This window comes from Epinephelus fuscoguttatus, linkage group LG11, assembly GCF_011397635.1.
Source record: "Epinephelus fuscoguttatus linkage group LG11, E.fuscoguttatus.final_Chr_v1".
NCBI lineage: Eukaryota > Metazoa > Chordata > Actinopteri > Perciformes > Serranidae > Epinephelus > Epinephelus fuscoguttatus.
In genome coordinates this window covers 23,122,508-23,371,602 of record NC_064762.1, presented here as the reverse complement: position 1 = coordinate 23,371,602, position 249,095 = coordinate 23,122,508, and the positions used below count along the sequence as shown (strand labels likewise).

The 249,095-nt window shown below is 40.7% G+C and overlaps 3 protein-coding genes across 4 annotated transcripts in view; 1 reads left to right on the top strand and 2 right to left on the bottom strand.

Annotated features, from left to right (window-relative positions):
- Window positions 1-67,271: 67,271 nt before the first annotated feature.
- rngtt (RNA guanylyltransferase and 5'-phosphatase) lies at window positions 67,272-210,637 on the bottom strand. The gene is made up of 16 exons (XM_049590275.1): window positions 210,217-210,637; window positions 208,237-208,346; window positions 208,039-208,142; window positions 207,858-207,946; window positions 202,987-203,062; window positions 199,374-199,623; window positions 195,287-195,396; window positions 191,162-191,263; window positions 169,064-169,199; window positions 163,780-163,851; window positions 150,188-150,352; window positions 119,585-119,653; window positions 97,676-97,776; window positions 86,938-87,004; window positions 72,540-72,663; window positions 67,272-67,681 (listed from the first exon to the last, which is right to left on the bottom strand). The coding sequence occupies exons 1-16, from the start codon at window positions 210,278-210,280 to the stop codon at window positions 67,515-67,517; spliced, it is 1,806 nt and encodes a 601-aa protein (XP_049446232.1). The 5' UTR covers window positions 210,281-210,637; the 3' UTR covers window positions 67,272-67,514.
- A 1,098-nt stretch (window positions 210,638-211,735) lies between these two features.
- On the bottom strand, window positions 211,736-241,759 carry LOC125896991 (interleukin-31 receptor subunit alpha-like). Of its 2 annotated transcripts, none has more exons than XM_049590002.1 (17): window positions 241,564-241,759; window positions 238,326-238,400; window positions 226,624-226,893; window positions 226,255-226,384; window positions 225,996-226,168; window positions 225,786-225,898; window positions 224,370-224,393; window positions 224,052-224,214; window positions 220,430-220,512; window positions 218,920-219,124; window positions 218,603-218,767; window positions 217,521-217,622; window positions 217,294-217,434; window positions 217,055-217,195; window positions 214,231-214,315; window positions 213,961-214,042; window positions 211,736-213,163 (listed from the first exon to the last, which is right to left on the bottom strand). In XM_049590002.1, exons 2-17 carry the CDS (start codon window positions 238,378-238,380, stop codon window positions 212,753-212,755), a joined length of 2,343 nt encoding a protein of 780 aa, XP_049445959.1. In that variant the 5' UTR covers window positions 238,381-238,400; window positions 241,564-241,759; the 3' UTR covers window positions 211,736-212,752. The 2 variants fall into 2 exon arrangements, with proteins under 2 accessions (XP_049445959.1, XP_049445958.1); XM_049590001.1 differs by lacking the exon at window positions 241,564-241,759 and adding an exon at window positions 238,815-238,860.
- Window positions 241,760-245,773: 4,014 nt separating this feature from the next.
- rdh14b (retinol dehydrogenase 14b) overlaps window positions 245,774-249,095 on the top strand; it is a 3,815-nt gene continuing 493 nt past the window's right edge. The window contains exons 1-2 of the mRNA XM_049590003.1: window positions 245,774-246,191; window positions 248,604-249,095. The exon at window positions 248,604-249,095 is cut by the window's right edge and continues 493 nt beyond it. Of these exons, the coding sequence (XP_049445960.1) occupies window positions 245,838-246,191; window positions 248,604-249,095 (846 nt within the window). The 5' untranslated portion in view covers window positions 245,774-245,837. The remainder of the gene's footprint in view (window positions 246,192-248,603) is intronic.

Genomic DNA, 249,095 nt, shown 5'->3' with positions numbered 1-249,095 from the left:
GTCAATCTGTAGGCAAACTGAGAAAGAACACATTATTTACAGTGATAATCTGCTGGACTAGATACAGATAAAAGCTGAGCTCCACACATTGATTCAAACCTGAGAGCAGCCCAAAATAACAGCCTTCTTCCTCACTGATAACTGATTAGCTCTAGCAGAGTAACTGGCAGATAAATGCCTTGTTCTAGGAAACATCAAAGGGCTGAGAGCAGAGAAACACTGGTTCACTTCCTCTCTTCAGGGTTTCTCGGATTGTGCAGAAGCCCAAAGTAACGATCTTACAGTCTCCAGTTTGCCTCTTAAACCCTGCAAGGAACACATCACCCTCAGATGCTCTTTCGCTGTTCGAGAGCATCCGTCTGTGATGTGTCAGTGCATTCCAGGAGTTATGTTTTGATCATGTATTGTAGTTCACAGTCTATTGTTAGTACTGTCAATGTTTCATGCCGACTTCTGCTTCCCACATTTCTACATTCTACAGAGGGGTCATGAAGTCATTTCATGCAATTAACTTCTCAGGCATGTATGTGTTATCTAGCCTGTAAGCCAAAGGACAGTGTATCTATGATTGTTGTTGTGTTTACTGAGGGCATCTCTCCCGAAGAAATCCATATCTCTGCCACCAGTAATCGGTGGTGAACACCAAACAAGACATGAGTCTATAGCCCTCTGGCAGCTCAGTGAACCTATAGGGTACGGCTGTGCTTTGAGCTAAATTTAGCTTTATTTATATAATAAATATGCTAATATGAGCGTGCTCACAGTGACATGTTGATGCTCAGCAGGTATAATGTTTACCATGCTAACATTTGCTAATTGGCACTAAATACAGGGTGCAGCCGAGGCTGGTGTGAATGTCATTAGTTTTGTAATTAGTGTTGTAGGTGATAACTCAAAGTTTTAGACACATTGAAATGCTGACCTGATGATGGTGCGAGATGAAAAGCCAGGGTGTCACCAAAGGTTTACAGGTCATCCTGAAGGAGACACGTCTGTATGATATTTCCTGCCAGTTTGTTAAGAAGACAAATGCTGCAGGATAAGTGACCTGTTGGGGGCACCAAATGAAAATCCAGGGGATCACCACAGTCATTAGGAAACATCCTCTGGGGATCATGAATTTCTACAAAATTTAATGGCAACCTATCAAGTAGTTGTTGAGATATTTCAGCTTGGACTTAAGTAGCGGACCGACCGCCCAGCTAACCAACATTGCCATCCCAAAACAAGACCCAGGAATAGAAAATACATCAGCAACTGCAACACATTATCATCCCAAGTCCTGGCCTTTCATGTCTACATATTACGCACTAGGTATCCTCCTGCATCTGCTGTTGATGTTCCAGGATGACGCCAGCAGCAACAGCGGGACATCAACAAAAGCACATGGTTAGGTTTAGGCAGCAAGGGCATGTAGTTAGGTTTGAGAAGGGTGAAAGTCCAGGGTTTGTTGGACATTTGTTGAGCCGCATTTTCCCTGACCGAACTTCACCTGAATTTGAGACAATTATAAGCGAGCCCGGCCCAAACCCGACAGACTTTCTAATTTTTTAAGTCCGAACCTGACCCGAGCCTGACATAGTTTGTTACCTGACATGTTTACCTGCATGGTTTTTGACAGTTTTAAAGTTTAGTTTTAAACTCATCTGATAGCAAGTTTTGTGTAACGTCTTCCATTTTCATTAGTTCAGTCTGGATATTTATCACCTTCTACCTGAAATGTAACCTGGCCTGTGTTGCGTTCAGGCAATGTCACGTAAATAACAAATTCCAGCACTTGAACAGGCCGTAGCCCAACATAGCAGCATGTCAAGTGGGCCAAACCTGAACCGAACCGGAGCAAAATTTCTGAGTTGTTATCCGAACCCGTCCTGACCTGTCAGGTTCTGACGCATCCCGTCAACTCGGGTCAGGTATCCACACTTTACAGAGCATGATTCAGATTCTGATTCAAATTGTCTGCACGCAGTTCTCAACGTGGCTGAGCTGCCAGCTAGCAGCTAATGGTGCTAATAGCCTGAACAGAGCTTACAACGGCAACAGTGCAGATGGAGCTAACATTAGGTGTTTTCGGACTAGATGAAGTGATTCACAGTTCACTGCTTATCTGGAAACAAATTAAACCACATTTTAATCTGAAATCCATATCCTATGCTTTACCCATTGCTGGAAACTGGACTTTTGCACCAGCTAATTTAGATAATACTTTTTAAATCGGATAAAAGTATCCATTCTATAGGAGACTTGTACACTGAAGGCACCTTTGCTTTCTTTACGCAAATACAGGGTAAGTATGAATTAAAAGGAAGCCACCATGTCAGAAAACATCTGCAAAACTCTGGGATTTTTAGAGGCTCCAGTTTTGATGGATTCCTTGGCTTATAAAAATAAATATCTTTTATATATGACTCCTTATACTGTAAATCCACTCACTGTTATTCTCGGAATGTCTTATAATGTTAAAAAATTGAGCAACACCAAGTAACGTTTCCTATTCTGTAGTCTCATCATTGCAAATAAACCGCTCCTCATGAACTCAGTGGGTATAGAAAATATAATATCCTGGATATGGTTGCTGCTGTCTTGCGCTGGTGATGTCATTTTGAGTCAGAATCTATGCAGGAGCAAACTCTGCTGTATCGAGTTCCCACTGTCTGACCAATCGTGAGTAATGCCATTGATCGCGAGCACACTGCGGCTGTCAATCATAACATTTTCATGTCAACCCCCCTTTTTACAGAATCAGATAACTAATATAAACTAAACCTATCTGAAAAACAAATGCCTGGACACACATGACATGGACGCGGACCATCTACCACAACAACAATCAGGGATGTTTGGATTACATCCTGGAGGAAGTATGACTTCATTTTTGACGTCATTGCTCCTTTATATTTACATTGCAAATAGCTGTTTGCTGCTAATGTTCTGAGAGTCGTATACAGCACCGTAAAGCTTGCTTTATATGATTTGACAGCATGCTGAAATGTGCAGGGTTTTCTTATATCTGTAGATAATTTCCACAGAAAGCACGATTAAGTATTCAAAGCCATTTGAATGACACCCGGCAGCAGCTAAATATGTCTCTGTGAGACTTATGTCTCTGAAGCCAGGACACCTACAATCCTCCCTGTCACCCATGTGTGCAAAGTAATTGATTGCCTGTCTGTTTAGACATGCAGCACCTATAAATATAACACATAAACAAGACACAGCTGCCACAAAACAACTGCAAGCATGGTGTAGAACGAAGCACCGGTCTTACTCCAAGCGTAACAATCCTGATATAGCAAGCACTAAATGTTCCAGCAGAAAAATCTTGAACATAATTTGAATTTCATCAGCTTTTTATTCTGATTCCAGTTATTGAGACTTTGTAATATCCACCACATGGAGCAGTTAGACTTTAGGCAGCAGGGTTTGCCAAACTGACTGGTGTACTCTGACAGTTTTCTCTGACTTTGTTGGCATGCTAACCTGTGAGTGAGCAATGAGTGGTGGCTCAAGCAAAGCTCATGGCCATCTGCGTTTTAGTTGTGGTACATAACATTTTGTCCTCCAGTGACTCACTTTGAGTCCATGGATCAGAGAAAAGAGCCCGGGGGGTGGGAGGGGGATAAAAACTGCAGTCAGTGGAAGAAGTCTCTACTCCAGTTGTAATTTGACGAGCTGTTTGCTATTCAGTGCTAAATGTCAGACTCCCAGTTTAGATCTGTTCAGAAAACTTTATTGTCATTTGAGCATATTAATACGCATACAGAGAAAAGTTCCCACATAATCACATATCTATTATCTGGACACATCAGCAACATTGTTGTGTAAGGGATGTCAACCATTGCGAAAACCATTGCACCAGCTGTTTGTCAGTTCAGACATAATCTAGTCATAGCAAAGTGTTTACCAAGTGAAGATAGCCCATAGTAGCCTACATGCATCATTAAATTGAAATGGGTTGCACCCATGGATGAATAAAGGGAACTGGATACAACGCTGGGTCCTGTTCATTTCTGTGTAAGCTGCTCAGTAGTGAATGAAGCCAAAAAAGTTAAACTAGCAGTATAAAATTACCCAGTGGATCGGCCCTGCTGCTGCACTGTGTGGCCCATAGAGAGGGCACACTAATGACTTCCGCTGGCCGAGCCAGCTACTTCTGGTTTAGCGCTCCGTTAACTTAATGGGGATAAAATTATTTAATTGTTATTGTGAATGGATCAAATTCTGATAGTGGATCCATCCATTAATTTTCAGATTTTAAACTTTTGTCTTTTGCCATGGCAGTCTAAAGCCCGCTTCAGACCAAAAGACGACTTGAAACATGCAACTACTTGCAATATGCCGTTCTGCAATGTTCTAAAAACCTACAGGTTCACACCAATGCATCCAGATGAGTATCAGATGTGTATCATCTCTATGCAACAACTCTCTGTTCTTCCATTCTGATTTGCAGCTTTTCAGGCTTATTTTGTGGCTGAATATAATTTGTAGCGTCTTAAAATATGAATGAGGACAATGATAGTGAGAAATATTACACTTGCATTTGTAGTGATGAATGGCGAAAAACAGAAACAAAATGAGCATCAGATGGACTGTATTCACAATAAATATGCCACAATAATATTAGACTCACAAGTCAGTCTTTAGACGCTTTGCTTAACTAAAGACTGATGTCTTTCTCCCTGATTTTGTGTTTAGATGGGCGGATACAATTTCAGAGTTTAAAAAAACTCCCTACGTTGCAGAAACCAACAGTAAATCCTTCGGTGGCTCGCTGAACTCTTTTGCTCGTAAACATGGTCCGACTGCGTTAAAAGTTTTAAACAAAGTCGCTGTAAGTCCTTCATTTCCACAGTCTTGTGGACTGAGAACACATTTGATAAAACGCAGTTAAATCTCTCGGCATCCATTTTCAAGCTCTCTGTGTGTTTGTTTCCTTGTGGATGAGAAAAGGGGGAGCACACATTTCCAGGAGGGCGTGTCCTTTTAAAAAATGCAAGAGGCGTTGTTTTGTATGAGGAGGCAGAAGCACATAAAGCGAGCAGCAGCAGCAGCGACCCACCATCCGATACGGACACGTGGTGAGGACAGAAAAAGGGGGCTTGGTGCAGCAAGCGAACACACCGTCTACGGCCATTTTGAATTGCCCAGTGGACTTCACTACAAGCTGACTGGCTGTAGAAACAGGTGACATGGTTTACGTTCTTAAACCATTTGACCTGCGCATTCGACCAACTAAGTTGCAGGTGACAACATTGGCCGGCTCGAGTCAAACTCATACAGGCCAGTTCACACCGCTGCAGCTTTTCTCTGCAACGTTCTAAAGCGGTTTTGTCTCATCGTGAATCTTTGGTCTGAACTGGACGTAAGGATAAAAGTCTTTTTGAGCCACATGGCATCACAATGGATGTAGTTCCACTGTTTGACAAATACAAAGACTGGCTTCAAAGCTCAGCACACTTCCTGGGGGCCTCTCCAAAAGTGAAGCCAAAACACCTCATTCGCCCCCTGGTGGCTGGCTGCAGTATAGGTCATAAACCCCACCTACATATTAGCAGATGGGGCATGGGCCAAACTAAACCATGACAGGAAATCGGATAAATTTTACCCAACGACGTTTGGTTTTAATTAGTTGTTTGATGCTGTAAGCAGGGAGCGTACGCCTTCACTTCCTGATTTCTACTGTACACAGTCTGGCTCCAAAAGTGCAAGATAGCAGTGACCTTATCCAGCGTATTTTGGCTCCAGTTTTGGGCAGTGGGAGGAAGTGAAGACACGTTGTTCATCTTTATATAAAGTTTTGTTTGAAACACAGATTTCTCCATGTACATGTATATCAATAAAGCAAAATCAGTGAATTAATTAAGTATTGTTTGGCCTGTTGGTTCTCAACATTTTGTAAAAGCTTGTCCATGCAGTGACTTCCTCTTTACATAGCTGACTGAATTTTCCTAGCACCTACACAGAAAAGATTTTACACACAAGCTCAGAGAAGGCAATGCTCCCTTTCCTCACAGGGTTCACATTACATTGATGCTGGGTGAGAGGCAGATAGGAACTCACTCAGGACTCATAATGCATTTTGCACCAGCCTAATGTCCTGCCTCATTCCTGCAGGTTGTTTTACATTCAACGCTTTCTCAGGAAGAGTCTCTTGCTGACAGAATCCAAGGCAGGATTTTCCAGATACCTCACTAATGGATCAGTAACAACCTCATCAATATGAGAGGCCAACTAAGGTTGAATAAATAAAATGAGTCTCGGCCTCATGCATCCATCTAAAGCTTTATTTCCCACCGGTATTCCCCCGATCTGAATCTTCAAACTGCTGCTCTCCTTGAGAAACATGAGAGTTGAGTTGCTCATGGTTTTACTAAAAAGGCTAAACCAGTGATTAAGGTTATCACATGGCTTGTGCATGAGTCAGCTCCATCTGGAAATAGGCCACATGTACTATAAGCAGGTACTTTTTGTCTTTCCGGCAGTAAGCAGTTCAGCTTAACTTAGAGCTCATTTTTCACATGTGGCACTTGCTCATAATTCTGTGTGAAATGCTGAGGAAACTATAGAGATGAACAAGTCTAGTACCTCCATAAATAGCTGTAAAGTTTATGTGTTTGTGTTACAGAGCTGCAGCTGCACCATCAGTTCATAACAAATTACAGTTCACAGTGAACTACGACCATGCTTAACTTTTGCTCAATTATGCTAAACAACAAATAATCACCAGCGATTGTGATGAATAGATTCGATTAGTTTCAAAACAGTAGTCTGGGGTCAACTGTCAGTGAATCTCATCAGTGTCTATTGTGGCTGCAGTAGACACGTCGCTGCACTCTGTATCAAATTATTGGTAGATGGATGTTTCCATTGTCAGTCCTATCCCTCTTGAAAGCCTCGATAATTTCAGAAGGACACCCAACATTGGAATACTGTCAGCCAAATACTCGGTTTGTTTACGCATTTATTGATTTGATATTCTATGTTTGAGCACTCTTTTTCACAAATCAAATGAACTTGGTCGCAAAAATAAAAAGATAAAAAAGAGAACAAGAGAGGTAAGAGAACAGCATGTAATGACCTTAAAGAGTTAAGAGGTTTTTTAAAGGGGCAGTTTGATCAGTAGAAACCACTGCAGCTCATCCTACGCATGTGTCTCTTGGTGCAGGTAGATATTACAATTTGTCAATCACAGATTTTACAGAAAAATCTGGTATGTTTGCAGTGGACACTAAAAGTATCACGTGTTATGAAACAGCTTTATTACAAGCATTTGGTCAGTACAACTGTTTTATCATTAGCCATGTTGGCGGTGTGGCTCTATGGATGGATGTCTGATAGTCAGTCCAACACTTCAGAACAAGCAGCAACCTCCAGGGCTGGAAAATGAAGCCAGTGCAGAAGTGCCAGAAACTGAAGTTCCTCTAATGGCCACTCGAGGCTGGCTCTGCAAGCCAGTCAGTCCCCATAGACCCCCATGTTCAAATGCCAAACTTCACAGCAGAAATAAACATGTTAACAGCCTGCTACAAAGAACAGTTTTGGTCTCTATAATTTCCCCTCCATGACAACTGTACAGAGATTGAATTTTCGTAACTCACTCATTTACATTTTATTAAGGTTTAAAGTTATGTTAATTAAGAGGTGCGACTGCTTTATCCTCAGCTTCTCGCCCAAATATGGTCACTTCTGGCTCCAAAAAACCAAGATGGCAAAGGCCAAAATTCCAAACGTGAACCTTCAAAACAGGAGTCCACAAACCAGTGGGTGACATCATGGTGGCTATGTCCATTATTCTTACACCAGTCTCACCAACAGGCCAAATTTTACATTTATCCTGCAAAATAGCTCAACATCTACAGTAGGACTGGCAAAAAAATTGTACAAGAATTCATGGTTCCCAGACAATGTATCCATACAAGTTAAATACCTCACTACTGAATGTACTGCCATGAGATTTGCTGTGGCGCTGCAAAGGGGTGGCCACCCTTTCCCCATGACAATCTGAATTATTGAAAATAATTGGAGGCCTCTGTGAGAAGTGTGCGAACTTGAGTAGCCTTGTTTCCAGTAAATGCTTTGTTTATATAACACGTTTCATGCAGAGATGCAGCCCATAGTGCTTAACAAGACAAGATCATAGGGAAATAAGCAGTAACAATAAAATATGAAGATAAAAAGGCAAATATAGCTATGTGAGAGAAAAACAAACAAAAACAATTTGGTTACAATACAACAAAATTTTAACAATGAAACCAGTAAAATTAACCCAAATTGAAAGCTGAATTAAAAAGATAGGTCTTTAATTTCCTTTGAAAAATTAAGTGTGTCATTTTAAGATCTAAGGGGAGGGAGATCCATAGTTTGGGGCCATAAAAACAGAAAGTGGCATCACCAGATTTCTTGGACGAGACTTTAGGAACTTCTAAAAGAGCAGCAGTGGAAGATCTGAGGGTTCTTGTTGGGACATAAGATGAAAGGCAGTCGCTGATATATGAAGGTGTTAAATTATGCATGGCTTTGTAGATAAGTAAAGGGACTTTAAAATCAGCTCTGAAACATACAGGTAGCCAATGCAGTGATGCAGGCAGAGGTTTTATAGGATCTCCTTTTTTATATTAGTCAAAATTCTGGCTGCAGTGTTCTGAATTAACTGTCATTTTTAGGGGCATCTGGTGTTTGGGTGACATCAGTAAAGAGAAAGTTGCAACAATCTAATCTAACTTGTGATAAAAACATTTATCGGCATTACAGTAGTGTTGTGAGTTAAAAATGGTAGAATTTTGGCAAAGTTCCTCAGATGAAAAAGCAATGTTTTTACAACCTTGTTAAAATGACTAATACAATTAAGATCAGAGTCTAAAATCACTCCTCTGCCTTGGACCTACGAGTAGAATTTCTGTTTCCTGCTTATTTGTTTTCTTATTTATTGTTTTTTACTCATCCAAATGCTGATATCAGTGAGACAGGTTGAAAGAGCATTTAAAGAACTGGGGTTGTCTAGACAAACAATGATGTAGTTGTGTGTCATCAGCATAACAGTGATAACTGACATTATGGTGATGAATTACTGTATGTTGCAAGGGGGAGCATGTATAGAAGAAAAAAGATTGGACCTAAAATGCTTCCTTGAGGAACACCATATTCAGTGTCAAATGTGTGGGTCACAAAACCACCAAAACTAACAAATAAACTGCTTGAATAAACCAGTCAAGCATTGTGCTCCAGAGAGACCTTCCCATTTCTCAGGTTGATTGATTAGTACTATGCCATGATCAATTGGATCGCAAGCAGAACTTAACTCTAACAAAAAGAGGACAGCTACATTGTTTGACGTTGTTTTTAACTCACCTTTATACTTTAACAGTGAAACAGAATTCCTGAAATTCAGTTTCAGCTTTTGGTTTTGGTGTGCCACCTCAAGATAATGGCTCCATCCAGCCACCCTTATGAAACATTTCAAAGGTGCTCCATTGCACACGTGGCACAGACATTAATGCCCCCCACAGAATGAATCATAATAATGTCAGTGATCCAATGACTTTCATTTAGCGCCATCAGAAGGTCAGAATTTAAAGTTTTCAACACACCAGACTAAGATGGTGAACACAATCAACCTTAAAGCTTTTAAACATCAGCATTAAAACATGTAATTGTGAGCATGTTCACATGCCTGTCCATATACATATATAGGTGTATGTGCATGTGTTAAATATGTACAATTTGTCAGAATACAAAATATGTGTAAATATACTGTATGTTGTTTCATCTGTCATAAAGTCATAAGTCACAGTGGTTGAAGGAGAGGTTTGTTGGTGATGAAATAGGAAACAAAATGCCCCCCAAGCAGGAAAAAGGGCAAATCAGCATTTGTTTATCTCCCTGTTCCTGTTAAACTTATATAAAATGCAGTAAAGCCGGGACGTCTCACATGGATGAACACCACAGCTCTCTGCTGCAGTATGTGGACTGATGATACCACCTCTGCAAGTGTCCTCATACACATTCATCTTGAGAGCTGACTTGTCAGAATTACATTAATTCATAGCAGCCTTTAATGTATATTTTCCTTGTGGTTTTACGGAGGGGTGGCGGGGTCGGAGAATTTCTACCTCTATTTCTACCACGAAAAGTGACTTTTTGGAACTTGGTCTTTACTTTATATTTTCTTGTTAAAACAACAACAAAAAAAGATAAAGCATGTTGTTTTTTAATGCTAAGCTAAAGTGCCTGCAGCAATATTAATGTACAGTACAGACATCTTCTCATCTGACTCGGGAAGAACTCAAACAAGTATATTTCCCAAATTGCCTTTTCCTTTAGCATAAGAATGTAAATGCACTACACACTACAAACAGCCTGAGATGACTGGTACAGTGTAACCAAACAATGGTGCCATCATGCTGCTCCAAAGTGTTATTTTAAATAACATGCCAGCATCGCAGAATCAAAAGGGGCATGATGGGTGTGCCATGTAACACAATACTGTCAGCCTCTGGCATTACATATGAACATATGTGTCAGCAGCGCTTTCTAAACAATAACAATGGCATAACATGGCAATAACAATCATTTACTGTCTTTGTTATATGGCCGCTGATCTCGTCCTCTGCTGGGAGGGTAAGGAGCTGCCGAACCTCATTGTTTTCCCAGTTTGTGGACATTTTCGCCTGCTATTCTTCGTCTTTGAGTTAGTTGCTAACTGCTATCAGCTTCTTTTTAAATCTTCTGTGGTGGGTCCCACACATACCATGATGTCAAAACGTCACAACCGTGTTGTCCATGATCCTGTCCTACTGGCTGCACAGCTACAGCTATACAGACATGGCTGTTACTACCTCCATTTGGCATAGAGGTGAGACCACTTTTGACCCGTTCCATGACCGTACCTGTCATACAGAACTGCAAGGCAGCATTAACGGCATGATATTTCCGCCTTGAACGAGTAGTATAAAAGGAGCTTAAGTGTCAGATCCTGCCCTCGCTCCTCCACAGTTCCACCCTCTTGTCCCAATAAGGTCACTTCTGGCTCTAAAAAAAACAAAGATGGCAACAGCAGAAATGCCAAATGTAAGGCTTCAAAATGTGAATCCACAGACCAGTGCGTGATGTCATGGAAGCTATGTCTATTATTTCACACAAGCTATGAATTACACATCACATTAAATCAGAGAAAGCTTGTGGTGATTGGCTGCGAGAAAACCAAACAGTCTTCTAGATCTGGGTACAAAAAGAAACGAGAGCAGGTATCATCTGACTGAAGAAGTTTGAATACTCTGGGTTGTTTCAGTCCATATCAAGCACCGATACCCAGCCTTAATCACAAGAATTAAATCTGTATGCTGAGAAATTGTGTATCATGACCACACATGACTGATAACAATATTTGGAGATTCAAGTCTACAGAGCTCATGTACTGTTTTGCACCTGTTTTTTTATGTTTTACATCCCATCTTGTTTTCTTCATTAATTTGTTAAATGAGAAACTCCTGATGTCCCGGGAACAAAAAGTCATTATGTGTGGATGTGCAGGTTTAATGACACGTAGGTGTCGTCTCTGCCATTTGTAGATATTTTGTCCTCCTGGCTTCACTGGACCATAATCTTCAAAGTGCACTGAAGCAGTCTGCATCTCAGTTTGACACAGTTCAACCGAGGACCACCACCTCTGAGTCGCAGTTCACACTCCTCTCAGCACAAAGACGCCTGTCCTATCCAGTTCCTCAGAGAGTTGAGGAGACCGTCCGGCTGTCATGCAGGCTTTGTGTCAGACTGTGGCGGGGAACAGATATGAACAGGGCAGCTGGTGAGGATGCCTGCTGGGCGCCTCCTGTGTGGAGGTGCTGCGGGTAAGACTGACTGGGAGGAGACCTCAGGCTGACCCAGGACACACTGGAGGACTACAAATCCCATCTGGACTGGGAATGCCTGAGGCTCCAACTCATTAAATCTTACAACTCACAACATTAGCTGCATGTAATTCACTTTTTTACCAAAAAGTTTCACATTTAAGCACTCATGTTTAGCCCGTGGATAGAGGACAAAATTAATTAAGCTGTGATTTAATACCAGGAGGCTTCTATTATGATTTAATTTTTTTTTCTTGAAAACACAGTGAGTCATCTTGGGATGTCTGTTGTGTTAGGGAGCAATAATATTCATGATATTTGGATCCAATAGTCACCAATTACGTTCACAGTCTTACTCAGTGTAAACTCTGAAATGATGATAAGTTACCCCTGAGATACATCTTGGGTCACGACAAGCTTTTAAAACCAAACAAAAAGGCATCTGAATGAAATAACGACCAATATCACCAGCCCTTAGTCTCTAGGTAACGATCAGAAACAACAACAATATTGATGGTGCCAATATTGAATCCAGTAAATTTTGTGATATGAAATTAGATCACTTCTCCAAAACTTTCGGCATCAGACTGAAGTGAGCATCTGAATGTTTGTTTGCAAGATGTTCAAAGGGGCAAACAAAAATGAGAAATAAAAGTGTTTAACTGCTCTAAAATGAATCACTAACTTAAAACACTGGCTCCCAACCTTTTTGGCTTGTGGCGCTTTATTTTTTTATGTTCATACTCACAGTCCCTGATCACAGGCCGCATAAACTGTGAGCTGTTCACTCCACTGATTTTTATTTTAATGTAATTTTAAATTCATGTGGTGATTTGAAAGGATATTAAAAATGTCAGGCTGAACTTTTGGGTAATATGCACAAAATAATGCATGGGAAAAGTTGGACTATTTTAACACAATGGACTTATGCAGTCATAAAAACACGGATTCTCTGGTGCCATTTATTCTAAACATCACATACCTTCAGTAAAAATGTGATGCAAGCTTTAATGTTTTACTACAACACAGTGTGGATACAGATCTCAAAGGCCCAAAAACTTGTTTCCATAATCATCTTCTTACTACAGTGTCGTCCCACATGAGAACACATTCCTGCCAAAGTTGGAAGTTGTGTTTATCTGTGTGCTATTCCCTCTGGACTGAAGTGAGCGGGCTTCTGTTAATCAAATCAGATCAAACCACGCCCACACAGCTATTAATAATTACTGCAATATGTTTATCTTAATTGTTGTGTATTAAGTCATGTATGTTTATTTCTTTTTAAGTTAAGATTAGAAACCACATTCGAGGTTCTTTAAAGGGGAAATAAAATGAGAAAACTGTTCGTCAAGGACTTAAAGCAGCGGTAGGCAGTTTGATTTTTGGCACCATCAGACAAATGTCCCACATTAATCTTTGAGCATACTGTTATTCAACTGGTGTGAGAAATGAAACCTGACTTTTGCACCTCCTCTTGGCTCTGTTTACAGGCTTTGGAAAATGTAACCCCTGACAGGAGACTTTGGCCAATCACAGGTCATTTCAGAGAGAGGGCATTCCTATTGGCTATTCTACAAATGCAGATGTGCGTTTACGCCCCTTCAGTGAAAGCCCGATTCAATGGCTAAGAATCCTGCAGAGAAAATTGATATTCCAGCAACGGCAACATCTGCCTACACTGCAAAGCAACCCCAAAAAAGATGGACTTATCAAAAGTCCAAAAGAGAGTCTGACAATGAGCAGTGGCAAAAAGTGGCAATATCAGCAAAGTGTCTCAGAGATGAAGAGAAAATGTTGCTAATAGTTTAGCCGTCTGCTAACTGGAGCTTAAGGCTCATAGCTGCAGCTTCAAGTTCATGTTTATGTAGCTAACATTAGCGAGAGCCTCAAATCACAGTGTGTCCTCTGCCTAACTGTACGTTCAAACCTGAAGCTTCCAAAGAGGCAAAGTCTCTCGCAGACGCCCAAGAAGCAAGACTGTCAAAAATATTTGTGGCAGCTGTGGTCGCTCTAGTTGCTCATCACGTGAATCATTCGAATGTTTGATCGTGCTTGTCAATTTAAAGGAGCCGCAAAGCGGACTACTGGCTTTAATGGCGTTTTGTGAAATCTGTGTTGATATTACTAACATTACACACTTTAAAACTCACCAGACCAACTAACTACCTCCGCAACGCGGTCCCAAGCCTCATTCTTTTTATTTTGGTAACCGAACAGCGACACAGGACTGAATGGGCGCGAACACAAGTAATAAACTTTTCGATATCCATTGTCGGAACAAGTGTACTGTAGGAACCAAAGTTATATGGCTTGTTCTCTGGGACCCGCTTCATCAAAGCACGTCAGCATTCCGATTGGTTGTCGCCAAACCGTGTCAGAGCTCATTACCATAAAGTAAAACGAGTTTTAACTCCCCTCCAGACCCTTTCCGGTCGCTTTGGTTGCCCAAGACACGTGTGCTGACGACTAGGTCGCCTAAGTCGCCGGGCTCTCATTGAAAATTAATGCCTTTCCGCCATTTTGATAGCTCCGGTTGCTGTTGGTTTGAACATACAGTAAGTCCCCACTGTGGAGAGCAGTAAGCAGCTCCTGAGATGGACCCCCAAGCAGTAGCCCAGCAACAAATCCAGCCAGCACCACAGGTACCAGATCACACCAATTCCTAGCTAGATCAGCAAACTTTCTGTTGCTGCCATTAAACAGGTCAGACTTATCGCAGCTGCGGGCGAACAGCCTGTTTTCAGCTGGTGCTCAGGGGGTTGTGCTAGCTGAATTCAAGCTGCTATAGCCGTCTCCTGAGCTGCTGCCTGCTCTCCTCCTTGGAAGCAGTCCACGGCGGCAGACAGGGAGATGAAGGGACAATGGGGTGGTTAGCTAATTCTTTTCTCATTTTGGTCTGATAAGCAGAGAGAGCAGGGCAATGAGGGGCTGGGTGAATGAGCTGCATGCAGATGTAGAATAAATCAAGATTAGATAAATGTATGGGAAATGCTGAGTTACTGTAGAAGGCCGTGCATATGCACATGGTCGACTGGTGGGAGGGGTTAAGGACAGAGAGGAGAGCTGCAGACTTGGGAAAAATCAACAAAAATAAACTTAATTTTGCATTTTGTTTTATCTTGTTCGGTAATATGTTAATCATTTCGCCACCCCTCAGGACTAAAGACAATATTGACAATGACAAAAAGTGCAATAATAATGCACTTCTCACAGAAAAGAACTAGAACTAAAGGTAAATTGCAATTTGGGGAAAATGTTAAAACTCATCACCTTCTGAGGGAATTAACAAAAAACTAAAAATTGGAAACAGGATGTTTAGAGGACAATAGAAATTCAAAAGAGTAATCTATGACTCACTGCAGATTTGGAGATTTATTTAGTCTGGATTGCAGGTTTGTGAATTTACTTCAAATCATAAAAAATGTAAGATTTTGTGTCATCATGGAACTGAAAAGAGAAAAAACAGTAACAAAGAAAAAAAGGCGAACCAAAGTGTACACTCTGACCCACTGTGCGCACCTACCTGCCTGTGTGTGAAGTGCAAACATCCCATCTCTCCACTACTGAACTGGTACGACTGCCTTAGATATACTGTTGGCATGACAACCAGTGAGGACTGAAATGACTAGTCACATGACATAGCCAAGGTTGAGAACAGACAAAGCAAGCGAACATAATCATTTTTTCCACTGGGAAAGACTTCACAACAGACAGCATTGCACGAAAGAGGAAAAAAAAGGGCCAATAACAAGATGTTCCGTGCCGATTATCCCAGGGACATCCTCCAGTAGGTGCAAGGATGCCTCCTCTGCTGCACAACAGAGCTGAAGTGGGTGTATATTCCAGCCCAGCACATCGTGATCCCACAAGTGTTACAGAGCTGCACATAAATGGTGCATTACGGCTCCTTGAGGAAAGGTGAGGAGACAAAGAACAAAAGAGAAATGAGTAGAAATCGGTAAACATCTGCTATCTGAACCAAGGCTAAGCTTTGGGCGTCATGGCAACCGAGTCCCTTGAATCTCCCGTTGAATGAGATGTTGGAGTTGCTGCATCATGTGGTTGAATAGCAGGCCGCTGGACAGACAGGGTCATGGAGTGTGAGCACCGAGGAGCTGCATTCATTCGCACTACTGTCCAGCATTTGTCTCCTGAGACTTCAGCACAGTCTTTACTGAGACAGGCCGAGATCTTCAGTCAATAAAAGGTACTACACTATGAACGGCTTTGTTTAAGTGTGTGTCCATCAGGTCACAATCCTGATTCTAAGTAGAAAGGAAAGGATTTTACGTTGCCAAAAAAAAAACAAAAAACTTTTTTAATAATGAAATAGAGAGACAGTGCAGTGTTCAACATTGAATGTACCTACACACGCAGTCCTGCAGGACACCGTAATACTAACACCAGTCAACACATTCTCACTCCGACCTCGTCACATATTGACGTTCGGTCACGGACTTTCCACGTCCACATACGACGTGCAAGGTGCCCTGGGTGAGTTGGTTGCTGACATTCTGGGACACCATGTCAAGTTCTGCCTGTTACATGGATTGTCTTCTTTCAAGAAACACTTCTGTTTTCCCAGGAAATTTACTGTTTACATACAGTCTCTTTCAAAATAAACGCACTACACTGGTACAACACTGCTAATTGACATCTTTTTTCCTTTAACAACAAACATGGTTGGGTTTAGGAGAAAAGAACACGGTTTGGCTTTAGAATCTTACGGGACGTGAACACCACTCTCTCGTGTGAAGGTCAGTGTTTGCTGGACCCATCCACCACCACTCCCATCCACTCTACACAGACTTTCACCACCTTAATTTTTGTTCTTGTCCCGCCACGTTTCCCCCTGACGCCACTGAGCGCCGTTAAATGCCGACGTTAAAAGACGGCTTTTTTTGTCACTGTTTGACGCCGGAAGTCATTGCCCAAGTGCCGGATTTAGATGACTTCGTAGTGAGACTGTGTTGGTTTAGGGAAAAAAAGAGCAGGGTTTGGCTTTACAATCTTACAGGAAGCAAACACTGGCCTTTTGGGTGAAAGTCCGTGGTTGTTGGATCCATCCACCTTTTTTCCGTCAGTGTCTGATGCTAGAGGTCACTGCTCAAGTGCCAGATTTCGATGACTTCAGAATGAGACTGGGTTGAACCAGGCCTAATAATACTGCCAATTTGCTGAGTTAATTTATAATTCTGATCACATTTGTTAATAATTATTTCTGACAGCAGTGTGTGGTTGCCTGTCACAGCATAGCAAGTGTTTTTCTTTGTATATTTTACCAATATATTGGGGAGGGTTGGGGGGTTGTCCCTCACAATATATACTATAATTACTGCCTAAGTATCGATAGGAATACTGAAGTCTGGAATCCACATTCCCTCAGCACAAACCCCCCCAATCCTTTGGTTCAGTATAATATGTTGACATGACAATTCTCCAAAGTACAAGCAGACACATTTAATTTGCTTGTTTTGTGCGATCAAGAGTCTAAAATCCAAACAAATTTAATTTAAAAACATAGATGAGTACACATGCAGGAGAAACCTGCTGCTTATTTAGCAAACAGGTGTCAAAACCAGGTATCACAGATGGAGCTGCTATTTGAACATTAATATTCTTCTCAGTTTCTGACTGATGTTATCAAGCAAACTAACGTCCTTACCCCGCCCCCACTATGATCTTCTCCCTAAGCCTCACTCACACGTACACAAGCTCTCACTTCGAACACGCAGGTGGACACAGTGATTACCAAACCTCTGACTCTGAACCTTGCCAAACACACTCAGACATTTTTGCCTCGAATCTGAACAAGGCACTTCTTTGCACTTTGGCAGCTGCAAAATGGGCAAGAGAGGGTAATTTTCAGAGTTCAGTACCCCAAAAATGCACACAGCCTGCTGATGTTTACCAGGTTTTTGTGGACAGAGCTCTCAGTCACTGCTGCAGGGAGACATTTTATGTTTCTGTTTCAGTTTACCAGCTGTTCCTGCCCAGCTCCAGAATTAGATTTGGGAAAAGAGAGTGAATGTTTAATATGTCAGCAATTTGGGATGAGACGCTGCTCTCTGTTGCAGCCTCACTTTGAAGTTAAGCCTGTGATTTTGTGTGAAAATTTTTCGCCTAGTGTTGTCTTTACTCTTTACGCAATCATTTGTCATTTGGGGTAATAAGCTTACTCACCTACTTGAGTGTTAGATGAGAAGATCAGTGCAATTCTCAAAAAGAAAGGGTACCATCAATCTAACTTTAAAATTCTTTGCATTTCAAAGCAACCATACTCTGTAGGTTATATCTACATGAAAGCGAAATGAAGAAGAACTCCACATGCATCTCTGTGACGATGAAAAGCATCAAGCTTTAAAGTGCAAATCTAAACTTCAGTGACGTGGAGGCTCTTCTTCACAGTCGTCGTTAGTATTCAGTTTACATCCACACTGTCTCCTGATATGATTTATGTAGGCAGACTGCATTTACCATCCACATCCACATTAAATTCTGATTTTTCTCTGCTGAAATGAAGATGAAGATAAGATAGGAGGAACTTTAATTAATGTTTGGGTGGAACTGGGACGCTGCAGCCATCACAATAAAAAGACACAATAAAGTACAATCTAAATAAGATTAGAGGAAATGGGTTTGGAGTTGGACCGTTGTTGCACAACTTAAGCTCTGGAACATTTAGTACAAATACATGAATTCACTGAGCGACATGGACGTATATGACACAAATAATACAGTTGCAGCAGTGAGACATTTATCACACACATTAAGTGCTTAAATGGGAACAGCACCTACATTAAGAAGTCCAGTGTGTTATTTCCATGGCCTCAGGAAGTTCAATCAATATTTGTGAACATGAGCTGCTCTCTCTCACAGCTAGAAACTAGAGAAGTAAGGGTGTTGTCACACCTGCCCTGTTTGGTTTGTTTCAATCAAACTCAAATTTGTTTGCCCACTCAGTGTGGTTTGTTTGGGCAGGTGTGAACACAGCAATCACACTCAGGTGCGCACCAAAACAGCTGGACCAAGACCTTCTTGAAGAGGTGGTCTTGATCCGTTTTCAAATGAATTCTGGTGCGGTTCGTTTATGGTGAGAACGTGTTCCGACCTGGATCTGAACCAACTGCAGTCACATGACACATTGTTTGGGTCAAACATGAGCATGTTACAGTCCTGGAGGATTATTAATGTGCACCTCCTCCTGTACTGCCTTAATATGCACATTCAGCACATCCAATGCATCAAAACATTGTTTTCTAGTTGGAGCCGCGCCTCGTTTTCAAACTGTATGGTTTGACTACAATGAACATTGACAGCAATATAGTCCACGATGAGCAGCGCTAAAATCAACCTGCGTAGTTGTCCCTCCATTGTGACATTAGAAAGTGTCACATTTATCTTGCAAGTGTACTCTTCTTCAACGTTTTGTTTACTTCCTGGATTTTTCCCGCATGGAAATTCTGACCAATCAAGAGCAGCTTTCTCGCACAAGACATTTGATCTGGTCCGCTTGTAAATGCTGCCGTGAGAACATGAAGCAACTCTCGGCAATTATGCAACTTCATAATGTAATGAGTCCCTGATTCGGACCAAAGCAAACAACTCTAGGTCTGAAAGCACCTTCAGTCTCAAATTTGTGACGTCATAGGGTATAATGATGTTGGGCTCCATTTATCACCACCACCCATCAACCCATTAACACAAACCATATATACACATACAAACAGACACAGTCATATCCCCACCCTGGTAAGAACCTCACACCACTGCAGGTGACATCAACGCCCTCACCTCCACATATACACCTCATCTGTAGAATTGCCAGCCCTAAAGCCCTGCCAGGACCTCTCCATACTACAAAAGCTGAATATTTAATTATTTATTTGCTTTTTAATTTATTTTTCAAATTAATTTTTCCCTATTACTTGTTTTTCAATATATGTATTATTATTATTTGATGATTTTACTTATTTATTTACTTATTTTATTCATCTTTCATTACTCCCTTATCGTCATCTACTTATTACTATGTATTATTATTATTATTATTTAATTGTTATTTATTTATTTATTCATTTACTTATTTATTTTCTTTATTTCTCTCCATATTCTACATGTAACAAATTTCCCCTACAAAGAACGATGGCCAAAGTTCATAGAGCAGTATAGATAGATAGATAGATAGATAGAGACAAAACTGACGTGTTGTATGTCCCATTTGTATGCACACTCTGTAAGGGCCGCTGCAGTACATGCTGAGTGTAAAAACAAACAGTATGCAATCTGGATCACCAGGATTGTATTTTTTATTCCATGCATTCTTCTTCCCTGTCGGATCATGACGCCCCCTCTCTGGGCGGCACCATAGGCAGCCACTCAAGTCGTCTATAGGAAGCTGGTAATGTACCTGAACATATGTGTGCACACACAGATCTCTGATTTTCAGTAAAACTCTGCTTCACATGAGGCTCAACATTATTTGTTTTTCATTAGAGATAATATGTCTATAATTTCTGGCTGGGCCACACATCCCAGTAACGGAAATATGTGATAGGAAATGACAGCATATTTACAGGAAATGAAAAAATCATCATGTATCACACTGGGATAAAATAAGCCATCCATATATATCTAGAGCTCTGTGTGTGTGTGTGTGTGTGTGTGTGTGTGTGTGTGTGTCGTACATAAGCAGACACCTTGGCAAGTACATTTATGTCACATATTTAGATCATAAAAAAATGTACAGATTTGAGTCGGTCCATCATTTTAACACCCAGCGGGAAATACTGCGCAGCACAGACAAATGACACATTGCAAATATTCCTGTCGACGATTCTGTTAATAATCATGATGATAATAGCACTATTTATATACGAGGAACACAGTGATTTACAAAAAGACACAAAACCAAGAAATACAGATCTGAGTAAAATAAAAGATGAGCTAGAAATATAGATATGAATGAAACATAAGTGAAAAAAGAAGAAAAGGCGACACTAAAATGAGGCTTTTATAGTTTTCAGAGGTTATTTGCACATGTAACAAAACACACGCACAGAAAAGATGAAGAAAAGGATTTTAAAAATATGTGTATAAAGACATGTCACTTGAACAAACACACACAAAAGACACTAAAGTGACTGTACTTTTTAAATGCAAAGTTATGCACCGATCACACGCTTGTCATTCTTTTGGTTTACAGATGAACCCAGAACACTGAACTGTGACGGTGTGTGTGTGTGTCGGTGTGTGTGTGTGTGCAGCAGGAAGCATTATGCACACTCAGAGGGTGGGAGGTGTTTTCTAAGAGTTTAGGTTGACTGATGCAGGCAGGCTGACAGAGGCCAGTGTGGGAAGAAGACTGAGGCTGTTGACTGACGGACAGACAAGCCGGAGGAGGGGACGGACGACTGTCATCTCCCCCTTGTGCTATTTACGTCTTTTAACAGATTGTGTGCACACACACCATGTTGTCACAACACAGACACTTTTTCTTATTTTTTCAAAATAGCAGAGGAGAAAGTTTGACATAATTTAAAGTTCTCTGGCTGAGCTGACAAGGAGTGAATAAACTCAAGGGGGCTCATTTGTCAGGGCTCTGAACAGACAATCACGCAGAGGGAAATGTTAGGGCGTTATTAAGGCATGTATTTTAAAGTTTTTTTTCAAGTTTCTCCTTATTAAATTTGTCTATAAAGAAAGATTTAGCCTTTGTTATCTGAGGATCGGGGCAGAGTAATGAGAGGAAGTAGGAACTGACCAACATGTGGAGGACCCTCAGAGTTTTTTATCTGTAATTTTGAATATCTATATCATTACCAGAGTGCTGCGTTCACACCAAACACAAAGTAAATTTTCACCTCACTTGAATACAGCTGCTGGAGTGGGTTTTGGAGTATTTCACAACTGGCGAATATTCGCTCTCAACAGCTGTGCTAACGTACTGGGGAAGGCAGCTAACAGCTAACTTACTGTAGTTTGTAGGTAAGTATAACCAATGGCCTGAATCAAGTGATGTAAACACGGTAAACACAGAGGGTTTTTTTTTTTTTTGCTGGACACATTTTCCCCACAAATACAACATGCTAACATTATTAGCATGAGCCTATGGCATTTAACACTGCATAACCTAGCCAGCAGCTAGCAGACTTTTTTCTGACTCATATGAAGCCAGGAACAGTGACATTTAACAAAGTTAATGCTACAAAATTTTGTTCCATTACAGTTCACTAAATTCAACAACAAAACAACTGTCTACTTCACACATTTTCCACGGGAACTGCCCATTGGTCCGACAGCCCATTGGTCCGACAGCCCATTGTTCCGACCATATTAAACCCATTGTTCTGAAGTCTGTTCCGAAATCATCATGATGCCCTGTGGTTAAGGTCTGGTTAGGTTTAGGCACAAAAACCACTTGGATAGGGTCAGGAAAAGATCATGGTGTGGGTTAAAATGAAAAAGAAAGTGGCAAACACATAAGCAGTGAGGCTGCTTCGCCTCAAGCCTTTCCCAGCTGACCCAGAGCCGGTCGCAGCGCACCATCAAGGTAGAAATACGCCCGCCAGGAGCCATTCAGCACCGCGGACCGTCGGACCAATGGGCTGTTGGATCAATGACATGGACCTGTTTTCCACACATATACAACATGCTAACGTTATTAACATGAGCCTGACATTTCCCATTGCATAAATTAACCTTGTGGCTAGCAGACTTTCTCTACTCTCAGCCAGGATGAAACACACACAAGACTTAACATTCTATTTTGTGGGGGCTTTATTGTATTTTCCCCACAAATACAACATGCTAGCATTGTCTCTGTACTGCTGACTTTCAGTAGTAATGTCAACCAGATCTCAATGCTGAAAGGCTTTCCTCAAACACCGTCATGCGAATTCATTGCGCAAATATGTAGAATTTTGCACGTTTATGTCATTTAAGTTGCCCGGCGTGAATTTGTGGCTACTCACGTCTTTGCGTTGACTTTGTATGTAACTGCACAGTGTGAAACGCTTGTTTTGTATTTACCATGAGAGGTAGGCCTAATCAGTTTCTGTTTGTTGAATCACTACTTTACTAGACTATTTCTTGTATCTAAAACATTAGAGATATTGACAAAAGGTGGACATGGTTTAGTCCTCCCCTCCCGTAGGTTTGACAAAAATATTCTTCAATCTTTAATTGCATTGATGCTGACAACTTCAGCTGGACTTTTGACGCAATTAATTTGTTCCTAAAGAAGTAAAATCGTGCTACCAAAAGAGGAAAGAAAGACAGAAGCGAGAAGGAAATCAATCAGGGGGAATAAATTGGCTAGGTTGTTAATGTTGTATTGGTTTGCTAGCTCAATAACAAGCTGCATCGCTGTTTTATGTCTTAGTTTCTCATTTTGCTTTTATAAAAGTGATTCTCTTTTTAAACATATGTGTATTTATTTAGCATTACTGGAAGGAGCCTGAGGAACCAAGATTTTAAATGGAAACAGCTACTTCTGTAATTGTTGTGCATGTGATAAATAAATAACTTGAATGTGAACAGCATTGCCTTGATACCTCTTTTCTACACACATGGACTTTCTTCAGGTTTCTTAAGTTTTACTATGCTGCTTTCATGTTGCAGCAGACAGGATAAAGACTAAAGTCTGCAAATAAACATCATTCCAGTGAAGTCTTGTTTAGTTTTCTTGCGTTATGAGATATGTTAATACAGTAATCCTCTCTCAGCGTAGAGTACGATGGCTTCCCACTTTTATCTTATGCCCAGAAAACTGTGACAGAAGTAATGTTGTAAAACCTTTGGAGAAAGCTTCACACAGTAATTGCACTGCTGTTGAGAAAACAACAAAAACAGATATGGATGCATGTGTTTACTTCTGATTCAGTTATTTGTACAGGGGTGGCAAAGGATTTATTAAAAGGAGACTGCAGCCCACAGAGGCTGCACATGTATTGGGCCCAGACTTTAACTCAGTTTTATGCTGCTGTTGTTTGGAAAGCTCAAAGCTCAAGTGATCAATTTAAGCATTACAAAAAGTCTTTAGGTGAACAAACTGATACCCAAACAAAGCCAGAAGTGAGAAGACTGTTTCCTAACAGGTGGCATCGCACTTTAATTACAGATTTGGGGCTTTAAGTTAGACTAAACGTCAGCTCTGAGGTGTTATCTAAAGCACTGTCTAACTCTGGAGATAAAGCCCAGCACTGTCAATACCTTATTATCCTGGATTCTGTGGCTGGTCCTGTGAAAACCACAAACATCTACACCAGATGAACACAAGGAATATCATTAAATTCAGTAACAAAAGACAAGCCACACATTTAATTTCCCAGTATTTGAGCACGGTCTCACTCCAAAGTCGCCGAAATCCGGTGCTTAGGCAATGACTTGCAGCGTCAGAAACCAACGAAAAAAGGGTGTCCTCACGTCACGGGGAAACATGGCAGGACAAGGGCAAAAGTTAAGGTAGTGTAAGTCCAACTGGGGGAGGAAGGAGTGGTGGTGGATGGATCCAACAAACACCGACTTACGTCTGAAAGACTGGTGTTCACGTCCTGTAAAATCATAAAGCCAAACCCTGTTCTTTTCCCCTAAACCTAACCACTTCCTTTTATTGCCTAAACCCAACCATGTATGTTTGTTGTTGAAGGAAAAAAAACATCAATTTGCAGTGTTGTACCGACTCCTGTGAAAACGGAAGAGTGTCTTGAAAGAAAAGGACTTGTCCCAGAACATCAACAACCAACTCACCCAGGGTACCTTGCACGTCGTATCTGGATGTGGAAAGTCCATGACCAAAACATCAATATGTGATGAGGATGGAGCGAGAATGTGTTGAGTATGTAGGTAGGGGAGAACAGGGTTGGTTGTCACAGTCTTCAACTCTCACTCCCTAGAGGCTGTTGTTAAAAACCGTTGGTACTGTTTTCAAAGTTATGGTCAGAGGTCACCTAAAGAGTCATTTCAGGAGTAAAGTCTGATTTAAAGTTGAGTGTATTAGGGATGACCGAGTACAACATTATCTGCATCTGTGTCTGTATCATTCAACCAACTAAACTATCTGTATCTGCACTTGGAATGGGCAACGTTTAAACTAGAAGTGGGTTGGACCGAATCAGAAGTTGTTATTTTAAGTTTAAAGTTTATATGGACTGATCAGAAGTTGCAATATAAGAAAACTATTTACAGAACAGCCTTACAATTGAGCTTCAGATAATTTATTTTAATCACAAAAGTAAATGATTAAACATAGCTACCTTTATCACGAGTACAGATAATGACACATTTTACTTGTATGATACACATAAAAAGTACGTTATCTGTACCAGAGAGATCTGAAGGTCAGATCTGGAGTGCAACAAAGGTGTATTCTCCCTCCTGTCCTGCTCCTGATAACCATCGATTGGGTTATGCAGCAAAAACCTGACCGTCCACACGGCACTCAGTGGGGTATGTTTGCACAGCAGGATGTTGATTTTGCTGATGATCTATCTGTTATTTCATCAACACATGGCCACCTCCAATAGGGACCGACAGACTCTCAAGCTTTGCCAAGAAAACTGGCCTCCACAACACGTATCAAGAAGAAGAAGAAGACCAAAGTGATGTGTGTAAATCCACCAGTTGACCCACCAAGTACTATCGATGGTGAGGCTTTGGAGAATGTAGTGGACTTCACATACCGTGGTAGCCTAATAAGCAGCGACAACAATGCTCAAAAGGACATTAAGGCCTGGCTCAACAAAGCCAGAGGTGCTTATAGTCGACTTCATAACATCTGAAAGTCCAAACAGTTAAGCAATATCTCATAAGAGGGAGTGTTGTTGTACTGTATAAGCACGGCTATTGGTAGCAGGCATAAGGTCACAGAGCAAGTGCCGAAGATAATTACAGTCGTCTTGACATACAGTACAACAGCACGACCTCAAGTGTGATATTGCTTTTATACAACGGTTCTACAAGCGCCATTTATCGACAGTGAAAAGCAGCAACAGATTACAATTCATTGGTTTATTTAATGATTTATTTGGCTCCACCAACACAAATATGTTCTGCAACTAGACCAGGACTGTACTGTTGCCAAGCAACCAGTGTTGGGCAGTGATGTGTTACAGTAATGAAATTACTTTTTCTAGTAATAAGTAATGTAACTAATTACTAATGAAGTTTCAGCAATAATATTACAGTTATCACAAAATCAAACAACTCTTTACAATATTACTTTTGTCATCACATCACTGCTGACTTGAAATACAACGGTCACACCAGTGGATTTTTGTAATTGTCGCTCTGCTGAGGGACGTTGCAAAGCACCAAGCTAGCTTGGTTTTTTTTCTCTTCTTTTATTCGTTTATTCGTTTGTACACAATCCATTTCCTCCCAGTATTTTGTACATTTATTAGGGTCTGGGCAGCTAAGTTGCCAGGACACTATTGTAAACCTAGGTATTCTTCTTCTTTCTTCTTTCTTCTGAGGAAATCATACTTCCCATGGGTGAAAACTCACCAAACTTTGCACAAAGGTCCAGTCTCATGCCAGATATCCTCAGCTGTAAACTCAAGCCAATAGTCTTGATGGTGGCGCTACAGCAAGCGTCTGAAGTTCAAAACTTTGAAAATTCATAACAAATCAACCATACGTGCTACAACATCACAACTTTCATCAAACTGAAGCCCCAGTACTGAAGAAACTTTTGTACACTTAAACCTATTAAAAATTATGAAGTTCATCACTGTTTTTTTTCAAAAACTGTAAAACTTCTTAAACCTATCTCCTCCTACAATTTTTGCTCAATTGACACCAAACTTGCTACAGAGCATCTTCAGACTGTCCTACAAAAACTACGTTTCTCAGATTTTTGATTTATCAAAAATTGAGCCTACAGTGCATCAAAATGTTTGACTGTAAACAGTATTGTAAACATATACATGCAAATTCTTGCTAAATAAATCTTCAATGTTCATGAAAAAAAATGACAAAATTCAAGAGTCATGGTAGATGATGTGTGGCAAATTTCAGAATTTTATCTCAAAAACTGAATTTTTGACAGCATTTTGAATTTTGCTCTAATGTGAACAATTGGAGTCAATGTAAAAATGGCAATTTTAAACATCAGTTTTTCACTTATGGAGCAAATCAGTCATTGTTACAAACAAATTACCAACATCTCCATGCTGTCTAGATGCAATATGTGTATTTTCAGATTTTTGTCTTGATAACTGAATTTTTTGCAGTGGTTTGAAATCTGCTTTTCCATGCATGGACGGCTGCTAAACCTGCACGTCTGGCTTAGTCAATTTGTGAAGCTACACATGAGTTGTTACTGACTAATTAGCTCAGTGAGATAGAAATTGATTCTTAGTCTCAGAGGTTGTGAGTTCAAGCTTCAGCTGATGCAAAAGGCAGATTGTGTTGCTAAATTCCTAAATGTCTTCCAATTCTTCTGCTTGTTGCTCAGAATTGCCTAAAAATGCCCGGACCCGACCCATCCCTGCGCAGCAGCTATAATTCATCTAGAGTCTTAAAATAAAAGTAAGTCTTTCCATATAGTATATTTCATTTATAATCCACAGCCATTGGGCTAGAGCAAGCTAGTTTGAAGATAGGGTAACATACCTTAGCAGCTGAAAATATTCCCATGACTTTGAATGTGTCGGAATGAAAAATGACAATAACATCATGGCTACAAGTAGTCAGACTAGAACTCTTTCTACTGCGAAAACACACGTCCTAAAATCTCTGGTCTGAAACACCTACTACGATCGACAACACAACAATGTGAAGCACCATGAAATACACCCCACCAAAGATGAGTCCTCCTCAGCCACAGAGGTTTGCTGTAGCTCTGCAATGCCGAAACAACCAAAATTGTATTTTACTTGCTTACAACTGCAGCTCCTGTTGTACTGTTGTATAATATAACATAAAAATGAAGATTAGGCTATATAACGGCAGTGTTAAGTCAGTGCTCCTTTACGGCTCTGAGTGCTGGAGAGTGGTGAACAAAGTCAAAGCCCTCCACAACAGCTGCCTCAGAAAGATCTGCAACATCTACTGGCCAAACAAAATACCCAGTGAGGACCTGCACAAGAAGCCTCTAAGAACTCATTCCACGAGATCAAGATGAGAATGACCAGTTGGCTCAATCATGTCCTGAGGATGTCCAGTGATAGGATCCCTAAAGCTGCCCTGAGATGGACTCCAGCTGGCAAGAGAAAGAGGAGCAGACCAAAGACAACCTGGCACATAATGGTGATGGCTTAGCTAGAGGGGATGGGTCTGTCATAAGACAAAGCATCAGCCAAGACACAAGACCGTGAGGCATGGAGAAAGCTTGTTGCAGCCACACGGATCAACATGGATAAATAAGTAAGTAAGTAGGCTCTATGCAGAGGTGGGAGGTTTCTATGCAGCTGTGTTGAGTTTCTGTGATTGATTCAACTAACACACATAAAACTCACATTAAACATGACTTCACAGTGAAAAGTACAAACATATAAAGATAGCAAGTGCTCATCCATCTTTTAAATAGTTATGTCTTCAGCTGAGTGCACAGCTGACAGGTAGCCTGCGTGGTTTGTGTTTTTTTTTACGGTGTAAAATTCATATAAGACAGGCATTTCTCATCAACAAAAAGTGTGAGAAGTGCACCTGCCACACAACAGTGGCAGAGGAGATGCACAGCCAGGACACTGTCATGTGTTTCTGACACGGACATAAATAGGGCTGCTCCCTATAGTCAACCAAAAGTTAGCCGACCAGAAAGGTCACTAATCGGAAAGATTTCATTGGTTGCTTAGTCGCAGAAAAAAACAAACAAACAAAAGTGAAACTCTATTAGGAGCTGTGCCTCATCAAAATAAATCAAAACCTATATGACTGGACCATGTGGGATTTTAATTTGAAAGGACAGACACAGGAAGTGGCTACGCTCAGCAGTCAGACAGGAGTCAGGTTAATTTCCAGGGATCATTTTGAGAAGGTGAAGGACGAACCCAAGGTGATATGTAAACTCATCTTCATTGGTCGACTACAAACATGACGTATCATCTGAAACATGTCAGTAGCTACATGCCCATTAGCCACTTAGCACAATCATTACTGCTTTGCGTCAGCGTCATTAACAGGCGGCTCGCTCAGTGTGTGACGTGCAATTGTAGATAAAATATATTCCTTTCTACACAACCAACTGGCGATTCTCATTCAGGGCGCCTTATTTAAACTGCTCTGCCCTGCCTACTGTTGCTGCTTCTTCTGCAAGCTGCTTTGCAACTCACCTCCACCCCAGTTCCTCCTTTTTTTATGCTGTATTTGACTTATCAATGTCATTTCTGTTTGTCATTGATGCTACTCTGCTTTGTACCCAGAGAGTCTTTGCTGCTGCTCTGCCTGCCTTAGGCTTCCACGTAGGCACATGGAAGGGCAGGGAGGTTTGCCTGTTTGTTTCTCTCTGCCTCAGGCTCTCCTTGCATGTGTGTGGAGGGCAGAGAGGTGTGTTCTCTCTGTCTTTGGCTTTTCACGTAGGCCCGTGAAAGGGTCCCAGAACAGAGCCATGCCACCAAATATCTAATTGCAAACAGGAATAAAGTTTTGTTTGACTACAGTGGTCCTGACTGAAGTCAACTAATGGCCCTAAATGATGACTATTGGTCGACAAGGAAAATTCTTAGTCAGGGGCAGCCCTAGAAATAAAAGACCCAGACAAATGAGTTCAATAAGAGGATTTTGAAGTATTCCAAAAGTAATCCAAAGTATTTAAAATGTTACTTTAGTGAAAATACATTTTCCGTACAGTATTCCTCACAACACTGCCCCATTTTCTTCCTGTTTGTCTTCCCACATCCTTCCGTCTTTAACCATTTTCACCTTTTTCTTCTCTCTCTCAGCACTGAGCCTCAGGGGGGGAAAGATGCAGCCATGACATGCCTCATCAACGGCATGTTGAGCCTCAACCCCCCGGGCTCCTCGATTTGACTTTCGTCTGTTCTCAATACGAAAATCGACTGCCGATCCCATCATGTGTGACCCTTCTTTCATCTTTGTCCAGACCTCCTGTGAACCCTCCATCCCTGCACTTGATTTCAATAAACCAATCAATACATTCAAAAGTGCTTTTAAGATCACTCTTTTTTTTCCCTCGCAGGCCCTAGTGGCAGCGCTTCCATTACTTGAAACTGCAATACATATTTTTATGATCCTTTTTATCAAGTTGAGCTCGAGCGTAGCTTTCGCTTCAGATTGGATGAAATCATTGATCCATCATCAAACAGCCTGCAACTGCCACTATCTAAAAGCGTGACACAGCAGTTTGAGATCTGAGAGCATCACTCAGCAGGAGACAGAGCAGACTGGCTGTATAATATGCAGTCCTTCATCTGAAGGATTTAGTTGTTGTTTCAGGAAGGTGGTAATCCCAAAATGTCCTGACACAAGGAGACATCCATTAATGCTCTCCACTATTAAACCACCACGGATGCTGAACAACACGGAGTCTGTTTATTCTGAGTTGGAGGGCACTCTTTGATGTAAGCTGGGGCCAATATCGTCCAGGAATCCAGCCTCTTTAATCCCTACAAAATAATGCCGTAACTCAGATCAGCTTTGTGTCGCCTCTGCTCGGATAGACAAAGAGCCAGTCATACAAAGCCTTTTCTCTGCTCTTGCTAAAGCTCTAATTTCAAAGCTTTTCCCCAAGCTCCATTATATCAATTACAAACACCCCCTCACACTAAAATCCCGACTCGATTTTCTGCTCTTGGATTTCAAAAATGCATAGTTACAAATAGCAGCTGGGGTGCAATTTCCAACATCTATTTTCTCTCCAGCCTCACGGCCAAATAGGCTGCAAGTCTAATTTGCAGTGGAAATGTCTTTTTGAGGCGCAGAATTCTGAAAAGCAATTTGTAATATGTTACTACTATTGTGTGGGTTTCTTTATGTGTGTGAATCATGCTTTACAACATCCGGCAGCGTGAAAAAGGATTATTATTTCTGTTTTCTCTATCTGGAGGAATTACAGAATAAAGACACAGTTGTGTGTTTTCATTTGCATGTCAATCATTCTGTTTTAGGCCTTTTGAAAAGTGTCAGAGTCTATAAGCAGGGTGTTGAAAGCCTCGCCAGCTACTGCAGGGCACACACTGCTGGCTAAATGAGGCTCGGAGTTTCCTCCCGCTCTAAGTGCCTCATCCTCGGCTATCAAATACCTTGCCAATGACACCAAGTTGTGTCATTAGTGTAGCTGGAAGCCGGAGCAGAGGCGGAGCTCACAGAAATCAAATAGATCCCTGAGGCGACAGCTACAGAGGCTGAGCAGAGCTACAGCGACCTGCAACACTTCTGCTGCTGCATTTAAGGGTTTTCTATTAAAGCAGGTGGGAGGGAGTGCGACAGGATTGGCCGAACTGCCCCCATTGCTTTGAGCTATATGGGCTCGTAATTGACTCCAGAAATAAAGTCATGTTTTCAAATTAGAGGCAAGCAAGCTAGCTGATTAGAGTAGAGGTTCAAGAGAAAGAGTGAAGAGAAGAAACATCACCAGGCAACGTGTGTCGCCTTTGTTATCAGCTCTCTTGGCTTGAAAGATAAGTGTGCTCATATTCTTTATTCTTCTTTATACCTCTGAAATCACCCAAGTCAGCATCAACTGGTCCAACTAACAAGTAGTGCCTGTGTAGCCAGAGCTTGATATATCATATTCCTCTGTGCCACAGAGCTCCACTGTTGTCCAAAAACTATTAAAAACACATCAGTGAGCTGCACTGCTGCCCCGAGCCTTCATTATGACAAACATGAGCTGCAGTTTATTTTGAGTCAATCCAGCGTACAACCCATTAGTACATCGATTGTGTATCAATCCACCGCTAAAATGATCTTCAACAAATACACTACTTACTCCTGTTCAAGTAAAATTTGCTTAAAAACCACAGTGTTTTGGTGTTACAACAATGACGCTGGGGGCAGCCTCTTCAGCACATTCTCACACCGACCTCGTCACATATCGACGTATGGTCATGGACTTTCCATGTAAAGATATGACGTGCAAGATACCCTGGGTGCGCTGGTTGTTGATGTTGTGTCAGCACCAGCCTGCTCTAGTGGCATTGATGGGAACACAACACCCGGGTGAATACGTTAATTTTAGCTCCTTTACCGGTGAGATGCAATGACACACCACCAAAAAATATTATCCGTCTCTATCCAAATAAGTCTGCACCAAGGTGGAGAGAAAGACTGAATAAGTTTTAGATATATAGAAAGAAGTAACCACCATAACATTTTCACAACCCACACGCAGAAAGATGTACTCATCTGCAGCAGAGATCTGCAGATGATCTACTGGCAATAGGTAAGGAGTCTATGTCAAAACTCCAAAACAACAGAAAACAACCAAACAAAAAAATGCACTAATTTTGATCTAAAATGGGTATAAAACCTGGCTTTGAGTGTCATAAACATGGTGGTTAGAAGGGTTTTATGGTTAGGTTTAGACAACAAAAGGTCTTGGTTATGGTTGGGAAAAGATTGTGGTTGATGTTGGTAATATGAGGTGAATCATGTAAGGGGCTGGCGGTTAGGTTTAGGCTACAGAACTACATCGTTATGGTTAAATCGTCAATTGGTCGACTGGCCAACCAAAGTGGTTCACTACTTTACTCCAGACAGAAATATCATCATAACCGTGGATGGATTGTCATTAAATTTTGTGCAAACGCTGATGTTCCCCAGATGATGAGTCCTACTGACTTTTAATTTTTCCTTTAGCGCCACCACAAGATTCACATTTATGGTATTTAATTAAATGTCTGTACAACTATGAAATGGATTGCCATGAGATTTGATGGGTTACATACATTAATGTTCCCCTCAGGGAGAATCTTTCATTTAGACAAGATGTTTCATCTAGCACCTTCATCAGGTCAAAATCTAAATTTGTCCAACACAAATTACTGCAAAACTAATGACATTCCCATCAGCCTCAGCTGCACCTGTTTAGTGCTAATTAGAAAAATGTCATCATGCTAAACTAAGATGATGTGTCGGTGGCTTAGTGGATAGAGCAGGCGCCCCATGTACAAGGCTGTTGCCGCAGCAGCCTGGGTTGAAGTCCAGCCTCTGGCCCTTTGCTGCATGTTATTTCCCCCCTCTATCTCCCCCTTCACTGTCCTATCTATAAAGGCAAAAATGCCCCCAAAAAATATCTTTAAGATGATGAACTTGAACCTGCTTAAAGGGGACTTATTATGCTTCTGCTTATTTTCTGTCATATATATGAAATGGTGGATGGTCACATTAAATGTGCCCATAGTTTCAAATAATGTTGTAAACTTATGTAAAAGTAATCGCTGTGAGCAAAAAGGGTTGTTTAGTCATCAGAAACTTGTCACGGTACCAAAACTGGGACCCACGGTACGACGCCAGTGAAAGTATTACTGTTCTGAGTAGTATCACGATACCACAGCGAAAATGAGGCAGATGTGTCTTTTGTTATTTATAAAAAGATAAATCACTTTTCTATAATACATCACTGATATTTCAATGGAATAAATTACTTATTGACTTATTCATACTTCAAAAACAGCATCAATAAGTGATTAACATAGGGGGGATCAAAATAAAATAAATAAAAAAAATAAAAATCAACCAGCCACCCTCCTCCCCTTCATAAGTAAAGAACAGTCCCTAAAGTGTGTTGAGGTTTGTGGGCAGTTACCTGCCACAAAGAGAGAAATGTGAATGGCTCGTTTCTCCTCTGACACATCACATACCTGTGTGCTGCCACGGCTCGGCTGTTCAGGTATTTCTGGGCAGTCACAAAAGCAGCATATTGAGTGCCAGGTGGCCAGCGCACGCCGTTATTGGATGGCGCATGGACACTCACCCTCTTGCGATTGGACTTTAAACTTATCCCACAGTAGTGGTACCGTGAGGTACCGTAGTACTACGGTACTACAACAATGCTAGTGTGGGTGGCAACCAATCATGCAGGACATGGTCTCAATTTGTGTGACGCGTGAAAAGAGACAGAAATGCTGTGCAGTCCCGCACAATGCGGGACGTCTGGTCACCCTACTTAGCCACTCGCAAGCAGCAGCTAGTAGGGGGCCCCATTAGGGGGGATTCCAACATGTTGTCGTTGTTGCAGTGTCTATAGGGGTTCCATCATATTGTCATTGATATGAACCAATGTCAGCCGTCTCTGGGGGCCCCAGGCAATTGTCTAGTTGCCTGTCCGGTTGCGACGGCCCTGTGCACAATTTACAACGGAAGTAAACAGAGGCAAATTCAGATATGACATTGATTACCTGCCAACTTTTGTTCTGTTATTACACCTAAATGTATTTGCAAAAAAAATAAAAATAAAATATGGACCAACTATTAATAAGACCACTGCCCTCTCTGTTTTTCTTTCTGACAATTTGTCACTTGACTTATCCATTGTTGCATTCTCCATCCTCTCTTTGCAACCTGTAGAATAAGACAAGCACACTGATGTCGTCATGGTTCACACTTCAGGTCAAGGAAAAAAAATCTTTTCCAGTTCTGAACCAATTTGTTTTTGGTCAAAATGCTCTGAATGGTTCAAAATTAGGTGCAAGAACCAGAGCAAAAATGATTCCATGTTGGTGGAAAAGGGCTTTGAGAGTGCAGCAAGACCTGGAAACACCGACCAATCAGAGCAGACTGGGCTTTTCTGGGAGGGGGGGCTTAAAGAGACAGGTGCTTCAACGGAGCGTCTCAGACAGAGGGTGAATACAGATGTTCCAACACAGACAGTATGAGGAAAATAATGTGTTTTTAGTAGAAACCTTAAATACAGGTATGAACCTGACAATAAGCATAATAATCTATCTAGACGACTTTAACATCAGTGTGTCAGTGTTGTTTTGTGAGCAAAAAGCAGCATGAACAATATGTCCTCTGTGTGGGGCAGATAGTGAGTCCAAGGCAGTAAAAAAGAAAAACACCCCTTCACCTAGAATTAGAAGATATAAGACAACACTGGGAATGATGCAAAGGCTTTGACAATCTCTGTCTGTCAAGACTGTTGCTATTATACACGAGCCAGTGGAGACCTCCATAAAACATCTGTTCCATGTCACTTTGCCCAGTCCCAGACAACAAGCTAAATGTGCCACAGAATGAGTGATGCCTGTTTAGTATTTTGGGCTCACAACCTGATCTGCTAACACTGAGAGCAATGATGTGATAACACATACGTCACAGTGCAACACTCAGCTCGACAAATCCTCTGGACTCACACTGATATTATTAAATTCCTAAAGCCAGAGTCATTATTTTTGCACTTTCACATCTTAATAAATGCTGTTGCATGTTGATTTGCTCCAGCTGCAGGCACATGTGGCTGATAACAGTGCTGTGACGTTTTGATAGACACGGGGCAGGTTTAAAAGCAATACATTAGCCTTGTTTTGAATGTCAAGAAGGGTTAATATAGAAATGCATCCAAAGTAATAACAAGCACAACTTTCCCATAAACAAAAGTCAGGTTTTCCCGCTCTCTAAGGTTAATTGCTTTCATTCAATAACAGCTAACCCTGAAGTCATTCCAGGAGAGGTTTCTTATTTGGTCTCTGCACTTTGGAAGCGATGATGAACAGTTTTACTGATAACGAAGAAATCATCCCTTTAAGAACTGTTGACAGTATCCCTTAAGATGGGCACACATGGTACGATTTGTATGAAATGTTGTTTATTTCCAAATCATCTGCAATGTAAAACCAAAGCCCACAATGCTGAGCCGAATACTCGAATGAAACAAGTATCCAGTACAGATAACCTCACATTTTTTAATTTCTCCTAGCTATTTGGGATCAGTAAAACCCTATAACTAACATTGTCAACAACGATAATTAAGGCCCAATGTCCCTCAACTAGCAGACGATAAATTCCCAGTGTCTTCTTCGAATTAACAGCGTCTGAGCTTGTTACTGTTGCTAAAATTGGTCAAATTTGTTGCCATATCAAACTACAAACATTAATAATCATAAACAAACAAGTTTCAACCATGAAGTTTGATCAGGTCTTGGATCTTGTCCATGTTTGTGTCGGGGGTCGACTGCACACTGACTTGGCAGAGATGGCTGCCATCTTGTTTTTACATGGATTAGTGTATTGTGGTCTTAATACCACTAGATGGCACAAAATAGTGTCCATGAACGAGGACAACAGGTCTAAGTTAGGTCAAAGAAAGTATAAGGTCAAGTAAATCCAAAATGTAATGTACCCATATGAGGACACAGGACCTCAGGAGGATAATTTCACAACCTTTTACAAGTACGAGTATCACACTAGTAAAATGTGTCAGTATTTGTAGTTGTGATGAAGAACATTCTCCTGTAGGTAGCTGTGTTCAGTCTCCTTTGTAATCAAACATGATCAAAGGCTTAATTCTGAGATTGCTCTGTAAATACTTTTCTTAAAAATAATTGGACAACATCTGGGTAGGGTCCACCCGCTTCAGATTTAAACCCCGCCCACTATGAGTACAGATACGGATACAGATGACTTAAGGCCCATTTATGCTCCCTTTACGTACAAAAATGTATACATCCGTTTCAAACGATGTTACCGTCACTGCCCACATACTTCCATGTGTCCTTTTTGTTGGCATGGATGTTAACCAATATATCCACCAGGGGGCAGCCCAGAGTCAAAAGATCTCCACTTCTCCTTCGCTACCGACCAACTTACATTTAATTCCCTTCCAATCTCCTCCCAGCTGTTCTGTAGCATGTGTTTATCCCGGTGTCCAGGAAAAGTAACATCATAGAGATGTTTATAGTTTCTAACTAACTCGCACAACCTTTCCTCAAAAAGTTCCGCCATTGTTATTTCTTCTTCGTGTCTCACTAGAGCTACGTATCGGGTAGTGACAGCAACACTGCCCCCATGGTTTCCGGTGGTACTGCTCCGTTTGGCCCATATCCGTAAGCTTTATGGAAACGTGCAGAAATACGGACAAAATGAACGTGGAGCACGGACAAAAGCCCTCCAGTCCGTATCTGGATCCGTATTTAACGTTGAGCATAAATGGGCCTTTTGTTGCTTCAGCAGATACAGACACAGATACAGATAATGGTGTACTTGCTCATCCCTAAAAGCTCAAAATTTATGTGCCCAAACTGTGCAGTCCAATTGTCAAGCCATGACCTGAGTGCTCACACAGTTTGGGTACAATGGACAATAAAACAGTCCCTTGGCCCCTGCAGACTGGTCTGGCTGTTTGTCGACTATTGTCAATAGAGACTAGTTGAAAGCACCGGGGCAGCGGGCAGGTCAAAGTTTGTTTGCTGGCGGTGGTATGATTTACGAGACTACACAAATCTTGCGGGAACGGGGAGTGTTACGTTTGCTGCAGGTGGGAGTGCGTGGTCAAACAAATCCATGCGGGTGCTGGAGATTAATTAACATCAAGGATGGAGATGTCAACAAGTGGAATGAAAGATAAAAGCAGCACATTAAAGGACAAAAGAAAAGAAAAGCAAGTCGGACACATACTCAGGAAAATTACAGACAATAATAATAACACTGAATCCCAGAGACGCTGGAATAACTGTAATTATGAATGTAATTATACACTAGAACATAATTTTGCTGCTCATTAACTACAGGTGTGCATATCTTTTTTTAAAAGCACAGTAAATTACGGTGTTTTCTCTGTGGGACGGGAGAAGACTCAGTCTATTGATAACTTCTTGTGTGGCATGTATTGTCAGAATGTTTGCAGGTGGGGAAAGAGCTGACACACACCCTGCAGTATTGGGCAAGAACAGACGCTGCGGAAGTGGGTGGCTGTGGTCCAAAATCCAGCGGGAGTGGGCAGGAACAAGATTAGGAAAACAATCCCATGTAGGACTCTAGTATGGTTCACAATAAGGTAGAGACAGATATCCCAAAAAGAGCTGAACATTGCAATTCTGCAAAAACGGGTCAGTCCTAGTTTTGCTTCCCCCTCTCTCTCGGTCTCTCGGTCTCATACACACCCACACACACAAGTTAGCAGCACCAACAAACTTGCTGGGTATCGGCTACACCAGTAATTCCCAACTGATGGGTCGTGGTCCAAAAGTGGGTCACGAGTGCATTCTGAATGGACCGCAAGTGACTCTCAAACATCCAATTTATAAAGACACACTTTATTTCTAAGTACAGTGAATTTCAAGCTCAGAGCTTTTATTTTAAAGTGTCATTTCTTCCTGTAGAGTGAGTGACTAATGGACAACTATTTGACAGAGACAGCAAATTAGCTCGACAACATGGCCAAATGCAAGTATGACGCTGAATGTATTAAGCCGTGTGGACCCTGAACTGATGACTAAGGAGAAAGTTACTGTTGATTGACTGAGAAAAAAAGCACTGACCTTGGGGAATCAACTTGTAGCTCTGCTTCAACTGCGCGATAACTTGACAACGGCCAACCAAAATGTTTGACGTTAGAAATTCATCCAAACGTCCCACGGCAGGTCGGGAGCAGCTGATCGGCCCATGATTGTTCCTTGCTACACTGCTTGGTAAATGATGCCCGACAAAGATTTAGTCTGAAACTAAAATGATTCATGCAGCTCAAAAATTGGGTTAGAAATAGGCTCAGATCGTACAGTGTATGCCCAGCTTTAGTGTAACGCTCATATTGGATGTCAAAAATGTGCAGATTTCCCTTTTAATCTCATGTAATGGAGAAATTTAAGCATTGCAGGTTTAGTCAGGAAGATACGAAGAATTTTTCAGTCTCATAAAATTTTTAAGAGAGCAAAAGGAATCATTTTGAGCAGTGACTCACTTCTGTCTGCACATGTTCAAATGGAATAATCAATCCATTCAATCGCACCACAAATAGCAGTTTTATTGAAATATTGGCTATTTGTTTGGTGATTTGGTGACGAGGCTCAGGTAATCTGTGTCTGTTCGTTTGTGTGTCAGAAGCACTGATAATGAAACACAGCAGGAATAAATTCATTTGACAGTTAGCCCTGTAGAGCCAGACGAACATGCAATTACGACTGTTCTGCTCTGCTTTTTTATTGTGCATCAGTATAATGATTCAGACCGATCTGCATGAGCCAGTTGGTGAATGGACTGTGTTTGAAATGGGGCTGTATTCGACATCGTTTGTTAATAAAAGGAAACATAAAGGGAGCTTCAGAGGCAGAGATCGAAGGGGTGAAATGAGTGTTGAGAGCAGTAGAGACCTATCAATAATGTAAAGATATTTCATCAGTGTTTGGTCTCAGGTTTTGGCAGAGAGAGGTGCTTTACAGGGAGCACTGCAGTCCAGAATGACTTGACAGGTTCTCCAAAGAACACAAAGTCTTTCCTCCTGTGTCGACTCTGTCATTAAGACTGCAGTCTTGTTCGAGGAGCTGTCGAGTCCATTTCCTTTACAGCTCCTCATTGGACGCATACACACCCTCCCTTTGCCTCACTGTCGCTGTTTCCCCTAACATAATGAGGCGTGGCAAGACGAGACTGTACCTTCTGGCATTTTTACGATGAAACTTTATCAAGGCAAAAGTAAAGTTTATGGATATGGCCAGTGAGCAAGGATTTGTTCCTTTTTCCCTCCATCATTTTCATACACCACAGCAGCAGCACACAGTCCTGCAGCTACACCACATGAAAAATTACTTTTGCTATGACAAAAGCTTCCCCCTCCTTCCTGGCTTTCCACCAAATCCAATTTACTCGTCTGCAAACCACTCTGCCGCCTCTTTGAGTATGATAATCTGTAGATCAGTGGGGCCCAGTGAAGGGGAGATTCTTGAGCTTGTGTTTAAGTATAATTATACTGAAAACTTGGGTTGATTACATCTGGAAATTGCACCAACAAGAAAACAAAAAAGCTCAGTTTGTGACAAATATACAAATGCATTTGAGCAACAACAAACCTGCTTTATCCAGAGGAATATATGAAAACATCATCTACGAAACAAGGAATGGTACGTGTACAGTTTGTGTGATGAAATACTCTGTATATTAACAGGCTGGAACTCATGGAGCCTCTCAAACCCATTTACCGGACATTAAAACAGGCATCATTTGGCCATATCCAAAAGCGCAGACTTCTCCACACTTGCAGACGTAATGTCCATATTCCTGGTCAGCACATTCTGACTCCCAATTCATCAAATACCAACACTTGATCAGTGCATCAAACTATGACGCCCTAGATACTTCTCTAGCATTCAAACTCTTGTGGAAAATATTAAATTTGAAAGTATGCGAATGTCATCGTCTATATTAACAGTAATTATATAAATGTGCGATTTATCCATGGTCATGGTTTGTTGGTATTTCAAAAGGCTTCAGAGTCCTTCACTGTCTGCATGCAGACATGTGAGGAGGCTCCAGGATGTCTGAAGGTTAGTATACTGTAAGATAAAGACCTTGTAGATTAGTCATCATCATCATCACTTTATTAGCCAGACACAGGGTCCAAATCATGACATACACACACAAGACACATAGTAGGATAAAAGAAAAAGTAAAAGGAAAAAACATCAATGGGGACCATCCCCTAGGAGACACTTGTACCAATGCTTCCACAGGGGTGACTGATACCTAACATCACTACATCTGGGACTCACCAGGGCATTAACAATATAATTCTGGGACTCATCTAGACGGTAAATAAACTAGAATCCTTAACAGTGCCTTCAGGGTGCTGACCCCTGCATTACAGAACAGGTGACTAGCGCTGGATGACCTGGGTCTCTTAAGCAGAATTCTAAAACAGTCATTGTATGCGACCTGTAGTCTCTGCATACTTGCCTTTTTATACACTGTCCATAAAGGAGCAGTATACAGAGGGGTACAATATGTTTTGAAAAGTCTTATTTCAACATTGTGTGTGCACATGTGAAATTTCCTGGTCGACATGTTTGTTTGGGCATATAATACTCTGCACTGTCTGTAGATATCATCATCATCATGCATGTTGTCAGTAATGTAGTGTCCCAAATATTTAGTCTTCTTTGAGACATTCAATACTTGACCAGACAGATAGAAGTTCGGGAAACACAGATCTTTGTCCCCTTTTGATCTACATATCAAGACAACACTCTCTCTAGCATTGTACTGAACATCATATTCTACCTTATATTCAGAACAAATATTCAATAAATGCTGAAAGCCAGCAGTGCTTGGTGAGAGAATGGCCAAGTCGTCAGCATACATAAAATGATTTACCAAGGTATTACCAATCATACAGCCAGTTTTACACCCACTCAATTTCTTGGATAGTTCATCCATGTACAGGTTGAAAAGGGCAGGTGAAAGTAGCCCCCCTGGCATACTCTATTGGCCACCCCAAATGAGGAAGAGAGACATTTACCCCATTTACCTGCATTCTCTGTTTGGCATACCAAAAAGCTAAAATCCTTATAATACTACCAGGAGCACCCCTTTGATGTAATTTCTGAAACAGTTTAAAAGGGTTAACACGATCAAATGCCTTAGAGGCATCAATAAAACCAATTAAAACAGAGGAGTTCTGCCTCAGGTACACATGGGTAGCTTCCTTCAAGGCATAAATGCACAAGTCTGTGCCAAGCTTAGCCTTAAAGCCAAACTGATTGTGTGTGGTGTCAATATAGTGACTTAAGCGGTCAAGCAAAATCCTTTCAAGGACCTTGGATATATACCTATGTCTATACTACCAACTTTGCCAGCTTTGTCCTTAATAACTGGCACAAGAGTGACGGACAATATAGAGTCAGGCAGCAGCCCATGTGTCATGAACCCAGTAAAACACATGGCAAGTAATGCTGCAGCCTTAGGACTTGCAAATTTAAGGTGTTCAGCTGTGATATGATCAGAACCACTGGCTTTCTTCTCAGACAGCTGTTTTATGGCCTGATAGACTTCACTGAAAGTGATGGCTGTCTCCTTGTCCATTACACTTTCCACTATGTATGGGGCACTCTTAATGCTATTAAAAAGTGCAGAATAATGTTGTTGCCACATTTCGGCTATGTTATCAGCATCAGAGATACCCTCTATCACACTGGGGGTTGAAATATTGGTCTTATTTAAGGCTCTCACCTCCTTCCAAAACCCAGTGATACTATTACATAAAAGCTTATCAGTCATTGCATTCGCTCTCATGGCCTGTTCACGTTTGGCAATGTAACAGATGGCATATTTTTATCTAGCATTGGTATTAGTGTTTCTCAATAGGGGCGTTCAGAGAATGTCAGGGGTTTCTGGAAGCAATACTTTTGAAAGGGGGTTGTTTAAACATTCTTGGGGGGCATTTGTGTGTCTCTGCTTTTGAATACCAGTTAAGTCCTACATAAACATTTTTATAGTTTTATCATCAGACTGTCCTTCACGACCATCATCTGCAACTTGAAGAATTCCTGAGATTCTTACTGCATTATATTCTATTACATTTTTATAAATGTCACCTGCTGCCTAAATTTTGTGATATCCTTTACTTAAAAAAACACATTTCTACCATAAACTGGTGCATAAAAATTAATCAGAATGCACAATATGAAGTGTTTGACACTCAAAAGGACCCCCACGCCTCTACCTTCACATGTGTACATGTCTACATATCCTTCTGCTTTTCATTAGTGTCCTCAGACTTTTTCCTTGGTAGGCTGCTGTTGTTTTCCATTGAAACATTTCATCAGATGCTTCTTATTTGGCACCAGTGCCAAATTACTGCTTTCTGATTGGTTGCTGTTTGTGATCAATAAGGAGACCTCAGTTAAGTCTGAATGTCAAATTTCTAACTGTTGCGTTGTCTAACACTAAATATAGTAACATGGCTTTTTGTTCTCTGAGAAAGTAAAGTTAATGATATTCCAACTGTACAGTTTAGCAGATCTGTTATTAGCATTCAGTGATGTGCTCTGTTCATGCTATAATGCAGAATATTGGCCTAATCAACCTGATATTTAGGGAAGACAATTAGCCTACATTTTAGAGTGCTTTCACACCTGCGCTGTTTGGTTCAGTTCAATAGAACTCAAGTTCATTTCCCCCCTAAGTGCGATTCATTTGGGCAGGTGTGGTCTTGGTCCGGTTACAAATGAACTCTGGTGCGGTTCGTTTGTGGTGAGAATGTGTTCCGACCTGGATCTGAACCAACTGCAGTCACATGACACATTGTTTGGGTTAAACATGAGCATGTTACAGTCCTGGAGGATTATTAATGTGCACCTCCTCCTGTACTGCCTTAATATGCACATTCAGCACATCCAATGCATCAAAACATTGTTTTCTAGTTGGAGCCGCGCCCCGTTTTCAAACTGTATCAGGGCTGTCAAGTTTCAGAAAATGACAAGAGTGAGACTTTAGTGTCATGATGTGTTCGGAAAAAAATTGGCCTTTTTTAACATCGATTTATACCTTAAGACTGATGTCCTCACCTCCATGCCAGCGGCTCTCCCTGCACTGTGGCCTTCTAATGCTAGTTTTACAGTGGTTCTCAAAGTGGATTCCAGGGACTCTGTGGTTTCCTTTAGGGGGGTCTAAATTGACCCTTACAAGGTCTGTAACTCTGACAGTGTACAAATGGAACCAAATGGACCCCAATGGGTCCATTTGGTTCCATTTGTACACTGTCAGAGTGAAGGATAGACCTTGAAATTTAGAATTTTGAGAAACACTGCTTTAGGGGGGTCTAAATTGATATTTACAAGTCTGTAACTCTGACGCGCACAGACACACACACACACACACACACACACACACACACACACACACACACACATTGAGACTAACGTTAGAGTCTCTTTTTCAAGTGTGAACTGGAGTCTCAACTGGAATCAACAGTGAACAAAACTGGGTAGTTACCTACCGTCCGTCTTCTAGCAAGCAGGAGAACACTGAGTGGGTTTTAAATGTCGGCGCTGTTGTGTGTGAAAGATAGTTAGAGACGCCAAGACCCGTCTTACGTTGCTTCTGATTGGTTTGTATTGCGTGGTGCCTTCCGTGGTTGGCTAGATTTAGGCACAAAGGACTGATGGGTTGGTCTGGGATTGATTATCTCGGTCAGTCAATCAGAGTTACTCAAACTACGGCAAGCCGAGAGGACCAAAGTTTATTATCATGAAAAAAATAAATATAGAGTATTGATTGGGGAAATATAAGCGTGAGAAATGTCAAGTGTGGCGTGTGGTGTGAGGACGGGTCAAATTGCGTGACTGTCACACTCAAAGCGTGACGCTTGGCAGCTCGGCTGTATGGTTTGACTAAAATGAACAATGACAGCAATATAGTCCACGATGAGCAGCGCTAAAATCAACCTGCGTAGTTGTCCCTCCATTGTGACATTAGAAAGTGTCACATTTATCTTGCAAGTGTACTCTTCTTCAACGTTTTGTTTACTTCCTGGATTTTTCCCACATGGAAATTCTGACCAATCAAGAGCAGCTTTCTTGCACAAGGCATTATTATGCAATTATGCAACTTGGTAACAAAATTAGTCCCTGATTCAGACCAAAGCAAGACAACTCTAGGTCTGAAAGCGCCCTTAACTTGTTGGGGGACGGGATGGGACCTGAATAATGGGTAGTGGAGGCATTGTAGATGTGTGAAATTCACTACTTAAGGCTAAATCATTGCTATTTTACTTTAAGTTTTTTGTATGGCTGCATCCATGCGTACATGTACCAAGATCTTGGATGTCAGATTTGTGTTGTATCAAACATATAAATAAGATGAGGCGAGCATATGCTACAGTATTATTCATCAAAACGGGGATATAGAGTAAAAGTTTTTCCACATCACTAACATTATGCAGCATCAGCCTCAAGATTTATTTTTCTTTTCCTCTTTGGTATTTTTTCGCTCCACCTTTTTGCTTTTTCAGTTCTTTATTATCCATTTCTGTCACAGCTCTGCATTCCTGGTCACCCAGCCCTCAGTCAGAAAATTTCCATTCACCCTGGTTTCTCACACCTCAGCTTCAGTCATGGCCACCTCATCACTGCAAAGCTCACCTGTTTTTTATTACTCACAGCCAGTATTTATACCCCAGCCTCAAAAACAGTCATTGCCGGATTGTTCTTCGCCACTCAAGCAAGACTCTCCAGCACTTTATTCCAAAATGATTTCCCGCTGACAACCCTGCCTGCGTCATCCGATGCCTGGTCGACACAGCAACCTTTTTTTTGGCTTTATTAGATAGGACAGTCTAAGTGTGAAATGGGAGAGAAGGGATGACATGCAGCAAAGAACCACGGGCTGGAATCAAACCTGTGGGCGCTGCGACTTCATCTCCTGCCTGCTCCTACATGGTACCATTGCCTGTTACTGAACTGAACTGTGTGTTTGTCTGGGCAAATGTGATCGCTTACTTGTCTGCCTCCTGGCCCGGTTCGGCCTCTCAAAGACAAAGGCTTCACTGGGTTTTGAACTGTGTTGTGTGCTGATTACCTGCCCTGTCCTGTACCTGTTTCTCCGTGGCATTAAATGTTACTATGAACTGTTCTTGTTACCCAGTGTGCTGCATTTGGATCCTAACACAGCCCATTACAATTTCATTGGTACTTTCATTCAACTCTGCTCTTTCTGTTTTGATTTCATTTGATCATTCCCTGCTTGACCCAATGGATGCGCAAGAGAAATGGATACAGTGTTCAAGGCAGACCCCCATTCGACTTGGGTACATAGAACAAGCCCACTACAGAGTTACAGCAGCCAAGCAGCTCTCCTAGACTTCTGAAATGTTATCAGATCAAAAGGACCAAATCCTGATTATCCACTGATTTACAGATGAATCTTTGGGGAAAAGTCTTTTTGGGCTCAACGGCATCAGGTGACAGCCCTGGATATTGTAATTGCAATGTTTGCCCGCTGCACGCTTCCTTGGGGCCTGGCTTGACCTCTGATAATACATAGACCACCTACACCTAAAGAGGTAGGGAGAGGTGACGACAGTCAGTACCACTGCACCTGCCTTACAGTATAGGTAGCCTACTGACAATTTTTGGACCATGTGCAGCCTAATCATACAAACTGTTCCCACATCAAGTGGGCTGCAGCTGGCAGGTCTTTCTTCAGTACAGTGTGGGCTGGCCCATCTGTCATCTGACAACGTTGACTTTTGGTTTCACCCGGGACACAAACAGTGGTCTCCTGGGTGAAAGATCTGTGTTTGTTTGACCCATCCATTCCTCACTCCCGCCCTACACAGAATTTCTTTCTCTTTATTTTACTTTCCCCAGTTGCTCAGAGTGTCAAATAAAGACACGTCCTGGTGCGTCTCATGCAGACCTAAAGGATGCCTCAGTGCATCTCTAACTTTCTCTATAACATTTGACAAGTTGGAAGTCTGTCAAACCTACAGGTCATCCAAGTCCACAAAGAAGCCTAAAGCAAACTTTCTGTGGACTTCCTAAGAGGCTTGCCACTGTAAGACTTTACAAGATTTCTTAGAATTAATAGCAGTGTGGATGTGAAGATGACAGTGCAAATGTAAAGTAACAGACACGTATCTACTTTTGAAAAAGTTTTGATGCTTAAATTTAATATTGTCCATGTTTAGAATATATATATATATATATATATATATATATATATACATATATATGACTGATACATTTGTAGTAACAAACACATCCGTTTGATATAATCTGCAGTTAGACAGGAAAAGTTGGTTTTCATTTTTTTTTTTTTTTAAAGAGAGAAGGGCCATCTACAGTATGATGCAACAAAAGTTAAGCAGCAGATCTTGCACATATTAAGATGTCCAGAGACTTAACACTTGTGTTGAGCTTTAAAATGGAAGAAATTAACTACTTAGAAAAGACATTAAGTGTTGCCAGTTAATTGCTCATAACAAACATTTAGCAGCACAAATGAGTGCTGATGCTTCAGAGTAAAAAAGATGCTCATGATCAGCTTAATGCAGCTCTCTCGAGACAGAGTGCCTCCTTTATCCATTTAACTAGCAGATTTTAAGTTTAATTGTTTCACTTTCTGTGGGTGGAGGAGATTTTCTCCCTGTGACTTTTAGGATTTTATGTGGGCAACAAACACCATCTAAATTAGTGGAAAACTGCTGGTCCTTTCTGCCGCAGCAGGACTTTGTGAGTTATGCTGATAAGATGGATGTGAAAGAAAAGTCCTGCCAAGTGCAGCTTTAAACTTTGAAGAGCAAATAAACTTCAGTGCAGCCTTGTTTTTGTGTTTTATTTGTTCTGTTTCCTCATTTCATCCTTCAGGCCAGTTGGAAGTTGATTAAAAATGTTCCCCTCATGAGGATTTAAAGAATAGCAGCAAACTGGAGAAAAGGGATGGAAAAGGTGAAGATTTTCTGAGTATGTGAGAATAATCTCAAGCTTTTTTCCAGTCAAAAACTACAAAACAAGGTTTCTCTGGATGGGAATGTTCAGACTTCTCAAACACCAAATTAAGTTGAAGACTAGACAACAGAAGGTCAAAGTGAGTGGAAACAAATCAGTACATACTGACAACAAACTGAAACAAACACAGTTGATTATCATGGACAAGCATCAGTGGCACGTTGGTTACCACAAATTACCACAGAGCCACTGAAGGCCACTCAACTGTCCAGCTACAGGCCCAAACCTCAAATCTCCTGTTGATCATGAATGAAGACCTACAGACCTTACATCAGTGCATCACCAATCAGATCTGTTCCCTGCAGTGGTCTCATTTGACCACTGGTGAACTACTGAACTTAGTACAAATTGAAAATATAAGAGTGTGAGTTCAGTCAAAGACTGCTGCTTTGAGAAAAACTGTTGGTGCTTTTGTGATGGAGCATGCTCTAAATGCACTGAAGTATCTCCAACTTGCCATTGATATTATTCAATGGCAAGTTGGAGATACTTTAGTATCTTAAGCCCTATTCGCACGGGATTAGTATTGACTGGGGATATCTGGTAATTTGTAAATTACAAAACTGTCATTCATAATTTCCACCGCAGCCTACATAATTCAACTGGGAAAGAGGTAGAAAAAAGGCGCGCAATAAAAACAACAACAACTAAAATACCCCCCAATCACTGAGATGCAGATTCGCATGGGACTAGTATTATTACAGGACGTCTGTGTTTGGCAGTGGAATTTTTACTTTACAAATTACAGACATGGCGCATTCGCACGGGATTAAGATCACAGACATCCTCTGCAATTATTATAAATTACCAGAGGTCCCCAGGTAATACTAATCCTGTGCGAACATGGCTTAAGAAGTAATATGAATTTACAAGCTAAAATGCATTACAAATGAACCATTGAACTGTTAAGAGTCTTTGTAAATTCAAGACCTTTTCAGATGTTAGGAAGGCACCACTGACACCACCACCAAGCAAGGGGGGCAGACCACACACACACACACACACACACACACACACACACACACACACACACACACACACACACACGCAAACAAACTTTAAGCCACCAGCCAACATTTGCACACATCGCTCTATCACAACTGGAGTGCTCCCACAAGTAAAAGCTCACTGTCACTGATGAATAGACACTTAACACAACACCTGTTAATTATGTATTATTTATTTTATGTAATTTAATTTTATCCAATTTGATTTTGTTTTATTCTATTTTGTTTGATTTAATTTAGAGTCACCAATTGACCTATCCCCAATCTGCATGTCTTTGCACTGTGGGAGGAAACCGGAGTACCCGGAGGAAACCCACGCTGACACGAGGAGAACATGCAAACTCCGCACAGAAGGGCTCCCACAACTGGGATCGAACCAGGAACCCTCTTGCTGTGAGGCAACAGTGCTAACCACTACTTCACCGTGCTGCCCTTAATTAATAACTAATAGCATCAGTATCTATGAAGGCTTTTATAACTCAGCGCCTGACAGCTGACATTGGTTCCCCACAGGTGTATCAGTACAGAGTGTACATGTGATTACACCCTCACGGTGACATCACATGCACACTCTGTACATTTTTCTGTGTGAAATCCATCCAGCACGGTGTTGTAATAAAAACCTTCATAGAGTAATTTAAGCCTCTTCGTCACTGACACTGATGCAGCAGCAGAACGTCCTCTTGGTCCAGGCCCAGCAGTTCTTCTTCTTCTTTGCCTTCCTCTCAGGCTCTGTGCTGTCAGATGGGGTGGCAGAGACTTCTGTGTCCTCCTGTTCCTCGTCACAGCCCTCAGTTAACAGGGGAGGGGGCTCCACTGGATCATTTTCAGAACTGTCCTCCAGCGAATCCAATGGGCAAGCTTCACTGTGCTCGCTGTCGTCATCGAACCCGAAGCGGCACTCAGGTGGTGCAGGCTTCACCAAGATACTGGCCACCAAGATAACACCTGGAGGTAGCGTTGATGACGTGGATTCATGAAATCCACTGCTGCCACTGGTGCAGGTTTCACTCTCTGACAACTGACTGCAGGAGGACCCTGCTCTGTCAGACTGGTTGGAAAAGCCAATCCAAAGTCAATGACCTTCACACTAAGGGGTTGGGCTTCACGATCCACCACCATGATGTTGTCACACTTAATGTTGGCGTGGAAAATGGAAAAATTAAGATTAGATTAGTTTATTTGTCCTATTAGGAACATTTTCTTCACGCTACCATACATCTTGAGTGCCAACCTGACATATACACATACCCCACAGATACAACATACATTTGCCACACACACATGGATTCTCAAACACATAACATACAGTATAACACAGACACTGCCGTTTTTGAGTTTTGTTGTGTGTCATTGCAGTGTGCGCAGGTGAACACTGTTTGACTTCCCATAGAGATCCCTGCCCGTCTGGCGGCAGAGGACAAGGTGCTAGCAGTGACATGGGGGCAAAGACAGACTTTGTTCATCTGCACACACTGCGATGCCACACAGCTGGTTCAATATCAGCAAAGTTTCCCTTTATATTCATTGTCTTGTGTGGCGATCAGCAGTGATGTGGTGGTTCACTTTTACACTGTGATCTGTAGCATATAGTTCGGCTTTAGCTTCTAACTATCTTTGTCTTTTTAACCTGTTGTTGCTGAGTCAGTTTGACATCCTGGATATATCCTTCAAAAACAGACTGTAGACCCCTCTGTCTGCTTCTCTCTGGAATCACTGTTTAGTAATAGTTTACATCCATGTCGGTCTCAACTCACATGTAGCCATGACAGTAGAAAACGCTTTTAATATGAACGTTCTGCAAAGAAGCTACAAATTCTAAAACACAGATGCTTCACACACAACTTCAACCAATCAGCACAGTTTCAAGGTGGACACCTGAGATTAGTGTCACCAATTCAGTATCTGACCAAATGTCTCTCCTTCTGTTCCTGATATATGATGTTGACTAATGGCCAGAAAAGTGTTTTTTGCAGAACCTTATGATGTTACAGTGATGTTGACCTTTTGGATAGAAACTTTTATCATTTCATCATTTTATCCAATTAGACATATGTGGACAACTTTGTTATAATTAGCATATGAATTCTTAAGTTATGGCCAAGATTAGATTTTGGCAGTCAAAGGTCACTGTGACCTCACATGATCAGTTCATCCTTGAGTCGAAGAGGACATTTGGACCAAACCTGGAGAAATTCCCTCAAGGTGTTCCTGAGATATCCCAACAAAATGAAAACAATAATGTCTCTAGCTACTTTTTTCCAGATAGAAAACAGCCAACATCCATTCATTTCAATGAGACTATGATCTGTGGAAAGACAAACAAACATACAGTACAGGCCAAAAGTTTGGACACACCTTCTCATTCAATGCGTTTTCTTTATTTTCATGACTGTTTACATTGTAGATTCTCACTGAAGGCATCAAAACTATGAATGAACACATGTGGAGTTATGTACTTAACAAAAAAAGGTGAAATAACTGAAAACATGTTTTATATTCTAGTTTCTTCAAAATAGCCACCCTTTGCTCTGATTACTGCTTTGCACACTCTTGGCATTCTCTCCATGAGCTTCAAGAGGTAGTCACCTGAAATGGTTTCCACTTCACAGGTGTGCCTTATCAGGGTTAATTACTGGAATTTCTTGCTTTATCAATGGGGTTGGGACCATCAGTTGTGTTGTGCAGAAGTCAGGTTAATACACAGCCGACAGCCCTATTGGACAACTGTTAAAATTCATATTATGGCAAGAACCAATCAGCTAACTAAAGAAAAACGAGTGGCCATCATTACTTTAAGAAATGAAGGTCAGTCAGTCTGGAACACTGCAAAAACTTTAAATGTGTCCCCAAGTGGAGTCGCAAAAACCATCAAGTGCTACAACGAAACTGGCACACATGAGGACCGACCCAGGAAAGGAAGACCAAGAGTCACCTCTGCTTCTGAGGATAAGTTCATCCGAGTCACCAGCCTCAGAAATCGCAAGTTAACAGCAGCTCAGATCAGAGACCAGATGAATGCCACACAGAGTTCTAGCAGCAGACCCATCTCTAGAACAACTGTTAAGAGGAGACTGTGCGAATCAGGCCTTCATGGTCAAATAGCTGCTAGGAAACCACTGCTAAGGAGAGGCAACAAGCAGAAGAGATTTGTTTGGGCCAAGAAACACAAGGAATGGACATTAGACCAGTGGAAATCTGTGCTTTGGTCTGATGAGTCCAAATTTGAGATCTTTGGTTCCAACCGCCGTGTCTTTGTGAGACGCAGAAAAGGTGAACGGATGGATTCCACATGCCTGGTTCCCACTGTGAAGCATGGAGGAGGAGGTGTGATGGTGTGGGGGTATTTTGCTGGTGACACTGTTGGGGATTTATTCAAAATTGAAGGCACACTGAACCAGCATGGCTACCACAGCATCCTGCAGCGACATGCCATCCCATCCGGTTTGCGTTTAGTTGGACGATCATTTAATTTTCAACAGGACAATGACCCCAAACACACCTCCAGGCTGTGTAAGGGCTATTTGACCAAGAAGGAGAGTGATGGAGTGCTGCGGCAGATGACCTGGCCTCCACAGTCACCGGACCTGAACCCAATCGAGATGGTTTGGGGTGAGCTGGACCGCAGAGTGAAGGCAAAGGGGCCAACAAGTGCTAAACACCTCTGGGAACTCCTTCAAGACTGTTGAAAACCATTTCAGGTGACTACCTCTTGAAGCTCATGGAGAGAATGCCAAGAGTGTGCAAAGCAGTAATCAGAGCAAAGGGTGGCTATTTTGAAGAAACTAGAATATAAAACATGTTTTCAGTTATTTCTCCTTTTTTTGTTAAGTACATAACTCCACATGTGTTCATTCATAGTTTTGATGCCTTCAGTGAGAATCTACAATGTAAATAGTCATGAAAATAAAGAAAACGCATTGAATGAGAAGGTGTGTCCAAACTTTTGGCCTGTACTGTACATGTACCGTCCACCATAAAATCAACTAACATGGTGTTCGTCATTTCTGCAAACGTCAGCAAACACATCACAACACGTAAACTCTGAGCTTTCAGAAAATGTCTTCTTACGAGGTTTTAAATACCACAAGAGGGAGCGTTCACATGCACTCTTCTCGTGAGTACAGTGAACACGAAGGCATATGTTATGGATATGTTTAGGCCTCTGATAAACCTTCAAACCCATGAATCTGTTACTCACACTGGATCATAATTCATCAACTAAGTGATACCTGAAGTTAAACTCCAGCACCAATGCAGCCCCTTGTATTTTTGTAACATTTCTTTTCTGTCTGTCTGTCTAGATGCTTGGCCCCATTTTACAAACCCTACATCTCCGTGTGCGACATGGGCTTTCTGTGACAAAAATATTTTCACAGGTGTAGAAGTCTACCTTCCTCCCATGTCTACTAAACTGACTTTGAGGTATTAAATCAGTGAAGTTTGAAGGCTGGTAGCCACCACTTTTTCCCTGTTTGCATCATTTACTCAGCGCCTGCTCTATTAAAGCCCCAGTGACTGGATGCAGAGTGGCAGGAAAATAAGCAGCAACGATTTCCAACATTTACACTGAAAAGGTCAGGCCATTTTTTATTGAATTTCCTCACATTTTTTAAAGGGTGTCTCCAGTGACTGTAACGCGTGGCGCTGCTCCTTCAGCACGCAAACATTTTCTGTAATCAACATCAAATCACTTTACCAATAAGTTTTCTGCAGTTCCACCAAGTTTGTATAAAGTCAATGATTTTTTTCTCCCCGCCGGCGACTGTGGAGTAAAAACCCAGAAAATTAAAGAATGAAATGTGTTTCATGCTTATTTTTTCTTTACTCCATTAACTCTGGTGCCAGTAAGAATGTCAGCAGGAGGTGGAGGGATACATTCACCCAGTAGGTGTAATTTTCTTTTTGTTTTGAGACTGACATTTTCAGAATCTTTTGGAGATTAAGAGTAGCTGCAGTTTGGCCTAAAAGCTTTAAAGTTGGTGCTTTAAACAGGTTGTGTTTTTGTTGCATTTGACTCGTTACAACCAAGGTATGCAGGTATCACACAGGCTCACCAAAACTGGACAATAGAGATTGGAAAAATGAAAAATGCCTGGTCTGATGAGTCCAGTCCAGTTATGCCAGATTAGTTACCACATTATTTCGAGGTAAATCAAAAGTGAGCGCACACATAATGTCCCTGTTAATCCTTATTGCACAGGAAAATGGTGTCTGTCTTTGGGGTGGTTTACAACAGACAGTCTGGGTTATAATTTTACCATTCACCATCTGTTCCCTCTCCAAATAAATTTTTACTAACCTCTGGGTTTGTTTACAACCTATTTTATCATCCAACATGGCCTTGGATCTCAGCGATGACCCTGAAGATTTCAGTGTTATTATGATACAAGTGAGGCTGGAGCTATGACAATAAAACTGTATTTCTTTCCTTTAAAAACACAGTGAAATCCGACCAGTTTCTTTGCACTAATTGTGCAGTTATGACAAATGTTTACTAAAACGTTTTGTTCAGCAAGATAATCACAAATGAACACCTTTTTCATGATTATTAAAGCCTAAATGCAATCTCCAAAGGTAAAAAGCTAACGCTAGGCTATAAACAAATCACACTACGGCCGCATGATCTAACGTCACCACCATAACAAGACTGTAAATCCGTGTTCGACGCAGCTTAGCGTCATGGCATTCTGTAGTCCCATTTTGCTAGCAACCACCTTTTCAAAAACACATAGAAGCTTCAAAGTTCACGAGTGGGGTATTTACTGACATATTTTATGTTGTAGATCAAAACATGAAAGTCTCCTAAGCTTGTGTTAACCACAGACCTTATTTCAGGAAAACCCATTCAAAGAAACATTGACTTTGAGATGAGGGTAACATGAGTGCTAAAATGCTAACTCATTTGCGGGATTTAGGACTCATTCCTAGGACACTGTATTGACCGACAGCTGAGTTGTGGCTAGGTGTGTCAGGGCCCTTATAGACAGTGAAATTTCCAAGTTATAAGTGTCTTTGTGCTAATTGTGTGGTTTATTGTGCCAAACATATGTAAACTAAACAAACAAACACTTCTCCTCTTTCTGCATGTGCTGTATACATTAACATATCAAATATGATCCAAGGACACTAGCTAACCAGAACATCAAGAGTACTTGGCAGTTAGCTTGTGTAGCTAGCAGAGTAATCCAAGTAGGCAGTGTTTGTTGATTTTCATCGATCATATAAACCATTGCTGTGTCTCAAATCGGGTACTTCTGTACTTACACTTAATATTTTGAGTGCATAAGTGCGTTCACACTGAGAAGTATGGAAAAATGCAGTGCACTCTGAGTCCATGGATGGTGCACTCAAAACAGTCAAGAAGTGTGGAACTATGGACACTTCTCGCACACAATGGTCGCCATCTTGGCTACGTAGCGGAAGGGGGGGGGGCCACTTTTCAAAATGGAAATGGCGGCCGAGGACTGTGCGACTGTGAACGTCGCTGCATTGTACAAATACATGCGTTTTTTGCACTAAGCACCACTATAATGTTGTCGGGTATAAGCCAGCAGTATGTTTGTTGGGTTAATTCAGCAGTCTGTAATGATTACCTCCGCCAAGGAAGTTATGTTTTCGCCGGCGTTGGTCTGTTTGTTTGTCTGCAAAATAACTCAAAAAGTTCTGAACGGATTTTGATGAAATGTTCAGGAAAGGTTGATAATGGGACAAGGAACAGATGATAAAATTTTGGTGGTGATGGGCTGAAGCGAAGTGGATAAAGTAATAAAATGGCGGGAAATCCGAGCTGCTTGGCGGAGGTCTGTGCTCACTGAGTGCTTTTCTAGTTTGGTACTGTGAACGATAACGTGAATGCTAATGCTAGTTTGCTAACTAGCTAATTTGCAGTCGTCATTTGCAGGAGGTATTTGGACTGTTTATAATGCCTCTCTTTTCCTGTAAAACATTAAAAGGTAACACTTTGCAATAAGGTACACAAAATTAGAGTCGTTACTGAGGAACTAATGAGGAACTAACTATTAGTTAATCATTACCTACCCTATTGGTGCTCGGCTGCACAGATAGGAAACCCCTCGGCTGACAGGATGTACCACTCTGTCACTCTGCTACTTTGTTAATCTCATGCATTCATCGGATTTGTGGTTTCCCTTTTAGCGTTATTTCCTCTCACGCAGGTGCAGAACGTGCGTGCTACTTGGCCGTCGGATGGAGCCTTTGTAATGTGTTCAAATGCAACTGACACAGGGCAACGTGAGGCGACGTAGACGACGCAACAGTTGGCTTTCATCGCTGCTAGTTCTTTGATGTCGGTTTGGTGTGTCAGCACCTTGTACAGAATAACATGGATAATCATATTAATGTGTATGTGGTCTGAAAATAATGAATAAAACTCTTCAAGAATCCTGCTGTCTGATTTGTTTTGTTAAGGAACTAATTGTAAAAATGATGATGAAGTAATGAAAGACTACTCATTATGTGTCACTTTACTTTAGGACATAAAAAGGTTAACTAATGGACGGGTTATTGAGTAATGATTCTGCACTGATGAAGTAACTAGTTCACTAATTATTAAGTCGTGATTAACTCCTCTATGAAATTTGATCATGAGTTAATGAAGAACTGACCATTAACTAACAGTTAGTTCATTAGTTCCTCAGTGACTACTCTAATTTTGTGTACCTTAGTTCCTCAGTAACTTCTCATTAGTTCCTCAGTGACTACTCTAATTTTGTGTACCTTAGTTCCTCAGTAACTTCTCATTAGTTCCTCAGTAACTACTCTAATTTTGTGTACCTTATTGTAAAGTGTTAGCCAATAAAATGCTTTTGACGACTGAACTAGACTCTTTAACCATAAAATAACAATTATTATTAAATAATAACCACTAAATGCGAGTTGGGGCAGCTAGATAACAGGCCCATCGCTGAACTTAGCCGCCGTAAGCTAGTGAGCTGTACAGACTGATAAAACCATAGAGACAGAATGACATGGATATAGTAGAAGCTGTTGTCTATGTTTTGGATTTTAAACGCTTTATACTGCACTATATTCATCCACTTTTGAGTGCTCTGATTAAATCAGAAGGATTGATCATAAGCACCCTGCCCAAATGTTTAGTTTCACTTGGAAAAATGCCACATTAGCACTAAAGACACTCAAACTGCCATTTCACTGTGACTTTAAAGTTATTTCAGTGGCTCTGGGAGTCTTTAGAAATGCAACGGCAGGCACAACTGCAGTTTCTGTCTTCCTGTGCCTTACCTTTGTGTCATGTTCATTTAAAAACTGCATTTGAGCAGAGAGATCAGAGAGTACATTAACACGACGATGGCAGCCTCGCTGTGCTCCTGTGACAAATGATGCCAGCAAAATGGCTGCGTGCCGTCACAGACAAACAAACAACCACCTCCTGATTGCTGCCTCTGATGGAGACGGAGGACCAGGGCTGCAGCTTCATCGCCACCCCCTCCTCAAATAGGAGTCATTTGTTGCCACATGGCACCGTACGCTTCAGAAGAGCTTATGAGGAGGAGAATCTGTGATAATAGATTTGTGGCGCCATGCCTCCCAGACTCCAGCAGCTGAAAAATTTATGTAATTACAATTCTAATTTCAGCAGGGTAATCAGGTCAGAGCTGTCTGGGTTCATTATCAAGAGCAGAGCTTGTTATTAAAATCAATCAGATGATTCACAATTCTGAGATTAGTGCAGTGGAAATTATCACAGTTAGCAGTTAGCTTATTTAACTTGAGATCAAAATGCAGTATAAATAATATAATTTACATACACCGAGGCAGTTAATCAATGAAAAATGAATAATTCCCTTTCAGTTAAAACATGGACTATGACACATACATTTTCGATGGACATGTCCAAGTTAGGATCTACTCAATCTTGAGTTTAGATGGACCCACTTACTCAATATCACTTAAAATGCTGTGAACTCACACATCAAATCAAAATTACAGATAAAATGTTAAAATTGTGACAAGATTGAGATGTGCAAGCCAAGATAGTTTGGGAGGAAGTCTCATGAGTTTTGAAAATGTAAAACCAACTCAGTTAACTTAACTGAACTTGAGATGAGTTTAATAGCCTAAATGTAGCCTAATATTTAAGTTGAATCAACCAACTGTACTATCAAACATCAGTCAGATTCATTTTACTTTTACTATTTCTTACAGCTGTGGTCTCAACCACTAGTCGTTACATGTTTATGCTTCCCAGTGGCCTTTCATGTCTACATATTACATGCTAGGTATCCTTCTGCGTCTGCTATTGACGTCTGATGTCGACAAAAGCAGTTACGTTTAGGTTTAGGCAAGAAATGCACGTGGATAGGTTAAGAAAAAGACATCAAGGTTTGGCTCAAAATTCATACAGGCTCCCAGGTGAAAGTCTGGGGTTTGTTTGACCGATTTCCAGCGTATCATACCTCTGCACAAGGTGCTATCCGGCTGTGTTATGACCTGACGCCATCCACTGGCGTACCATGACAGGTGCCATCCCACCAACTGGTGGCGTATTATAACACCAGAAAAGGACACTGTCCACCGGACATTCATGCCGCCATGACAGGTACTGTCCAACCGTGCAATGAATGGGTACTGTCCCTCCGCGTATCATACTGCTACGGCAGTTGGCGTCCAGCTGACCTGCGGCATGTCATAACACTGCAAAATTTACAACCGCATTACATACTGATGCCAGAGGGGGCTTTTGGCGTCAGAGGGTACACATTATCACAGTTAGTAGTTAGCTAAGTCTGACGACATCCCAAAGTCGTCGAATACCACTGCTTGTTTGGCGACTTTGGAATGAGGGCAGGCTGATACTACAGATAGTACATTTTTGTTTTGAGGATTGATTATAGTGCCAATAGCATCAATATTGACCATGGTACCCATTTGTAGCCTATTTCAAGAGTAAAACACCTGTGTAAACAATGTTTCATTGTCGTGAACACACCTAGTACTCTGCTATTGCACTGCTGTTGTCATGTTGTCTGGACTCAAACAATATTTGCACAACAACATATGTGCCACACATAGCACACATGCTGCAGGGCAAACTGTGACTACCTTCATGTGACACATAACTACAGTGATGGCTTAACGAAAAAGAAAAAAAAATCAAGAGAAAGAAGGGAGGAGGAGAGACCTGCCTCAGCATCCAGACCTCTCACACAGAGACGGAGCTCACTGATCTTTTCAGAAAGTCTCAGTGAATATCAAGGTATACTGTGGAGGTATACTCTGTGGGTGTTCACCTCCACCAGGGTTGTCTCTTGTTCTTGATACTGTTTGTGATATTCATGGACAGGATGTCAAGGTGCAGCTGGGGGGAGGAAGGGGTCAGGTTTGGGGACCTCAGAATTGCATCCCTGCTTTTTGCAGATAATGTGGTTCTGTTAGCTTCATCACACCGTGACTTCCATCATGCACTGGGACTGTTTGCAGCCAAGTGTGAAGCTGTCGGGATGAGAGTCAGCACCTCCAAATCTGAAGTCATGGTTCTCTGTCGGAAAACGGTGCATTGCCCTCTCTGGGTTGGGAGTTACTGCCTCAGATGGAGTTCTAGTATCTCAGGGTCTTGTAAAATGAAGCGTGAGATGGATCAGCGGTTTGGTGCAGTGTCTGTAGTGATGCAGGTGCTGCCCCGGACCATCATGGTGAAGAGAGAGCTGAGCCAGAAGGCAAAGCTTTCGATTTACTGGTCCATCTACGTCCCAACCCTCACCTATGGTCATGAGCTCTGGGTAGTGAATGAAAGAATGAGATTGCAGATACAAGCAGCCAAAATTTTCCTCCGTGGGGTGGCTGGGCTCAGCCTCAGAGATAGGGTAAGGGGCTCGGACATCCGGAGGGAGCTCGGAGTAGACTTGCTGCTCCTTCATGTCAAAAGGGGTCAGTTAAGGTGGTTCCGGCATCTGATCAGGATGCCTCCTGGGCGCCTCCTGTTAGGGGTATTCTGGGCACGTCCCACTGGTAGGAGGCCCCGGGGCAGACCCAGAACATGCTGGAGGGATTATACATCTCATCTGGTCTGGGAACACCTCAGGATCCCCCAAGGAGGAGCTGGAAAGCGTCACTGGGGAGAGGGATGTCTGGGGTGCTTTGCTTGGCCTGCTGCCCCGGTGACCTAGCCTCGGCTAAGTGGATGAATATGGATGGATGGATGGATGGATAGATGGATGGATGGATGGACTGTCATTAAATTAACATTTTGGTCACATCAGGTCTTCAGCATTTACATTTCCAAACTGTAAATGGTCATCATTAGCTGTGACTTTAGAAAACTGATTATTCACCTCATAAATCATGACACACTGCTCTCCCCTAACTAAATAAATCCAAATGTCAGCACTCACAAATATCATATATATCAGTCTTTTAATAACTCACAGCAGTATCACAAACGGACGCGTTTCAGCACTTGGCTTTCCTCGCCTACATGAAAGTGCATCAGTCTCCATCAGTATTGTTATAGATATCAGCGATTCTGTCCCTGAAGTGCTTGATATCAGATCAAAGCCAAATTTTGTGGTATCTCCCATCCAGTACAATCACCGCTGCACCAGGGGCAGTACAGGGTCAGGACTGATGTGAATTCTGTTTTTTCCCATCATAAAAAAATGGTCTCAAACTATTCTAAAACAATGACTGTAGTGATGTCGGCTAACATGTTACTGTATGTCTCTTCATATTGGTGGTGTCGGTGATCTGAAAATTAAACTAGAAGTTCATATTGAATTAACTTGAAATGAATAAAACATACATTTATGTTAACAACAAAAGATTACTAGTTTTCTACTTTGACACCTATAACTAAATGATCAAGATCATCTTATCCCTACTTGTCATATTTTGCAGCTTGGCGTTACCAAAATGATGCCTGGGGCAGTCCTTTGTTTTGTTTCTTGACCCAGAAGGGGTCATGGTAAGAGGGGATCTGTGGTTAGGGTTAGCCAAGGAAACTGCTTGGTTATGATTAGGAGTTCGCTTAAGTTTCTAAAAAACACCCGGCTTTGAGTGGCACAAACATTGCGGCTGAAGTTACTATTTGTCGGTCTCATACAACGCTCTTGTGAATCAAAGTCTGGTATTTGTTGGACCTTTAAACTGTCTATTACTCTAAACATGTAATATTAACATGTATGGCTTACATTGGAGTTCTCTAAAAGCCAGGGGTGACTCACATAGATGCGAAAAGGTGAGACCAGGCCTAGAGTTGCTTCGTGTTCTCACTGCAGCATTTACAAGCCGACCAAATCAAATGCCTTGTGCGAGAAAGCTGCTCTTGATTGGTCAGAATTTCCATGCGGGAAAAATCCAGGAAGTAAACCAAATGTTGAAGAAGAGTACACTTGCAAGATAAATGTGACACTTTCTAATGTCACAATGGAGGGACAACTACGCAGGTTGATTTTAGCGCTGCTCATCGTGGACTATATTGCTGTCATTGTTCATTTTAGTCAAACCATACAGTTTGAAAACGAGGCGCGGCTCCAACTAGAAAACAATGTTTTGATGCATTGGATGTGCTGAATGTGCATATTAAGGCAGTACAGGAGGAGGTGCACATTAATAATCCTCCAGGACTGTAACATGCTCATGTTTAACCCAAACAATGTGGCATGTGACTGCAGTTGGTTCAGATCCAGGTCGGAACACGTTCTCACCACAAACGAACCGCACCAGAGTTTAGTTGTAACTGGACTGAGACCACCTCTTCAAGAAGGTCTCGGCTTGGTTGTTTTAGTGCGCACCTGAGTGTGATTGCTGTGTTCACACCTGCCCAAACGAACTGCACATAGGGGGTAAACAAACTTCACTAAACAGAAACAGAACCAAATGGGGCAGGTGTGAAAGCACCCTAAGAATTAAGCTAAGAGGGATCTTTCAAGCATGTGAAAGGCGATGTGTAACAGAATTATTCTATCTTAATAAAGACTTTTTGCCTCGTTTCCAATATGACAATAAAAAGGTAAGATATTATAAGGTGTGGTTTCAGTAGGCACAAACTGTGTGTCAGCACACACGCTGGTTTGAGCTGCACAGAAAGCTTTGCGCCTCCGACCGCAGAGACAGAGCCACATAAATGCATTATTCAAAATGCAGATGATATTGCGATGATAATGGCCTGCAAGTCGTCTGTGCTGATTTAATATCGCCATGGAGCTCGGTGGCTTTCAGCCTCTAAACACCTGAGCCAAGACGGAGCGAGCCTCATAATCTTCGCTGCACCACCTGTGCTCATGCAAAGAGTGTGTTTACATTCCCAGATCCATAGTCGCTCCCCTCTGCGCCTTCTGCACTCGATGGCACCCAGAGAAAACACATTTATTGATGTTTCTGGATGTGCCTTTTTATGTGTTTGTGTGCGTTTTCTCGAGCTCCCACCCTGGCAGTGTTTTCACAAGGAGGGATATGCAGAAGCCCCTGCAAAGAGACAACCATTTCGCTGAAGGAGGTGTGGAATAAAACAGGTTCTATTAGATCAGGCAGCTACAGTAGTATCTCGGTTTGAGAGGATGGAGGATGAATTTAAGTGAATGGAATTTAGGAAGAGAGAAACTGATATAAATGTGTCTGCACCTGCAGCATGAGAAAGGCGACGTCTCAGCGGCAGCAACCTCACGACAAAAAGGTGAGAGAGGCTTTGATGAGAATCAGCCAGCTTTCATGTGCAGCCAGAGGGGAAGAGAGCCCTGGGAGTACAGCTCATCTATCTCTGCTATAAGGAGAACAGTCGCCCCAGGCGCCAACAGACAGGAACTCAAAACACACACACATACACACAGGCTTGATTTGTTACACCCTTGTGTGTTGTACTCCACTGACTTACATTTATTCCCTAACTTCTGATCTAAATTCTCCACGCTGCATGACTAACCACTGTCGTCACCCTAATCTTAAAATAAGCACAAACTCTGACTAAATATACGCTGGATCACTGCATGCAGGGGCAGAAACACAGGTTTCAAACAAACTTCCACAACACAATTGTTCTGAAATGCACACTTTTTTTTTAGTCAGACAGAAATAGAAATATTCGCTCAACATTGAATCATTTCTGTAGCATCATCCACCCTTGGTTAAAAAGAGAGATTGTCCCTCATAAAAAAACAACATCATAAATAATAAATTAAACCGATGGAGACATTATTTTGCTCTGATTACACAGTCTAAACCAAACCAAAGAATGTCAACACTCCAGTCAGCATGTGAGAGCTGCCAAGTAAATCATCTCTACAAACACTACAGTGGGTGATAAACAGTGCAGATGGGCGACACTCCTAGCAACAGGCAACAACGTGGGCACCAGGGTAAGAAAAAAAATTCAAATGTTCCCTGGCAACAAGGTTTTCCTATGGGATTAAATGAAGCAGCAACGATGAGCATGTTTATAAATCTGTTGGGAAATCATCTTCATTTAACTGATCTGCACAGGAAGGTCAGAGGTCAACTACAAGATGGTGTGTTTAGGAGCAGGTGGAAATTGCTGTTTTTCCCATTGAAGAAACAGTTGGGGTTGCAATGGTATGAGATTTTCACAGTACGATAACCGTCTCAGAAAATATTGCTGTCTTGTGGTATTACAGAATTTGTTATCAGTCAGAATGACCCTTAAAGGACTGAAAACAGAGGGGTTACTTTTGTTTGAACAAATGTTTTGTTACTATTATTGAAACCTGAAACCATTTTGTCAATGAAAGTCTGTGTAACAAGTCTCCCCTTTGAAAATAACTAAAATAAAGGGGAGATTTTCCGTCGTTGCATTTCCCCCCCCGATAATGCAGATAAGGAAATTATTTCCGATAGCCGTCAACTTTTAGCCTATATCACAGTATATGTTGAAACCATTAAATTGCTGCAACCCTAGATATCAATCAGAGCTTTGTAGACAGAAATAGGGATGGAGATGTCATCTTCCTACATATCGCAGGAAAAATATGTAAAGCAGTCAAGGGTGAGACAAACATGTTTTTGATCACATTTGTATTGTACCATAAATTACACATATGCTGTTTGGAAAATATAAAGATAATTAGATAAATTAATTATAAAGATTATTTTGCAGGACAAGTCAGGACAGACACAGTTTGTCGTAAAACTGTTGATGTATCGCAACTAATTTATTCTAGGCTCCTGAAGTTTGATCAAGTGTCGCTCAACAGAAATTATTAACCTGTGTGCTGTTTTCAATTTATGCTTTAGCAAAAGGTTTTCAGTTGTCTCCAAGTCGATTTCTGTTGTGTTTAGTAAAGTGTAATCTGCACAGACAACTGTCAAACAAATATCCTGCAGCATATGTGGTTTTGGCTGGACTGCAGAGACAAGACCAGCCCTAAAAACTCTGTCGGTGAATGATGAAGTAACACCGGAGTGACTGATGACCAGGCCCAAACAGAATCTGCTTATTTTGTAATTGCTTTCAGAGATGATCCAAAATGGATCTGCGGAACCGCGCAGAACACCGCACCATTAATTTTAATTTTAACACTAACTGAATACAAAACACAACTACCACACACATGCACAAAGAGACGCAGGAGACAGTGACAGTATTCCGAGTTTTATAAGCAGCAAATATATTCCTAAGATCTGTGAAAAATCTGTGGAGTTATGCGGGCACAGATTTCGTATGGGCCTGCTGATGACATTAGTGTTAGTGTTTCCCCATTGAATGTTGTTTTTTCGCAATAAATAGGTGCTGACAGAGCCATGGATGCCAACAGTCCTGTACTGTACTGTATCCCTCACTTTCTGTACCCAGTGTAGCATGATAGCATGGTGGAGTTAGCAAGCTAGCTAGCTAGCTAACTAACTAACTAACCAGCTGCTACATGGTTAAAATTAAACTTAATGCTTCATCGCTGCTCTTGTCACAGTGTAGGAAAGCACATTGCTATCATCAGATCAGTGGCAACTATGTTTGGCTCAACTTCTGTAACCACTGTAACACTGAAAATAAAAGCATGGTGGAATTAGCAAGTTAGCTAGCTAGCCAGCCGTAGGCGAAATGGATGTTTTAGATGCTGGAAAGAGATTATCACCTCATTAATTTGTTTCAGGAACAGCTGTGTCTGTATGACATAAGCCTTACATTTATTTAAATGTTACTATTACGTGTGACAACGTCAGAACAGGTGCTGACACAACAAAATTCTCCTTTTGGTATTTGGTGACAACAGTACATTTCATTTTACAACTATCGTTATCAGCAGCACTTGGCTCTGATAGTGGTCGATGTCTGTGCAGCCTCGACCAGGCACGTACAACCCTGAGTGCAGTTGAATTTGATGGTGTTAACGACGTAACAACATTTTCCAGGTGTGCGACACTCATCAAAAATGTTGAGTGATCATAAGACCAGGATTTCACTGGATAAAACATGTCAGGTAAAAAAATGTTACAATTGTGCGTGGAGCATAGCTAAGTTAGTGACATATATTTTGCGAGATGGAAGATGTAATTCATGGAGCAGTTTCACACAAAACCATACGGTACTACTTAAAACTGACTTTCTGACCTGTAAAATCATCTTTTAAATTTTTAATCATCATGTGTTTAATTCATGGCACAATTCTAACACAATAAAAAAATTATTTGTCTCTCGCTGTTGACCAGAATACATATTTTTTTTCAGAAATAAAGTCCCATTGGGCACACTGGAAGGGGTGGGAGTTTATCCCTCTACATACTGTTTCTAGGCAACTGCTTGGGTCCGTGTTTCCTTCCTGTCAGCTGTTGTCATTCACGTACGCTGCAAACCACCCAAACAGGAAATACAAAAGGACCCATTAAAAATGTTTATGTTGACAAGTTTGAAAGGGTCTACAGGCAGCTACACATCCACATTAGGGACGTCAGTTTCGGTTAATTTCAAAAGGCTGACACCCATTAACCGGTTACTAACTGGTTAATTTTTAAGAGAAAAAAAAACGACATTTAATGCAAGAGGCTTTTCCTTTTAGTCTATCACTCCATTGACTCGGTGAGCTTTAGTGCTGCACTTCAAAGCGCTATCCATTAAGAGGTGATAAAACTTTAATGCTTTGTAATGTAAATGTCTTACCTTTTATTTTCTCTTGGCTTTGCTGACAGACAGCTGGCTAGCCACGTTAACATGTGGAAACATGCCCACTGTCCACCCTCTGTTCTCAACTGGTTGCTTGGTTGTTCTGCACTGTGCTCCACCTGGGTCAGGAAGGAGCTAACATTAGTTAGCTTGTGGCGCTGCTCATTCGGTTATAACGGCTGGTAACGTTGTGTCTATGGAGGAAGTAAACATTGTGCCCACCCTCCGGTCTCCCCCCCAGCTTGCCCCAGTGAGTAAGCAGCTTCATTTTGAACTGTTAAACCCTTTTAGTATTGCTTACAATGTTAGTATCCCTAGCTGTGCTGACAGTGCTACTTGTGGTTAACATGAGTCAACCATGCTAAAGGGTTTTATGGCTCAAAACTGATCTGCTTACTCACCGGAGAGAGCTAGGAGCACAATGTTTCTATAGCAACACTGTTGGGACAGGATGGCGTTACCAGGGGTAATGGCCAAAAGCGCAGTGCTGCTAGCTAGCTAGCTTCTACCAGACCAGGTGGTGTGCAGTGCAGTAAACTGGAGAGTAGCTAAATTAACCTACAGACCTGACTATGTATCCAATCAAAAATATTATTGTCGGTTAACCATTGACATCCCCAAGCTACATCCATTAAAAAAGAGCGTCCGTGTGGATAATATCGACCCAGCTGCACGAGTTGTTTTCAAGTCAACAAACTGCAAATACAACTCTTAAATCGCCTTCTCTCAACCAAAGGCTGTATGATAAAGCTCGACGACGTGAAAGCTTCCCAAAAGGGAATCCAAAACTTGGCCCCCTGGTGGCTGCTTGCTGTATAGGTCATAAACCCCACCCCCTCCATGTTAGCGGATGGGACATAGGCCTAACTAAAAATTCAAAGTACACATCGAATACATTTTTAGGGGTGAGATGTCATAATTGACAGCTTTGATTGACTTGTGACTGAGATGAACGAGTGTACGAGCTGGACTTCGATACCTTGGGAACCACTTTTGATCACTACTATGCAGACTGTGGTTCCAATTGACGTCACCAGCGCTGACGACAGAGCCCATATCAGATATTCTGGCTGAGTCATCATCTTTATATGCAGTCTACAATTTAAACACACATGAAGACAATGAAGTAAAATTAATTTCTGATTCTGCATATTCACTGTGACATGTACCCAATACATAATACGAAGGATCAAGATGACAAGAGTAAAAGATGTGAGCAACGCTATCTGATGGAACATTTCAACGAGGGGCACAAGGTGTCACTGAATGGTTCAATCAGTCTGTCTGGCTCATGCGGCCTTTCACCACCAGATCTCAGACCCAATTTTACACCTATTTGCCAGACTTGTTAGATTGCACTCTCCATCACATCTTCAAACCCCTCCAGCAGAGCTCAGAGACTCGAAGAGAACTAAAACTATTCATCTCACTAAGAAACTTTAGTTAGTTTATGTTGATGTGTCACCCATCTGTAGCTTCATTTCACGGTTTCTACGCTTTGAAGTTGGTTAGTTGAGGCTGTGTAATCATGTTGTCATCTGCCCGCCCACCCGTGTGGCCTTTAAAACAAAAGTCCACACAGATGGGCTTCCTTTGGACCAAACCTAATGAGACACAGAGCTGAGATCTAATCTGTACGTGTTTCTATATGAAAACATTTGGATAAACTCCTGACTGAATGTTATGAGTCCAACACTGGCAGCAACATTATTCTGTAAACTGAAAACACATGCGGCTTTTTGTTAATCTGAATGAGATCTCTGATGCGGCAAACTATTTTGAAGTGTTGTTTTGAGATTTACATTCAGACAGCAGATGCAGCGTTGATGATGTTTACTCCTCCTTTGATAAAAATAAGGAACTAGTTGACAAAACATAAACAAGGTCTGCATTGTCAGGGGTCGCTCTGTAGCCGTAACAATATCCCTGTTCATAAATAGCTCAGAGTTTAAAAAAGATAAATAGGAAAACAAAAAAATAAACTAAGCATGTTTTTCATTTTAATAAGAACACCAGCAATTGAAGCTACAAAGAAGTCTACAAGGTAAATGAATGACGTTGAGGCAGTCAGTCAAAGGTTTCTCAGGTCCTTACATGTACAGGCTGATAAAGCAAATGTGCTGAGGGTAAGAAAGCCTTGAAATGTTTGTTGTCTGTAGGGAGGTTTATGCGGCTGGTGATGTAGATGTACACTGTGACTGGAGAGCAGTCCAGAAGGCCCAGCTGTGGGCTATGGGATGGCCCGGTTGGGTCTCTTTGGAGGAGGAGGGGGCATTAGCTCAGAATCTGGGTCCGGCGGGTGTTTCCGGTTCTGGGCTTGAACTGCTTGAGCACAGCGGTCCACATACTCCAAGAGGATTTCCTTCGTGACGGGCTCCTGGATGCTTTTGCACACAGCTGCGGAGAGACGGGACAAACACAGGAGGAAGTTACGGCAGAGATGGTGACAGACCACTGCAGGATCCTGGATCACAGACAATTTATACTTTGTTTATTTTAGCATAGACCAAAAATAAATACACATTTGTCTGCTAGCTAAACCTCAAACATAGCTTAGCAACTGTAGCTAGATACGGCAAGGCTGTCAAACTTTTGGATTTTCCACATGCTGATGACATTTAGTAAGTTAAAAGGTGTTTTCTTTTTTACCCTTAAAATAAACAAACACATGAAAAAAAACCCAACAGCAACAGTGTGTTTACGTTAACGTGAGCTCCAAACATTAGCATGCCCAGCTAATTAGCTTACTACCAACTGTAGTAACTTTGAAGGCCAAGAGTTAGCATATATTAGCTAACTACATTATGTTGTGTTTATTTTTACAGCTGGTTTTAGAAAAAGCCGAGTACAGTAGTGAAATATTCACACTGTGTAAAAACTAGGGCTGCCCCCTGAAAAACAGAAACTCGAATCATCAGTCGGAGACCCCTCAGTCCAGCAGCTGTGTTTTTATTTGTCACTCAGTGTGCAGTGTACTTCTGGGGAAGTTTTGGTCAGCAGATTTAGCTACAGAGTGAGCGTTCCTCGCTTTCACACTGCTTTTTGGTACAGGCAGCTGCAGACACAGAGACAGCTGCCCAGAGGAGGTAGAGGTTTGCCCTATCAGGCTCCCAGATAACGTCATCTTCTACCTTCTACTTAGAAGTGGAGAATTTACAGCTCACAGCAACTTAATTGTTAGCGTAGTTAGCTTCTTAACTGTATTATGCGAGTGTCACTGAACACACTGAACGTCTTGATAAAGCCTGTTCAAAGTCCAGAATGGTTTATACTACTCAAGTTGAGGCTAACGTTTGCATCTTTTGTTATTGGAGTCGGGGGAAGTTTATAATTCAGCAATGCTGTATTACACATTGGTTAATCTTTATTCTCAAACAATGTCCTCTTGTGTGTTTCAAAATATGAGCAATAAAGCACAAATCTAATCACATTGTTGTTGTTAGAACAAAATAATAGTCTGATCTCACTCATTTTTACTGTATTATAATATTAGGGCTAACTAGTTACTCGCTATACCTGCGATCTATAAGCTGCAGTCATATGTATTTTTTGCAACATCGTATTGGTTTGTTATATGCATGCAGCCATCACATACATGACAATTAAGACAATTAATCAAGTTTCTAATATAATATAATGTAATATAATACTGCTTTTGCTGCCAACTAGTTGTGACGATGTGCCTTTTCCTCACAGATACAGAGCACAACGTGTCACACTCTGAAAACCACGCCCACTGCGGGGGGTGGGACCAACAGTGTCATAATAGGCAACTGAGGGCTGAAACACTGACAAAATGCCTGGAGCTCCCTAAAAACTGTGAGAGAAAAAAAAATCAGCTTGTCAAAGGGTTATTTAACACATTATGTCTACCAGAGAGGAAGAGTTACACTGACGAAATCAATATTGTCAGTCTGTATCAGTGTCCCTTCTCCTTACATCACTAATGATCCCACTAAATGTCCAGGGGTGAAATACTTTTTTTTTTTTTTTTTAAAGATTATTTTTTGGGCTTTTCACACCTTTATTATAGAACAGCTGAAGAGTGACAGGAAAGGGGGAGAAAGAATGGGGACAACATGCAGCAAAGGGCTGCAGGTTGGAATGGAATACGGGCTGCTGCAAAGGACTCAGCCTACATGGGGTGGACGCTCTACTCACTGAGCTAGAGGCCGCCACAAAGTCAAATACTTTGATACTTACAGCTATTTGAACAAATCACCAGATAAGATAATCATTAAGCTAACAAAGATCAAAATCAGCCCTTGTAAAGCTTAGTTAGCTTCAACCTCTACAGTTTGTCTGGCCAAATAAGCAAAATGCTTGCTGCCTATGGTATACTATGTGTCCGGATCCAACACTTTTCTCATTCTGCCTGCTGATGCCTCATGTCTGCGTCCATTTTTGTCCTCTTAGGGCGCATTCACACCAGGATGGTCCAGGGGACTTGGTTCGATTGGGTGGGGAATGCCGAAAAATTTCACACCTTCATTTGGTTCGGTTCACTTTCACACTGCACGTTTTAAAGTGGACCAAACTACCTGGACAATGTCACGCAGTTACACCAGCTGCTCATTTGGGGGCAGTGTTGGCGGAAACAACCACTGACCAAGAAGAAAAACAGCATGAGGAAGAAGAAAACCTGGCTCATCAATTGGCAAGGACCAAAAACGGAAATCCATTCACTTCAGCTGGCTTGGTCACTACAAAAACACCTAACACCAAAATGCAATGCGCTTAATGTCACTGCCTCTCTTTGGTTTGCCAGATAGTCCATTTGCATTTACCACTGTATGCAAACCGCACCAGGGTTCACTTGCAAGTGAACCTAACTGATGGACGAGACAGGGAGGCAACTTCACTCAGTACAAAGTCACTGGAGAGCAATGAATTGTTTTTCTCTCCGGTGAGGGCACAACTTAAATGTGCTGTCTCTATTGACATACCAAGGCACTACAGTTCCAAGCTACATCACAGCTGGGTGTGGTCACAAGAGGATCAGATCACTGCTGAGCACTTCAGATCTAAGAGTTTTCAGCCAACTAAGAATGTTAGTGAAATTAGCTAGCTAGCTGCAGCTGCTTAAAGTGGCTACATTTGTCATTTCAGCTGACAAATTCAATGGTAGCAAGTTAAAAGTCCCATTTCAATCTTACTAATGTTGACTGATTTACTCTAATCTGCTCATGTGACACACTAGGATGCAAAGCTTGACAGGCATAGCAACAGTAACTAAGGTAACTACGGTAGCAGCCAGTCAGAACATTCATGAACATTCCATGATTCCAACAACACGTACATGAGTGTGTGCTGGCATCTACACAAACCACAGTGCTGTTATCAGCTTTGGGAGAGATGCAGCGCTATCTGTCTGGATTTTAGATAAAAGGTGCTTTTTGCAATCTGGGCTCCGGAGCTGCACGACAGCATGCCTGAGGACCCAACGCTCAATAATTCAGGACAATCTTTTCTATCTTCTTCTATCAATTCAATTCATTCTTTAAATGTATTTTCTCTCGCTTGTGCTTCTTGTTTTTATTACTTCAATTTGTACTTTTATGTGCCCACTTGTACAGCACTGTAAAGTCAGCATTTAGAGAAATGTTACACACAAATAACATTTATTACTGTGGTGTGGAAAACTGTTAGTTTTGCATTCTCTCTCCGTCTCTGTTTGTTCTTCTCCATTTGTTTCTTCAAGAAGCTGTTATAGCTGTGCAATTTTCATAAGCAGGACCATTTGAGAGAAAAGGTTTTTTTTAAAAAAAAAAATCAAATCTGAGTTAATCGCTCTGTTTTTCTTTCACTGAACTGTGAAACTAAAATTAATTTTACATTTTAAAATGAAAAACAGCTCAGCTACTACATAACTTTGAGATCTTTATCTCCAAAAGATTAAAAACTCTTATCAGTATATTAACATCAAACAACTATTAAAAAGAAATCAAAAAGTTTTTATCACAAAGTTGATAAAATCTGGCAGAATGATAAGTTCTATTTAAAAACTCCTTGTATTATGCTCTCTTTTGAACACAATATAAATGTTTGCAGCACAACAAAGTAAGACAAGATGATGATGTTACTGTGGCTCTGCTTCGGCTTCAGGAACCTTTTTACGATATCTTTAAAGACACTGTAGAGTTTAACTATGATTCATAGTCTGAGCCAGAATTGTCTGCACAGGGTGCTTATCATGGTGGTGGTTGAGACAACAGCTAGCAGCTAACAGAGCTCGCAGCTTAGAGTGCTAACAGTGCTAACAACAGCAACAGTGCTGACAGAGCTAACCGTATTAAGGTGGGTATTATGCTTTCACACAGACGGCACCCCCATATAGCAGCTTTAACTGCCATATCCTCCTGAGACCCTGTGTCCTCCTATAAAGACATCACATTTTTGGTTTTCTGCACCTTATACTTCATTCTACCTGACTTAGACCTGTTGTCCTCCTTCGTGGACACTTTTTGTGCCATCTAGTGGCAGTAAGACCACAACACACTAATCCATGTAAAAACTAGATGGCAGCCATCTTTGCCAAGTCAGTCTGCAGCCAACCCTGATACAAACGTGGACAAGGTACAAAACCTGATCACATTTTTTTGGTTGAAACTTGTTTAATTATGATTAGTAATGTTTGTAGTTTGATATGGCAACAAAAAAGTAGGCACTCGGGAACCACTGGCACTGTGACAGCAATGCTCTGGCGTTTGAGTGCTGTGCCTCTACGTTAAAAGCAATGAGTTTGAGGGTGCAAAAAAGTGGTCTGTCTACAGCCCCTTATAGTTTAGATGTCTTTGTTTCCCTGGCACAAAAGGGTGAATAAATAAAAAAAAATAAACAGCAATACAAAAACATCAGTATTGGCTATTGGCCAATTTGTTACGTTAAACATTGTATTGGCCCAGAACTTCAAAATCAGTGTATCCCAAATGAAATCATGTTGCAAGTGTTCGTTTTCTCTGTTCAAAGTAAGGAGATAAACAAACATAGTGTCCCAAACCACTGAAAAGAACATTTTGGCCACTAAACACAAGACCAGACTGTCTGTGTTTATACACACACACACACACACACACACACACACACACACACACACACACAGTCTCACAATACAGAAATCAAGCTAAGACAGGAGGCTGATGTGAAATATAGATAAAAGGAGCCATTAATCGCTGGCTGACTTGTTGTTACTCCGACAGAGGAGACAGTGAGATATTAATAAATAACTGTCGGACAGAGAAGGAGAAAGCCTCACCCATCGCTGTTTCGTAGGAGTTGGGGAAGCTCTTGTCCACCCTCTGCCTCATGAACACCCAGGTGTTATTGGCGAAGGTGCACTCGATGATCTTGTTGTCGTACTGTCTTAGCTCCTTAGTGGCCTGTGAAGAGAGAGATGAAAGGACACAGATGGTTTGTACTTTTACAGCACAGAGTGAAAGAGACACCAGTGAAATTTTATCTTCTTCTGCTGCCACCACTGCCCGTGAAAATTATAAACCCTCTAATGTATTTTGAGAGACATTTTTTAGAGACATGCTGCTGCACTGATGACTGCCAACAGCTCACAATGATTGGCACGAGTAACTGCAGCTTTTGCAAACATGATATGAATATGCTGCAAATGATTATCTTCACTTTTGCTATTACTACTTACCATCGGATGTTTTTTAGTAGTGCTTAAGAGGGAGAGCAAAGCTTCAGGCAGCATCAGAGGGCAACGTTCAGATGCAATAAATGGAATTCACAAAATGAAAATGTAACCTATCATGACTGGTGTTAAAAATGAGGATAGGAGTAAAAATGCAGCACATTTTTAAGCTCGACATGATGAATTATGTTGATACGGGCAGCAGTGGCGTTTGACTGCAACAAATACATACTCTCTTAAAGGTGAGAGGGGAAAAAACAGTTTGAATTGGCAAATAAATAAATAAATAATAATATTAAAAATATCTGGAGGCCACAAATAAAAGTGAGAAGTGACTGTTTCAAAAGCCATTAACCTGAGAGGAATCAAAAACCATGTAATGCAGTGACTAAACTGTACAGAGCCCTAGCAGCATTATGAGCTGCATCAGGACTACAACTAACATCATCAGTGTCATTTTAATTAACGGTTTATCCCCCTTTAAGTTAGTAATTGATTAGTCTATTGTTTTTTGCCAACGTTCCAAAGATGTTCATTTAACAGTGATATGAAACAGTGAAAAGCAGCATATCATCAGATCCGAGAAGTGGAAACCAGCAAATGTTTGGCATTTCTGCTTCAAAATTATGTTTAATTATCAAAACGCTCCCGTGGCTATTGGTTAAGGTGCATACTGAATGGTTTGATTTGACCTTGGTTGCATGTCATGTCTTTCAATCTATCCCAGTGTTTCCTGATGACAGTCAAATACAAGAATGCACCTTCTCACTCCGTACCGAGGAATATTCTATAAAGTACGAGAATACTGAAGTCACTGTAATGTGTCAACAGAGGGATATTCCTGTTAAGTGTGTTCGTAGCCCAAGATGCTCCAAGTGAAACCATATCATAGAATGAGAGGAGAATGAGAATCTAAAGGTGAGACCAGCTTTCTTTTAATTGATTTAAGGACCAATTTTCCCATGTTTTTGTGTCTTAGTGATTAGTGGAGACAACACTGTTTGAAACTGGTCCGGTATTGAGAGAGAGCCCTGCAGCCGAAAGCAGCGAAACAGGCTGCAATGCAACAACTCGGGACATTTGTGCGCTGCCAATTTACATCTGCTAAAAGTGCTTGTTTTTGCCTCTGACAGGCTCAAATTGTTTTTCTAAATGTCTTTTCTAAATGAAAACGATCCCTACAAAGAAAGTGCTCGTTACAGAGTAAGGTCCTTTTTGTTTACCCAGAAACAGCCCCTATATCACTGGTGGTGCACACCCAAAATATCTGGGGGTCCTCCTGGGTGATAAACTGGACTGGTCCACTAATACGCCCAATACAGGAGAGGGCAGAGCCGCCTGTTCTTCCTGCTGACACTGAGGTCCTTTGATATGTCTGTGGAGCTGTTGACCATGTTTTATCACACAGGGGTGGCCAGTGCACTTTTCTACACTGCAGTGTGTTGGGGAGGCAGCTTGATGGACAAAAACACCAAGCGTTTGGACAAGCTGGTTAAAAAAGCTGGCTCAGTGCTCGGCAGGAGATTGGACCCACTAAGAACTGTGGTGGAGAGTGGATATTGAACACACTGAAAGCTATAATGGACAACAGCAGACACCCTCTCCACAGCCTCCTGGAGCGACAGAGGAGCAACTGCTGCAGTCGGCTCATCTCAATGCGTTTCAGGAGATTCTTCGTGCCCACTGTAATAAGACTGTTTAACACCTCCTGAATCCAGTCACACACACACTCACATTAGCCACAACTGGACTGGACTGTGGAATGAGCAATTTTAATTTAATTTGATTTCTAATTTCTATTTACGCAATTATTTTAACTCTATTTCAATACTCACTGTGTTGTTGTTGATGAGGGGAAATGTGGTTGTTGTGTTTTATCAGCTGCTGGACAGTTGAATTTCCCTTCGGGGATGAATAAAGTTCTTTAAATTTCCATTTCTATTTCTACTATCACAAAAGCCACCCCACTCCATTTAAATAAACATGGATTTTATCATTGTAAAACTCATTTCATTTAAAGTTAACAGAAACAAAATAAAACTCGCTGAAACCATGTTGCTTTGTCTTTCCACTGTTCCAACAATCACTAATTCAGTGAAGCGGCGTGGGAAAATGGTGTGTATGGAGCCAGCATATTTTCACATCTCTCAGTGAATAAAGGGTTTGTTTTAACCTAACCAGAGTTGGTGGTTGTTGGGATAGTGGTAAGACGAACTAAGATGGTTTCGGTGACTTTTATTTTCTTTCTGTCGACTTAGAAAGAACTGCATTTTACGATGATAAAATTACTGTTTATTTTATTTAGAGCCAGGTGGGTTTGGCGATAGCAATTTTGGGGCTGTTTCTGGTTAACCACTAAAGATCTATCTCTGTAGGGATCCTTTCCATAACACTGTCAGACAGTTATAATAGTTACAATAACCTGAGCCTGTCAGAGGCAAAAACAAGCACTTTTAGTGGATGTACACTGACAGTGCGCTACTGCCCTGAGTGGTTACATTGCAGCTGTTCTCACAGCTGTTGGCTGCTGCAGTCTCTCTCCATACTGAACCAATTTTACAAATTGCTGTCTTCAGTAGTCACTGAGACACAGAAACATGGAAAATGGGTCCAGGTTGAAAATTACCCTTTAATTGCTTGCTCAGTTGCAGTTTTATTTCTAAAGCTGTGACAAGATCTTAAGATTCAAGATTTAAAGCAATGGTCTGTTCTTAATAGAATCATTTCACATATAATCTATTTCAAATAACCTAAATCTAATAGATTTTTTGCAGTCTACTTGAGCATAAGTTCACAGATACTCACATAACGTGAGTGTCTGTATCTCTGTGATGCAGACCTCAACACAGCAGTGCAACAGTTCCTGCTCCTCCTACTGAGCTACACAGGATCACTGACTTATTACATCATACGCTGCCATGAAAACAAAATCAGCTCTACGCACTGAGCACACTGTAGCATCACTGAAGTATATGAAAATGGCGCAATACTGAAGATCAAGCATGAGTCAAAGACATTTGAGCATCTGTTGTTTATTTGTCGACTGACTGAGTCTCACTGAGAGGATTCTCAAGACTGGGAAAATTCAAGATGCTGAAGATGCTGAGAAGCAAAAAGTGCAGCTGAAATAACAAAATGCAAAGATTGGCTTTGGTCACACGTGTCATTACAAAGTGCTTGTTTCACCTCAACGTCACAGAGACATTTATAGCAGGGAAAGGTTGTGTGGAGACAAAGAGGCTGACCTCCAGGGTTCAGTGTGACCTCCAAGGTCAGAGAGTGACCGTCATTGCCAAGAAAGCACCGGTGCTTGGCAAGACGCTAAGATACAAAGTAAGAGCATGTGTGATCCTGAAGTGTGGGGCATCTGGGCTCACAGTGGGGATTGAAATCACACAGGAAGCAAAGAAAGTGTGTGAGGAAGGAAGACAGAGGAGTGAGATCCTCGTTATTGGATTTCAGATAACGACCTTGAAACATACCTCTAATTAGTCACTGTCATCATTTCAAAAAGCTGATTTCTCCCCACATTTTTCTTTGATCTCAGTTTGAAGACAAACAGCACATTAATAAGACTAACTGTAAATCAAACATTTCTGTGTTTGGAGAAGAACAGACGATCTAAAGGAGCGACAGACTCACAAAGCTTTCCTAAAGCTCGACGCAGCAAGCTGCCAGAGAACTGTGAAGGGCAGTACAGGCAGGCAGGACGCGCTGCTACAGACTGGGATCTCTTCCTGCTGGTGAAGGGTGACATGTTGGCTGCCATTTTTCATCACCACTTGGTGCTTAATCCATCCAAATCTGTCTCATTATGGCAGCACACGTGTGCCACCAGTTATCAGGGACTTTGGCAGTCAAACTCTCTAGCAGCCAGTGTTGCACTACTGCAGAGCAGAAGAGATCCGTCTTTCTGCCTTTTCTATTCCAATACTTGTTTGTTCTGACTTTAAGTACAAACAATATTCACAAAAATGAAAAGCAGTAGTCGTTACCACAGATGTTTAAAGAGGACTGGATACAGTGTTGGAGGCAGGGCTCTGTTCATTCTTGTGAAATTTGCTCAGTGGTGCATGGAGCCAACAAAGCTCAATTTCCACAGCATGAAATTGCCTGGATCTTCTGCACTGTGGGGCCTGCAGAGCAAGCCCACTGGAGACAAGCTGGTGGGACAGAGTACAGGATCCTCCACGAGGGATGGAGTGCACACTGCCAAAAGTGCCCACTGATTTACAGATGTCTTTCCAGAGTGTAAGTCTATGGAAAAAAGTCCAATGGAATCACTTGACAAACCCAGAAGTTGTAATTCCTCATTTGGCCACTATGTAAAATTGACACTGTTGTTGGAGGCTTGGTCATTACACTTTCATGTTTCGGGGAATTTTGCCAGCAACTTGTGTGGAACCCTTGTGTAGCCCATACCTATAGTGATGGCTTGTTTGGATAAATATATGAGGACATAAGAAATAGAAAAATCTGCGATCTATGATGACTGACTTAATATTTAGTGTATTAATGCCCCGCGCAGCAGGCTGAGCAGAGTACTCCAGACAAGCAGTGCTCCTCCTAGGGGATCTTGAGGCATTCCCAGAATAGATGAGATATATAATCCCTCCAGTGTGTTCTTGGTCGACCTTTGGGCTCCCCTAAACTCTAACAGGAGGCGCTCAGGAGGCATCCTGATCAGATGCCCAAATCACCTCAACCTATCTCTAAGGCTGAGCCCAGCAACTATATGGAAGAAACTTATTTCAGCAGCTTGTATCCGTCAAGCGGCAACCTCCTGAAAAATGAATCCGATACGGAAATGCCAAAAACTGCATTTTATTGAATGGACACCTGAGGCTGGCTCCAATCCTCGTAAAGCGCCATGGTAAAATGCCCAGCTTCACAGCAGAAATAGACACAGCCTGGAACAAAAAAAAACATTTTGGTCTCTCTGTTTACACTTTATCAAGGCCCAAAGTAAAACATATTTAAGGTGGGGCCACTGTGAGTGACAGGCTGTCTGCTGATAGTGTCCTTGGATTCTTAGTCAGATCCACCCCTCACTCCTCCACAGCTCCAGCCTCTCACCCAAATATGGTCAATTCTGGCTCCAAAAGATAGCGACGGCCAAAATGCAGAGGGTTCAGAATGGCAGGGCACAAACCTATGGGTGATGTCATGATAGCTACATTCATCATTTATAATCTACTGTATCCACAATCTCATTTTTCAGTCACTACCCAAAGCTCTGGTGAGGGTGTGTAAAGGCCTTTAAGTTCGCTAATTATCATGACATGTCTCCTTCGCTTAATTTGTACACTAACAGAAATGTAAAAATAAAAAAGCACTGTGGTCTTTAGGCAGTTGCATTATGACTGCTGAACTGTTACAAAGTTCACTCACCTCAAATTCCCTTCTGGCCCGATTATTATTATTTTTTTTTAATTATTATTATGTAATTATCAACTTTGGAGAAAGCCCACATACCCGTGTCCTCCTGCTTGCACTTGTTAGCTCCTGGGTCTATAACTCCACAATTAGTGTACAGATATGAAAGTGGTATTGATCGTCCTATCTAAGGCTCAGAAAGAAAGCAAATAAGCAGCCGCGCAATTTCCTGAAGGCACGGGGTCATGTCCTTAAAAACCTTAAGTCAATTCCTTGAATCAGCATATGATTTAACATTATAAATGCAGTCAGAGACAAGAGGACCAAGAGTTTTCATCCCTGGGAAACACTAAACAAATACAACATCAATTCTGAATCATGCAGCAAAGCAGAAACTGGGACCAAAGCAAACAGCTACGGATGACTTGAGGTATATGACCTTTTACTAGTCTGCACACACAGATGGGCAACCTGCTTCTTTATCAAATACTAGGCTCTGCAGGGACTGTCGTACTGGTACATTGTGTTACAGTTTATTACAGGAATTTCGTAGAGATGGTGACATGGATGAGCAAAGATTCAAAGTTTGTAATTTCCTTGAATAACTGCTTTGTTTTCCCCTACATTGCTCTCCGAATGACCCTGCCTTTGTTTCATTCCAGACTTAATCAGAACCGGCCCGCAGGTCTGCGACAAGACAGCGCTCGGGTCCATTTTAATAACGAGAAAGTGGATGAAAGAATATATAAGTGGGGGAGAGGATATAAGATGCAAAAGCAAGAACATGAACAAACAGTCCCCCAGAGGGAACGACATGGCTGATGGACAGTGTCGAAAACTAATGTTCAATCTTTAATATGCTTTCAAACAGAATACATTATGTGTCTTCTGTACATTAATATCAGCTCCTCGTAAAATATACACAACTCAGCTGAGTGACTCAGCAAACTGTGTGAACTGCACAGCTAAAATATTCCCCTCACATGTTCTATTAGCGACAACGTAATTACTGGGGCCAATTACAGCCATATGTGGTCTTACATGGGAGACTCAGCGACTCCACGTGAACTCATTATATGACGTCAACCTCGGGTCTCTGGTGAATCTATACAATACCAATCATTATCCCACAAGTTCAAGTTGTCACATAACATCTGAGGAGATTTCAGAGGAGGAAAAAAGCTAATAATGTGCAACTGAGGCAAGTAGGCATAAAACCAGTGTATAGTATCAAATCGGTAGTTATAAAGAAAATAACTACCCAGAGAATTGTGTTTTTACCTCCCAAACTTTTAATTGATTAGCTTGTTTTGTTGTACAGCATGGTTAAGTGTTTTCAGTGGGAGGCGCGTTCAATTACTCACAGTATTCATGACAGTATTCATGGTTCTCAAACCCACATCTTACAAAAAGCTGTGGGCAACAAAGATCTTAAATATGAACAGAAAAATTTAAGTTATTGAGATACTTTAGTTGCAGCTCAATCCAAAAATGTTGCTGTTGATTAAACAGAGAAATACTTGTTCTCACTCTCACTTAATGATGCACACAGAGTCGTACAAATTGGGGAAATCATCGATGGTAGGGAACAGTCAAAGGGATTTCAGCACTCAGCAGGTGGAGAGCACGCTGCCAAACTCTCACAGCTTCATCAAAGCGGCTGGTCTTTGACAGAGAGCTGCTCTTATCTCCGTCTCTGGTGACTACATCTGTCAGGCTCCATTCAAATTATTTATGATTAATGAGCTGTGCTCACAGGCCACATATAGTTCTGCGCAGGGAGCTGACTCCATGAAGCAGTGGAACTAAACTTAAATGAGGAATCAATAGCGATTACTTCTAACCAGGCTTTAGCAAACCCCACAGAACTCAAATAGTGATACCAGAACTGAAGAGCAGTAAAAAGTGGTTTATCACAACTTGGGTTTTATTTCTGTAGCTTCAGCCATCAACTCTACTGTTTCAATAACACTGTGCTCAACAAGTAGCTGCAGAGAATCCCAAAAGGGAGGACATGTCTAATTATAGGGAGGGCTCCATGGTTATGGCCAAAATTACAATCACGATTATTTTGATCAATTTTGAGCTGACAGTTATTTCTGATGATTATTCACTGATTTTAGAAACAAATAATTTTTTATATTGCACTGCCAGATTTCAAAACAGAGCACTGCTTTCACTCCCGATGTTGTGCTAAATCCTTGCTAATGTACAAATTCTTGCAACACGATAAATACAAATAAAGGTGTACCAAAACTTTTTACCCAAAATTAAATCAACAGAGTACTGCTTTCAATTTCATATTAACAGAAAGAACTGGACAAATTAGGCATCAGGGGAATAGCACGAAATTTGTTAAAAAGTTTTCAAATGGATGAATATAAATCAATATGTTTTAAAATAACTTGTGGTGTACCCCAGGGGTCAGTACTGGGACCAAAACTGTTTCTTTTATATATTAATGACTCATGTCATGTTTCAAAAACATTAAAATGTGTGATATTTGGGGATGATACCACTATTTTATGCTCTGAAGAAGATTTAGAATGGTCGGGAGAGATATAATTCAGTTAAATCTAAAAAAACATTGTGTTTGTGCAACCTTTAAACGTGTGTATTTCAGGTTGTGATGTGGATTTATGGAACAGGTTATACGAGGAGTAAAAGAGAAGCACAACTATAGAGCACTTTAAAAAGATGTACAGACAGAGCATATTTAGGAGGTATGCAGACAAAGAGGGGTGATGCTGATGGGTTGTTTTACTCATTTATCTGGGCTTAGTATAGTTACTATCTAAGACTGTTGTTTATTTATATTAATGGCTGTAAATAAGTTTGGGACAGTTGTTGAAAATTTCTTTTTGAAATGAGACATGAATACTGAAAAGGGGGTAGGATTAGTGTACACTTCCTCCTATTCCTTTTCGAGCGTGTTTGTTAATGTTAAGTATGTTTTATTTTTTGTTTTGCTCGAAATAAAGTCATTCACCCATTTATTCACCTTGTGCTACGTTCCTGCTAAATAACAGGTCTTTGCATCATCATGAGACTTAAAAGAAACTTCTTCTCCTTCACCTGAATTCATTGCATCTCCTATGGATATGTATCTGCCGCTATAATTTTTTTTTTCTTTTTAACAGTAGTCATGGTACAATGATGCACTGCAGCGTCTTTGTCATGGATGTCTGAGTTAACACTGAGCAAAGACAAGAGATTCAGCGAGGTGACATTAGTGACATTATTCTTCTTGGTTGTCATGTGTTCATCGTACTGCTGTTTGTATGTGTTGCTTTGTGGCACAGACACATGCCTCATGCACTCTTTGCATATGATTTGTTCTCTCCTCTGTTGGGGCAACAGATGATGATGGTTGATGGAGGGGATCATTTTTGTTTGCCCGTCTGCTGCTTCAACACTCAGCAAAGTTTTTCACAGGCTGCTGCTGCAGAGTGTGCTCGCAGCAGCATTACAGCTCTTCAAAAATGGAGGCTGCTGTTAGATTAGGGAGCGCTTGATTTTATACCAAGCAGAGTTTTCTATGAGCAGTGCATGCATTTTAAACATCAATATCACAGTTGATCATGTTCATTTAATTGTGATCGTGATTAATATTTGATTAGCTACCACTTTATTTGGAGCTAAAACAGCCTATTAGAAGGCGCCTCGCAAAATCAATGATGATCATTTTGGGCAACAGCTAAACAATATAAACACTGAATAAAAATCAGTCTATCCAAAAACATGTCAGCAATAAAGCTTATGGTACATCACAGGGCAAAACCATGGCAATAACACCCATTTTTAAGTCACTCCACATACACAGCTCCGAATGGGACTCAGGCCATCACAACACAAAGACCAAATAACCATAATCAACAATATAGTGAGGCTAATATAAAAGGAAAATATATCTAGGGAAAAAGCTATACATATATGTAAATACAGACTCACGACCAAAGTCATTCACCTCTAGGGAGGTATTTATTTACTTACTGACATCACAGAGCTGTCTTGATCACAGCCTGTTATCATGAATGTTGTCATCACAACCAAACTGCATTGTGGGATATTTATGCTGGTGTAGTGTCCAGTGTTTGCATATTGAAATATTTCACTAGAAACAGTATACAATTAATTAATGTGCTAATAGTTTCTTAGTTAGATTGCGAATATACTAAAAAGTCTCACATACTGTTACAGCATACTGAATAGCATGTTAGTATGTAATTTGGACGCAATGTGGGAGAGGATTAAACAAAACAGATATATGATGTCAATTAGTGAGCTTTATAGGTGCTGGTAGGTGATTCTCACACTACATTAGAGCAACAACCTCTATTACACATTTCACACACACAATATCTGATGGAAGGACATACCTGCAACCACTGATTTAAATCTCATATCCTATTTTACTCACTCCACTTAAGTCCTCCACTCCACTGCGTTGTCTATGTAGCTGCCTATGTTTTTATTTTGTACTGTAATGTGTTTTTGTTGCATAACAGGAATTTGCTGAAAACCAGTTTTAACCGAGTCAGGCCAGTTTTAACTTGAACACCCAATGTTACTTTTAATCCCTGTGTAAATAAAATGAAATGAAAATTAAATGCTGTTACCTTCACACAGAGCCAGACTAACTGTTCCCCCCCTGTTTCCAGTCTTTATGCTAAGCTAAGCTAAGCTAACTGGCTGCTGGTTCCAGCTCCATGTTTACTGTACAGACATGACAGCCTCTCTCAAGGTAACTTGAGGCAGGAATGAGAATATGCTAATTTCTTGAAATGCTAAACTATTTGTTTGAGACTATGGCAAGCACAGTAGGTCAAATAGGTCAGTAATAATGATTGAAATAAAAGAGGGAGACACAAAAATAAAACCTGAGCAATAACTTGCCGTAAGGTAAGGACTACGCATGATTTAACGGATCTACGTGAAAATGTAAATGCAATGCTACGATGGAGTCAGCTGCAACATAATTACAAGTGATAAACAAGCAAAAGAAAGCTGCAAGACTGGCTGAATTTCTGTGACTACGTCATTTGTTTTCCTATGAAGAAAGTAGCATTAAATCTAAGGAGATACAGTGCAAATATAATACGTAGTGGAAGTGTGAATCTACATACAGTACATCAGGTACTGCAGTGGTTTTCATAATTAAACTCCTGAACATGCAGTGTTATAGTTCTCATTTGGTCTGCTCTTTCACAATATTTCCTCTTTTGGAAAGGCTGTGCTGATAAATCATCATGAAAGCTCCTTTCCAAAATTCATTTTAGTGATTCCCTGTAGGTACCAACAGCAGCTAAACTGGAAGAATTGAGCCAATAAAACAGGTTTTCATGACGATTACGACATTTTTGTAATTACAGAAAAGTTGAATTTATTTCTCCCCCAGCAGCCCGGTGCATTCAAATGTGCTGGAAACTGGATGGGCCCCACATCACATCTAATCGTCACACTGACATCACTAACATGCCCATGAGAAAGGCAGTGAATATCAACACTGCACTGTAGTGGTGCACTGCAGGCTGCAAACAAACATACCTCAAGTACTGCTCTGGCAGGAAATCACCATTTTTTTTAGCATATTCACACTTGGACTGACTGTAAAAGACATTTCATAACAAAAATAGCAACATGAAAGCCAAGAGAAGATGACCCTGGGGCTGCAGCTCTGTCTCCCTGAGAGGTGCTCAGAGACGGAGCAGCAAACAGAGACACTACGTTGTTCAGTCACAGAGCCCAGGGCTGATACATGGGAATCTGGCAGAGCAGTGACAATACCGGAGGGAGAAGAGACACACATTTTCTCTGTTTCCAAAGCGTGACTGTGACTACTGGAAGGCTCACACACACATAAGAGTCATTTTGTCACAGTGGCAAATTTCCATATCGTGTATTAGCATTAGTGATTTTCATCAAAATATAAATAACAGAGACAAATGTAATAACTCCATCATGTTCCCCTACAGCCTGTTCTCCCATAATGGAGATGAGATGCTTGTTATTGTGGAGTACACTTGACTGAGGCGACATCATTGCATATCAAAGGTCTGATGATGTGTGATCCCATGTACTACAATGGAGTGTTTTTACACAGACAACATGCAACAAGGAAATCATTAACATCAATCTCATTGTGTTAAGTGGAAATGTCTCTGTCCCACCTGAAGTGGAGCATTTTACTGGATTACTTGAAAAACTACAGCTAGTTCAGAAACCTGCAGCGAGACTTTACTAAAACAGGAAAAATGATCACATGACCCCTCTGCAGTGGCTCCCTGTATTTGTTAGAGCTGATTTTAAAGTTGTTTTCACTTGTTTATAAAGCTTAAAATGACCTTGTTCCTCCATATGTCAGAGATTTTCTTTAATTCAATGTTCCAGCCAGATCACTAAGGTCCTCCACTGCTTTTCTTTTAAATGTTCCTTATGTGTCCCATAAAAGTGCCGGTGAGAGTGACTTCTGTTTTAATGCCCCTAAACTGTGGAACTCACTGCGTCTGGATATTACCACTCTAAGCTTTCTCCAGGGTTCCTCCAGCTTAAGGCAAGTTAGATTTCAGAGTTTTGAAGACTTTTGTATTGCCATTCAGAAATAAATTCAGAAACCAATTTTACAACTAATTAAAGAAAACAAAAACATAAACCAACATCAATTATCGAAGGTTAGGGACAGTTTCGCCCAGATGTGAATTGTAATATAAAACACGACTTTATTGTCCTGTATTACAGACAAGGGTAGGAAAGAGCTTGGATAAACATAGAGATTTTATGCTTCTTATTCTGCATGTTGGATCATCTGTCTTAATTCCCATCGTGCCCACACTGATAAACTTTTTCCATAAAAAACAACGAGCCTTGAATCTGCACTTCCCCACGTCGTCCGGGGAACAGTGACTAGCTCTGCTAGCTCTGAGCATCCTGCCACAACCTAGATTTAAGTGCTGTTGGTTCTGCTATTCTGATTTGCCTGACGTTATAACGAGAGGCATTCGGTAAATTATTTTTAAAAAACTGATGTTACCAATTATTTGTAGATTTTACAATGCAATGTAAGGAAAAAAACTTTAGATAAAATCCTACTTCCCATGTCTTAGCATTTGTAAGACAGATTTAAGACATTTCAATACCAATTAAAGCCTTAGTTTTAGATTAATGAATTAATTGTTGATGATGATTTGTTCTTTTAAGTTAAGAAAATTAGGAATGAGACTGAAAATATTTGGGCAGTTTAAATGTTTGTCTGAAACTCTCCATCTGTGCACTTTTCATCACTCAATTGTTTACACGGTCACCCAGTGTAAACAATCAGAAACAAACACACTGTTGTATCTATGTATGTTTAGTGAAAGGTTCATAGTAGCCAGCTTTGCATCAGTTCAAAAGCACAGACATATTCACCAAAATGAATGTGCAGGAAATGTTGAGCATCTCTGAGACATTAAATAAACAACGTAGAAACGACTGAAAATAATTAGGAAATGATAAAAGTAGTTCTCTGGACCTACCTGGAGAAACAGCGTGGTGAGCACGTTGTTGCACTGCACATGTATTATCTTAACAGTATCAAGAAAACAGATAACTATGGCAACCAGGCTTCAGTAGGGCCGTCACCTAATAGTTTACCAAACTTTAGTCAACCAGAAAGGTCATTAGTTGGCAAGGTTTCATTGGTCGCTTAGTCACAGGAAAAAAAAATTAAACTCTATTAGGAGTTGCATCTTGTCAAAATAAACCAAATCCTATATGACTGGACCATGTGGGAATTTAATATGAAAAGACAGACACAGGAAGTGGCCACGCTCAGCAGTCAGACAGGAGTCAGGTTAATTTCCAGGGCTGGTACCTGCGGTTATTCCACAGGCTAGTTAATAACATGTCGGGCAGGAAATCCAAAGTGTGGGATCATTTTGAGAAGGTGAAGGACGAACCCAAGGTGATATGTAAACTCATCTTCATTGGTCGACTACAAACATGACGTATCATCTGAAACATGTCAGTAGCTACATGCCCATTAGCCCACAGCGTCATTAACAGGCGGCTCGCTCAGTGTGTGACGTGCACTTGTAGATAAAATATAGGCCTATATTAATGAAGGGTCATTAGTACGGTTTTGTATTTCTCTGTAATGTAGCACAGTGATAACAGTGTTACTGATACTATTCTTTCTCACACCTTCAACTCAAACCATTGTGTTGCCCCGCCCAAAATCTATCATTTAATAATTGAATTAATATTGTGAACATGCAGGTGACTAGTCGGCCCTAAATGACAACTATTGGTTGACTAGGAAATCTCTTAGTTGGGGGCAGCCCTAGTGTTAAGTTTGCATTAACATCAGGAAAGGTTTTCACTAAAATTTGATAAAATACACACATAAAACAGAAATTTCATAATTAAGATCTGTCCCTACTATAAGCCCGTTTCAAATAAGAGAAGAGCAATGAAACTGATACTATTCTAAACCTAGCCTTCATTTTATTCTTGGCAGGAAAAAAACTCAGCCCTTTTTAACAAACCCTAAAATCTTGTGCCATGTTAAAGGGAAGCTGAAAGAGCACAGGGGGCTTTGGCTTGTTGGCACAAAGATAAATTTAACAAAGCAACACGTCTATTTTCTCACCTTCATCTTTGCAAAGGGCCTGTCATAGTTGCCGACGTAGAGCAAGCCGACAGTCTGTGGCAGCAGCCTAGAAAGACAAAAAGATCATGGTTAACACCCTCAACATAAGAGTATCTGAGTGGTAACGACGGTGCAATAAAAAGAGAAAAAAAAAAATCACTACAGCGTTTCCATTTTCCAGCTAGTAACAGAACAGCAGGGATGTGAGATTACACCTCTCTCAACCCTTCTGTCTTTCTGCACAGCTTCATGTTTCTAAACTTACAGGGAGAACTACAGTATGGGCACGTTCAGAGTCCAAGGAGAAAATAAATCTGTGGGACATTTATAGACACTGAACACAAGGTCATTATACAGTACTGTATGTCCGTCTGTGAGCTTACTGTGAGCCCTCAGCATGGCTAACTCTGACTATTTCGGGGTTTATATCTCTGCGCTGTGAACATGTGTCTGTGCAGTATCTGTGTCTCATCCCAGAGATCACGCCCAGCAGATGTCTTAATCACACTCTTTACCTCCCTCCACCGAAAAACACCTCCTCTGTGCCCCCGTTGTTATTTCCAGACACTATGTCGGCCGTCAGCACTGAGTGTACCAGCGCTGCTTTCATATTAGTTATCCACTTTTAGAGAGGAAATAAGGGGGACTATTGAGATAAACTGACAGCTAAACAACAGTGTGGATACGTCGTTTGAAGCACCTCATTCAGGGATTCGAACATGAGCTGAAATCGGAGACCATTTCCCCGTCCACCATGGCCCCCCTCTGAAGTAATGATAGCTCGCACAAGCAGGAAGGAAGCAGCAGTAGACATTAAGAGAGCCAAATAGCCATGCAGTGGTGGACACTGTCACGTACAAACCTAGATGTTTATTATGCAAATAAATGGTTTTAAAAATTCCATTTTTCACAGGTTTAAGTTAAAGATCTCAGACTTTTTATATGCACACAACAGACAAATATAGAATGGCTTTTTACTGTAATCAGCCCAGGGAACACCTGTGTTGTAATGATGCTGTTTAATCAGCATCTTGATATGCCACACCTGGCTGGTGGATGAATTCATTAGTAAAAAGGGAAGTGCTTAGTGAATTTTAACAAATTTGTGCACCAAATGTGAGAGAAATATATCTGTCTATCTATATCTGTGTGCAAAAAGAAGTCTAAGATCTTTTACTTAAATCTTTAAAATATGGGAGCAGTGTTAATTTCGTTGATGAAATTTTTTCCATGACGAAAACAAGACCATGACGAGCTAAAAATAGATCTTGATAATAAAAAATAAGATGAAATTTATGTTTCATTTTCGTTGACGAAACGAAACGTGGAGAAAACCAAGACGACTGTGCTTGTAATTATCGTCAAATGCCGCAGGAGCAACAGGCTGGCAAACACTGCGGCAGGATGTTTCGCTAGCAATCAAAAACACTCACTCTGAAGCAGCGTCAGCCATTGGTGCAAGCTGTGAGCTGTAATTCAGCAGTGAATAGTCAGCCGTGTGTGTCTGACTGTGGATGGTGGAGCTGTTGCGATGGCTGTTAGCAGTTAGCTCCGCTCGTAAGCCGCTGAATGGCAGTGGAGCTAGCAGCCACCTGTAGCCAGACCTCACAACTGATCCCTGTAGGACTCCACTCAGTCGGGACTCAGGAAGGTTTATGGTTCGATGCTGTTTGACAGGCAGGTAGGAGGCTGAGTTATCTGTGAGTGTAGCTGTGCTGTAAGTAAACAGTCTGAACTCAGATCAGTTTTCTCTGACAGAGATACCAACTCTGTGAGAGGACACGAGTTAGCTTCTTAACAGTGAGGTGGATCAGTTTAAAGTGAATCTGGGTACAAATCCTAGTTGTCTCAGATTCGTTATTTGCAGTGTCAAGTTTTTGTGACCATAAACTAGAGAGATGTCGAGCTTTTCAAATGATGATCAGCAAGTGTAAAAAATAAAATGCTGAAGAAATGACAGTTTTCTCAAATTTTGTTAGTATGTTGCTAAATAACTGCCAGAAGATTGTAGCTCAGTACTGTAGCTCATACAAATCAACTAACACCAAACCCAGACAAGTTCCTCTCTGACCAAAGAGTAACTAAACTAAAGCTGTGTTCACACTGGATGGTGAAGTGGTCAAAGTGTGCCAATTTTCAGTGGAACGCTGCTCACTAACTTTCCCCACGCTTGGGTTCTGCTGTGATAATTTAGGTGTCTGGTGTGTTTTTAATGACCGGAAAAGAGCGGAGGAGCAGAATAGTTTGCCTATTATAATGGAGCAGCTACATTGACAATGGAAGCCCCGCTTAACCACATAGGCACTGTGTGGCTCAGTGCTGTTTCTACACTGCTGGTCTATTTTTATTCTAGCAGGTAAAAATAATATATAAAAAAACCGCTCCGCCCCACCTACATAATGTGTCACGTCCGTGCCCCATGTATTTCAGCTAGGCACTTGGGTCAGAGCTGTTTTGCAGACTGTGACACACAGGCGTAGATGCTTTGTCCGTTATTCATTCAGTGACACGTCGCACTTCTTGCCCTGCACTCTCACACAGCAGTAAACAATTTGGCTGCGCTGGCTGCCTGCTCCAAACGCCAGGACAAACCCTCTCTTTGTAAGACCAGTTTCTTTCTAGAAATTCTGAATTTTATATTTTAGAAAGATACATGTGACCAAATTACTACAATAAAATGTCATAGTTTTACACACTGCGTAGGAACCCTGTGTATTAATACCTATGACTTCGGTGTTGGGTGTAAAATTCCACATTCCTAAACAAATCAATGAGATTTTACCCGAGGCAATGGAACAGGTGAGGAAACAGATGAGACTCCTCTGTTGTCATTTGCAAGCTGTTCCACTCACAACCTGTTTGAGGGCTGTGTGTATCTAAAAAAGTCCTGCTGTCTTCAATTACAATGCAACACCAGTTTCCCTGAGTTTGGGTCAGACAAATTATGTTAAAACAAGAGAACTTAACAACACAAAACACCCATGAAATCAAGACTCCAACACAAGGCAAGATTTCTGTTCAACAATCAAGATGCTGTTAAATGTCAAGGTAGTTTTTAAACAGCATGCAATCAGACCTGTAATACCGAACAGCTGGAACAATATGTCAAATGATTTAGAAATTCTTTATAAAACTTTATAAGGTCAGAAACAAAGCAATATGTTGTACTAAGGGTAGAGGTAAAATATAAAAGACTTTTATGACCTGAGGCAAGATGGTAATATACACTCACTGGCCACTTTATTAGGTACACCTTGCTTATTCCGAGGGGGGGGGGGCTTTTGCCTTCAGAACTGCCTTTATTCTTGGTGGCACAGATTCAACAAGATGCTGGAAACATTCCTCAGAGATTTTGGTCCATACTGACATGATAGCATCACACAGTTGCTGCAGATCTGATACGAATCTCCTGTTCCACCACATCCCAAAGGTGCTCTATTGAATTGAGATCTGGTGACTGTGGAGGTCATTGGAGTACAGTGAACTCATTGTCATGTTCAAGAAACCAGTTTGAGATGATCTGAGCTTTGTGACATGGTGTGTTATCCTGCTGGAAGTAGCCATCAGAAGATGGGTGCACTGTGGTCATAAAGGGATGGACACGGTCAGCAACAATACTCAGGTAGGCTGTGGTGTTTAAACCATGCTCAGTTGGTACTAAGGGGCCCAAAGTGTGCCAAGAAAATATCCCCCACACCATTACACCACCACCACCAGCCGGAACATTTGATACAAGGCAGGATGGATCCATGCTTTCATGTTGTTTACACCAAACTCTGACCCTACCATCTGAATGTCGCAGCAGAAATCCAGACTCATCAGACCAGGCAACATTTTTACAATCTTCTATTGTCCAGTATTGGTGAGCCTGTGTGAATTGTAGCCTCAGCCTCGACGTGTTGTTGGTTCAGAGATGGTCTTCTGCATACCTTGGTTGTAACGAGTGGTTATTTGAGTTACTGTTGCCTTTCTATCATCTTGAACCAGTCTGGCCATTCTCCTCTGACCTCTGGCATCAACAAGGCATTTTCACCCAGAGAACTGCTGCTCACTGGATATTCTCTCTTTTTCAGACCATCCTCTGTAAACCCTAGAGATGGTTGTGTGTGAAAATCCTAATAGATTCTCAGTTTCTGAGATACTCAGACCAGCCCGTCTGGTACCAACAACCATGCCATGTTCAAAGTCACTTAAATCACCTTTCTTACCCATTCTGATGCTCGGTTTGAACTTCAGCAGGTCGTCTACACCATGTCTACATGCCTAAATGCACTGAGTTGCTGCCACGTGATTGGCCAATTAACTACTTGCATTAACGAGCATTTCAACAGGTGTACCTAATAAAGTGGCCGGTGAGTGTGTGTCTTTAAGCATCAAAAAAATCCCACAATAATACCTGTACAGCCAGAGCCTGATATAACCTGTCCCTGTGTGACAAAGACCTCCAGTTTCGTCAAATCACATCAATGAGTCGCTGCATTGCACACGATGACATGACTTCATTATCACCAACATCTGCACTGTAGTTTATTTTGAGTCAGTGCCACACACACTGTGGTGATGTTCATACTCAGTAGTGTTCTAAATGTGTATCAATTAGCAACTGAAACAGTCCCCAATAAAGCGCAGTGCCCAGCTGTTCCTGCATTTTAAGAGAATGAAAGTATAGTCTGTATTTGTCTCAGGTAGGAACAATGGGCCTGAGGCTGAGTGCACAGGGTGAGGAAGTCTAAGAGCATGGCAACTTCTATTTCTGTTTGGAGGATCAATATGTGGAACTCAATACCCACAAACCTTCAAACTGGATCATGAATGAGATCATTTTAAACACAAGTTGAAACATCTTTTAAAGAAAGTTCAATCACAAAGACCAGAATGATCTGGAGCTTGTCAGTGCCTGGAGCCTCACTTCTACCAACCAGTCTGGTTCAGTTCAGGACACATTAGAACAGTTATTTTTGTGTTTCTATTGTAAAAAGTTGTGGATGGCACCAGTAGAAGCGTTCCTTACTTCCCCCATTTTTTGTCATGCCTTTGTTGGGGTACCAAGCACACTGATCCAGCACTAAAAGGTGGAGCTAGAAACACTGCAGCCCATTGATGTCAGTGGAGAATGGTCACTCTTGCTTAGGAGTGAGCTGTGGCCGATTTTGGACTACAGTATGTAACCACTGTTCATACCATGCTTTTACACACATTAGTAAACTGTAACTATATATTGTATTGTCTGTGTGTATGTATTTTATATGGACTTGAGTCTGGAATAAAGTTTATCTATATAACTATAAAATGAAAGGATGTTTGCTGCCTGGTAATCTTCACTAGTTAATAGTTTGCAGCTACAGACCAATAAACCCCAATTTAATTCACTGCCAACTGCCGGCAGCTACTGGCAACTTTTAAGGTGTACATCAATCAACACACCTTAATTTTCAATATGACAACTTTGACCATTCCATTTGTTCTGTCTCTCTTGGATGAAATATGCTTCAGTGATTGGATCTTCAAGCATTTACAAACTATATTTTTTTGAATTTCGACTGGATTATGTGAACTGCATATATTCTAATCCTCACAGTCGCTCCAGCGCGCTCCGGCAGCACTAAACCCCTGCTCTTGCCTAAAAAGGACAATGCAAAAACGCACTTTTTAAAAATATCCCAATGAGAGAGACTCCCACGTCAGCCTGTTTTGCAACCCTGTTTTGTGGACGATAAATGGGGTGCAGACTTCTCTCTGCATCACCGATGACAGGGCAGTGAATGACAACAACCGGACAATGACCCCAAACACACCTCCAGGCTGTGTAAGGGCTATTTGACCAAGAAGGAGAGTGATGGAGTGCTGCGGCAGATGACCTGGCCTCCACAGTCACCGGACCTGAACCCAATCGAGATGGTTTGGGGTGAGCTGGACCGCAGAGTGAAGGCAAAGGGGCCAACAAGTGCTAAACACCTCTGGGAACTCCTTCAAGACTGTTGGAAAACCATTTCAGGTGACTACCTCTTGAAGCTCATGGAGAGAATGCCAAGAGTGTGCAAAGCAGTAATCAGAGCAAAGGGTGGCTATTTTGAAGAAACTAGAATATAAAACATGTTTTCAGTTATTTCACCTTTTTTTGTTAAGTACATAACTCCACATGTGTTCATTCATAGTTTTGATGCCTTCAGTGAGAATCTACAATGTAAATAAAATAAAAGAAAACGCATTGAATGAGAAGGTGTGTCCAAACTTTTGGCCTGTACTGTATATGTTGACAAAAATAAAAATTATCCTTACGTATTCTGACTAAGAGCAGCTGTGATATGCTGCCGATGACTATCAATAATAATGAATAAATAATGATTAACAAACGCTGTGAAGACAGGCCCAAAAAATTGTCACAAGTCTGTTACACAGCTGAGCAATTAGGCATTAAATTCCATGAAATGTGTAATGCTGCAGTTCAGGTAACACACTCCCTGTGATGTCGTGCCAACTGGAAACAGCTGGGTCATAGGGGGGCCAACTCCACAAATCTCTGTGTCTATACAGAGAAATCCATTCACGGTTCAGAGTCCAAAGACAGGCTCCATGTTTGTTCCGCAGCATCCTTCATGTTTGTGCGGATGGCTGAAATGCTGCAAGCACAGTGGCTCTCTTGACATCTCAGATCCACTTTCTCTGAACTGCACTACAAGTGCAACGAATGTCTTTTTTACCCGTCTTTCTCTGCAGCATCTGTTTGCATCTCACAATTGACACTGCAGAAATAATGTTTGTTTGAATCTTCTCACTCAGAACCACAAACGCCAACGTCATGGCGGCTCTGCAGATGAGACGTTGCAAGAAAGATGAATTCTCACGGCAACACAGTCAAGAATAAAATCATTGATCACATGCTGTTAACTTCACTTTGACGCTTTTGCGTGAGTCACAAATGACTAACTGGATCCTTCAAACAATATATGGATCGGGATGCTGTAATGACAATTGAGTCGACAGAGCAGAAAGGCCAGTAACATTAAGCCTCTCGACTCTGGCCTCTAGAGAGCCAATCCAAGCCAATCAGACACTACCAGACTCCTTCTCTGGGTCTTCAAAATCGCTACTAATGAATGATGTAACCATTACTCATCACCTCGCTGGCTCAAATTATGCATAATTTAAGATATCTATACAAAACTCTGTTCAATTCCAGACTTGGGAGGGGCACCGGCTTGCTTTATGGGATTGCTTCATCTTTCCATTTTGTTGTTTTCCACCTCTCCACTCTTCCTGCCACACAATAATCACTGTCTACCTCTGTGCTTGGTTTCAGTGAAGGTAATAAAACTTGCAAGGCTGTATATGCCTCTGTGGTACACAAAGACGTGCTCAAGGATTGACTGTGTGGGCTGATGAATAAACAGTTGTTACCTCCTTATATGTCTGTCCATCTCGCTCTCTCTCAGACAGTAACTAAGGAGAGATTTGAAAACCTACACCGAGACTGAGTGAGATCTGCTGAGTGCTCCTCTGCCAGCGAAATTCATCTTTCGGGGGAAACATGAGAACATTCTCAAATGGCAACAATGATCGTCTGTGCTCTCCCACACACAGGGAGGAGTCAAGAAGCTGACTAGCTGGCTTGCTGGCTGGCTCTAGAGTAGGATGACTGACTGTGCCCCACTGTGATCCTCTCAGTCTGTTGTTGGTGAATGGTGGCAGGCTCATGGCTACAAAGCTGGGACAGTCACTAAGGTCACCTGGCTCTCGGAGGAAAAGGCAGCGTGACCAGAAAGCTCACTGCTATGAGTCTGTTTGCTTGCACTCAGACAATACTCACAGACTGATCTGAAGAAAAAGCAGACAGAGCAAAGAGATGTGCATTGTGCTGACAGGAGAAAACAATAGTAGGAGTCTACAAGCCGCGCTAGCAGCTCTGAGAGACTGCACTTAGGCACAGTGTGGTTCTCATGTCAGCATGCGGATGTGCTCAACATTACAATGCCTGCATGCTGATGTTTAGATAGTACTATGTTCGTCATTTTAGTTTAGCACGTTAGCATGCCAACATTTGCTAATTAGCAGTAAACACAAAGTGCAGCTGAGGTTGATGGGAACATTGTCAGCTTGGCACGTATTTGGTCATAAACCAAAGAACTGGACAAAATAACATTTTGACCTGATGTTAAACTGGCAATAGACAAGTTTTTTGCTTTAACTTATCGTTATGAAGCAAATGTTGATTGCACAATGTAATGGCTATAGAATAATGGCACCATCTGCGTTTAGATTTGTTCCCGATAAGCCTCACGTTCACTATGTAATTCTGTCTGCCACTGGGTACGATCTCCTAGGAAAATGAGTGCTGACTGGTGATCCTGCCAGGCTGGCAGCCTGGCACCATTTCTATCTGCTTTATGTCTTGATTACAGACTAAAAGAATTAACTCATGGTTTTGTCTTGTGTTGCTGGTGTTACTCTGGGGAAAACAGAGAGTGATTCGGCTGCCTTTGTCACAGCTGCGCCAACAATAATACCACTTGGAAACGCTAGAGGGGAAAGTTTGTTTCCACATTCAGTGATCATCAAAATTATTACAATACATCTTGAGGGGAACATGAATGTCTGTACCACATTTAATGGCAATTCATCTGATAGTTAAAGATGTATTTTGCAAATATCTCAAATGTCAACCACATGATGGAGCTTTAAGAAAAGTAGAGGGATAACAAAAGTCATCAAGATTCATCCTCTGAGAACAATGAATGTCTGTTTAAAATTCTGTGCAAATAGTGGTTGTTGCAATGTTTCAATAGATAAGTAAATATTTAGACCTGCTGGTGGCGTTAGAGGAAAAGTTAAGGGATCCTCAGAGTTAATAGTATTCATCCTCTGGGCAAAGAACCAGGTGAGAAATAAATAAATCATGATATTTTTGACCGAATACCTCGATATCAATATTGCGATAATACCATATCGTCGACTATATTTAAACATTTTTGATAAATAATCATCTGTTACATGGATGTAATGACTAAGCGAGTACAGGAAAATAACAGAACTAAAACTAACCAGTTAAACTAAACCAGGAAAAGACAACACTTATGTCATATTAAGGTTTCTCAGATCTAAGATGATATCTGATCTACTATCACAATATTGATATAATACTGATATATTGCCCAGCCCTATCTGGGAACCACGAACACCTGTCCCAAATCCAATGAATAGCTGTTTGAGTTGTTATGACCAATAATGTCAACCAGCTTCATGGCACTAGAGAAAATGTCAAAAGATCGGCAAAGACAGTAGGTGCCATCCTCTGGGGATCAGCAATGTCTTTGTAATAGGGGTGGGCCATATCATCTCTTTCACGATAATACTGGTTTAATATTTAATATCATATTGTGATACTCGTTATATTTCGACTTGCTGACATATTGACTTCATACTGTTACCCACTGCAACAAAAAACATGGCTGAAAGTGAAATTATGACTCCACGGTGGTTCCGAAAAGAGGAGCAGCTTCTTTAGTGTGGAATAAACTGTAGTGTCCCGAATGCTTAATGAACAGCCCTGGACTTCTCAGACTCTTTTAGCGAATTACTGCGAGTTATCCTCCCGACATATGGAACTCATTCAGTGGCTCCTCCGGCAGCAGTGCAGCGTCTCTCCCTCTCCTTTCTCACCTTGCGTACACAGGAGTCAGTGTTGTCAAGTGATTTTGTCATAAACCTTTGGTAATGTAAACCTACGTGACGCTCACACATATATGTGAATGTGTGATAGTTCTGGTATCATAACAGCCTGTCACAGGTTACAGCGTGATGATTAGAGGAGAAATGGCAGAGCATAAAGGTCTCCATCATTTAGGATTTTGTTAAAAGAGAAGAACATCACCTGTTGATTTATATATTTAGATCCCAGGATACATGATTTGTATCTGGGAGCTGTTTAAATGTGTAATTTCAGGTAGATTTTATTTTGTTGAACTATTAATATTGTATACAGAATCTGACCTCACTCTGAGTTACTGCTGTTGTTTACAAACTAAAGAATGAGAGATAATTTTTGCTTAGTTTTTAACAATATTTCAGAATATCATTATCACAAAAATACCCTGAAATATTATGAAATTATTTTAGAGCCATATCACCCACCCCTACTTTGTAATCCTTCCAACAGTTTTTGAGATATGTTAGTCCTTTGTCCATCTCCTCTCCCAGAGCCACTACACCAGCAGGGCTAAAAAAAACAAAAATTGATTTTCTCCTCATAACCTAATCCATTAGATTTTTAGACTACCAGTGTTACTAGTTCCTATTTCGTATAAGAAATACCCACCACAGGCTGTAATGACCTCCAGGAATTGATTGTCTTTTATAGTTGTAGAATTGTTTTCTTTTTGTTTGTTTTTTTTTCCCAGCAGAGCCCTAATGTTTACAGGGATGAGGGTTACGATGAACACCAGTGTTTCTGAATAATTTATGTTGCAGAGGATGATAAACATGAAATGAGAGAAAAAGAGGAATGGCAGGAGTGTTTTTCATTGCATGTATAGCCACGAAACAAGAATTGATCCCCAGGGAGAGATGGAAATGTGAGATAAGATTGGATGGTAAAGAAAAGATTAAAGCACTGCCTTTGACGCCAACACACATAGTCTGTGTGTGTGTGTGTGTGTGTGTGTGAAGTACTCTAGTGTGTCACAAAATGATAGGTGCAATCAGACTCATCAGGCAGAGTGTTTCCTTGGCAACAGTGACTTACCCTTCTCCTCCTACTTTGGTGATCTTGAGGCGAAAGTCCACAGAGTTGAGGTTGGGGGGCTTCCACTTGAGGATGTCGTCACACCTGCCGGCCTTGTATCTCTGCAGGAGACAAGAAAACCCCAGAAAATTAATCATACAGAAGATCTGTTGGGGATAAACACATTAAAGCTGCTTTCATGGTAACAGGATCCCGCTGCAGAGCTCCAGGCTCTAGGCGCCCACCCTCCATCACTAGAACCCATGTGTATTAAGTTGGAAAATCAGGTTTTTCCATTCTATCTATCAATAAATAACAGTTACATGCCACTGTATTACATTACAAAGCATATTGTCTTGTCCCGCTTATGTTGCCCACTGAGCACATATTTAATACACTGAATCACTGCCATGCCAATATATGGAGAAGAGAATTCCCTCCCCTTCAAATGAACCACCATGGAACCTTATTTTGGATAAAAATGTGTAAGGTAGTTGATGGAAAATTATTTTTTTTGATCCGATTTGAATTGTGGGTAGGCCTTTTATAAGCTGACTGATGACATTTAGATTCACATTTAGGTTACATATTGTTTGTTGTGCTTATCATTAATGAATAAGTGTAGGCTTTGGATATGATAATCAGGATACGACAGCACATGTTCATTAGTTTGAATAAGCCACACACCCACCAATAACACCAAGGTTTAATATACAACCTGACATTTTGATTGAACTGAAACATATAAAGATTGGAAACTTAACATTAAGCCGCAAATAACTTCTACTAAGCTAAACTATCAGCTAGCTATGCTAATGTCGTTAGCAATCTAACACTGGGCCCTGTTCACCATGTGTTTGGAAACAAACCACTAACACAGTTTTCATGAAGATTTTGTCAAACACTAATGTTTTCTTGTTTGGGATTCGTTCTTACATAAGAACCGAATCTACGCACACTCAAGAGAACTTTAACACATGTTTTATGCTAACGTGTTTGTGTAAAATAACTGATTACTTCGTTGTCTTCATTTCTACAGTTGTAAAATATTACAGGGTATTTTACAAAAAGTCTTCTTTCGATCAGCAAAATATCATGGACGGGACAAACTGTGGACAGCGTCGTGATGCTCATCTCTTTCCTCTTTTCCTAAAAATTGTGTTTCTATACTGCATCAAGTTTGCAGTTCAGGTGGTTGATTAAACATATTTTCAGCATTCCATGCATCTTTTTTTGTGATTTTTTTTATCCACTCCTGGTGCTACTAGATATAACAGCTCGTTTGGCATTCACTTTCTGTAGAGGTAGATTACATCCTTTTAAAAACAGATTTATGTATTTTTTTAATATCTGGAGTCGGGTGCTTCGCCCTGTTTAGACTTCTGGTTGAGCATTTGACTTAATTCTCTCAACTTCTTCTTCATCAGTTTCTGTCTGTGCACACCACCCTGCAGTCTCGTGCCCTATTATGGCGATTTGTGGAGCGTTTATCTATGCAAATTTGGATCAACTGGCACATGCTGTCAGCTTACGAGGACAATGGGATTCATCATAGTAAGAACACAGGTGCAAACAATTCTGCTGTTTAAGAGCATGTCATGAATCTGACAGACTTTTCTTATGACCTTTCTTAAGAAAAGAATTTAAGAGCAAACTTACTGAAAATATACTGGTGAATGAGGCCCTTTTATGTAGGCTGAAATTAAGTTGTTTTGCTAACCACATTAGAATGGCTACTTTCAACTTACACTGAAATATGAGGTTGTACATTTGACCTTGGTGTTGCTGGAGTAGGCCGTGTGGCTTATTCAAACACTGTATCCTGAAAACATCTCTGGCACATGTACACAATTTTCTCTTTCTCTGAGCTCACAACTGTAAAGGGTCAGATGGAGAATGTGGACCCGAGCCTGGAGCTCTGCAGCTAGACCCTCTTTCATGGACCAAGAGTGACACTGTGGTTTCCAGCAGCAGCAGTCAACCAATAGCGCTGCAGACTTAATGGTTGAGTAATTTGTGAGTTTTGAGGCAACAGTCACAGTTAATGAGCTGAAAACCCTTGAACAAATTAGGCTCCATTATGATGCGCTGCTAGTATCCAACTATCTGGAGCAGCAAGTCGTGGAACTGATTTGATCTTATGTCAGTAATTAGTCCCTGGGTATCAAAAACATCAAGGAAGTGCAAACAAAAAGACAGCCTATTAAATCATTTACTCCACATTTGAAATGAAAAATGATTAGTAGAAAATTGCATGTTGGGAGCACAAGAATACAAGTGTAGATACATTATGGGCTGACAAATTATGATTCAACATGATTACATGTTTCACATCACTACTGTTTCAATGTGCAGCAACATATGACACATAACCAAACAACATGCTTCCCTCCATCACTTTGATTATTTATGCGTGGCTGACATTTAGGAGTACATGAAACAAGAGCACTGGAACATGAGAAATGTAAAGGCATGACGGGTGGAGGCGGGAACAGATGACCAGACTCCGTCACTGTCAGGTTGCCCGGTAACAGAAGTCTACTCCAGGGAAATGTGTGGAAAAACAGACAGGATTCCTCTGGAGAATGTGCGCCGTCACAGCACATGATCAAATAAGGGGTTCCTGGATCCACCCACGTATGATCCTACGGCAAGACTTTAAAGGAAAACTTTAAATCACCATGGGAAAAAAGAAAAGCACCACTACTTGTCATCAGAAACTACCCTACTCCTCCACAAATGCACTGGTGCCTGGGTTTGGCAAGCTGTTAGACTTGCTGAATAGCAGGGAAATCTTGCAGGCTGACAAGTTTTCTAATGGTTTACTAACACTTCAGGGTCAAGCCCAGTAACCCAAGAAATTACACTGGTGTTGTATGATTCTACAGCACACAGTTCACTTCTGATGTCAAAGTTCTGTGCCATGATGGAAAGTAATGGGTTTGGTATGCTTGAAACCAAGTAGGATGTACAAGTGTTTATACTTGACCATACTCCAAGGTGGAGCAGAAAGCCACTACAGCCTTTCCTCCAGACTGCATCACAATGTTTCCCTGATGTTTCTCCAAGAACTCGGTCTTCAGCCTCCAGGGCTGAAAAATGAAGCCAACACAGAAGTGCCAAAAACTGCAGTTCCTCCGCCCCACTTGGCTCCAGAAGCGAGTAAATCCCCATAGACATCCATGTTAAAATGCCCAATTTTACAGCAGAAATAAACATGTTTACAGCCTAGTGCAAAATATGGTTTTGGTCTCAATGGCTTATTTCTCCATTCATGACAACTGTATGGAGGTGAATACTTACATAACTCACCCATTTAAATTTTAGTTAGGCTTATGGCAATGCATAATTAAGGTGTTTTGAGGTGCGCCGCACTGCCTTTTTTTTGTCAAATGCCACTAGGAAAACAAAGAAGAGGAAAATGGCTGCGCCTTTTTTATTGCTGCCAGGCAACCACGGACTCACCTCCTTATTCTACCCTTTCCCTGTAAATCAAAATGTTGAGGCAGAGGGTACTTGCTGTAGCTCTGGTTGACGATGAGATGCTGTCAGTAAATAGTTTGTTGGGCACAGGGAAACAGAGATCTGTGTGGGTACATAAGACCCTAAAAAAGAGGGTGGATCAAGGGGAGTACCACCAGTTGGTCCAGGAGCTTCGCCTCGATAATGGCCGTTTCCAGGCATATTTTAGGATGACTCGGGGCGGTTTGACAACCTACTGTCTGTCGTCGGGCCATATAGCTTTGGGTATCCAGCAACCACTACCACAAGTTTCTCCAACAAGTTTACCAACTGTAAACTTGTGACCATCACAGAAGACCCACCTCACAAATCATCCGACTGGGATGAAAAATTAGGAAAAAGAGATGACACGTGTTTATGCTTTGGGTGGAAGTTTTTTCAACTCGAGGAGTTCAGGACACTCCAGCAAAAACACCAGGCGCTTAAAGCACAGCAACGGGAGTCACGTTGCAACGCAAAAACAATGAGCATAAAGCTTCATTCTCATTGAAAGCAATTTAAAAAAGGCACCTCCAGCTGCTACGGGTGTGGTTGGGTAACATAAACATGGTGAAACCTCAGATTCACAGAGTGTGAGTGTAGCTGTAGCTGTCACTATTTCAGTGTGTTTCCAGTTTGTGAAAGTTTATTGCAACATTTTAAAGACCTAAAAAAGTCTTGTTCAGCATTTGGTCGTACTAAAAGACACTCTAAGAAGTCGGATGTTCAGTTTTTCTGTTAAGTACATTTTGTGTAATACTTTAAGCCTTTTTTTGCAAGCAAAAATTAGCATTAGTATTGTCAAAGTTGACCACAGACTAAACGTGCACAGTGCTAACCAAGCTAGCAGCTAGTGTTAGGGTTAGCTCTACTCTCTCGTCCAAATATGGTCACTTCTAGCTCCAAATATGGTGACAGCCAAAATGCAAAACTTGGGGCTTCAAAACAAGAGTACACAAACCAAAGGGCATGCCATGGTGTCTATGATTTTATGCAGTCTGTGGTCACCACACAATGATGCAAACAAATGGGGATAATTGTGTACATGTTTGAACTGTATCTCCTTGACAGAGTTCATGTTAAAAAAAAAATTGGAGGAAGCCCCTTGAGAATTTCTGAGGCTGGAAATGTGGTTTCAGATGCTGTTAGATGACCCAGTAAGCACTTTGTTTGAAGCATAATGAGGCCTTGTGGGAGTACTGGTGGGAATTGTGGGTATATAGTATATTTAACTTTCAGGTTCGAGACCAGAGTTTACAGACTGGTTCATTTCTACAATTATTATTATTATTATTATTGCTATTTTTCACCAATGGCAGTGACCTTTCCCTAACCAAGTGCTTTAGTTTTTTAGCCTAAGTCATAAATACTGTAACTCTATAAATACTTTGCTTTAACTAAAGCAGAGCAGCCAGTTACACCGAGCCAGACAGCAGCCTGCTACACAACACAAGAGCCACAGACTCTGAACAGCCCACATTAGCTTTCCTGTTAAAGTCTCCTTCTTGTCTAAGTTACAAACATGAACACTTGTCTGAACCTGTGACTTAACTGGTTGAATGAATGACCAACATTCAGCGGGGTGAGGTGCACTGCTCAATTTGAAGGCTAGATGGCTAATAAACATACCTGTAAATGTCACTTTGTTCGGGTTAGATGCTTATGTGGTCCTTTCTCTTTAACGTGACTAACAACACACTGTCTGTCCCCGACATGAAGGCTACAGCACACAGGCTGACACTGACACTGACACTGACCCTGCCAGCTGCAGCATAGACATCAACATGCGCCTCCAGCCGGATGAGACAAAAGTGAGCATTTCTGATATGTCCCAAAAACACCTTTTTATTCCTTTTGATAATAAAAAACTATTTAAATAAATTAAAAACATACAAAAAGTGATAAGTAACTTAATTTCAGTTGGACTTAAATATAATGCACTGCGTGGGCATCATTATGAAAATAAAATCATATACCGATGGCAACGTCCTCATGGCAGATTCTCATTTATAAACTGGCTGAATCAAGGGCAGGTTGACTTTGTCGTTTTAGGTGTAAAGTGAAGGGAACATGAGTGTGGGGTGTCCTTCTGCTTTGTCTGCGGCGGAGCTCTCCGTGTGGGAGGCGGCCTTCATGTGCCTTTGAAACTAACACACTCCACAAAGGCTATTCACCACAGTTAGCTAGAGAGCAGGAAGAGAGGGCATGTCTCTTTTGAAGAACCTCGACAGAGTACATCTTTTCTTCTGGAAACGTGGGTGTGGAAGGGAACATTCTTCAATGCAGTTAGTTATGCTATGCTGCTCAGGCATCAAAATAACCTCTTGTGAAAAGACTCAGTCCTCTTATGTAGCTCTGATGCAAAATGAAATGTATATGTGCATCTAAATGGTAAATTGACTGCATTTACGTAGCGCCTTTCTACGTTAGGGGACAAAGCACTTTACAATTTGCTTCTCATTCACCCATTCACACACATTTATACACCAACAGTATCGGAGCTGCCATGCAAGGTGCCTGCCAGCCCAGCAATCAACATGAGGTTCAGTGTCTTGCTGACTTCAACAATTGACATGGATTGTAAGATCATGGGCCCCTGAGCCAAGACATGCAGGAGGCTCCAGCACGTCTACTAAGTAGGAGCAAAAATGCTAAACTTGTGGTGGTTTTGTCCCTTTCTGTTACCGTATTATGTCTCTTTGTAGTTGTGTTGTGTCTCTCTGTGGTTGTTTTGTTTCTCTTTAAGGTAATTTTGTGTCTTCTTAGGTCACTTTCACTCCGTTTGCACCAAACACTTTCGGTATGGTACCACTGGAATCAAAAGTAACCCTTCAGACATGGTACCTAGCCCCTTGCATTTCCACGGCTTTTTTTCCTTTCTAGTAATTTTAAATTTTACTGGTCATGGTTGGTATGTGTTAATCTGACATTTTGCAGGTGGAGGCCAAAGGGGGCCTTGACACTTTGGGCCTGATAAACCTTGCTCATGAAGAGCCAGGGATCAAACCTTGATTAAAGGACGACCTGCTTTACCTCCTGAGCCACAGCTGCCCCGTCTAGTGATTGAGTCTTCTAAAATTGTTGATGTAATGACTTCATAATTTAGCTAAATAAAAGAAAAAGACACACAATACCAACTTCCAAAAAGCTTAAGCTGTTTGTCTTCACTGTGCTAAAACAATAACAGTACATGAAAACTTCTACTAGGGAATGAATAGTGAGCCCCAGAAAATCCACTGGCCTGGGGGGCTGTCGAGGCTTCCGAAAATGTGTGTGCTACATTTTTAACCAAAGTGAAATTTGCTTAAACCAAGCCAGCAGAACTATGGCAACAACCCCATGAAAACCCAATCAGTCTGCAGATTAAATAAACAATAAACCTTCAAATTCATTCCTAAATGAAAAAGTGCTGCCGGTTGCACTCCCGCCTTCATTACCATTGTTATCCTTGTCAATAAGTGACTGCACATACAAAATAAGGGCTTTATTGCCGAAGCACAAAAACAGACCTTCAAACCCGGCCTTGCATTCAAGAACACATCTCCCATCTATCAAAATCATTTTCATGTAATGATGTTCTATTGCATATAAATTGCCTGCTGTTTCAGGTTAGAAATTCAGAGGTTATGACTCTCAGACTGAGGGAGATGCACAGTGTGAAAGCAGAGGTGGCCTCTTCCATTAAAAACAAAAGTGGAGCATAAATGCCAAAACAAATGACTGTAATTACTGTAAAAAACAAATCAATTACTTGAACGTCTTTGAAAATATCCGAGAACATCTTTCTGGTAATGAATAACTTAACAGCCACCACACATATGGTTTGAGGGTCTCCTCAAACTCAGTCAGTGGGCCAATGGCAGCCCTAAGAAACATTTTTTTGGCCCCTGAACGTGATATGAAATGAGTTCAATGCATTTTAATTATCCAAGGTCCACTTCAATTTGACTTTAAGTTACAGTAATACACTGCTCGCCCTTCTCGGTTACCATGTCAAACTGTACCACTCTAACAAGTGTCTGTCAGGTTAGAGATGACATCTTGTTATTGGTTGCATGGCAACTAGCACCACCTTGCGAGTGTCATAAGATTTACGTTCTTTTATCAATGCTGGTGCTTTTAGCTAAAGTTAGCGATTCTGGTGGAGACCTCGGCAGTTTAATGTGGAAGTAAGATTGAAAAGACATTTGCTGTGTCTCAGATTGCGTACTTCTGTACTTACACTTAATATTTTGAGTGCATAAGAACGTTCACACTTAGAAGTATGGAAAAATGCAGTGCACTATGAGTACCCAGATGGTGCACTCAAAACAGTAAAGAAGCTGAGTGTAGAACTATGGACCCCTCTCGCACTCAATAGTTGGCATCTTGGCTACATAGTGGAAGGGCAGGGACCACTTTTCAAACTGGAAATGGCGGCCGAGGACTGTGCAACTGCGAATGTCGCTGCATTGTATAATACATGTGTTTTTTGCACTAAGCACCACTATAATGTTGTCAGATATAAGCCAGCGGTATGTTTACTTGGTTAATTTAGCAGTCTGTAATTATTTTTAAATTATATTACCCCGAACGATAACGTGAATGCTAATGCTAGTTTGCTAACTAGCTAACAGCTGCGGTCGTCATTTCTGGTAAGTGCACAACGGCAGTGTTTGGTTTGAGACAACACTACCCTGTCGAAATTCGCGCATGTGGTATAACCAACATGACACCACTGATATGTGAAGTGATTTTGGAGACAATACACGTTATAATCAAGTTGACTATCTTCATAGAACCTCTTATCGGTGTTGCACTTTCATACTCGTCTCACAGCAGGCTGCACACAGACGGCAACATTATATGTCCAGCTTGGAGGACAGCTTGTTTGAAATGTAGCCTGTTGTCTCAGTTGGAAAAGAGCGCCATTTGTGTTTCCTTTCTGAGTTATTGATCCAGGAAGATCTAATCCCTCTTCCCAATACTGTGCGCCTGCACTGAACTTTTTTAGTGATAATGTTTAAGAATGTATAAATGGAGTTTTCAGTGGGTCTATTTTTTTCAGCAAAAAGTTGTGAGAACTTTTGAATAAGTGAAAAAAATGTGTATTTTTGTAATAAGAGTGAGCTGATTACAGAGCTTACAATTACAGGATTTACTGACGGCTCGCCACTCTTCTCTATCCTGTTCTCCATTTACTCATTCTAACCTGCAGCTCTCTCTGTAACCTGTATTTGATTGCTCCTTACCTCTGTTTCCTGGACTCCCATCTTCTTATCTCTTGTTAAAGGATTCTGAACATAACAAACTCTCACAAATTGTGCCAGCTTTCAAAAATACCAGCATGAGGTGACTGCAGGCATCACCAGCAGTACAGCTGTGCAAGCGCTGCTTGGCTGACTTTGCAGTTTTCTGTTTCTATTTCAACTCAACCTTTTTTGGTGACAAAGATAAAAACTCAAAGTAGTCCACAAAACTGCCACCTAAGACTTTATAACTTCCACAAGCAACTGCATAATCAAAACAGTCCAAATTGGCAAGAAACTCAACACAGGAAACACACCAACAATGTCTGTCCAAGCATGAACTGTACATTAAAAAAGCCTGGAGCTCATAAATGAAAAGGCAGAACAGCCATGCATTATTCTTTAAAGGTGCAGGTGCTTGACAGGTTATCAGACAGCAGTGTTAGGGATGCTACTGTTTGTTTGCTGCGATTGGTAGGACCAGGTGTAGCCTTTCCTTGAAGTCAATACTGGGAAATAACCTGTGGGCAAGGAGCCGAACTAATAAAGTCCAGGGAGATAACAGCAAACATACAGTGGCCCTCATTTATCAATCTATCTTACAAACCAGCCCAGATCTGACCTATTCCAGCCCAATATATTCTCAGTTTAGAGGCCTCACTACTAGAGTTTACAACATGGAGAGACATAATACAGCCAAGCAGAGAAACTTCTCTAAGCTGGAAATGGAAACACGGACGTCCCAGGTCCAGTTTAACCAACTGGTTCTATCTGGCAGTCTGAAAAGTTTCATCAAAGGAAGTCGGGAAAATACCATATAGAAGAAAATCACTGCTGTGGTAAACAGTGTTGCGGTGGACTGTCGAACTCGAGGTTGGAATATTTCGTTTATACATCCATGATATGTACCAACCTATGGCCTACAGTGTCATTAATATAGGCTTATATATTATAAACTATTAATACTGTCAGAATATTCATATAAATGGTTATTGTTATTTTTACTTCTCCTTCAAGTAGGGGGAAGAAAACACCAACCAGAATACTAAAATTTGGATCCACAACTGTTAGCACAATACAGTATAAAGCAGCAATGATTAGTCAATTAGTTGTCAACTATTAAAATAATTGCAAATCAATTTGATATAAATGTTTAAATAATTTGTTAAGAAAAAAAAAGAAGCAAAAACTCAACAACTCAACAAAAACTAATTCCAGCATCTTAAATGTGAGTATTCTCTGAACGACAGAGCTGACAAACAAAGACAGCAGTCACAGGATTAAAACGTCAAAATGTTAAGTTAAATTAACATTTACTCTGAATCAAAAACCCGCATGACCGGCACGTTCTTTTTTCCCCCCACCCAAAACAAAATCTTGAAATAAAATTAAGACACAAAACCACCTGTGAGGAACCTTTTTTGTGGGTCACCCACTAGGTACCCAACCTATTGCAGGACTACTAAAAACATACACAAAGTATACACAAGATACACATGGCACAACCATAGTAGGGGATCAACAAAGTCAGTAGGGTTCATCCTCTGGAGGCCATGAATGTCTGTACAAAATTTCATTCAATCAAGATATTTTGGTCTGGACCAAAGTGATGACTGACAACTCTACGCACACTGCTGTGCTGCTGACATGGCCAAAGGATTAAATTGAGAATCATTCACAGCATCACTGTGTCTATGATGAATGCTGTTCATATAATGTTTAATATCTGCTCTTGATTTTCTAACACTTGCAATAATGACGTACTGCAGCTGAAAGTTGGCATTAACACAATTTGCTCTGGAGTTTGAGATTAAATTGCCTTGACAAGGATCTAAATAGTTTACCGCCCTCTCATTACTGTTTTGACTTTTGCTGTAAATGAATAAGAGATAAATCATAGCTATTACACGCAAACACTTAAAGAGCAGTTTTAGTTTTGAGTGAATGAATCGGCAATGACACGACACACACACTAACAACAAACCGGGGCAATATCTGCAGCGCAATTATTCATAAACACTTGAGTGTCAGCTTAATATCAAAAGGCTGATTGTCTTTAAATGAGCACGTCGTAAACACAGATGCAGTGAATATAACAGATGATAGTAAAGTTTAATAAATGTTTAAAGTGTAATTCTATTGAAGAAAAAAAAGCAGCCTGCTTGAGGGTTTGCTTCGAGATAAGTCCTTTGATTAGTGTTTTTTCAAAGTCTCATTTCAATAACAGCTTTTTGCTCCAAGGCAGACTCATTGTTTAAGCGTGCTGCAGATTGCAGACTAAAGGCTGGACAAGTCCAATAAATCTGTTCCCCAGAGAAAATCTCCCTCTGTTACAGCTCAGACACACTGGCCCGCTTCTTGAGAGCAACATCGTGTGTGTGTGTGTGTGTGTGTGTGTGTGTGTGTGTGTGTGTGTGTGTGTTTTGGCGCGGTTTTGGTGTGAATGTGCAAAAATGGTGCAGTGACATTAAAGATTAGTCTTGGAATAAACAAGGTTGAGGAATACAGGGACGGTGGAGTAAAAGAGTAAATCTTGGTCTGCAGTTGTGACACAGATACAGCAGAGAAAAGCAAAGCTCAGATAAAATGATTACACTGATTCATGAAACACATGCCGTGCACAATCGCAGATGATATGACCTCCTAAACTCACAGATCTGTCTAAGATCATCTCTCACAATATGATTCAAAAGCTTCACTGGGTCCAACCTGATGTGAATCACACCTTCTGTACTGACTTGGTTTTCTAAGTGAAGCTGAAATGATTTGAGATTTAAAAAAAAAAAAGAAAGTGTAGAGAGGAGAAAAATGCTTCTTTGTATTCCTTGTACAGAGATCACCATCTGGAGTGCTCTCCCATAAGAAATTCTACCATCTGTGGCAATGGTACTGTTATAAATTCAAAATCTTTTCAATGTGCCTGAAACAAAGAAAACATATTCCAAGGACACCATGTGTTGGGTGAGATAACACACCCTGTGACTGCAGGCTGCCGCAGTGGCAACCTTTGTGCTAATATTAATGGACGTTCACAACAGCGAGACCCTGCTGAGATTAACCCAGAGCCTAATCCCATTCACAGAAGAAGAGATTAACATTGCACTGGTTGCTTTAGAGATCTAAAAAATCAATGACTTTGGAAAACAATCACAATGTGACGCAGTGTTATTGGCCCCATGCACACAGTAATGGTTGGAAGATGTGTTGGTGATAAAACAATTCAACCCTACTAAACCTGCGGGACCGCCGACAGTCTTGGCATTACTGTCTTCAGGTGGAATGAGGCTACTGATATGACACCAGGTATGGTATATAACTAGAAGACCTAAGGTATCTGCTTTTGGTATCATGTCTTAGCTTTCCAGGAAGGTGCAGCTTTAGCAGACGCAAAAGCTGCGCAACCCTTTTGTGACTTTGCCCCCAAGAGTCTAGACTCATGCTAGCAGCTCTATAACAATGCCAACATGCTGAAGTTTAGTGGGTAAAATGTTTACCATGTTCATCACCTTAGTTCATCTTGTTAGTATGCAAACCTTTGATTACCATTAAACTCAGGGTAAAGTTGAGGCTGGTGGGCATGTCACGAGTAAGGCCAATTTCTGCCAGATGCTAAATCCCCTTGATAATGTCAGTATTGAAGTCAACACACGCAGACCTACCAGAAAATAGGACTCCCTACAAACTTGGTATTTCACCCAGGGTACGAGGCCTTCCATCCCGAGTGTTGTGACTGATGCACATTCTCATCGGGTCTCAGTGGGTCATGTCTTCACTTTCTTGGTGAGGTAGCATAACGGTAACCCAAAAAGTTGTTAATTAACCTAATTAGAGATGCACGATAAATATCGGGCCAATAAATTATCGGCGGATAATGGGACATTTTTATAATTATGCGTTTATCCAATATTTAAAATTATAGCAGATAATGCAAAGCTAGACTGTTTTCAGCCTTTTTTACCCTCAGGTGTACATAAACTATAGGTTTTACACTTCTTTTGAAAATACAAAAATGTGAAATTATCGGTTATCTTATCAGTTATCGGCCATGAGAAGCAGTTACTTATCGGTTATCGGTATCAGTTGAAAAAAATCCATATCGGTGCATTCCTAAACCTAATCTTTTCCTTAACCAAAGGTGAAAGCTATAGATGACTTCCCACTTAACTGTAACTTCAAACACAGATGATTTTTCGTTGATTTATGAAGACACACTTGGATTTTTGCTCTCTGATGGCTAGGCTGCAACTGAAACTAATGTTAGACTTCCCTGCAGATTCTTAGATGACTACCTGACTGCTGATGAATTCTCTAACTGACCATCGTACCATTATACTGGAAAAAATCTACCACTAAATTGTGCCAAAACGTGTTGACATTTGGTTGGACTAAGTTATGTCCAACAACAAAAATCTACACAGATGGGAGGTCTGTATTCTGATATCAATGTAGTCTCTTACATCAGTGGATGCCCATGGATGCAAAACCAAATATACATATTGACTGAGACACTCACTGAGCTCAGGCATACACTGCTGCGTCCTGTAAAACGACATCCATCCAGGTGAAACACTGAGTTTTCAGAGAGTCCCATGAATCTGACTTATGTGCAGGTGGTCACTTCCTGGTTGGCGACACCTCTGTGTGACAATGTGAAACACTGTCAAAAGCCACTACAAAGAAGAGAGTCTCTGCTCTTTAATAATTAATGAACTGGTGTAAATTTAAGTAATTAAACATTATTTCTTACTGAAGAGAAGAAAAACAATGGACCTGCCCGAAAGACAAATGTGCTTCCACATGGAGAACATCAAGCTGTCACTCTTGGGGGTGGCATAAAGAATGTCCCCACACCCCAACATGTTTGCTTCCATAGCACAGCATCTCTCACAAACAACGGCTTATTTACAGATTGGCATATCAAAGAGGGTCTCAAACAACAGCCCTGGTGTCAATCAATAATCCAATGACTTGAGCCAAAGGTCAAAAAAAGTAAAAGAATTTTAAGAAGTGCATTAATTCAGTAAACAACACAATGCTAAACTCATGTTTATATTCAAGGTCACCACAACAACAAACGTGGACCGTTTGCAGACACGCTATCTGTGAATGCCTCATTATTGCTGTTTCACTGTCTGTGTGTGCTGCAGACAAAACAGATAAGGGGGGAAAATATATTTCACTATCACAAACTTTTGTCCTTTTCAAATCTTTTTTTAAAATCTTTTCTCAAGGAAAAAAAAAAAGAGAAAGCTCAACAGAAAAAGTGCCAAACAGCAGCAATGCGCCTCTTCCCCTTATCTGCCTCCAGCCAATGTCTTTAATTCTTCCCTGTAAATATTTAATAACCTCTTGGAAAACACTTCTCGAGCATTTCAGTGTTGTTTACTATGGTGCTGTACATTCATTCATTCATTTACTTTTTATTTCCCACATGGGGTTACAAGACAACACTATTTTACATACATCTTTTAGTCATGCGTATACTATATTGTACAGGCTGTTTGGATGCAGAAACAGAAAACTTTTCCGTTATCAGAATTTACTGTTTTCCGTTATGGCACCATGCAGATAAAATTTAAACACTGCAACATGGACCGGACTTTTTTAGCATTCATTTTTAAAACGCAAACATATACAGTTGGATGACGACTTGTTTAACTTGGTTTTCCCACATAAAACTTAAAAAACCAACAAGGGGCTGGAGGCAGATCTACTATTTCTATCTCAGCGAGAAATGTGCTTGCGGAAGGTTTCGCGCTGTGCTTTCTCCAGCGCTGCTTTCACTAGGCTGACTGGTGAAAGAGCAGTGCACATCAAGATGGCTAGCGTTAGCGGAAACGTTGGAGAGATTGGAGATCGCTGAAACACACGCTTGAGCCTCAGTCAGATCCAGACTCAGATGAGGAGTCTGTTGTGTGCCAAAATTGGCGACGAGCAGATACATCAGAATGGCAAATGAAGTTAGCACGTAGTTAACACTCTTTTATTTATGTTGTTTGTTAGCTTGTAGGCTAACTGACGATGACTAACCCAGTGTTAGCATTTTGTCTTTTTACTCACCGGTCAAGGAAGTAGATGGTAGATGAAAAATTCAACGGTCTATCATATTTTTTTTACCGGCTAAAACAATAAATTGCCTTGTGTCACACATACAGCCGGTTCAGTGGGCTACATTTAATTGAGATAATAAGGTATTTCATTAAATGCAATCTTAAAGAGGAGGCCAGTGGAAAATCTGAAGCAAAATCATTTTAATATATTGATTGATGGTTTATCATTTCAAGCCTGAATACAACTCAGTAAGCCTTGATCTCAAAATTCTACCAAAGTTCTTGCTATTAAATATGCCTGAGGATCAATCAAAAGTAAATCTGAAGGTTTTGTAAATCTATTCGATGCCAAACCATGTTGATCAACTTAAGCCTCCTCGTCAGACTCCTTACTCTCTTCTGCAATCACCCTCTTCTTTGCAGACTGTCATCAAGAGATAGTTTAGCGGATCAGATGATGTCCCATACAGTAAAAAGTGCGGTGGAATTAGAAACACTTGAGATGGTCAGTATTGTGGTAGACATGCTGTTGAGATAAATCTGCTAGTGTGTGCATCTGTGATGAACCCTTCTGCTGCGACAGACACAGAGAGCAGAGCGGTGCGCACATAAATGTCACCAAACGCAGTGGAGACCCTCCCCATAGTTTTTATTGCATTTCTATTTTAGTACAAACATTTACCCACCAGTGTGGCAAATGACTTTCTGAGAAATACTTGCTTAACAGAAAATATACCTGCATTTGGCAGTTGGCAGGTGTTAATGTCGGACCCTGTTGTGAAACATAATTATCCTCCCGACTGGAATTTTTGTTTGGTTCACATTTTTAATTTCTCCAAGCTATTTGGGATCAGTAGGGCCTGATAAGTATAAAAACTAAACACTGTCAACAATAACAAAGTCCCTATATCCTCAAACGTGACGATAATAGTCTCAATGTCCTCAAATGAGCTGATGATAAATTCTTTATGTCTTCAAATGAGTACTTACTAATTGCTAAAATTGGTCAATTTCGTTGCCATATCAAACTACAAACATCATTAATCAACAATAAACAAGTTTCAACCATAAAATGTGATCAGGTTTTGGACCTTATCCATTTTTGTGTCAGGGTCAGCTGTAGACTGACTTGGCAGAGATGGCTGCCATCTTGGTTTTACATGGATTAGTGTATTGTGCTCTACCACTAGATGGCACAAAAAGTGTCCACGAACGAGGACAACAGGTCTAAGTTAAGAAGAATGAAATATAAGGTCCAGTAAAGCCAAAATGTGATGTCCTTGTATGACGACACAGGGTCTCAGGAGGTTATATCTGCTACCATAGTTTTTTGGTAGATAGTGGAAGGAAGCTCCAGGGTCCAGTTTACATCTAAAAGCTATTCATTCTTTAATGTTTTCTGTCAAAATGTCTACTATGCTCATGCTAACTCTGATCTCTGCATTGACAAATCTGCTCTGCGCTGAAGGTTTCCAGTTTCTTTGTCGATGTGTTGAAGTCTATCCCCCATTGATGTGCTTCCTGTATTACTGAGCAATTGGCTTTTGTATTGGTGACGTCCCTGAGCGAGTATTACCTGCGTACATTTGAGTCCCAGATTGCACAGACGTCACCCCCTTTAATAGAGGTATGTGAAAACACCTCTCGAGAGACAAACTTTGTACAGACACAAGTCAGTAAAGTCAAGGTAATTCATGACAGGGGACATTAACATAAGAGAAACACTTTTTAATGGAGAGGGACTCTGAGGATGACTCTTCCCATTATTTCTAAAGAGTCTTATAAAAGGGTGATGCTGAAGGAGGACTTCTACCAGGTATACATAAACACAGACTATTTTAAAGCAGACCTACAAACAGCAAGTGCAGTCGGTCACCTTGAAAACACCAGGCCTGTGGATGTTAAGGGTTGTTATTAACATTTAAATGAGTCTCTGCTACTATAGTTAAGTGCATGCAGAGGCTGTTGTGCCGGCACCCAGGCCACTGTCACACTGTTGTTCTCATTAGCCGGCTGTGGTTAGATGCATGTGAATAAATCTAATCTGGTTTTAAGTAATTACTGTTGTTTCACTCCCCAATCCTGTTTGTTTGTTTGTGTTGTCTAAAACACTTTAGACTTTCAGATTCACAGAACCAAAAGCCTCATAAACAAGGCGTTTAATTATTTAATGTAGATGCTGTAATAAAAAAGAAGTAAAGCCAGACAGTGTTGCATAATATCTTCTTTTGTATAATGCCACATCAGATGGCCGACAATTTGCATAATCATTTAGTCACATTAGCCTTGCCAGTTTTTCCGACCCGGCCCATTTGTTTGAGCGACTGTGCAGACGGGAACCAGCTGCTGACCTTCAGGAGTTTGGAGCGATTTCCTTCCGTCAGATTCATGAAACTGCTGAAAAACATCTTAATGAACGGTGATTTGATCACAGATTGGTGAATTAGACTCAGCACAGGCGGCTTTAATGGGACGCATTGAACATCTCCGTCTATGATGGTAATTCTATACACGTCCTTGCAGAGCTGTGAAAGGACTTCCAACCAATTCAGAGGCGAGAATTCTATAAAGAGGGGTGTAAAAAAGGCACCTGCAAGCCGAATGGAGTTGTCTGAGCGACAACCTGTCCATACAGTATCGACAGAGCATTTGCACATTGTCCCCGCTGATTCTATTCCTGCTTGTTTGACAGAAATCATTTTAAAAACTGTAAAGAGCATCTGCCAAAACAAATCACCAACCCTGGTTAAAAGTGTATTTCTAATCCATGACAGGGATGGGGATGATGTTGTTACAATTTCCTCAGCCGGTTCAATAAATGCCACATACATCTTCACACCCAGAGGGCCATAGTGCTTTCAACACTCTCCTTCAGCCCCGTTGTTCATTATCCATCAAATTCACAGAGGCTACAGAAGACAATAAATCAATGGCGGGCTGCATCAACCTCACTGCTCTAAATCTAAAACCATTTTCTGGTCAGGGTGGTATATAATTTGGAAATTCAATACAATCTCCTAAAAATGTTCTCTCAAGCATCCCTTGTGTAATTTGCAGCTGAAAGAGAAACCAATGATTGCACCCCAATTAATTCCTCTTCCACCCAACTGTACAATATTTCCCCTAGAGTTTTATAAATTAGAAATCAACTGTGGAAATAAGAATTAAATCTAATTAGCATCCCCTCTTCTCTACACACCAATCACTTTTTCCGAAACAATCGAAATCCAATTATTTATGAAAACAAGCGAGAGGGAAAGGCTTACATTGTACGAGCAACCGCACAGAGTGGCGTGAATTGTAAGCACCTGCGAAAATAAAACATTTACGCTGACATATTGATCAAGACAGTGGCACATCAATTAACCGGCCTCGGAGAGACATATTCATCTCTGCTCATGTTGTGGTGGAGAGAAAGTGCAGCTGTGTAAACTTGCCTCCTCCAAATTTAATTTCCAGCTCTCCTGAGAACTGCTGTTACCTGCTGGCTATTGCCACAGTTATACACTGTATGATAATTACTGCACAAATCACAAAGAGCAAAAGCCGAAAAATGCTGAACAACAAGAGGGATAGGTAGAGATGCACCAAGTGCTAAATTCTGAGCTGAGATGTTTAAATTGACAATTTGGCCGATAGCCAATACCAATTTTGCTTTGTAAAGAAATCTACATAATAAAAGATAACTGAACTGTTTTAAAGTCATTCAGTCTTCCATTACACTACCTTTGAATGAGCACATTTAATCATAGAAATGTCTGAAACAACCTTTAAAATAACCTTATTTCATATAAAAAAACAAACAAAAAATAACTGATTCAAAAGCTTTACTACTATATAATACATCATAGTTCAATTTCTAATATCTATTTCATATTGCTGTGAAAACTGTGAACAACATATAACTGTATCTATTCAAGTTTCTCAACAAAAAGTACATTTTACAGTTGAATACATCATGTAAATATTTTAATTTGCCTTTGTCCAGTCCTTGAACGCATCATAATGTACCTCATTGCAACCTCTGTTAGCTGTTGCACCCACTGGCTGCTAAAAGCTAATGTTAACCAGCTCTCCTCCTGCCAGTGTCAGCACAGATTTGATGTTCACAGTGTAGCATTATCAGGGAAAAACAGCGTGCAGCTGTTGACGTGCCATTTGTGAGTTTGCGGCGTCCTTTTGTCCTGATGGCATCCAAGGGAAGATATTTGTTCATCTTAAATACATTTGTCTGCGGGATGACGGGACACCAGTGGTCTTCAACCCTGCTTTTTTGCCTGTGCGAACAAAAAACATCGGCCACTGCCATCTATGAATTGTATCTAATTTGCAGATAGGCCAACGGAAGTCAGCAAGGCGAATATTGGCCAATATCGACGTTCAGTGCATAAATCAGTGCATCCCTAGACAAAGATTATGGTATGTTATTGGTCATCTTTTGCTTTAAAACGATTAACAATTATCCTATGTGCTAATGTGACAGCTGATAACTTCCAATCCAATCCATTGACTATGGAGTAAATATACTTACAGTATTCAAGAAACTGTTAATACTATCAAATCAATTTTTTAAGGCCAGTGACATTATGTCTCTTACCAGTGACAAGCCTTATCATAACCTGATTAACTTTATTATTTTTAACAATATTCTCATTCTTCTTATTATAATTTTAATATTAGTCACCATCGGAGACATTTTATGAACCCCTGTTTGCTTGCTATTTGAGCCCCATAATATTTGATTTCACTACATTGATCAAAGGCACGGTGAACTAATAGTTTACTGCTTTAATTCTGATGTAAATCTACACAAAAATATTAAATCAATAAAGCTACGCTGAGAGAAACAGAGCCTCCATATGGTACTCTCTACAGGGAAATCTTCATAAATGCAATTTCACCTGTGTATTCCCTCCCCATGGAAATAAGCTATATTAAAAGGGTTTTAGAAATCTTGGTAATCATCAATGATAGGGAGAAATCATAAGCAGTTACTTTCTAATGGTCACTGGACTGCACTTGTATAGCACTTTTCTAGTCGTCTGACAAGTCACATTCACCCATTCACACACATATTTTGGTGGCCAAGGCTACCATACATGGTGCCACCTGCTACTACTGCTACTACACCTGCTACACACACTCATACACAGATGGAACAACCTCTAGGAGCAATTTGGGGTTCGGTATCTTGCCCAAGGATACTTCGACATGGCTTTATCTGTGGATTAAAATGTATTCTGTGCTTAAAACCAGAGCCCAACCAAAAACAGCCTGTGGCCAGAGAAACAACAGGCCGCTGCACCACGCCTCAGCAGCAGTTGTTGTTACCCTGTTGACTGAAAAGATGTCCAACATATACAGGGTCAAAACCAACGAGACGCAGGTGTCCAGACACAGAACACGAACACCTGTTATCCATAAGTGAGCGCTGCCCCGTTCTTTGTCATGCAAATCTGCTGGATTCAATCCAGGCAAAAACATTTTGCTGCTTTTGTTGCTTTTATGAAAATGTCCCTGTCTGCTCAAAGGTGTGCCAATAGGTGAAATCAGAGACTCGGGTGTAAAAAATAATGGCAGCATATTTGAGATATTCTCTTGCAGCAGAAAACATCACTGAGCTTGGAGAAAAATATGCAAAATAACATGTCTTCAGAGTGCAGTAATGTTCAACTACAGCTCGATTCGCACGGGACTACTATTAACTGGGGACCTCTTGTGATTTAGAAATTGCCTCCCACATCCGTGTTTCATGCGGCACATTCGCACAGAATAAGAGAAGTCTGTATTTCACTCACACAGCTCTCCACGACACAGAAACACCACACAGCACCACTAGCGGTGATGTATTATGTTATCCTCAAACAGAACATCATCTTTGGAGATGTTGCTCTTCTGCAAATGGGTCTCCATGCTGTGCAGCAAGATAATCCTCCTGCACCCAAAAATGCTGTCAAAATGTTTCTTTATAATTGCCAACACTGCCTCTATAATTCTCAACCACGCAAGAGGCAGGAAAGAGGTGTGGAGAAAACAAACAAGTAAAAAAATACGACCTAAAATCACCAAGATGCTGATTTGCACGGGTCTAATATTGTCACACAACCTTTGCCGAGGAATTTTTACTTGACAAATCATGGATAAGGCAGATTCACAAGGGATTCAGATCGCAGAAGACGCCTGCAATTATTACAAATCACAAGAGGTCCTCAGGTAATACTAGTCCTGGGATGTTTTCACAAATTGAAACGTGAAATTGTAATCAGATGCTGCTTTTGTTACACAATTCTCTCGTTCTTGTCTTTGTACTATATATGTTTTTGATCTTTTCCCCGTAAAGCACTTTCTAATCTGTTTTGAGCCATTAAAAAACATTTCCTATAATTAGTTTAAAACAACTTGATGATTTAAGTAAAAGCAACCTCCTAATGGTCTTAATTGTTAGATTTTGTACATCAGTGTATTAAAGACATAAGACTGCCCAAAGTAAGTAAGCAAGTACAATAAGGCGGCTGCTTCACACGACAGAGTTAAAGACAGAATTTCAATGCAGTTGCTTAACATAGTTGACAGTGGAAGAACAATGTGTCAAAGCTGAAAATAATAAGCAAAAAATGTGATTCTTTTCTCAAACAGCAAAGTCAGCAGGCACCACAGCTACCTGCAGCTTTATGCCGCATTTCAAAATCTAGATTCCTACCTGTCCTCCTCCTGCATTAATAATGTGTGCACGATAGCATATTTAATATATTACACAGTGGAATGTGGGCAGCTGAGTCCATCACAGGAGAGGAAAGGAGGAATACTATTACCGTCACAGATAAAAGTGATTTTCTGCTGCGCTAACAACCAAGTAAATTGGTATTCTTACCAAGGCCATCTCCGTCGTAACAGAAAACTGCCATGTGTCTGTTTTACTGTGCAGCTTCTCCCAGACAGCCCTGTGTTTATGTGGATTCATGTAGGAGTGGGGTTTTCTACAACAACACAGGGCAAGACTGAGAGTGACAAACGGTGTGTCGCGGTGACAAGCTGTCCGATTCTTATGTAGGAGCCCGGTGGAATAAAAAAGCTTCGTCTGACAATCAACCTGTGGCAACAAGGCTACGGCTTTGAAAATGACAGATTGTCATACATAGATGGAGGCTTACCCCGCATGGCTGGAAGATAAGCCCGTCGACTTCGTGGCTGACCTGGGACGTGAAGCTGCCTTCAAGTAGCTGGTGAAAAAGAATAAAAAAGAGGAGGACACAGATTCAGTCAAGCAAAACTGATAAATGACAAGATGGGTGACTGAAAGCTTTAGCTGGGAACACATGAAATGACACTGATTTATAAAGTCAACCACAGCCGGAGTGTTTGCCACCAATACCTAACCCTCTAAGAGTGAGAAAAGTTACAACATAACCTGAAGGCTTATGCTCCAGAAATCCTGTTATAAGCAGGAGTCTGACACCCTGTTTTCACTCACCTAGCCTTGAAACTAAACACTAATCTCTTTGATTGATAATGCATGACTGAGAGATCAATATCTGTAACTTGACAGCCCAGGTTGAGGACCAGAAAAGCAACAAATCATTAAGTTCCCGATGACTGGAAAGAGTGGATTTCATTTCTTCCATTAAGACCAACTACCAAGCTGAAAGGAGAAAAGGGACCTACGGCACCGTATTAGACGAGCGGATGCCCAGGAGACGTGGCAGAGTTACTGTACAATAAAAGCACATTTTCTACATCATGAAGCACATCCACAGCCATGGCAACTACAGCAGGGAAAATTAGAGGCTCTTAAATAAGGGTGAATATACAATCAAAAGCATATGAAAACAGATGAATAGATCTCCCAATCTGAGAGTGCTTTTCTTTTTTTACCCATCTTCTTAATGACTTTCTCCCCCGTCTTTAATGGGTTTTACCTTCTTATAATGAATACTGAGGGGTATTCTTTTTTTTAAAAATCTCTTTCATCACTGACTCACGAAGTACAAACAAACAAAAACAAAAGATTCACAATTCTAACAAGTCTTGCCCTTTCTAATCCCCTCAAAACCAGTGTACAAAACAAGACCAACCCCTTACTAATGCACCCAGAATGCTGAGCCATTACAGTGGTGCTGTTGCACGTGAGGATTTATTCACCGTGAGCACCAAAACAAACCAACAGCTCTCCAGTTCATATATCAATAATACTTGCAAGCACTGGTGCTCTATAGTAGCAGATTGAGACTAAATGGTCGGGGTCTGGGGCTGAAAAGTCAAAGCAAGTCTCATGTCGGTGGCTTTTAAAAAACATAACTTGACAATTAATACTCAATGTTGCTGTTACGGTCATTTTTTTAAAATCTCAGGTGGAACAAGCTGCAATACATCAAGTGTAATCGATTTATCACCCATCTCTGATCAAAACACAAATGAGTCCTGCCTTTTCTATTCTCCAAACCAATATAGGAAATCTAGACCAACCCTTAAACCCTACGCACCCCTTAAACAACATCAGTTATAATTATTGTTAGTTTCCTTCACTCTGGACAGTACTTTCATCTTACAGCACAGATAACATGCAATATTAATACTGCGGAACAGCACTGGCAGAAAAAGAAGACAACAATTATTAGTCTGAATCGGAAAAAGGAAAAAATAAATCAAAAATGGTGTTCTTGGAGTTTGTTTCTTTTCATAATGACATTCAATACTTTTCCAATGGCCCCCATATCTCACCATAATCTGTCTCATTATTTTGCACTCTGAAAGCTACCTTTTCCAACTTAATTATTTCCATTGCTTCAGTGATCTATTATGTCTGAGTCAGAGAACTTAGGTCAATCAAATTTTTCATGATTATCATCTTTTGTGACTATACATAACAAAGATCTGTTCAGGCTTTAAAGATACTCAGCTGAAGTTATGCAATCCTTCCGCTATACACGACTGTGTTGTGAGTGGAATGACTATATCAGTGTGGATCATTGCTGTCTTTGTTATGCAAAACCAAAGATATTTAATTGTATTGCAGTCCCACAACAGATGGAGCAGTGCTCCTTCAGCAGCACTACAATTTTTACATTTACTATCATCTTTTATGCCCATTCTATGTAGCTGTGATGGGGTGTAATATGATCGGTTGAGTATTTTAAATTGCCTTCGATTATTAGTATTTATTGTCCAGCAGCTACATGAAAAATACAACCACACTAAAATAATCAGACTCCATATTGCAGGAAAGGACAGCAGTGTTGTACTGGCCAATTAAAATGGCTCAAAAGTTGAGCGTGGAATGATGCATACTTCTCACCCTCAATGGTCACCATCTTTGTGACATTGCAAAATTCTCAACTTCTGACATGGCGGCTGGGGACAACGACGAGTCGTTCAGTTGTACATGTTTTTTGCACAAAGTACCAATACTGTTGTTGAACAGGAGCCGTCAGTAATGTTTGTTGGGTCTGTAATGATTTGGCACCACCAAAAAATAATGTGAGTGCTAACGTTAGCGTTTGCTAGCTAGCTAACTTGCTCCTAGCTACGGCAGCACATTTTAATCAGCACCATCATGGTGTGGTGTAAGTTTGGTTTATGTGTGGGCAGAGTTAACTGTCAAATGTTGGCGAAAGTGTTCCACCATCTGTTTTCAATATGTTGTTTAAAAAGAAGATGAAGAAGAAGGGGCAGTTAAAAAATAAAAAGCCATCGTCACTTACAGTACGTGCAAAATGGCAGTGCACAATTTGAGATAACACTGCCATTTTGGAATTAGTGCACCTACATAGTGTACTGATGGACGTATGCGATTTGAGACACACTCTAAAGGCCCATTTATGCTCAACGTTAAATACGGATCCGGATACGGACGGAGCCTTCTGTCCATGCTCCACGTTCATCTCGTCCGTGTTTCTGCACGTTTCCATAAAGCTTATGGATACGGTCCAAACTAAGCAGTACCACCGGGAACCATGGGGGCAGTGTTGCTGTCACTACCCGATACTTAGCTCTAGTGAGACACAAAGAAGAAATAACAATTCAATTTCTCTCATCAGCAGTACTAGAGAAAAGAATTCTCCGTCCTCCAGTCGCGATGTATTTAAGGGCCTCACCGACCACCGCCTCCTACAATGCTGCTACTGTTTTTGTCTTTTATACAAGAGGTACATTATCAATATCTCCTCCACAGTCGCCATGTTTGTTTTTGAGTTTGTTGTTGTCATAAACTTTTGACGCTGGGCTGCCTCCTGGTGGTTATATTGGTTAACATCCATGCCAATGTAAAGGGCGCATGGAAGTATGTGGGCAGTGACGCTAACATCGTTTGAAACGGATGTATACATTTTCGTACGTAAAGGGAGCATAAATGAGCCTTTAGTCTTACAAAGAAGGACCGAAAAACAATTTCTTTTGGTTTTTTTTGTTTTTTAAAAAAGGGGGTTCTTCAGAAGCAAATGGTCCTGGGTAAAACCTTTGCCCTTGAGAAAGAAACCTTCAGTTACGTCAGACAGTTAATCGCAAGCTGCATTTTGACAGATTGGTCTCATAAAAAGTCTGCCAAATTACCTATAAGCAGTTCCTGTTTGCAGTGTACCCAAAGATGTACAGACGTCTATCACTGGATTACTTTGATACTGACGAAAACTTGAGGACCCCCAGGCATGTTCTGGCAGGTGTTGCTAATGACATCGGAGATAGTGATATCCTTGGGAAGTCTAAGTCACACTCAATCTAAAAATATGTCTTTGTATCCAGAATCTATTGAGTTTTGACTCCAAGGAGTGAAAGTTTTGTCGCACTTTCACCTCATGCTCTTTCTCTGCCTCACTACCTTCAATAAAATACATAAGACTGAATATTAGACATAGATAAGCTCACGTAAGTGTTCAGTGGGGGTTTAATTCAAACACAGTGTCAAAGCTGAGAAGAAAATTGTACAATGTCAAGAATTCTGTGCAGTCAAGTATGAATATGAAGACTGACCCTTTTGTGTGCTGGGACAAGGAGAAGACAGTGCGAAGCTTAGCTGAGTGCTTCGTCTTCAGTGATATTTGAAAGTGCAAGGAGCTGAAACGCAAGACCTTCAGATCAATATTTTAAAACTGAACACGAGACAAACTTGAGAGAGATGAAAAGAGATGAAACTAAAACTGCATGGAAGAATCAAACTGTGAGTAAAGTTTTATGTGATGTTGTACTCTTTGGCATGGATGACCAGTCTGAACAGTTTATTTCAATACTGTACTGGCATGAAGGGAAACCTGCTGCTGCTGCTGCTGCTGCTGCTTGAAAGGTAGGAAATCAATCTCAAAATGTATCATATGCCTTGGAAAATGTTCGACTGTAATGTAATACCAAATGCCAGATCTAATATATGATTGCGCATGACTACACAGAGCAGAATCTGTACGCTTTATAAATGGCAGACATTAACAGAGACTGCAGAATCACTGTTGACCACCAACTTTTCGTGAACTTATTGCTAAAAATATAAATCCTCTATGTGAAAACTTGTCAAGTGAGCGTTGCTATTCTGTACATGCATACAGATGGTAAATATATTTAGGCAGGCAGGAAATGGCCCCGGTCAATAAAATAGAAAGCATACGCATTAGTGCACTGCAGCGGATATCAGGTATCATAGCCAAGCCATCAAGATGAACCAAAACAGAGACCAATGCATTTTAGCTATGCAGCGAGGTACTGAAAGGTGGAACAACAACATTTCAGTGGCCTTTTATAACATACTGTAAGTCGTCTCCTGTCTCAATGACAGGAGACAATAAAATGAAATGATTAAATATTAATTAACAATGCCTGCATCTCTGTCTAGGTCTGACATTTCAATCAACGGGCATGGACAATGTAAGTGCCTGTTGACTCCGAGATAGCAGAGAGCTGAGTAGATGTGGAGACTGTCAGCAATCATCAGAGCTGAGAGGCGTTCACTATGCAGGAGATGACAGATCGTCATCATCTGCTCTGGTGCTGCGCGGAGACAAACCAAATTATAACCTCAATCACAAAAACAAGAAAGCGTGAAATATAACATAACTACATTTGGACTTCATGCAAAGCTGGTGAACCATTTCATAAACAGCAGCACACAGCGAGCCCTCCTGTGAAAGTTGCTTTTGACATGTGCATTTTGTCCAGAATTAGACACATCTAGTCTTGAAATCTCTCTTTAAAGTAATCAGATACTACTGTACAATACAACAGATAATATTTGCTTCAAAGAAGGACATTTATCTATACTTTGAAATGAATAAGATCCCAGCATGAACACATAAATATCTGAATTATTTCAGTAGAGAGCTCAAAGTCCTTTGTCACGTCTGAGCTAGCTTCTGCAACTCTACTAACTCAACCAATCTCTCAGTGAGAATTTCTTCCATCAGTGTTCTTGGAATTTACTTTCTACCAAGTTAAAGGTTCTCAAACAAAAGCTATGTTTACTTGCAGTGCTTCTCATTGAGAGCGTCCTTGAGCTCCTATTATGAATTGAATAAAAGAAACAGATGTAGCCACGCTGACATCGACCATTGGTTTGTGGACTAGGATCCTGAAGTGTCGAGTTTGGCATCTTGGCAGTTGCCATCTTGTTGTTGTTTTTTTGGAGCTAGAAGTGACCATACTGACCTGAGAGGTCTGAGCTGTGGAGAGCAAAGGGTGGATCTGACTGAGAACCTGAGGATACCGTTGTGGTAGTGACTTGTCAACCACAAAGTAACCATGCCCTGAAGTATGCCCTTGCTTTACTGTCTATTTTACTCTAAATGAGACCATAATTTACCAAATGAACATCATGCTGTATTGAAAAAGACGAAACTAGAGATGGAGACCATAAACTCATAAGGAAAATGTTTACTAAGGTAATAAATTAAGTGAGAAGTAGGGTCATTTTTTTCATAGACTTCTATAAAATTAGACTTCTTTTTGTTGCCAATGGAGTCACCCCCTGCTGGCCATTAGAAAGAATGCAGGTTTAAAGCACTCCACTTTTGAGACCTGGAGATAACCCCTTGGTTGTAACAAATGTGTTGAAAGTATTTCCTTTCTACCTTGCAGTCTTTTCCCCTGCCTTCATTAGAGCAATGCTACGCATCTTCCCTTGTTACTGCCACCAACTGTCTATCAATGAAATACCGAGAAAGTGGGAGCAGGATGTATCCTGTCACCCTCATGCTCACCTGCCTCCATGATACAAACATAATGGGAAACCACATGAAAAGACAGTGCTCTAAAGGACTCCTGGATAACTTCACAAGGTACCTTTAAACAATATCGCATTTGTCAGCAAACAAAGCTGCAGCTCCTACGGTGTGACATTTAACTGGCATTCGTCTAAGGCTTATGGGAAATGGTCTTCCTTCAACAGCATCCAACATTACATAGGTTTGAAATAAAATTTCCATCTCTATGTAGACATATAGGGTGATCCACAATACATACTGTTGAGTAACATTTTGTTCAAAGGCTGTTTGTTTTTGGTAGATTGTGTCAGTACAAATCTCCAGAGACAAAAATGCCAACGCACCTTTCAATCCACTACTGTTATGCGAATATAAGGAGGTGAACGCATCAAGATGGTGGAATTAAAAGAGCACAAGTCAGATCTCAAACAATTGAAATCAACGTGGAAAACAAAATGGAAATATGAGGAATGTTGCCGTCTCCTTGGTTCTCTACACTTATCTGATGTTTGTTGTTCCATCTCTTCAATGCAGTGGAGCCTTGAGTGATAAATAAGTGGCATGCTTCATGTCTGTCATGATTTATTCACCTAGTCTGTTTCCATAGCACTGTCACATTTTGTTTTTACATCAGCTTTTACACCTAAGACAAGCGTAAAACGTTGCCATACTATAAACTTCCAATCATGTTTTTTCTTTATGTGTAAATTGAAAATGCAAAAAAACAGGGTGACAGAAAGGCACCTAACTATGATTGGCAATGTTCTTTTTTTTACTTCTCAAACAGAATCCATTTTGGTTTCATTTTGGCTCACTTTAGCTGAGCTTACGAACCACGGCTCTCCAGCTGCAGAGCACTGCTTTAAATAGAGAGAAATATCCTGTGTCTGTTAAATTTAACTGCTGGATGATTTCACATTTCCCCAAAATACTTTGATGCAAGACATCACTACTTCTAAAAAATGTGTGTGAGGGAAGTAAGTGTAGTCATCAACCCTCAGAGGAGCGCTGCATACATTTATCTAGAGCCACGGAAAACTGTTCGGTCTCTGCTGTATCTGCAAAGAAAGCAGAGCAACATCAGTGCTCTCCAGAATGATGAATGAGTCACAGCAGATCACACAAAGCTTGACAATCATGCTGACATGGAGAAGGCAGATAGCCAGACTAAAAAGAACTGGTGCCTTTATGAGGGAACGGCATGTAGGCGGTAAGATCTGGGAGTTCCATTTCAGTTCTCTTGCCATCTTAGCACACCCACCCACCACCTTCGTCGAGCACAGTGAACCCTGGATGGAGAGATGAGCATAAAGAAGACTTCCACTCACACATCCTCCTACTGGAAGGAAGTTCCTTGGAGTGATAATGCAGAGAGGGGGCAGCGACCCTGCTTTTATGGTAAACCTCTGTAAAGGAAGGAAACACAAACTTGTGCCTGGTACAGTAGGGTTGTGGGGGTGGAGGCGAACAGCACAGCCCCATTAAGAGATCAAGCTTTCATTGCAGACTCCAGGGCAAAGATGGGACAACGGAAGAGCTCGGGGAGACGAATTGACCGCTAACATGCTAAGCAATGTCTTCCCCCTCGAGAGCGTGGATGTCAGGGTGATGGAAGTTAGGCCATTTTCCTCTCCAGTGTTTTATGTTTGGGCTCATTTCACAAAATGACACAATGATGAATGATATCTGGCTCAGTGTTAGTCAGATAGAATCGAAATGACATGACGTATGCCGCTCACCTTCACTGTTATGTGCTCTGTCTTCTACACAGCACAGGCTTGTAGTTAGTAGCTAGTCAAACAGAAAAAATCCCTTGCCATCAATTCTAGTTGACCTTTAATATTGCTTCAATGAATAATACATCAGAAACAGTAAAATAAAGACATGCAAGTAAATTGTAATGACAGAAACAGTGGTAACAGTGACCTCATAAATTGACTGGTGACTATTTTCTTTGATTCTTTATTTAGGCCATAACATGAAAGAATTTCTGAATAAATGGCCATCATAATTAAAAAACGTCTTTGTCTGACCAAGACCCTGAAATCCAAATATATTCAGTTTAAAGGGATTAAAACCAGAAAGCCTCCTTTTTTTTTTTTTTTTTTAAACATCTGAGGAGCTGTAAGCGGGGAATGTTTGGCATTTAGGAAATTTCTTGATAAAGAAATAATTTTCTTTTGATCTGCTTGTCAATCAAATCTTGTTTCATCTCCAGTCAAACACCGAACAAGGAAACGGCTTGAGCATAAAAATTCCTGAGAGTGAATGCCTCACTGGGTAACAAATGAGCAAGTACCGGCTGTCAGCTTAGAAAAAGCAGCAAAATCAATCAAATACATTCAGAGTCAGTGCTGGTCTTGGTCTGTTTCTGTCATTTTTGAAGCTAATATTGAATTTAGGTGAATCTTCAAATATTAAAAACATAGGCGGTGGAAATACCAGGCTAATTTACTAAGCAGGACTAATTTAGAGTAAACACTGACAAATGTATGAACATTGGACATTTATTAAGGCCAAAAACAATTGCTCTGAAGGCTGAATTTGTCTTGTCTTTATCTTTCAAGTATGCTTCACTGGATTTTTGTTTCAAGAGATAATAGAAAACTTCAGACTGTGCTGTCTTTTGATGTTTTGCTGCAACAAAACAACTGAGCAAATTACAGATCTGACCTTGACCCTCACTTTGAATGACCATTTCGTGGTGTGGTTTTGAATAAGAGATTGTATGGGCTGGATGACAATCCTCCACTGGAATACAAAATGAGCAGAAATGAGGAGAATGCAGAATAGTTTTTACTATGAATTTCTATTGAAGTTGACCGAAAACCTAGAGGCAGTTAAAGTTTACTGTAGACAATTAAGGGACAGTTCACCCCAATACAAAAAATATGTTTTTTTCCCCTCACACCTGTAGTGCTATTTATCAGTGTAAGTTGTTTTGGTGTGAGTTGCAGAGTGTTGAAGATATCGGTTGAAGAGATGTCTGCTTTCTCTCCAATGTAATGGAACTAGATGGCACTCGGCTTGTGGCGCTCCAAGCAAAAAAGTATTACCAGGTCATTCTTTATTCTACTCTAGGTTACTCTTTCTATCTAACTACACATGCCGATGAGGACGCCATTAATACGTGCTAACATTGGCATGAGCTGTTGCACAAGCCAAGTGCCATCTTATTGCATTACAATCGAGAGAAGGTAGACATCTCTACGGCTGATAGCTCCAACACTCAGCAACTCACACTAAAACAATCTAGACTGATAAACAGCCCAACAGCTAAGAGGATAAATATGTATTTTTTTCTATTTTGGGGTGACCTGTCCCCTTTATAATATTCTACTTTTCAACAATGTACAATAACATAACCTGATGAATGAATGTCACCAGCGTAACATGTGTAAATGACAGCAAAAATCTCCAGCAAGGAGTGGAGACACCATCTCTGTAATCTAGATGCTGACACACTGATTAGATTTAAGTTGAATTCAGTCAGCCTGAAAATTATACTCTAAAAGACAAACTGAGTTAATAACACCTCATTTTAATCAGTGATTTTATTGTTTAACGATGATTACAGAACTGGATAATTGGCATGCAGTAAATACAGATTAAAGGCCTGTTAATTATGGTTCTAAAAATAAAAAGAGTTACCAACTGGCATCATGTATGTGTAATATTTCTTCACCTTATGGTGTATGAAATATGCATATGCAAGCAGGACAATGCAGCGTGCTCTGATTAAGAAAGCAACGCAGAGGCTCATTTTCTGTGCAATATCACCAGCTTCTCCTCCTAACACCTGAATTGATATTATGCACTTTTCCACTCCTGGAGCCTTTGTGCTTTCCTGCGGTCTGCTCATCCTCGTTGCTCTGAGGAGGCTTAGGTGCGGGGGCTGAATCAAAGGCGGAGAGGATGGATTGATATTCCAGTCAGACCACAGGGCTGCTGCTGGAGGCTCCTTTCAAGCCTCATGTGAATGGAACCTCTGAAGCCAGTGTGCAGTTCCCTATTAAACGAAAATCCCACATCACAGTGTATGGACAGGGCTGCTAAACCTGGGCTGGCTGGCTGGCCTCAAGTCAAACAAGGTTGCAGTCTGGAGAATTTCATTGTCTTCAGACATCTTATCTTTTGATTGATACTGGTTGTTTAATAAAAAAAAACAAAACGATTAAATTACGACAGGGAAAAGATGAACAGAGACATTAACATTTTGAGGATTAAACCGATAAGTCTAGAGCAGGCAAGGATTATGAGACATATCAGGGCACAGCATGAAATTGAATTGTGGTATAAAAAAGAACCTGTGGCGAACTGGACAACCGTCTTGATGAGTGACTTGCACCGAACACCCACTACCGTGAAATTACCAAAAGCTAGCAGCAAGTTATTGCAAGATGATGAAGACTTGAGGAACCAAGAAATCATCAAACTGAAATTCATAATCTCAGCTGAGGCCCAGGGATACAGCAGGAACGTAGGTGTCAATTTTTAATTATACAATTAAAATTTCAGGATTATTTATTTCTTGATCTCTCTTTTGTAATTATCAAAGTATTTTACAAAGAATGATCCCACATAGATTTAACTATTCTACTTGCTAATCTTCGTATACAAAATTCAAACACAGAACAAATCAATAATACAAAAACTAAAACAAAGTGCAGGAGGTGGGATATCAAGTGGAGACACAGCATGCCTAATTCATCAGTGTCTATACATGTTGGGTTTTTCAGATGAGCATTTAGATGGGTTGTTTTCATTTTCCAACAACATCATAAACAGACATAGAAAGGAATAGGCTATCACCGTTAACGCAGGTGTGTGAATTGGGCTAGATGAAACGTCTCTATGCCCCACTACCGATTAACTACACAACATGTAGACAGACAGTTGTGTGTGCCAAAGCTGGTGGGAGAGACAGGGCTCCTACAACTTTTCATGGACAAAATTTCAAAAGTTTTCAATGACTTTTTGAGCACCTATAAGAAAATTTCCATGACCATTTACAACATTTAACATTAACAGAACTGTACAGCACACTTCACTCCAAATATTGATTATACTATTATAGGTAGTCCATGGACACGAAGCAGTAGAGCTTTCTAAGTGAGGGAGTGACAGCCGACAGATTGGTTGGCCCAGTACTCCATACCTTCGAACAGCCACGCTCTACTTTAAGAGCAGTTAAATCAAAACCAAAGTGCACACTGATGCTCTAAATGACAATTAAACACCCTAAGCTTCCCATGTCAACTGCTCCATCTCAAAAGTAGTAGTGAAGCATATGTATGGAAACAAGTTAAATTACATTGTCAAAACACTATTTTTCTTCCTCCATTTGTACGATGTTATTCAAAAATGTCAGATTCCAACTATTCAAACATTTTTTCCAGATAGCTGACATATATGGAGGGAGACATGGAACGTGGGGAGAAAATGAACAAAAATGCGTGATAGTAAAAAGAATGTCACACATCGACTTACTGGCCCTACGTTACGTCAAGAGCTACAGAAAATAAATTAGCTGATATATTACATAACGTGGAAGATTAGCCACGAAAGATTAGTGTGACAATGTCATTACAAACGACAAAATTCCATGACTCTTCCAAAACTTTCAAGGATTTTACTAATTCCATGACTTTTCCAGACCTGGAAAATTAGTTTATGGAATTCCACAACTTTTAAGAGGTTTCCCGCAACTGCTGGACCTTGTGCATAAAATATTCCAGTTTTTGCCCTCATTCCAAAGAAGACAATCTTCCTACTAAGCTGTTTACATGTCTGAAAAATGAAAATAATATTCACTACTATTTCTGTTTTGCACACAGCTGTGCATAGTTAGATTAATGTATCCTAACATGTTGTTTATCATGTCAAAAAACTTGAAAAGTGGAACAGCGGGGGTCACTTGTGCTATTTTGCTTCATTCCATCAAAATAGGATTTATTTTCATACTTTTCTACCTGTGGCAAACTGTGAACACAGGTAACATAAACAGGTGAGAAGCTGTGTGTTGCCCTGGTTAAGACACATGTGCCAAATGCGCTATATGCATGTCCAAACAATGCCCCTAAAACAAGAATTATACCAGCATATCCCACATCTTTAACAGAAGATGGTGCATTCATAAAAATGCAGTATTCAGAATATCTGAACTTAATATGTCGTTAACAGGACTCAAATCAAATTCAGAATAATGTCACATTTGGAATAGTAGTGGAATATTAGAGTGCATGTATACGTAGTCAATAACATGGTTAATATAATAATATAATAACATGGTTTATCCCAAACAGATAAACCATACAAGATAGTTATCATGTAGCAGAGATGGGGCTGTGCTAAAGCTATATCCCTGCCAGTTAGACACCTCACCAGCCCATCTTTAGGAGAGAAAAGATAAATCGACAGCCACAAACACACAGCGGTGCCGAGCACAGCCCACACACTCAGACACATTCAGTCACATTCATACAGACAGCAGACAGAGAGTCAGTATGAAGAGGCAACAACCAGGAGGCAGCCCTTCACTGGGCTCCAGCAGCAGGCTGCTGGAAGTGTGCTGTCTCAGATACAGCGGGAGAGGAGTCTCTGCCCTGAGCTACAGAGTGCTGCTGTTGGCTGGATGTCAGACAGAGAAGAACGTTTGACTTTGGTTTTTTAAGGTGATGCCCATGTTACAGCAAGGAGATGGAGCCAAACAATCAAGATTTAAATATCTGTTGAGCTAGAACTGTCACTGGATGTGAAACCGTATTGTATCCCAGCACTGTGTCAGCTGGATGTGCTGGAAAAAGCTAAGCTAAGGGCTTTAACCAACTATTATTTTCATTGTCAGTACATTTATCTTCTGGTCCATTATAGGGATATTCAATTAAATTTTCAAGAATTTCAGTTACTAAAATTTCCTCCAAGCAAAGGTCTGAACCTCATAATGTCTAAATTGCATCCTACAGCCTAGCCCATGGCTATTTAATTAAAAATTTAATTGGGACGGATTTTAAAACCAGGAAACGAGATGAGCCAGATAGCAAGACGGCTACTTATTTTTCAAACAAGTTTAATATGTCTGTATGTTTAAAGCATCCAACTTGAAAAATGACAATTAACAATACATGTATTCGAATTAAACTGTTGGGTAAAGGCTTTCAGTTCGGTACGCATTCTAGGCCAAACAATACGTTATACAATCCCATTACAGTTGAAAAACAACATAGTATAAGTTGTTTAAAACAACTTAAACTGTGTTTAAAATGATGTTCTCAGTGCCACTGCACTCAACAAGCAGCCCACAGGACAGAACAGGCACATGCTGTCTGCCCCTCTCACCCCAAACCAAAACGTCCTACTCCGGTGAGACACACTGGGAGGCACGTTACACTATGCAAAGCTAGCTCATTGCAAGATGGTTAGTACCACCATTACCAGACCAAAAATACAAAATCTTCCAATAACCTACAGGTCTGCTGTTTGGAGCCACTTCGGTTTTGCAGTGAATTATGAAAGCACTGGCAAAAGAGAGTGGTGGATGGAAACACACCGAGCCAAAGAACGAGCTACACCACATAGTCAGAGACTCTCCTTAGCAGCTAACCCAGTAATAGTGTAACATACACGACCCCTGAGCCGAAGCACTAGCCAAAGCACAATCTGCTGTACAGTGACCAACTCTCTATAGCAGCTAAGCCAGTAGCGCACACATGGTTGCACAGCACACACACATCCGAATCAGGGAACAACAGCCAATGTGAAGATATAGCTTCTCGCTCAGCAGCTAACAGCAGCTAACATTAGCATAAAGCACACCCACAGAAGTGAGCAGTAGCTGCTGACAGGCTGGGTAGCCAACGTGGGCAGAAAGACTGAAAGGTACATTAGTAACGGCTGTTTAGCTCGTGTTCATAAGGTTGTGATTTTTTAGACTTTAAGGTGAGTGACATTGCCATTGACACGTAAGTCCCTTGTACACTGCCAGATTTTCCGCGAATGTTGGGCCATTTTGCCGGCAAGCAGCGGGCGTTTAGACACACAGAGCCGGATTGGCGAGTTGATCCGAGGTGCCCAATTTTCCGCCTCGTAGGGTAGTCATATTGGCGGAACCCTTTTAGTTTAAAAAGACCGAGGCGGCCTTCCACAACGGGAGGGGCTGATGAACGTGCGAGCCACTGGTGGTGGATAAACAGGAAACAGCTGATAGCAGGAATTAGCGAGCAGCTAGTAGCAAGAGAGAAACGCAAACCTGACAGACACTGTAAAGATGAGCAACTGGGGAGACAAAGAAATGTGCACCCTCCTTGTCCTCGCAAACGAAGAGGCCATTAACCATCAGATGACAGGAAAGGTGAAGGACGGGCCGATTTACGAGAATTGCCGGCTGACTAGTCGCGGCTTCCCTCACACGTCACTGTTTACGTCACACACTGAGCTACACGTTTTGTTACTTGCTCACGCCCCGCCATTGCCCCGAAAAAGGTGCATTCTGTATGAGCAAAAGTAGGCAGGCAGCATTTTGCCACACTCGCCGATTTTGTTTTTATACTGCCAATGCTGAAAAAAGACTGATTGGGCTTTCCTGCAAATTTGCACAATTCCTGTCTAAAAAGGGCTATTGTTATTGACACATAGTGGGCAAAAGAAATGACAGATACTATATGCTCTAAAGTTAGTAGTGACGTAGTTTTTAGAAAGTCAAGAAAACTATAAACTTTAAATATATTCAATCATATTATAATTATTATATTATAATGTTATTTTAAAGTTTCCTTGTACATAGTAGGGAAGGGGTAATGTTAAGGATGGCTCCAATGCAACATGCTTATAGGCCCATCCAAAAAATCCTGAACACAGAAATGATGAAAAAACGGTCTAACTCCACAATTCATCACCACAGAGTTTGCAGCCTGTTCACATGTTTTCAGCAAGTATTTTCTAAAATGTATAATGTGTTTTGAGAGAAATCACTGATTTTCCTTACCCAGACTAATTAATTAACCCATTTCAGCCAAACTGTATTCCTTTCCCACTGTATCATATCAAACTAAAGTGTGAATTTTGTGAACCGTTACAACCTTACTTCTTATAAAGTCCTGACATTCCCTGTGCACTGTACCCATAAACATCCTGGAGATGGCAAGAAAAACAAGAAAATAGGAAAATACAGGCAGAGGGCAGGGTCTCTGCAAAAAAACAATATAGACTGTATAAGTCTATACATAGTTTTTAAAAAAAGACAATCCTGCATGGTAGATCTTTAAAATTTTGAGTGCAGAGTTGAGGTTAAGTCTCACAGTGTGCACTTCATCAGTCTCGTCAAAGGAAAACAATTGTTTGTAGAGAAATGTTGATCCCAGACAGTAACTACAGTCAGCCACATAACTGCGATGACAAGACTCTTTCTCCTCACCTTCCACTCACCTTCCTCTGTAGTGGGCTCAGTCGTCATTAACACTCCTTGAATCTATGTAAGTGTCCTCTCGTGAACCTCCTCTTGTTTCATCACACGGATCTATGAGTCAGTCTTGTTTTTTTTTATTCAGGTTTGTAGTGGCCAGACCAGATGAAGGGGGGAAAAAAAAAAACAAAAAAAAAAACCTTAACTCCACCCTTACAGCATGTCTCATTAGCTGAGCGCTGTCAGTCTGCAGGTTTCCCTGTCGCTCACTGACCTCGCACCTCTGTCAGCTGTCAAGTCTGCAGCTGCTGGAGATGGAAAAGGAAGACCCAGGGTCCCCGTCATCTTTGTCAGCTCTCTGTGTGTGCTTTAACAAAATCAAGCTTTGGTACTGTGCTGAGTCTGAGCTCGATATCTGAGTGAGTTTGTAGCGATTCCACACCTACTGCATCAGCTCAAATACAAATTAAGATAAGTATTTCTGTGTTTTACTAGATAATGACAGAACTTGTGAAGTAAAATCTGCCTTATTGACCTGCAAACCTACAGTATTTCATTTCTTCCAATTAACGGTAATAACGTGGGAATGCTTTGGCAGGAGGAGATAGACTGTTTATAACTCCAAACTGGTGTGTGCTGCTCAGTTTATGAAATACACTGCACTAAAGATTTCATCTGCCTTCACCTCTGGCCTCGGTAATACGCCCATCCTCCAGCATTAGGTTCAAGAACAAGCCACACTTCATCACCTGCATCTTCCCTCTCTTTCTGCTTCTGCTGCACCCACCCACAGAGGGAAACATGTTGACTGTTGTATAAGGGCTTATGCTGCTTGGATGAACACACGACATGGACTCGATGACTAATGTTTGTGTACCTCTGTTTGCTTTGAAAATTTTTAGTCTTCTTCAAAGCCTCCACGACATTACGCAACATCGGACGGTGCGCGGCACATCTATGCAGTAAAGGTCGGACTCACTGGAGAGAGAGCGGGTGAATATGTGGCAGCAATGAGCGTAACGGCTCATTTTATTTGTTCTGCTCGCCTGCTCTCCTCGTGCCTTCCAGGCTCAGAGACGGTGTACTCAAGGAAAGGAGCAGGCGTCCTCGCCGTCGGGTCAACAGGTGTTTTTTTTCCTCAGATGTTACTTCTGTGTTTATTCTGCGTTTGTCCACCTGCTCTGCCTTTAGTCTGCTGTCTGCCTTCTCTGTTTGACCCGCAGTGATGTCATGACATCCTCGCCCATCATCCCTCTCAACAATAAGTCGTTCTGACATAAACAGCACAGCCGCTGCCATAGTAATACAAGACCACATCAGTTTTACCCTGGGCTGCTGCTTCTTTTTTCCAAGATATTTCATTTTTAATAATTATTTCTTGTGCTTATTTAAAGTCAAACTGACCTCCTCACTTTCTGTGTAAGGAAACTACAATGATACTATTGTGCGATTGTGTGTTATTTTCAGTGTTTGAATGTAACTAAGTACATTTACTCAAGTACTGTACCTGAATACATATTTGTGCTCCGTCTATATATACAGATATTTTTTCAAATGGATATTTTCCTTTACGTTTTAGCCTTTTGTCCACATGCGTTTTAGTTTTAGGTCACTAAAATGGGGATTTTTCTAAAACGTCTTCTAAGGGGCAGATTTTTCAAAATTCCAACTACCTTGTATCAAACAGAGAGTTTCAGAAACAATGACGCTATCTTCTAAATTCACGCATGCCCATTGTCACTTTCTGGAGTCCCTTTTCCACTAACTCTTAAAGGTGACATTCTGTATAAAAAGTACATTGTGGAATGGGGGGACAGAGTTGTCTCACATTTAAGCTGTCAACAGAGGAAGCAACAGCCCTGAAACAACATCTGGGTAAAAGGTACAACTGGCAGGATGGGGGACTATGGGCTGGACAGGTGCAACGTTTTAACGATTTATTATTAGTGTGACCCACTGCCAGGAGATTTAAAAAAACAGCTGATAGCAGTTAGCAGCTAACTCAAAGAAGAACAGCAGCCAAAAATGTCTGCAAATTGGGAAAAATGAGGTCCAGGAGCTCTTTACCCTGAGAGCAGAGGAAAAGATCAGCCACCATTTAACAGCGACAGTAAATGATTGTTACTACCATGTCATACCATTGTTATTGTTCATTAAAAACGCTGCCAACATGTATGTTGCGCTGTACGGCAATAACAGTACTTAAACTTATAAAATACATATGGCTGATTATACTTACATACTTATACTTAAAGGGACTCTACGCGAAATTCAGAGTGTATGAGCTGTCTGCACACGGTTCTCAACATGGAGAAGGCTGAGCTGGCAGCTAACTGTGCCAACTCCATAAACAGTGTTAACAAAGGCAACAGTGCTGACAGAGCTAATAGTGTTAACCAGTGGGTAACCAAAGGGTGGGCGCTACACTTCGGTGACGACCCTGTCCAGAAATCAGCAGTAACTGCTGTATGAGCACAGTGCAAAGTGGAAGCAATGAGCTAAACACTGGGACATGAATCAATATGCATGCAATGCTGGAACAGCTACCGCAACAAAAAACGGAGAAGCTCGGATCACAACACCCACAGAGGGAGCATGACTTCATTCTGTGGTGCCATTACTCCACTATATCTTTACATAGAAAACTGCTGTTTGCTGCTACATCAATGCTCTAAATGTCACATACAGAACCTTTAATTTATATTTTCAATGCACAACTTTTACTTGCAGAGCAGTATTTTCACAGTCTGGTATTGCTACAATTACTTAAGAAACAGATCTGAACGTGTCTTCCACCACATGAATATTTCCATTTCACAAAAGAGGATAAAACCATTTTTGGACACATCTAAGCCTGAAGCTTAAAGTGGGTATTTCACATTGCAGCGGTTGGCTGACTGAAATCTGAGAGCTGACATTACCAAGAGACTTCTGTGGTGCCCTATGGACTGGAAAACATCACACTGTGTATCCTGCCAATGTGTTTTTCACTGTTTTTCTATGAGCTCCAAAGCGCTGGCTATCAACCATTTAAGCTGTCAAGTCCCTTGACAGAATTTAATGTTTTTGAGGACACGTTGTTCTGTTGGGTTTAGATTGCACTCTGAACGTGGAAGGATATATGTATTTATATTAATTTCAGGTTGACTTATATATAATGACATACATAATAGAGAATACATGACATCATCCTCACACTTAGAGGGGATGGTAAGCTGGAGAAGTCTGCAGCCAACAGACCATTACTGTTTCGTTAATGGTTGTTTTGAACAGAGTTTTTAGCAACTAAAAATGTCCTTTTTTTGGATGGCATACTGTAATTATATTTATCAGTTGCATTAGAGCTAAGCTTTATTTATTTGTTCACTTGAGCAAGCAATCTGTGTGCGAGTAAGTCATTAATTTAATCTCTATTATTAAGTTATTTCTTGATTAAAAATGCCCAACATTCCCTTGTTCTAGCTTCTCAATTAAATGGATTTGCTTCTTTTCTAATTCTTATGTGACAGTAAACTAATTATCTTTGAGTTTTGGACTGTTGGTTGCACAAAATAAGCGATATGCAGAAGGCATTTTAGTTTTTGAGAGATTGTGAAAACACATTTTTCACACGGTTTTTAAAAATGATTTATAGACTAAATTATACATTTTTGAACAAAGAAGCAATCTGAATGTGTCATCTTTCTGAAAATTGTAATGGGCAATTTTATTTTTTAAATTTTGTGCCTTTTAATAGACCAGGCATCAACAATTGGAAGACCATAGTCCAGACCTGTGACCCATTTCGAATAAATCCAATCTAATCTACTTAATACAGTATTAATGTTACTCAACTAAGCCAATCAAATTGATTGCTGACCGTGCGTAGATAGTTCATTAGAGAGAGAGCAACAGCATTAGAGATGTCACAGAAGCAACTAACCCTGCTACCCTCTGGCTACAGATTGTGTCTGATTCTGTTCTCCCTGGTATTACCAAAGCAGCACTACACACGTTGACCATGTTAAGATCGACTTACAGCTGTGAGTCAGCTTTCTACACTCTGAACATTATTAAAACAAAGTGCTGTTCCAGCCTCACCACTGAGCACCTACACATGTTCATGGGAATGGCACTAACAGGCACAGGCCCATTTATCTCTCTAGGAAAGGCAGTTAATAAAAAATGAAATGAATAAATAAAGAGAAAGGGGGGCTGCTCAAAGCATCCTAAGTTTTAAGAGGCACTCTATTTCATTCAGAAGATTCTGTCTTTTTTTTTTTTTTTTTAAACTTGAAATGTAGGCCCTAAATTCATGCTGAGACCAATTATATTAATGGTAAATATAGCTACTTGTTTTCCAAACAAGTTAAATGTGTCTGTATGTTAAAAGCATCCTACTATAAAAATGGACAATTAGGGCTGCAAGAATTCATACTGAACCGTTCAGTACAAGGCTTTCGGTTTGGTAATATGGAAATGTATGTTGTTATACCGGTATGAAAAAATATATAAACTACAAATGGTGTTTAGAAGTATCCATCTTGCTTCTGTCTCATCTCTGCTGAGTTACACAGGTGCCGTACAGATCAGGCAGGATGTGCCAAGTGACACCACCAATCATACCTTTTCATAAATTAGTGTTTTCTGACGTGATGCAAATTAAACCATGTTAAGCAGCTTTTTAAAACATCAGGGCTGCTGTCAACTAGTCAAAAAATGAGTGCAGTTCTTGACTCAGATTGCCCAGCACCCTTGCTTGTGCCACATTGTCTCTCCTGTATACAAAATAATTCCATATGAGTGATGCATTACCAGCTCCTCTCTGGCAGTTGTACTTTTGTCTGCACTCATCTTGTCACACTTTCTTTCACAGCAGCACTAGTTGCATCAACCTTACTAGCATGCATGCAGATTCTGACCAATCAGACGATGCCTTACAGCGAGGATGGATAGAGGGTTAACAGCATGAAACGTATCAAGCAAAATGGCGGCAAGAGAAAGGATGTTATTTGAACTTGTCGTTGAAGATTCTCAGTCATCCAGGTCATGGTAATCAGAAGTGCTATATCGTAGGCAACTGGACTTGCTTAAGTTTCTTGAAGACATTTCGCCTCTCATCCAAGAGGCTTCTTCAGTTCTAAATGACTGGTATTAAGTTGCAGGCTTTAAACCCTGTGTGGGTGGGAACCCTTGCAGAGTCGTAGGGGTCACATGTGAGCTCTTAATTTCAGAGTCGTTAAGGTCAAGACCTTGCAGTCTTGGGATCCCTTCCTAGATGACTTCACACCCATTCACCCCTGGTCCCACCTGACCCTAACGACTCACATGGTGGCCAGGTGGGTCAACGACTCACATTGTGACAACAACTCTGCAAGGGTTCCCACCCACACAGGGTTTGAAGCCTGCAACTTCGTACCAGTCATTTTGAACTGAAGAAGCTTCTTGGATGAGAGGCGAAACGTCTTCAAGAAACGCAAGCAAGTCCAGTTGCCTATGATATAGCACTTATGATGTTATGTGAAACGTTGTTACTATACTCAAAATGCAATACTGCAGTATTTTGCAGAGACATTAAACAAGTTGACATTGTGATGACACTAAAAAACAATCAGGCAGCCCTTACTGTCGCAATTAACAAGTGCATCTTCACAAGTTATTTGCTGAACCAATATCCGATCTTTGCAAAGCCAGACATGCCCTCACCATGTGTGAGTCCCTAGATAAGCTGTCACCTAAATAGATGCATTTTAAAAGGTCACTGCAAAAAGATTCCAGATTCAGATTTAATAAGCTTCAACCCAACCACAAACTTCGACGCCATCAGAATATGTCTGCATAGTCTGGAAAGGATTAGCAAAGCACCTATAGGTAGGATTAAATATATTATACACAATGACAAATAACACCAAAGGCACAGTCAGAAAGGTCACAGCAGACAACGTATATCATACACACTGCTGAAAATAAAACCCGGAGTGGATCAAGTCCACAGGCATCAGTTAAGACAGTTTTCTGACTACTTGAGGTCCCACTTTTAAAAGGTAATATTCCTTTGATGAAACCGCAGCAGCAAAGCTCTCAGTACAAAATAAACAACAGCACAACAAAGAACATAAGCACTCAGCGATAATGAACATCAATGATCATGGTTTCATAAAATCTATCTCACTTCACCTTTAAAGTTCACAAGAAAGTCTATTCCTTTGGCCACTCTGTATTCACTGCGTACTCTAAACCTTAATCTCACCCGCTGTGATTAGGTTGGAGCTCCACAAAAACACTGCAATCTTTCAAAAGTATCCAGATAACTACTTTTCAGTTCTCTATCCAAATTCAATCTCAGTTCAAAAAGGTTTTCCAAGATGAGATCTACTCTCAGGTAAGAAACTCATTCTGTCACCTTAAGTCTTTCTCTCCTATCTGGACTCCTGGGAAGAGGCGGGCAACGGCCTGGGGTCAATCAGAGATACCAGTTTCATTAGGGGGAAACTTTATTCATCTTAGGCCTAATTTCTTTAAAGATGTGATGAATGAACGAGGGATATTAGATATTCTGCAAAGAGCAAAGACAGATTAACACCGTGTAATTTCCTTTTGCAATTTTAACATTAGCAAATTGTGACTTTATTAAATCTGAGTCACATTTAATTACTGTATGCTCTGCAAATATTGGGCTTAGTCAAACAGGGGTATACCTCGCCAGAGATTTCATTTTCAAGCACTGAAGAAGAAACTACTCCAATTTAAAACGCCCCCTTTGGAGAATGATGAATTTAGTTGGACAAATGCAACCACAATTTGTGGATATAACATCATGGGATGCATTCAGAATCTAGACAACACTGTCTGAATGAAGTATCCAGCCAATATCTTATAATAAAGTTGCCCTGCATTGCACAGGCTAATAAAACATGCAATGAGAGCTTCAACAAAGGACTGTTTTCATTATCAATCTCTCAATTATTTACTCCATGAATCAAAGAATCATCTAGTCCAGTGGTTCCCGACTGATGTGCTGTGGTCAAAAGTGGGTCTGAATGGACCGCAAGTGACTCACAAATGTGTAAAGTTTGTAAAAAACACATTTTATTTTGAAGTACAGTGAATTTCCGGTACAGAAAGTGCCATTTCCTGCTGTAGAGTGAGTGACTAACAGACAGCTAATTGACAGAGACAGCAAATTAGCTTGACAACACAGCCAAACACAAGTATGACCCTGAATATATCAAGCTGTGTGGATCTTGAACTAAAGACTAAGGACAAATCCGGATCCCATGGCTAGACCAGTTGGGAATCACTGCTCTATAAAATGTCATTAACGATGATCACACCTGTTGCTGGATAATTTTTGTTGATCAACAAACCGATTAATTAATCATTGCAGCTCTTCATGCACATGAAACATATTAAAAACCAGTTTGACTTGGAGGAGTTTTTCCTACTTGTTAAGCCCACTCTCTATGGAAATTGCGAAAATCATCATCAGCTCACTGTAGCCCCAAAACTGTAAAACGCATTCCTATAATCCCCAAAGAAATATGAATTTCTACCTTATAAATGGATTCTCTATGGAAATGACCAAATCTGTTGCCCTCAGCAAGCAAAGAAATAACCAGAACTCCATGTCCTGACTGATATGTAATGCCTTCAAAGGATTACACAGATTTCAGCCAAATACGCTCCATGGTCAATTTCCCGGTGTCCATTACCAGAAGAGAGGAGACTCTATGCACTGTGAATGCTAGCCAGATAATGCTGTGTGTATTGAATGTGCAGCATCATTGTGACCTATGTGAATGAGAGTAGATGACAAAAACAACCTGTAAAATACCATTTACAAGCTTTTATGCTCGCAGCACTGCTGTGTGAAAATTGCCCACGGCTGAGTTTAAGTATAATCCACATGTTCACATATTACATAGTTTGTTGAAGCGAGTGTGTGGTCGAGAGAGCAGACAGCTGTTCACCATTGGAGCAGAAAGTCCCTGTGCTTCCAGACCACTGTTTAAAGGCTGAAGCAGAAAGGTTAACCACATATTTACAATGAGGTGTATGTAATTTCTTACAATACTGTTAGTGACTGGAGTTCAGTTAGATTCATATTAATTTTTCATATATTAATGTGCACACCAGGCCTGTTCTGCAGTGCTTTGTTGTTCTTTTTTCATATTTTATTAAAGTCATGTTAATTATATTACAAGCATCATTTATTCATAGGCCTGGTCTACATGACGGACATTGACTGTATCCAGTGTTAGTTATATTATAGAAAGATTTATTGCTTGTGTACTGACTAATATACAAGATAAGGAACTTTTAGGAAAATAATTGCTTAATCTAAAGTTTTAAAGTTCAGCCCTAACGAGCTCAACTGACAGTCGGTACACTTGTTTAAAGGCTTGCTCATAACAAAAAGAAGAATGTGTGTTCGGCAGCACTAGAATCAAAGATGTAGAGCTATATGTGCAGGAACTGTACGTACAGTCGTGTCTTCAGAAATCAAATAAATCTTTTGAACTATTTGACATTTCATAGATTAAAGTCTGCGCTCAAAATTAATACATTTTTCTGACATGACGGACGAGGACCATTGGTTGTAGAAATAATGGGCGTAGCTACTGTGATGTAACCCATTGGTTTGTGGCTTCCAGTTTTGAAGGCATTTTGGAATTACGGCCGTCGCCATCTTGGTTTTTGGGAGCCAAAAGTGATCGTATTTGGGCAAGAGATTAGCGCTGTGGAGGAGCGAGGGATGGATCTGACTGAGAAGTCGAGGACACTATCGGCCGACAGCATCTCACTCAAAGCTGCCTTGCTAAAATGTAAGCGGTGAGTTGTATAAATTCACCCGTGTACAGTTGTCATGAAAGTTGAAATTAGCTATAGAGACCCAAACCGTTTTTTTTTTTTTTTTTTTACACCAGGATGCACAGGATGTAAACCTGTTTATTACCGCAGTAAAGTAAGGCATTTTAACATGAGGTTCAATGGGGACTGACTTGCTTCTGGGGCAGGCCTCAAGTTCAAAGAATTGCAGTTTTCGAGATGGCTTCATTTTTCAGCCTCGGAGGTTGCCGCTTGACAAGGACACACAAAGAAACCGATGAAAAGGGTTTGATGAATGGTAAACCGTTTGTACAGACGCTGTGACTGTGATACACTGAGCTGACCACGGATATCAGCAAGAGCATCTGGCTACGGACATATTTTCATACAATGGATATACAGATATTTTCTGTGGAAGATTTCAAGTGTCTAAATAAAAACAAATCAAACAGAGGAAGAACTGAACATTACACACTGCTATATGTAATTCCTTTGTATGCATTAACTGCGTCATAAATAAACAACCCCGAAAACCGCCGACACTTTAATCTAACAAATTTAACTACATTTACAGTTGACAGTGGTGTCCGTCCAGCCAGGTGGCCCACCACAAAAGACTTTAATGTCAAAGTCTGTCTGTCATTGCTGTAATCAGCTTGTTTCAGCAGGAATAAACACTGTGATTGGACAGTTCATTGTTTTTCCATTTTGGCATCAATAATATGTCTCCATCTCAAATATGACAAAGCTCCCCTGCACCTCTTCATGAAAACTAATGACAGTACTTTGCATTTAGTGTTTGTGGGACTGAAGTGCTCTCAGCTGAACAACAATGAAATACAATACACCTCTTCACTTTGTTATCTGTTTTGTGACTTTAATGTAAATGTGGCATTAAAAATCCCTGTCACAATAAAGAACCTATCATAGAGTTACTTTCGACAAAAACTATGCAACTGTCTTTTTAAAGATGGATTTCTCACTTTATTAAATTATGTCGCAGCAGATGTATGAATAAAAAGTAAACACACGTAACAATGTGTATTTTATTTCACCTTATTTTCTTGTTTGATTTGTTTTTTATTTAGGTATTTTGAATCTTCTGTAATTTTCTGCAGGTAACAGAGGTGAGAGTCATTGTTTCGTCTCAAGTCTTTGCACTTAAATCACAAGTCAAGACAGGCAAGTCCCAAGTCAAGTCTCTAATCCTAAACTTTGAGTTTTGAGTCTTACACAATTCATAATGCACACAAAGCCATTTTAAAAACAGAGTGATCATAAATTTTTGCAATTTTGCACGCTCTGTTGACCACTGCATAGTTCTACTCATTCAGTCATCTTTGGTATCATTTTACCGACTGGGGCTACGTCGCTTTTCACGGTTATCTCCTGCAATTTGACTGGATGCTGTCAGATTGTTTCAAAGTGAATCTGGGGAATTAAGTGTTGACTTTCTAGGAAGAACAGCAATAACATTCACTGACTCAGGAAATGAAGGGACATTAAAGGGATAGTGCACCCAAAAATGAAAATTCAGTCATTATCTACTCACCCATATGTCGATGGAGGCCCTGGTGAAGTTGTAGAGTCCTCACATCCCTTGCGGAGATCGGCGGGGGGAGCAGCTAGCCCACCTGATGGCAGACGGCGCCCCAGACTAACGTCCAAGAACACAAAATTGAATCCACAAAGTATCTCCATACTGCTCATCCATAGTGATCCAAGTGTGCTGCAGCCCTGACATAAAAAGTTGTTTCGAAAAACGTCATGTTAACTCTGTTTTTAGCCTCACTGTAACCTGTAGCTCTGACTGCTTCTCTGTGCTCCGCGTTCACATGTGCGCGCCTGCGCGAGACCAGCGAAAGCATGAGCTTTGCTCACCCGTGTTTACATCACGTGACACGTGCGATGCAGGGAGAGACAACAGTAACAGAGCTAAAAGATAATTTGCACTACGGTCTTTTAGCAAAGGACAGCCCAACATGTCTGAAGACTTTGAAATTGAGGAGGAACAGCATTTCTTTGTTGAGCCGTATTTGTTTGAGCCCGAGTATATGGACGGAACTCAGGCTACTGGACGAAGCAGCCGCTGCAGCTCATGAGCCTCAGCCAGCCGCAGAATACCGGAATCGAGCACTGGAAACCTGGTGGTGTGGTTGTTTCAAATGCAAAGCAGTGCCAACGGATGAGGAAAGTCTTTGCTGCTCATACTGGGAATTGGTCTTCAGAGACCAATCACTCTGAGCACGTACACGTGAACGCGGAGCACAGAGAAGCAGTCAGAGCTACAGGCTACAGTGAGGCTAAAAACAGAGTTCATATGACGTTTTTCGAAACAACTTTTTATGTCAGGGCTGCAGCACACTTGGATCACTATGGATGAGCAGTATGGAGGTACTCTGTGGATTCAATTTTTTTTGTTCTTGGATGTTAGTCTGGGGCGCCGTCTGCCATAAGGTGTGCTGGCCGGTCCCACCGCCGATCTCCGCAAGGGATGTGAGGACTCTAAAACTTCACCAGGGCCTCCATCGGCATATGGGTGAGTAGATAATGGCTGAATTTTCATTTTTGGGTGCACTATCTGTTTAACTGATTCGTGGCATGCTTTTTAATTAACAATAATCTTTGGGCTTGGAGGAAGGGATCAAGTATTCTAGAATCAAAAGGCTCAAATCCAAGTAAAGTCAGGAGTCATTGGTGTTCAAGTCTTTTTTTTTTTTTTAATTTGTCACTGAGTCATCAAATTTGTGACTCGAGTCTGAGTCATGTGACTGAAGTCTACATCTTTGCCTGGTACTGTAAGTAGCAAGTCTGTGTACTGTAAGTGATACACATCAGATGAATGCCAACAAATTCACAAATGAAATTAAAGTAAAGATAAAGCAAACATGCAAAATGCAATTAACTGTGGAGCAGGTGCAAACAACTGAGATGTCAAGTACCGTTAAATTCAGAATTATTTCCTGCTCAAAACATATTTTGTCAGCCAAGTCCATTCAACCTACACAAAGGGGAATTTCCAAAATGTATTATCTGGTTGCCCCAGTGTACAATTTCTGTAATACAAAAAGAGGTCTTTGTTAGATAATTGGACAAGTGGAGGAAGCAAAAAAGAATAAATGGTCCCAACTGGTAGGAAATGTCGGCATGAATGTGTGAGTGTCTGAGATGAAAAACAGCAGCCTAGCAACAGACAAAAGCCATCATACAATTCAAGTCTGTGACTGAAATATCCCTAAAGGAATTTCTGGTCGATATGCCATGAAGTGGAGGGTTGTGCTGCTATGAATTAATGAGCCAGATTCCAGTTCCCCTCTTTTAATGTCCCATACAACAGAGATATGACTGTATAGGGAGCAGATGGCCGCTGCACAACACAATAGAGCAGTCAGAAACCAGACGTGGTTCCAGTGACTTAATTCCTGGAGTATCTTCATCAACATGCCCCTTGAAGAGTGGGCGGGTGATCCTTCATAAAGGTTCTTAGAGGAGTAGACAGCGCAGGGCGAGACCAGAGGTAACCCAGCTATTCATACTGAGAATTTTACACAAAGTACAATAACGCCAGGATATCAGTGTTGGCAGAGGAAGACATGCGACCACAACACAAGAAATGTCTCAAACTTCACCCCTCTCCGCTGATGCTTTGATCATCCGCGAACGTGCAGTGCCAAGATTTCCGACTGATCTTGGCCCGAGCAAAACATCAAATTAATCGCGCTCTGACCTCCCACAGACCTGATATTAGGGCACAAGTGCAAGCCTTTGAGGAAGGCTTAACAGCTATTCAGAGGATAAAAGCCCTGCTGTCCTCAGACTGTGAACAGCAGAGTATTATAACCTGAGTTCTGATAATTCATTTGACGATGACAAGGAAAATTCAAAAGATATGATCTGAATCAAAATAGTCTAACTACTCCTTAGCCTCAAAAATGTATTTTACAATTATTCTTGGCAAGCAAATTACAGCAATGCCGGGCGCTACGCAACATCCATCTAAATCTACGAAACATTCCTGTAGTTAGCAGCTCACACAGTAATGACTTTAATCAGCAGTGTATTATATTGCCTTATTCCAGTGCCATCTTTTCACATGAAGCTACTTGTACCTCACAGTGTTTCTCAGAGACAAAGACATAGTAAGAGGCAATCATTGGCAATCACGGGCAAGGCTCGAGGCATGTGTTTGACCGATCAATGACACCCACTACAGCAAACACAAAGGTAGTTTCTGGGCTACCAAAGGTATTACCCTTGGAGCAGCTACCTTCTGGGGGGCTAAGAACAAGACACTGAGACACCGCTTCCAACATAGGTAAAGAGTTAAAAAGATTCCTAAGGTTACATGAAAATCACAATCAGTGACAAGACTTAATCATGGAGGAACTCAGAGTCCACCAACAATGAGCTCTCACTCTAATTTTACTGAGCACCAAGGTTGTCAAAATTATCGATGCACTGATACGTTTCTGATACCACATTTCTATATTTTACTCTTTCACTTGGTTTTAAAGCACTGCATAGACTAGCACCTGGTTTCATCTCTGAACTACCCATCCCGTGTTTCATCTCCGTACCTTTCAGATTTGGTGACCAATCACTACTCTCCTTTCTATGTATCCAGTTAAAAACCAAAAGTGATCAAACATTTTCAGTTGTTGAATAGTTGTTGAAAGCTGTGGAATAGTTTGCCACAAACAATTAGATCCTTCATCTCCACATACTTTTAAGATCCTTTTTAAGACTCATCTCTTTTCCTTTATTATGATGACTTCCCTGAGCAGGGTAAGAGAGTTAACAAAACAGAGGACCATACTCTGATTTGTATTTGCTTGTATTCTATTTTGCTGTTTTTGTGTTAGGATTTTATCAACATATTGCATGCTTTATTCAATTTAATTTAATTTAATTCTCTTATTTATGCTGTTTTTATTTGATCATGCTTCTGTTTTATTAAATCTCTTTGTAAAGCACTTTGGTTAACATTTGTTGTTTTTAAATGTGCTTTTAAGTAAACCTGAGTTGTGTGAGTACTTTCTACTTTCAAAACATAGTATAGCATACTGTATTTGTTATGATCCACAATTAAATAAACAGATGAATTTATTTGCATACATTGTGGTTTTTGTCCAGGTCCCTTTCTGGCTTCAGAGAAGCTAAAATACTTTCAAACACTAGCTTTTAACCAAAGGTGTGCCAGTCAGAGTGCATCTAACTGCAGTTGCTCATGCTAACCCACTGCGGGATGTTTATGTTGGCAAAGTGCCCAGTGTTTGCATACTGTAATATTGCACCTGAAATCATATAAAAATTTGTTAAGTGTTTAACAAAAAATGGTCCGCAGCCATTTATTTTAAAAATCTAACTGCATTTATTAATTTATTTGAAAGCACCTTACAGTCTCCTGCCTGTATGAGAATAACAACATAAGGGGGGCTGACTGCCCCACTGTCTTTGCGTTAGATGTGGAAAAAGCCAAGACTCTGAGCAAACTGAGAGCAGGGTTTTTGAGGTGAGACAAACTGAGCTGAGTCATTTTCTTCCCCACTGAGTTGGTTAGAGCTGCACTGTTGCTCTGCAACGTTAATGCCAGTCTCTGGGTGATGGCGCAACAAGTATTCACAACAAACCATTGTTAACATTTGTAAATATAATTATTTAGACATTAAATTAAAACACGCACTTTGTTGCTGCCTTTTGTGACACAGGAAGTCTATGCTGTAAACTGCCCGGGTCCTGCACTGCCCTCGTGGTTGCGTTCCGCCTCCATCATTCCGTTAACATCATGGTATTAACATGCGTTTAGATAATGGCTCATTGCCATTTGTGAAATGATGCCGAATCGTCCACATCCACATCGTGATGCATTTATCGTTTGAGTATTTTCCCCACCCCTGTATCAAGTATAGCTTTTTTATACTAGTATTGTGTCAAAGTTTGGAATTCTAGGATAGCAGCAACCCTAACAAGGACCCTATGACAATAACCCAGGACTCATTTTTTCCATTCCCAGAAGACATCTGAGGGAACATGACCATAAGCCTTCCCTATGTTTACAATACACAAAAAGACTGGGCGAAAATGTGCTTTTCACAAGACGCCAGTACACAGATGTCTTTCAACTGCTGTGACTGCTCAACTGGGACCAATTTACCTTGGAGGACCGTACACAGAACTGTTGCCCTGGAAAATAACTCCCAGGGAGGTAACTGGGCCATTGCTGATTCACGAATTTCTTTGACGGATGTAACTTGTAAGAATTTGTGTCATCTCAATTAGTATATCTTTGTGTTTTGACTGGGTCACATCTGTGAAAGAAGTGGAGAGAAGATTGGGTTGGAAAGTGAAAAGGATGGCTTTGTTCACGTTACCTTGCGTGCTGCATGAATGTCGAAGAAGGGTTTATTCCGGACACTGAAGGGCTCCTTGGTTTTGTCGATCTGTCCAGTCTTCATCTTTTCCATACGGGGAGAAATTATCTCCTTTTCTATGCATAAGAGCCGGATGTTGAAATCACACTGGCCAACAGGCTGCCCCTGACACACACAAAGAAAACTCACATATTAAAGTTATGTTCACTCTTGGCAATACAGATGAAGAAAAATCATTGTTATTGTTATTAATACAATCAATAAACCACTAAATGTAGACAATACAGAATAGCCTTTATTTTAGAGAATGAGAATCAGAGTGACCTTCATTGTCATTATACTGAGGTACATGGAATTTCACATGGCTTATCTCGATGTGTGTAAAACTAGAATTACTGCCCCACAGTTGAACACCTGTGCCAACCAGACAAGTTGCAATTTATATCCATGTCTGCCCAGACTCATTTAATGTATGCAGTGAGGACTTTGAGTGAATTTAATAAAAGCTGTTAAGTGTATTTTTTGGCAGAATATGGATGTTTCACACTCATCTTCAACCCAGCTTTTTGTTGGAACCCTGATGATGAGCCATAGGACGAGTGCTGGAGATGAAATGACCGGTCATAGGAAACCAAAATTGGGAACTCTCAGTCCAGAAAAATGACTTATGAGATGAGGTAGAAAATACCCCAAACTATCTGGTTCCTGCTTCTCAAATAGGATTTACTGGTTCTCTCTGTTCTCTTTTTATATTATCCTGAATACCCTCAGTTTTGATATGATGAGGTTTTGATAATACATTGGAATATGTCAAATTTAGGAACATATGAGTGGCAGTTTATTGACTGATGTCCCTTTTGATTGATCAAGCAAAAAAATCAACAGATGAATCAGTAATGAAAATAATCATTACTTGCAGCCCTAACAACAAATATAAAGCCTTGGCACAAACAATAACATCCTCACAGCATCAATAAAACTCACTGTAAGTCTCTACAAGCAGCTCTTATTTATAGCTACACCACAGGCGAGCAGTATGCAGGTGCATACAGTAAGACAACAAGACCCTGACATCAGCTGAGCTCATGGGAATGTCAACACCAAAAGTACACAGTGCAGTGGAATCGTTTTTCCTTTGTCACTATGACAACAGCTTCCTCCCATCATTGGCCAGTCACACACAGTCGTTCTCCACAGATAGGCACCGGCGCCCTGAGCCATCACTGCCTCTCAGACGGACAGGGCCACCGAGGCAGAGCAAAGGTGTCTCCGAACCCATCTGGCAGACGACCGTGACTGCGGCAGCAAAAAATACAAGTTCCTGCTCCTGGTTATTAATAATGAAGCTTTGGTGGAAAATTAGCCAGCCAGATTACAAATTAAACCAGCATGACTCTTTAGTGTTAAATGGAGGCAGAGGAGTTGTGATGAAACCACCCTGGGTACAGCGCTGTCACCTGACCGTCACCAGCACACAGGCCCGCTGCTCAAATAAAAAGTGATTAAAAAGGGTGACTCACTTTTATCAACACACAAGATAAATCTTAAAAGAAGAAGAAATATTGTTTTGAAAGGTTGCCAGATGGACATGGACTAAATGTATGACAACAAACTGACATTTAATATTTCTCACACATTATCGCAGAGAGAAAACAGGAGCTCAAACTCAGCAACCAAGCTGCCACTTCTTTATTTGTCAAGAGACAGAAAAACATAATGAGAAGCAAACATTCTCTATGTCACCTGGTCATGATGAGCGGAAAAACATGTTGAAAAATGCCTTCCCTGCATCTCCAAATGTGTTTACACATTTCCAATGTATCTCCAAAATCATGTTTTCTTGATCTGTTTAAATAAGCTAAATTTTGCCCCTTTAAATAAAGACCCTAACAAAAAACATCAACAAAGGTATTTTATACAGTTAAGGATAGGATTTCAAAAAGACACATTGCATTTGCTTATGAGAAACAATATGGAAACATTTATGAAAAAAAGGCTCAAGCTCCTCAAGCTATAGGAAGCTTTGGAATTCCCCAGGGATCCATCTTAGGAACCTCATTTTTGTCTATGTAATAAATTTTGACTTCGATTTTGTTTCCATACATAAATGTTGTCAGGTAATGATTAACAACAATTCCATTATATCATTTGCAACATCTTTTAACATGCGCCAGAGACAGTGATTTTACCAGTGTAGTAATCCATTTCAATTCAAACAAGCTGCTGTGATATTGTCGTAATAATGTTCTGCTCGAGCCACATATAGCTAAAAACTTGTCTGTGGTTTAAATGGCTCAAGTGAGCACCTCCAGATATAAAGAATATTCAAGCTTCATCCCCAGGGCACTGATTCTCTAATTATGTTTGTCTTTTTATGACTATAAGTTGAATTTTGTGACGTTTTCTCTTGCAGGCCATTTCAATGACAGTGTTGCCCCACCAAGTGCAAATGCTCCAACAAAACAACTTCATATTTGACACTGTTTTGCAGGAGTACAGTTGCTGCATCCTGTTCTTAGTGCTGCCCAAGACGATTATGATTGGTTCAAATAAAAAAAAAAAAAAGCTAGAGCGTTTTTTTCCCCCTCTATAGCAGAAAGATAATTGAGGTGGCTAACTTTCTTTCGTTTTTTTGCCCTCAAGAGTTTTTTGCAGGTCGTTGCAGCGCAGGTGGGATTCTTAATGAGGTATTCTTCCCCTCAGCAGCAGTTGATCATTGGATCAGATCATTAGACCGATGGATGAGAGAAGCAGAAAAAAAAAGCAGTTACTATGTATGCTCAGCATGCTCACTTACGTCCAAATCGGGTACACATGCTCATCCCTAATGGCTACGACTAGTAAATATTTTTATCATCCATTAATCTGCCAATTACGTTCTTGATTAATCGTTTCCTCCGTAAGTGTCAGTAAACAGTGATTATTTCCTTCAGACCAAGCTGATGTCTTCAAATGTCTTGTTTTCTACAACCAACAGGGCAAAACCCAAAGATACTCAGTTTACTGTCACAGACGACAGACAAAAGCATCAAATCCTCCCATTTGTGAAAGCTGGAACCAGCAAATGTTTTGGATTTTGGTGGAAAAATGACTAAAATAATTACTCAGTTCCAACAAATAGTGGCAGACTAATTTTCTATCAACTAATCAATTAATGGGCGAAATGATGCAGGTCTACAGAAAAGTCCTCCTCAAAGCTGTGTGTATATGAAACGCTGGGAGGGACACCGGAGAAACCTTTGGCTTTTCTTGAAAATTCCAACATTTTTTGGTCTACATATAGCGATTTTCTGTTCAACATTGTGTTGTCTTCAGTCTTTAAAAAACATTCCAATAACATAAAAACAGAAAACATACAGTCAGACATTTATACCTTTATTCTTCCTACACAAGATCAATATTTCCTGATCTATATCGAGAGGCACTGAGCAGGAAGGTGTGACTTGGGGGCATTTGTATTCTGGTCTCTTTCTGTTTGGTAAAGGCCACTTCTCTTGTCAAGAGCTTTCTATAGAATTATTGGACCATCTGGGGGGAGGAAAAAGATTTTTTTTCAAAGCAGATGAGGAGGTGGATGGCCAATGATTAGTTAAGATTAGATACAATTAGTAGACTGTTCTGTTTCGTGAGTCATGCACATATTTAGCAAAAGAGTGAAGAAGATCACAGAGTTGTTGGTATATAGTCTTATGTAAGTTAGTACAATGTAAAGCCTTACAAACGGCAAAACATATCTTCAGCCAAGCACTCTTGAACATGGCTGTGTCTGCTGTGTGTAGTGATACTAGAACGTGTGAGAAAAAACAGCCATTAGTGTTCCTCTGATGGTGTGAAGAGTGAGGATTTTGTGTCTCATACAAAAATTTTAATCAATTCTGAATTACACTAATTATGTCTTAAAAATGCAGCCAAAATTGAATTTGTGAAATAAGGAGATTCACTCTGGTCACGAGTCTTTACAAGTATGAAAGAGTGTAGCAATCAACTCCAATTATTCTCCTATTTACATAATGAAGACAACACCCTGTAGGGGTGAAGCAACGACTGGCCAAAGTGTTTGTTACATTTCAGCCCATTTAGGCCCTGATCTGACAGAGCGTGTTTTAGCAGTTTGGTGGCTTGTTGTAATTGGTTTCAATGAGAGTGAAGCTTTAAGAGACGGGCCTTCTGTAGTGGTGATAACAACAAGAGCAAGCGTACATGGTTGGTGTTAAGCCAATGTTAGCTCACTTTCAACGTCGCCCTAGGCAAGCTGGAAGACATATCCGAACAAAGTGTAGCTTCAACTACTTTCTCACATTCTACCAACCTGGAAATAAGCTCAACATTTTACAGCTGATTGTTAGACTGTTCCTGACTCATCCTAAAATAAGCCTTTAAAAGACCATCCTGGAAAAGCTTTCTGAGGGTCTGAGGTACCCACATGAATCTCTGTTTCCCTTTGACCAGTAGGGCAGCTGTGGCTCAGGAGGTTGAGCAGGTCATCCACAAATCAGAGGATTGGCAGTTTAATACCCGGCTCCACCAGTCCACATATCGAAGTATCTTTGGGCAAAATTTTGCTTTTGCAAAATGCTCCCACTGTCTGCCTAAAAAACTGAGCAGCAGGTGGCACCTTGTTTAGTATCCTCGGCCACCAATGTGTGTGTGAATGGGTGAATGTGACTCTGTAGTGTAAAGCGCTTTGAGTGTTCGTAGAATACATGTATATGACTGTAAACTGAACATCTTACAAAAATAAAAATATAAGAAATTGTGATATTTTCTGGACTCAATTAATTTAAAAACTCAAGAAAACAAATATCAGATTGATTAAAAATGTAAAAAGTTAGTTACAGCCCAATAAAAATAATTATTGTATCACCTTAGGGATCTGTCGCTCCAGAACAGGTAAAAGGTGGAATAGATAATAGACTTGCATTCATCAAATGGCCTGATATGACTCCATTGGGACACCCACGTAGCCCTGTGTCTGCTGCGTGTGATAGTAAGCAACTGTTTGCCAACACATTGGCCATAACAACATAATAACAGAGCAGTATGCCGCGACTGCGTGTCTGTGACTTTGTTTTAAAGTCTGTCTGACTTGCTTAATGCAGCCTGAACAACTCTGTTAGGACAATCTGGCAACAACAAATGAGGTCAAAGGCAAATTAAAAATTGGAGACACTCATTTCGGCTTCACTTGGAGGAGTTGTTTTTCTTTTTTAGTGTTACTGTAAAAAACCACACTCCATTCTCCTGGAGCAACAGCTGGTATGATGTCCCACACATTCTGCACCATCTGTCAGCTGTGTCATCGGGACAGAACAAGATGTAAGTGTGGATGATTCAAGGCATGTGCTGTCCATGCCTGTGATGGGAAAGCACAGCCGATAAGAATCTCGTTAATCTGACGTTTCTGGGAATAAAGATCGATCGTATCAGTGGTATCACATCTTCTTTTTCTTGCTGTGGGCCTGGAAGGTAATGTGTCTCCTTGGGTGCCATTTATGGCTCTGTGTTGCTCCACTTTGACTTACTGTCATCACGGTGGGTTTGAGATAGGGCTGGGTTTCAACAGGAGCACAATGCAACATTTTTGACAAGCAGCAGCAGCAGCAGCAATGGATCAGGCTTGATATAAGTGATACCAATCTATAAAGAAATGTCTTAATATGATGTGATGCTGATAGGGCAGATCGCCTAAGGACACCCCTGACTGAAGAAGACATTATGTTTTTTAGCCTCCAAACTCCACAAATGTGCTATAAAGCTTATTTTTTAACAACTGAAACAATTTGTCAATTAACTGATTAATTAGTTAACACCTTAGCTGTGAGAATCTGCTGCTTGTCTTTGTCTCATGCGACAGTAAATGAATGAATGAATGTGATTGTAAAATGAATATCTTTGGGGTTTGGGCTTTTAGTTGGACAAAACAAGCAATGTGGAGCAGGCACCTTTTCCAGAACAGGTAAAAGGACATTTTCAACGTTAGATAATAGGGGTGTAACAGCATGTGTATGCGTCTCAAACAGTACAGGATGTTCTGAAATATGCGACATACGTTTGGTATGCCCTGTGACCAAAACAGTCAAAATGTTGATTTATGTTACTACTCAGAAAAAAAGGATCTGAAATTCTAGAGCGCAAGTTTCCCCCAGAAAGTTTGGGCGGTCCACTAGTTGGTGTCCATTGGCTGTAGCATGCTAGTCAGCTTAAGTCAGCTAGCTGGGTTACTCACGCTTAATGCACAACGATTTGTGTCTAAATGAGTGCCAACATTGTTCAACCGAAGTTTGGTGTACTGTGGAAATACAACATCACCGAATAAGTCGAGACGCACAGACTGGAAGGCGAGTCCTTCTCCCCACAGTGTTCAAGCAGCCTCACATTGCAGATTCATTCATTCATTTGCAGTAACCACTTATCCTGTTAGGGGTCACGGGTGTGCTGGAGCCTATCCCAACTGACATTGGGTGAGAGGCGGGGTACACCCAGACCATCACAGAGCTAATTAGAGTCACAAATTAACCTAATCTGCATGTCTCTGGACTGTGGGAGGAAGCCGGAGTACCCTGAGAAAACCCACGTTAACATGAGGGGGAACAGAACCACCCCCACACCCTAGGTTCGAACCAGGAACCCTCTTGCTGTGAGGTGACAATGCAAACCACTGCATCACCGTGCTACCACTGCAGATTCAGACCATACTAAAGTAATAACTAATGAGTGTTTATCAATGCTTTTATGCGACCAAACTCGCAAACACTGTATGTAGTAGAGAATACCAATTAAAGCATATGGTCAACATGTTTGAGCTCAACTATAACGTCCATTCACATGTGCATTTTAATCAGTCTGCTGTGTCTGCTCTGTAAAGTGAGGGCTGCAGTTCAGCAGCCCTCAGTTATCAACAGGTCAGAGTCTTATGATGAAGCATTACATTTACATAACATCACTGACATTTGTGTCATTTATTTACTTATTTTTTCTTATTGACAGTGTGCCATTATTTAAGTGCCTTAACTTTTACTGTAAGAATTACAGCCAATGAGCCACCGTTGAATGTCTACATTTTTCAAAATAAATTAAAAAACTGTATTTTCTACTTTTTAGTTGTTGCTGTTGTTTTTCGTGCTGTACCAAAAAGTACCAAACCATAACTCTTGTTGTAATTGTGTGTATGTTATCCCCCTAGTAGATAATCAACAATGAAAATAATTGTCAGCTGTGGGCCCAACTTTTAAGCAAAAAAGCTCAATGGTTCCAGCTGCTCAGATGCAAGTATTTATTGATTATCTTAATTTTCTATAACAATAAACTGAATATGTTGGGGTTTTTGGACTGTTTGACATAAGCAACTTCAATGTTTCGACATTTTTCAGTTTTTTACTAGCTGCATTTGTGACATTTTTCAGTTTTCTCCATTTAAATTCAAGCAATTAATCAAGAAAATACACCGCAAATGATTAGATAATGAAAAATAACCCATATTTAAAGGCCCAAAAATCTCAGTCAGTTGCAGAGACAAACATGTGCTACCTGCAGTCAGTTGCAAAAATAATATAAAACTAAGTTAGTATACAGCATTCTGTAGATTCTTAAAATATTAAAAATCTAATGGAATATAAATGTAAAGATGCATTCATCATAAATGAAAAGAGTCAACCATTGTACTTGAGTCCAACATACAACTCAGTGCATTATATAACACCCCACCTCCCTACCCCACCCCACCCCTCCTTATGGGTAAACTGAACTGAGCACATAAAGAATCTATATATAAACACTCATTAAATGTTAAACACCAGAGAGCTGCAGTCAGAAATAAAGCCTTCTTCAACGTGAGGCTGGAGAGGCTGAATGATGCCCTCAAGAATACAGCAAAAAAACAACGTCTTAAGAAACAAAAATCTGACAGTGCTGGGAATACTGTTAAAAGCTGCATGACTGTCTGGGATGATTTGGAAAAAAAGACACACGCAGGTGACAAAATCAGCGTTGGGGCCACTCAAGAAAAACTTAATGTGCAGCATCCCACGGGATGTTTTTAACAAAAACAGAGGCTTTTAGACTGTTTTAGCCTAAAATTGTTTATAACCACAAACTGTACCTGTTTGCAGCATGGAGCCAAAGCCGATGTACAAGCAGAGCCATTTCAAACATGATTTCTTCAGAGAAAACTTTGCTCCAGTTGTCACTTGTTATTGCTCGTATTGTTATTGGGAGGAGACATGTCATTCAAACTATAAATTCCTCTCTCGGTTTCTTGTGGCGTTGAGCGTTATGAACACAGCAGCCATGAGATCCTGTCATCACATACATTAATACTGAAAACTCATCAAGCAGTGGCAAAGTGCAGCTTGTGTCAAGCTGCGATGCCAAGTGCATGGAAAGCTGTGGCGGCCGCTCCAAGCTGCAGCCATTTGATTCTGCAGCAAAGTGCAACCAAGCAAAAGTTGGGGATAGTTTAACTTTATTATGTCCGAATTATGGCCATAGAATACCCTCAGCCAATCAGTAAACAGAGTCCTGTGAGTTTTGTTGCTAAGAATTTCTTCCCACCTGATTCACATGAACACGCCTCAAAGACAGACTGCAGGTTTTTACTTAAAATACTTGCGTTTTGAATCCCAATCCAAACTAATGTTAGTAGACCTGAGCCAGACCTTACCCACAGGAGAGGTTGCATCTTTTTCCATCATCATCTTTCAAAGAGCTGCGGTCTTAATTGCCTCGTCTGTGGCTTCGGAAGAGACTTAATGTCTACAACTGCAGACTGGCAGAACGTAAGTCACGAGTCATGACAATAGACCATGTAGTTATACTCTAAGAGTCCCTGATGCCTATTGTTCCTGCTGCTTTATGACTAACTTTAATACCCAGTCGGGCTTACCTCTGAGATTGAGTTCAACAGCATTGAAAATGCATTTTACACATAGCAATGAGCTGTCAGATCAGTGTGATTCAGCAGGGTTTAAAGGGTTGCAAGATAATCTGCAGAGAGAGAAAAACACTATTTTCTACAACAGAATTCTAGACTAATGACTGTATTTATTTCACATACTAAATATATATCTCCTTATCCTCTTATAATTAATCCAATAAAACAACATGAAACATTCTTTGGGTTTACTGTGCTAAATAAAGACTTGCAGCCAGTGGTAGAGGTTACCGAAATAGGGAGCATTGCTACCCTCTCAGCTACCTTTTAGTACCATTATCCCATAATTAACCACCTTCTTGTCCATATTTTACATCACATGCTCAACATGGAAATGAAAGTATAGATTAATGTCACAATCACAAGCCAAATGCAGCTGAAAGTCTCCACAGAGTGGCTTGGATGAGCTGTGATTTACTAGCAAATTAAAGCGACTGAGGTTTACCGTGAAATCATTGTTAGCTACTACTGGCTTTTACCAACTAGAGACCAATAAAACCACAGCACCAGTGTCTATCCTCTTGTACCTTTTCTTCTGCAGCGCGTCATCAGTGATGCTGCCGTTGGTTTGAAAGACATGATGCAGCTAAGGGACTATGCTTAGGGTGGAAAGCCCTGCAGAGATTCAGACTGTATCTGCAGAAAAACTTCAAAAGTAGAAGTGAATAGAGCTGAAGTCAAAAAGCACTCCGTAATTCCGCAGATAAGCTTTCTGTGTTGTTTATCTGTTTGTGTGTTAATCTGATCGAGACAATTATCTTGTCCAATTCTGCACCCAAAGCGAGATTATTTTTGGCGTGATGAAACATCGGGAGGTCAATCAAAGTGTCGTGGCACAGACGGTTGATGTCAAACAAAAACCTCCACAGTTTTACTTCAAGATAATAGCTTTCTAAAGCGACGTCAAAATTAAAGACATATAAGTAATTGTTGTTTTGTCTCATCCCCCACAGTGGGGGAGCTGACAGTGACTGACTGACAAGCAGCAACAACTTTCCAAAAGGACAAAAAAAAAAAATCCTTTTATACTTTGCAGCAAGAGCAGAAATAGAAAATTCACATCATGTCTCAGGGTGATAGTCGGGGTCAGTCAGTTACATGGTTGGGGAGGTACTGTACACATCAGCACTCTCAACACTGTAAGACTATCAACTGCTCCAACATGAGCAGCGATGTATATGCAGCTGACACTCATTTATCTTCATCAAAATCCACAGAACTGAATAAACTCCGACCCTTGACGGCTAAATCAGCCACCACGCCGAGAGGACACACTTTTCTCATCATGCTCTGATCAAAAGAATCCCAGTACTGTACTTCACCTGACTTACCAAACAAGCAAGGTGTCACGGGCCCAGCAGGCGGTGTGTTGTCCCTCCTGCTGCATTTCCATCCTCGGTCTCAGGATGGAGCCTCGGTGCCAAGGAGCAGCCCGCAACAGATAATGGAGTAGGCTAATAATGGCCGGCTAGGATCAATACAACAACGCTTTACTGATGGCTTGGAGTGGGGGAGTCATGTGGAGCTGCTAACCTCTGCACCATCTGACAGACGTTCCCCTCACCACTGGAGCCTTTATTGAGCCGCTTGCTTGTGTGATCCTCCAGATCGATGGAGAAAAGGAGGTGACAGACAAACATAATGGCGGAAGTAACCCCCTCCTCCCCTTCTTGATCCCGAGGTATTCATCAAGTAAGCAAGTAAGACAGCGGAGGCTTGCTAAGGGCAAACTGTAGGCTCATTTGTCTCCGTGTCTGCATGCTTGCCATTAGCAGCTCACAGATCGGTTGAAGGAATGAATTAATTTACAGTTTGGAAAAGTGTTCGCAATTAACAGCCTTTTAATTCGATCCTAAGGCTGTTCTCAAGAAAAACGTCCAAGTCAAAATAATAACAAGAAAAACATGCTATTACACAAATATTAAAGCTAAATTTACATGAATGGATACAGTGAGGCAATTACAGCTGCCCAGCTGTGATAGTGTAATGGACTGATTATCTGGTTCACTTCAACCCAATACAGTGGCTCTGATAACGTTAAAGCCAAATTATGCAAAAAGTGGTATTACTGAGATTTGGAGGCCTTATCTAACACCACTGTTGTATATACAAATTGTGCCTGCAGGGTTGGTGACTGTTTACACTGTCCTGACATCAACTGTAGTGATCCGTCTCCTGGCTAAAAGGAGAACAACGACAATCCAACAGCAGAATACCCGCAGAGTACATACCTGCTAATGTTATTCATGAAAGATGCAACTTAAGCTGTACCCTTCTCAGTGTTATCTCTATCATTTGTTAATAAACTGAAGGATTTAAACCAGCAAATGCAACATCAGAACAGGATGTCTACAGGTATAAGACACTGAATGTTAATGCAGGTAAGTATAAAGATTAATAGTGTATGTTTGGTCCTGTGCAGAGGTAGGTTTTATGTAGGAATACAGTGTGACTTAGATAATCTACATTTTATCGAAAGGTAGTGAAAGTATTCAGTAAAGTACTATATTCAGTGGTGGATTTAAAAACGTGTAACATTAGAAATGTGGACTTTCATGCAAAAGAGCGTGACTAATTTAAAAAGTAGCTGTGGGCAGCTAGCTCAGAGTGGAACAGGGTTTCGTTTTTATGACAATATCTTTATATTTATTAACGTTGGCAAGGTGGCTAATATAACCCTGCATCAACAGATGGTTGAATATGCATTTAACAGTAAGCTTAATAAGTGTACGGTGATAAAAGCACAAAACTCACCAGCATCACTCAAGTGGTTGGCCACAAATATGTGCTTTCCTGTCTGTGTTGTGATAGTAGCCTAGCTAAAGCAGTAGCAGTGTCCTCACAAGCGCCTTTCTGAAATGTTCAGAGATTTTAAACCAGATGCGCTGTGAGTGGCCCTGAAAAAAGATGCAGGGCGCGGCCCTTTTACTGTAGGAAGCTGCATGCAGCAGCATACAGTTTCTCCTCATTGGGAACAAGCGAAAAAGACTGGCTCCCACAAAAAAAGTTACATAGACACAGGTCCTTAGAAGTCCCCCCTCAGACTAGACCTATATCAGACTAACTAGGGGCTGGCAAGCCTGAGCCAGCCCTTACTAGCTGAAGGCTCTTGCTCCCATTATACTTTTGGAGACTCTGGAAACCACAATTAACCCTGCATAACCTCGCAAGTGCAGTGTTCAAGTGGAATAACAAAATTCAATGAGCTCTCCAAAGCCCCTTTTACACTGCCTCTTCAAGGCGTGAATTTCCTGCCTCAACATTCTGTATGGAAGGAACAATCGCAGAATGGGGGAAGAGTTGTCTCACCTTTAAGGTGACACTGGGGGCAATAACAGCATCGAAATAACTTCTGTACAAAAGGGACAGCATGAAGATTTAAAAAGTAGCTGATAGCAGGTGGCAGCTAACTCAAAGAAGAACAGCGGCTGACAATGTCTGCAAATTGGGAAATATGGCATAAAGGAGGGTCCTCGTTGCAGCCTTATAATGCAATCTCTGTTTCAAAGGGGCTACAGACTGTAACAATGCCTCAGCCTGTTACTCAAAGCGGCCACTCCCTTGATTATGCATAACTTTAAGCCTCACTAGAATTTTAAGGTGAGTCATATAAAAAAAAAAAAAATCACCCTCCCCCGTACAGTTGTCATGAATGGAAAATTAGCTATACAGACCAAAACCAGTTTTTGTACCAGGCTGTGATCATGATTATTTCTGCGTGGGCAGGTGGGTTTTGTTAACATGGGGGTCTACGGGGACTGATTCACTTTTGGAGCCAGCCCCAACTGACCATCCAAGGAATTGCAGTTAATGGCACATCTGCATTGGCTTCATTTTGTCAGCCCCAGAGGTTGCCACTTAGCAAGAACACACATTTGGGGCGAGGAGTGGGAACAAAAGAGGTGTCATTCTCCTTAAAACAGGTCAGTTTACCATTAAAATGATTTTGTCGCTATTATTTTAACATTAAACAGTTGCATAATGTTGCTTAAAGAACTCTGATGAATATTTACCTATGTTTTTGTTTGAAGTCTTTATCAAAAACACAGGTCAGTGGGGCTCAGCACAACCAATTGCAGTGTTAAAAGCACAAAGACCAGGCTTATAAATATTCAGTTTGGGTCAGACGCAGTTCAGCCCCTGCGTTGAGGCTAAGGTCAGGCTTTAGCAAAGCTCGGTGTGTGACAGGGTGTGGGGGGGTCAAGCAAAGCCGTGCTCTTCCTCACAGCGTGCAGACTGACAAAGCACCGTCATGCCTGTGCAAATACTGCCGAGCCTGGATGAGCACGGCTCTGCTGCCTGCTACAGCGGAGCCTTGAAGGAACCCAACCGGGAATTTGATTTCTTAGACCTCGGGATAAGCAAATCCCATTCCGCGTCAGTGCTTGCTCCTGACATACAGCTGACACCTTTCTCTGATTATGTATTCTACCAACTGCTGACAGACCACAAAAAAAATTACAATTTTCTCTGTGCAGCCAGACGCTTGTTAACAGTAAATAAAAAGGAGAGGGCAGAAGGAGCTGCTGATAGACCATGGCGTTAATGGCATGCGTCCAATGCTCTGTCTGTTTATTCGGTCTGACCTCTTGATCTGGCAGCTTTTCAGAAGTGATAGGTCAAAGGAAGGACAACACATTCTCAAGTGGCCCCGGCTACTCACATTGAATTTGATGATGTCGTATATCAAATAGCGGGGGACCGGTTGCCCATTCACCTTGTCGATGATCATCTCCTGCAGAGATAAAGACAAGAGACAAATACTGATGTTATTCGGATAAATATCTATGATTAAGTGGAGACAATATATACAGAGAAATGTCCTTAAACTGGGCAGTCTTAGCACAGCATGTATGCTTCCTCTTTGAGAGCAGTTAAAGAGGATGAAAACAGTGAGGCACCAGGGGGTGAGTGCTCTCTAGGGGATGCATGTTCAGAGAGGGAGTTGCCTGCAGCAATGAGAGGGATAGCAGGGAATTGGGGAGGTGGGTGTGTGGTGTGTGTGTGTGTGTGTGTGTGTGTGTGTGTGTGTGGTTGTGTGTGTGATGGGTTCTCGGGAAGAAGGACATGAAGCAGAAATAGCAAAGCACATCCATTATGCAAGACTCTCAAGTTGAGAGTCAGGTGCAGCGGCGGTGCAGGACACCCAACAGACACGAGGAGTTTTCAAAGACCTGTTACACAACCAACAGATACGGTGACAGACAGCAGAGATGCAGACGTCACAGGCGCTGAAGTAGCATAAGCAAAAGTAGGTCCGCAACTCTGTTTTACCTGGTTTAAATTTAAAAAAGCGAAGCACCACATTTAGAGGACTATATTTATTCCCTTTTCCACTCATAAAATATTCAGGAAGCTAACTGCGCTTTGCTCCTGTAGCTGACAGGTGGAAGAGTAGCAGAAAGTCAATTACACAAACACTTTACTTTTGGGGACGGAAATACTCCGACATCGATTTTGACCAAATAAACAAACAGGGAATTAAGATCGATTTATTCACATTCAAAAGAGAAGGAAAGTTGTTGCAGCCCTCTTCTGAGTTGAATTTTTTAAAAGTCCGCTACATCAAGCTGTTTTCATTGAGATTGGCCGTATACGAGCTCCAGGGACTCGGCTGTAGTGGTCAAGCCAGATGAGTACACTGATTAATGTGCCATTTTCATTTAATTTACTTCACATTGTGGCCCCAGACCAGCACTTCTCTCCACAGGGCCTGTGTGGACATAACAGTTAAGCTGCTGCTGTTTCATCTGTGCTGCACAATGGTAAGCTCCAGCCCTGCTGAGCTGATAGAATAATTAGGAGTTCTAACCAGGAACTTTGATTTATCATTACACACACTAGAACATTGACTCTATGTGGTAGTTTAAAGCTGCAATAAGCAAAATCTGTTGTGTTTTCAAAATAGCTGGTTGAAAAGACACAATGACATCTCCTCAAAATGTATGTGGATGAAAATATGTTTTTTTCTAATCCAGAAGTTAAGACAATTACCTGAAATAAGTTATAATGAAGTGACTAATGCCACACAATGGTTTCAGAAGCCTTAAAGACAAAACCTGGGTCAAGCTCAGGTGGTACCTAACTGGACAGTCACAAATTTTGGGCTGCATGTGGACGTCCGCAGACTGAAAACTGGCTAAGTCTACGTCATGCAGATTCACACCAACCCTTTCGACCCCACGGATGTCGAAACCAGGAATTGGCCTTTAGGTCTTGTCTATCCGTATACAATTATTTTTTGAAAATAGACATTTTCCTCTATATTTTGACTTCTCATCCACATGCAAATGCAGTTTTAGGTCACTGAAACATCTCCTTGTACGGTGCAGAAATTTCAAAACTCCAGTTACTTTGTATCCGTGTGGACAGAGTGTCTGAGAAACCATGAAGTCCTCTCCCCAGTTGGCACATTTGCTAGTGCACCATTGCTTTGCGTTATCTGCATGCAACGGAAACAACAACAACAATGGCAACCGGTTTGTTTAAGTTTTGTCAGCACTGCTTGGTCTCATGGCTACTTTATGGCTGAAAGCCTGCCAGAAACGACTCTTTTGAATCAGGTCCGGTCGAACCAACAGATGGTGGGACACTATAGAGACGAGATTGTTGTTGATGAGAAGTGAAAGGAAAACTTTACAATGTCCAAAGCATCACTGGCATCTCTGTGTGAGCATCTTTGTCCTTGCATCAAAAAGGTACTCAACAGTGACGAGATCTCCACTAGGTGTTTCAAAAAAGGAAGCCTGTGCACTTTACTACCTTTGCCACGACGAGAGACTGGAAGAAAGCAAGCGCCAGAGTCGTTTAAGTGTCGCATCTGGAGTCGTTTCAGTGTTCTGGTGTGGATGAAAATATTTTATAAAATGAAGGTTGTGTTGACAGATTTTGTTGTTGTTGTCATTTTAAAACAAGGGGGAAAATACCCATTTTCAAATGCATCTCTACACGTGCAGACAGGGCCTAGTCAAGCAAACATGTTCCAACTTAATATCTCCCAAGATTCTTAAAGTTTCCTCCAAGATGCAAATAAGCAGAACTGAGTGTATCTAATGAGACTCTAAAGCATAGTGGAGAAATGACTTCACATTATCATTAGCGTTGGGCACTGTTCACATTTGATCCAGTGCCTGGAATTCCATATTGCTACCCAATGGTGCTCTTTTATGGTACTTTACTTTCTCTGTCGTAAAATAATAAATACATTTTTCAACAAGCTGCAGGAGTGATGTCGTAGACTTGAATGCAATTCTGCTCCTTTGCTTTTTTTTAATAACCATACAGAGAGCTAATCTTCTGTTTCTGTCTGTCTGCTCGTCTTGTGGCCCAGCATTGGGGCACTTCCGTCTCCTGTCCGAAGTTGAATCCAGCAGCTCAGTGGAGCTCCCTGACTGGCTTACGGGTTTCATGATGCTTCACAGTACCTCTGCGTCTTGTCTCAACCCCAGTGTTCTCACCCAGGTGATCTTCAAAGGACTGTCACTTGACATTGATGAATTTAACATGATGTAATGTGACTTGGTACTTAGTAATACCAATGTAATTCGGTCCTTTAAAGTACCGACTATGCTACCCAACCCTACTTATCATAGATGCTGGGCCTTCTCAAACAGCCCGCAATATAGTGGCAGATTATGAACACATAGCACTTTGATGCTGGCTTCACTAATAGCAGTGGGTGATCTTAGCTTACAGACTACTCATAGTGTGGTAGAAGTAACAATCATCCATCAAAACTATTATTTTTCTACGTGCATCCACACTGGCTGACATGATTTCAGGGACAAAAGACCAAACATCCACTCTAAATTGTCACATCCAGGCTGGTGGAGCGGAGAAAGAGGACTGAATGGCGGGCATACAGATCACTGCAGGAGGGGTTGTAGAGAAGCAATGATGTCATTCCAGGAGGCTGCCATCATTATGCATCTGGTGCATTGCACAGACGGCAGCGGATGAATACATTAATGTGACCAAAAGAAACCGCCAGGAATTAAATCGCCGTTGCGCAGTCATCCAATATTGCAACTCAAGTTGATGTAAAGCTCATTAAAAACTGTACCACAAAAACAGCACGTCAAGACAAAGATCAGTGCCTTTGGGCTAAAGATGAAACATATCAGACAACACAGCTGGGCTTCTACAGGGCTCACTGTAAACAGCTGAACACAGCCTCTCCGAACTGAGAGCCAGAAGCATCAACAGATGAATAAACAAAGTCAAAACAAACCTTGTAGCAATCTAAACACACATCCGCACCGCTCCTTCAAAGCAACACTAATGCGCTGCAATTACATGTCCTGCCTGAGTGAGGAAACTAAATTCACCGCATCAATCAGCAACTGTTAAGCCAAGAGGAAGTACATGCACCTATTTTACATAAAATTACTAAACTCTAACAAAACAAGGCCGGGAGCAAAACAAAAACAATCACAGGCACCTTATCCGTCATCTCCTGTACCGGAATATCACACACAAGACACTACCAGACATTTATAATCAAATCTGGGCTGACGACGTGATCATGCAGCAATTTTCTTGCCTGTGTTTTCAGTTAGGGGGTGTGATAATGACTCATACATGTGCACCTGCTGCCAGGGACCTGTATGACCTAAACAGCACAAGCATGCCAATAAGAGTCTGAGCCTGGAATTACAGGGTGAGGATAAATCAGCGACCCCCGCCATCACCCCGGGGAGTGCACTGCTGAGTGTCACACTACAACACAGAGTGGCACAGTGACTGATAACTGTAAAACATTTCATTAGCCATTTCTCCAGCACATGGATCATCATTTTCCCGTTGGCCTTCTCTGACAGGCTCTACCATCAGACTGAAACATGCCTTTTTCTCACCTAAGGTTTGGCAACTGATGTCAATTATCTGCAAGACTGAGCGGCAGATACAGGATGGGAGTGTGACGAAGTTGGAGATGGAGGGGAAATGCAATGCCAGTCAAGGGAGAAACAAGTATGAGGCTTACAGGAAGCCAAAAGTTAGCATCAAGGTTCCCCCACATCTTATACAATGAATTCTCTAGAGCTGCCCCCGACTACGAATTCTCCTCATTGACCAGTAGTTGTCATTTAGGGCCAGTAGTCGACTAGTCGCCCGCATGTTTACGATATCAATGTAATTATTAAATGATAGATTTTGGGTGGGGCAACACAATGGTTTGAGTTGAAGGTGTGATAAAGAATAGTATCAGTAACACTGTTAACACTGTGCTACATTACAGCGACATACAAACCGTACTAATGAACCTTCATTAATATAGGCCTATATTTTATCTACAAGTGCACGTCACACACTGAGCGAGCCGCCTGTTAATGACGCTGTCGGCAAAGCAGTAATGATTGTGCTAAGTGGCTAATGGGCATGTAGCTACTGACATGTTTCAGATGATATGTCATATTTGTAGTCGACCAATGAAGATGAGTTTACACATCACCTTGGATTCGTCCTTCACCTTCTCAAAATGATCTCACACTTTGGATTTCCTGCCCAACATGTTCTTAACTAGCCTGTGGAATAACCGAGGTACCAGCCCTGGAAATTAGGGGCCGTACACATGCCACGTACATAACAGTCTGGAAATGTGAGGTCAGCCCTAGGCGCTACTCTTGTGGCTTTCTTGTGTCGGCTTTCAAGAGCGCAGCGGCAGGTTACACCTGAGGTTGCGAAGCCATCTTAGCGAGCATCTTATATCCTATTTAGTGTGTAGGCCTTTTAAAGTAGTATTACAAAGAATGTACTTCATGTAATGTTAGCCAAATTTTGGGATTTTTATGAATATATTTTAAACCATAGTCCAGTTCCAGGCCTGAAAAACTGTTTTTCAATTTTCTTAACTTCTCCAGGAATTTCATGACCGTGAGAACCCTGCAGCTTTGTCACAAAAACATAATCCAAAACAAAAGCCAGTATTAGGAAGGAAAACAACTCACCCCATCCAGTAGTGTATTCGCTAAGTGGACACGTGGCTCCTTCCGGAAAGGAAACTCTAGGTTCGCTATGTGGAAGATCGTGTTGTCTCTGTCGATCATGTAAACTTCATTTTTTCCGTTGATTAACATCATGTACCTGCAGGAGAAGACGATGTAGATGTGATTACAAGATAGCAAGTTGTATATGTGCTGTTCACTGTGTTAGAGACACTCTCAATGGGCTGCTTCTGAGCTAGCATTACAAGGTAATCTGATGGCATGTTAACAGAAGACTCAACATTATTAGACACTTGCTAACTATTATCTAACCAGAATGAAAGTCTGTCTGTTCTTCAGCGTTTGTGACAACTGTTCATCCAATTGCCTTCACACTTAGCATGTTTTTTTTATTTCTTAAAAACTCATGCCGTGAACGGTAGCTTGCATATTAAACAATAAACATAAGATATACCAACACACATCCATAAACATGCTGTCATATATACAGTTTATACATCACATATGTATTGTATGATGAAAAAAAAAAAGTGACGGTTATGGGGGAAACAGAACAACAACATTTAAACAGTTTAGCTCTTGATATCTACAGGACATATTTAATAGTGCATTATGTACAGACTGAGTAGAGCATTGAGAGGGGACCCCTATAAATTGTTACGCTGCCGAACAGCAGGCTGGGTACTTTTGATGTTCCCAACAAATAATTTAAAACAGGGGTTTAAACTTACACTAATTGACTTGTCTAAAAATAAAACAGTAAGAAAACAGTCCAAATTGAGCACAACTGAATTTGTCGAGTTAAACATTGTCCGAAAAAAATATTGTGTATAAGAGCCACTTCATATGAATAACATTTATTGATAACAACATTCTTTAGGAAAATAAATCTTGAGGAATTTTCACTGGGTGAAGCAATCGCACGGCATACATCTTAAAAAAATCAGTTATCAGAATATGTATTAATATGAAATTTAAATGTGTACATACTACTACATATACTGCATAAGTGGCCATGTACATGATGTGAAAGCATAAAATTACAGTGGAAATGCATCTTGGGTATTTGATTAAACACGTAGATTTCTCCCATTTCAGTGGAAGTATGTTGTATTGTTTTCTTAGGGATTATTAACAACTACTATGAAACCTTGTGACACTTCATTTATACATCAAGTACAGCTCTGCTTAAATTTCATTCCTCCAAACAAATACGGCTGCCTATAATGTCCTTTAATTAGTTTATTTAGAGGACTTAATATGGTAATCACACTTTAAAGCTGGATGGCTGTGAGCCAAGAGAAACAACACTTGAGATTTGGGCTCCGATCGGCAACTGCAAAACAACAAAGTCTGTGTATAGCTCTAATGTGCAAATATGCTCAATTCAAGCAAAAACAAAAGGTGAAGACAAAGCTTTTATCACATCTGAGAATAGAAGAACAAAATCACCAAACAGATACATGCTAATTGCAATATATTACCAAAGCATCCACTTTTCATTTTATCTCGCTGTGCTCTGGGGGAACTATCACTGCAAACAAAAAGCCTTTTTGCACAAAGTGACTGCTTACAGAGAAATATACACATCGTCCAAAGCTACCAACTTTTACCTCTCGTAACTACATCAGGTGGATTTGATGGGAAGAGTACTTCCTTACATTCACAAATACTAACTGAGCTATTGAAAGGCCATGACAATAAACTGCAAACAAATTCTCATTTTTCTGTTACAGTTGTCCCTGGTTGCCTTGCACCAACACAGAAAGCCTCCACTTGTGAGAGCTTACTCTATCTTCAAATTGCATACATCGCCAGTGGCTAGGTGATTTGTCTGCATGAGCACAAAGCTCAACTAATCCATGGCCAGCCTTTGCAGGTGAGATAAAGAATTACGAGCAAAACAGACAAAAAAAATAATTTCCAGTCTCCTGCAAATACAACTTCTGCAGGGTGAAATAATGTAGTGAGAGGACACTGTGTTGCAACCATTGGCAACTTGACAATCCCATCAAAAAGAAATGCTAACCATTGCAGTTAGGGCTGCAACTAATGACTATTCTCATTGATTAATCTGATGATTATCACCTAGATTAATCAGATATTGACTAGATAAACAGCATTTTATTCAAAAGACAAAACATTTTCATTGTTTTCTTGTACAACACTCTTTCAAACTTGCAAATAAAAAAGCAAATGCATGCTGCAATCAAGAGCGAGTACATATAAGGCTACTACAATTAAACAAATACAAATAAATAAAAGGACAATGGGGAATGCAGCCATGCATCGAAAATAAGGGGAAATGTATGTTTTTTTTATGAAGAAATGAAGGCTTCACCGTCGCTGGCTACTGGCATGAAATATTCCAAGAACTCCATAACCTTCGTTATACCGCAATGTCTCTCTGACTGAAGTTCAGCTAATCAGCTTTAGCTAAAGGTTTGTGTCTGTTTTGACAGACAAATACACAATTACAGGTAAATTTAAAAAACAAATGTAAGGGACAGTAATCGTTAGCTTTAAAAAAAAAAAAAAAACTTTGTCAGGAGCCCAGTTACATTGGAACAAATGGTTGAAGACAAAGGAGACATTGTGATTTCCTCGTCACATGAGCTACACAAGGCGCAGCATTGGCTGGGTTACTGCCCCCACCTTAGGAGACCTTAGGAGACCATGGCCAGTGCCATGCATCATAACATAGACCCAACTAAATGATGATAAAATTCACTGCCAACTAATTTTCTAACCGACATTAATCAATTAGTTGTTGCAGCCCTAATTGCACTAGTTCTACCATGGACTACGAATTTCCATGGTGTCAAGGGGTGCCCATGGCCACCATGGACTGAAGCCTGGCTACCCAATTGGCCAAACCAGGCGTAACTGCCTCGTTGGGGCATGTTTGTCTTGTAAGTTCTTTTTCCCCAAGGTGAAACCACCTGGGACACATTTAAGGTGCCCACACATACCCACTTTGCTGCGTACCCACGAATGCCCCTGGAGACGTTAAAACTGGCAAGTGACAGTCTATCAAACCAACAAATGATTACATGTCAGCTAATTATATCAGAAGTCAGATTGCTTGAAGATGCTTTTAATTATTCCATCTGTGACTGCATCTATTTGGCAAAGTTTAGAGCCCCAGCATGCCAAGAGGAAAAAATAGCAAACAAACTTCAGGTAAAGTTATCTCCAATGAGTAAAGTGTTCAGGAGGCACAAAACAAGATGTATTTTTGCATTCTGAGTCATACCAATTAAAGTCATATTATGTTTTGAATATCTTTTATTAGGGACATTGGAGACAATATTTTTGGTCAAGCACGATGCTGACCTGATGTTAGCGTACAGGTGTTTACTCCCTGCTCATTACTGTAGGTCAAAGTATTCCATTTTAATTTAAATAGTAATTCACCTGTATAATTAACTAGCTTCTTAGTGAAGGTTTGTTTTTAGATAAGCCTTTACTATGACTTGTTAAAATGATGGTTAGACTTTATGGATATGTTAACTACATATTGGTTATATATAATAAAATCAGACTTTGATTAAAAAAAAAAAAAAACACCTCCTTTTTATTACCTATCTGTCTGCGTCTTTGTATCCCTGATGATAAAGTACTAGAGAATGAGCCCACAGAGCTGCTGAGCACTATAAGCTGAGCTGAACATCTGCTCTCAGAACAGTTAATACTCTGTAGCTTGGGACACTTGTACTTTATACTGTGAGCTTCTTTGTTGCTTTACCTTCAGAAATAAGAAGGAAATGTTGGATGCACAGAATATTATTTGATCTTTCTTGAGTTAGGTGTTGTAGGTGCCTAAAATTGCCCCTTAATGTCTCGTTAGACACATTTTTAAGTTCATAAAATAGTGATTTGTGGGCCACCCCAAAATGACCACTGGTCCCATCCCAGGGTTTCATTCATTTGTGGCGGTTTGTTACAACTGCAACCTACTGATTTTTTTATTTTTGGAGATGGACCACTCATTAAGAGCACTGTTGGAAAGTATATGCTGTTTGGTTATTCATTGCATCACATTTTTGGAGTGTAGAGCGTAGGCTACTCTAGTCACAGACGGAGCAGCAGAGCGCCAGGCGCAGTGAAAGAGAAACCAAATCGTTCATTCACCATCCTTCAAACAAACTAAACTCAGTCCTGTTAAAGCGGACCAAAAATTAGACCAACAGAAAAGGGACTCAGTTCGTTTTGTGTTCACACTGTCAGCTCTGACCAACTTCAGCTCTGATGGGGCTTCATGGGGCTTTTGTTACGTATGGTCACTCTTGGGTTCATACCTTGATGGCATTATTGGATTAATCTGAATTACACTGCAAAGCTGCTCCTGTTATTTTGTCCATCAAATTCTCTATGTTTTCCTCTTTTGGTTTCAGTAAAAGCAAAATGAAGTAGACCCAACAAAGAAACTCCAAAGAGAGGACACTGCTGGAAAATTACTTTTTCATAAACGAGTGCACTCGACTGGGAGATTCAAAAACCTGAGAGCAGTGACTGTTTGACTGTTTCAATAGCTGTCAAAAGTTTACCGGCACGGATCATGACATGAGTATTTGGCTGGCATTAATTTGTTTCCTCTCTTCCTCCGCATTATGCTCACAGGTGAGCCAGGTTGCTGGAGCATGACGCACAGACGTCAAGACCCTTTACACTTATGACTTTTATCAGCCTGTTATTACACCTCCATCTCGTCTTTCAGAAATACGACGGTGAAGGGGGAACATTTTTCAAATAACACGACAGCACACTTCACCGGCCAGTAAACACTGAATGATTCCATTTAAATTTGGTTATCATTCACAGGTGTGAACTCAGATTTTCTACTTCCAGGTGTAATTTTCTCTGGAGGTATAAGCTTTAAAAAGTAATCTGTTAACAGCTCTCTTTCCATATGAGCTGATCTGTCTTAATACGCTATAAGCACCCCATCTGGACAACAGTCATCTAGATCATTTGAAACCAAATTACAATTTCACGCAATCATCCTTCTCTGCACGAGCTGCCCAATTTAGAAAGAGTAGCCTAATTTGCAGCATATGAGTCAATGTTTCAGTCTGACTGGGGCTAAATTAAACTATAGATGAGTTATTTGCATGAGGTCGGTTTGTTTATGAGTTACATTTAGAGAGTGTTAAATAAACAAGGGCCAAACTATTTCTAATTAAACCTCCATATAATCAAAGTCACTGTCATCATTTGTAAAAAAACAAATTATGCAGGCTCGGTGACAAAATACAACGGTCCGGAGAGACGCTAGAGCAAGCAAAGTGTTCATACCAAATGTTTGTTTGATCAACTGAGTCGGCTTATCACTGAGCTGGCAGACATGATGGGCAATTTCAAATGAGGGACAGCACACAGACAAAATCCTTGATCCTCCCGTCTGTTAGTTCCTAAAGACAAGCTAAAATGATGGGCCACACCCCAAAACACAGGCACTGTTGTTGCCTTTGTGTTATCCTCCAGAATTGTCTTCAACTATATCAACAGTGAGCATTCGCTGCTGATAGATCTCCATCCAACTGCTTTGTTAACACCATCATTTACTGGGATTTCTGTTTTGTCATTTCTGTTACTCTGAGAATTGTATCCACTTTCAAAACACAGTCCTGATTTCCATGTAAATGTATCTGGGTACAATGACTGTCAGTGGTTCTGGAATATTAGCATACCCTGCAGTATTGGTACTTTACTTGAGTACTTATTTTTGTCACCTTTCACCTTTACTCCACTACATTTCCTAAATAAAAGGTATACTTCTGCCAAAGTCATTTTCTGGTAAGATATCTGTACTTTTATTCAAGTATGGCTTTCAGGGACTTCACCACCTCTGAGTGTAATTTTATGGTTTTAACCATCATTCGCACATACAGACTCAAACTCTACAGGCGTGACAGCCCATTGAACTCAAGACGCAAAAGTCAGTCCACAGCACAACCAAGTTGAGAAAAGTTCAACTTTTTACAAATATCCTCCAACAAGTGGTGCCACAACCTGGAGACAACCCATCATGTTTGTTTTAATTCCCCTTCATGAAATAAAGGCACAGCTGTGTTCAGCTCAAGATCAATGTAAAAGTACTTGAAACTAAATGGAAGAAAACGTGATTGGCGCCATTTCCCCCATTCCATATAATGGACTTTTAATTAGCCACTGCAACTTGAATAAGATAAACAATGAGTGAAATCACATCACTTGGTGAATGGAGCTCTTTGTCTAATAGGTTAGCAGATTTTGGCATCCCTTTCTTACACTGGAGCCGTGTTAGACAGGAATCTCCTCAGTGGCAGTACGGACCGGAGGTTTATATCAAGTTTCAATGTACATATTGGGATGTGAGGGTATTAACATGCCCTCAAGCTTCAGGCTCATGAGAGCACTGCTTTGAGTCTACATGTGTGAACCACAGAATGTGAAAATAATGATGTAGCTACCGTGACGTCAGCCACTGGTTTGTGGACTCTCGTTTCGGTATTTCAGTCTTTGCCACCTTGAATTTTTGGAGCCAGAAGTGACCATATTTGGGCGAGAGGCCAGTGCTGAGCAGGAGTGAGGGGTGGATCTGACTGAAAAGGACACTATCAGCAAGACAGCCTGTTCAAAGCGGCCCAGCTTTAATTACACATTACTGTAAGCCTTAATAAAATGTAAATGGTTTGGTTATATAAAAGTATATCCCCCATAAACTCGCCATTAAGACGCAAATTAGCTATAGAGACCAAAACCTTTTTTGTACCAGGCTGTAAACATGTTTATTTCTGCTTTAAAGTTGGGCACTTTAATATGGAGGTCTATGAGGGCTGAATGGCTTCTGGAGTCACCCTCATGTGGCCTTTAGAGGAACTGCAGTTTTTGGCACGTCCATGTTAGCTTAATCTTCAGCTCAAGGGGTTGCCGCTGGAGTAAACAGTGCATTTCAGTCCCCATTAAAACTCATAAAATATCTAAGGCCCAATCCCATTTCTAATCTTTCCCTGGACCCCTTGTTTTCAAGTGCCCCTTTGCCCATTGGAACAGAGTTACTCGGGGTAGTGGTTGAAATCATCTGCCATTTATCTGATGGAGATAGAAAAACATGGACGCTTGTGATTCATTCACAAAGTTTCACGCTATCAATCAATCAAACAAGTCATCAAATAAAAAAGATCACTGCTTTATTACCAGGCCCCTAGCGGTGCTTTGAAGGCTAACGTTAGCGATCTGTGCTCCAACTCTTCCAGTCTACACTGATATTAGAGGAGCGTAACAACTGCAGCAACTTCACCGTTGGACTTAGGTTAAATTCAAGGCACCATATAACATCAAAGGGAGAAATGTGACATGGAAATATGTCAAAATGTGGGACTTTTATGCACAAATCAACAACAACAATGTAACGTTCAGTTGCTAGCTTGTTAGCTACCCAGACATCAGCATATTACAAGCAATTGTTTTTGTGTGTGTGTGCTTGCTTGCTTGCTTTGGAATGTGCCCTCCATTTAGAGGGCAATGTAGTCCTACACTCACCCCTACTATCCCAACAAGCACCGGGACACCCTACTCCAAGATGTGGGTCCGCAAAATGGAGGGGTAAGGGCTACATGCTGGGGGTAAGGGGGGTATTGGGATTCAGCCTCAATATCCAAACAACCTGCTGTAGAAACTTGCCTACAGCAGCAACAAAGGCTTATTTCAATTGCTTAGCTAAAGATGTTAGAAAATAAGTGAAAATGACCATTAAAAGTTTTTATGGCCCGAGGAGATGTCTCTAAATATCTTCTCTGTCTGAAAAATGTGATATAAAACCAAGAAAAGCAACAAATCTTCATATTTGAGAAGCTGAATGTAGCACGTTTGGCATTTTTTGTTGAGAAATTGAACAATTAACTGATTAACTTAACTGCTCCCAGTACATTCTCTGCTAATCGATTTGATTAATCCACTGAATGTCTCAGCAGTTCGTCTATTGTATAGTTTTGTGCTCTGGTTGATTGGTTAGACTGGAGTGGGCTTATCTGTTCAGGCAGGCTGCTGAGAGCTTGGCCATATTGTACATGACTTGACTGTTAAAAAAAAGTATTGAGTATAAGGCAATCTGATGGCTTCATTACACATCTCTTATGAACCCAATTACACTTTGCAGGCAGCCTGCTGCTCTTTAACACAAAATACCAAGAGGTGAATAAAGCCGGATGAACTAATGTTCTAATGAGCAACTGCAGGCCTGCTACGTTTCCAAAGGTTAAGTATCATAATCAATGCGACTGGAAACAGAGGCTAATTATCTTGTAACTTTTACATAATAGGGAATTTATGCCGTGAAAATGAGCGGAAAGCTTTGATGGTGCACAAACTCAGAGACAGCGCAGACCGGAGAGAAGTGCACCTTTTGGGAAAACAAAGTCCGATGACAGACTTGAGATTAATGACTTCCCCACTGACAGAGCTATGCATTTCTCATACCTGCTGTGACTCTCCAGCATTATCACAAAGGCATTAGATGTAATAAATATGCCATCAATACCAGCTGGTTCAAAGAGTGAAACTTGACAAGCTGCCAAGAATTAGTGTGTGTGCACAATAATACACCGGCTGACAAAAGTCAGCACTGAAAGCAGAAATACTTGGGTCCTACTAAAAGATGTATACAGGTTTTTATAATTTCATCGTACAGGGTGGGGCTGGGCTGGGCAATATGGAGAAAATCAAATATCACAATATTTTTCAGCAAATACCTCGATATCAATATTGCAACGATACTGCTCGGTTGAGTGTTGGTGCTTTCACAAAATATTTACACAGTGAGATTTTTGATAAATAATCATCAGTAATGTTGATATAATGACTTAGTGGTTTAAAATAAAAGAAAAGCTATAACAGTCTAGCATGTTGTGTATGAAAATTACATCACTTTACTGTAATACAGCCTTTATAATGGGGTGTCCTGATATTCCGCTGTTGACGATAACTGTGATATCTAAAACTGAAATACTGATATCCTATTAAAGTATTTTCATTACTTCATATTCTCACTTTGTCCCCCTCCCCCAACTCCATCTGGTTGCCTTTTCACTATCCATTAAGAGTAATCACTCTTTTTGTACCCCGTTATTGTGCAGTCGTGGTTACCGACTCTCTCTCCACCTCTCTGCAGTCGTATTTTGAGTGTAATTCATTTGCTAAAAAAGACACAAAATGCACAATAAACAAATTAAAGAGGAATTCAACTGACAATATTATTATTATTTTTTGATTTTGCATATAGATCATTATCGTAAACTCTCATGGCTGCGATAACTGTGCTGTGAAAATCTGATTATTATTTTTAAAACCAGGAAAGGACAATACTTAAGATGTTATCTAGTCTCATATCACAATCTTGATATATTAATACTGGACTGCTATTTTTGTTTTCACTATTGATTAATCTGCTGAGTATCACTAATTAAAAGATTAACCCTTCGGTCTATAATATGCCAGAAATTAGTCAAAAAATAAATAAATAAATGCCCGTCACAATACCTCCGAAAGCCAAGCTGGGGCCTGTATCACGAAGCGAGATCAACCTTTCCTGGGTTACCCAGACCTATCCTGGGTTGACTAACCCTAACAATGGTAATCAGGATAATCGGTATCACGACGCTGGATATCAACTCGGTAACTCAACCCAGGGTTGCTTTATCAAGAGCCGTGAATGCGCATGCAGTGGACCAATCACAATCATGAGAGAAGCGCAGCGTCACTGAGCACCGTATGTGCGGAGAAAAAAAGTATGTGAGTATCAGAGATTAATTCTACTAAAATATGAGGAGGAGAGAAGCAACATTACAGAAAAGGCCAACACCATGGCAGCTGCAGGAGGAGGAAACATGCATGGCAACGCATAACGGGATGAATAATGTTTAGTTTTAGTTTAGATTAGTTTATTTGCACATAATGTTAAAAATAAAATTTACAAGAATAAAAAAAGAAAAGTGCCGGAGAGGTTAGAAGCCACTAAAAGCTTATCAAAGAAATTCCCCCGTCAAAACATCAATGAAATCGCATAATAGAGAAGAAAAAAAAAAAACGAGTAAGGAAAGAAGAAAGGGAGGAGGAGAGAGGGAAAAATCAAGACAAAACAAGGTAGCAAATAAAATGATGTGTAGGTTAAATTACTCATCACTGGTTCAAGTAGCTACAGTACCTGTACCTGTACCTGTACATCTGACACTGATCACACCCTTGAATCCCATGAAATCAATGCTGCGCAGATGAATTGCGTGTATAACAATTATCGTCTAACATCATTGCGTCTGATAAATTGGTCTTCTTTGTCATAACGTTATATATGCTACAGTAAAGCTTAAAGCTGACACCACAATTAAATCATATCAACACCAAATTGATAGTCTGAATAAAATCATCCTGATATTGAGCTGTGTTAGAAATGAACAGCTGCGCAAAAATATACCTAGTCTCCCTCTTTAAAAAACAAAAAGGAAAATCCCTCAAACACCATGAAGTGTAGACATGATAGGCTACTTTACACATTTCCAGCAGCAAAGCTGTCACTTAGGCCCATTATATTTAACAGGGATCATTTCCTCCAACAAAAGAAATGTTGGCACTAATTAATGGTGCTATTAAGTGTCCGCAAATGATCAGTTTCTTTCTTATGAAGGGGTGTGATGACATTTCGACTTCTTTCCACTCCTTTTTGAACAATATTTTCATTGTCTGTTGTTGGTACTTTCTTTTCTTTTTTAATGTTCAAAATAAACTTTCAAATCAAAATCAATCAAATGAATTAAACTTCCCATCATGACTGGGCTGCATTTCTGTCAGCGGAGTCATTTTTTTCCAAACAGCTGATTGGCCAGTGGGTGGTGCTTTTTATAGGATCAGATTCAACCCTGAACTTACCCTGCTCCGGAGCAGGATAGCCGTTCAGAGTAAGTTACCATGGTGATCTACCCCGATAAGAACTGAACCGGCTTCATGAGACCGAAAACCCAGGGTTAACCCTGAAGTCACCTCACTAAGACATTAATCCTGCTTCGTGATACAGGCCCCTGGTGTCTTCAAATTGGATGTTTTGCCCAACCAACAGTCAACCTTAAAGCTATTCACTTTGCAATTATGCAATAAAAATCCTTTCAGTGAAAAAACTGGGACCAGAGAATGTTTGGTATGTTTGCTGGAAAAACTATGTCAACAATTAATTAATTAGAAAAACAGTTGCCATTTTTGCCATTTCTGTTGATCCACTAATCATTTCAGCTTGGCTTGGGTGAGGTATTACAATATACCAGGGTATTTAATCATAATAGAATGATTGTCAATACTATCAAAAATGTTGATGCTCCTGGGGCGTTGGTGACTTAGTGGTAGAGCAGGCGCCCCATGTACAAGGCTGTTGCCACAGCGGTCCGAGTTCGAATCCAGCCTGTGGCCCTTTGATGCATGACATCCCACAGGAGGGGGGTAGTGCCACACAGAAATATCTTAATATCCCATATACTGGAGTTTAACTGATAGTGGATTTTTAATGGCCAATATACTAATGATAGCTTGGAGCAGGAAAAAGCTGATAGCCGATTAACTGACCAATAACACATGGCCCCTGCTGCTGTTCCCCACGATAAAGTCACATTCTATATCACCTAACAATGCAGGGATAATAGCTTTCTACTTTCCATATACCCCAGTGAAATATATGAAGGTATGACAAAATAGATACTGCCCAAGCTTAGTTTCAGCTCCAGTATAGTATGCCAATGCCCAATTTAACTTCACTAAAAAAGAAAAAGCAGCATGCTAAATAAATAAGAGTGAACTGAACGCCAAAGTAACAGGCTGCAATTTGGCTTCTCACAGGGAAAGATATCTCAAATGGCTTCTAATACTGCAGAGAATTACAACCTATAAATGACAAAAAAAATCCCATAAATAAGAAATCATTGTGTGTTTTTCGTACAAAACACAGACATTTTGTCCATTTACACGTGCTTTAAAACTGCAATATGCAGCAAAACACAGGACAGAGTGCACTTTCTTCAGACAGCAGCTATTTTGGAGGCACAGTATGACGTAAAATTACTATTGAACTTGACAGCACAATTTGTCAAAATAGCAGTGAATATGTAGTTTTTGTTGGAATACCAAGTGAAGCTGGGTGGATGTGAGAAGAGAAGAAAACCACCAGAATTCCAAGTAGCTTCTGTCTTTGATTAAATGCTCTGCTTTGTTGTACCTCCAGGAATAAATGCGTAGGTAGATGCCACTCCCTTTAAGGCTCATGGGTGATCATCTCAATAAGAGCTTTTGTTCTGAGCGGAGGGGGAATGCAAAATCACATGTAACCTAATTATTTCCATTTTACTCGAATGATCCTAAGTAGACTGGCCAAGAAAAGCGGTAATCATAACCCTGAACACACTCTTCAGTTAAAAGAGATCGCCGGAGAGCTCAGAGCGATGAGTTTGACCCCCCTCCCCCTCCAGTCATGACAGGAGAGAGCAACAAAACACAAGCCTTAAGATATAAATCAGGGTCATCCAAGAGTCTTGTGAAAACTGCAAGGAAAAACAAAAAATGTGGGAGGAGAAGGATGGTGAGTGGGCCAGATATAGCTTACATTTTCGGGGTGGGAGTGGACACAATGAAAGCATTAAAAAGGTGTTAAGGCAGTGAAGGCTGCACTCAATATAGGAAGGGGAACAGGAAATGCCGGCATGGCTCAGTTAAGGCAAATGATGATTCACACAGACAGGAAGATCCTCTTGTGAAAAGACATGATTATCTTTTATCTCGGAAAAGAACCGATGTCTGAGAAGATCAAACAGATAAGCCAAGTGTCACAACAGAGAGGATCTGTCAACCAGTGAGGACACAACAGGTCTGAGCCAAGCACAAGTGGTTCCCCTGCTGTCTAATTGGCCAGTTAGCCATGGTGTACGCCGTCAAGTATGTTCAGAAGAAAGCGGAGGAGACCATTAGTGCTGTGTAACTCCCAGCGGTCCTCTTCTTCATCACAGTTTCCTCCTCTACCCCCGAAATACTCTGTATTCTCTTGTCATGACCAATCTGAAAATATTCAATCTAACACGCTCCTTTATTCGCCGCCCGCCCACTCAGTCTGCTCCTGTCCTCTGATGGGTGCTGTGAGCCTCAGATTTCTTCCTCATCCCTGAGCCACGTCCCCCTCCAACCCCCCGAGCACTTTAGCCCTAATGAGGCACAGACGGCCATTGTGTCGGCTTTGCCAGTCTAGTCCCGTGGCATGATTGACAGCAGCTGAGTTCCAGGGGAGGCCTTAGATCAGATCCAGCGGCTTTGCACATCATTAGGGGTGCGTCAATGGGCACAGGACTGCTCTCTTATGCTCAGAGAGGCCAGGTTGATTTCTCATTTAGACAAGAGTTAAGAGTCAAAATAAAATGATCCAGCCTCTGATACTGTCAGATATATTCCTCTGTTTGATGTGGTGCCGCTCTGATGTAACATGAAGAACAAAATCAACATATTAACTGAGTTGCAAATCACTGCAGCTGAGAAAAATGTCCCACCCGATTCGCCCAGCAGCAGCTTCCCCCTGGTGTTAACACCGTGTGGGGACCCTACTTATCCACTGCGTAGGAGACAGCCCCGAGCGCTTCCCATAGAAAAGCTCAAGGAAGCAGCTGTGCACTTAATCAGAGGTGAGAAGGTTAACCAGACATACATTTGCCAAACCAACCACTCAGTCTTCATCCTTGAAGTCTCTTCTACTGTAAAGCCAAAACATACTGTCTGAAAGCACTTCCAATAAAGCATGAATCTCACATCTGTACTTCAGTTATGGCAAATGCACTCATGGTCAATTTCCCCACCTCCAACAAGGAACAGCTGCTCTTCAAAGTTTTACAATGGAAAGCATCTCAAAACAGTCCGACTGAGGTTTTAACCAAGGGAACAAAACAGGTCAAATCAGTCTCTTGAGAAATCAGGAAGAACACAGAGACAAAAAAAAGCAATAAATGAGGAGAATACTAAACCAGCCATAACCAAACCCTAATCTAACCGTTGGCGAAAGAATCTGTGAGACATCACAAAAATAACATCAGATGCGACTTGAGTTGGGACTAAACCAGACATAGCCCATTTCCTTAATGAGTGACAAATAAAAAGGTAAGGGATGCAGAGAGGTAGAAGCAGCAGCTGAGTATGTGCTAAATAAAGCTCAAATAACCCACATTATAGCTTTTGCATCTTGTGTCCCAGTGGTTTCTTTGATATAAAGCAAAACAGGTGTACTGGTAAACATAAATCAGCAGTTATGCAGTTTAGAAATACTGTGCTATTTTTGTGAGTAAAGATTTCTCCTGTGTTTCATTACTTGTTGCCATTTGAAGCAGCAATAAGCAGTCCACAGTTTAAGTGACAATATTTACCTGAGAAGGTGGAAGATACTTGGTATGGTTTGGTGCATGAGCCATAGACTAAAATATCCCAGTACCAGGTAGTTTAACCTGCAGTCAATCCTTTTTGTACCCAGATCTAGAAAGACTGACTATTTGCATGGTTGTTCTCACAGCCAATTACAGCAAGCGGTCTTCAGATGTGTAATTGGCCCACCACCACAGAAACTACAACCCATACAGTCTGTGATGTGGTACAGTACAGTCGAGTGTGATGTATAACAGAGTTGCCCGTTTAGCATGCCGAGATTGGGGCTGTACCTGACTCAAAATTATGTCAGTCAAGTCAGATTTGGCTGTTCAATTCAAATTTTCGACCAGAAAATGAATAGCTTGAAAAGGGTTCGGAGGGACGTCCAGGGTGGTCAAGTAACATTGCAAACAAGCCAAGTTGTGGCGATACAGACCTCCTGTCTATTTCTGTAAGCTGAAATCATTTCCCTCAGTGGAAACAATTCTTTTATTTACTTTCACAGATTAGAAACAATAAACTGTAAAGTCAATAACAACTCCACAAAATAACATTTTAAGTCTTATGTGTAATTTATCCTTAGGATTTATGGCTTCATATGAGCAGAGGAAATCTCTAAACATTGCGAGGCTAATTTATACAATGTAAAATGCCATAGGCTTGTGCTAATAACGTTAGCATGTTGTATTTGTTTGGAAAACGTGTTTAGTATAAGACAGTTGTTTTGTCAGTGAACCTTGTGAGTTGTAATGGAGCCAAATTTTGTAACATTACCTTCGTTAAATGTCAGGTTGTCCCTGGCTTCGTATGAGTAGAGGAAAAGTCCAGTAGCTGCTAATTTATAAAATGTAAAATGCCATAGGCTTGTGCTTAAAATGTTATCGCGTTGTATTTTGTATTTGTGGGGAAAATGTGTCCAGATAAAGACAAGGGTTTGTCTGCTGAATGTTGCAAGTTACAGTGAAGCCATTTTGTGTGCCTGTGTTTGACACTGTCTCTATCAAGCCATGTTTAATGTGTTTTGAATCAACTAAACTTTACAGCTCTTCACAGAAACTTCTGCCGCCGACCAGTGTTTTGGAGGTGTAACTGCAGAGTGACACAGACACACCACCACACGAGTATAAATGGTCACAACGGCGTAGGCCACGTGTGTAGGCTACAGTGTAGGCTCTGCATAGAGCTGACGCACAAGTAAAAATCCTGCTTAGGGTACTGGTATTGGCACTGGTACCCTAACTTTTAAAACAATACTCAGCCTTTGTTAGAGAATTCATAAATTAACTAAATAACAAACAGAGACTGTGAAACACAAGTAATGATGTTTTGAAAATAACCAGCCAAAAAACAGAAAGCAGCTTTGTTAAACTCTCTTTAACTCAAAGGATCTAACCTGGCACATTAAAGAAAACATTGGATTATTGATTCCTCATCCCAAATGACTAAAGTTGTAGGAGAGAGGACTTTGAGTGGGAAATTAACAAAGTCTTTCTCAAGTCCAATTTCTCTAATAAAGTCCAAGTTGAGCAGCATTGTTTGTTTTAAGTCCCAAGGACATAATTGGCCCCTCTCCCTCCTCCTCCTCTTCCTCCCCCTCTCTGGGGCTCAAACCAATCTAGCCCTGACAGAAGGCTCTACAACAAGTTGATTAAAAACCCAACTCAGCCTATGTTTCCCCTCTTGGCAAATCCACTGATTTTTTCTGTCCCTTCCAAAACCTGTTAGAAGCCCCCTTCTTGGTAGATAGCAGACAGCGACAGTTTGTTTCACTGTATGACTGGTCCGTGCGTCAATGCAAGGCGGTATTATATTCTTAGGTAAGAGAGGTAGGTTGGGTACTTTGTCACCATATTGTCCGTTATTGTGCTACTGAGCAAGGCAGTTTAACTGTCAGGATTGTTGGTGCATTGCCCAGTGGCCATAAGAGGCTGCGAATCATCCACTTGGGACTGAGAGGAAGTCTGTCAGAGCGTTAGGCATTGTTGAAAATAAACACATTTTCTCAGATAACCTTTTCCAGCAAAAACTATGCTTTTGGATGAAATAAAAAAAGAAAATTACTTGTTCTGAATGTAAAAAATGAATTGCATCAGAATGGGAAACTTTCTATTCCTGACGCAAATAAGAGTAGGTAAGCTGGAGGGATTTTAAAAATGTAATACATAAGTGAGGACCTCTGGCAATACGCAAAGGGAAGAATCTTTCCGGACCACCTTGAAGAGACAAATTTCCTATTAAAAATCCATTTCAGTGCTTAAAAAAAACGCCACTGGCTAGAAAGTAGGACATTTAATAAGAAATTCTCTGCACACTCGATGCGATGCATGGCAAGAATGACAAATTACACTGCAGCAATGCCATCAGTAAATCTCACTGAAAAACCCCAAAACTCATTAATATTATCTGATGCATTAAAAGTCCATCACAAATCACAGCTAATTTTAAGAATTCATACTTTTTCCATCATTAGAGAAGATTTTAGGAATAATAGAGCCGAAGAAATGCTGATTACGAGGGGAATCAATCATCTTTTATAGCTTGTGTGCACTGACCCCAGAAGAGCCAGCGTCCTTCTGTCTCGGCTTTGACGCTGATGTTTGTGTCCATCATTTGGAGGATTTTAATGAGGACCCACACCTGTGGAGCACCTGTGGAATTGCAATCATTTAAAAAAAAAAAAAAAAAAATCTAATTGGACTTTTTTACTTTATTTTTTAACAAACTATCTCTCATCCTCATTTCTTTTGTGTGAATTCAATTTCACACAAAAGCCAGAGCTGAGAAATGAGTGGCTATTTTGCTGGGTGAATAAAACACCAGTGGTTCAGGCGATGCACTAATAAGGTAGTGTGGTTTTAAGAAGAGGCTGTGATTCATTTTCTCAGCTCAGTAGACTAAAGTAATATCAAACAAGCAACACCAGAACAGCCTGTCCCTCACAGCTTCCAACATGTGCCTATAAATATAAGCTCTCCCCATATGAGAGCACAACCTTATTACCTGCAGGCAGACCACAGCGAGCCTCGAGTTGTGTGAATATCCACTTAACAACGCTGCATCTGTCCTTTCTGCAAATTCCTAGCGCCTTTTGTTGGACATACTGTACAGACTGTGTCAATTCTCCGAGAAAAACAACGACAAAGAAACAATACTGTTGTCTGCTCAGAGCGGGAAGAAGCAACAGAGGACAAACACCATACTGACAAAACAGAAACAAAGACAATCTTCAAAGTTCACCGTCTACCACATCAAACCTTTTGCCATGTAAATATGCTGAAGATGAGGTTCTGAGGGTGTTTATACGTGGTAGGACATGAAAAGCGATACAAAGTTTCTGTCGTGGAGTGTCAACAATCTTCAAGAACTTGCAGATATTCTATGAAAAGTTAGGAAAAATATTTCTTTGAGAAGACAGGGAACAGCTCCAGAGAAATACATTAATGCTTGTTCCACCTTGCGAAGGCCTCATTGCATGGGAGGATTATGGTCTCATTAAAAAAAATATATAATGGTAGTCTCCTTTATTTTACATGGCAGATGAATGTATCCTTGTTTTTGACTAATAGGAGCTCGGGCATCTGGAGGGAGCACAGAGTAGAGCTGCTGCTCCTTTATGTGGAAAGGGGTCAGTTGAGGTGGTTCGGGTCTGATCAGGATGCCTCCTGGGCGCCTCTTGTTAGAGGTGTTTCGGGCACATCCCACTGGTAGGAGGCCCCAAGGCAGACCCAGAACACACTGGAGGGATTACATATCTCATCTGGCCTGGGAAAACCTTGCGGCCTGAGGAGGAGCTGGAAAGCGTTGTTGGGGAGAGGGATGTCTGGGGTGTTTTGCTCAGCTTGCTGCCCTCACGACCTGGGTTTGGATAAGTGGTTAAAAATGGATGGATGGATGGATGGATGGATGCACACTGAGAGGGAACCATCTTCCCACTCTGCTCATCAGTGTAACACAATATAGGTGTGTAAGCTACTGTTGATGATGACCCTGACAAAGACCTGTGTTGGTCGTAATGCGTTGGTCATTTTAAATGCATACTGCCATGTAAAAAAAAAAAAAAAAAAAAGGCTTTTTAATTCTGCACAAACCTTATGGTGCGTCTTGAATTTTCTTTTGAATAGTTTAAGTTTTCAATTTAGCATTAACATCACAACCTATTCCTTCCAAACTGACTCTCTTGTCACCAAGATATCTCAGCCATTGCACCCGGATGTTACTATTAGCATACAATAGAGCCAGTTCAGAGATTACAGTGAGTCCACAATGAAGGTAATGTTTCCATATATTTAAAAACTGGCTGCCAATCTTTAAAAAGACATATCTGTTTTTCGGGACATAGGTGATCTTCACTAGAGGCATACAAATCATCATTTCTGATGTCCACTTTGATATAGAGAGGGGGGAATTTGACTTCCAGGTTAATGCAATGCACTTCCTTGAAACAGTAAGAGCTATATCAATACATTTCCTGGAGCTTTGATTTAGTTTCAAATTTATAACATTTCCTCTGAGAAAAAGTCCTGGACCTAATGGAATTGGTGTGTCTATAATATTAGTGAGTGTGTCACACAAATCATATCAAAATGTTATAACTTTCGTGCAGTGCCACATCTGAAACAAAACTGTAGGATTATAGCGGTGTAATTAGGTACAGTTGATGGAGAAAATTGTAGTTAACCAATCTAAATCTGGCATTTACAGTGGCGAACAATGTATTCTGACACAAGTCAGACCATAAATCTTTATCGAAAGTAATACCAAGGTAAGATTCCCACGTCTCTCTTCTAGGGCTGCAACTAACGATTATTTTCATTGTCGACTAATCTGTCGATTATTTCTTCGATTAGTCGACTAATCGTTTTATCGAAAAATGTGTCAAAATGTTGAAAAATGTCGGTCTGTCTCTCCCAATCCCCAAAATTATGTCATCTAATGTCTTGTTTCTTCCTGCTAATAAATTGCCTTGAACCGTTGTTACTGTAAGCTGTAAGACAGTTCCTCCACCTTTGTCAGGACAGGTAGGGTCATTTGTTCCCCCAGACTTTTTCTAATGAAGGCTCTAAGTTGTGTTTGTTGGATTGGTTTTAAGGAGTATTTTGTATTTTTTTTACTGAGACCATATTCTAGCCATACACTGAGCCTCTGACATGATGGATCGAGCACAGTACACCAGAAGTATCCAAAGAGCACCTGTGGGTGTTCACCACAAGTTTCAAGGTTTCTTCATTAGCACATAAGGGTAACTTTGTTATGCAGATGGGAAATTCAGAATGCCAAACAAAGACATCACAGCAATAGAGATTTAAAGGAAATCGAAAATGAATTAGGCTCCAGAGTAATCCATTGCAAATTGCTCTGGTGATGTCAGGCGAATACTGTTATGCTTTACTGTTGTTTAATATGATTAGGTGAAGCATTAATGACAGCACATCTCTAAATTTCCCCTTCCCAATGGTGTCCCTGCTGACTGGAAAGAAGTTCCAGTGACTGGCAGGAAGGGCTGCATGTGTTAGGGCAGCACTAACATTATATATAATAATGACAAATACAGCGATGTTTAATTCAAACCTGACTGTACCTGTCGAGTTTCACAGTTTCTAGAAAGAGTGGGTCCAAGCAGGAAGAGGTATGAAATCACCGAATGCACCAAGACCCTCTCATTTCCAATATAACACATACACACACACACACAGCGGTCACTGATTGAATTACACTTAGGATAAATAAATTAGTCTCTTTAAATTAGACTCCAGCACAATATGTTCTGTTCAGACTAACCTCTAAATTATTCTAGTGGGTGGTGCTGGTTGTTTAACAGATGGGCCACAACAGAGCAAGAACTCTGATGAACTCTGAAGAGACAACATGCCACCGTCATTCATCTCAACTCTTAAGCAATTCAGGACCGCATCACAGATAAGGCGGCGTTTTTCTATATCTGTCAACAAAGTCCTTCAAAAAGACAAAAAACAGCTATGTGTTAGTTTGTCTCTCAGTACTTTCTGACTTCCCCTCCCTAATGGGGCACTCAACCCCAAGTCTGCTTGTTGCAACTGAAGACATAAATCTCCTGGCCTCACTGGCAGTAACTCCAGGAGATATGATTTTTCTTATGAAGCCCAAGACTACAAATTTTCCCCAGAGGGCTTTCCAATCTGTATAACACTCTCAACACCTGGTAGTGGGATGAATTATTTATGAAATCAGGTAGTTTGAGATTTTTGTAAATTAGGAAAATATAAAAACACAGCAAGCCTGATCTTTCAAGGGACAACTTTTTTGTATCAACACATTCTCCACATACAATTATTCTACATAACAACTCATGAATATTAGAAGGGATGCACCGATTTATCGACCAAACACTAGTATCAGCCAATATACACCTTGTTGACTGCAATCAGGCCATCAGCAAATGAGATGACATTCACCGATGGCAGTGGCTGATGCTTCTCTGTTGCTCACAGATAATAGAAAACACGCTGGGGATGAACAGAGAACTTGTATTTCAGGTATTTCTGATGCATTTGTGAGTTTGAAGTTAGTAGAGCAAAGAATAAGTTGTTCTTTATCCCACTCACACACACACACACGCTTCCTTTTCCTTGACTTACTGATCTTGTTTGGAGATTATAAGACTTTATACCGTATACCAAGAGATAAGTCTCTTGGTTTTTATCTTTTTTAATAACTTAAGCTCTGTATTTTACTGCTTTAATGTTCAAATTTGAAGAGAAAACAGTATATCCTATTCTCAACACAGCACATACACTGCAGTCGAGTGATGACTCACACCTAGTATACCGTGTCTCTCCCATGACTGGAGAAATAAGGCGTCAATACTCAGCGAGACTCTTCAAGAAGCTGGAGGAAAATGGGGGTGAAGGACAAGAGGCTCCCGGCAGCAGAGGAAGAGCTCGGCAGCATCACTCAACGTACACATTTAAGTGTGAAACTTTCCAGCAACACTCTCAAGCGTCTGCAGATAATGGCAGTCGATTACACACATCTGCAGCATCCTGGTCAGGGGCCAAATCTTCACTCTGCTCGCCTCACTCTTACAGGAAATTAAGGCACTGGTATGTAAAATTCTGAAATTGACTGCAGTCATTAAATATTCACCAGCACACTGCACATTTGCACCAGCCAGAGACACAGTCCTTCACAGCAGACTGGTGGAATACTAAAACCATTTTTACCCCTCAATGCTAGCTTTTGGCAACACAGCCGTAAAACAAGAGAAAACAAACAAATTCATCCCGAAATGTGACAGGAAAGAAAAAATGCCTCATTGCATTATTTACTCGGCATCGGACACAGTCATCCTGCTCCGTCTGCGTCTCTCTCAGTGAAGCTATTTTACAGCTCCACAGTCCACATCTCCACCGCTAAATGAGAAGTCAAGTTGATTAGCCATACGAAGGTACAGTAATTAGAACCTAATGAGAAACAGATGTCATGTTAGCGGCACTTCTCTCAGTCTTCACTAACAAGACCGGAAGGTAAATTAACACTCCGATACCCTTAAAATGATGGACACAAACTCACTGTATTGACTATCAAAGAAGCCTAATGAATAGGATGAGAAGCCAATCAGTCTAGTCGGAGACACAAAGAGCAATACCTGTATTGACAGAAGAAGACGAGGAGTCATTTATTTTGAAGAAAAGCCACAAACAATAGACTCACCGTGTGCCATCGGCTTTCCAGCTGACTTTGTATGGATTCTGTTCGAGGAAACGAAGGTTTTGTCTGTCCATGGACACGGGCTGAGCACCAGGGAAACCAGACCTGCAACAACAATGAACACACACATCTTTTATTTGTGTTTCTAACAGACATTGATTTGTTGATCACAGGCTCTCACCACTCTGTCCTTATGTATTATTTGACTTCTAGATATGGTGTTTACATGAGCACGGAAAATTCATACTGCCCATACACATGAAAAAATACTAGTAACCCTGTCACTGATTACTGCAGTGTATTTGCAAAGGCGCATGATGTTTACAAAAAATATAAAACAGCAATGGGAGATGGAAGTGACAGCTAATATTTAGCACTACATTTTACATATTTAAACATTACCACTTGACCACCAAACTGCTAATTTCTTCACTGCTTTGATCACCAACAGCTGTCTGCTCTGAGAGCATACGTCCCTCACTTTCTTTCAACCATACACACACACACAACGAACTGACATTGCTCCTGAAAGCACCTATGTACACAAAAATCTCTTGGTGTAGTCATGGACTCAAACCTAAATTTCAACAGCCGCATTAAGACGATTACAAAGCCAGTCTACCATCACCTTAAGAACATATCAAGGATGAAAGGTCTTGTGTCTCGGCAGGACTGAACTGACTATGTGACAGTGTTTGCACAGGTCTCCCTAAAAAAACTGCTCAGACAGGTGCAGCTGATTCAGAACGCTGCTGTTTGAGTTCTCACTAAGACCCAGAAAATGGATCACATCACACCAGTTCTGAGGTCTTAACGCTGACTTCCTGTCTCTGAGAGAATCTCCTTCAAAATACTACTGCTGGTTTATAAAGCTGAATGGTTTAGGGTCCACATACATCTCTGATCTTCTGCTACAGTATGAACCATCTAGACCTCTCAGGCCATTTGGGACAAGTCTGCTTTGTGTCTCCAGAGTCGAGACTAAACACGGAGAAGCAGCGTTTAGTTTTTATGCACCATATATCTGGAACAAACTGCCAGAAAACTGCAGCAACTAAAACTTCTTTTAAATCAAGGAAGACTCACATAGACTCTTCTGTTCGCCACTGCCTTTTATTAAATCAAATATTTATTCATTTCTTACACTGTACCGTAACTTTTATTCTTGTATTTTATACCTGTCTTAGTCTTGTTTTTACTTTCTATTCTCTGGTTCTTTCATGGTGTTTTTATTGATATGTTTTTGTTCTGCATGTTGTCTCAATGACTGTGGTGTTTTATGCGAAGCATAAACTGCCTTGAACTGCCTTGTTGTCAAAATGTGCTATATATATATATACACACACACACACACACACATATAAAAACTTAACTTCCCTTACACTACTCTGAAAACACTGTTCTCCACACCAGTGCCAGCCTGTCACTGTCACTCCCATTTGGTACCAAAAGAAAACTCAGTGTCTTCATCGCTGCAGAAGTGAGATATTCTTCTGTTACGTCAACTGGCTGAAGCCGAGCCTGCACAGGTAGTCAGAGGTGCTCAACATGAATAGATCCAACACTATCCTGGTTTCTTTCAGGGCACTCAAGGTAGCATATTGGGGTTTTCTCATGAACCAGATGAGAGCTTATTCCTGTTTCTGAAAGCAGGACATGGTGTTTACAAGCTCAAACAAATACACAGGATACTCCAAAAACCAGATCATGAATGGGTTATTCATGTCCATGTAAAGGCACTCAATAGGAGCCATGCTTAAACTCTCTCAAGTGTTAAGACTTGGTGTTAGCCTGCAATTACTAAAGAGAGCCACAGACGTCTCCTCGGTCAGCTGAAAAATGATACAAGGTTTGTAGACTACCCATACTCCTATACAACGTGAAAAGGTCTGGGAAATAATGGATTGTGTTGTAAAGTGTAATTGCTCCAAAACATTAACATGTAACAATTATAAAATGCTATAAAACATTTTAAATTAGCTGAACTATGAGATATACATTTCATAGCATTTAATGGGACCTAAATGAGTATCACTATGTTACTATATCCTTTTTATCTTTATTTTTATGAATTACATCCTAAATTGTACTTGTAATTGTAATTATAGAAGGACATATCTTATATAAGCATTCTTCTTGTATGTTTCAATATACCCCAGGAAGAGGAGTTGTTGCTGAGCATCCCAGTAAACAACTAATTGAATCAAATATTACACTGGTGACACAGTGGTGACGGGTATGAAGCTGAATCTCTATCAGCTAATAATCAAACAGCAGCTGGTTAGAGATGGATGAGATGTTAATCTGTGTACTGCTTTTAAGAGTTGGCAGAGACTCTATAGTACCTTTTCTGTTTGGATTTACGCAAAACAAAAATGTTTTCATTGTCTGTTGAACTCACTGTGCTGCTGGTACATCTGCCCTTTTGTTAACTTGGCGCATGGACTCGTCATTTCAGGTTGGCATAAGTGACGTGCTGTTTTGTGTGCCAATTTCAGATGGAGTGAAAACCATGCCCAACTGAAAAAAAAATTAGAATTACCCCCTCACGCTTTTATGCCTTCGCAAACTAGACAAGCTACAGTTACAGTTTACATCCATGTTTGTACGGACTCACGTGTAGCCATGACAGATGACAATGCTTCAAATATTTATGTTGCTTCAAAGCTATCGCAGAGGATCTATACAATCAGCAGTTTCAAGATGGACACCCAAGATTAGTGTCACCAGTTCAATAACAGACCAAATGTCTCCCCTTCTGTTCCTGAGATATGACACTGAATGATGACCAGAAAAGTCATTTTATCCTATCAGACATTTGTGTGATTTTTGTCATAATTAGTGTATGAATTCTTGAGTGATGGCCAGAAACATGTTTTGTGAGTTCTCGGTAGCTTTGACCTTCGATTACCAAAATCTAGTGAGTTCACTGTTGAGTCCGAGTGGGAGTTTGTGCCAAATTGAAAGAAATTCCCTTAAGATGTTCTTAAAATATCACAATAACCAGAATTAGATGGACAAGTTACAATGACCTTGACCTATGGCCACCAAAATGTAATCAGCTTATTATTCAGTCCAAGTGGACGTTTGTGCCAAATTTGAAGAAATTCCCTCAAGATGTTCTTGAGATATCGCATTCACAAGAATAACATGGACAAGTTTAAGGTGACCTTGACCTATGACCACCAAAATCTTATCAGTTCATTGTTAAATCCAAGTGGACGTTTGTGACAAATTTGAAGAAATTCCCTCAAGGCGTTCTTGAAATATTGCATTCAAGAGAATGGGACTGATGGATGAACAGACAGATAGATGAATGGATAACGGATGGACAGCTAAAAATAAAATGCCTCTGGCCACGGCTGTTGCTGGCATGCTGGCATGGGGATTTAAAAAAAAAAAAAAGCACTGTGCCAGTCTACTTTTTAAGTGCACTCCCAGTGCATCAGAGTCACTGGTCTGCACTCAGGAATGGCACTTACACTTTGCTAAAGTTACTGTGTACTTCTTTATAAAAAAAGATTCGATGTTCTTCTTTTTACAAAGATTTTTTGGACTCATAAGTTATGCTTCTTGACCTCACACAGAATTATAAAACATCTCTTCAACAATGTGTTTGTTATGTGTTAAATAAAGAGTTAGACAGGTGTGGATGGTTAGGGTATTAACGCAGTGTGAAATGTTTGTTCTACACACTACAGACCTCCAGAAATAATACATTAATAACAACACTTGGATCTCATTATGTTAACAGATACCAACCATAGCAGGCACAACAAAAAACACAACAATTTTGGAAACAGCAGGAAGTGCAAACAGCAGCGTGGACTGTTCCTTCTGCTGTGACAACACACAACAATAGAGCTGACTCTCTGCAACTTCTTTAAAAAAAAAAAAAAAAAAAAAAAAAGCTGCAGCAGCATATTTCTCCAGAGAGGAAAAATCTATTCCTGACTCTGCCACCTGTCTCAAAGTGTCAAGATCTTAAATAAATAAATAAATAAATAAAAAAATAAAATTTACAACAAATGACTCACTCACAACACAGCACACCCACATATACTGTATGTGTACACAGACCCGCACAACTTCCCGAGGGGCATGAGGAGAGTAACAGGAGAGTCTTACTTGTCCCACTCGGCCATCCCCTGACACATTCTTTGGATCTCTCCTAGTTTGGGTTGTGTGGTGACCTGCGTGACGCCTTTTACCGAGATGCCTTCAAGGAATACTGCACCCTGGGAGGAAAAAATAAGAGAAGAAAACCAGAAGGTTGAACTTGGCTTGAATTTAAAGAGACACTCATAGCCTCCTACACATACGAGAAAAACATTTTAAATCCCCGTGATACTTCGCAAACAGCTGCTGCTTTGCTTTTTGAATCCCTGTGTGCAGAGGCTAGAGATATTATAAATCCAGTTTTTCTTTTGACCTTTCCACTTTTAAAACCATCCTCACTCAAATTATTTTATGAATCCACCTCATAAACCCCGTTCCTCTGCCTCATCTCCCAGGAAACTTGACTCTACCGCTGCCTCTCTCCTCACCCCCTCACTACCTTCACCCCTATACTCCTGTTTATGCAGATATCTGCTTTCAGACAAACATTGCCAACATCTGTGGCACTCCATCTTCTATTTGAAATGATTCATGCTCATCTACCTCAATTTTTAATCTCACCCATTTGTCTTTTGACTTAATCTTTTCCCCCCTCACTCTGAGTCCTTCTAACTGGTATAATATGATAATATACACCAATGGGAAGAGAAACAGATGTCGTATGATAACATATGTCACCCCAAGTGCCATCGGTACATATGCTTTTAGTATGAATGGCTGCCGTGAGAAGAGGAAACCCCCATCATGGTCATATAAATCTTATTCTCTGTCATTTGATGTAGAAGGGGGTTTTACTCTCAGTTCTCATAAGGTGTGAACGTGTATTTTGTACAAATTGTACAAAACAATCTCAAGCAGATGTTAAATGTAATGAAGATATGGCTGGGCAACACGGCTGAGTCATTATCACAATACTACCAAGAATATTTTCTGGTATTGATTCATGTTATGATGACAAATGTATTCAAAATCACATAAAATAATCCAACTAATATTCAAGGTAATGAACTGTGTTCTACTGTTAGCCTTTACATGAAACCAGAGGGTCTTTATTTGTAACAGCGTGTCTACACAGGAGGCCTTGGGAGCTCTAACGATTAGTCAGTTAGCCAAATGAGAAAACTGTTTTCATCATTAGTTAATCATTTCACTCTTTTTTTGAGCAAAACTGACAAACATTCACTAGTTCCAGCTTCTAAAATGTGAGGATTTGTTTCTTTTCTGAGCCGAATGTGATAGTAAACTGGAAATCTTTGTGTTATGGACTGTTGATCAGATAAAACGAGACTTTTAAACACGCTACTTGGGCTCTGAGAAACTGTGATGTGCATTTTTTAACCCCACCTGAAGGGGATCATGCGTTCAAATGTGTATGAGTGCGTGTATCTGTATGTCCACAGCAAATCTCGCACACTACTGGACCCATCAGCCTAACATTTTTTGTGCACTTTTATGACTGTATGCTCAAGGACATCTCGTGGTTGGGGTGATTCACATTTATTAAAAAAAACTATTGACTATATAATCCTCTCAAATGGCTGTTATGCACCGCAAGTGATCAATTATTGCGTCAGTTATATTAGTGTTGGTAAATTCTTTTGCTGGCATTTTCACATTGAATTTGACACTTTACATCGCTTGTGTTTATGCATTGTTCTTGTTCAGATTTGCATGCCAAGCTAAGACTACTGCATATATTCAATCAAGCATTACAGCAGTGGTTGTTTAAAACATTCAATAATGTCAGCCAGCTGCTGAAACGCCTTTGTTGGTTAACACTTCACTTATGGTGACAATACACTGGCCAACTTTTTGGGACACATGACAAGGTAATGTGCTTGCCAACAGCAATTAAAGGGATTTTCAACCAGCTTTGTGTCATAACAGTGTGGGTAGCATGTGTAAATAAACTGTGGTAAACTTCTCTCCATCTTATCAGAGCCCAGATCTCCCTGCTCATCTCCCAGCTCAAATTTGCTGGCACAAGGGCTATTGCTTAAACTACCGATTGTATTTCTGCATTTTCGTATACCCGCCACCACAGACACAAAGAGTAGAGAAGCGGATCTGGAGAGACTCACCCATCTTTGCGTGTCTTTCAAACTCAGACCTAACTCAGATTAAACTTAAAAAAAACAAAAAAACAAAAAAAACCAAATTATGTTCCTGTTTTCTCCTCTAAAATGTCAGAAACATATTTTGGTGCACTGTTTGGCTGTAATACGAGATTTTATAAAGATTTTGTTACTGTGCAAATTTCCCCCTTTTAATGCTTTCAGAAACATGTTTAAGCTTACCGTTAAACTGTATTACGAAATAATTTATTACCAGCAAGCTACCATCTTGTTTGCTGTGTCAAAACGGACAAGCTTGCAATACGTTATTCACTTGTGAGAGCATTATTGGTCCAGTATGGAGCAGTGCATTCTGGTAGTTGTAGGTTTGCTACCTCTTGAGCAAAAGCGAATGCCACCGCCCATTTTTCTCGGGTTTCTCTGGACATATAGCACCAGTTTTGAAAGTACTTGCTTCTGTCTACTGCACAGTTAGCCTAGTTTTATGTAAAGACCGTCTTTCCAGCACTGAAATACTTATTTAGCGTACCCTGAATGAATACCATTGTAAATTTCGGACAAAGTCACATAGCAAAATGCCTTTCCAGATATAAGGAGCCTTACCTAGTCTATTGTAGGCCACTTTTTGCCCTTTGTCATTGCTTAAAAACTGACGTCCATAGAAAAGTTCAATATCATTTTGAACCTGAGCATCTGCAGATTAATTCCACTACTGTCATGCACATGCACTGAACACACAATCAACATGCTCCCAGACACACCTGGCGGAGATTTTGACATTTTATCTCCATTTGGCTTATCAAGAAAATAAATAGAAGACTAATGAATGATGAAAACAATCATTAGGTGGAGCCCTCGGCTGAGGTGGCCAGCAGAAGTTTGTAGAAAGATATGCTCATATCACTACAACAGGCAATATCACCGCAATTAGCTACTTATCAGTGCTTCTTCTTGAATGGTTTAAACATACCGCAGCAGAGACCCCAGAGACAGACTAATTCTTTTGTCTCCTCTTCCACCTCTAATATCTCTAACCTAGCAGGATGGAGAAACTTTCCCAACACAAACTGTAGCCACGTGTATGTGTATTAATCCATGTACGTACTATCCAAGATGGCAGAGCAGTGTTTCTATTTTTCATATCAAGTGTTTCATCCAAGCAGATTTTATGGCCCTGAGAAGGACTCCAGCCTGAAGCTCTGCAGGCATTGTCTAATTTGATAGTGTGCCACCTTTTCTCTACTTCTGAACAGAATTCATGATGTTTCTTTTCATAACGGCCAACTGGCGGCAAACCAGTCTGACTCCGAGGCAGGCCACTCAAGAGCCAGAGACAGTGCTTTTTAATGACAGTGAAGTGATGCAGTCTGGAAGAGTTACTGCTGCTGTTCTCTCTTCTGGTCTCTTCCCTGTAGACCAGTCCACTGTGTAATAACTCCTCTGTTAGACTGGCCTTGATTCAGGTTTTCAGTAAGCTCTGTGCTATAAAAGTGATAAATAAGTATTAACTATTGACGTTTTGATGTGACTGTAATTCGCACAAATGTTTCACATCAACAAGTCTAAGTTTTGATTTACTTCCTACTGTTTACACTCTGTTGCTTTTGCCTTTTCATAGGCTCTACTATTTGAATTTGAGCTTCTTTTAACTACCTAATTAGTCTGGATGAGAGCATCGGCTCAATGTAAACAGAAGGAAACCTCATTATATGCAACTGGAGATGATTCAACCCCTTTAATTTCACCTTTAGCTTTACATAAAGATGGGGAGAAGGCTTTAATCAAAAACAAAATTATACCTTTGCCAGCAGCTGAGGAGATGGAAAGTGTCACATCCTCTAAATCGGAACATCAAATTGACTGGGTTATTACATATAGTTGAACATAAAAGCCTCATCACTCAAAAGAGAAGCCTCCCTACAGACCCTACATCACCCTGCGTGAGGTCCATGTCATGCAGAGAGGGATTTTCTACTTAACAGTCCATTTCCTGGAGCACCCCCCCCCCCCGAACGTCTCACCAGTTTTAGCTTCTCTTTCTTTCGTTTGCCAGGCGCTGACCCGGAGGAGCTGGGGCCCGACTCCTGGCTGACAGCGTTACCGTCATCGTCCACCTCCCCATCGTCGTCGTCGAAGCACCACTCAGGGAGCGCGGGGGCAGGGGGCGCATCCTCCTCGTCACCATAGCGACGGAAAAGCTCTTTGAGGTACTCTCCCTTGTAGATCCCCGGGGCCCGGGCCTGGGAGAACGCAGCCACAGCTGCCTCGATGCTGATAAGAGGCAGCGCACACAGATAGGAAATATTTTAAAAAGCTTGATTTTGGTTTTTGTGTTAGTATACTTTTTATACTATTTTTAAGCTCTTTATTTACTGTATTTCTCATTTGATCTGTTTATCATAACTAGAATTGGAGAAATGATTGATTATCCCAATAGGTGCTGATTCATTTTTCAAGTACTTTTTCCGAGCAAAAACTCAAAACATGTTGATGATCTCAGGGTCTCAAATGTGAGAATCTGCTGCATTTTTATGTGCTACATTATTATAGTAAATTGAATTGGGGCTACAGCTAAGGACAACTTCCATTATACAGTACATTAACCTGACAGTTACTTTCTCAATCTCATTTTAGTCATTAGTGAAACTCGTGAAAAAAGCCCCCATTACAATTTTCTGCAGCCCAAAGTAAAGCCATTAAATGTTTTGTTATGTCCAAGCAACAGTCCAAAACTCAAAGACAGTCAATTTCCGATAACATAAAACAGAGAAAAACAATAATTTCTCACACTGGAGAGGCTGAAAAGAGGGCATCGGGCAACAGTTAACTGATTGTCCAAATAGTTGCCCATTAATCTTAATCGACTAACTGCTCTGGCTCTAAATGGAAACTTACAGGGTTTTAAACTCTGGGTCAGAAAGAACAAGCAACTTAAAGGGGAACGCCACTTAAATTAAGAATCCCAATATGTTATTTCCATGGCCTTGGTAAGCTCAATCAATGTAAGTTAAAATGAGCTGTTCTCTCTCAAAGCCAGAAACCAGAAAAGTAAGTCTCAAACTTGTGATGTCATTAAGTATAAAGTCTAGAGCTGCTCAATAGACAGTGAAAGGGAGCCTGATTATGTGAACCAACAGAATGTTTGTTTTCGTTTTTTATACCCCAATGAGCTTTATTCTATCATAGTGTTCTCAGGTCTGAGGCAGAAAATGATGTCCATATAGACCAGATCACAATGTTTATTTACAACAACTTCTGGGCAAAAAATATCCCCTGCGTCACATGCATACAATGTAGTAGCGCTGAACAAAAGGGGAGTGGAGAAGGGTTCTGGTTTTTCAGATTTTTATCTGTGAAGAGCAGACATGCTCTGTGACGGCTCTGGACTAGCTGGCTCTGGCTCTGTTATTTCAAAGTGCATACATCCCATTCATCACGAGTGCATGTTTGATGCTTTCATATCTCACTGATAACAAGTAAAGCTGGAGAACTAATTTACCTGTTGGGCCGCAGACTAAATAAAAAGATGGCTTGAGTTCGCCCAAAAGCAGCAGTTAAGCAGGTTTATACTTTTGCGTTGAATCTATGGAACAGGCTCTGAGTAGACACATACCCTACGCCCTAACCTGATATGTACCTCCCCTGGAAATGCAACTACATGTCGTGGCAACGCAGACCTCCTGTCTATTTTTGTAAACTGAAAAACCATTTCCCTCAGTGGAAACAAAGCTCTTATTTACTTTCATTTCACAGATAAGAAACAATAAATTGTGAAGACAATAAAATCCCCACAAAAAAAAACAAAAAACATTTGAAATCAGGTGTGTGATTTATCCTGCCTTCACAGGAATGCTGCTAGGCTGCTAGGCTAATTTATGCCATGGGAAATGTCATAGGCTTGCGCTAATAATGTTAGCATGTAGTTTAGGTGAGGGAAACCAGTCTAGCAAAAGACAAGTGTTTTGTCTACGAATCTTCAGACTTTTTGTTAAATGCTCTCACTATTAAGTCATGTTTTATGTGTGTTTTAGGAGTGTTAGTTGAATCAATCAAACTTTACAGCACTTCACAGAAACTGAAAAGAGTGGCAAAGAGACCACCAAATGGCAGAAATAGGCCCGTTTCCACCGCAGGAACTTTGGGGTCATTTTACAGGGCCGGGACCGTTGGTGCGTGTCTCCACCGCAGGAACCACCCCCGAAGGACAGAGTTCCGGAACTTTTACAGGGGCTAAACAAGTCCCTGCCTCGGAGTAGGTACTCAGAACAGCCCAGAGAGACTCCTGGCTGGGACTTAGGGATTACTTAGCTGGGCTAACCGTTAGCTGTTAGCCGTTAGCGGTGTCTGTATTAACTCATTAACTCAATATACGGTCCGCTGGAAAAAATATTTTTTTCACGGACCGTTTATTGAGTTATTGAGTTAATACAGACACCGCTAACGGCTAACAGCTAACTACATCCCTACGTCGCCCCAGTCAAAATGGTCACGCAACGATTACGTCACATCCAGACTTTACAGGAACCTTCCTCCTACTCCGCCCTCTCAGTGGAGACACGGCGGTTGAGAGGGCTGAGCGAGAGGACATTCCTGTAGTAGTGCCTGCCTCCCAAATAGTACCAGGAACTTCTTCAGTGGAAATGGGCCTAATGTCAGATAGGTCAGACCACGGTATTTAACTATACATCTTTAAATGTTACAGTTATGGCTGATGTCAGAGTGATACACCCTATACTCAGAACATCACCCTGGGTGTCATCTATGACATGTCTCCCAAATCACTGTCTGTGGAGTAGCTCCAGACTTTATACTTCATGACATCAAAAATTTGAATTTGGGCACTCTAGTTTTTGAATTGGGGAGACAGCTGTTCATGTTTACTAGTATTTTTGGACTGTCTTAGACCATAGGAATAACATGTAAGAATTTTGAAAATGAATGTACTTTCCCCTTTAAAGACATTACCTTGGGCTGTAGGAAATAATTATGGCCATTTGTCTTTATTTTCAATAGTCAAAATAATCTTCAGTCGCAGCTTTTATCTTATCTCACTTCATGTTCAGGGCAGGTTATTTTCAATGAACAGCCAATTCAAAAAAATGCACCAGTTTTGATAATTTGATAGTAAAATAATCTTGCAACACTTGATACTGTAAGAGGGCTGCAAATGCTCTCAGAATATTCATTACACAGGAAGCAGTGGGCGGTGGGAGGGTTTTATCCAGCCTACATGTCGACAGCTTCCAGGGATTCTGCCTTCCCAGACTGCTGCTCCACCTCCGACTAAAGACACATCCTCGCCCTCCCCTCGGCTCAGCTGTTGTAAATTATTTCACATCTCTGTCGAGGGGTGACGAGCTCGGTCACCGCTAACCAGCCAGCTTCTTTGTGAAGCCTGTGTTGATTTGAACCGACAGTGCAACTTCTCGTGCCGTCACACGTACAGAAAATATCAGGAGAAGACGGGATTATCAGCTAAAAAGATACTGACAGGGGCGAGACACTTTGAAACCAGAGTAATGATCTGAGCCACTTGGCGGGTGCTGTGTTGTATGGTTTGTGTTGTCGTGTGAGACAGCGTGTTAAGACTGTGAGGCTGCGCTCGCAGTAGTATGAGTGATCGAAGGCCTTTACCTCCAGTCCATCTTCTCCACCAGGTACGCACATATCAGAAAGCCTGTCCGGTTGAAGCCATGCGTGCAGTGAACACCTTCAGGAGGAAAAAAGAGGCAGGACAGGGATGAAGAACCAAGAATCCCATGTCTAAATCTTAGACATTTCCCAATCTATCTGTTCCTCTATCTAATTTAATGCAGCATCATGTAAGCGTGGTGTCAGTCAGTATTTCAATAACCCTGTGGTTTAGAATTGTTTTTTCAAATGTGTTTCCCTCTCACATCGAAAACTCAGTCATCTTTAAGATGTACTGGGACCAAGTTTTGAGCAAGGGTATCAAGTCATAAGCCAAGAAAGACTCCCAAGCAGATCCCTCTCTCCTTAGGGGGGATATCCTTCCTCCATACCGACATTAAAAACCAGCCACACACACACACAGAAGACACCCACAGATTGATGAAACATCCAGGCAGGTAGAGAGTGCGTTTAAAGGGCACAGGAAAGCAAAAATCAGCTCTTTATTTTGAAGTAAATTGCCTGTAAAGCGCAATCTGCCTCCCTAAAGGCACAAAAAAGCCCCCTGAAGAAATAAGTCATATTTGTTCACCACTTCAAGAAAACATTCTAATAAACATAGCAACAAATGTGACATTTTCACAAACAAGCAGGTGCACAGCCGAGTTCAACACTACACAAAATAAAACCATCAGACTCTCATATTTCCCCAGCAAAGGAAGTTTGCCCGGCAACGCCAACGCTAATGAAGATGAAACGAACCAACGTCAGAGGACGGGGAATCGCATTTACCAACCCAACTGTCTAATTTGGACATGTGTACCACAGAGACAACAAAGCCTAATCACCAGCTGGCTAAAGACAGGACATCGCTGAGATGACATTCACACATTCTGCTCTGATGTTTGAGCAATTTGATTTACAAGCCAGGCAGCAGTTAGAACAGAGTTTGACGGGGTTATCAGATGCTGGAGCGAGGTATAAGAGAGCACCCTGCTGTTAATACTAGGAAAGTGCATCCTCTAAATCCATGAATCCATGATAAGAATCCATCAGGATGCCTTCAGGCACAGTGTCACAGCAAAATATACAATTATTAAGTAATTAAATATAATTACTTGGGGATTGAGATCTGCAGACATCTCATTTTCATTTTTTTATGTGACACTAGCACAATCATTTAAAGCACTGCTGGATTTCTGAGATCAATATCGATATTTATATTTGAGAGTTTGAATCTGATAACAATGAGGCTTGGGCTCTATCAAGGGTATTAAGAAATCCCAATGGCGGGATTATCAATACCATCAAAAATATAGACGCTCCTCTTTCTGTTAAACTGGTATGGAGATGCTGTATTGAGGCGATGTGTTGTAATGTACTGCACATGCCACCAGAGGTCAGTCTCTACTGATGGAACAGGCAAAGATGGCAACTGAGAGTGGTGGGGATAACGTCACAAGACTAGCAAAAAGCGGGTTAGCAATAGCAGAGAGAGAGCGGGGAGAAACATCAGAAGAGCCAGAATATTTTCACATCTAACTCTGTGGATTAAGGGTATATTTCGACCAAACCAGAGTTGGTAATCGTCAAAACAGCGGACTAACCAAGACGGTTTTGATGAGTTTTATCTTACTTCCATTGAGTCTGAACAAAGTGTGTTTAACTATAGCCCCATTTCCACCAAACACTTTCATTATGGTACCTGTGGAACCAAAAGTAACCCTTCAGACGTGGTAACTTGACCCTAGTGTTTCCACCACAAACAGTACTCAACTCTTCAATGCTGTCACTTACTGCTGCATCCAGCACTCACTGTATTTCCTCATTACGTTATAGTCCACAGAACGAGGCTGCACGCCGACATTTTCTGAACAAAACAGAACAGGCATGGTATATTCAAAAATAGCAGATTTGTGCATTTAGTCCTTCTCAGGCAAACTCAGGTGTTTAGTGGTGCCGGAGCCCACAGGAACTAGGCTCCACAATGCTTTTTTTTCCTGACTGAGGATTGGGATGTATGCTGTCCTGGTCGAAATTAATATACAGTATATAAATGCTTTAAGATCCACTGTATGTCATATAAAAACTAAAGTGATGGTCAACGTTGTCACAGTGAAATTTAAGGTGTGTTGATGGATTCACGTAGTCAACTCATGCACTGAGTAACATTACAAGTTAACGTTCCACCTTAAAAGTCGCCGGCAGTCGGCCCTACGAATTAAGGGTTTTTTTATTTTCTCAGTCTACAGATGCTGCAAGAGGCAGCAAAACATCCTTTTCATTTTATATCCTTTTTTAAATTTTATTTTTAACTTAAACAATATTGATATAGGTCTATTTGCTGTTTTTTTAAGGTACATTCAAGCAGGATGTGTGAGAATAATCTTATCAGTGCTCTCTTGTGGACCAACTACTGTAGGTAATGGTGACACGGTTTCTAAATAACCTTACACCTTGCTTAGCTGATACATGAGACTTGAATGCACTGCAAAGTACACCTTGTAGAGATGTCTCTCAGCTGTGTTGGAAACTATTTACACATTCATGAAGAGCAATCACCATTTACATAAATTACATCCCAACTCATGTTAACGTACTGATAAACAACGATAAAGTGAGTGATGTTAAACGCACCCCAAACTTCAGTATTTACATGAAGTTAAAAATACAACACAGTTGAAACAACAGTGCAAAAACCTGCCCACATACAAACATCTCCAGAACTTTCCCTTCTGAACCAAAGTGCATTTAGTCAGGGTTTATTATCTACTGGTGTCCTTTCACCTCAAAATCACCTACACAGTGTTCACTGGGAGAGGAGTGTTGTTTCTCATGTGAAACTCCCACACTTATAAAACCAACAACATAGTGACTTGCACGACACTGTTTTGTTTTTTAAGGAGGTTGGTGTGAGAGCCATGCACTCATGGAAATGTACAACTTCAACGTGACATGTGAGCAAACCCTGGGAGGGCCAATTAACCTCCAGCTACTACATGGAGCTACTCTGTGACCATCGGCAGAGGAGTAGTTGTACTGGGAAGCTGCCTGATGGTAAAGAGTGGGACTCTATGAATATAAATCATGCAAAGTGGAAGGGAGAAAAAACATTTTTTAATAAAACATGTAGCCTCTCGACCATTTGCAGCAGTCAATTTTAGAGTAAGGCTGCACTCTGCTGGACAAATGAGGTACTGCAACTAGTGGTTCAGTTTAGACTTGCACTCTGTAAGTGTTTCATAAAATAAATCATAATTAAAAGTCCATTTAATAGCATTTTTGTAGATTCCTCAATACAAAAATGAGCTTTCACACCTAAAGTAAATGTAGTGTGTAGATGACAGTTTAAATGCATAATAACTGGGTGTTAAACCATGTGTCACAGAAGCAAAGCAAGCACATTAGCTCATGACTGAGTACAACATGTGGAGCCAATGAGGAAAAACAGTTCTGTTAACAACTACTAGTTGCAGGATGATGTTAGCTATTACAGCCCATAAGGAAAAATGGCTATAAAGACAGACATTTCTTTACAAGCCTGTCTTCGTGAACCTCAGCTACTTCAGATGAAAAGAATAACCCTTACTATTTAAGAAGTCAAAAAAAGGTCCTTTTACAAGGGAATACAGTTGCCAGAAATTGAAGGATACCGCACAGCAACCACAGCAAAAATATTATTAAAAATATATGGTCACTGTTATGACATTAATATTTTCAAGTATGTGTTTTTATTTACAAAATACTTCTAAGTGAAGGGAATATTCCCGAGAAGATCACGACTTATTTTACGGCTAATTCACGTTTACTTTCATACTTAACTCGTAAATCATCAGATCTTCATCCTCTTAAATGTCTGACTTGTAAATCACTTGTACAATTTAGTGTATTGCTCTTTATCTTTCCCTAGTTTTAAATTCTTAATAACTTTGTGAAAATCTTATAAGGTGGAGGCTTTAAATGAGCCCTCTGAGTTATTTGCCTCACCCTGCACTGTATTTCATTATTCATTTTTCTTGCCTTTTTGTGTTTTAATTGCGCAAAATAATAAACTACAACTGTGAACTAAGCTACAGAGTATGTCAGCTCCATAATAAGTTATTCAGAAATGTATAAAGAGTGCAGTATAATTTTGGTCATTACTGCAAAATAAGAGAGTCATGGTAATTATTTTAGAAATAAGGCAGAAGTGTTTCAGGTGCTCGTACTTAAGATTCAAGGTTTTTTAAATGTTCCTCTAGCATTAAGATTCATACTGAGTGGGATAAATGGAAGCTTGAATGTCTAAGGAGAGAAAACTGTGGGGGTGATTTAAAAAAAACATAAAAACAAAATCTAACTGAGTTACTGTTGAGGCAAAGCTGTTCCAACAGTCTGTGGAAATTATAAAGTGCAAACTCATTTACAGCACTGGCTTTTTTACACTCATTGGGATTCTACTTTTGTATATCTTCATATTCTTCTATGAGCAGATGTGATACACAATTCATGGATTTCAGCCACATTGATATCTTTAAGAGTTAAAAATGGAGATAGACGTAGGGGCGAAACTCATCATTTCCAAATACTGAAAAACTGACTCACAAGAAACTGCGGTCAAACCATTCATAGAGGTGTAAACACAGCGCTAAGATAAACTAGTGCAGTGACAGCTATTATTTCCTCTCATGTACCACAGATTCAATAACCTAAAAAACACACAATACATTTAGCAACAATAGTTTTGATAGTATTCCTGAAAAGTATTTAAGCTTTCGATACCACATCATATTCACAGTCAGATAAACATCTCAGATTTGTGCAGAAAATACAAATCATCTGCAAGACGCACATAAGCTGTTATTGATATGCTGTAAATGTTGAGCTGTGCTTACCTATCAATTCTGCGGGATTCTTCTCGACATAGTGTTCACAGAGCCTGATGAACATTGCGGTCGTGTCTTTCGAAGGGCATTCTCCGTGGCTAAACAAAGACAATAGCACTGGTCTTAGTACATCACCACCGAATAAACTGCACCACAATTACTTAACACATGACAGCAAATTTACGCGTACCCTTTACACTGAAGCTTCACATATTTTATGCCTTCTTTTTCAATGTCGTTGCGGTCATAAAAGCGTGTAGTGTTCGTCAAATCCACAAGCAAACCCATTTTCACCTGAGGAGAGACAAAAATGACATAGTCAGTCATGTTTTTTTTTTTTTTACTTCAAAATGTTACTTAGAACTTGAGTCTTCACTGAGTCACTTACTTTTAAACTTTTTAAGTAGTTGGACAGCATGCTTGGATGAAATCTGTTCTCCTCTGCAACTTGGTCATCATATCTGGGACCCAACATCGTTTTCATTGGCAGGAATTTACCTATGAGGGAAAACAAAGTCGTAATGTACAAGTAATAAACTAGAGGTCCTCAGTGTAACACTCTGTACTCTGAGTAGGGACCTTGGCGGCTGATGCATTGGTTAGTTGGCTTAGGTGTGGACTTGAATGACATGACTTGGACTCAAGTCACAAATTTGATGACTTTAGACTTGACTTCACAAAAACCTGCAACTTGACTTGGACTTAGACACCAATGGCCGATGACATCACATGGACTTAAACCTTTTCACTTTAAAATACTTCATACTTTCCCCCAAACCCAAGATTAAAAAGGTATTGTTGTTGAATGTTATTTAAAAAGTGTGTCAAAAATCAATTCATTTCCCTTCATCTGCTTTTGAATCAGAAAACATTAATACTATTCATTCCCAGCAAGCTGACATAAAATGCCCCAGACAACCCATCTTGTTTGAATGAATCCAAAGGCATCCAATAAAATTGCCACAAATAACCACAAGAAACTAATGTAACTTTACTGGGGACCATCTGAAAAATATAAACATCAAAGATAATTTTGTTTGTGTACAAAAATGATGTGGTGGTCAACTAAAATCTAAAAGTATTCATGATTTTTGTACCTTTTATATATTATAACTCTCATTTTAATGGCATTATTGTTGAGGAGCGTATCATGACTTGTTTAGGACTTGAAACTCAAAGTTTAGGACCTGGGACTTGACTTGGGACTTAATTTGGGACTTGAAACTCCTGGTGTAGGACTTGATGGGGGACCTGACTGGCTTTAGTTGGGACTTGAGTGCAAAGACTTACTTGTAACTTGCCAAACAGTGACTCTGGTTGGCTCACCCAAAGCTTAACTTCTTATACAGGATGATTTAATCATTAATTCATTAATAATTCTACAAAATATAGTCTAATATACTGTAAAATGTTGATGATTACCACACTTGATCATACCGAATAAAAGCCTAAAAAACTGACAGGACTGTTACAAATCAAGGAGGAGGTGCCTCCTGTGGCTGTGTTAAATTGAGCGTGAAATAGCACATAAATAGCATTTGTTGACTTCGTTATAATGGTTGATATACAATAAAACTTTAGACCCAAGTGCTAATTTTAAATGTGATGTGAAATCCAAGTAAACATGTTGTCACACAAGACTTTAATAGATATCGACCTCGACACAGCTTCATGCACATCCATGCTACAGCCACGGTTTGTTTTGACACGTGATGCTTCCACAGTGAAGCTAGCCAGCTCTGTAGCACTTCTCTGATGTACTTTTACTAGTGGAAAATAAATGAACGAAACAAGTCCACAAACGCAGCTTTTGTTTAGAGTTAAATTACAGTTATTAACTAGGAAAAAAGCACAGATGTCTGCGAGCAGCTGGTCTTTGACAGCGCGTTAGTCACAGGTGCAAAGTTACCTAAACAAAGCGCGCCTGAACAGTGTCGCACCAAACTCCATTTGAAAATATGGCAAATTAAGTTTGTCTCGCTACAGTTGGAAAACGTACCAGCATTTTAAAGATAGTCTAAAATAATTTGGTTTATTGTGTTCTTCCAATAACATCGGCATCCAAGTCAACACCAAACTTCGCGTAATTTAAACAAAATGCTGTAAATTTAGACAGCACTGTTAGCCAATGTCTCAATGTTATGATACTAACTAGCCTTGCAATTTTTGTGTAACTGAAAATGGACAAAAATGTCAAAGTGATGCTTGTTGCCAGCAGGACGTTTGGAAAATTAAAAAGTGGATCGTAATGTTTCAGTTAAGACACCCAGTTGTGTTAAAACAGCATGAAGCTACACTAAGTTAAGCAGCTGGTAGCAGTAGCACTACCTAAATTTAACCGGCTGTTAATCTGCCGTTGTTTTCTTACCTGCCACAGGTTGTCCTCTTCTGGGACAATTCCGCCACCGAGGAGGGGGTCCGGTGTGTGACATGCTGAGCAGAAGTTTGAACCGTTGATAATAATTACAGCCTTGCCTAGCTAGCCTGTGGCTTGATGCTCCCTCTCAGACCGCAGTGATTCCTCACTCAAGCACCGCGGACTCTGGGCCCTTCAGCTACTAATGCAGGAGAATCATCCAACAAGTTTAAGCCCGGTCAACTTTATGACGGGCCGGCGGGTATTTATACGAAACATATGTTACTGTGACTCACGGCTGATTACCATCCCCAAAATGGTGTTTTCTTTAAAGTCTGTTCTCCTGAAATCCAGTTAGTTAGCAATTAGCTAGCATAACGTCATTCAAACACCAAACGAGCTAGCTAGCTAGAGCTAAACTAGCTAGTCTTCTTCTTCGGGTTATTATCTGTAATTCTGACGGCATCCGGCACCACACCGCCACCTGCAGGTGTAGACAAGGAAGGGTATAACACGAAAATAAATCAATGCAGCTCATTCATGGACTGGACTCTGGAGATTTATTCATTCTGGACTCGTCCCCAATCTCACAAATTTTGGGAAGTTGCCAGGAGTGCTAGTCCTAGCACTTTCAGTGCCCTGGGCAGGCGCCCCCAACCCACTCCAAAAAAATGTATTATTTATTTTCATTGCCTTCACCCTATGTATCATTTTGTCACATGGTTTACTGAAATCTTATTGAGGGTCCCAGGACTACAGGATGAGACTCTAAACTGACCTTTCGCTAAGCCCCGCCCCTTAGTGATGGTCCGACAAGTTGTTGGAGTAAGCCTGGAGCACACACTGTAACTAACTGCACTCCCTGAAGAAATATCATCATATTTTTAGAAGAACAAAACAGTGATTCCAGAGAGAAGCAGACAGAGGGGTCTACAGTCTGTGTTTGAAGGATATATCCAGGATGTCAAACTGACTCAGCAGCAACAACAGGTTAAAAAGACAAAGACAGTTAGAAGCTAAAGCCGAACTATATGCTACAGATCACAGTGTAAAAGTGAACCACAACATCACTGCTGATCACCACACAAGACAATGAATATAAAGGGAAACTTTGCTGATATTGAACCAGCTGTGTGGCATCGCAGTGTGTGCAGATGAACGGTGTTTGGCTTCACCCCTCTGCCGCTGCCAGCAACCGGACCTCCGTTGGAAGTCAAACAACGTTCATCAGCGCACACTGCAATGACACAGAGGTGGTTGAATATCAGCAAAGTTTCCCTGCTTCCCTTCACCTGTGCCCCAGATGGCTTTCACCTTTTAATTTTCTCTTCCTCTAATGCTCTCCACACTTCACTCCCACATTTTGGTTATGTGAGATTTAATTTAATTTTTTTATTTAATCAATTGACATATTGAATCGAAATTTCCCTTCCTTAATAACTCCTCTTACATCAATTGAGTACTTTATTGTCTATTGAACTGATAACAAGCAGCACATTCAACACATTTTGTACTCAAATAACAAGACAGCTTGCAAAACACAAAATGTAATTTATTTAATATTTTTGTCCATTGTAATGTTCCTCTTTAGAAGTCTTGCTCATGTATGTTATTATTACATGATCAGTAAAAACAAATGCCAGTTTTTAACCTGTTTAACTTGGTGAATATTTACTAAACATTGCAGCATACTTTGATAGTTAATAAAGTTTGAACCATTTAACAAATGTAATAAATAATGCATGAGTTTGACAAAGGACAAAGCTATCTCAGACATTTAAAATCTGCTGCCCAACAATAAATGTGACACTATTAAGCAGCTTATATGTATAGGTCACTGTTATATCGGATGCCAAGTCATACAGGAAGAATTGCAGTCAGGTTTCTGGTGTCATGTGAGCAGTTAAATATTGTTTTACAAGGAGCAGATGTGACTGATAACAGGAAACACATGGGAAGCTCATTATATTACACAGCTAATATTGTGGTATTTACAACATAATATAAAAAATCTCAGTGCTGCTATCACTGGACAAACCTGTGCTTTATGGTTTAATATAATACAGTCTGTACATCCACATATTTGTTTTATGATTTCAACCTCTGCTGCATAGTTTAGGCCCCAGTTTCAGTTTCTTTTCAGAGTTCTGAACACATTATGGCGTAGATGCATCAACTGAGACCAAAAACTGTTGCTGGAGGGATATACACTTATCTCCATATAATTAGCTCTGCAGAAGACACCAAGCAGACTCAGCAAAGCAGTTACTACACACATTGTTTAGCTATAAATATCATGTTTGCAGTAGCATTAGCACAATGTACTTTTATTTACACATAACATTACATTTTATGACCTGGGTTAGGAAGTCTGATACAAGATTACAATCTTCTGCTTTCACCCCGCAGTGGAAGCAGTGCCAGGCAGGAAAATGCCACACACAATCATGCAAGTCTTTGGCAATGTTAATGATGCCTGGTTTCCACAGAGCTCATTCATTTTTCTTGAATCTTGGAATGTTTTCATTGTTTTGTCTTTCCATTTTCCTCACCTGGCCTGGCCTTGTTCAAACATGTTCAAAGTGACATAAACCGTCATCGGCATCGTCTTCTCTGGTTGTTTTGGTGGAACTTGCTTCAATTCTTTACTGGTAGGACTGTGCACAGGAGTCTGGCTTCGATACGGGCTGACCGGGGAGGTCTCTGAAGGAAGCAGTGCGGTGGAATCATCAGGAGAGGATAAGTGTTGTGTCTCCACAGCCTCGACTGGGTCTTTATTCTGTAAGTGCAGCACTGGAACCGTGGCTGGATCGACGTATTCCTCTGTCTGGACGCTGGCTGGGGTTTCATTACTGCCTGTGGCTTGTGGAGAGGTGGCTATTGTCTGAGTTTCCTCTGTGTAAACCTTGTCACAGATGCTTTCGGGTGGATTGCTGAATGGCGGGAAGGTGTATATTCCCTGCGAACAGATCCACACATGCCACAAAGACACACATGCAGATAGTCGATTATTCAGGAGGTAAAATCTTAGTTACAGAATCATGACACTTAGATTAGATTGTTTGTGATGAATAGGTTTGAAATATGGCTGTATAGCTGTCCTTTTAGTCTCTCACTCTACAGCAGGAAATGGCTCTTCAAAATAAAACCTCTGCCCCAGAAATTCCCTGTACTTCAATATAAAGTTTTTTTTTCAAAGTTGACACGTTTGCGAGTCACTTGGGGTCCATTCAGAATGGACCAACGACCCACTTTTAGACCACGACCCATCGGTTGGGAACCACTGGCGTCCTCATGTTGAGAAACACAATTTAAAGAAGCAACTACCAGTTATTATGGATTAATATGCTGATTATTTTCCTCAAATAAATGATTTTGTTTTTCATAAAATGTCAGAAAATACTGAAATACTTTAAGTCCATCATAATTTATCAGATTATTATTATTATATTTTTTTATCAACTCATTATTAAGATATAATTTACAGACAGTATAACTGAGCATTAGATTTAATACATTGCAAAAAATGTTGTTGTGACATCACTGTTTGGTGTCTGGTCAAAATCTTCTGAGGGGGCTGAAGCCCAGTGGGTCATGGATACAAACCACTACGATTTATACTTTTTCACAGCTATCACCTAAAATAAAGCAACACATTCTTCATATTTTCTTCCCTGACCACAAACCACCGAGAATTGAATTTAATCATCCCCTCATGCACTTAAAATGATGTAATTGATTCCTCACTGAATTCACCTCTTGATGACTTGGCGATAGCAACAAAGCCACAGAACTGCGGCCAGGGTCTGGCACCGGCTTCTCCCTGAATTTCTCCCACCTATAAAGCAGATTATAAGCATCATTTGGGGCAATTTTTTAACATGTTATGGTCATGAATATAAAGATTATGCCCTGTATGAAAACATTTACACATTACTGCTGACATGGAAATGTCTCCAGTTAAGTGTCATCATTTGAAATCAATCCACACCACATCATCAGTGCTGATAAAAGACTGACACTTACTGAACAGCACAGTACAATCCAAGTGACAGCACCAGAAGTATAATGATGCTGCCGCACACACTGACTGCTGCAATGAGCCCCGGACCTGCCGAAAAAACAGAATAGATTTGTAGTAAGCACGAACAATGACTCACTTCTCCAGAACTCTACGTGACACATGTTGTGTGTTACTGCTTGAAACATTTTCCAATTACTGATGAGAAATGACTGATTATTAATGATGTTCTGCGTTAATCATAGCTATGAAACAATGCAAGGAGGTCATGACTTCATAGTTACTCAAGACATTGTTTTAGTGAGCAATGTGAGTAATGATAGTAGTGGTTGGGATCTCGAAGCACATGCAGCTGCTACTATGACACGGAGTTGTCATTTGTAATGTCACAACCCCAAACAAATACTTGGAAATAAAAGCATTAGTTTAATTTCACTCAGGGTTCATCTCTATAATGATGCTGCCCTTTATCCTGCTCTCATCTCACAGCAGTGGGACCTCCGGTTTATTTTGGTTCCTTAACACTTCCCTCATTTTGTCAGTGGAAAATAACAGTGGCGCATCTTTCTTGGCCATCACTGCCAACACCAACTGCCAAAATCAACAACATGGAAAAATTTACGGCTTGGACTCCAGAGTATGAAGAAATGTTATGAGTTGTTTCTTAACCAAGGTAACACCACCAATACCAAGGCTCTCCCAGACTTGCCACAACAACCCAGTCCTGCACATGGATGCATTTGAACACTTCCCTGGCCAGAATCTTTGATCTTGTCATGGTGGGCAGAAGAGATGCCATCATGTCTAAATTTCTCTGGTGTTTATTTTTGTGGATGTGTAATTGGGTATGACAGTATGGATGGGTGGGCTGGGGATGAATTTGTCTCAAGACTTGTTTGTATACACACATGCCTGTGGATATTCTCATTTATCCAGGTCATAGTTATCTCAAGGCAATTGAATCGAACGCAACTGGACTCTCAATAGAGGAGGAGGTCTGCGACACCACCTATATCCCACCTATAATGCTGTCCTTTCATCCTTGCCCAGGAGATTTAACAGCTTAACCTCTAAAAACAGTGGTCGTTCACAAATGGCCTCATGTGACTCTAATGACTCCAACGACCACCGCTGCAGCAGGAGTTTCAACAACCTTCGTTGACACACCATTGGAGCACTAATGAACCAATGACATCATTGGCCTTGTGATGACCTCCTCAGAGGTTAAATACCTGGGGTTTTTTCACACCAGTTTGTCAGACTAGTTCCAGCCTAGTCAGACAAGCATGAACTGATGAAGCCTCTTGGATAAGAGGTGAAACGTCTTCTAAGACAAACACTAAGTCCAGTTGCGTTCGATTCGATTGCCTTGAGATTTATTCACACATGTTGTATGTAAAAGCACATGGAGATTACTTTGTATGAAACGTGCTATATAAATAAAATTAGGTTTTGATTTCTTCATTATTTCATTTGACAGACAGTTTTGTCTGACGGTGGAGCGTTGTTGTTCATGGGCATGTTCAGGCTTGCAACACTTTCCTTGTTCCATGTTGCACTGGTGCCACAGCAGGTAGGTTCAGTTCCGAGAATCCTGTCACACAAAGCTGATAGTCAGTCGTTGAACAATGCCGGGCCGTCGGTGAGCGTCTGTCTTTCTAGTTTTTTGCAGTGTGTCCTGCACCGTTGGCACCGGTCAGCTGGTTGCAACCTCCATGGCTGAAAAATGAAGCCAGCACGGGAACCAAAAACTGCAGCCACTTGAGGCTGGCTCCAAAAGTGAGTCAGTCCCCATAGACCCCCGACATTAAAATGCCCAACTTCACAGCAAAAATAAACATGTTTACAGCCTGGTAATAATAAAAAAAAAAAAAAAAAAAAAAAAAAAGATAATATTCCCCTTCGTGACAACTGTCCAGTGCTGAATTTTTATACAACTAACCCATTTACATTTTATTAAGGCTTAAAGTTACACATAATTAAGGGCAGGCTGTCTGGCCATTAGTGTCCTTGGCTTCTCAATCAGATCCACCCCTCGCTTCTCCACAGCGCCAGCCTCTCACCCAAATATGGTCACTTCTAGCTCAAAAAAAAAAAAAAAAAAATCTATGATGGCTGAATTTGAGGCTTCAAAACAGAAGTCCACAAACCAACGGGTGACATCATGGTAGCTACGTCCATTACTTTTACAGTCTACAATCGGTCCTTGTCAGCCTTTTATATCCAATTCTGTATGTTGAATTAGTGTGGGAGCCTGTGGAGCCCGCTGGTGAGTGAAATCACTCTGATTGGCAGTTCAGCTCAGCGCACAAGAAGAGAAACAGAAGTGAGGAAAGTAAACAAATGGCTGAAGTCAAGAGGGCATGAGATAGAAACAATCTCATTAAATAAAGTGAGGTTACTTCTTTAGCCATTGAGCTCTTTAGCAGAAATGGTGCACTGTAAAAATCCTTTGCTCTGTCAACATTTGGTTGTGTTGTTAATGTGCTAACTGGCTAACTAGCCTTGAATCCTTCCAGTCAGTCTTCACTTTTGAATGGCGCCAAGTCTTTGGCAAGACACAGGCAACATGAGTCAACAGGCACCCTTCGTTGCAACTAGTTTTTTATGTCAGTTTCGTGTGTCTGGGTGTTAATTTCATACAGTCAGCGTAAGGGGACACCTATGTGTAACAGAATGGTTGTACATTGTACCCCATGAGTGCAGGTCTTTTAACCTTGTCACCCTGTCGCTAGTCACTCCGGGTGAGTATGCCAATTTCCGAAAGATTCCTGTTAGATGGTTGCAGTTGTGCTGTGAGAACTAGAGCTATAAGGTGTGTCTACTCACCAAACTTTTGGGTTTTAAAGTGTGTCTCACTGCTGTTAGTAGTTCCAGTAAGAGCTGTGGCCGTGACATAGATGGTGTATCGGGTGTCTGGATTCAGATCTTTCAAAAAGATGTCCTGCTTTGTGCCGTCTACAGTAACATCTAGAAGACCATGACATGACAGAAACGTCATCAGAGAAGAGGAAATAAGTGTATTTTTATTCATATGCAACCTTCAGACAAGTCTGCAGTGGACTTACTGAGCTGTGGTCCTTTCTGTGTACTGTAGAAAACAGTGTAGTTGACAACGACACCGCTGCAGATCTCCTGAGACGTCACACTCCAGCTCACAAAGGCACTTTTGTCGTAGGCCGTAACATTCATAGTAACATTTCCTGGATCTGTGGGGACCACGTTTTTTAAAATCAGACTGGTTAAACATGAAAATACATTTTCAGAATCCTAAAAAAACAACTAAATGACGTACCTCCTACTCTGGAGCAGATCTGAGGGGCTTGTGTAGCATGGCCTGTCTTGTCATCAAAGAGGGGAGTTACTGTTATATTGTATGGCGTCTTATCCAGAAGGTCTGCAAGGAAGAAAAGACTGCTCTGAAAATCTATGACAGTAAGAAGTGGCAAGTGATTGTTAAAACACATTAAAGCCATAGATCTAAATACTACTAGACCTGTTTAGCTGTTTAGCCAGATGTGTAGCTTTAGGGATGGCAATGTCAGCTGGTCAGGCACTCCACCACTTGCTCCATACCGAAATGTCTCAAAAATTAATACAACATTCATGTTCTTCAGAGGATGATGTCTACTGACTCAGTGTATGGTTGATCCTTGAGTCCAAGTGGATTTTTGAGCCAAATTTGAGATATCTGAGATATTGCATTTATGAGAATGAGAAGCCTTGACCTTTGAAATCTGACCACCAAAATCTAATCAGTTCATCCATGAGTGTAAGGGAAGGTCTGTGCCAAAATTAAGGAAATTCCCTCATTGGGTTCTTGGGATATTGAGTTCATGAGAATGGGACAGATGGATGGACAACCCAAAAACATAGTGCCTCTGGCCAGAGCTGCTGCTGCTATGGAGACATCAAAAACAGAGCTAGAGAAAGAAGTAGAGCCCTGGCTCGTCTCTCACTGCCATACAGCTGGCCAATCACAATATAAAGTGGGTATGAGTGTTGGATTGTCACAGCATCCCCCCCAGTTGGATGTTGAAAAAGGTAGAGAGGGTTTGTTCAATTAAAGAGATTAAAGCAGTTCTGACAGAGCAGCCCTGTGGAATATCCCATCTCTGTGAGAGATGAATCACATTTCTTGAAAACTCCATTCTTAAGAAGCAATACAGAGCAGCTTTTAAAGTTTGCACGAGCATATCCACTTTTTGCCACAACCCGACGATGAAAGATGAGAAACAAATTGATCTGAAACAGGTTTAGTCATTTCCCACAAATCTGCATGAGTTTGATGATGATGACTCATCCCAAGAGCTCATTTCATGGATTAACACCCATAAGGAGTCTGTTTGTTGTCCATCAACATGTTCTCTAACCTACCAGAGAGTGTTGTGTTCGTATATTTGCTCTCCTCCCAGTGATATTGATTTCCATCATGGGTCCAATCGATCATGTAACCACTGACAGGATGAGTAAGAGCTTCCCAGCTGACCAGAATAACGCCTTCGTATGTTGACGTCTGGATGTCGGTAACTTGAGGGAGGCCTGCCAAATGAGATCGAGTGAAAGGAAGCGAAAATGATATAAAAACACTATCATGCATCAGAGCAAAGCACTGTTCCATTAACATGAAGCAGTGTGATCTATAATTTGTGGTTACTCATTAAAACAGCAAAATCAATAGCATTAAAACTCACTCTCTCCAACGGCTGGAACATAAACAGACTCCTCCACAAACAGGGCATCTTTACTGAAGAGGTTGAGACTTATTCTGTGTGCATCTTGGTTCACATAAACATCACAAGGCGATCTGCCACATTGGTTGACTCCCATCTTTTGCTCTTTATAGGGAGTCTGTTTGATAACGTAGGTAAATGTCTCTTCGCATGTAGAAGGAACCTCCTGCGTAGACAGTTTGAAGCACTTTAGATCAACACGTAACGTAAGGAGAAAGTCTCTGAGAAAATATCGGTTGAAAAGTTGAATTAAAGGTCCAGTGTGTAGGATTTAGGGGGATATACTGGCAGGAATGGAATATAACTAGAATTACCCCACCATGGCTGTATGTCTATGGGCACCAGTCAAGTTTCTCTTATAGTTTACATCCATGTCTGTGAAAACATGAATGCTTCACACACATCTTACCCTCAGCAGCACAGAGGATCTATACAATCAGCACAGTTTCAAGGTGGACACCCAAGATTAGAGTCAACAATTCAATATCTGACCAAATGTCTCACCTTCTGTTCCTGAGTTATGATGATGAAAAATGGCCAGAAAAGTGTTTAATGCTGAACATTATGATGTCACTATGAAAGTGACCTTTGACCTTTTGGATATAAACTGTCATCATGTCATCATTCTATCCCATTAGACATTTGTGTGAAGTTTTTTTCATAATTTGTATAAGAATTCTTGAGTTATGGCCAAAATAATGTTTTGCGAGGTCACACTGACCTTGACCTTTGACCTTCAACCACCAAATTGTAATCAGATTATTCTTCAGTCCAAACGTGTGTGTCAAATTCAAAGAACTTCCCTCAAGGTGTTTTGAAGATATCACATCAACGAGAATGAGACAGATACAAGATCACATTGACCTTCTAACCACCTCATCGCTGAGTCCAGGTGAACGTTTGTGCCAAATCTGGAAACATTCCTTCAAAGTGTTCTTGAGATATTGCTTTCATGAGAACGCGACGGACAGACGGACGAACGGACAACCCAGCGTGTTAGGTTTAGTGTATAATCACCTGAAAATAAGAGTCATTGTGATTTTATTACCTTAGAATGAGACATTTACATCTACATAAGGAGTAGGTCCTTGTTTATGGAGATAGCCATATTCACCACTATGTTTCTACAGTAGCCCAGAATGGACAATCCAAACACTGACTCAAGATGGGGCTATTCATGTTTACACGTCACCCACCGTAGTTATAAGCCCATCTGCAACAAGCAGTGGCAGATAAAGACTGATTTAGTCTGTTTGCTTGGGAGAGGAGGAGATCTTTGTCGATAATTTGGCTAAAATGCTCTTGAATAATAAACACTGAAGGAATTCTAGCTGGGAGAAGTTTCAGCTGGTTGCAATCTGCAATCCTCACTGCTAAATCTCTCACTCTTACACACTTCGCCTTTAAGAGTTTGGAAATCAATTAAATGAATTTTTCAAAACAACAATTTTCAACTGAGAGGCTTCCTTACCTTCCACATGACATGAACTCGTCTAACTCCATTTTCCTGCGGTTCAGCTACTTTCCTCCACAGGTGCAGCTTGACATCACTCTCTGTGAAGGGTCACAATATATTCAAAACAACAGCACTGGAATACACAAACACAAATATGAGCATACATCAATATGATAACAGTTAACTGACCTAAAGCCAAATAAAGACAGAACTGGACTGCTGTTCACACCTAGAGTCAGGCCAGTCATTAGAAATTATAGACATGGGGACAAATCTTTCCACTTTGGGCTCATAATCCACACCCACTCCATCACTACACACCCACACTTAGCAGTAACACCAACACTGATTATTTCAAATGGTCTTACTGCAACAAAATGGCTACTAAGGGGACTAACATTGTCGCACATGACCACAATTGGTCTCACTGAATCCACAAGAGTCTCAATTTTCCACTCATATCCAATTTATGCAAGTCCAAGGCTGTTTAGGGACCCAGTGTGCAGAAATATTCAAATACACTAATTTGGAAAACAGCAATGCCACTTTCCCTCACCAAATTTAGCCTAACTTTGGAGCGTTATTTAGCCCCCTCCTAATGAGATAACATCACATGACTGGCACCAATGGATGTCTTCTGTCATCTAGTTTCACATGATATCATTATCTTCACACTGGCTATAAAATTACAGGTTTTATTTGCCGGTCTGCCTGGCTTCTCACACTTTTCTTTTCTGAGACCCTCATTTTTGGCGAGGTAGTTTGAGTCAGGCCGCAGTTCACTTTACATCTTTTCATCAGCAGCTCATGTGTGTTCTGCACTTCTGACGGGTGCAGCCAAAACTCCATTGCACTGTTTTCACATTAACTGCTGGGGGTGGAGTATCAGATGTCAACATGAAATGTGTTTTAGTGATAACAATAAATTTATTCATGATGTATTTGTATTGTATTTTACTTGTATTGTCAATGATATAAGTTAATAAGTAAACTGAGCCCCTTTCCACTGCACAAAAAAATCCACCAACACCTGCTAACATCCACCTTTTAATTAAATGGGAGAGGTTACAATTGGCATTCACACCCAGGTCGAATGACTCTGCAGTAGTCATGGGTATTTAACGGCCGGTATTGATGGAAATCATCTGTCTCCGCCCAAGCAGCGCTAAAACATTGATCCATTGACACAGCTCATGGTTACAGCTGCGATGGTGGGAATGGTAGTACAATCTGCCATTTGTTTTGTTTTCCAGTGATCTGCCAAGAATACAAGTAGCGCTACACTGAGAGTTGCATGTCCATTCTTGTGAACTATCAATCATCAACTCTGATATCCAATGAGTTACCAGGCCATTATCAGCTCCCTGGAGTCATTTTAACACAGCTGTCTGTTTGTACAGTGTTAACATTTTAATTTGTAGCTGGTGTTTCTAACAATATTCACATTCACGTCCCAACCTGCAGCTCAGGTATGTCAGATCTGTATTCTCTTTTAGAGCCGCAATAATGTTTCTGAATTTCAACTTTTTGCATTTCTACACAAGTTGGCAAATAAATATTTTTGGTTTGTTTATTCAAAATAAAACTAATGTTGATTTGTAAACCGGTGAACTAGATGCACGTATTACATCAACTGCACAAACCATCATTCTTTGCCAAATCTGTTATTAGCTACTAGCTTCGAACCACAGTATATGCACAGGGATATCATTCATTTGTCCTCCACCGCAAAGTCAACCATTGTTAGTTTCACTTAAATATTAATGAAAATTCAAGTGAAATGTTTGCACAAGACAGCGCAGTAAAAAAGCAGAACATTATGCTTTGTTTTCTTCAGTAATACTAAGTGGGATCTCATCGGAGCTGTTCCTCACAAGGCCTGTGTCTAGTTTAGTTTATTTGCACATCACAGTGCATATTCGTAATTAACTAATGACTTTAGACTTTGTATCTGTTTATTTGAATTTTTTTTTTTTTTTTTGATTTTCAGCGCAAAAAAGTATTTTACTCTTTTTATTCAATTAGCTGGTACCATATTGGCAGCGAGCTTTCCTTAATGACAGACATCTCCAAACGTCTGCAAATCACACTAAAATTATCCGGACGATGAATCCAGTTCTTCAAAAATCTGCATATTTGGTCCAAAGGTAAACATAGCATGCATATACAATGGGCCCAATTAGGATTAAGGTTGGGTATTGTTTAGGTTTTTTCCGATACCGGTGCCGAACCGATACTTTTAAAATGGAACAGGTGCCTAAACGGTGCCTGAACCGATACCTCAAAATATGAGTTTTTTTATGGAGGTTGAAAAGTGGCACTAATGGGCCACCTTTCAGAAGTATGTGAGTATTTTGTATAACAGTTTTAAATTATAATAAAAACAATGTTTTTATTTATTTATTGCTGAGGCAAATTAGAAATAGGCTACCTAGAAATAAATAGGTATATGAACTCTATTAACAGTTTTAAGATATAATAAAAAACACTTAAATTAACATTACAATAATATTAACTCTATTAAAGTCTGGTTCCGTTGTGTTTGATAACATTGTTGAACATAAACAGAAGTGACGCTAATGGTGCTTAGCATGCCTTTAAATAATAATATACACTCAACAAATGAACGAATGAATCAATGAATGATTCTGTTACGTGTAATGTCCAATAGAGGGAGACAGAGCACTCAAAAAAAAGCACCAAAAGGAGGCACCATAATGTGCGTTCTGTTTCGGTCTGGTAGGTATTGGCTGTGTAGGTACCGGTTACATATAAGCACCGACTTTCGGTACCCAACCCTAATTAGGATCTAACACAACTGAGATATTATTAGCAACTCAAAGCTCTTTAGCAGTGATTCCCAACTGTCCCCAACTGGTGACTCACAAATGTTTGTGAAAAGCACACACTTTATTTTGAAGCATAGTGAATATCCGGCACAGAGCTTTTATTGTGAAGTGCCATCTCCTGCTGTAGAGTGAGTGAATAACAGACGGCCATTAACAGAGACAACAAACAAGCTTGACAACATGGCCAAACGCAAGTATGACGCTAAATGTTTTAAACTGAGTGGACTTTAAACTATTGACTATGAACAAATCTGGTCCCCGTGGCTGGACCAGTTGGGAACCACTGCTCTAAAACGATGCATGTACATGCCCCAACATGTTGGTTATCAAGTCAAAATACCAAATGGTGGAACAGCTGGAGCCTCTTGTGCTATTTAGCTTCTTTGCATCAAAGTAGTATTCCACTGGTGGTAGACTTGTTCAACCATGCAAGCACTGCCTCCCTCTTTTATTCCTTTAACCACTTTCCTGAAAAGGTCTGCACTGCTATTTTGTGCATATCCAAAAGCCTGTTGATATCCAAGTCTATCATTATGTTTAATTTTAGGAGCGTTTCTTCTTCCAACCAGGAATGTGAACTTTTCTTTAGAGCATGTATCTCTACCTCCACCTTGCAAACAGTTGGCAAGATGTCTTGTGTACAATACATCCATGACAACGCACAGAGCCAACCGTCCTAATCAGAAAATGATACATTCAGAAAAAGATCTAATTCAGACTATCCAAATAAAATATGCTGATTACATGACCCATATTGAATTCAGATTATTGCCATAGATTGATCTTACTGTTCAGTTTGGTCAGGACTGTCTTCTCCTTACTCCAGTCACTCCAGGGAGCCTTAGGTAAAGCACAGCGGACTGAAAATGTGTAGTTACTGCAGGATTCCACTTTTGTAATCGTCACCGCCCCACTGCTGTGCTTCTCAACAGTCTTATTGATTATCACCGACTGGGAAAAACATAAAGATTTTGGTTAGAAACTTCCCATTAGGGAAGTCCCAGAAGATCCAAAGTTGAGACCATTAAATATTAATAAAGGAGATTTTAAACAGACACAGCTTTCTTTAGGTGAAGAGAAATGTCAAGTAAAAATCTATTTCTAACCTCTGGAGTTCTTCCACTGACAGCCTGGAACAGAGAGGCAAACAGAAATGGCTTCGATCAGTCACGAAGGGGAACACAAACGAAATAAAGAAAAACAGAGGCAGAATCAAAAACAACTGTACTTTTTAATTGCCACTGGGAGCCATAAAGCTGAACAAAGAGTGGTGTTCTGCCAGAGGTAGTGTAGTTTTGTACCATCTGAAGTAATAGGGAGGTGGTCGAGGTCGATAGGGGCTGTGAGTGCTTAAACAATACTGTAGACACCACAAACAGATATTGTATTGGGCATGTTTTGATTGAAGACATTAGTTGTTATTGAGAATTTTACTGACAAGTTCATGTTACCATTTTAGCGAGTGCTTGATATGTTAATTACAACATCTTGTCATTATATTGACAGCAAATGTAATATCTGGCCACTCTTATGTTTCTGACAAATTGTATTTGCTGTTGAAGACAGGGCTGTGAGCAAATACCAAAATGAGTCGGATTAAAACCAGATTTTCTTTCCTTTATAAAAAACTATTTCAAGCCGACTTTTTCCTGTCCTTCCAGTTCTCTCAATATCACATGAACGCAGCATTATAGTAGCAGTCTCAAGGCTCATTTATGCTCAATGTTAGATATGTATACAGACACGGACGAAGCCATCTGTCCGTACTCCGAGTTGATGTTGGGTGTTTTATCAGTGTTAGGCAAGCAAGTCTCAAGTCCTCAAATGAGTCTGACTCGAGTCATATAAAAATAAACGAACCAAATTAGTATGATTGGAGATGACAAATTATACAAGGAACTAGGGCTGCAACGATTAGTCGACTAATCGATGACTAATCAAATATTAAAATAACTGATGACTATTTTAGTAGTCGACTAATTGGTTTGAGTCATTTTTCATAGAAAAGTACTAAAGTGGGGCGTCGGTGGCTTAGCTGTTGCCGCAGGGGCCTGGGTTCGACTCCAGCCTGTGGCCATCTCCTGCACGTCACTCCCCCTCTCTCTCTCCCCCTCACACCTGTCTGTCCCGTCAATTAAAGGCTAAAAAAAAAAAAGTACTAAAGTACCCCCAAATACTCTCATTGCAGCTTCCTACGTTCAAATATTGGCAGCTTTACACACTCTCCCATGATGGTGAACTAAACCCCTTTTGGCGTGAGTACGAAACAAGACATTAGATGACATCATTTTGGGGTTTGGGAGAGACAGACTGACATTTTTCAACATTTTAACACATTTTTCGATAAAATGATTAGTTGACTATGAAAATAATCGACAGTTGCAGCCTTACAAGGAACTAAAATCTAACATGGGTCCAATAACATTACACACATTATACCTGTGCTTTAAAGAATTGAAAAAGTATAAGGTTCAAAATGAAGCCAATATTTTAATATGGGTAGCTTATGATGAGGGACGTACCTTGCTGTAATTGACTTGACAGTGACACTCACTTGTAAAAAGTGACCGCTTCCATTTGACCAACAGATCGTCAGAGGAGGGAGTTACGTTTATCGTCGGACGGATAATTTGCACTGAGGGAATATGATTATGACAGCACATCAAAATGCAGAACTGTAAAATGTTAAAACACAAAGATATCATTAAGAAATATATATTTTTGCTACTTACATATGTGCTCTGGGTTACGTATATAAGGGTCAGAGTCAGCTTGCCAAGCAGTAGTCTTAGCTCTCACAGTAATATTGAGCATCTCATATAGATTTATTGTATTTGAGCCTGGAGTAATGTCGACTGTGCATGTTGTTGTATATGAGCTGCAGAGCTCGCTCTGGGAAGAGCCACTGAAAGAAATACATGTATTACATAAATCAAAAAGATTCTTTCCTCCATTAGTTCTTAAACAAAAGAAAGAAAATTTGACACCCACCACAGCACAATGTATTCTATTTTCAATGAAGAATTAATCTGATGGTCCCATTTGCAGATGAACAGGTCTGGTGAACCTTCCAATTCCTGATTTCTGTTTTTCAAGAGACATGATATTTTGCCGGGTTTTGCTGTGAAAAAGAAAGTCAGAAATATCATATATCTCACGTTATTGCAGGCATCTATACAGCCATATAAGCATCAAAAATACTTCTTACAGGGGCGCCCAGTAGGTCAGTGGGTCAAGCAGGCAGCCCATGTACAAAGGCAATGTCCCTGCCATAGCAGCCCCCCTTCACACTTGAAAGTGTCCTGTCATTAAAGGCAAAAAGCCCAAAAAATAATCTTTAAAAGCCGAAAAACTTCTTACAGTACGTCCTGATGGTGGTGCCTCCAAGGACCTGCTGAGTAGCTGCACTGTGGCACTCCAGTGTAGCACTGTGGTGGGTGAAGTTCCTCAGAGACAGGACCGTGTGTGTAGAGTTGGTTGTGTTTGACAGGCTTTCTTTGATGTGTCTGTTGTTCAGTGTCCAGAAAATTTTGCCCTGGATACATGAAGTCTGGCAAACAATGTTGATGTCAGATCCCACTTCAAGGTACTGATCTTTAGGGAAAACGTCGCAGGCGTTCTCATGTTGGCCTTGAGAAAATAAAAATGTTGTTCAGCATTTCATAATGTAGATGAAATTCAAGTCTAGGAAATACAATAATTTGCTTTCTTGCCACGAGTTAGATGAGATGATTGATACCACTTTCTTATCTGTGTTGTAAACATGCAACCAAATCGCCATAAAAAATGCCAGCAATGTACGTTTCTGGAGACAATCGATACATTAAAGCAGATACGTCAACAGCTCTGTTGTTAAATTGTGGTTACGATTAAGAAAAGATCATGTTTTGGCTCAAAATACCCAGTTTGGTGGACAAAATCCCGGCAGCAAATGAAGCGATGTCTTGGTAAAAAGCAACATCTTTTTGTGGCACTATCCCTGCTGGAAAAACAGTGACAGGTCACTACAAAACTCCCACGTTTGGTGCCCAAAAAGCCGCTGGGAAAACAGCAGTGACTTGCTAAATTACAACCGCTTTTGTTCTTTGTTGGTCTCGAAGAGTGGTCTGCAGCTTTGTAGGCGTCTCGCTAACATGCCATCCACCATCCCCACCCCACCAAGTCTGCTCATGTACATGTAATCAAAACTATGTCACTTATAATCATTGATATGATGCATATAAAACATGAAAATTTTATGTCTTTGAGGTCTGCAGAAACGTACATGCCAACATTTTTTTCTGGTGACTGGGCTGAAATATACAGATGAAGCCAGCAGCTGGTTAGCTTACTTAGCATAGAGACTGGATACAGCTAACTTGGCTCTATCCACTGGGTACAAAATCCACAAAACCAACACCTCTGTCACTCACAAATTAACACATTGTACATTTTTGTCATTTATACACTTCAGTAATTCAACAATCTGAGGCTAGCTGTTTCCCCGTTTCCAGTTTTTATGCTAAGCTAAGCTAATGCTTGGCTAAAAAGCTAGTAGGCATATTTCCCAAAAGCTACATATAATACATTAGAAACTGTAACATCGGCATGTTATGTATCAAACATTTAAATTTTATGTATTTGTGGTCTGCAGAAACGTACATTGCCACCATTTTTCAGCCACTGGGCTGAAATGCAATTAGAGCCAGCAGTTGGTTAGCTTAGCCTAGCATAAAGACTGGAAACAGGGACACAGCTAACCTGGCTCTACCCACAAAAGAAAATCCATCTACTAGCACCTCTACCACTCAGAAACTGATATTTTATCTTTATTGTCATTTTTACACTTCAGCAATTCCACAGTTTGAGGCTAGCCCCAAATGTCGTAAGCCACAGAGAATACATTAGAAACAGTAACAGTAATTAATGGTGATGATTTACTGCTAACAAGACAAGTGCACTCTCCCCACTTTAACACACACACAGCCCACACAAGTCTTGTTGTGTCAGATTAAATCATGTAGCATAAAGCACGCCTGCATTCACTGTCCGACTAGAAAAGAACTAACCCTTCTGTGTGTTCACATGCAGCACCAATGGGGATGTTTGACAGTATTGTTACAGAAAATAAATAAGAGCTCCTTTTACAATTTAGCACTGATGTTTCAGTCACACAAGGAGAAACTACCATTCTTTATCTTCCACAAAAATCTCAGTAGGCCCAGAATCTAACATCAGCATCAGATGGAACACTGGTCTTTGTTGACTTGTTATGCAATCTGAATAACAAAGCATACCACATCATCATCCACTGCCCACTGTCACATTTATTCTCTAGACTGGAAATAAACATTCGTCACTGCGGTCTTCACCGGTGTTCAGCACAAGGAAAAACATCTCTCTCAATACTGTAGGTAATCTGAAGTCATTCTGGGTAATGTGGAAATCTGACAGGAAATGTATGATGTTTTGGTTGCATGCTCCTGACTGGCTCTGCAGAGTTTTCACTCTCATGAGCATGATTTAGTGAGTTGCTGAGGGTGGTAAGAGGTCTTTCCTCTGAACAGAATGAAATGTATCTTGTTTGAATATTAATAACTGACCTCATTAAGCAAATCGATGACTTGATCAATCCATGTTAAAGGTAGGCCTACACGAAGCAGAAATTTCCTAAAAGGCAATGTATTGGGTCAACTTTTATCCATCATCTACCTAATTCCCCTGGGCACATTCCTCTGTCACCATGGTGTTCATTTCCATTGCTGCGCAGATGACACACAGGTCTACATCTAGACTAAACCCTCCACTGGCCTTCCTCCCATCTCCCTCACCTCTTGCCTTGAGGACATTAGGAGTTGGATGAGCAGGGACTTTCTGAAACTCAGCAGAAGCAAAATTGAGGCCCTGCTCGCTGGTTCAAAAAGCATCCTGTTCCAAATCCAAAACACCCACACATCATCATTGATAACTTCCCTGTAGCCTTCTCCAGCCACATCAAGAGCCTTGGTGTCATTCTGGACAATACTCTTTCATTTAAAACCACACATAAAAAATATTACCAGAACTGCTTTCCTCCACCTCCGCCCATTACTGTCCCAGTCCATCAATGAGGGCAAGGTACTGAACCCCAAATTGCTCTCATTGCTGTGTGAGTGTGTGTGACTGTTTAAACTTGGTGGCACCTTGTATGGTAGCCTCTGCCTCCAGTGTGTGAATGTGTGTGTGAATGGGTGAATGTGACATGCAGTGCTTTGAGTGGTTGGAAGACTAGAAAGGCGCTATACAAGTGCATGTCCATTTACCATTACCTTACTATCAGAGCCATATGAGATACTGTCCAGCAGATACCACGACTTCATGTATCAGAATCAGTATCAGTATTGGATCTCTGCATTAATGGTTTGCTCGTTACCTTTTAGATTCTTTTTTTGTTTCTTTGTTTTATCACCCAGTGTCAGACAGGGAATAACTGGAATCCTCTGAATCACAATCCACAGCTCTGATTTGTTCACGGTAGCAGCAGAGGTGGAGCATTTTGTGGTGTTTGTCATTCTGTTTCCAAATTAAATGACACAACATCCTCTCTAGCATGCTTTCAGTTTATTTCATTTTTAGCTTTTAGACCAATCAGTTCACTTGTGACTGCATCTTTAGTTCCAGTATTCCCTTGCCATATTAGAAACTGATCCACGAACAATGAAGAGCCAAAACATGTCCATGTGTGCCAATTCTTTATCAAACAAGGAGTCAGTTGGTCACTAACCTCCATGACTCAACACTTCCTGTTGCTGCTTCACAAACGGTTGCAGGTGGAAAGCTTTCCAATTGAAGCAGCTACAGGAAGACTTTAGTTTGCATGAACACATTAGCAATGCAAGAGACGTTCTCATAGCACCAACAGCAAAGAAGAGCCCATTAGTCAACTATGAAACCGTCATCAGAACAGAAATACGGGCTCCAAGCAACATCCACTCGTTCAGTAGGAGAGTCAGAGCAGAGCAGGAAAATAAATATCTGAGGATCTTAGAGACCCAGAAGGTCATCTTAAAAACACTTTTGGTACGTGCGTGTTAGTACGTTTCCAGTTGCCATTTTTGTTTGCATTAGGAAACAGTGTCGTTAGTAGGAAAACAGGTTAAAAATCTTATTTGATCGTTCAACAGAAAGATAATGTATTTTTTAACCAGATGGTTAGAAGAGTCTTTGGGTGTGTTCACACTTGAAATTCATTTCATTTGGTTTGGACCAAAGGGAAACAATTAGACGCTGTTAACTTTTACGTCTGGTCCGGTTAATGTCCAGCAAACATGACGTGATATGGACCAACAATAAGGGGCATAGCAATAAATTCTGGGCCCTACGCCCACTGTTAAGTATCAGTTTGGGGAGGACCCAAAAGCAGAGCAGCGGGCAAGTTTGAGCTTAAACAAAAAGCGAGCTTTAATAAAGCTGATACAGAACAGGCAGGTAACAGAAAGTCCAAATGACAGAAGAACCAAAACTGAAATGGAAATGGGGATTGGCTCACAACAAGGCTTTGGTGGGGAACACTGGGGTGGAACAAACAGGTGTTAGGGGAAGACTCCGGGAACAGGGAAGGACTAACGAGACTGGCTGAATCCAAATGTCAACCCTCTGGACTTGCAGATGGAACCCTGGAGGACTTCAGTTGTACATTGTGTGACGACTTTACCGTCATCACGTAAAGTCCAAAAACAGAAAAGTTTTTGAATAAGGACAGGACTATAACTAATAAATTGGGTATTTATTTACACTGAAAGACCTTCTTTTGTTGTTTTTTTAGCCATTTTGTTTAGCCTATTGCACAGCCTGATAGAACGCAATAATAAAAAGCAATTTCAGTCCCTCTACAGCCTAGACGTCTACGAATCTGTATCACGATGTGGTTGAATATTATTTCTGGCATACACAATTCAAGTAGCATTTCAAAAGGCCTAACTATCAGTGAATTGCGGGTTATTAAATCAGTGAAATCTGCTGCCTAAGCGGATTCTCTGGAAGCCTGCAGGAAGTCCGCTTGAGGCCTCAGCACTCCCGGACTTCCCGTGAACGTGCTCGCAAAGTCAGCAAGTCTGCAGGTGTCTGAACATTTGGATTCAGCCACTGAAGGAAGACGTGTGCTAGAAACAAGAAAATGCACAAAGACAGGAAGTGAAGCCAGCTGTGACAAATGAGGAGAGAATCAACAAAATAAAAGAGGAAACAGATTAAACATGAATGGATAACAAGACAAGGAGGAACACTAACAGAAAACCCCAGAACGAAGTCCACAAGATAACAGAACATTAACAAAAACCCTGGATCATGACACATGCACAGTCTCTGTGGGCCCTTTCTCTCTTGATCCAGGGCTCTCAAGCACCTTTTGAATTCTGTTGGTTTGTTTGTTTTTGTCTTTCTTTCTTTTCTTTATGGAACCCGAGACATGACAGTGTATGTCGATACTTCAACAGTGTAAGCAGTCACTCACTCAGCTCTAGCTGTGTTTAGAGACAAATCCTAGTGCCAGGGTGGACTGAACCATTTTGCACGTTTAAGGCGTGAGAGGGACCTCAGACTGCTTCTACTGTTTGTTTGTTTTTTACAAAGTCCAGTCTTTCAACAAAGTTATTCAGCCAATTTTTATTTTGTTATGACACTAATTACTGCAGACAAAATCAAACTTTTCATCCCAGGCTTTCGTGAGCTCCCTTCCAATGGGGCCCTGAGTAATCAGTCCCACTTGTCCCCCCAATATAACGACCCTGCTGACAGCTGATTGTTTGATTGGACAGTTTTGGCGATCATCAGCGCATCGTCAGGACCCAGGAGGGAAAATCAAATTCTGACTGACAGCAGGTCATACACCACTTTCATGCTTCTAATATGTGTGTGTTTATGCTCTCTGGTGTCACAAAGAGCTCATGGAGAAATAAGTGATTATCAGCATTATTAATATTATAAGAATGCAAATCGACCACATGACTAACAGGTAGATCCAGGATGAAAATGAGGTGTCTAGTACAACAATATACTGGAATATTACTGTGCCATCGCTATGTCACACTTACTGGAAGTGTGACTGATCAGGAAAAATCCCCATTATCACATGCTGACATATCTGTTACCATAGTTATAAAATGCTTTACATAAATACTGAATATTGCTTATAGTAAGGCAAAGTCCCAACCAAGAGGTAGGTAGGTAGCTAGGTAGGTAGGTAGGTAGGTAGGTAGGTGGATACACAATACAGTGGTATTAAAATTGACATAAAATAAAATAAGTTAAAATAAGTGCATAAACAGAAATTAAAAATTAAATTGCCCATTACACAGTCCAGTCCAGTTGTGGCTAAGGTGATGTGTGTGTGAGTGTGTGTGTTAAACAGTCTAACTGCCGTGAGAACGAAGGATCTCTTGAAACGCTCTGTTCTGCAACGCAGTGAGATGAGTCGACTGCTGCAGTTAATGACGAGAGACAAATAATTTTGGTTCCCATTTGAATTATGTCATGAATTACACATATGATGTTTGTACAGTTAAAAGATCATTTTGTGAGTCAAGAGTCTCAAGGGCAGCATCATGGTACAGTGGCTAACATTGCTGCCTCACAGCAAGAAGGTTCCTGGTTCAAACCTGGTGTGGGTTTTGAACCCAGGTTGGGGGAGCCCTTCTGTGAGGAGTTTGCATGTTCTCCCCGTGTCAGTGTGGGTTTTCTGTGGGTACTCCGGCTTCCTCCCACGGTCCAAAGACATGCAGGTTATTCTGTGACTCTAATGGTGAATGGTTGTCTGTCTCTATGTGTCAGCCCTGTGATAGTCTGGTGACCTGTCCAGGGTGTACCCTGCCCCAAGCCCCGGGTCCCCCCCCCCCCCCCCCCCCGTGACCCTTGACAGGATAAGCAGTTACAGAAAGTGAATGAATGAATGAAGACAATCGGCGTTTTTAGTAAACTTGTTTAAGTATAAGACTGTCGAGGATATGGTGCATAATTTTCTCTCTCTGTTTCTCTCTTTAATAACTGTCTCTCTATGTTTCGTACCAAGATGTGCTCACACAAGCAAAGCTGCATTTCTCAACATGGCCAGACTTGTAGCGATTTTCTTTTTTCTCCTTTAATACTTTTCCCTCATCCTGGAAGAACAAAATGAAATGTGCCAAGGTAATGGCCTGTTGGTGTTGGTGACATATCCCCTGTGGGACGTTAGATGTCGTCCACTGAGCAGTTTCACACAAAACTAAATGCTACTCTGACAAACTGTGATGTGCTTTTTTTGACTTGCGAAACTGTCTTTAAAATTGACAAACATCATATGTGTAATTCATGGCACAACTCAGACAAGCTCTTGCAATTTACCACCACACTTTTTCTTATGAAACAAGATCCCTTGAGAGACAGCGGAAGGGGAGGAAACATCACATCTACAGACTGATCACAAGATCACTTCCTGAGCAGATCACAAACAGCAGATTGATTGATTGATTATAAGTTAAGCTCTTGAAATCACGCTTAAATCACATATCTACTGTCAAAAAATCCAACAGTTGGTGTGTTTGCTTTCACACCACCACCACAGTCCTCCAGGAAAAACACCACAACCTTCCATTTCAAACAGTCTCAGTCCTGCTGTGTGCTCCACGCTAGTTGCCAATCGATTGACAGCTTTCACACCAGCCCAAACCAACTGTACAAACCAGGCAAACACACCAGGGTTCGTTTTAACTGAACTGAGCAGGTAAGTGTGAAGGCACCCTTTGAAGACTGTGGAAATACCTTGAGAACAGCAGTAAGTGTGGACCTTGTGGGTAAGAACGGCTTCAACTGACGCATATCAGCTTGCTCTGGATGCCTTAGGGGTCAATACATCTCTGCTGGGATTACACAGCTACGACAGTGACGAACTGTCTGCTGACTAATTGTTTCAGTGGAAGAGCATCTTGTGTTTTATTTGTTTCAATGGAGTGTGAGCAGTCCGTGATCCACACCACTGTTCAGGATGCACTCCTGAAACATTCGTAGTGTTGCTCCACATCTGGTTTGCAGCATGTTTCTCTGCTACTACTGGTCCAGTCTGTGCATACACATATGTCCTGTGTGGGAATTTCCCATGCTTAAAGCTGTCCTTAAATAGATCAGGAACATCATGTGTCAAGACATGTGACAGGAACACAGATTTAAAAATGCTTTATATGACCACTGCAGGTTGCACTTTGTTTTTAGTATCTATCACATAGTGATGCAGCATTGGCCGGCATTTTGGAGTGGCAGCTTCATCTTTCTACCTCTGTTTGATTTGGGAAACAACTGAGAGCAAGCCAGTGAGGCTTCTGTTATCATTCAATATTCATTACTCAAATGTATGTGCAAATGTGGCTACCAGGAAACATTTTGATGTTGGCGGCAACAGGTGTGATAGAATTACATTCACAGCTCTCTACCACAGTATTATGTTTTATTTTACATTATATCATATTTCATTCCTATGTTTTAACTGTTGCACAACTTTACTTAGATTTTAGATGATCTTTTTTTACACATATTTGTATGAGAATTGTTGGAGGAACCCGTCAGATCTAAGAGATGCAAACAACTGCTTGGCTGAATTTGAAATTCAAACTACAGCTGCAGTAAACAACTACTGGTGTACTGTTGGTACTATTTAGACTAGCTTTATCACGATTAAGTTCATTCAAAACTAGTACCATCCCACTTACAGCTGTAGCTCTTTATTAACTCGGCTGTGCAGATGATTCATAAAACTTGTTGCTAAATGAACTGGTCTTCAAATGGTGTGCTCATCTTCGATCTGTGTGGTCTCTCTTAAGATGAGAATGACCTTTTGTTTGGGTCCCAGTGGTCAGTGCAGGACTCCCTAATATTTCACAAGGCTCTTTTGACGTTGTTTTACAAAATGTGTTTCAAATTAAGCGCTGTTTGAAAGTTAAAAAATGGCGGATAGAGAAAGGATTGGAAAGGAGAAAGGAGGACTGTAGTCAGTGGTGGAAGAAATATTCAGATCTTTGGCCTAATATGTAGCAATACAACAGTGTACAAATACTTTACTTACAATTAATCCATCACTGAGTACAGTCCTCTTTGGTATTTTCTACTGGCTATTTTTAACTTTCACAAAGCACTTAATTTAAAACACATTTTTTAAAACAAAGTCACAAGAGCCTTGTGAAATACTGGGGGGTCAGATGACTCTCCTGAGTGCTGAAAAGCAGCACAAAACCACACTAACCACTGGATCCAAATCAAAAGGTCATTCTCATCTGAAGAGAAACCACACAGATCAAAGATGAGCACACCATTTGAAAACCAGCTTACTTAAAGGTTTTATGCATCACCTGCACAGCCGAGTGAATAAAGAGCCTCAGTTGTAAGTGGGATGGTAGTGGTTTTGAATGAAAGTCATCCATCCATTTTCGTAACCGCTTATCCTCTTGAGGGTTGCCGGGGGGCTGGAGTCTATCCCAGCTGACATTGAGCGAGAGGCAGGGTACACCCTGGACAGGTCACCAGACTATCACAGGACTGACAGACAACCATTCACACATATGGCCAATTTAGAGTCACCAATTAACCTGCATGTCTTTGGACTGTGGGAGGAAGCCGGAGTAACCCACACTGACATGGGGAGAACATGCAAACTCCAGACAGAAGGGCTCCTTCCTGGGATTTTAACACAAAGCCACAAAACTCAAAGCCTGTGCCCCCCAGCTATGTGGAGTACTTCAGCATGTCTTCAATATGAGCCTGAGTCTCCAGAGGGTCCCCTTGCTGTGGAAGACATCCTGCCTCATTCCTGTGCCAAAGACGTCGCGTCCCAGTGGCTCCAAGGACTACAGACCCGTGGCATTGACCTCCCACATCATGAAGACCCTGGAGAGACTCATCTTGGAGCAGCTCCGGCCCATGGTCAAGCCACTTTTGGACCCCCTCCAGTTCGCCTATCAGCCCCGACTTGGAGTTGAGGACGCCATCATCTACCTGCTCAACCGTGTCTACATCCATTTGGATAAGCCGGCGAGCACTGTGAGGGTCATGTTTTTTGACTTCTCTAGTGCGTTCAACACCATACGTCCAGCTCTACTGGGTGACAAGCTGACAGCAATGCAGGTGGATGCCCCCCTGGTGTCCTGGATTGTAGACTACTTGACTGGCAGACCACAGTATGTGCGCTTGCAACGCTGTGTGTCAGACAGAGTGGTCAGCAATACTGGGGCCCCGCAGGGGACTGTCCTCTCTCCCTTCTTCTTCACCCTCTACACCACGGACTTCAGCTATTGCACTGAGACCTGCCATCTTCAGAAGTTTTCTGATGACTCTGCTATAGTTGGATGTATCAGCAAGGGTGATGAGGATGAGTGCAGTACTGTTGTGGATAACTTTGTCACATGGTGTGAGCAGAACCATCTGCAGCTCAACGTGGCAAAGACAAAGGAACTGGCGGTGGATCTGAGGAGGACCAAGACACCGGTGACCCCTGTTTCCATCCAGGGGGTCAGTGTGGACATTGTGGAGAGCTATAAGTACCTGGGGGTACACATTGACAATAAACTGGACTGGGTTAAGAACACTAATGCTCTCTACAGGAAGGGCCAGAGCCGTCTCTATTTTCTGAGGCGACTGAGGTCCTTCAACATCTGCCGGACTATGCTCAGGATTTTCTATGAGTCTGTGGTGGCCAGTGCTATCCTCTATGCTGTTGTGTGCTGGGGCAGCAGGCTGAGGGTGGCGGACGCCAACAGACTCAACAAACTGATCCGCAAGGCCAGTGACGTTGTGGGAATGGAGTGTGACTCTCTGATGGTGGTGTCAGAGAGGAGGATGCTGTCTAAGCTACGAACTATCTTGGACAATGTCTCACACCCACTCCACCATGTGCTGGTCAGGCACAGGAGTACTTTCAGTGGGAGACTCATACCACCAAGATGTACCACTGAGCGCCACAGGAAATCATTCCTGCCTGTGGCCATCAAACTGTACAACTCCTCCCTCTGAGTGGCCCTGAGACTTTTTCACACACTGCAATAATTTAATCTAACTTGTGCAATAACCCCATTCACCCTGACTGTATATATTTTGTTTGTGTAAATAATCTTCAGTTTACAATATATATATATGTATATATATATATATTTATTTAAGTTTATGTTTGTTAATAATTCCTGTTTATTTAACTCTATATTTGTTAATACTAATGTTTAAATTTCTTATATTTTCACGTATCTTTCCTCTCTTGCAAGGAGCAACTGTAACATAAACAATTTCCCCTCGGGGATCAATAAAGTATTTCTGATTCTGATTCTGATTCATTTACTGCTGGGTCACTCAGTTTATAACATATAATTCCTCTTTTATTTATGAATTATATTTTGTATTATTAATCTGAAACTGCAAAGTAACCAGTAACAAGGTGTTTAAATACATATAGTGGAATAAAAAGTATAATATTTTCCCTCAGAACTGTAGTGTAGTATACGTATAAAATAGCATAAAATAGAAATACTCAAGTAAAGTAGAAGTATCTCAAAATTGTACTTAAGTACAGTATCTGAGTAAATGTACTTCCACCACTGACTGCTTTATTTTTATATTTGGTAGAAGTTTTAAGACACCTAAAAGAATTAGTATTGTCTGATAGAGCCATACTTTTGTACTGTAATATAATAGCCTATTATAAATCGACACAAAAAACCAAGAACTTATATCTGTGGTTATTCCAAATAATATATTTCTAAATAAGAATTTCTACTTGGAAAGTAAAATAGTATAGATTTTAATGCAGCTGATTTAAACTGACAGTTTTCAGTCTTGAAATATGACTTTAATAATAGGATATTAGGAATATTATATTATTATTATTATTTCTCGTTAAATCCAATACATTTTCAAATACTGGTTCCTGTAACTCTTAATGACTTCAGTGAACATTATGCTGTGAAACCAAAACCAAACCAAAACAATCATTTCCTATAAATCCCACAAAAAGTGTCTTCCAGTCAGTCAGGTGATCTGCATGTTCATATCACGATTTAATTACCACAAGAAATATGAAATATGTAAGGCTGGCTTACCTTTACAGATGTAGGGACTCACAGCCAGGATTATAAGGACCAGAAAGGTATACATTTCTTTCGTCCCATTACCTTCTGGTGACACAAAAAGAGAAGTCGACTTTTAAAATAGATTTGGAGCTGCGAGATTTTCCGTTGCGCAATTTAAAATCCACAAAGTAAAAGTAGTCATGGCTCATTTATTGTGTGTGATAGCACCGACTGTAGTCTACACTGCAGCGCATTTTCCTTGTAACCCAGTATTTTAGCCATCATGTAACAGGAACTGAGGCAGAGTCTGAAATAAACGGGAGGTATTACCCAACTGCAAGCATCGCGCGCTAAGAGGAAGTGAAGTAACTTTTTCACAGCCTCTCGCACTTTGATATTTTCTGTCTGTTATAATCCCGGAGCAACGTGACAGAAACGTGTTGAGACAACAGTCCTGGTCCTCTGTAAATACTCTGCTGTGAGTCAGGGATGAATCACATCAAACTGACAACAACAAACCTAAGTGCCCGCGCGTATTTGGCTGCACCATACCCAGAGTCACCCTAAGGAGTCACAGAGGAGCAGCCTGTAAACACATCGACAGGAATATGAGACAGACACAGGCCTGAAGAGAAATTACATTAACCAAAACAACAGGCTGCTATGATATCTGATACCCCCCCAAGAGCTTATACACAGGAGAGATGCACCACTTAGCGACTCTATTAGATTAGTCTGCAGCAGTTCTGGTAATAACTCCATATTGTGCTTTCAGAAGTTTACATGAACTGACTCACAACTGAAGCATGAAATGCAATGCATGGCATGCAAAGCAGATACAAAGAGGAAGAGAGTATGAGCTAATTCATGCCACACGCTCACATGCCAAGGTCCCCTCCACCATGGAGTCACCATGGATTATAAAAAGAAGTGACAGGGGAGTATAAGCAGTGGTGTAGGGGAGACCGGGGGCAGTTGTAACATCTGAAATTGCACCAAAACGAAGCAAGACAGAACTAGGGATGTAACAATATTACGGTAAATTTCGGTTAATTTTTACATGGTAAGAATTACCGTTTACGTTTAAATTAATTGCATTATCGCGGTGGATTATCAGGATATGTAATAACAGCCTCATTCAAGTCTCGCGATGCAGGCGCTGCATGAATGCGTAGCATGTGTAAACACAAAGAATGAAAACATGGCAGAAGGTGGTGACAGCGGCACGCAGGACATTTCTCCCCCAACTAAATGCACAGAGTCTGAGGTCTGGGCGTGCTTTGGGTTTCTGAAGAATGCCGAGGGACAGCTGGTGGAGGACAACTATCCTGTGTGCAGAACATGCAGAAAGAAAGTTGCCGCAAAGGGTAGCAACACTACAAATGTGCTGGCTCATCTCCGTGACGTCATCCACAGCTTTACAGCCAGTGCAAGTTATGCTATGCAAACGTCAGTTATTGTGTGAGGGACTTCGGTTTTACTAAGATTGCCATAATGTGTAACTCTCGACACATACGAGACATTTGAGCCGTATCTGTCCTCCTACACGGCAACTAGGTTTTCCGTTTTTGTTTAAGACACTTAGGAGCTAACGTTAATACAAGCTGAGTAGCTAATAGCCGTATTAGCAGCTATGTTGCTAAGTGTTTCAAAACGAAACAGAGCTGAAAACACGGAGCGGAGCCGACAGAATATAAACCGACGTAACGTAACGCTAATTGAGATCAACTGTGATTGAATCACTGTGATTATGGTTATTGTATGGCGAGCTAGAATCAATATAGACGGCCAGTTATGCTTTCTCGACATAAGCTCAAGGAAACAACATAAAACGCTGCCGCGTTAACCTTTGACCGAGAGCCTTAATGGGGGCTCTCGGTTTTATAAAGTTAATTAAATTCACTGTTCATAGTCTTGACCTAACACACACACACGAGAACATACACTCCTTTTCTCATACAGGTAATCCTCTGACTCACATGCACACTTCTAATGTATGAATTATTCTGTGTCCTGATGACCATTGCCCTTAGGGTTTTTTTGGTCTCTCCTGCACATTTGTGATGTCTATTCTATATATTGTATGTTTTTTGTTCTACTCTTGCATTGTTTTGTTTAATATATATTTTTCCTCTTGTGCTATATAAACTGTTTACATATTTTGCTGACTGTTAAGATGCACCAGACAAATAAGCTTTGCTCCTGTAATGTGTTCACATATTTTGTTCATTTAAAATAAATGTTTCTGTTGCTGTGCCAATCCCGTGCCCCTTTAATGTGAAAGTTTCATTTTAATATAAGATTTTGGCTGTTAACATTTTGGTATGATAAGGAAGTTACAAGATTTAATGAAGTTATTTCAATATATCTATTTTTTGGACATTTTACAGCGCTTGAAAAAAGATCGCGATATTATCGTTTACCGTGATAATTTGGTCACTATAATCGAGATATCAAATTTTCCATATTGTTACATCCCTAGACAGAACCATGAAACTCCTTGTGCATGTGGTTTGTGATCAGCCAGGGCATATGAACAAATAAATGCATGAGTATTTTTATTTCGGTTACATACATCTGGAGAAATCTATATATTACATCATCATTTTACATTTTGAGGCTTTTAAAACTCAACAGAGAGCAACATATTTCACAAATCAGCACTGAAACTTGACTCCTAAAACTCAAACACATCTGTATTATATATTGGTACTCACTTTACATGTTTCATAAATAAACTGCCCTCTTAAATTATCATTTCCTTCTCTTAATTTCAATTTTTTTTTTAATACAGACAGGAAGGTTTTTGTTGCAAACTCAAAAAAGTCTGCAGAGAGGACATGTGATTTCGATGGGAGGGCCACAAAAGTATCACAGCAGCAGCAGCAGCAGCATACTTGTGGCTGGAAGATGATGCACAATTTAGTACGCACAGTGCAAATATCAGCATACAGTGCAGTGGCTGAGCATGACCAGCATTCAACATCACTGAGTAATGACGTCAGGGTGCAAGCAAATAACACAAATCAACACCAGCATGACCAGCAGCACTGTGTGAAGATGCATAGATAAACAGCAGCTCGGCCAAAGCATTGCGTGAAGGCACATAAATATGCACCAAAAACCACAGCAACAGCTTTGTTTAGGCCCTACACTGGCACAACCAGCTGACCACAGGCAAATAAATACACACAATCTAGAGAAACACCACTGTAATACACAGTGATGCGCAGCAGACATGAGATAAACATGAATATAGTCTACTCACCCTACAGTCAGTGCTCCTCTGCTCCTTGTTGATGCTAATGAAGCAGGAGATGCCATCAAGTTCTCACATACATGGCAGTGGAGGCCCGAAAGTTAAGGCAGGCTTAAATGCCACCATGACACTTGGCATTGTCTCTAAGGTCTTATGCAGGGTGGTGAGAAATCTTTCCATAGCCCATTTCCCCGGTGCTAGCGGTGGTGGTGGCGAGTATTTAAGTTTCCACCTGCTTGAAAACTTGCACTTTCCAATTTGTAGTTGCTGGGCAGGCAAAAACCTCAAATGGGTGGGCCCTGGTCTGACCCACCCTTAGCATAGAGCCTGTCTATGATTATCCCTCTCTGCCTGCCACAGGACAAACTGATGACTCATACTTGTTGCTGTGTTTCTGGGAACCATTATATGACTGATTAGGCTTCACTGTGGGATTAAATGTTCAGTGGACATAATGTTGTTTTAATTTTATCTTTACCCAGTGGAATTTATTATGGTCAGTGTTTTTATATGAAGGAATACTTTGCCCCTGCATGTGGGAGCAAATGTAACATTAGAGTTCTGGCATTTCAATCAGTATTGTGACTCTAACATAGATGCAGTTGGTTTTTAATCGGAATGTCCACAAAACGCCACATTGTTTAACGCCAAGGAGAACAAAGCATATGCATATGTTGGGTTTGGTAATGGTGATTTCGGAGCTATTTTCATCATATAATAAGGATCTAACACTTTAGTGTTATATTGTTATATTGTTAAGCCACTTGAACCCTCCAAGGGCCTGTAGTTCTTGAGGTTGCAAATCTCTACATGATAACATCATAACACGGCATCAAAACACAGGTTAATGGCACTGAGTAACGTTATCACTGCTATACTGTCTTGAAATGGGCATGGAATGCACTAAGGGCCATTTCACAGTTGACGCAAAGGCACACAGACTCGAACACATTGGGACGCATTGAGACGCACTGGCCGCCATGATGCGTGCTTGCTTCTCAAAATGTGTTGTCCATTTTTTTGATACGCGACGCAGCGACGCATGTAATACCATGCGTTGCCAGCGGGGATGATAATGCAAGCAACGTACTTGAAATGCACTCTAATAAAATAGCAGTACTAGCTAGCTACAGCAGTACTAGCTAGCCATACTAGCCAGCCAGAATGTGACTCTGCTACCCCCTATTGCGTGAGCGATGTATTGCATTTCAAGAGTTGCCTGCATCACTTGCGTTCAATATGTTGACTATCCCTAGGTGCACAGCCTAACGCATTGACGGATTGATGCTGACCGGAAGTCATTCATTCCAATGGAGGTGAAAATGACGGATAGTAACGGACTAGTGCGCAGCACGGCATCAGTTCTGTTGACCATCGGACCATGGAGTATTGGATTTTTCCGTTGACAACATGGAAGAAATGGAGCGTTACGGTGGGAAATAAATTGCAATCGCAGTTGTAAACAAACAATATCTCATTTATCTACGCAATAGAAAAATAAGCATAAGCTTTTTTTTCCACTATTAAAAGTGATTGTTGACCATAGGTTGATTTCTATGCAGTTGATAATTAATCAATATTTTCAAATTTTGCGCTCATTTCCATAGCCCATTTCGCACCTATATATCAGCTCTTCAATAATACACTACTCAACTCGTCTCAGTTCAGTTGGTACAGTGACAACATGAGAGATCTCCGCAGGAAGATATTGCTAGCTCTTCTGCTAGATGACTTCGCTAACAGCTCTCGCCGACAGCACGCTAGCTAGCTGCCCGCATCTGGCCAGGTCTGTCAATGACTGAACCTCGTGGTGTTGTTCTGGGGGTGGGGAATGTGATGGGGAAACGCTCCGTTAAAACAGGAAAAATAGGTTGTGCACCCGGCGTATGAAAGGAAGTGCATTGCTCACATTCCTTGCGTCGCTTGCTCGTGTTGCATGCGTCGACTATGAAACGGCCCTAAAACATGCTAGTGTATTATGTCATAGTTTTAATAAATGTAGGTAACTAATATTATGGTGATTTTAGTTATTCATATCAATAATAAATGTCATAGTGTCTCTTATGTGAGTTTAAAAACTGTGCTTGGACTTGCCAGTTCTGCCCTCACCATGCCCCCTAACTGTGACCGGACATCAACTGTCTCTGCTTGTGAAAACATTTGATGATACAAGTTACCGACATAAAACATTGTATCCAAACAGTTCAAGAGGTTTTTAAGCAACTAAATCGAAACCAAAAATTGTTACAGCTACCCCGGTCTCCCCTGTGGCTGGGGGAGAAACTTACTTCTATCCACTTAAAAGAAATTAGGATCTCCATCGGCTTATCTTCCTCCTGGGATTCACTCCCAGTCCTGGTTTACAGTCACCACTCCACCTGAGCAGGGTCTTCAAGCTACGTAGGAATTAAAGGAGGATGGTCTGTATGGACTGAGTGAATTACTGTACAAATTAAAACTGAAAAATAACACCAGTATTTGAATGTGGTATTTTGGACAGCATTTTGTTCTTTAAACCCTTGAAGTTGTAAAGACCTCATTTTTTCTTCAAGTGTAATGTAGGCTCCATTTTTAAGGTGGTGCACATATTAAGAAGAAGCCATTGTATTTTCCAGTATCCATGTGTGAATATTTTTTGTCAGCACAGTTTTGCTCAGCCCGGACGCACCAGTTCTCATCACTCATGTGGGACCGCAGTGGTTAAATCCATAGGGACCTGGCTTGGGAACCCAGGGGTCATGGGTTCAAGTCCCCATACGGAACAAATATAGAGCATCTCCTGGGCACTGCTAAGGTGGCCTTAAGCAAGGCACTGAACCCCCATCTACTCTGGGCGCCTGTCCAGGGGCAGCCCCCTCACTCTGACATCTCTCCAAAGTATGTATAGGGCCTGTTTGTGGATGTGTGTGTATTTCGGGCCTGTGTGTATATGACAACAGAGTGAAAAAAAAATGAATTACCCCTCTGGGATGAATAAAGGATATCTTCTTCTTCTTCTTCTTCTTCTTCTTCTTCTTTTTCTTCCTCTTCTAAGATTTGCTGGAGTCCCACAGCAGAGAGGGCGACTAATGATTCAAGAAGATAAAGGTTTGTGACAGGTGACTGCTCCACTGCAGTGTGTCAGCCCTGGATAGACAAAAGTTTTTTCTTTAAATCCTTGAAGTTGTGAAGAAGACCTTGTTTTTCTTCAAGTGTATACACTCTTTTTTAAGGTGGTGTACGTGTCAAGAAGAAATAAACTTTGCAATCCTCAGTATTCTGACCGCTTGCTTTTTTATTACTAGCATTTACTCGTACCTTTACTTTAAAAACTTAATTACATTCAAAGTGATAAAATTACTTTTGATATTTAAGTACAGCAAATATCAGAAACTTTAAGACTTTTACTCAAGTAATGTTCTAATAGGTGACTTTTACTTCTAGCTCTCCTGTTCTTCATCCACCTCTGTCATTCAGCAACCAATATGCCATATCTCAGGGGGTAGTGATACCCACGTTTAAAGGACACACAAAAATAAATATTCTCCCTATCAGCCACTGTCCTTCACCTCCAGTGGATCAAGTTAAAAAATAGTGTGACACTGACTTAAAACTTGAATTCAACATGAAAATTACCTTTGGAAGGGGTTTGTGTTTCTATAGCTCCACCTAATGGTGAATATAAAGGAGTGAAACAGACCAATTATTTAGAAGACAAAAATAATCATTCTAGTTTTCACTGAAAGTTCCGCTGAAAAAAGTAAGCCTGCTATTTGAATACCCAAATAGCCCGCACAATTAAAAATAAAAACACCTAGCATAAAGTTTTGAAACAAGTGCAACACTACATGTATATCGTGTAATATATTTCGGTTACGAAAATGCACAAAGAAAATAAAAAGATAAATAATAAATAAGATAAATAATTGAATCAAAAATAAATAAATTAATAATCAATAAAAAATAATAAAAAAAAAAATCCTTAAACAAACCCCGGAAGTAGTTAGTAAGCCTCCGTAGCTAACGTTGGTAGCTTGATTAGCCTGTTAGCATTAGCTACATTGCGACCGTTGAATTTTTAAAACTTTTTCAGTCCACTCATTTAATTAAAGTAATATGTTTGTTTTGTAAACATTTTAATTTATAAATATATAATGTTCACAATTTGTATTATAACGCTGCTGGTTAAATTCAGAAATTAGCATGTAAGAAGTACTTCCGGGGTGTTCTGTAACTCGGATACATAACACACCATACCACCGGGAGAACTCGTACCTGCTGACCTGTCCCCGGTCCCCGCTTACATGTCCACGGCGGTGATAGTGGCCGCTGTTGTCGGCGGTGGGGTACTGCTCCTCATGCGGCGTTTGTTCCCCCGGCAGAAAGCCGTGAAGCTGCTCCGGTATCCCGCCGACACTATGCGAGGAAAGACGGTCATCGTGACCGGGGCTAACTGCGGGATAGGGAAGGCCCTGGCCGGGGAGCTGCTGAAGCTCCATGCCCGGGTCATCATGGCCTGTCGGGACCGGCGGAGCGCCGAGGAGGCGGCGAAGGACATTCAGAGACAGGCGGGACCAGAGCAAGGGGAGGTGGTCATCAAACACCTGGACCTCGCTTCTCTTCGATCAGTCCGGACATTTTGTGAGGAGATCCGGGAGGTGAGTGAGATGTTAATGAGGATGTTAGCCACATAGTCTCCAGGTGAATGCACAGTTTGTTTACTGGATACTGAACACTGGAGCTTTTTAAATGGCAGGTGTCTGGTTCATTCAAGCTTTTGTCATGTTCAACACAAAGGAGAGCATCACTGGTACTGTAGCTGTGAGGGGACTGTCCGTGGTGCTGAACCACTTGAAGGTTCAGACATCAGTTTGATCACCTATTAGATATTAAGGATGAAAAAATCTGACTTGTCCATCAGCTAACTCCTGCCAGAAGTCATGTTAAAAAGTCTGATGCATAAACCTTATTTTATATGTAGTCAAGATGCACTTTCAGTCACTTAAAGGGTCATTCAGATTTTTTGAAGTAGGGGTTTTATGCATCCACAGTATATTACAAACAGTAGATGTCAGTCAGCAGGCTGGACACTGACATGGAAGCTAAGCAGTCCATTACTGTGGAGGGGCCACCTAAAAAAAAGGTCCCATCTAAACAAATCAATATCAGTTTAAGTGTACACTATATTGAATGTATTTTCACTACTTTACCTTAATGTCAGACAGTGTTTTCCAATGGGAAAATGAAGCAGTTATATCGCTCTCCTCAAAGCCAGACTCCATTAAGAAAAAAGGTGATTTAACATCTCTGAACACAGGAGCTGCTGGTCTACCGCTGCCTCGATCAGCTAGTTTGTGTGTGTCATTGTGTGACTTTGGTGTTTAACAGGGTTAGTTCAGATTCACCAAAGTCACACAATAACACAAACTAACTACCTGATCAAAGCAGTGGTAGACCAGCAGCTCCTGTGTTCAGTGAGCTTACATTTGTGTTTTTCTCAATGGAGTCTGGTAGCCTTAACCAGAGCAAAGATGGAGAACTGAAGCCATTGAAATGGGCTGTCTGGTGGAAAGGTAAAGTAGTGAAAATACTCTCAGCACATCATACACTTAAAACTGGTCCTGGATTTTTTTGGTGGTAATTTTTTTAGGTGGTTAAAAAATGTTTTGTTGCTGCCCCCCATCCACAGCAATACAAGGCTTAGCTTCTGTGTCGGACTGACTTTGGATAAGCACCCCCATACAACTCCACTTCAAAAAATCCAAACTCTTCTAAGCTAAGCCAGATATCTTTTGGAGGCTTTATTCTGTACAAATCGGACTTCACTCAGCTAGGGCTGTATCTAACTATGAGTCTCCCAATGATTCAGACACTCAGTCAATTTGGTGCATAAAACAGCAGAAATCAGTGTGTCATCACAATTTCCTAATGACATGTTATGTTTTTCAATGTCTTTTATCTTTCCAAACAATATAAACTTTCCAAATATTGAATTCACTATATTGTAAGACAAAAAAGCAGGGATTTCTGACACTAGTAAACCTGGCACCATCAAATATTTGTATCCAACTCTTTGAGAAAGAAATATGTTACTATTATAGCGTATTCTTCCATACTATACAACAGGGATACTCAACTTCCTTTTTGCAAAACGACAGGACAGTTAATAAACTACATTAATCATATTGATCAGTAAAATAATTGCCTCACTGTTTTCAACCTTTCGACATTTGCTGTCCTCACTCATCTTTGCCAAGAGGTAAATCCAGTTGCAGCAACCCCGCACAGGTCAGGTGTACGCAGGGGCATTTTAAGGATTTGAGATCCTTCCAAGGTATCCTTCCTGGCACCTTCTTTGATTAAAAAAAAAGTTCTGTGTCGATGCTTTTTTGTACACCCTGGCACCTTATTTATATTTAGAGTACAACAAAATCCCAGTGTGAATTGATGCATTTTAATTTTGACTTAGAAAATGGTTGGTGGGCTACATAGCATCTGGCCCACGTGCTGAAAGTTTACTATCACATGTCACATACGCAGACACATACAGTCACTCTCAAATGTTTTGAACACCCTGTATTGTAGTACTTTTGGCTTACTCATTATAAACTATGGAAATACCTGGAGCTTAGAAAATAATGCGACACAGGAAATCATTTAAATGACTGTTTAGTTTCTGTGGTTCTTTATTTAAATGAGACTATTTAACTTGTCTCACAGATTAAGTCATTTCTTTGTTAATGTTTAAAATGAAATAATCAGTGCTTTAATAAAGGCAGGTAGTCTACATGCTGAAGGTCTGTCAGCTGAGCCTGGATATGATCAAAACACAGTGTTAGCATGAGCATCACTTATTAGATAAATGTAGAATTTATTGTCGGCTACAGTTGGCTAATTATAATGCAAATCATTACTACTTATACTGATTTACAGCTTATTAAAGTAGCTTTATATTTAACAAAGAAGCATAAAAAATCCTTTAAATTATACGTAGATACTTGAATCTTTGATGTGAGTTATTAAGTTGAAACAGTGGTGTCTTAAATCTTTTAATTTCTCTGACCTTTTAGGAGGAATCAAAGATTGACGTGCTCGTCAACAACGCAGGCCTCTACCAGTGTCCCTACACAAAGACAGAGGATGGTTTTGAGATGCAGCTCGGTGTGAATCACCTGGGTCACTTCCTCCTCACTCACCTCCTGCTGGATCTCCTGAAGTCCTCCGCTCCCAGCCGCATCGTCGTGGTTTCCTCCAAGCTTTACAAGTACGGCCAAATCAACTTTGACGACCTGAATAGTGAAAATAAGTATGATAAAGCTTTCTGCTACAGTCAGAGCAAATTGGCCAACCTGCTGTTCACACTCGAACTGGCTCGCCAGCTGGAGGGCACGGGGGTCACGGTCAACGCTCTCACCCCGGGCATCGTGAGGACCAGGCTGGGCAGGCATGTTCAAATCCCTCTCCTGGCAAAGCCGCTGTTCTACCTTGCCTCGCTAGTCTTCTTCAAGAGCCCGCTGGAAGGGGCCCAGACTCCCCTCTATCTGGCCTGCTCCCCTGAGGTG

Excerpts from the sequence above, each read along its gene's own strand:
- rngtt (XM_049590275.1), bottom strand. The coding sequence starts at position 210,280 with ATGTCACACACCGGACCCCCTCCTCGGTGGCGGAATTGTCCCAGAAGA. Across the intron at positions 150,353-163,779 it reads ACGACATCATCAAATTCAAT|GGGCAGCCTGTTGGCCAGTG; the intron begins GTGAGTAGCCGG and ends TGTGTGTGTCAG. Across the intron at positions 72,664-86,937 it reads GGCCCTTTGCAAAGATGAAG|GCCACTAAGGAGCTAAGACA; the intron begins GTGAGAAAATAG and ends CTCTCTTCACAG.
- LOC125896991 (XM_049590001.1), bottom strand. The coding sequence starts at position 238,845 with ATGGTGCAGCCAAATACGCGCGGGCACTTAG. Across the intron at positions 219,125-220,429 it reads GAGTTCATGTCATGTGGAAG|GAGGTTCCTTCTACATGCGA; the intron begins GTAAGGAAGCCT and ends CTGTCTACGCAG. Across the intron at positions 217,435-217,520 it reads GATCTGCTCCAGAGTAGGAG|ATCCAGGAAATGTTACTATG; the intron begins GTACGTCATTTA and ends TGGTCCCCACAG.